Here is a 285,978-nt window from a genome sequence, read left to right on the forward strand (position 1 = left end):
GTTTCGAAGGCGATTGATTTGGAATATTTTTTATTTGTTTGTTTCGAAGAGAAATTTCTTACTTTAATATAAATATTATAAATATAATATTATGAATAGAATGATGGAGCTAAGAAAGCACAAAACTTTTCATTGACAATTTTAAAAGTTGCTTTTTATTGGGAGTAAGATATTGTTCATTAAATGTTTAACTGCTGTATTTTTATTTATTGAAATATTTTTCATACATTTCGTAATATTTCTGAATATACAAATGAATAATATTTAATCATATAATCACTGAAAGTTTGCAATGATACTTGTTAAATTTCGATTTCGAAAGTTTCCATAGTTTAAAGCTGATTCTTACCTTTCTCACGGTTACTTTCAGCTACCTTTGATTGTTCCCCACTATTACCCTCGAACAGACGAAAAAATCGCGAAGAAGGGAAAAGACTGGGTCGTTTGGGAGTCCTTTAGCCTACATCAACAGACAATCCAAAATCCATAAAGTCTCGTACTCGGCGGCTCTTTGGAGGGAAATTCTTCGCCCGAGAGATCGCGCGGTGAAGACGTAGACGAGGGAGAATAGGCGGTTCTTAAATCTGAAAAATTAAATTATATCGCCGTAAAGAACGATGCCCGGGGGTTTAGCGTCTCGCGGATGGGGCAGAGCGTGTATATGGTGTGGAGACCGTTGAATAAAAACAGCATTAGTCCGTACATAATGTATGGATGATGGCGACGTGTCTTGAGCTCTATCGTATACAAGAGGAAGAGGAAGGATGCCTGGAACAGCGGACGAGCAAAGGGAACTATACGAGAATGTTGGGAGTCGTAAAGCATGCGCTTGCTCTCGCATCTCGCCCGTTATAATAATTTAGTTCATAAAATTTGTGTCCAAACCCGACCGGAACGGTCTGCCATGGGATTTCGTGGACAGTCCGAACAGAGAAGGTCATTTGCCTCGAGGCAACTTTGATTTACGAAACAGGTCGATAGCTAACTCTATTAGCCATTCTTTGTAAAATGGTACATGCTGCAATTGAATATAACTGCTTCCCGAACATGAAAATTTACTTCGCTATAAAAGGAATACAAATGAAGTTAGTTAAATATAAATACTCGCGACTGTGGATAATTGTAGCATAACGGAGAACTGGGAAATACGGGACAATCTGTGTAAAAATGAAATTCAAGTTGACGATGTAACGGCAATATTAAAAGTAACCGATATTTCATCTAAATTGTAAATTAAAGAAATTTTCTTTTGTAACGTGATTTTATACGTTTTGGATAATAAAGAGTGAAAGTGAGAGAAATACAATTAAAATAAAATTATGATTTATTTAGGGGTGACACTTCAGTCCCATTATTTTCAGTAAACGAGGAAATTTTATTGTATTCCGTATTTTGCCGGTAAAAATTATTCATCAATTTTTCAGAAAACTTTTTAAACAATTATTTTACATATGGTTTATCGATAACAAAAAAAGGAAGAGATGTTACAACTTGGTAATCACAGTCTTAATTAGATATTTTATTACAATATGTTATTTTATTTATGCTCCTATCATATTTATTCAACATATGCGCAGAATATAATATACATATAGTTTGATATTTCATTATTTCTTTCCATAAAAAATTCATAGTTCTATTAAATTCGAATATGATGTTTAAAGAATATACTTAAAATCCAATTACATAAATTAATATCCTCTTTTAAGTTTCCGCTTACAACTCTAAATCATCTCACACAGAGTGCAATACAAAAATATCCTAAAACATTGCAAACGAAATTAAAATATATTTCCGTGAAATATTAATATTTCAACAGTTTTTATGAAATAAAGGTACCCACGAGGGTAAACCGGGGAATACGCGGGGAAGTTAGACGTTCGGCAGACTCGCGAGAAAAATAATAATACATCGGCGATGATTGGATCGAATATGAAATCGGTAGAAAGGGCCGCGCGACGAAGGATGAGCCGAAGATAAAAGAATTTATTAGTAGCGAACCGCAGCAAATACCGATTTGATTTATCAAGCAGGAAATCCTATCATCTCCATACTACAAGACTTTTCACTCCGGCTCTTTGATTAAAATGCGAGCTTAATCATCGCTCTCTGCCGGCACCTGGGGACTTCGCTTGTCGCCTCCTCCGGCTGTACAGACCCCTCTGTGGGCTATAGGGCCTCGCTATCTTTTCTCTTTCTACCGCGGGTTTCGACGAAAGCTGGAAAACCAGAAGGATAATGCATGACGCGGTCTCTTGTTGCTCGTCGTGACAGAGAGCCAGCCCGAGGCCGACGAGAACAGAAATTCTTCGGCTTCCCAGCTGCTTGTTTTAAGATATTAAAATGTGTCATCAGTTGATGCCTTCGTTACCGCGGCGTGATGGATCCTTCTAGGTTGTACCTTCTGACGGTTCTTCGTGTTCCCGCCTCGCCTCTTTGATACACACCTCAACTTTAATTACGAAAATGTTATTTTACCTTCGCGAGCCAAGGGCAAGGAGGAAATTGCATGAATTACCATACGACGTTATCGCATGGGAAATCGGTTCCGAGCGATCGAAACGAATGTCCTTCTTTGGCCGCGTCGAGCAACTTCGTCAAAGTTAGTTAAAACCGGGGACCGAGAATTTCAAGGAAAATTGCTTTTCCATTAGAACCGCGTATACGTTCGGCGCGTTGAATGCGAATCACGTTGAACGCGGGAGCTCGTCAAATTTCACAAGCGCGCACGATAAAAACCCGTGCAACGCTCGTTAAATCATTTAGAGTTTAGTTTACGCCGCGTTAAAAGCCTCAGATGCCGTGATTGCTGTATGTCGCTTCCGCAACGATTCCACACCCTTCTGCTTCCCCTTTTCGCCGTTACATACCGGAAAAGTTTTGACCCCGTCCAGTCGAGATGAAATTTTTATCTCGAACGGGGTAATTAAGAACATTAAGCCGTTTGAACTTGTAAAATGCGACATTTAGAGATTCCAAATAACCACTAAATAACATTATCGGAAATAAACATTTAAATAAAATCAATTTTCGATTAATCAAGAACACTTCCATGATCCATACTTTTTTTTCGTTCTTCTTTTGCATTTCACAGTCTCCATCAGTTTTCATTACTATTAATTTAAAAGCATAACAATATTTATTGTACGTCGCTAATAATATATTAATAGAACAAAGGTTAAATAGGTTGTAACAAAATCTAAGCGCGCAACGATTAGGAGGAACCGTTCAATTACCGAGTTAGAAAGAAAACTAGTTTAAGCGTGCGAGGGAATCCCCCGTGTTGCACGGTCAGAAGTGTTCGTTTTCAACTGCCGAGCGAAACTCGTGCGGTTGTCTACGGCTGGGGCACGGGAGGGGTGACGATCGACAATCGTCAGGTTTCCAATTTTCGATAAATCATTTCGAGTCGAGTGCGCGGGGCGTCAATAGATCCGCTGCGGTATCAGAGACGTAAGGCGTCGGCGAAAAGTTAGGGTGAAACGAGGGGTGAAAGGGACGAAGAGGATGGGGTGGTTCCGGAGTTCGAAGGTGGAAGAAAGAGAGAAGAAAAGGGGTAGTTCTCCTGGCTTCGCGGGAGGATGGGAAGGCGAAGTAGTAAGGGAAGGGGATGGGGGGTGCAATTTCCGCGGCTCGTGATTGGGGCAGCCTCCTCGGGGAGCAAAAACTCCATCTACAAATGAACAGCCGTGACAAGAGCCATAATTTCTCGGGGCTGAGCTGCAGCCACCGTGGCTTCTACCAGCCGCAACCTTCCTTTTCGCTTTTGATACGATCTTGTGTATAGAAGATGGCACGGCCGTGTCGAAGAATTCAGATGGTTCGGAACTTCCTGTCGTTGTTGACTGATTTTCTTGGCGGCCAAAGGTTATTTGATTTAAAAGATGCTTTAACGTTGTCTTGATCAAAATATGTCGCCAGAAGACTGGAGAGGCAATTAAATTACGCGTAAACATTTGAAGAGTTATGCTGTGTTTTTTATATGTTTCTTCTATGGATAGAGCTACGATTCTGTTCAGATGACACATTTTTTTAATTTTACCACTGAGAAGTATAGGTGGCACAAATAGATTGCGTGGAATTAATTGATCTCGGATTTAATCTTTATTTCGAAGAATGAACATTGGAGTAAGTTTAAGATCCTCAACTATTAAAGTATAAGAGAATAAAATAGTAAGGGTCTGGTCAACAAACAAGTGTCTATTTTGTGCAGTAAGAGCATTCGTTGCACACTATTCTTTGGAAGAATGGAATTAACTTATGTGAGAGTATTCTTGTTTAATACTCTTCCGATAGTCGAATAATTCGATGTATTAAGTAACTAATAAAAATACAATGCACGAGGTACTATTTGCTATAATATTCATCGAATCTTGTTGAGGAAACGTTGTTCTAATTACATTATATTGTTTTACTCCCAAACATTATTCTACAGCACGTAAAAGAAAGAAAATAAAAAATCACACTTATGTATTACTAAATATATTTACGTAAAATCGAGTCCAAATTGTTATTTTAACAGCAGCACAGAATACTTCAACCGTCGAGCAGCAGTAGGACACGTTACCCTTAAAATATAGCCATTCACATAAAATATTTCGGTACCATAAGTAAGAACGCTGTTGACAGTGTCAATGTTTCGTGACAACACGTCAAAATAAGTGTGCCGTCTTTTCGCAGGTATCCTTTCGAAGCTGGAAAGCTGACTCCGCTCAAGGAACATCGATATCATGACGTAAAGTGTGAACTCGGATAGAGAAGCGCCTTCGTTGAAGGTTTCTTGTGTCAGTTTGACGTGTCGATGGCTGTCGTCAAAGGTACGTATATCTCGCGTCGGTAGAATTCCAGGCCACTGTTTCCGTTAGCTTTAAAAGTGCACGACGTGGCACGAGCACGGTATATACTTCCGACGGTTCGGTCAATCTATCAGTAACAATTTCGGGCTGCAACCGGGAACAGAGTTACTCGCGGAAGAAGCGGAAGGTGGGGTTCCATTTTCCGGTGAATTTCTCGGTTGGTAATCCTGCCACGTCTACGGAAGCGAACCCCGACCCACCAGCCCTAACCGGATCACGCCTCGAGGATGATGTATGATTGTGCCCGCGAAAAAATTAAACGTACATTTGATAAATAGAGTTGGCGGCAGTGACTGTGTCCGTAGAGGGAAGGGAAGTAAAAAGGTCGGTTAGACCATGCCACGGTAACATTGCTGTAGTCGACTGCTATAGTGGTAACGCGAGCTATCGTACCTTTCGGTTTTCCTCCGAAATTCACTGTCCCACGGGATCGCCTGCTCTCGATGGTTCCGTGCGGGAGATCGCGTTCGTTTGATCACACTTTCCGTAAATCATTAAAACCTTTTAGCGCGGTTCGCGAATAAAAATTTTCCGACTTCTGCTTCTCGCTGCAGCTTCGCGATATTAAATTAAATATCTGTTTAAAAATATAAACACGGCCGGCGATGCCGGCACATAAATCCTGGAGATTGTTATCTTATATTTTATTGTAACCGTAAAGTTCGCTGGCTTCTTATGATCCTAGAGGGACGAGCGGATGTCGATAAAATTATAGTGATATCTTGGTTTGCCAATTGAATGCGCGCACCGCGGTCGTTAGTCTTGATGCTGTGTTCCTTTCTTTTCCGCTGCGTAACTTTATCGACCTTTGCGCGCTTGGTGGAATTCAAATTATTATTTTCGACGGTATAACATTTGCTGAATTACTCAACGTAAAATTTCAAAATAATTAAAAGTTAAAGAATTGTGATAACGTTTATTATATTTATGATATTGTGTACATACATATCTATGTATATATGCGTACACTTTGTTAAACTTTATTAAGACACTAAGATTGGTTACACATAATTCAATTCAACTCGTTAGACATTTCGATTGTTCGTGACAGAAACCAAAATGACAATTCAGCTAGAAACGATTGCAACTTGGTTCCGTCTCGTCGAAGAGGGTAGACTGCTTCGCAAAGTCCGAGTTTCGTCCCCGAAGGAGCTGACCTCCATTACGCGGGGTTAATCGCTCTGCCTTCTCACTTCCGGCAGACTTTGATTAGTCCTGCAATTCTTTTAGTCTGAGATGTCGTCCCTTATAGTGTTGCACTTGGTCGTTTGTTCACTGTTTCGTAGAAAAGTAACGCTGTCTAAAGGTCCAATTTCAACTTCATAAGATATGACATCGTCTTGGGAGTAAGAAATGGCGCTACATTATTCTGTGATTTAAATAATATTTTAGAGGTTTATGAAGATTTTAGAAACGATACATCGTTGCACTGTAGAATTGATACTATATAAACAATTTCTAAAAGTAATGTTTAAAAAGAATTTATAATGTATAAACTTATAGTACTCGCACTTTGTAGTACAAAACGATTATTTAATAGTTTTGAATTATAAATAATCAACCTATCGTTTATGTTATGAGATGAAATTTATGGATGACGACATCTCTTATGAAAAGTTTGTTCCTATATTTCCATTTCTTTAGAATATTTTTACTTTATAAACATGATATAAGCAGAAGTGCAATTAAAGAACTAATATGTTCATTGTTATGATTAAATGAACAATCACATTCGGATCTCTCGATATCTATGATAAAACATTAAGAATCTTTAAACTTATACTACTAACTTTATATTGCAAACAGTGATCAGACATTTATTTAATAACAATAACATATATTCTAGAATGTACAAGTAAAAATACTTTTCATTTGATTTGTTTTGCAATAGCATTCGTAAGTAAAAAAAATACTTTTTTTATTTAATTCCATTTTATAAGTCCATCGATAAAAATATAATCTTAAATGAATAAAATTTGTTGGCAATTTGAAATACGTGTAAACTTACACTATTCCACTGAAAATGCAATACGTACCCACATTTATATAAAGAATGTTTCTCAGTAAAATATGTCCTAGCACGTTTCGTTTTCTTGCTTGATCTTCTTGTTTACGCCTTTTCCAAGCTAGAAAGAATATAGATCAAATCTACATAGAGAGCCATCTTCTTCGTGTATTCGACGTTTCAAAGCATATGCAGATGGATAGATGGGAACCTGTGACGTCCGGAGCGCCTCGTCTCCAAGTCTCCGGAGACGCCGTGCGTCGCGACCCTAAATAATGCACAAGCATATTTTTCTATCGCGTACACGCGGTGTCGTTGGTACCACTGCAAGCACACGATTGTCACAGGTGCAATTTATTTTCAGGCTCGGAAAATATTTCCCAATATCTTCAAAATAACACGGAGAGATACGTTATTTTAAAAACATATTTACACTATGAACATTTCAATGATTTAATTGTATAAAATTGAAATTCCTGAATACTGAGTATTGTCGCGCTAATAAGAGAAATAATGGAAAAGATCACTTTCGATTTGTTAATAAAGCAATTCGATTTATTCAGTATTATTTATAGTAATAACGGAAGAACGAATTTGTATTTATTTTGCATCTACAAGTGCATTTTTTAACACTTTTTATCATTAATAAAATAGTAGTTAAATTTATGTTACGTTAATAACAGTTCGGCCTTATTGTCAGCAGATATTTACATTTCACTAAGAAAGTCCTCATCGTGCGGGATAAAATACGAACAAATTGCTTCATACGTTTTAACACTAATTAAACAACTTTAATCGTTCGCTCGCAGAATTTTTCCCTCGCAAATTATTGGAGTACACACTGTCAAGCAAAGTTCACGGCAAGGTGGTAATATCGAAGTGAAACTTTCTCCCAATGAACCGCCTAGCATGTGGCGCGAGGGTGGGAGCGGAGACGAGGAGGTTCTCGCGTTCACAAGAAATAGCTATAAACAGCGAACAGCCTTTTTCTGGCGATATTAAAACAGTATGAAGATAAATATCGTCGGTAGGGGCAGACAAGTTGAGGAACATCCAAGCGGGAAGTGATGAATCGTGAAAGGTGAATAATTAACTTGCGAGCGAAAGATTGGTCCTTGCGTTTCAATTACATTCTTATCGTTGACTATACACATTTCTATCTATTCATCACAATATAACATATATATCCACAAGATGATGGAATTCCGGACGTTAACACGTTTGTAATCATGCGTCACACATGTGTGACACAGCGATTCGTTTAGAGAGCCCAGCGTCGCATTTGTGTGACGCTGTTGATTACCTTTGCTTTGATGATATTAACATTAAACGCCTCACGGCCAAATTTGATTGAAAATTCTGCGTTTTTCTTCGTCCATTTAACTTCATAATAATTCCTATTTTACCCGATTGATCAGTTTTTCAATTTTTGTTTTTCTTTCTGTTTCTGTTCTCAATAAGATAAATTTATTGTTTAACTTAATCAACTTTATTTTATAACCAATTGTTGTCTGGTTACAATAGAGGTAGGTATACGCAAAGTGGCGGTACGTTTAGTGTTAACATATTATTTAGCGTATAGTATAACCTATTGTCGGTTTGATTATATCAAAATATCATACATATACGACATTTATGTAAAACGCTTTGTTTGGTTTATTACCTATGTTTTAAATGTATAAAAATGATACGAATAACATATGACGTGAAACAAATGACACAGGCAAATGGGATCAGTTCAGGTTTAACAGCAGAAAAGTAATAGTTAAAACTGAAAATCAACATTTCTTTTCATAAATTTATAGCTAATATACATCTGACTTCCATATCAGTAAAAAATTATTTTTAATACTTATAAGCCTTTGTTTCAGAATAAAAAAATACAATATAATAATCTAAAGTACAGTAAATACTGAATTTAGGCACCTTAGAGATTAATAATAATAAACACATTTGAATTTTTAAGCTTACCTTGCCATTTTACGTGAGAAATTTCAACTATGCATTTTAGACTATCCACGAATTCGTTACGTTCGCGCGCATTTGCTTTGATTCTAACACGTGCTGATGGCAAACAACGATTTAAAGCAATTGAACAGGTATTAAGTTAAGTGTAGGGGAGATGTACGAAGTAATACGGACAGTCAACATGCTCAATTCTATAACAACGTAACAAATATGGCCAATATTCTTACTTGTATCGTATTCGCCCCCTGTTCCGATTCTCTTCGATCTATTTTAGTTCAAATCCAACCTATGTCACGAGCGTGTTAATACGTTGACTACCACGAAAAACGTTTTATGTACCACTTACTCTTTTCCTAGCAAAGATAAAAAGGAAGAATTATTAATTATTTGATACCACAGTTCTTACATTACGCTATTATCTAGTTATTTACGCTATTGAACATTTCCATTCGACATCAGTTTTTTTACAAGTTATAATTATTTTCTTGTAATTTTGAAGCTCCGGTCATCGGTGACCGCCGTAGCAGTCAACGTGTTCATCAATTCTGAACGGTACAAACTAATAGAAACACATTTTGTGTAGGAAAATGTTGAGTGTTATTAGATTTAAGCAATTTTGATCATAAGGTAATACGAAACAGCCGGACTCTGTTCAGGAAATTAATCCGGAGGCGATCACCATTTGCAACGAGGGTTCCAGAAGTCGCCGACTTCCCAGATGGCTGCAGGTAGACGGGCTGTGATCGCGCAGGTGCAAGGGGGCCGGAGTACCGGTGCACAATTAAGAGCGAGGTCTCTCCAAATTAAGAGTTAAGGTGCATAGGTGGCCCCGCTAGATAGGGGACCTGGGGGTTGGTGGATTTCGCAGGGGCTGCTAGCTGCGAAGGCGGCACCGGACACGCCCCTGGTGGCCGTGCGCACAACCACTGTGCGCCTTTCCTTGCGATATTCTACCTATATAGCGCGTCTGAAAACCTATATAGTAACCCCGGCTGTCTCTTTATTCTTGCTCTCTCCACCCCTTTTGCACTCGCTGGGACGAGCTGACTATGCACGCATCGGCGCAAAGAGCGGTAAACCCGTTGCACCGTCCTCACAGCGCACTGTTGGCGGTTTTGTTACTCTTTTCTTAGAAATACGTAAGCATTAACGCTGCTATGCAGGATTTTAATACTTTTTTCGTGACAAAGGGAATTGTGAAAAATACTCTTACACTGTTTTACAGTTGTTCTTAGTGTACTTTATTGTTGTTTAAAGGTTTCGAAATCCAGTTAACGCCTGTGTAAGATTTTTCAGTTGAGATATTAGTTAACATCATATCAAGCTTCATTAAAGTTGTCTAGAATTTTGAGTATCCTTTCACGTTCTGTGTTTATATTAATTACATAAACTTACGGAATTCGTGTATTCTTAAAATAGATACGTTCTTTAGCATTTTGTGTTCAAGTGCATTTTTGTAGATGCTGCATGTATTTGGAATTTGTTTAAGTGTTGCGAATATGCATAAACGCTTTTTGGTTTTAACTATCCCTTCGTGATTGCGAATTTCGCGTTACAAATATTATAAACAGTTTATAACTAATACTATTATGAATGTAGGTAATATACTTATGTGACTTTCAACTTCTCCAGATGCAGGTTATTCGTTCTACTTAAATGTTGTTTCAGATTTAAAGTTATTAGTATAACTACCCTTTTTATGAAAGATTAAAGAAATAATTGATATAATTAAAAATAAATGTATTTAATAGTAAGGGTGTTATTTCATGTATTCTATAGGTACTTTAGCTTGATAACTTTCTATCCATTCAATTTTAATGCTTTTTATTGCTTTACTGCTTTTTATTGACTGTTTGCATGAAATATATCAGTTTTTAAAGTTTTACATGTAGACGCGTATATTAGATATATCTAATACATTAAATGTTCGAATAATGTACTATATGCAGTATTATAACTCTCTCGAAAATTATATAATTTAGAATAAGATAGCTTATACCCTCACACCGTTTCTTATTGTTCATAATTCTTGATCTATGTGAACTGGATTGGCGAGGAGATAAGTAATGTCAGTTTTAGAGATGGATAAATAAATTCACTCCAATGTTACTAAGAATTACATAATAATAATTAAATAATATTAATAATTACATACTCTTCCGTCGATTCAACTGTATGTCATTATTTTGTGAGATTTTTGTATTTTAATTAATGTCTAATCAGGAATACTCTTACCTTAGCCGAATAAAAAGCAAAACAGTAAAAAGTTCACTATCTAAACATTTCGCAATAAATAACAGTCGACCGAAATCAACATGCATAGCAATTAATCAAACAGTAAATTCGTACTAATTTTAGGAACAATTGAATTGAACAAATACGCATGTTGTGCAACACTCTTCTCATGTAATTCTATATACCAAATCCTGTAGGTATACAAATGCTGCGCACAAATGTTGTCCGTACGAACGTTGTCGTCCTTCACTGCGTATCGTGTTATGATTTGACTCGGTATCGAAAGTGATCGCACGTGTCCACGCGGGATGCGTACGGCTTCCCATACTTCTGGGACGAGTTCATGAGGGCACGAGCCCAGAACGGTAATTACGCGAGTCGGAAAGTCGTCAGCCTCGGTCATAACTTCGTGGATTCCCAGGAGGACGCGGTCGCAATTTGTCGGTAGGCACGAGCAGGAGAAAAGGACCGACTCCGATTATTTGGGGTGCAGGATGCACGATGCAAACAACGGCGAGGGACGTTGAACAAATGATGTGCGCCTATTTGTGCATTCGTCTTGTTCTGTCGATCGTGTATTCCTACTTTGGAGTATCGTACGGAATTTTAGACCGTACCTCCAGCGAATACGCACCCTCGTTCGTAAAACAATTACTATAACGATCTGCAATATATACTCGTAAACTTTAAATACTGCTGTTAAACTTTCTTTTTTTAATCTTTTCATTAATCGCCGAGACAATACAACGAATAGCAAATACTAAATAATTAATGCGTTTTTATTTTCTTTTCAAGTAGATCAGTTTTATTCTCGTTTAGACAGAAACTCTGATAAAATACTTACTAAGCTTATGTTTTGACTAAAACAGAAAAGTGTATATTGTGTTACTGATATTCTTTCATTTACGTTTATTTTGATATGTCGAATTTTGAAAACCGTATCCACCAAAAAATGTTTGAGGTTTTCATACACAGAATGAAGATTACGATTAAGATTAACATTAAGATTAAGAATTAGATTTTACTTACAATTCCTCAATTTAAAAAATTTTAATGTATCTCCTTTTAGTATTTTACGAAATCAATATTATAAGTCATCTATTATTTCACACTACTTATTACTTATTCATATATTTGAAATTGAACATTGATGCACAAAGTTTATAACATTTGTCATTTTTTTCATTTCTGGTGTCGCTCAGCTGATTACCTTAACTTCTCAAAGATACTAATATAGCATGGTTATTCACAAGTCGTTTATTCCTCGCTTCATTTTACACAACTGATAGGTTCAAACAAATATTCATCGTAACTCGCGAATTTCACACAATTTCCGGTGGTTCTCGTAACTTCTGCTTTCGCTAGGAAATCACCAGGGCATATACTACATATGCCTCTTTCTCCGTCCAGCGTGTTCTCGAACGAGCCAGTATTACATGTATAGGACAGCGTGATACATGCAGAAACATTCCTCCGAGTTCTTGCCGGACGGAAACAAAAAGACTGGAAAGGAAGCAACACGAGGGAGTGGGAAGTGGAACGCCAGGAAAAAGTTGTGTTTTTCAAGAAAGTTTCCGTGCTGGCCTGGTGATACGGGAAGCTGCGGGATTACCGATGGTAGGGGATGATACTTTCGTGAGTCGGACATAAGTAAATGATGGATCGTTCTCGTCGTGCCATGAAATGTAAAACTCACGTAAATCTCGACCTCCTATAGTATTCTGACACCGAGTCTGTCTAGTCTACTTTGGGTTTGGCCTGATCTCGATTTTCCAAAGTTCTATACTATATATGTTAATATCTACGTTAATAAAATGGTTATGGATAAAATGGTTTCAAGAAAAGAAACGGTCGTCAATTAAGCATATTTGCTATTTCATAGTCATTTCAATATGGATAATGTTAAATTAACGTCCTATGTTGAATCCTATTTGCAATACATGTTAAATAATTCGAACTGTATGTGACTTTACATAATTTATGCTTACATTTGTAAGAATATATGTAATCTTATACACAACTGTCTAAAATTCAAACATGACTATTGTTATTTAATGTTATCGTTATCTTTGCATTGTGATCTACTTTTATATCATACAACACTGCAACTTCTAGAGCATATTATTTTAACGTTTATTCTTATTTTTTCTGCTTTCATTGTCTAACAGGTTACTTCTAGTATGATAGAGAACCAGAAAATTTTCTTATCAATCAACAAACGAATCGATAAATAAATATCATATTGTGTCATTTTAGAACGTTATATTTATAGAAACTAATTTGCTTATGAATGAACATTAATGTAAATATTAATAGCAGTTATACAAACATAAAATTAAATTCATCGTTTTAACGCAAAGCTCAAGTTAATACTCTCTTCATTTACATTTAATCAAAACTAGGGCGATTACAGTTACCGAAGGTTTGGAGACAAACAGCGATGACACCCGTATTCCTGAGAATTTCCCTAAACAGCGGCACGTACCTGAGAATCCGAATCTAAGGCGGCGCTCCTTCTGGGGTTTCCGAAAGTTAAATATTTGGACGGATCGTCGAGTCATCGTGAGCTACACGCACGGTTTTCCATACAAAAGTCGGCAGTTTTCACGAGATTCGTTGCAGACCACAGCAATGGAAGAAAAGAAACATTGTGCAAGCCCCGTCGTACCCTCTGGGACATGCTCTCCTCCGCCTCGCCAACAGCTGATTAATCGTCCTGGATCTTCCCCGGAGACCACGGAGACGCATCGAACGGCTTCTTTGTCGTTGCGAACGGCGTTTCGTGCCGACTACCTATTTTTCGTTTACCGTTGGAAGGAATGAACTCATACAATCCATCGAACACGGAGTTTCTCATAACCCGCCTCTCATCCGTTACCTTGTTGTTCCAGTATCCTTGAGCGATTTCCTACTGTTAATTGATTTTGATGGAGCACTCTGGGTCTCTTCCGGGCGTTAAGTGAATCGCGACAAGCATTGGAAAAAGAAGAACCATAAGATTCAAATTATGTTTATAACTGTCTCTTGCCAGCTGAACTAGGTTGCATAAATTATAAATGTATACATTTTTAAATATTTTTTGCTTACTTAATTTATTTTTTAACATTGCAACTTTTTATAATAAGATATGTACAGCCAAATTATATATAAATTTTGCAGCAGAAAGTATACATTCAAGGATGTATAAAAGAAAGTTAAAGTATATATGTAATAAACTATTATGATTGTATTAACTAATGTTTATATTTTATTGTTTTATGACTACTGTTGTGTTTTAAATTAATTTTGATATGTAATATTTACATTTTATTCTTGTAATCATTAATAATAATTGAAATCAAGATGCATGATGAACATTAACAACAACAAGTAATTAAAGCACCTATTAAGAAAATCGTAAATTTTCATTATAAAATATAATAGAAATATACGTAAATTCAGAGCAGATAAAGAGAATTCTTTTGTACAATATTCCATCGCCAAAAAGTTTCACATGCTCATCTTCTAGAAAATTTAAAGAAGTATACAACATATGACATTACTATTTCAATCTTTGTCAACCTATTTGACATCTAATGAATAATCAAAATTACGGAAATTGATTTAAGCATTCAAAGATTTACATCGTGTAACTATAGAAATGGCAATTCTTCGCTATTCTATGTAGTATAAATTGTCTGTAATGTTGGAGCGAGAGCTACTCGAAGAATAAACGCGAGCGTTACGAAGAGTAGACGTAGGACAGTTTGTTAAGCGTTGAAGTTGCCCCTGCAGTGCGGCACATTCGTTGCAGCTTAATTTGTTTATTTGCAGAAAACAGTGGTAGGAAGCAGGAATCCGTGTGGGAGGGGTGAATTGCAGTGCGATACAATGTTTTATTTAAATACGTCGCTGCGATCTCACTCGCGCCCCATGGGTGTCCTGGACGTAGCTGCCTACACTTAATATGGGGAGCGACAGACTCATTTTTATTTCTCAGTCCCATGGAAACCGACGTGGCAGCTCTCTTTTCGTTCTCTTACCGTCGCGATTTTATGAGTTTCGTATATATTTAAATTTTAGAATTGATAAAATTATAATGTACGTTCACACTCGTGCTTATATTTCATTTTTCAATTTTCCATTACTTACTTAAGAAATTGTTGCTGATTATAACGTTTAAGTTGCGAAGCTTTCTAACAACGGTTTTGGTCGTGAATTTTGAAAGGATAAGATTTTATTTTCATATTGACTGAATGAAATAATAATTGAATGATCTCTGTTGATTATTTATAGATCGTATTTTCCAGAATATTATTGAAGTCATCCTTTATTACAGTTAAACATTTTTGAAATACAGTTAAGATATAATTGCAATATATTTATTGATAGTATAAAAACGTTCTTCATTAAAAAGACATAAATAAAATTTCTTATGAAATTTCTTCATTATATCCTAACGAGGAAAGAGGACAAGGAATTTTATTAACGATATTCAACGTTATTCATTATTTACTTATTAACACTACAATTACTTAAAAATTCGAAGTTCTGTATTGTTGTGATTATTTCTAACAATAATTGTAAGAACACGATACATCTACACGTATCGTGTGCAATGAAAATAGCTAAAAGCACACATGAGATAACCAGAGGTAAAACATTTTATGAAATCCGTTATTTTACATTTGAATTGCGACCGTTTATACATTGAATTATTCTCTTAGTAAGTACAAGTGAAGAATTTCCGCATGGTACAACTATACACCTAATTGAATGGTTCCGTTGAAAGTTTCCGGGCAGCAATAATTAAGCAGAGGCAAGAAGCAGCTTTTGAACGACGTGTGATCATGTCATGCTTGTTATCGGGCACTCCTCTTACGCCAGGGACAATGGAAATTTTCAAAAGACTGCATGAATTCTAAATCCATGCTGGGAATATGGCCCAGCGCGGCATAATTTGAGTTAATTCCGCTGCAGGGAACAAGAGACTTGATTAAAAATCTTGACTCATTGTCTTCTGTTTGCTCTGGGTGCATACTGGACCCGGGCCAATTTTCTCGGACGGCGGTGGAAATGTGTTCATTAAAATTCATAAAAATATGCATTTAGCTAGCAGCCGCTACTAATTCGTGTTCGTTACTTTTGACATCGAATATTCCAGCCAATTGATATCTTTTATTTCTATTTTACGGGTCCCGCCGGGAATCGCGGGGAGGCACGGTCAAACGTTGCCGAGGACGCCTTCCGGTCTAAAGTTACAGTGTAAAACGAGTACGGAATCGTCGAGGCTGATACACCGAGATAATTATAAATTCTGTTTCCTGATTACATCGAAGTCCCAAGGGCGAGACACCGTCAATGGAAGGCGACATGAACTTAACTCCGAGCCACATTAAGTAATCCTACCGAGAACAGAAAGTTTTGTCCGATAGGAAACGAAGATTGGTTTCCTCGGACGCGGGATATTAGTCGATCTAGATTCCGTTTAATCGATAAAACTGCGATGTCCGCGCAGAACATCCAAGGAGCGAACGGTTTCTCCTTGTCGGAACTGAAATGGAAAATTTAACATCTTCGGGTGAACAAGCAGAGACATTAGATCGGCGAGGACGTAAGCAAATACAGTTAACGCTGTTTGCTCTGGTTTGAATAGGAATCACATGTGTAGTACTGGAGGACCGCGACCGACGTCCTCTTGCTCTGTAACCTTCTCCACCTCGGTGCGCACCAGCGGTTCCTCAAGTTAAATAGTATAATGGCCAATTTAAAATGTCCCGGAGTATCTAAGATCCGTGTTTGCCCGTGGTCGAGATGTGTTTGAACGGCATCTCGTTCCTGAGGACGGAGAATAGAGAAAGGAGGTGGTTACGGCGATGACAAACCCCTTGGGCCCTCGATCAGAGAGTATCTTGAACTTTGAAACCGTGGATCCTTGGGTTGTATATTTAGATGGCGATTTAAAAATAAGACTCGATGGAATTCTTTATTTCCAATGAATAATATTTCGCGAGTCAATCAGTTTTATGCGTTGTATGTCAGGGACCTGTGAAACTTATCGAAAAATAGATGTATTTGTTCAAGTTAATTTTGAGCTTATATGATAACAATAAGTTCAAGTTGATCAGTACAATGAATAATGAACATATTTTGTACGCATCGGAGACTTTATTTCACGTATTTTAATCTGTCGTAATTTCCAAGAAATTTAAATTTATAAAATTATTTAAATATGTATTTAATATTAATGTTTGTTTATTTATATAATAAGCAACAGGCAATAGACCACTATACCTTTCTTGTATCTTAAGTATATTATTTATAAGTATTCAGGTGTATTTAGTTACTATATAATTTTATAAGAGGTATAAACATACATTACAATGAACAAGTATATTTAGTCATCATAAATGTTTTTAATAAAATCAATTGAATATATAACGAAACAGGTTGAAAATAATTTGAAAATCAATTTATTCAATAATCTAGATATAAACTTCTCTGTTTTAGTAAACTAATTTCTACAGAATAATGTCGTTCCTCGGTATGTGAAACCTTAATACGTTTAAAAAAAAGACCCAGATTTTCTATAATGATAAAGCAAAATAATATGTTTAAATTTAATTTTAATTGCAAAATAGAGATAAAAAAATGTACATAAACAGAAATTATAAGTATAAACTGTCTGAAAGTTGCAGCATCCATGCATCAGCTTATTAGAATCGATATTCACTCATGAAACGGATACATTACATTTTATGCGATAGAAGAGGAGATTGCGTCTTAAGCGCGAACACCCCGAACTGAGCATTAAGCGGTCCAATTTTTCACGTAGTCACTGGAATGGAGCAGGGGTTGCGCATTATTGCATTGTCCAGTTTGATAGAATCCCAAAATCCTTCAGGTCCTGCGACGGGGCCACGCGAGGTGCCTAGCAATGCGCCTTGCGGCCATTTTCCCTAGGGCACGCGGTAACCCATCAAACTTTTAGCCGGACATTCCCCACCCAATCCTCCTTCACGCTATTCTTCTTCTTTCGGAGGAACGTGCCAGAAGCCAGCTTCACCGGCAGCCGTGAGAGGGGTTTACTGTGATGAATATTGCAAGGGGCGCTTATTGTTTCCACTCACAAATCATCCGCCGATGTCTCGCGGGGGGCGGGCCGCAATGTTTTATTCTCCTCTGGTCGACAGGGTCGACATTCGAACACATCTCGCCTGACTTCCTCTGTCTCACGCGTCTATGTATCGTTCCTCTGCGTTCAAAAAGTAACATTGACCAAACGTAAGACTTATCGGTAACACTTTACAAACAGATGTCCGTCCAACTGATCATTCTAAATCCTTCGAGAGAATTTCAAGAATTCGTGAGGAAGAAGGTTCCGTTCGAGCAGTTTGCAATGTTGTACGTAGATCTCGATTTCAACATGAAAATTCATTGGAATTCATGGGAAGGGACTGAAGTTTCATTATTGATTGTCAATACTCTACAATATTGTTCAATTTTCACTATGTCATTGTAAGATATTTAACATTTTCTTGCTTGTAGAACAAATTTGGAAGTACCACGTGAAGTGTTAACTAATGTTGCTATGTGTTGAATGTTATATTTTCTACTTATTTTTCGTTAATGTGTTGGCTGTTACGGTAGTCACCGATTATCGGCGCTTGCGAATTACTCGAAAACAATTACAGTATATAAATTAATCAATGTCGAATAAAAATGATTTTTTTATCAAAAATAAATGATAAACAAATCTCTCAGAATCTTCATGGCAGTCAACGAGTTAGAAAATAATGGAAACCGTATGTAATAAATGGACTGACGATGGCTAACAGTCTAATTGTCATGATGTCTTCAAACGAATCGTTGATGGACACTGGTGTATTAATATATTAGGAAAATAAATTTAGAAAGAATCATTTTTTAAAATAACATTTTTAAAATATTGGTTCGATTATGTGTAAAAACGTAAATAAAGTGAAGATTATGTGTTTACCTACTTCACTTACTCACTACAATTGAAAAAATAAGATATTATTAGAGAATCTGAGAACGTTACAAATAAATCTTTGTAATTTGATGTTACACTCTAAATGACTCTTCAGAATAGAATCATAGTTTCGCGGATTGTGAAACAACGTAGTTTCGGTTAAACACTGCCTTAATCATGATAGACATAATTATTGTTATACCACACACTCTGTATATTCCATTAGTTGCATCACAAGCCCTAAAAACGCTACAATAAATCCAAAGCATAACATTTTTTTATAACTAAATTAATCTTAACCTTCCATTACAAATTTTAGTCTCCAGCATAGTTTAAATTTTAGTATAATTGAAAAAAATGATATTCATTGACTATCGCATCAACCTCTTATTGATTTTTCATATTTGTATTAACGAAGTATTTTAAATAAAGTGTCCTCTTTAATTATTAACAAAAGCATATAAATATATAAAATATTCTATTCAATGTAATGAAAAGACTTAAAGGTCATCACACAATTGTCATATTTTTAATTTCAGAAGATACCACAGATTTAAATACGATTTTAATGAGGAGTAATATTAGTAATTGCTAAATATTCTAGTAAAAAGTATCTGATACTTTTATATCACGAACTGCTAATAAAGTTAAACATACATACTTATTACTTCCATTTTTTACAATATACAGATAATATTTAAATTCAACGAATAAGTCGATAACGTTTAGATTAAATAAATATCATTGCTATATTATATTTGTTGTAAAATACCAACGAAAATGCGAAGTTACGTATGCAAATATCCTCAATGTATAATGTATAATTCCCATACGCTATAAATCGTAAGGCAAAATCAAATAAATTAAATTTGTATCGTACAATTGTTTCGGAGTTTTGGATTGATTCTGAGCCATAAAGTTCTTAGAAAAAATCGTGCATTTTCACAAATATATACTCTGGTTCTTTACGGGGGAAGCTAAATGGTAGTAGGAAGAGGAACATGAACTTCTTTCTTTGCTAACCTCGAACACCACCCTCGTCCCAATTCCGTAACAATAATTTTGCAAATAGCCGGCGGAAGCCGCTGCTAAATAATGAAACATCCTGTCGTCCGGGAAGATTCAATTTGCAGCACCAACGTATGGGATGAACCAAGGTATATTCTGGCGGAAAAGAAGACGCGTGGTAAAGTTACTTCAACTCCGGGAAAAATATCTATCTTTCCTCCCTTTTTCTTCATTTCGTTGGCAAAGTTTAAAGAAAAAGAAATGATTTACTCAGCATATATTAGTTTATCGCGTTTAAGTGATTTATATCTAAATTATTTATTTTATTGGTAATTAATCACTTGAACGAAATTATTTATTGGTCATGCTATCATGTTAGCACATATAATCAACCAAGATGGAATACACATAGTTCGTTTTAAAAATAACAATCTTATTTTTTATTTATTTTTGGAAGTTATGGGAACTGCGAAAACACCGAAATATTATTATGTAGAAGCTTTTAATTTTTTGTTGGAAATATTATTGTTATCACAATTGTCATGCAATGAGAAATATATTCCTTGCTAATCACTTTTCTTGTAATACTAAAGCTATAGTATAATGCGAAATGAACGTGTAGAAAAAAAGTTCATATTAAAGGAAATAGTTTCATTGCTGTGGTTGTATTTTTATAAAATTTTATTGAATTTATAAATATATTCAATGTTTACGTTTTTCTTTCAATATCTTGATCTTTTATATTTACCTATTTACAAACAATGGCTAACAGTAATAATACTTATTGCAAATTTAAAATTTCACTTTTGCTCATGTTACAAAAAAATTAAACTAAACATTAACTTTCAATGTTGTTACTGCTTCACACCACGTCGTAAAGGACCAAACAGTTTCGATAAGATATTCAAACGCAATATTCAAATGCTGACCGTAACCCGCAAACTTGATTCTCCGCGTATATAAATCAACGTCCATCTTGGGGTAGTTGTATCGTAACTTGAAAGAACCGATTTTGGGGGTTGACGAGGTCTAGAGCGCATGAAATGTACATATCTCGCTACAAAAACTTGCGTTCTAGACCTAGAACATATAAACTTATTTCCAATAAATGATGTTCACGTTTATTTAATAATGGAAATGTATCACTTTATAACAAAATATATCACAATTATAACCATGCCGAATTTCCTTAAGAATATAAAAAACATATAACTTCAGAATTTTTTGAAATTAAATATATTACACCATTTGTATATTATTACTGTACAAATTCACCGATTTTATTGTATTTATATAAATTTCAATATTTATCAAAAGAATCTTTTGGAATTTGATATCGTCATCAGCATGTAGATTTTTATATTTTGTGAATTGGTTTATTAAACAATATTGAGTAAAAATTTAATCGTTTAAAATTAGAATTTAAACTATGTCATAATCCTAATAAATGTATTATTTTATTATATTAGATGTAGTAAAAGGTTCTTCCTAATATTTATAATATTTATAATATACTATCTTTATAATATTTCAATATGATCACAGTCTTTTAAAAAATGTACAAATACTTAATCATAGACATAATTGTTATTGTTATTTATGACATTCGGCGATAAAAATTCGGTGACTTTGATCAAATGAATTTATTTCAACTGGTGCTCATCGAAAAGAACTTTTTACTATACCTAACATTTTGTATATTTGCTATATTGTTATTGTTCTTTAAGAACTACAAAAAATTGATACTTTCATATGAAAGTACCTATCATCTCCGTATTTCTTTTGACAGTTTGTTGCTATCTCAGTTTCGATTGGAATCACTGATTCTAAACCAAAGCAGCGCATATCCCTTGAGGAAAATAATTGCTAACACAAATAAATACTCAGTACATCCAATTTCAAATTGTTGAATAGAAAAAATCAATTCCTTTAACGAAAACAATTATTTTCCATTTACATATGACATATAATTCAAATAAAATTATTTATCTTCAGAACAAAGGAGTTTCACAGAAACGAAAATTTTGAATAAAATTCAAAAATTTAACAATAAAACATTTCAAACATTTACGTAACTATTCTTCTAGTTCTCTAACGGTAACCGCCAAATTAGTTTTGTTTTGAAAATATTTTCCTCGCCATTTTTCCTTATTTCACTTTAAAGTCTGCAAATTAAGAAAAAAATGAAAGGTCGTCTATGAAAATATTCTCAACTGAAAGAATCTAGTAATACGCCTCTACGTGAATTACGTTACGAAGACAAGTGAAATATAACTACTGGAGTGCTTCTAACCACTTACTACTAGAGGGTGAGAAGTTGCGGATTTCTGGGCGTGGGGGAGGGAAGAGATTCGTTGGAACGTGTTTACTCCCGGCGAAACTAATTGCGCGTGCACGATTTTATTAAATTTGTCCACAACGTTAGCTCGTTTGCATTCGTTAATGAGTTTTCGGTCTGGCAGTCCGAGCCAGGGAGGTAACGAGGTTGGGACGAGCAAAAAGGGGCGGGGATGCTAGAACATGCGAATGGTCAGCCGGGTAAGCGGAGTGTACCCGTTTGGTTTTTGCCTGAATTTGCATACTTCTCGTGGCAGGTTAATTCCTGGACCCTGAAAAATCGTGCCTTTTTTTTATTTCTGACCCGTGAATGACATTCGACTGTCCAGCCGGACCTCTATATTGTGCATACATATAAGTACACGGAGGTTACGATAGACCACTGTAGATCACTCTGTGGTCTGGCATCTCAAGGGTCGTATTATCCCCACACCCAAGGGGTAGCAACCCTTTTTGTCGGGTTTTCTTCTACAAATTACGCTCTACATCCTAGTGTCTGGACCGTGAAAGAATTTAGTCGACCTCATGGAAAAAGGATGGGCACCTAAGCGCTACTTCCCTGTTCTGAAGGAGGTTTGCATCCTTGCGATATTTCTCGTGTTTTACATGTTTTACATCGTACTGATTGAACATTCGTTCGAAAAAGGTGTTCCGTACAGCCTTACATGTACGAGATGCTACGTAACTGTATTTTATTATAATTGTGGATGTTGTTTCAGTAGAAATTTGATATCATAAAAATTTTGATTGATTATTAAACATTAATGTACAGGCACTTTATGTATTCCTAATCCCATCGTATCCAGTCAAATAATTGGTTACGAAATAAAGGTAAACAAGTCAGACGATCAATTTTTCTTAGTAGAAATAAAAACAAAAGGAAAGGCAACATTTGAAAAACTGATTAATCGGATAATATAAGAATTGATATAAAGTTAAATGGACAAAAGGAAATGTAGAATTTGAAATCAAATTTTGAAACCGGTCATTTGACCGGTTGCGGTACGTTTAATGTTAATGATATCCCTGGACGAATATACTATTACAATTTATGGGATTTTATTTATTAGATATTTTTCTATGAGATGCTATTAATAGTAATATGAACTATATCTTGTAACAGACTAGTGATCAATTATCAGATATTGTTGCGGATACTAAAATTGTTTGACAAAAATTAGTGTTTTCCATATGAAAAGGATAGCAGTCATAACAAATAAATAATCTTTCTATAAGTACAGAAATTATGAAGTATTAATATTTGAAGATGCAAGGAGAGAAGTTTAGAAAAAGTTTGGAGAATGTTTAGAATCAAATGCAAAAATGCTAAAGTAACGAGGAACACCAAAGCTTTTTATATATAAAATGCAAGGGTACGAATATGAAATTCAAAGTTAAATCATTCTACTTTAATATAAAAACAAAAAAATTGGCAAATTTGTTTATTATGTCATAAAAAGTAGCAAATAACCAAAAAGTTACTTGGGGAAAAGTATGGAACCAACTTTCTTTCTGCAGAAAGTATGGAACATTATGAATTTACAAAGAAATTAACAACAAATATTCTTATTACCTATTATGTTGTGACATTGCCACATGCACGTACCACAGTTCTTATTTGCTTTGGCATCGATATTATAAGGTTTTCATATCAGTGGCAAAAAATCATTCCAGTATGAAATAATATCTTATACACAGCTTCGTTTATTTTTTGTTCTTTTTTCATGTATAAATTTCATCTAAAGTGTCTGTAAATCACCAATTTAAATTAAATCACGATTATTTGCTAGTAATTTTATAACTAATATGCCTTTTATTATTTTAAGCAGTCCTTAACTTTTTTGGATTTGTAACAACTCGAACCATTATTTCGAGCTCTGCATTAAAAACTTTTCTAATACACAAATTTAGATTTCATAAATCGAATGAAGCCTAACAGAATTGTAATACTTTTAAATAAATCTCAACATCATAAATGATTATGAATACTTTTTTCAAAATTAATACAATCTGTTTTTAAATTTTGAAAGCTTTGCTTCTTCAACATTTTCATTAACCTCAAATTAAGCTTCTGAAATTTAAAAAAAGATTCACTCACTTACTGCAAAATTAATATAATTTACCTTCAATATCAGAATCACTTAGTCAATTATATTATTTTATTGTAATATAAAAAAGTTATAACAAATCTTTATCATTAATTTTATACACAATATTTTTATAAATTTTCTACTTAAAAAAGACGTTGCTTATATCTTCGAACAAAACAGTTTGAATTCTAAAGGTTAGTCATCTATTCGATGTCACCAAGTTAAAAAATAAACAATAATAAAACAATTTATTTCGAAATGTTCATTACTTATGCAATTAAAATATGTCTTCTATAAAAAGTTTATAAAAGCATATCGTTCTTTAGAATCCATGATATTACTTTAAATATCATGAAATTCTTCAATTTATTCACGATTGCTGAAATCTGCTGTTCGTATGTGTCTCTTAGCGGCTCGGCTAGTTATTCATTGCACAGATTGACGTGCCATAAGCTTATACTAAAGCGAACACATCAGTCTTCCCAGATGTGTAGGAGATGGCCCCATCCTTTGGGTACTGTACTCATTTACACAGATCTTCCTTACTCTAATCGCCCCACCTTGGGCTGTAGTAGGCGGTTGCACATTTTTGGAATTATTAAATACAAGATGAGATGATGATTTGGTGAGTTTGTCACTACTGTTTAGATATTCTTAACCGTATAAAACGTGTTAACATAGATTTATAGAATCTTTGAATTTTCGACTTCATTAGCTATCAATTATGAATATCACATTGAACATAATATTGTTACTCCTTTCTTAAGAGACTCAAAAAAGAAATTGCGTATAAATTGTGTATATAATTTACTTCTTTATTATGAACGAATTTGATTCTTGTATTATTTTTTTTAATGATAATGTATAACACGACTTTGTTCTATTTAAATATTTTCCTATAAAAAATATTGAGAGGATTTAATACAGATAAAAAGAAGTATTTTTTAATTGTTAAAAAAATATGATTGTTCAATTCACATATATTATTTTACTCGTAATAGATACACGGTTTTATAAATTTTTAAGACTTTTCTCTACATTAAATGAAATACTATCACTGCATTTAGAACAATCAGTTTATTAATTAACGCGTATTACAAGAAACAAATATGTATAGATGTTTTTGATACAAAGTAAAATCTTTTTTTACACACTCATGGTAATAATACTTCTATCGCGATTGTCCTGGAAACTTTTTAATCGCTCCGCTTTGATACATAACGAAATCTTGAGTAAAACACACTCCTCTTAACGTCGAGACTTCTACAACGATACGGTATCCCGCGGGAGAGAAACCACTTGGAATATTTACGATAAATACCCGCACAAACCTTCTTGTCTACCAAGCGGATAAGAAGGGGTCGATAAAAGACATTATTCAAATTTGCTTTCCATATAATCGAGAGGAGTAAAGCAAAGAAGACTGAGGAGAATGTGGTGAAAAACAGGATTAATAAGTGTTTTCTTACTACATTGAGATAATTACACCGCATTAAACAGCAATCAAATATCACAAATCTTCGAATATTGGATCAAGTAACTTTGACATAAAATGAAATCTAAAAAATCCTACGTTGCTGAGTAATATATTTCTAAGATGTTTCTTATATTATGTTAAAAATTCAAATCTATTAAAATGAATGTCTACTCAAATGTTGCTTATTAAAGACATTTTTATGTGAATGAATGGAAAAGATGAAACAAATGAATTATAGTATTAACAAAATTTTATCGTGTATATCTAAATAAGTAGGTAACTTTGCATTAATTTCTTTCTTAATTGAGACATCTTCGGTTCGTGTATTCAGGAATGGTTTTCATTACATAATAAATTTTATTTCCGTTAAACGCATAAATCACATTCTGATATTACTTTTGTTTAATGTGATATGGAAGTAGGTAAATACTAGATTGAGTAAGGTCAAAGGAACGAAATAAACAAATTTTTAAATATTGTCAAACTTTAGTACAGCATGATTTATTTATATTCATTTGCATGCAAAGAAGTCTAAGCATTACAAGAAAGGAACAATTTCATACTCAAACGTTTTGCTTTATCTTTCTTTCATACACTGTGGTAGCGTAAAGGAGAGATTTCATTAAAATACCTACATACAATATAGGTACATTTTTTGGTTATACAGTTAAATTTGTATATATTTGAATAATTAATTTTCCATCAATTTTGTGTAATTATAATTAAACAATTATCATTTTTATGCTTGAGACATCGATGCGATTTTTGTTTCAACAGTCAACAACAGTTTTTGTTTAAGGTTTTATGAGTATATTATTTTTAATATTAAAAAGCTGTCCTTATTAAATATTAGGATTACGTAATGTAGATAGTATTATTTCGATAATTCTAAGATTCAATATACCGACAAGAATGTTTCTCAAAACAGTTAGAGATAAGGTCGTATCAGAATCATGGGTTCTCAGATTTTGTATTCACACATGTTTCTCGATTTAGGTAATGAATTTCATGTGTAACTTTTATTTTACTCTAATCAGAATTTAACTTACACATTTCTTTTCCTGTTATAAAAATGTAAATTATAATGTCAACACTTTTATTTTGTGTATTTATTTTTTATATTGTGTATTATAGTTTACTTTTTTACTTTTTATATTGTGTATTATATTTTAGTTAAATTGGGAATAAATAATCAAGTATTATTATTATTTATATGGGTAAATATATAACTGTTTTCCATTGTAATCTACGAATCAATATACATATCTATCTACATTATACATTAAATATACTAACATATATGTTGTGTATCCTTTAATATAGAAGAATTCTTCTATCTGTAACATGATTTTCAATTACCTTTATTTTTCACATACACCAGGCAGACTAATTCTTCATTTAAATTAGAGTTTCAACTAGGAGCTTACAAATATTTTTACAATTTTTAATTATTCTTTCGCAGATATACTTTGAACGCTTATGACAATAAACTGTATAGCAGGTCCTCTCCACTTCATAAGAATAATACCTTACAAGATATTACTAAAATACATAACATATCCATAGAATGAAATAACTGCTTACACATTATACCTATTAAAATACAACGGAGTGTACCTATTATATTAATAAATATATTTAAAAAACTTCTATTTGCTAAATACATCTGTACCATACTACGTTTGCAGTGTTACCAAAATATTAATGATATATGCTACGGTGAATATGTGTCACGTAATCTGTCTCCTCAATAGCAAAAACTTAACGTCTGTGAACGGAACCACTGAGTGTCCTGATGTAGGTATGGTGATGGCTTGATGTCTGAGCAATATCACGGGGACATGGTCATCTTAATGGAGTCGTCGGACGCCGGCACGAAGCTCGGAATCCGAAAAGCACGCACCAATGACTTTAATGAGATTCACAAGTCGCAAATCTCGTCTGAAGTGATGACACGCCGGTATCGTCGGACACTGTAAGTTAAGAGTCCTCGCACTACTTCCTTCCTTCAACGCGTTCAGTGGCAAGCGATGCACGTTGCGAAGCAGCGGAAACGTAAAATAATAATAATAATAAAACATATATAAAAATTACCAGAAACTTAAATGTAACTTAATATTTCATTGAAAAAATCAGTGCACTGTGTGAGCAAGATGTAACCGAAATTTCCGATGGCACAGAATCTGTTAACATTAAACCTAACGAAGGGTAGACTTCTATTAACACGCTGACTGCCATTGTGGTTACCAATGACCAGAGCTTCGAAATTACTTGAAAACAATTACAATAAGACAATTAATGTCGAATGAAAATATTTAGTAACACGAGTAGCTAGATAATAGTGTAGTATGAGAACTGCGATACCAAAGTGTTAATAATTATTTCTAATGCAATTTCATGATTACGTTCCTTTCGTGATGCACCAAAAATACAAGACAGACCGGAGCTGCTGTTCGTCAGTATAATTTTTGTAAAATCCACTTGTATCGAGAAATGAGAACAGTATTTACATTTGCAACAAATAAATAATTATTACACAAAACATCGTATTTATGACGCATGTCGAGAAAAATTGTTCCGCGCTCGAACGGCTGAAGCGTCGACTAACACGACTCGTTCGCTGAGAACCGTTCGAACGTTAATTACGCTTCATGATTACGAAAGAGTTCACCGGGCCGATTGGTTTTCAAGTTTTCCACCCTCAGTTACGCACAGGTACCGCACGATAAAAACAAAGTGGAAGAGGTTGAATTTCAGTTTCGCTCTGCCGGCTGGCGCCGTGAGCATCGAGAGTAATTGGAGAGAGAAGGGAACAGGGGATGCGAAGGATGAGAAGCTGGCGGGATTGTGTTCGTGTTGGTCACGAGTTTCGGACTTGGGAATTTCGGCCGGTGGCTCGTTCGCGGGGCACAAAGCGGTCTGCCAGACTTAACGTGATTAGCAGAGATACCCCGGCAGCTTCCTATTATCCGCGGTCCAGACGCCGCCACACAACCAACCTCTTTCCCCCTTTTCGACCCCCGTCAACCACTTCATCTCGATTCAACCGTACAAATGGATAACGCTGACTATCAATGTTTTCGATAAACTGTTGTCATTTCTTCTGCTCCGTCGTTCGTACCCCATCTAATGACCCTTTCATGCTGCTACAAGTGACAAGCTTATATTCTATCACACTATTTTGTTCTACACTTTTTGACACTAAAACTGCCAGATGAGTCAAAGTGATCCTGATTTTTTCTTTCTGCAATTATTAAAAATATAACAGATGTTTCTTTGAGAATTTATTAATGAAATCGATTTAGCAATACACAAACTGAATTGTGAATCAATTAAAGTCTCGATAGAAACACTCTTGGAGTTTCAATAAATCAGAGTAAAGTTGAATGTTTTCCTTGGATAAGAATATAAAAATATATTAAAACAATAGGATTTTCTGTTGAAGAACAGGACATCCGGTTCTATACAGATATCTAGAACAAGATGTACAAGGACAATACAATTAATAATGTTAAAACAGTGAACTGTCGGCGCAGCTTCGCTCGGCTGACCAGGATCAGAGACGAAGAGTTGGCCGATGTTAAAATCGGGGAAGCAAAGCAATACTCGAATGCACGAGCTTACGGACAGTACACAGGGTGAGAGTCCCTGCGAGTATGAAACTCAATTTGATTCCTGCTTCCACCCGACCCCCGTCGTCGGAAGCGGAGGTGGGTGGCCAGGGAGGGAAGAGTGGCGGACCGCTGCCACCCCAGAAAAGGGGGTGCTCCCAGGGGCGTGCGACTGACCCGACATCCTGCAGGATCCAGCCACTCATATTGCCAATTACCAACTCTACGACCCTCTCGCTCTTCGCTCGCTTTGGACTTCGGATGATTCCAACCACTTCTAGGCTGTTCCAGTTACGTCGCCGATGTTCTCTTCATCACGCCACGAAGAAACGTCAACCGCGCGGCTCTGTGTGGTAAACGCGGTCTTCACTGGCCATCGAGGAGTTCGCACGTTTCTGTGCTCTCTGCATTCCATATGCATGCTGGATTGGTGGGGAGAGTTGGTGGGTAGACGTTTGTGTTGGGCGGACTCTAAATAGATAATTTTATTTGGCGGCTGTGCACCAGAAACATAGTTTACAGGTACATTAATTTGGTAAAAGATTTCAGTAATTTTGATAGTGATATTTTAAGGAGACTAGATTTTATCATAGTGGGTTTTAGAATTACAGTAACTTAGCTTCAAGGTGCTTAATGAATTTAATTGTGTAAATGATCCTATTAAGGACTATATATTGTATTTTGGTTTTCTAATTATGTATGATGTAAATGTCACAATATTATATTGAAGGTTGTATTCTGTTTGATGTCTACTTACTGATGTATTTGTCAAACAAACATCATGTGTTCCCGTTGCGGTGTAGTATTTTTAGTTCTGGTTTTGCGGTAATGAAAATTCTCAAACTTTTAAATTAACTACAGTTGTTTATAAATATTCTAATAATGAATTAATGTACGAGTTATTATTATAAGCAAAATCTTTCGATTAAGAACACTTTAAGATTTCCGCAAATAAAAATAAATTGATTGTTCGCTATGTATTATATATTACGTGAAGATTCCATAGTATTTTCACATAAACAAATAAATACATTACTATTGTAATATCAATTAGAAACATTAAAACAACACAAAAATTTTTTACCATAAAATGAATTATTCCCAAATGTTTCATCAAAGGTGTTTATACGTAAGAACAAAGATTAAGAAAAGATAATATAAATCTATAAAACTCTTGGAAAAATGTACAACAAGGTGAAGGTTATCTCGAAGCATCAAAGTACAACACAATCGAAATGAAACCACGAAAATACGGTCGCAAAATCACTTAGGTTTATTGGACCGGAAAAGAAACGGCGGTGCATTTGCCGAGGTAATCGTATATAAAATCTATATGTCACCCGTATACAGACCTATACCGTGAAGTTTATGCGTTATAAAAGAGGGTCGCCCGATGGCACGCAGGAAGAGGAGAAGCTAGAGGAATGTCAGAAAAGTAAAAGAAGGAGGAGTTGAGTTTAACAAATATTGAAGACTTGGAAACGTCAACTCATCCCGAACCTCTCTTCGTCGCTGTACAGAAAGAAAGTTCCGAGTTTAAACTTGTCTAAATGTTTATACTTTTCCCTCGCTTCGATATTTCCACGAGACCCACCTCAACTCAGCTCTGCCACGGTCTAATACCACCGACACCTTCGCGTGTTCTCGAAAGAATATTTTCGCTTACTTTCTTTTTAATATTTTCCAATTTATTTTTCATATTCTTCTTTCTTTCGCCTTTCACCCCGGAGTTGTTTCACGCAGCGTGACTCTGGATATATCGTGTCTTTCTACGTAGGTATATTTAACATTTTACAACTTTTAACGTTTACCCTTACACATTACTGCATAGTATTTATTTCTTGTATAATTAATGTAATATTCAAGTTTTGTATATTATTTGGGATACTATGTGACAGACAAATTAATTCTGAAAACTATTACAATTGCAGTATTACTTTATGCAGCTTTTCGATAAAGTATGTTATGCTGAAAAGAAACGATGTAGCACATCATGAATATTGACTTATTCAAAAATACAAAATATTGTATATACTCATACCATAATAAGATCACCACCTTAAAACTTGTTCTACCCTCATAAAACAAGCATTACATTTCTTCAACGCTGTTAAGTTAAAGTAAATGCAAAACATAACAGAGACATTTTAAATCATCCTTGAGTATTTCTCGTTTACCAACCTTATGTACTTTTCTAATGACATGTCCTCAACAAAAAGTCACGTCCAAATTGTCTTTCTGTACATTCATAGAACAGAAAACTACATTTTCATGCATTAATTGCAATGAATAATTTTCTTACAGAGTCGGAACAGAATTGACTGATTGGGAAAGGAAGTTTCGGCAGCATGGAACGAGTACACTGAAACTGGATGCAATCGAGGAGCCATTGTAGCCGATTACAAACGCATCGATGCAACGGTTGCAAATAGCGTGCAAGAACGATACAGCGGGGGGAGGGGTGTAGTTGATTCGTTGAAGAGTTGTAGGGGTGGGTGGTTCACGGCAGAGTAAGATGTAATTTTCAATACTCGGGGCTGGAGTCTCTGGAGGCGCAAGGGGAGCCACAATTCTGGGGGTTTACCGTGCACTGTCGACGTAAACTCTCCTCAGTCGCACCCCCATCGGCCGAAGTCAGCCACGGAGAATACCACTTATTCGAACCCCCAGTGACTGTCAATACAGGTTCCTATAGTGTCTCCAAGAGCATATCAGACGGATGAATAAATCTCGTTATACGCTTGATCCGATAGAATTCGTATAAGCCGCGACGTGGTAAATCGTCGATCGAGACATCCTACGCCAACCTTGGTACTATACCGCGACACAGTTTGATAGGACTATGGTAAAAAAGTTAGCCGTGGCAATTAAACTTGTCAGCAAAATTATACGTGGACTTCGAGCCTTGGTTCGAAGCTGAGCTCGTAGAACGTTGGTATTCGAACTTTCATTGCACCCTGTATAGTTTCTACCGTTTCATGTATTGGTAAGGACATTTCTAATTTCTTTAGGTCTCGTAACTATTCTCTGCTTTACTTTTTACATTGTTGTAACCGCTATCTATGCAATGGCTTCATAGCAAGGTTTAACGTAGTATTTACCATTCTGTCTGGAACGTCGAAGTATGTAAGTATATTATTTAATGATGGTATGAAGCAAAAGTATGGGGATTATACTGATTGCTACAATGGTGAATGCTGATCGAAACCTTAGAATATACGACAGAAATCGATGATTTAGATTAAAGCTGAAGTATGCTTAGAAATTGGTTAGATATGCAGGGAACAATATCGATGCATTTTTTTCTTTTGAATAACCTTGTTTCAAAGTTGCATCCATGCCATTTGCCATAGTAAGGTGAAAACCATGTGGGAGCGTCGTTCAGAACCCAGGGGAGAGCTGAGAGTCACACTGATCTCGCTCTTTGTCGCTGGGCCCATTGGAGTGCATCCTTCGCCTCCGTAGCATCTACCACCGTTCCCACTGCTGCGCCACGATCTTCCCGGCATCCTCTCTGGTACCTTCCTTCCGGAGGAGTCGCGGGATACATATCGTGGCTTTCGAAACCTCTCGAGAGTGTACGCTGACTTTGATATTCTGTGTCGAATTACGCTCGTTTCGTGTACCAAACAGATCACAGGTACAAGGGTGTAAACCAGCGCATGAGTGGCATTATAAAAGACTCGGTGAATCGTCCAGGCCATCGGTATTTACGTTGTTCTTTAATGGTACCTATCCGCTTTCAGACATTCAGTTTAACTATTCATTATATTCCTTCTGCTATAAAATAAAGATATATTTGTTACAACAATAAATTGTTATTATTATAAAATTTTAGGATGTTTTTATTGGCACGTGAATTGGAATAACAAGTTTTTCAAATATGTTTAGTATTTTTAATTAGATTATTTTATGCAGAAACACCATGTTGAAGAAAATGGTCCATGTCTATTTAAAAGCCGTCCCTACTCTGATGAATTATAAAATTTGATATTTTTGTATTTCGTCATTAATAGTATAACATTCGAAAATTAGAATCTCTAACGGAGAAATATTTTTTGTTTTGATGCAGAATATGAATTCTTTATCAATTTTTGTAGAGAAAAGTATGAACTTTATTTAAATCAAACTTTGCATATGTTTTTACTATACTTTTATTAAGGTTCATGAATTTTTCAGTTGCATTTATTCAGAAGTATAATTTCTGCAGTCCGTAGGTAAAAATACTATTTGTTTCATAGTTGATGTGGTATCTGATTTCAATACCATTTAAAATGAAAGTTATGAAACCTTGTGTTGAATATACTGGGTACATACTTTATCAAATCCAACAATTTTTTCCGAATTTCCGATCACTGTACAAAAAATGTTCTAAGCAAGAGTGAATAGTTTTTCAATGGGTTATAACTTGGGATAAAAAAATTGTTAAAAAATGCGTTTTTAGCAAAAATATTTGTAGCCGCTGTACCATGACTTTACTATGACTTTTATCTTCAAAATTTTGTCTAATTAGATCTGGGTAATATAATTTGATTGAAATAAAATAATCTTTCAATATTTTTAACAATATTTTTATATTTTAAATACAATTGACAGTGAGTTGTTAATACGTTATTTCAATGGCAGTAAATAGTATTACACATTTTGCAATGGAATCATTGTTAATATTAAAATTACAAGTTATTAGATAATTTAAGTTTTCTATAAAACTTATACAATATATTATTAGTAGAGTTCGATATAAATGTTACGTTACATTTTGAAAACACCTTATACGTTACAAAAACATATCTGCATTCATAAGTTTTGAGAAAATTTTAACAATTTGATAAAACTTTCAAGTGAATGTTTATAGTATTTCAAATGTCAACAAAATTTTGAAAATTGATTTCGTAATCTGAAACAGGGAGAAGATTCGAAAAGATGGTAATCAGCGACACATGCTAAAAGATAATAACATGATTATACAGTCATAAAAAGTAAGTCGAAATGGTAAAAGAAACTCCTCTTACAACTAATTAAGAAGAATAATTAAGAAGAATATTTAATATTATTTCAAAAATAGCAATATTTTCACAAAGTTTTATGAATGGTTCATGGTTAATTAACACGAAATTATCTTGGTCAACGTATGAAGGATGGGATGACTTATCACTGGGAATCCATCAACTTCATTTGAACGAAAGCTCCGCCGGCATCCACCATGCGTGACAGAAGATACAAAATACCTCTTTCATAATTTCGCTGATAACATTGTTTACCTGTTCACGAGATTAAAGATTACTGTAATAAGAATTAGACTAATGAATGAAGCTTGTAAACTTACATTATCTGAATAACGGTGTTTACTAATCATATTGCGAAGATCATGTTGTTACAAATAGATTTCGTGAAAATGATTTCCTGCGGGGAATGACAAAGACAATATAATTGTGTACTAACTCAGATCAGAAACTGGAAAAAATATTTTGTATAACGAACCTATTTAAAATATTTCTAAAAGTAGGGCATGTTTTAAAATAATTACACGGGGTACAATATGTTCAATTTTTTACTTTTCAGTTCTGAATTGCATGATTTACTATGTCTATACATTTTAAACTGAAAACTGAATTATACTAAACTATACACATCATTCACTCACAAGGCGTTATTCACAAGGTGCATGTAAAAGTTACTTATTACATCACACGGAATTTTTCTATTACAGATTGATAATTGGCACAGCTGCAATAATGATAAATAATTTCTTTGAATCAATGAATCAAGTTTTGATAATGATATGTATAATGAAAATATAATTGAACTACTGCTTACATTTCTAATTTTATATTTCTTTAAAAGACAATACACTACACATAGTCGAACTTTTTATAGCACACGCACTAATATGATATTGCAGAAATACGTAGCATTCTATTAAAAAACTCACAGACTATCTCCAGTTTTTTAAAAACATTGCGGACGTAAAAAATTCATATACAGTGTGATATTAACTATAAACACTTTTTTCCTTCATTTTTCCATGTTATCATTTTCGTGGGAAATGATGTGTTATTTTTCGTATGTTGCAGAAAAATGTTCAATGATTTTAGAAACATGGTGTTCATGAAAACAGACTACGTAAAAATGTTTTTAATACTCCATTGTATAAGAAAACGATTTAGAGTAAAATTAACAGAATTAATTGTATAGTTATTTGAATCAATAATAAATTAGTTGAAATAGCTTATGTGATTTCAGAATATACATTGAGCGATGGAATATACATTTCCTCGTATTAACATGTGTTTCTTATATTTCAATATGGCAATGAACATCAAAATAAGATTAACGACCACACAATAACCTTCAGATTAAAGTAAATTATTTTATATGAAGGATTAACCTTATTAAGTATCAGCCTATTGGTTCGTAAAATCAAATTAAGCTTACTTATTTGTTTCCCATCTGTTTATATAGTTTTATTTTTTTTTATTATCTACTTAGAAATGGAAAAATGAAACAATCGCACTATTTAGAATTTTTTAATGTAAACATATAAAAACGTAATTCAGTTTCTAAGCTAAAACGAAAAGAGCGCGATCGCGTCACTTGCCACTTTTCAACTGGGTTTCTTGAAAGACTCGTGCCACTCAAACGGTTAAGTTTCTTATGAAAGAAATATTAGGTCGTCCCAAAAATTCGTGCTGCTTATTTTTCTCCCACATAAAATAATATTTTATGAAATATAAAATTCTTATATCTTCACGTCCCTTCACTCTCAAACACTTTCTACTGATTGAACTGAAGCATAAAGATTGCAGCACCCAAGTCCTCGTATCGCTCCGTAATTACATATCCTAAATATATCAGGGACCTAATATATCGAAAATCGCTCGGAGGAATATTTATAGGTGACAAGAACCTCTACCTTTCACAGTAGCGCCTAACAAAAAAAATTGCTGCATAATGACAGCGCCCAAAGAACAATTGTGTCGATTGCGACCTTCGACCGCGTAACTATCCTCTAATCAAGGAAATTCCCTGAACACCGCAAATTAGTATCAGTTTGATTTACCCATGGGAATATAAGGTAAGTAGGCGATCGGCCGTTCGTCTCGGGTACACGCAAAAACGTCTTCCGGCCCGCCACTGGAAATGCGATCGTCATCTAATTGGAATTCGATACCCAGTAACGAGGGTTACAAACTTTTCCGTTTTCTGTCTGCCTCAGCCATCCCTCCCCCGCCAGCTCCGAGGCCGCGTTACGTTCTTCGTGCTTGCCTCTCGTTCTAGTGGGCGCGACCCCTCGAGTTAAGACATCGTGAAGGGGGGATGAAAAATTGTTATCTTATTTATGGGCACGAGATTAGACCACGTAGAACGTTTCACACCGCTAACAGGCGTCGGAATGATGAATGCCCCGGGAAGCGAGAGTGTCACGCGTATCCCGGTCAGCGAATTGTTAAGTCCATTCGCCGGTACCTCGTTAATTAGCTAATTAAGCGCGTGAATCGAAACAAGGGATAAGCGAGCGCCGGTACTGTGCGAAGACGAAGGGCAGATTAGGACGTACGAAATTGCTGCGTCGCGCCGTTGATATGAGACACGGTTCATGGGATAATTGTCATGCATTGATAACACCAGAGACGATTAAGGAATAGTATTTTAACACATTGCTGACTGGAAATTTTACGCAGAAGCTATCCCATGTCACCGGTTATTATTCCGTAATTAAATATCAAAGTGAGACAATCTAAATAATCTTCAATATACTTTATTTATACGTAACGAATTGGAATGAAACTTTGGACCTATCTTTTATAGAACTTTGAATATTTTTCTTTAGCAATATTCTATATTGCCCTACGTTTCAAAAATTGAAATGGCTAATGGAAGTGCAAACACGAGATAACTTGTGACCGGTCGACAGTGTGTTGAATCTTATTGGATGTTTTACTGTAATGCGTTTGTTTTTTTAGGCGAATCACATGTAACTTAAATATGATGCATTTTAGTTTTATACTGCATAAAAATATTTTGAATGTAAAATATTGAAGAATCTATATAGAATATGATACAATAAAAATATATTTACATGATTATGATGAAAATAGAACGGAATTTTTAATGAAAATTGTAATTTATGTAGCATATCCCGTTTAAGGACCTATACACTATTATGCTTCCAATTGTTGAAAGACACTTTATGAAAGAAGAAAGAATGGCACATTAATGCCATTGCTATTCAGTAATAAAAAGAGAAATTTGTTTCGAAAAACGAACACATATCGATGTAGCTCGATGTTATTGGTGGTCCTGTGTAAAAACTAAAATAAATAAATCAAATTTATGACATTTGTCTTTAATGTTTATAAAGATGTATGATAAATTCTTGTTTAAAACTTACGTCAAACACACAGTTGAATATCTTTTGAAACGAATAGTAAATTAACCATAATAAATACTTGAATTTGCATTAATAAATATAGTAATTATAAAGTTAATAAATTTGTTCGTATCTTCAGTAGTTCAAGAAATAGTAATGTATACATTCAACTAGAATATATCAATATATGCAAAATGTAAATCTACTCATAAGAATTAATATACAAAAATATAATTTCTTATAAACATATAAACAATACATTCTTTATTATATTATTTTCAGCTTGATGTGTGTAAATATTCGTTCACAGATATTCTATGCAGTTACGCATTACAATACGACTTCAATGATTTGATGAAATGACATCAAAACATTTCAGAATTATACAGTTTTCCATAGTTTTAATAATGCACTCCGATTCTCTAGAAGTAAATTAACAGTATATCGTTAGCTGTTATTATGGGATAAATAAAAGTTTCATAATTCTTGAAATTAGTTTTTAAAAATACTTTCATAAAAGCTTTATCTCGTTTAAAATATCTGTATTGCCTTTAGCGACAGCAAAATTCCTAAGAAATAAAATACTTGTTTATACGTTTATGCTAACATAATAATGTAAGAGTAAAGAAATAGTACTGCATAGCAGATTTATGGAGTTCTATGAAATTATGCGATATGACAGTTAGTACTTCACATTTCACACAGTGATCGTGATAGAGAAATAAACTTTATAACACTTCTGAACATTAAATTATAATTTTATAAAAATGAATATCCCAAATATCACCTTACGACTAATTATTATACATAATTGAATTCACTTTATATTGACTTTAATACTACAATACTAAAAATACACTATCAAAGTACAAAACATATCGACGACTTGTCACAATATCTTCCTTTTCAAGATACATATCTCCTCCTTCACAATTTTCCTCATATCACAGAAAAACAATGGGAACATTTTACATTCTAGTTTTAGGTGACGCGCCCAAAGCGCCAGAATTCCATAATTCAAAATAACTGCAAATACATGATGCAAGGGAAGCGTACAAAAATGAAATATCGTAAGTAAGTGAAAAAGAAGCTCAGCATAATGAATACATACAAGAGAAGCACGGCGTTTCATGCGCAACGATGTCGGAAACGGGGAAATACTCGTGCGCCATTACGAGCTGCGGTTCGTTTGCAGAACGCCTCAACGCTGCAGACAGTGCATTCGACTGCAACCGGCCACGAGTCCCCAAGAGGGTTGCAATACCAGCTTACCTACGCGCCAGTTTGGAAATCTCAGTACGGAGATGCGTTACGTCTAGAGAGTAGGTTGCAGACGTCACGTGAGGAGAGGGACGGAGTGAGAGAGAATGATATCAGCTTGGTGAACGGGCGGCGTCGAGGCGGGGAGGGGAGGGGCCGAGCGTAGTCGAAGGTGGAGAACGGAAACGACGGAAGAGAGAGGGTAAGGTCGCTTCAACCTCTCAGCATCCCACGAGGCCTCTGGTGTAATTAAGCGAGTGCACCCTCACATGTCTACGTACGTTCGCATCGTGTCTATCCGTCTAACCGTGGCAGGGTTGTTCTCTTCATCGAGTCTGTACCTTATACCAAGGGTCGGGAGATAAGGCCGCAAAAACCTTTGAAACCTCGGTACAGCCTCATTCGTACACCTTGTTGGCTCGTACCGGAATCTCGCAAAATGTGCGTGATACAAAAAACAGTTAGGTCCAGGGGGAGCACGTGCCCAATTCCATTAATGAAACGATAGTATACTACTTTTATAACCGAGCTCATGCTGCGATCATGATAGATCTGTTGTTGTAGTTTACGTTACCAGATGCTGTCATTTTATAATTCGTGACTTTCATGTTTTTTTCATTTTATTGTAGATTACTCTTGACTTAGTTTCCGTATTAAAGAGAGGAAGTAACGGGACAAACAATTCTTCTTCTTCAAGCAAACATGATGATCCTTTCATGGTTCTCGACTGGCAACCCAGGAAATCGAAGCACATCGAAAGATGGTACAGGAATATCGCGGAGAACCGCATGCACGTTAGTGCGCACGTTATATGGTAATGGAAGGCCAATCATGCGGTAACTAGCCACCCTGGGGAGACGGTCAGGGCTGCCAACCGGTGGTCAGCTCCCGTCAATGTGTCACTTACGTAGCTAGAATACCGAACCCTCCCGACAGAATGTTACTGCTGAACGCGTTTCCCCCCGATTGCAAGTCCCGTCAGTCTCCTGTCCGGAACGTTCTGTCTACGAAAATCAAAATTCTTCCTGATTCTCTTGACCCATAATAAGTCCCGAGGAGACTCCGTGTCTTTAACGCCCTCCGTCGTTTTTCCGCGAAGTCAAACTTCGTGCACTGAAATCGACTCTACACTGAAAATTTAAAATTCAAGTCAGATGTAAGTATTATATATGTATGGATGTATTGAACTGTTTGAGTGTTGAAGAACATTCTTAGATACACGCTAAATATGCAGAGTTAGATGCGTATTTTCTGTTGTTCAGAAAAATAATAAAAACGGCAATGATTTGCTGTAATTAGGTATGCATATATTGCATAACAAGTAGTTTTTACCAATAAAAGTAATTTGTAATTTTTGCATTGTTAAAAATCACAATTGATATGAATACAATCTTTTACAATTAATGTAAAAATTGTACTAACGTGCAGCAGCGCGATCACGTAATTTCAAATTTTTGGCATAGCACAAGAGAAACACGGTTACGCTCCTTCGCATTCAAACTGTTAATATTCGTAATATGTTTGAAAAAAGGTAACGAAGGTGAAATGAAAGGTAATGAGGTAATATTGAAGAAGTAATTTACCTATGTAACAGCTAAAAAACGTTTGTTTTTGTAAAGTGGACTTAAACATTGGATCTATCTACTGAATATACATAAAACCTGGGTAACCTTTTTCGTTATGTCTGACTATTGCGCGTTGTTTCTACTTGCTCTGCACGAAGAACCATTGCCAATCACATGAACGAAGGAGGTGGTATCTATCAAAACCTGTTACTGTGCAATACTGAATAGTATTGTACTGTTATACAATTTGCACTTCAGATTATATTGTTCTTCTATGCTCACAATATTCTATTCATTAAAACTCCCCTAAATGAAGATAAGAGAAACATCTACTTAACGTATATATTTATCTATATAAAAGATAAAAACTTTTAATGCATTCAACAACTTTTGGTACTTTAGGTGACGCATGTTATTCAAGCATCGATATCTCGATAGCTATGAATACGTTGAATAAAAATTAGTCACAAACAAAAAAAAACATACTATTCAAGTCGACATATGCACGTTTCTGAATATTTTGCCTAGAAATTCGTGTTAAAGATAAATTATTTCAAATTTATTAAGATATATATTTTTGTAAAGATTTATCTAAATCATGAATTTTTAAACAACAAAATTTTATTTCCCATTTTTATTATAGTTTTAAACGGAATATCATTCTGGCAAGTGAATAATCGAATATATTAAATTGTGCATTTGGAACCGGCACATAAATTCCAATTACAAGCCTCATCGTTCGTAATTATTTCATTTTATCTGTATTGTTAGTAGCCAACAGAATGGAAGCGATATTTTGAAACCTCATATCCCTGCTACTAAAATATTCAAATACATTTACTTCTTTCCATGTATAAAAACCCGTACAATGTCTTTTTCACCTAAAATATTGGATAGGTGCTAAAATAATTCTGGTTTTAATGTACGAACTGTAAAACAATGTATCTTTATTTATAATTCAAATTTTTAATCGAAATAGGAACGATTCGATTCTATACATCTTTGCCAACGCGGAGCAAGTTTGCCAATTCCGCTAGCATAGAATTCCGGACGTCTCGAATTAATAAATTCTTGAAATATCTTTTCGACCTCCGCTTGATTTTTTAATATTTTCTCATGCAAAATGTTATCCAGATGATTGAGAAGATAAAAATTGATTGGGAAAGAAACGGCTAATATGCAGCATAAGATGAAATTTTATACCTTAGCTCTATCAGATTTAGCACAGTAATTCGTGAGACGTTCAGTTCTGTATTATCATGCAAAAGAATTGGTCCCTTTCGGTTGAGTACAAATTTCTCAGATTTTGATTCATTTTATCAATTTCTTCACAACGTCTCACAACTGTTACGATTTTACCAGGATTCAAAAAGTTGAGTGAATAATACCACGTCTTAACCACCAAACGGTCATCTTAACTATTTTCGTTTCGATAAGAAATAAAACCTATTACAAATATTATACTTAAAACAAACGACAAATCATAAATCACTGAAGCAAAGTTCAAGCTTTAAAACAATGCACTACTTCAATACACTCGAATAACGATTCACGTACTAACACATACAATTCCAGTTGACGAAAACCGCAATTATGTTGGCACCAACCTAATTACACAAATATCTTACTAATGTTACAAAATCAAATGAAAAAGAACTATTCCGTCGGAGCTTTGCCCGGTGGTATCCGTGTTTAAAGAGTTCGTCGAGCCACGAAACAGCGTTAAATCTCGCATTAAAGTTCGCTGATGGAGAGATAAGGGAGAGGAAAGAGCGCGAGGGCTGGGCAGGCGTAAAATGAAACACGCCGAGCAATTCTTGAATCGAGGGTCATGAACGACTTGACGAAGGTCGAAGCAAAACTACTACCAGTAGAAACAATCGTATCGCGTTCTATCACCGATGCTACCTACCGGCCACACCACCTTCGCCACTGGTCAAGCCAAGGCTATATAGAACTGCGAGAGAGCGAGAGAGAGTAGGAAACAGGGCGATAAATAACTACAGGATGAAAAAGGGGGCGCGGTACCCTCCCGGGGCCCCTAAACCTAGACTACATACCCCTCGCATCCCTTGCGATCCCTCATCGTACCAGCACCGTATAAACCGCGCACGGGCCGACCCCGACAATTATACCCTCGCACGCGAAATGTTTTATTACCCTGACGTAGAATACTTGCGTACACCGGGTACGTGTGCGTGCACGTGAACGCGCGGCTTCCCGTGAACGGCTGCGTTTCGATGCATCCCAGAATTGCCGGACACTGGCCTACATAGCTGACACTTTTCCAAATGCGTTGGAAGGCTAACGATCCTGATTGATTCTACGAAATTGCCGAAATTTAGTGAACCTTTATGCCCTCGGTGCAGTGTGAGGAAATTTATGTTGAGAAATATTTGTAGTTTGTTATTTTTTAGGACTTGTTGTAGAATTTTTGAAAGTATTGTGTGGTGAAATTTGAAGAAATAGTGTCGGAAACACTGTTTATTATGCAATTACTATTATAGATATTTTTTGTTAGTATCATTTAGTGATTTTTAGTTCAGGTCTAGTTTTGTGGCTAAACAGGAAGAGGTAGAACTTTCTGATTTTAGAAAGGCAATAACATTTGATAATCTCTGCTTTTAATTATAGGATATACGAAGAACAGGTACTTATTATTTTGGAATTTATAACTGCATTTACGTGCAAAAATCCCAATTATTATTGGTAAGGAGATATTTCTAAAAATAATACAAATGTACTAAATCACATACTTCTTATACTAATTCTTAAAATAATATCAGTTACAGACGTCTTCACGATTTTAGTAATTAAGAAAAATGAGAATTTAAAAATACATCATTTTGACTGATATAGTAGTTCTTATAGTCAGTGTCATTGTGAAAATATAAGTTTGTTAAAACATAACACCCGTAGATACATACAATAATAAACATTATACTTTTACAAAGATAGGCATTTACCTTGTTATTATCTTATCTAATTTCTCGTTATAAACCCTCTAAACACATATATCTTTTTAAAATGTGTTTTCACTATTAAGTGATATTGTAAATGTTATTCCAAATTATCAGATACTCGAATAAAGCTGCAAGATTTATTAATATTCTATTTTAAACAGAATTAATATTCTATTATAAACGATTTGACAAGTCAGTACATTCTTTGATTCATAGTGGATCCTTTTCTAGAAGTCATAATATAATCCTTGAAAGAAATTGAGTAGTAAAATAAAAAAAAATAACGTATACAACTTTGATTAAGACAAACTATAAAATACATTGCTAGTTTCTACAACCTTTAATAAGAGTAATTGAAAACTTCTTCACGTTTGCAATACACAAATGTGAAATAATACAAATTAAGATGTATCGTAGTAACAATAAACTGTTTACTATATCCTTAAACAATAATAATTACACTACAAAAGAGAACAAGTTGCCACAATTTCTTAAATAAATTACTCTTACTTCTTACGAACCTAAACACTTGGAAAGATTGATTGAAGATTCTACATGAAAAATTAATAATCTGTACCAACATTTTTATTTTAAGAACATGCAGAACAATTGATAGGATAGGTAGCTGCGACAGATATGGAGAAATTAGAATGTTTTCGTATTATTTCCTATGATATTGAAATAAGTATAATACATCCGCAGCAGGTAAGTTGATATTATAGTCAAAATCTTAAGGGATTCTAGTGGAGCCTTTGAGATTCAAAGTGGCTAATTACGAGGCAAGCACCTGATAAAGTCCTTTGCGTTGGACTACGGTCTTGGAGGGATGTACGAGCTAGGCAGCACTTGAGGGGATCCTGTACTCCCAAAACGTGCAGCAGATGACGCTTGGTGTGTCGCCTAATTTTGCAATCTAGGCTTACACTACCTGCTAACTGCTCACTAAACGAAGGACCCAATCTTCGGTGCCGTCTTAACTTTTCATTGCGATGATGTGCCTCCAGAAATCACACAATTTTACTTCATACGTGAAAATAATTCATTGTCCGTAAATAGGAATGAGGCAGGGTGTATCGCAAGTAAGATCGAATCTGACCGATGAGTTTGGAACCTTTCATGAATATTTCAAAGAAGATTGCAGCATAGTGGATCCCCACTAAAACGTACGCCCCTATAACGCCGTGAAGGAATTGTGGTAATATTTTAAGAATCGTAATTTTTAATATAATATTCATCTCTTTCTTTTCCATTATTTCTTCCTTTTATAGTTGAACATATAATGAAAAAGTATTTTTCCTTAGCTTTGCGTCAGTGGAAGAACTAAATTCAAGATAGTGCAACACTACTATATAATACTTCAAGAATATCGTCTTTCTAATATTGGCTACATAGATTTGTTAACTAAAGTATTCATACCTTCGCTTTTATTATTGTCATTACTTAAAAGTCTTTTTTTAAATTCTGCAGAATTTGATGTAATAAATCAATATTCGTTAAATGCGTTTCTAGATTCTTGGTTTTTTCTAATTATTCATTCAAATTCTTTAGAATAAATTAACCTGCACCCAGTAAACTTAAATTCGAAACAAATTTGTATCTTTTTATAAATACGCTGTCGATGCTAAAGTTTAGGGATTTTAAACCTACTTAAATACATCTCAGTTTGCATAATCAAAGTCGAGGATAAGACGTTGCGGCATATTCACAATTCATACATACTTTATTTGGTTTACTGTAAAGAGGTTTTTATAACGCAAGAAATGACTGCATATACTTTTAGGTAGATTTTAATCTAAATAAGATAGGTTCAAACTCTTTATGAATGTTTCAAGAAATATAAGCGGTATTTTCTTCACTAAAGATATTCAACATTTTTTAATGAGATATAGACGACATTGTTTAAAACGAACTTAATGCGATATCACGCGTAAATTAAGGAACAAAGGTATTTCATCTCAATATTTCATATATTATTAAATAATAAATATTGAATTAATAATATTAAGTAATTTTATAATATTATTATGATATTAAATAGCAAAATTTAAAAGTTTGCTGTATCAAATAAAGTGGTGATTGATTGTGAGAGATACTTCTGGAGTGCAGAGGGTTAAACGTTAGGTAATTGTAAGTAGATTTGTATTTTAAATTAAATTAAATTAAATTAAATTATTAAATTAAATTTGTATTTTATGCAATTGTATGATTTTTTCAGTGCAATTTATATATAAATAAACCACGTTACTAAAAATACATTTAACAGTTTTCTATAACCTTACAACTTACAATTACTGACAAGAATTATAGCAAGAAGTTACAATAACCTCGGTAGTAAGAGCGAACTTTACATTATGGTATATTATAAATACTGTATATTATTCATAACATTTAAAAGAGTAGAAAAATAATAAAAATAAATGGGTTGTGATCGAACGTGTCTATCAACACTTTGCGTGCTGCGAACGCGAGTGCTGTATACCGCGAGTACACCGTGACCATTGTGATATGAGAAATTGTGAAATTGTGAAATTACAAAACCGAAGATAAAATCACAACTATTATCAGTAAATTGTACTAAATCAAAACCGCTAAATCTAGATTAACGTCGCTTTGGTGCAATCTATTCACCGAAATGGCTTGTATCCAAGGAATCATTGCACCTCAAGTCGATAAAAACGATTCCATCGTTCACGAACGACGAAGCTACACAAAGGTAGTACAATGCGACTGTTTTCCAAAAAAATCAAGCAATAGTAATTAAAGCAAAGGACGGTATACAATTAAAAGGCTACGCCCAGTCATTAAGCAAAATCACAAACGCAAATAACATTGAATTTATGTTCAGAATATAAAATGGCAGAATAGGTGTATTTCTAGCAGCCTAAGTAATTGCAGATAATCTCACTGATAAACATAAACATATAAAGATAAATGACTCTATCCTATCCTTGAAGCCGCTCATCAACAACTCCCAATGAATAATTCTATCTAATGTTTACCCAACGATCCCACACTCAACAATTGAAGAAATTTGAGACAAAATATGAGTGAAAAGAGAATCATCTATTTCGAGAATTTCGACACAAATTTCCTTAAAATTAAAACGGTTGTTGAAATCTGAAGACATGAACCAACATTTTCATCCAACAGCTACCAAAAAAAGGACTGGATACCCATACTAAAACCTGGAAAAGATAATCCCCAACCTAATAGCTACACACTAATCGCCCTTACATATTGCCTATGCAAACTACTTGAAAAGATACTAAATAAAAGACTGCGATGGCATTTAAAAAGTAATAATCTATTAGATAAAAATCAAAATGGGTTTCGACAACATCAATCTACAATTGATAACCTTACTGTAGTAGATTCAAGTATTTGTGAAACCTTCCTAAACAAATAACGCCTATAATAATATGTTTAGTCATTGAGAAGGCTTATGATATGCTTTGAAGGCACCGAGCTATACAACAATTAAAACAATGGACCATAAATGGAAACATGCTTCAATTCATAATAAACTTTCTAAAAGAAAGATACATCCATGTCCGAGTCAATGATAAACTATCTAAAAAAACAGAAATTTCAAAGGGAGTACCACAGGATTCAATTCTAAGTACAACTCTATTTCTAGTGGCCATAAGTGGTATTGTAAATGTGTTTCCCAAATCAGTAAAATGTACCATATTCGCCGATGACTGCATTTTTTCACTACGGAAAAAAATGTAATTACTAGCCAACAAATTCTTCAAGATTGCTTAGACAAATTTCGAAATTTCGCTATGCAAACTGGCTTTAAATTCTCCAAGGGTAAAACTACTGTTACCATTTTCTCAAAAGAAAGAACCAAGCAAGACATCTTCAGCTACACTTGAATCAACATCAACTTACCGTAACAAACACAACTAAAATCCTTGGCTTTGTTTTTGACAACAAACACTCCTGGGTTCCATTTCTTAAAAGCCTAAAAACTGAATATCTCAGAAGACTGAACATATTAAAAGTTATAGCATCAAAGAATTGACTATGATACAAAAAGAAGATTCAAGTAAAAAAGCTATAGAATTCCTGAAGGATATTGGATTATACCACCTTCTATAGACTGTAGCACTAAAAACCTATTGTGGTCATTAATAACCTCAGAAGGTGCATGTGACCTAAATCATTTAACAAAAAAAAAAAACAAAATAAAATTAATATAGTATCAGAACTTTTTATTGAGTTCAACCTTAGACTTGGAACGTCTGATATGTCATATATAATGATTCTAGGTTCTGGCATTCAGGGTTTGAGTATCATTCTTGAGAGAATGTAAATCGAAAATCTTTTAGATCTGTAAAGTATATATACATAAATATATATTCTCGAATCCTGTCAATATATCTCCTTAGTCGAAAATCAACTTATGTATTGTGATTATTTTGTTCATAAATACAGAGAGTGATACATAATTTCCTATAAGTAGCACACAAATCCCACAAAATGAAATTTCTGTATTAGAATTAACTTAGATCCATGATCCATACATCTAATTTAATTCTATTCGTATTTGTAACTGATATGGGGGAAGTTTAAAAAGTTCAAAAACTATTTAACGTAAACAACATTGATACACAATGAAGTAATGTTAAATATAATAAATTTCATTTTTGTCAATTGTGTTAATTGTATATGCGTGTATATCAATGTTATTATTGTTATCTATACTACTTATGAAATTATCGTTATTATAACAGATATTTATATTATTATACGAAATAGTCTAATAGACCAATGTTTCTTTGTACCAGTTTAAACAGAAAAGTGATTAACTGCGTATAAAATTCTTTAAATGTGCAAATCTTGACAGAAACAAAATGGTTGAGTGTGTCATTATTATAGATGTCATTATTATAGATCTACATTATATGAAAACACAGACAAATGACTAATATCACCTAATAAAATTTTAATAATTTTCAAGATTTAACAAACATATATCAATACTTCTATTAGTTACAAAATTATATACCAAAGAACCGTTTCAAATGCTATTAAAATCAGTAACAATCTACTAGTACCCGTATTTTTAGATTGTTTATCAATAAGTAATGTCAGTGAAAATAATTATTAAACAATTTCGTAAACTATGAGCTGTTTCCAGAAAATTATAAACATTTATATAATAAAATTTCTATCGTCAAATCAAACTTCTAGGCCGATTTGGAACGGCATTGCAACGCTTTTGAAAAATGAAAATAAATGACAATAAGTCGATGGCGCAATATTTAGCGCTATTCATCATTTTCCATTGAGAACGATTTTTCTAGGATGAATGAGAAGTATATCAGTCTTCATTATCCGGACACTTTCACCCTCGTAACACTTATTTTGCAACGTTTCGTGCTATCCAGCAACGCGAGCACGCGTTTAACTTTTGTAAGCACATTTTGCGTGCAAATTGATCGTTAATTAATTAAAAATGTAGAGACCGAGAGCAGAGGTATTTACCTCCGCTGTCGCGCATTCGCCCCTCTAACTAAGTCAGCTCTTAGGCTTCACTTAATTAAGTTAAATTAACTTGGTTAGCGAACGACGGGTTGTTGCTATGCCCTTGTAGTTAGCGACTTGTTGTACGGAATCAAGCATCTTATTAAAAACTCATCACATAGAACTTCAGATGACGTTTATTATGCACATCATATTCCTACCATCGCTGCTATTTTGCAGTTGTACAAGTTAACAAATTTTCTTCGTAAAACGACTATCGTATGTTTAAAACGTATGCAGCAGTATTTTTGCACGTATATTACAATATTTTTAATTTTTGTTCACATATGCAGTCATATGGATATGCATATATGCATATACATACAGTGTGTCCGATTTAAGAGGAAGGGTTCGAAAAGTAAATAAGAAAAAATATTTCATATAAAGATTGTAAGGTATAAAGGGGAAAATATGGTAATGGTACCAGTATAAATTTACACATCACTGTTTCTTTTACCTAGGTTATATATTGTTTCATAAATATATGGTAACTCATGTAATGATGGTTCCCATACAAGCAAAATCTAAGGACGTTGAGAAGCAAAAATACTTCTGAACTCTTGATAAAACCCGAACATTTGAAATATTTCTCTACATTATAATTCTTATTGCTTTATATGATTCGTACTTGCAAATGTAAGCTCTTAATGATAATATATCATTACATTTAGTTCTACAGGTGATTTTTAAAACCCTCTAGAGTAAGCAATTTATCTGCGTACATAAATAATTACTTCTGACACTTTTATTAAGATATATCTTTGTAGAAGTAAAAATGATCAATTTTTCATGAACCATAAAAATATAAATGTCGGTAGATCATTTTTATTTAAATATATTTGATGAAGTAAATAACATATTTTTATTATTTTATAATATTAGGATTAATATGGAAATCAATAACAATTCTAATAAAATATCTATCTATGAAGTAATTATTAAAAATAAATAAAATTCATGAAATTATATATTCCAATATAACCAATTTCAGCATTTACATTATCAAAAATATAAATATTATTGATATTGATTACATTGGTTACTTTTATCCCAATACGTCACAACTTTAAACAATAATGGATTTTATGTAAAAGTTTTTATATATTTAATTTCAGAGTACCAAGTTCATATGCTCTTCTTAATTTTCGGAAAACAATCCTAAAGATACACAAAAAACCACAATTTGTATCCAGCTTGCAACTATCAGTTTATATTGATAACATTCCGGTCTTGAAATGGATTGGATGGCTATTACAACTTGTCAGGATTCTCCAAGGAACCTTCACACTCTTCCGATTTCATTCCTTGTAACTTTTTAATAGGACTGCATAAAGGAAAAAGTGTACATTCAGCTGGATATTGATAATTGGATTTTTAGAATTACTGTAGTTATTAAAATTAATAAAAACACGTTAGAAGGGTATGACGTAAGTTAAATTGCGTACTGCATATCTACCTGATTACGATTGCACAATCACATTTAGAATCTTTTAAATGTGCTAAACTTTTAAACAAATAACAAATTAAAAATATCATTTGGGTGTACCATATGCATGCATCTTTTAAATATAATTTTCATTTTTTAGTTAATGAAACGTGAATTATATTTGTTATGATACCACATGTTAAATATTATTTCCACTATAAGTTCCACTCTTTTGTTTAATTATACCTCATATGCAACATTATCTATAAGTACATAATGACGATGAGAACTTCATTTGAATAATAAATGAAATATAAGAATGGAAAGTAAAATCAAATTTTGGTGCTAATGAATAAGTAAAAATCGAAGGAGAATTAATTCAAGAACTTACACAAATATATGTCTGTTATATCTATGTATTTACATATACTTGTATATATCATATTAAGTAATTGTACAAAGCATTGTGTGGAAATTATTACCTTGCTCATTACATTTAAAACGCACATTTTCTTTGATGAATTAATTAATTGTCGATGCATGAAATAATCATTTTTCAGGACAAATATATTGGTGAATTATATAGAAATAATGTGCGTGGAGTCAGTGGATATTGGTGCAAAATTCGTATATTTTATCCTCCGACGCAAATAAACTCTAATTTTTAATTCTACGTTAATAAAAATACATTAAAAACTAACTGATAATATTCTTCATTGTAAAAATAATGAAATAAAATTAATTAGTAATCGTTTCTATTACTATTTGAAACAGCTACTTGAATAAATAAATTAATAAAAATAAAGCAGACAGAAAAATTTGATAGGAATAACAAATAAATGTTATTTGTATTATGTATTCAGTTGACAAAAATTAATTTGATTAATTACTCTATAGATAAATTCTATAGATATTATTCTATAGATAAACAGACATTTCCTATTCTAACATAAACAATACTTTATAGTCACTCAAGTTAGAAAATCCGAATACAAATATTCTTTACAATTGAAGTCTCGTTCCTGTGATGGTAGTACTATGAGCAGCTGAGTATACAATATAGCCAACTATCAGGCGCTGTAAGATATACCTCTTCAGATAATCGTAAATTTGTAAAATTTAAATAAGTACATGTACCTACAAACATATATAATTGTCCACTTAAATATATAAATATTTAGAATCATATGCATATAATATATACATACATCTATTTATGTTCGTCAAATTGATAATCAAACGACTTTCAATGAAATTTATAAAATATATGTATATGTGGTTATAAAAAAATCAGATCTTTATCTGTTAACAGATAAAGATACGTGAAATAGAATGTTTATTCGTTTTTACTTTTTTAGGCATGAAATACTTGAGACGGTCTACAAAAAAATGTAAAACTTTATTTGCAAAGGTAATTTTCATATATTCTTATAATTTATACCATAAATATCGGGTAATCTAGTGAATTGATTTAGGTAACATCCGTATATGGTAAAATTAAATTTTTTTAATCTATTTTGTTCTTTTTCAATTAATAATAGATCCATGATATTTACAACAGGAGTGACACTTTTCACTTTAAAATGACTACTATTTCTTTTTAAAATTGGTATTCATTTACCTTCAAAATATCAAATTATATTGAGTATAATGTAATAGTAATTGAGTTATTACGGAATAATCAACAATCAATGAAAAAATTAGAACTTCTCTATTCAAATAGTGCGTTTTTAAGTAGATAATATATTTAAAGTATACCAAGATGAAAATATGTACAGATTAATGTTTGAATTATAGTTGTACGCAATAGAAATGTATAAAGTAGAAAAAAAATATAAAAAATACTAAATTAATGGACACCTATATAAAGGAAAATTGTAAAAAAGCTCTTATGATTTTACATTCATTGCTCAGTTTTTTTAGGGTACTAAAATTAGATTTATAAAGAATCCAATCATTTATTTAAACTCTGCACAACGCATTTATTACTTTCTGTTTTCATGTAAAAAATTCAATTTACAAAATATTTGCTAAGAGGATATTTCATCTGAAACACATTTAGTGGTAACGAATATCAAATTTCTATTACACTTGCATGATAAATTTAGGTTAATAGATATGAAATTATACATTTTAGTGTTAAGACATACTTTAACCTTACGAGTGGTCCTTTATTGCTTCCTATCGATTTTTAAATTGCGTAATAAATAAAATTAGCGGCGAGGGTGACTTCGGTAGCCGTCCGAGGGGTCGAGTTGTAACTTAATCAGGGCAGCTTCCCTCGACTTAATAAAGCTGTCTCAATTTTCGCCTCATTACCGAAATACGTACGAAGATTTTTTTATTCGATTTGTGTGCACTCAGTTGGTTAAGGAATTTCATACCTGAGCAATTACTTGCTACAAAACTGAAACATGTCTTTAAAAGCGCCAATCATCTTCTGGTTAATAAACATAATTATTACTATTGCATTCATAAGACAGTGTTTATCTTTATGAATAAAATTTTATTTAAACGAAATTTTTATAATTATTCAACCATTATAAGGCATCCTCTCTTTTAGAAAGACAAACCTTTATATTTAATTTCCCATTATACTATATACTCTTTTCTAGAAATATCGTTTAAATAATTATATTTTTCCATACTGACTAACTTTCAACTTTTCACAAAGAAATTAAATCATTAAATAGATAATTATAAAAAATTTATTTGATCATATTCCACTTTGAAATACAGAATTAACTTGTGTAAAACCATAAGTTGTACAAAAATTTTACGTGTTTAAATAAAAACTATTTAATTTTCGATTCTGAATTTCGAAATTCGATCTTATTAGTATTCAAAGGAATGGCGAGTACGACCATTTAATATAATATAACCCAATTTTTCTTATTGATCGTTCTTATATTTTCTGCAATTGGTTCTCCCCTTTTACAAATATTGCGACAGGGGTTGATTTGGACAGTCGCTTGATTGCTTGTAGGAAGCAACGTACAGTCGTTCTGACCGCTTTTCGACGTGAGCGACGATACGAGGACACGTTCACCTCGGACTGCATACCATTTGTGCGATCCATACATCAATCGTCATAGCAATGGTACATCAAAATGTACATGGCTCAATCATGTTACATTATGCATGACGCTTGCCTTGTTGGATACTATGCAATCGAGTTTGCAGCAAGACACACTGATCTGCACAAGCAGTACAGTTTTCTTGTCTAGCTTCTTTGCGATAAAATTTTATTATAAATCCATAAATGACATCATTTTCACAGTTAAAATATAGAGTTACATAAGTCTTGCAGCTTCGAACTTACACCGAAATCTTTTTCAAATTAGCGACACGATGGTACCAGTAACTGCAGCTATGATTTATCGTTCAAGATAGTATGCTTATACTTATACGTATACATTTATTGTGTAAGTTACTACTAGAATTAGAATTATGAATTATAAATGTCATTGTGTTAATAATCTTTTATGTTATTCATTCTAATTGAACCATTAAACATTTTTATATAAGATGTCTTACAGATTTTCACACAGAACTTTTTAATGCGTTTTACATTTAAAAATAAAAATACAAGATCATGTAAGAAAATTTCGTAAGTATTTTATTAAAGAGTATAAAATTCTCTTCGTTTCGAATTGGGAGACAAATGTTGTCAAAGTTTCCTCTGGAGAAATATTTTCAACAGTTTTCCACAGTTTTAAATATTCCAGTAAGTTTCTTGCGGTACAAATACTTGAAGAAACAAATGTTTTCATTATATATCGTCAATATCTTTATTAAAAAATAAATGATTTAATCATTTGTTGAAAGAAGTATATACACAATAATATAAAATATTTTGTTTGAATGAAGCAGTTAAAGAACAGACAATATTTTCTTTCAAAATTATTTTCACAGTATAGGCACTTCATGTAATAAAAAGTTGTAGATAAAAATCATCATTTATAAACAAAAATGTAACTGCGAGTGTAATATATTCAGTGGCTCAACTACTTAATTAACTTGCAAATATTAGGTTGTTCCATATGTTCATACTGTTTATTTTTCTACTATATAAAATAATATTTTGATGTTACCTATGTAGCTTACGAAAAAGCGTAACTATCCTCCCTTTTTACAGCTTTTTCCTACTTTTTAGGCAACGACATTATTCCTTTGGAGTAAAATTTCTATGGTTTATCATTCAAATAGTTTTGTAAAGCTTTTACATTTGTTTTGTAAAATTTTCTGTCGCGTTCACAGTGTCAAATTTCTTTCGAGCTAAAAGATGTTGTAATAATTGAAGCAAGTAGAAGTCCGATGGTGCAATGTTTGGAAAATAAGGTAGACGGACTCAAATTTTCCAGCCAAATGCACGTAATTCTTTTTCCATATTTTATGTAACATGTGGTCTAACGTCGTTCTGATGGAAAATCACATTGTCGTGATTTATGAGTCTTGGACGTTTTTCTGCAACATTTTCTCTTAATTTTAAAAATTCTTAGAATTTTACGATCTGTCGCTCTCAAATACCTTCTATTGCCTAAACTGAAGCATAAAGGTTTATTCATCCAAGTCTTCGTATTACTGTAATTACAAAACGTGTAACGTGAGAAGTACAAACACACGCGGCACTAACTTGTGGTACGACCTAACATGTAAAGCAATTATGTTCTATAAAATAGAAAGTTAGTTTAATTAGTTAACTGTGTTTGACGAGTATACACGTTATGTTAAGGCTTGAGATAATACTAATTCTTTCAACAATGAATTATTTATTTTTTCGCACAAACATGCAATTCTTCTTTGTTCTGCTTTGGTTTTCCATTAAAACGTACTCTAATTTCATTCATCCTGCGTTTGACAAGTATACATTTCATTTTTTCATTTTATTATGCTTAAAAGCAGATATTTTTCAAATTCAACTCCCGGTTAACAGGTTAATGATTAACATGTATAATTTACAAAACTGTTTCACTACACTGTGAAGAGAACGCTAGAATCTTCCCCAGGGTGAAATACAAATGAGGAAAACCATAAAAACGAGTAATAAAAAGAAACGTTCATCGATGAAGATTATATTAACAATAATTGAAGCAGATTTCCGAGTTCCCAACCGAGTAAAGTGAAAGTTTAAGCAACGCTGGCCACAATCGATGCAGTGTTAACCAATCGTGACGCAATTTTACTGTGTCCATTCGCGAATGGGGGCTCTGGTTAGAATTACAGCGGTTCCACCCGATTGCGATGTCGCGAAAGTAAAAGAGAAAGAAAATAAAAGAATTGTGCCGAACAAAGTAATTATAGAGTGCTGGCGTAGCGAGAAGAAACGGTTCGTCGAGTTGGCGAGCATTCCATGAGGCGGAGGTGGAACCAGGGGTCGGAGTTGATAAAGAAATAAAGAATCGTGAAAGTTCGCGTCGAACCCCGCGCTCCCGTGGGGCCTTATGACTTAAAGTCTCCTTACTCCGTTAATTCCGAACATTAACAAAAGTCTCGCTAAAACTCACCGCCAACTTTTCTGCCCTCTTGGGAACGGCCTGGACTTGTTAATGAAAAAAATACAATAAAACTCCCTCACGACGAAACTCGTCTCGAATTCTCGAGACTCGCTAGTTGTTCCTGCTCTACAACGACCGACTCTTTCTTCCATGTACAATCTTCAAGGTAGGAATTATCGCGAAGAATGGGTCAGGGCCTATGGTGTTATTACGAATTTTTATTAATAAATAATTATCGCGTCGAAATAAATCACATGGAACAGAACATCATAACTGGCGTTAAAGAATTTCAAGAATTTGTCGCATTGGTAGTGCAATTGTAATGTGAAAATGATAGACGGTGCGGTGAATGTTCGAATGTGTTAATTTCTGTGGTGGTCACCGACGAAGGATATCACTAATTTATCGAAACGCAATTACAATTGGGTGAATACTGTTGAATAAAGACAGTAATGAGGTAATTATATAGGGAAAAGTAAAGTGTTATTGACTAAATTAATTATTATTATTAATAGAAGACTTTATCTTTGATATAGTAAATAAAATGAATACATGGTGCAAGAAGTACACATAATTTACAAATAGTCAGTTTCTTAAGTATTCTTGTATTTATATAATATTTTAGAAGCATTGATGAACCAAGATAAGTTGAACATATAGTATTGAATTTGTTATTGAAAGATTTAATTTTCCATCTGTTAACTGATTATTTTCCAAGCATATATAATCGCGAAGATACAATCCATGTCAAATAAAGTTAATTATCAATGTTTTGCAAACATCAAAATAATATGGTTCAAATTACACATACATTATGATTTAATGAAAAGCAGAAATTATTGATTGAATAAATAAAAAACAAAGGTGATATGTGAATTCTACTACAAATGATGAATTATATTACTTTTCCAGATCAACAGGTTAGGGAAATCAATTTTAAATGTTTTAATATAAAATATTATAATAAATTTTTGTCAACGAATATTATCCAGATAATAAAATCGAAGGAACAACATAAATAATATGGAATCTTTGACCATTTTTACAAGTAAAAATTGTAAATGATGAACAAATGCAAACAGAGTAAAAGGTGAATTTATTAATGATAGTACTCACTAAATTTTCATAATCGATTCTGTATAGAACTAAACCTTGTACTGTAGTTGTACTCACAACAGTAATACCACAATTTTGTACTTCTTTGCAGATATTTTTGTCTTTACCGTCAAGCGTACTTTAATTTCATTCCTGTGACATTTAACGTAGTAAAATCGAAATGGAATTTTTGGATAAAAATGAGTTCTAACCCCTTTCACTATCATTTAGCCCGCCAAAATCCAGGCCATAATTACAACGGCCGATATCTCATTCGTGTTGTGACCTCGAATCTCATTCGTAACATTCATGTTTAGTTTGAAATTATGATCATAAGTGAGTCTCATCAAAGTAGTGCAAGGGATTAATTAGTAACTATTACTTGTTTTAATTATTTAATTTGTAAACATTATGTATATTAACTTTATTTCTATCTATTCATTTTATTACTATATATTAAGATAATACTAAAGCTAATAATTAATATTCTTATTTGTCAATTATTATAATACAATGAATAATAAATACATTTTTATATATGCACACAGTTACAGAACATTCCTCCTGTAATTATTAATATTAAATGTGAACATGAATGTAAATTATTTTCCCATAAACGAAAGAAACCTCCAGTACATTGTTACTAAATAAAGTTCCCTTTAAAAATCGTGGATCATGTATAAAATAATATCTCTGAAAATATCAAAATAATATTACAAATGTCATAATTCGTTTACTTATTCACTACTGCAATACTCAAGTTAACAAGTTATGTATCTTACGAATTGATTTCCTTTCTGTGAAGTTTGATTCAAATATTACACAAATCGATTTAACATTGCCAAGTACCAAGGATACATTAAATCGCAAGTGAACAGAAAAATCATTCGGTGAATAACAAATATTTATACAGGCAATATTACTTTTACCTTCTTCCCTTTCAAAAGCAGGCTGGGGTTAAAAGTAATACGGAGTATGTAGAACGTTGGTCTTTCGTTACCTTCTTTTCTCCTGTCAAGATTGCTAAGAGTAAATTTAAATTCCGTATTCTTTTGGTAGGGCGTGAGACTTAATACTAAAGTAGCGGTGCAAACCGCTTTATGCTTCCGTTTTATGCCAACCGACCCCTTCTTTTCTTCACGAACGAGATCTCCTAGTTATTCATTTATTCCAGCAAGATGAAGTTTACGGAGATTTTAATGGCACCCCGACTTGAAACCCCCAGCCAGGAGAACGCTTTAGATTTGGGAACGCGTGATGTACGCATAGTGAAACAAATCCTGCAGAAAATGGTTTTAGACGGCTGAAAACGCATAGATTGTGGCAGTTCGTGAGGGTCTTCGAGGGTGGAATTCCGTGTGAACTTGCCTCGCAAATTAATTACTTAAATCCTTGAAATAAAGTGACGCTCGTGATTGTAACACGCGCGTCTAACGAGAAACGTCGTAATAATGTACACGATTATTCAACAAAGAAAGTGATTTATAGTTTCGAATAAGGCGAGCGCGGATTAAACTCTGCGTTTATATCTCATTACGTCACGGCACCTCTTAAATATTAAATGTGTTAGTTCAAGGATGTTAATCGGAAATTGGATAACGAAAACTAAGTATACAAGCTATAATAATATATTTTTCTTTTCGACGATTTTGAAATACGCTTTGATGTACTGTAACAAATTCTTTTTTCAATATTATACATTAATAAATAAATGAGCTAAATTTAACAAAAAAAAAGGTATTGAAAAATAAGAGAGCAATAGGTTGAAATGGATAAACTTTTTTTCTTTTGCAATGTAATTTCATGCTGCAATTAATTTTATCGGTTTTTGAAAAAAATATGTTTTAACATTGCTAAAACGTTTATTTGTATAAGATGATCGAGTAAAAGACATAAGTATATACTCATTATAAAGTTGAACGAAGTCTACAATAGTGGTTTGAAAAGTTTGATCATTTTTTATGAAACGCTAAATGTTATAAAATAATATCTCGGATGGAAAGTACAATTTATTATGTAAGAAATTTTAATCGAGCACCATGCATAATTGTAGGATTTAAGATTTTTAGTATAGTTTAGTTTATTTTAAAAAGCGTGAATGCGAGGATGAGTGTGACCGAAGAACAATAAAAAAAGGGAAAGTTGTGTCGGGTAAAGAGAATTGGCCTGCATAACGTCGCATTATGATTTTTCGGTTGGAATATCTGGAAGAATGTTGACGTAGATTCGTGCGTTGACCTTCGTGGCAATAAGTTGTGAGAGTTGTGTGTAGTGAGGCGGCCGTCAAGGCAAAACGTTGTTTATTTTATATCCCCGTATTTTATTAATAAATACTTAATAATTATTTTTCTAATCTCAGTTCTTCCCATTTTCCAGAAATTAAACACTTTATATAATTGACATTCAACGGTTGTCTAAACTGATCACATTCGAATCAAGTAAATTAACGTGCGGTACTATAAATCAACCAACGTCGCAATAATACAGCTGCATGAATTGGACTTTGAATTGGTTCCATATCCACCATATTTCCTAGATTTGATCTTGCAGAATTTCTTTTTATGTGGAGGGATAAAACTGATAAAAAACAGTTTTACATTTTTTTTCATTTTCCAAACTACTATCATAAATATATAGATATAACTGTGTAGAATAATCAATATGAATGCAGTTGTTAAGAAAGAACATTTAACATAAATTACTAGTTGGAAAAATGAACGTAATAGAATTATTAGGGATAATAAAAAATTGAATGTTCTTATGTGAATTTCGCAAGTTAAAGTTCAATAACAATTTTTTATGGTACAATTTACACTATTATTTCCACGAGAGGAATCTATAATTTAATTATTTAAAGTGATGCTTTAGAAAACATATAGATATTATATTAGAGGAATCGTAAAAATGAAACAAATTGATATTAATGAAATAAAATCATCTGCGGTTTATAAGTTTTCCTTTTTAGAATAAAACTAAATGTATACCGCTAATTTATATCAAAATAAATCAACGTCAATAAGTAAATTATTGATCAGTTTATTCATTAACATTTACTCACAATTAGCATCTGACGTCAGGAAACTAGACACGTGACAAAAGAATGCACTTCAACATCATTTATGTAAACATTGTTATTATTACGATCTATAATTAAACACATAAAAACATATTTCGACATGAAAGTGTTAAACAGCATTGTCCTGGCTACAAACTTCAATAAAAAGATTTCTAAAATTTGTATCTTTAATAAACAGACAGGGACACCTTACTTTCTTAAATATCATTACGTATTTTTTACTTAATAGTGTTATATTTAATTCCAAGACGAATTGTTATTGCCTAAAAAATGATGGATACTCTCCGATGATGCCTTCTGCACATCATCTATCGAAACATAGCGATTTCACGTAGGAAATTACTTTCATTTATTATTTCCACATCAATTCATGTAATAAACAAATTCACTGTATCGATGGTCAGTAAGTTTACATTAAGATTTCCACGAAACGGTTTATTTGCCCAGAAGACAATGGGAGTTGCAAGAGATGTGCGTAAACTTAGTCTCCGACAAGTCTCCGTAAATTGGTCCTTCGGAGCTTTCGTCGAACCTGCCAACTTCGCTTACCGATTGAGATTCGATCTTTTCCCTTCGGGACGAGGAACGTGGTCTCGTTGCGCGAAGATGGAGCCGGCCCAGGGGTGATGGCACACCTAGTTTTGATTCATCTCATGGCATCCTACCGGTCACGGGGCTGACGGCGCGTAATTGTTCTCTTGTCTGGTTCTCGCACGGCATCCAACCCCTGCCAACATTCGCCATCCCCGCGATTGCCTTCGCGCCAAGAATGCATAAGCAGCCTGCTTTACCAATCCGCAATGCTGCAAACTCGCGTACGCTTACTCCCTGATTCTCCTATCATGTTTTCTGAAACGCACGTGAACGGTGAGCGATTTAGAAAACCTCGACCCGCTCGTCACCCGACTTCTCCTGGAAGGTCGCAGCGAAAATCTGTCGCGGCACCAACAAATCGAATTTGCGAGGCTTCTCGCCATCGCAACCGTGAACGTGCCGTTCTATCTTCACGTATGAGTGCTTACATTCAAATAGGAAACATGTATGGAAAATTTTACAAATAATATATATAGTTATGTAGGATTAGGACAACGTAGTGGACTTTAACAATAACAGAGGTTTATTGAACTAAATAATTAAGAAATAAAAACAGATGTTCTTCTGTCGATGCTCGCTGAAGATTCCTTTAGACTACGTTTACGCTGCTTATGCTCTTTATACTGTCTTCGCTTTCTCGACCCTACTGTTATGTTTTTACTATGTAAAAATGTTAAGTTGTTTATGAAGCGCTTGAAACATTATATGAATATACAATAAAAACCCATAATCTTTGCAGGATTATTGAATAAGATTTAATGTGTTATGTATTCTTCCTTGTTATTGACGACGTTTTCTGAACATTCTTAGCAATGTTAATTTAAATAAATGTAGTCAATTCTGTAATTCAAGTATTTATAACAGAAATTTTCGCTGAAAACGGTTTGCAGGATATAAGGAAAGCGAGATTGAATGTCAGCAGCTAGTGCAAATTTGCAGAAGCTTTTAAACAAATATTTTGAAGAATATTTTTGTTAAGCTTGCTATGTTTTTTCTTACTTACTTAACTGGCGCGTGTAATATATTATGAAAGTGAAACACAGAAATTGGAAAAACGAATGTAGAGGATGATAATTATTAGTCGCTTTTATTCGGCTTAGAACGCGATAAATAATTCATCTTGTTACATTAAAAAAGCCATAACGACATATACTAATAAATTACATTCACAACAATTTAAACTTCCGCAATATAAAAAGTCTAAAACGAAGGGTGTTTGAAGACGCAGTAAATGTGTAAGTAGTTTCGCTCGATGTCTTGAAAATTACGAGAATAAGATAAAAATTTAGATAAGAAAAATTGCATATCAATTTTTTCACAGGATAATAGCTTTAATATTTGAAAATTTTATTTAATTTCCAACAATGTATATAATTTTTTAAAAACACTTTAATATATTTTAATATTTGTTACAACAGGAAATTGTAAAAGAAATAATCTGTAACAACCCGTAAATATTCACTGATTGTGAGGTGTCTTTCGAAATGAAGACAAAAGAAATAACGATATCATACAAAATTATGCCACAAAAAATGTATTTTACCCCTATTAATAATTTGAGAAGTTTCGTAACGTACAAAAATTATAGCGAAGTACGGAATATTTCGTACATAATGAATAAACTACGATAGCCCTTAATTAATCTTATCCCGAAAAAGTTTCATTCGTCCAATATTATAGTTACGTAGCACGGCAAGGCTCAACAGCCAATCAACAAGACTTTTAGAAGCTGATAAACGATCGCTTCCCCTTTCGTACCTCCCACTCGTCGATTATCAGGTATCAGTGGAAACCGAACTATCGATATGCTTGACGGGTTATTAATGATTGACACGCTGGTCCGGTTCTCCAGGTATCTCTGTCGCGTACACGCCGACTTTCTCCGTCCCCCTATCTATTAACTAACAGAGAAACGATTCACAGAGGTGTGTTATTCACAGTTGAGCCGCGTAATTCCACGCGGCAGCAATCATATCGCGGTTTAATAATTGGCAGAGAACCGACAATCGTCGTAATTTCGGGTTTCCGGTGCGGAAATTCTGACGTGTGACACGCGACGGATCGACGCTCCTGGGAGGCACTTCATTCAATTAGCCACTCAGTTACTCGCATCACATCGCATTTACCCATCAACCACCCACCCAGCCAGCCAACTCTCCGACGACCCTCTGAAATTGGCCATGCCATGCGTACAATCCACCTTCACCACGAACTCGTGATTTAGACTTTTCGAGAGAGAGTTGACGATGATCCCTTCCTCCGATACGCGTGCCCCGACTGAGCATCGCCACGCTGTCATTCGATAAAACGGCTTTAGTTCGCCTCCCGCGTCACCGGGGATATTTCTACGAGTACAAACGTCGTTCCCGTATCTTCGTACAAGTTTGTTTCCGCTTCTCGTTCCTGAATGAGGAAAACTTTGCTGACGGGTAAGAAATGGCAGTGACGATTATTAGTGAGACACGCGGACTCTAAGTTGCTGAAATATTAAATGATCCGAAAGTGACTTCGAAACTGTACATTTGCTATTTAACATTTGTAATATGCTTTTCTAATATGTAATTTTTCACTAAAATTTTTCGTTAAGAAGTTTTAGATTGTTGAATAGTTGTATTAGGAAAATCGTTTTAAAGAGTAAACAAGTAAATTAATTAATGTGTTACATCGAGTTATTTAAGATTTATGTATTTGCTATTTATTATATTGTACACTAGTAATTTAGCAATCTGAGTATCACAGAATTATTATTTTATTATTTGTTTTTCATATGACCAAATTTCTTATTGTGTTCCAAAATTTAATTTTAAAGCACAAACTGCAAGTGTGAGTAGCAAATAGAAACTGTATTTTGTAAAGATTTCTTCTGTTGGTGAACTTAATTTAGCAATTATGGTAAAATTACTTATTGAAATAAATACTTTATAGAAAGGTTTACGACTTAGTGCAGGTGGTTTAGGGTATTCACGATCATCCCATCTCAAGCCCGCTAATCTAGCCTCAAGACGTTGTAAATTGAGATTCTCGGCAGCTGCGTATACATCAGGTGTAACCAAATTTGGGTTTCAAAACATTATTCTATCGATGAACCGATTTGTTTATCAGAAGTGTCGTTAATTAAGTATTTTGTTCTTAAAAAATTATTATATTCTTGATATGTTTATACGACGAATATAACAAATTTTCTCTTTGAAAACCATGAATTAGAAATATTTATATAAAAGTCGTTCATAAATGGAGGCAACATCGCCATAACAACTTACATATTTATTCTTTTAATACTTAAGGTATAATTAATTAACTTAATTTTTTTACAAGTACAATAATATAATGTTTTAATTCTTCGTCTTTCGGCGAATAACAAATATGTGATTTCAACATGGTATCAGCTAAAATTCAAGTTTTATACAATCATTTTTCAATTATAAACAAGTAGTGTATCCCATTCGTAAATAATAGTTCGTCATCTAAATTATTTAGACCTTTCTTACAAATATCTACAAAATTTGTATATGTTAGAAATAACAACTATCTTCCTGTATTCAATTATGTGGAAAAGAATATATAGCATCACCAATTTTTTAAATACATATTTATACGAACAGTATTCATACATCGTGTAGAGAGAATTTGAATCAATCCTAAGTTAAACAAAATGTAAATATTAAAAAATATTTTATATACGTTTGGAAATGTTATCTGTATAATATACTTTATACCTGATACAAAAAAAATCATACAGAAAATTATATTTAAATAACTGGACACTTTCTATAAATCAAAAACAAAATTATTAGGTTGCATCATATAAAATACTCAATTTCTTCAATAAAAGTAAATATACTTAATACATGGTAGTATAATTGCGTTTTCATTATTAACCCTTTGTACTCGTACCATAAAAAACTAAATTAGATATTGAAGTTTTAAATATTTCAAATATCAAAAAGTAGGAAAACTATGCACTGACTTTCTATTGTTTACATATTTAAATTCTTTGATTTCAACTTTCAATTCTAGATACATTATCTTAATATGGTTGCTAGCACGATACTTGTTCTCAGAGATTTATTTATGTCGAGGCATTTTTTCATTCAGTTACACCATTTTAATTCCATTCACAAAAAAGTCTTGTACAAGGTGCCGTAGAATCAACTGACATATTTTAAATGTGGGTATTGGACCAGCACGGTAGCTTGTCGCGGTTGGCGAGAGGAGGAACGATAAAGGAAAAGACGCCATTTCATATAGCCAATTGCAATGGAACATGGAAACGCAGAACAACGTGTTTTCAACGTTCGAGGTCATTACGAAACAAAGTCTTTGACTGAAGTGTAGTGTGTCTTTGGATGATAGTTCAGTGTTAATGAAAACGTTTTGTTTCGGAATACTACATTGACTTAACACATTGTTGACCGGAAATTTTACGTAGAAACTATCCCATATGAACGGTTATTATTCCGTAATTAAATATGAAAGTGAGACAATCTAAATAAACTTCAATATACTTTATTTGTATATAATGAATTGAAATGAAACTTTAGATATATCTTTTATATAAATTTGAAGATTTTGTTTTTGCAATATTCTATATTGCCCTGCGTTAAAAAAATTATATAGCTAATGCAAGTGCAAACACGAATTAACTCGTGACCGGTCGACAATGTGTTAAGTGAAGAAATTTGAAGACACTGGTAGTGTGTTCAATGTGGAGCATTAAGCTCCACGAACAGTGCAGTCCCTAGCAAACCTGCAGAGAGTAAAGAAAGCTTTTGAACGCATTCGTTGACGCCCGGCGCGTCAGCACTCCCGCATTTTAAGAGTCAATTAAAAAAGTTTAGTTTTAATGCTTAAAGAAATCAAATTTCACCCTTACAAATTGCCAGTTATGCACCAACTTACTACTAAAGATAAAAAAACAAAAGTTGCTTTTGTATAGCTGTAAACGATTTGTCACAGGAAAATCCTGACATCTTGAATAATTTATTAATGATCGACGAAGCCTATTTTTACCTTCTGAGCTTTGTAAACAAACAGAATATGAGATACTAGTAAGATACTACTAAGCAACTGCATGAAGTGTCGTTGCACTCTCCTAAAGTTATGGCTTGGTGTGAAGTTGGAGCTTTCGAAATTGTAGACTCGTATTTCTTTGAAATTCACAGTGAAGAAACACTGACTGTTATTATTATAATTCTTCAGTTCATATTATAATTCTTCATATTATAATTCTTCTTAAACTATCTTCTTGATGTGAACATCAAAACAAGAAGCACATTTCAATATTAAATATTCCTTTTTGATTTCTACCATTAATTAAGGGTTAAACCACAATTACGACGACTTGAAAGCGTTTCATTTTTAGCAGGTGAAGTAACAGCTCATATCGCACGAAACAGTATGGCTATAGTTCACGAAATATTGCTCGATCGTGCGTTATTACTCTATTAGATTGTTTTCCTGAGGAGATTCATCATCAGAATTCATGAACTCAATCAAACTATTGTTGATGAAGTTGCGATTATAGACAAGGACCTACTGCGCGTTGTTCAAAAGATAAGCCTTGCAAGGAATCGGGGTATAATTGGTCAGTTTTCATCTTTTCTAGTCTCATTTTTTGTACTAATTTGCTGTTTGTCAATACGATTACACGTAACCAATCAAAACCATAATCACGGAGCCCCTGCTCCGTCACAAGGCTCATCTACTAAACAACGCACAGCATATAGACACGTGTACTGTAATTTTCATATACGTCTACAACAATATATTCATGCAAACACAGATCACTTGCCTGATTTTTAGAAAGTAAAATTGTAATCTGCGGGTAATAAATAACATACTTGAACATACCTATAGACGGGTTTACTTATCTTTCTGTTTCCATATACCATTTGTAATTATTTGAAATGTATCAGTTGGCTTCACACTGTACTATATATTTTCTTTAGAACAATAATGCGAATTCGTTTCAATTACAACTTTTAAACATCCACTTTTTATCATTTCCGCTTATCCACTCCATTTTTCGCATTTATACTTCTTCACTTATTAGAAATAGAATAGATGCAGAAATATTAACCTTCTTATAAACAAAAACTGTACACAACAAAAGAAAAATATGTCTTTTTAGTAAAATAAGTACAAAAATACGAAATACTTTCAACATCTCATATATTATAGCCTATAATCAAATTACCATAACCCATTCGTTGAGATAAACTCCTGAATCTATTACAAACATAAAAATTGTAATAACTTTTAAATATAACATTACATAATATACAAGGTTAACTTAAAATCATCTGATTGTTATCACACTTTATCTTATGAATATAAATTACAAAACCTTTAGAATAAAATAAATATTCATAATAAAACTGAGAGAAAAACTGCATTTTCAAAATCGATTTCGCAAGAAAAACATACGCGCCTCAAGTTAATAAGTATTGCGCGTAATTTAAACCACTCGATAAAGACGTATTATTAATATTAAGATGCTGACTGAAAGCAGAAGTCGACACGCTGGACTATGGAAGTTCCTACGAATTCGCGGCTGGCTGCAAACTCGCCGAAGGGCCGAAACCACCAGCACAGTGGAATTACTCGACGGGTGCCTCCCACGGGGCCGAACTTGTCCGCGACAATTTCAAACTTATTTTAACATTCATATAAGCCCCGCGCCCTAGCCCGTGCTACACCGGTGAACCGTCGCCTAAGCATCCCTTTCCATGTGTAACCCGAGAACCGACCCACGTAAGTTGCTCTTCCTATATGGGAAGGGCGTACAGGCATAAGGGTAACTCGGGATTTACATAAGATTATACGTAAGCCTTCGTGCATCTCATAGAAAAGGGAGCAACGAGGTGGCGGCAAACGAAACGGCACTCAAGGGTGTGTTCGTCTTTGGTTGATAATTAGGATCAACTGAGATTCGGTGATTCACGATTCCCAAACAAATTGAAATCGTTACTTGCGCCTTCGAGTACACTGGTCCACGAAGGTATTTAACCCTACGTTTACGGAACGCGTCAATCTGACGTGTATTGAATTTTACAAACATTATTTGGTAAATGTATACGTTGACTTTAATCGAAGCAATTACACGAATATGCATCGCAATTGTATATTCTATCAAATATTCTATTAAATCTCTAATTTCCAAGATTCAAATAGATGCATAATAATTTGTCTAGGAACAGTAAAATATACTGTACAATAAATGTCCGTAAACCTAGTGTTATAATCGATATATTTCTAATGGAAATGGACATCTCAGCCTTGTGTTAATCGATTTTAACAAAATTGTAGAAAAATTATTCTCATATGTTTCCCAAGCATTATGCATAGACATTTTAACTCTTTGAACTCGAGGATTTCGAAGCAGAGTCATTTAAAATTCGTCATTATAAACTGTAAAATTTTGTCATTAAATATATTATAACATTTATACCTATAATCGATAAAAAAAAGTAAAATACTTTTATAACTTTTCTTTTCATGTGCGTATCACTTATTTATATGTTAAGATGCTTTCTTTACTAAAATTGCTTCGAGTTGTTGGTAATGTTAGTGAGAAAAAGCTTCGAGTCCAAAGGGTTAAAATGTTTACTCTACGGTGAACAGAACATTTACTTTATAAATATATGTATGTTAAATATTTTTATGGAACAATATACAATGAAATGGTTAAATATACATAAATAAGAATAGTATGATAATTTTATTGAGAAGAAATTGTGATTGAGATAATGAATTTGGGAATATGAACATTTGTTCGAGATAATCATTATAATGTTCATAAACTTTGAAATGTATAATGGAATATCTCAAAGTTGTACTTTTAACAATAATGTATATCGAGTGACGATTAATATTTGATCAGTATTGTTTGAGGCACTTAAAATATTATGCTTATATGTAGGTATGAGGAACATGCACGCAGAGAATAATAGAAATAGATTTTTATAATTGTTAAGAGTTAAAAACTTTGTCGAGATGAAAATGAAATAAAAACTTTGTTTTCGACGAGTAAACTGTATAGTTTATTTGAATTTCACTTATCACTAGCAAGTTTATATAAATTGTATATGTGTCTATTACAAATTATACTATAATCGCAATGTCCACTTTGTCAGATCTTTTTATTGTCTATACAAATCTCTGGTTAACGTCGTGTGTTAATATTTTCAAAGAATTAAATACCAGAAAATGTTTTAATGTGATTACTATGTTAGAAAATGTTTGATAAAATCTTATAAGGCTATAAAGTAATAGACTGAAAATGAGCGAGACTGAACTGTAGCGAAGTATCCGACGGACGTCCGTCGACATGTCAAAGCAATTCTATGTAAAATATCCGTATTCGTATCAATTATAAATATAATATAAAAACTCCTGTTTTCCATGATATTTACATGATATTGTTTCCAATGAATTTATAAATTTCAAAAGCATACCGAAATGTTACATAATATTACAAAATTAACAAAATAATATTACATAAATAACATTACAAAACTTAAATATTTTACTTACTCATAATAAAATAAAACAAATAAAGAAGTTTTTACGTTATATTGATTATCGGAAATATTGTATAGTACGGATTTGGGGTTTTAGACGTGAAGTAGATACAGATATTCTAAAAAATTTCTAAAACTTCTTTGAATATATTCGTCACATACTTCAGTTTGTACCAAATAAGACAAGTATCCTGTCATTTAAAAAAACTTCTACCGGTTCTTATGATTTGTTTGATTCGTGTCACACACAGCATATTTTAGTTCGGAGAAAATTCTACCTCTGTCATTTTTTCATAAAACATATTGTGAATCGGTATACTAAAGAATTGTATTAATATGGCAAATTATGAGACAAATGTCCGTAACAGAATGATTATTGCAGATAAATCATAAAATCTAAAGTGTAATTTGTTTATAAAACATTACACAAGTAAACAGCTGAATCCAGAAACGTAAAAATCAATGAAAGTAAGAGCAGTGAAATCGAAAATGAAAACAACGACCAACAATTTCTTCGATTATCATGGGATTATTCATCGTGAATGCGCATCCCAAGGGCAGTTTGTGAATGTTGCAGTTTACGAGGGCGTAATGGATCGATGGCTCAAAGAAGTCTAACGTGTACGATCGAGTTCGTAGCATTTTACTACACTGGCTCCTTATACACATTGGCATACGTTTTGACTATAGTAAAAGAATTTCTAACAAAAATTGGTGACAGCAGTCTTCTAATCGCCATACTCTCCACATTAAACCCTTATACATTTATTTTTATTTTAAATGTCAAAGTTCGATTTAAGAATAAGGAATATGTACCCAGCACAGACATTCCAAAAATAGTTGCAATTAACTGAAAATTATTCCAAAAACGGATTTTCTTAGGACCTCTCAGGGACTTATGGAATACAATAAATTAGGTTAAAAGAGAAGTTCATGTGCAAAATAAAACGAATAAAATATATTTATTATGGTCCACTGATAAGGGGATTTCCATAGGATTAGGAGAATTAAGAATTTTTAAATGTTAGCAAGTATTTAATATAAAAGAATCAAAACTCTTATTAACGTCTCTTTTAATAATATTCCATTCTTTCCTAATAGTAAAAAACTGCCCAGAATAAATTTTAGTTTTTTTACTGTATATGGCTATACAATAAAAATATGAGTCATGATTTCAAAAAATTGTAAATCGATTTTAATCGAGGGTTGAGGCCTAGAGTTCTTCCAATGGTTGAAAAAGAGTTAATTAAAATAAGTGTTTCTTCATAAAATAAAAACATAATGTTCACAAATTTAAAGTGCAATAATATAAGGAATTAATATTACTAAGGAAATATAAAAAGACATAAACAGATGATATTTGAAATATTATGTCAATACTTCTATAAATAGAAAAAATTAAATCGAAATGTTTAATGTCCTAGTTATTTGAACAAATATTAAATTATTGGTTTCTTTCGTTCTTGACGGGTTATATAAATTTTATGTTGCATTTCTCTTAAAATTTGTTTGTATTAATAATAGCTTTCAATTATTTTATGTTCGTAACTGTTTCGGAAGAATACCGTTTGTGAATCTATTTTTTCGTTACTTATTATATTAATTAGAAACTTTAGTATATTTTTTCAATTACAATTTCATAACACAACAAAGTAATTATGACAAATATTTTAAATAATAATTCGCAATCACTTAATTAAGCAAACACGTGTTTCACATTAAAATTTATTAAAAAAATATTGGTATGAAATGTATGTTGGAATTACGCTATAGCTCCGAGTTATTAATTAACGCTTTGAAAGAGAAAATGGAAGCCATCAATGAATATTGAATTAGAAATTTTAGTCCTTCTCAAAGTCCGTTAAACTATATATTAAATATCTATGTATGAACGAAATAAAATAAGGTCTTAAAGTATTGGTAGATATATTGTCACTTCCGATAAAATTCTGGTAAAATTATTTCGTCATTCCGATTATAATTTATAAACTTACATTTCACTTTTCACAATATATAAATATTGTTTTATAAAATTTTGATAAAATATTCATAGACATTCATATATTTATTATTTAAAACCTATAAATCGTTCTTTTTGCATAAATTCACTCTAATGAGAAAATAGCAATTAAAACAAATTTCAAACTGTGTTCTTTGAATATACATGTGACGTACCTAATATGTTTCTTCCAAATAGTCTTACATATAATGTATAGGTCGCGTACTGTAAAACCGCTGAATACTACATAAGAATTCAGCCTTAAATTGCTGGTGGATTTTCTAAACTTTTTAATTATTGTTATTTATGTGTTAGGCTTCAGAGTCACAATTTCTAAAAATTTGTGTAACGCTTCAAAAGTTTTCGTAAATAAAAATTCGATGTTTACACGTGTTGTGTCTATGCAACAATTATAGATATATTACACACTATACAAGTAGTGACAAATTCTTATTTTAATTTCAAATCTAAAAGTCATGATTGTTAATGAATAATGCATTTCAATATTAAAATTACTATAACGTATTTATTAAAAGGTATTAAAAATAAAATATTTATAAAAAATATGAATTTTAAAACAATAGTATAGTTACTTTTTCAAAACTATTAGATCTTAAAAAATAAATTTTAAGAGTTAAGAAGACACTTAAAATTCTATAATTATTTTTTCATTAGACTAACGATAGTGATCGTTTTTAGAATGTATCCCATAAATTTATACGAAGGCTTATTCTCTCGAAACATTTGGGTCTCATTGTATATTTCAATGAGCTGGAGAGGATTTATTATTACGTGCAGCACTCTTTTTCATGGTGTTGTTAAATCTCTCCGCCGTTTCACATTATATGTTTCGTATTCATAGTCTGAGCGAAAATTGCTCCAAGAGCACGGTAAAGGTTATATGAGCCATAAAGTAACTTCAGCTTACCTTGCCGATCTTTATTTATATACTGGAGATCCTTCTAACTTTCTCTTCACATTAGCTTTCCTTCCTTCCTCTCACATTATTCGTACACTTCGTTCTTCGGTTGTTGAACAGTTTTTTTATTTTGCAATACAAATGTAATTTTTAACAAAATCGGTCGATTTCAAATCGTTCTTACCGATCGAACGGAGACTGGTTCAAGATAATTCGCTAACTTCACAACGAGGTCTCTTCCTGTAATTCTGAATAATTCTGCCCTCTGGCGTAAAGCAGTGAAAGTTTAAAGATCCATTTCACAAACAGTTATACCTACTCACAATATCAAATTTATTTTCATAACGTAGAAAATATAGGTGTATTTTTTCGTTTCTTATACGAGTAAAACAACTGACTAACATACATTTGTAATATTGTAGAAGTATCCATTTTAAATTATTTGTTAAATGCAGTTTTAATTTGAAATTCATTTTTTCGCGGTATTTTATTTGAAATAGTACACCACTAAATTATGTTACGTAATCGCATTATACAATTACTACAAAATGATTATCCTATGTTGGCACCTCTTGTATTGTCCAGTTTTAGTACCACCAAAGTATTTAAAAGAAGAGAACGAGACAAATCTTGTGAACCAATCCCTGTAGCTGTTGTGAGTATCTATATTAAATTTTATTAATACAGTACAACGGAATAGTACGCAAAATATGTTATCTATTTGCTAATCTTATAGGTTAAATATTTTTTTATTTGTAGAAGTTAAAAACCAGGTTAACACCAATAACATGTACTGAATGATTACTGATTTTTGTGTTTTGTGATTAGTCACTTCGAAATTGAGCAGTAAAAGGTATTATTAAATGTCAAAAAGACTTCAATGCTAAAAATAAACTTTGCAAGCGTTTTTAAATATTATTCCAAATGATGTAGCGCATATGATGTAACAACAAACTAATCTTTTTTACTTAAAATGAAAGAATACAAATAATATCATTTATTAACACTGTTTATTATTATTTATTTAATATTTAAAGAAACATAATATTAAAAATAAATGATGGTTTTAGTAGAAAAAGATTAATAATATTTTAGTTACCCTTTTTAACGCCATCTATATAAGTATATATTAATTATACATTTGTTTTTAATGAATGATTATATGAATAAATCAATTAACATAGTCAAGTTTAGTTGATTTTAAGGACACAACAATAAAATATTGAATGCGTATACATATAAAGAATAGTGAAGAATATTTATACGCTTTTTATGTTAAAGCTGTTTACGTGTTCCGACGTCGTTATTGCGTTCAACAAAGCGTTAGTGGAATTTGAAAATAAACTTAATGAATGCAACTTTTTCCATAAAATTGATATTTTAAAACCTTTCTATATGTTGCGAATTACTCCCCATAGATTTTCTTATTTTGCGAGTACATTGCAATAATTTAACTCCACTTATTTTATTCATGGTTATAATATAGAATATTCCACTAGTTCTTTCTTGTGCTTTTCTTTATAGTTTGTAGATTATATAATTGTATAATTATAAATAGATTATATAATTAAATAAAATGTTTCTTCTATTGGTAAAAAATTATTTTACTTAACAAAATGAGGATGACAGTTCAAACAGGTTCTTCTTTGAGCACATATTCAAATTCATTTAAGAGTTCTAGATAATTTGTTATATTTTTTTGCGTTTTACATTCTAACCTTTCTTTTTTTTATTCCTTTTTTTGAAATGGATACATATAATTTTCATTTCTTACGTAAAAATATTAACAACGATAGAAAATTATTCTGACAACCGAGAAAGTAGATAAGAATATGTACCTAATTGGTATTCATCTAACACTACCGATTCTTCAAAATATTTTTCTACTTCTAGGAGTTTCTACGTGTCGAGTTTAGTAATTTTATTTTTAATTATTTTCTTTATGGCTTTATAAATTCGTCAAGTCAGAATTCAATACTTTTCGTGTGTAGTTTTCCTGTATGAGTAAATACTATAACACAGGTTTTTATTTTCTACACCATTCATTTTATTTACGCGAAAATACAGTGTAATCTAATATAAAATTCTGAAGATCATAACTTTCGCTCAGATAAGTTCAACATCCATTATTACTTCGAAGTGACACACAATTGATACAGATTTGCCTATATTTTCATTCCTTACACTTTCCAACTTATTTGCATTCGTTATCTAAGTTTCCCTAGCCGTCTAGATTTTACGATCTTCTAACTGTGCACCTATACACCGATCGTTAACCCATATCCTGTTGCCTTCTACCAGACGAGTTAATTTTCATTTCGGCAAATCATTTGTCCACCTGTCTATTTGACACCAGAAAAATAAATAAACCGATATCCGATAAATTCACTTACTAACAAGTTGCTAGTTCTTGTCTTTTCCAATCACTATTGTTGTGTAATAATTATTCGTATATTACATATGTTGCTTGTCATTTTAATGTTATTTAATACTTCATGAAATTGAACCGAGTGACTAATTGAATATAAATACAGAGATATATAATACCCGTTAGCTTATTTCGATACATTCATGATTTCACAATTTCTATTTCCATGCGACAATTTTTAATATGAAATTTCTTATTATTATTCATTATTTTTATCGATTCGTTACCAACAATGATTGTTAATTAATCTTTATTACCCACTGTATCCTTCAAATGACTATTGTCTTTTAATATTTAAGCTGATTCATCAAAACCCCCATTAATACTTCATATTATTTATCAACTTGGTTAACCTACTTTTAAAACATGATTATTTCAACACGTGTTTTTTATTATCCATCATGTAATAACTTAAAAAGGTTTGAAAAAAATTAATGTAGATTACATAATTCAATAAGACAGCAAGTGTTACGCTTAGTTTGCAGCAAAGTGTAGATTCATAATTCAGCTAAAAATAACTGAGAGTAACGAAAAAATTAGATTCATTGCGAGGAATGAACGTATGAAATCTTTTTCTCATGGAACAAGAAATAATTTGCAATCAACAACAGCAGGAAGCCAATGAATTAAAAAAAAAAGAAATAGATTAGTAGGCTGGCTGTCGGTAATATTGATATCGAACAGTTTGCTTAATGCTTATGTAACTGTAATTTATAGTAGAAACTGAAGTTATATGTAAAACACTGAATTTCGTTCCGAAGTTTAGACGTTCTCTTGTTTACACACCTAATTATTTCCGCAAGTTCTGCATTAATTTCCGCGTAGAAGATTTTTTGCTTCAGAACAGATTTTTGCTTTGGTTTTATATGTTTCTTGAAAAATATACAGCGATTGTTTTATGCAAAGAGAAAACTGGAATCTACATATGTGTACGTGCAAATATTTATTACAATACGAATTAGTATTTTTTAATAGACTAACTCATTCAAAAATCAATTATTCATTTCCTCATATATAGGTGTAATTCTTCTTTGGTCTGCCTTAATTTTTCCTTAGAATATATTATAAGTGCGTTTGTTCGGCATTTGACGAATATATACATACTTCATTACTTGATTTTATTGCGTGTACAATAAGAGATTTACGAAACTACATTTCACAGTTAACAGGTTAAGTAATTTCAAAATACATAATAATTATGAACAACGTTCGAAACAAATGAATATTGAGTTTAATCAGTGTGTTTCATTGCAAACATTTTAATCGTAGGTATTATGCAGTTGCGGCTACCTTGATGGTACCGAAATATCAGAAGCTGTTTCAGCGACCATACATTTATGCCAGAAAAACCTGAAGCCCGTGTTTTACGCGCCGGATATAGACATTTGTGAAATTAGTGATCATTTAACTAAAAAGGCAGATAAAAATGCGTCTTCTAGAAACGCTTTAGTTGAAGCAGCCCGTCTGGCTAGATCAGACATAAAACCGTTGTGCACATGTGAATCTTGCAAACATGGCGCACTTGTTATTCCTGGAGGATTTGGTGCTGCAAAAACGCTGTTAGTATGTCTACAAACAATAAAAAATACTGTAGCAGCTTAATTATTTTATTGCCTTTAGTGCCGTTGTCCTGTACAGTTTTTAAAAATCTATAAGAGATTGCCACATAGTACAGAAATTAAAATGATATTTCTAACACCATGTTTATAAGCACTTGTTGTTCAGAACTTAACAAAATGTAGACAACACAGTTATGACTTTAAAAGATTAATAGTGACAAGGTATACATGTATTATAAAATACCTTTATGTTTTATAGTTTTAAAAACAAAAGATAATGTTTGTATATTTTAATATGATATTTAATGATAAAAGTATAGTAAGAAATAATAAAGTTTAATATGATAAGGTCTGGTGCATACAAATTGCATATAACTTATTGTAGATATTAAATGACGTAGGACTACGACAATGGCAGCCGTCATAGAATCTAAAATAGCGTGGAGCTATTTAAAATATTGTCAAACAGCATCTAAAGATGCATGATATATTATAATAGTTAGATGTAATATCCATGGTAAATTCAACGAAAAAGAGCGTTAGAAAATTCTGTATTAAATTCGATTTTATGTTTATTTTATAGTTCCTTTTATTATGATAGAATCTCCTATATAAATACGTTGCTATACGAATATTCAATTCTCTTCACATCATATGTTAGCACACAAACAATTTAGATATAAATTGATTGTTTTCACTTGTGATTTACACGTGTTTCAATATGACCAAGACAGAAACGCGAGGTGTTAACTATATATTTTTTAAGATTTCGAGGTTATAGATTTTGTTGGCAGGAACAGCATGTTTCTATTGCCAAGTCAAAGGTAATCTAATAATCAGACTTTGAAAATGCACGTAAAATAAGATTTTCGAGAATATAATTAAAAAAATATAATTACAATAGAAAATATAATAGCTTTTCTTAAGAAAATATAAAAGGCACATTAGATATTTATATATTTTCTATATTTGTTTATATTATTAATATTTTGTGCAACTTTCAAGTTCTCCGTAAGTGGGCAAAAATCTGAAGTCTAATGATGACTTGTGGTAACATATAATAAGGTAGTAAATAGGGACAGTGCTGGTACGGAAAAAACCTATAAATGTGCGAGGATATACAAATTTAAAAAATCGAACAACTATGAATGAAAAATGACATAGTGAACAACATGTACTAAGAAATGATCAAAATCATGCCTATGGACGTTAATATATCTATGTGAATTACAGAATGTCATTGAATTTCGCGAATAACATAATTGAAATTTTGTTTTCACCTAATTATAAATATTTCATTGTATTAGAGGTCTACTGTAGAGATTATTCTACAAGAATAATTACATTAAATTAGGACCTTAATTAGTACGCCATGTAAAAAATGTATAGGCCTATTTAAAAAAATATTAGTGCACTTAAAGTTGCATAAAATATAACTTTGAAAAAGACCTCTTACTTAACACTTAGCTGTTGCAATTAAATTATCTTTTCTTCTAATATATTTCTCAATCGTGAAAAATAAACGAGTACGTTTCGCTTCTACGCGATAATAACATATGTATTTTTATGTTCTGTGTATTTTCTGAAGGAGCAATTTTGCTACAAAAGGTGCCGATTGCACAGTACATCCTGAGATAGAGAAAGTTATCGAAGATTTCTCTTGTGATAAGAAACCAATTGGAGCAATTTGTATTTCAAGTGTTCTTGTAGCAAGAGTGCTACAAGGCGTTAAAATTACACTTGGGAAAGAATGTGAGTTGCCAGAAAATATTTTATCCACTGTTCTATATCTATAAATATACAGCATGTTATATAAAATGTTACAACTATGTCTGTTAGAATGTGCTTTTACTTAAAGTAATCGTAGAATTTCTTAACCAAATAGTAGACCCCATTTAAACTACTTAACTTCATACAAATTTTTATCTATTATTTATATTTTGTAATGTATTTCATGAAACGTGTATGAAATATTTTCATTTTTATGCCTGCTACAGCTAATAGAGAGGTTTATTATTAGGTTGTCTCATAAGTTTGTGTCATGGTATGTTTATACTAAATTATACTTCTCGTGTTACGTTTTGTAATCACAGCGTCATACGAAGACTTGGGTGACTAAACCTTTATGCTTCAGCTTGGTAGAAGGTGTTTGAAAGAGATAGGTCGTAAAATTATAAGAATTTTATATTTAATGAAATATGATTTTATATATAGTAGAAAAATAAACGGTACGAACTTATGCGACGACATAAAGTCATTGTAAACTATCTAGAGATTTAATAAAATGTAAAAATATTATAGTAGATTGCAGTGGTTAAGAAATGATTTATATTTAAATATATATGTATCTGTGTCTATTAATTAACCAGTAAGTAAATTGTTTATGTTCTATAAAAAATATTAAAGTAACGTGTATAGAATTTATATAAAAATCTTTACAACAAATTCTTCGGATAATGTTGTTCGAATGTTATAATTGCTCACAGCGTTAATAAACAATTATATATCTAGCACCACCAGAAGAATGGCCACACGCGAATGCTATTGAACAAGCTAAAAATATGGGTGCCAAAGTGGAAATGAAAGACGTAAAAGGCGTCACTAGAGATAAAAAGCATAATGTCTTCAGTACTCCGGCTTGGATGTACAAATGTGCCACTTACGCAGACATTCACAGTGGTATTGGAAATTTGATCGCTATGATGAAAAAGCGTATCGATTAGAATTTTTTATGACGTAGTGGATAGAAGTGTATACGTTAAGTGTATTTGTAACTGAGAAGTTTTGTACTGTAACGACTTGTAATCAAGTAATTGGTATTTATGCATACTTGTATTCTCTGCAGAAAATATAATGATCGTTACTTTCAAAAGTACTTAATTTTTCAATGGATGTTTATGTATGTGAAATATAATTTACTTACCTCCAGTGACGATGTGTTACTTAGAATTCGTAGGTAAAGATCGTAGGTTTTCGTATTATCGTGGTTTATGGAAAAATAACTTTATTTCGATATTCAATCGTGTCTCTTGTAGTGGAGAGAACAGTGTGAGACACAATCTTCGAAGATGCTTTTACTCGTTACTTGCAACGCTTAAAACAACCAACAACAACTGTAACAACAATAAACCGAGCTCTCTAACGAGGAAGTCGTATCAGTTTTTCCTGTTCTGAAACGTAATACGAGCCTCTGTCGTGTCTTTCATCGAAGATCCGATCGTGTTTTAGACTTTCTCGAAGAATGAAGAATTTTCAAAAAATTTCAGGGTATATTCGTGCGATAATCGCTTGCGCATTAAGCTGAACACAAGTGGAAGAGTCCGTGAGTACATATAAGTTTAATTTACATGAATAAAATGAACAATGCCACGTCGAGCCGATAAAAATTAAAAGGAGAGGTTGACAGTCTTTGTGAAATTGATGAAACGCACCGAGAGATTCTGCACTTGAAAGAAGAATACATACTTATCTACGACGGATCTTACGTTTACGTCTACTAGCTAGAAACAGAAATGAGGTCCACGAACGAATGCATGTTTATCGAATGAAGGTGGAACTGTTTATCCGGTTCCGCTTTAGTTAAAACACTAAAGAAAACGCCAGAGACAGAGCTGTATAATTTATTTACAACATTGGAACGCGAATGGATGCTCTGCGATTTTTCTCCGCTAGAACGAATACGCACCCTTCGATAACGCACACCTCGAGTCTCGCATTTTCACTCGTAAAATGATCACGGTGACGCAAGATCGCGCGTGCAGCAAGCACGCAGCTTGTGAACGAAGATTAACGCTGGTCTATGCCTGTGAGTCACACGCGTCTGGCCAAGACTCACTCTAGCATAACGAAAGTGCACGCGCAATGCGTCCGATCAATTTGAAATGTGTCCCTGAATCGCTGATAAATGAGTTTGCCGTGCTCTTCCGACACTGGGACGACAACTCGAACGTAAGAGCTCAATAATTAATCGATCGATAACAATAACCACCGATAAACTTTCCCTTTGTGACTAGGAATTTCGATTCGGAATGCTCCATCGTTTAGAATCTTTCGAAACAGCAGATACGACAGTACTCTTTACGAAAATTCTAATAATCGCTAATTCAGTTTCAATTAATTTGCATACATTAAATAATACAATTATTATTCTCACCGATCAATTAATGATTCTTTACAAACAGAATACAATTGACACCGAGCTATTCGAGGTTTCAGTTACTTTAATCAACTAAAGCTTGCCCGAATACGAATTAGCATTAAATATAGCAGCACACTCTTTTTATCGCTGTCAGTTCACGTAGAACGAGACGACTGTTAAATCGTAAAATTACGTGCTACTTTAAATCGATTCAACCGCTCCGACCGTAAAATGTTGTATCAAATTGAAATAGGTTTGCAATCTTGGAACGCGGAAATTAGAACGGAAGTTTTCGCGCTATTCAACCCAGCTCGGAGCATTTTCAACCGATTCAAAAATCCAAATTGGTTTGCAGTGGCTTGCCGATCGTTTCGAAACACGTGAACGTCCGCTTTATCGTTGCCCCTTTCATATTCAGCAGAAGTTCCTCCGATAGTAGGATACGACAGCACTTTTCAGACTTTGATTCTGATCTTGTGGCCAGATTCCGTGCGTGGGAGAAATCCCGAGATCCGCGTCCACACTACCACATAACGCGAGTTCCGGTGGACATTCAGCTGAGCGCCAGTAAGGGTTCCATGCTCATGCGAGATCTCCTGGCTTTGTCCTCTTCGTATTGCCTCATCTTTATCAGTTTCCTCTTGCCTTTGCTCTCCTTTTTCCTCGGTACTTCTGTCGTGGTGATGGCCTCTGAGTTCGTTTGTCCCTCCTCTTCTAGCATCTTCAGCGTTTCGATGATGTTCCTCGGCTCTGTTATGCGACCGGTCGCGCTGCCATTGTGATTGGCGTACACAACCGACAGATGAGAGAAACTGGACTTGGGTGGTGCGGTAATGTCAGCGAAATCTCTGAAGTTCGCGAAAAAGTCACCGCCACGAATTGGTTGAGGTTTTGGATTTCTGTAGTAGTTTGCACGGCCACGGTAATAAGGATTGTAGGAAGCATCGTCCGCTGAATACTCGTCGTTTTCTTTCTCTTCCGGGTAGTAAGTGCCACCTCGGATGACTCCGAAGTTGCCAGAGCCTAAGAGAGGGTGGCCGACGTCTTTTGCTGTTGTTGCAGTGGCTTGGTAACCACTACGGTCGCGTTGGAAGTATCCTAGGAACCTATTAGGTCTGTATCGTTGATCTGTGAAAGAAAGTCTGTGATTTGCGAAGAGTTCAGCAAACGAGGGGAAGAAATTTTGACTATCTGTTTCCAGACTTTTGTTCTCAAAATCTGATGCTTCAGTTTGAGTCGTCTCGTCGGTATTTTCTGCTTTCTGGTCACTGGAAGTGGTTTTCACGGTAGTAGGACCTGCCGTTTCGTCTTTATCTTCTGTCATGTCTGCAGGTGTTTCGCTCGTTGCTTTCTCCAGACTTTCTACTTCTTTCTCTTCTTTTTCATCTTTTTCTTCCTTTTCTTCTTCTTTACTTTCGGGGTCAGCGCCTGTAGCATCCGGCTCCATATATATGTCCGAATCGTCACCGTCATCGTATTCTTCATCTACGTTAGATGCAGACGCCACTGAGTCCTAGAACACACAGAAGATGTCCTTGTAACAACTTCAAATTTGAGTTTCTTTGTAAACAATTTTTGCTTTTATTATAAACAGATCTTATAATATTTGTAAGTCATTCATGTGTATAATTAGTATTTCTTTATGTAAATTAAACACGGCAAACTGAAAAATAATTTCCAACGAGTAACTACTTTATATTAACTAATCAATGGATGTATATTTATAAACACTAATATTTTGGTCAATTAGATTTTGAAATTTTAACAAAACTCATGCAGCTAAATTTTTTTATTCAATCGAGGTAGAAGGTATATTTAAAATTTCGCGTATTTGTTATACTGTTGTAAAATTTAACGTATTACAGTAGCTACTGCAAATTTAACACTGTAAGAGCGATAGCAGTCGCTGATAATCGACTCCTCTGATTTATTTGAAAACAATCGTAACACGCAAGGTAATCAATGTCAAATGAAAATTTTTAATAACGTAACTAAGCTCGTAATAGTGTAATGCAAAGATAGTAACGTCAAATAATAATTGTTCCTGCTTGCCTTTGCTACAAAAGAATAACTCTGCGGAAAAACGGTCAAGATTTTCGTGATGCTTAACGTGTTAATGTGAAAGAATGGAATAGTAGAGAATTAGACTATTTAGTATTTGTGAAGTCAAACTGGTTCTTTACACTGAAAAGTGTATCTAATGGGATCTAAAGCATACAAGGAATGGTATATGCGACATAATTACATGTTACACTGTTTGGCGCATCGAACCGGTCCTCGGTCATATTTTCAAGAGCGTAACGAATACTTGATGGCAATGGTTTCTGACCACTTTTTCTGTGTTTACGTCTATCCCACGTAGTAAACGGTTATTTTCACATCTAAATTTTCACAATTTAAGTCTAACGAATTAAAAAGACATTTTCGTCGAAGATTGATTGCACTTTCCAGTTTAAGACAGGGACGCTCTAGCATTAAAGGAGAAGTCTTTAAGCAGTTGAGGCATAACGAAAATATGTAGTAGCCTTATTCGAATTTTATAAAATTATAAATACAAAAATAAGTTAACGAACAAAGATAAAAAAAACTGCAATACCATGATAAATAAAATTATTAAATAATTAAATATAACACTCTATAGATATTATTGTAAATTCCTTAATTAAGGTTTATTAGTACGTTATGTTTTGAAATTAAAAAAAAAATTATGACTACGCAATTTTACCTCAAAAAATTGGTAATTTTTCTTTTTTCGCAGAATATACAAAATTCTTTATTTCTTGATAATATTGAATCTCTGACAATATTAAAAGTTATATCAAATTTGGAATTGAACAATAATAAAACAAGTTTGCAGTTTAAAGAATACAAATTCTGTTTGAAATGTTTATATCTAGACGCTACCATCGGTGCGGTTATCTAAAGCATCACTATTGCGAGGGTTAAACAATGGTAAACTTTCTAGACCGAAGAGATTGCTCTTTATTTTGCAATCATGATGCTGCAGAATTTTTCCTTTCTTTCGACATTAGTGTTACAATTTATACATTAATTTTCTCAAGATCTCTTGATGGTAATAAGTAAATAGGAGATTTTCATGTGAAATAAGAGCTTGTCGATGTGATGTAATAAAACAAGGATCAAGTTAATTTATAAACTTAAAAACGTAACAAACAAATTAATTTCCTCTCTTACTAAGGAACCTTCGCTTCTAATAAGTTGAAAATAAAGTGACATCTTTAAATTCTCATAAACATTTTCCTACCTTATGTTATATATACTCATATTTGTCGTCAATGCATAAACTACGCTGTCTGACAAGTTACAATTTTCGAACGATTGGTACTAGGTGAGTTCTCGTAGTGTTACATCACAAATTGTCCTGCTAAGTTGATCTTGCTAATTCTACCCTGTCTATAATTGAGATATCTCGCTCGTAACAAATGCAGGCATTATGTCGTGAAATATAGTCTTCAAAGACTAGAATGCGCAAACTTGTTTTTGTAAGATCATTTTTAAATACGGAAGCATTAATTACACTATATCGATTCGATTATACTTAACTGTGCCTTTGCATTTAATTCAGCCGTTCACTTTATGATCAGCTATAAGAAACGTACATACTAATAACAATGTTTTTTCATATTGTTTTAAAATTTACTGAAATTTTGTATATTTTATGTCTAAAAATAAAAAAAATTGTTCAATCAAAATGTCAGTAATAAAATACATTTTTATGTACAGAGTAAATGAGATTGATGGCCATATTAATCGACGGGGAATTTATTGCAGAGCCTAAATCAACTAATGTATGCACATTGCCTATAAAATTCATATTGACGAGTATTGAAATGCCAATTGAATAAAGAAGCACTTAAGTGACATTTGTTCCTGTCTGTCCCTGACGACAAAAACAAAAGTGCTTTTCAAACCAATAAACATGTGATGGGAAATGAAACAATTTACTGGATTCATTGTGCGGGCAGTAAGGTCTTGTTAAACGACAAGTCGAGATGGATAATGTGTGTGGAGGTACCTTTCGCGGCGCTCATTGACTGATCGCATAAAAGGCTAGGGGGTCTACCTAGTAGGACAACTCTACCGTGTCCTCGCCTTGACATTTAAGACATCTTCGTGTCGACGACCGGCTGCAAAACTAGTTATATAGCTGGTATCATGCATATGACGTGTACACGAGGCTGCGCCTATATCTGTGCCGTTTGGTATTACGCGTGCACCGTTATCTACTTAAGGAACGTGCACGTGCAGACGAGTGCAATACTCACGCGTCAATGTTAATACAGGGGATAATCGCTGGAATCAGTTGCGACACACCGGCAACACGCCTAGTATTGTTACAAATATGTCAGGTCAACACGGCGCGCCGTGATTACTACAGTTGATCACAAAAGTAGACGATCGCACTAGGTGCTTAGATGTTGTACGTAAAATTGTGGTATGAACTGATAATTTAACCCTTTGTACTCGATTTATTTTGAGTGTTGTTGAGTATAAATACGTATTTATTTTTAGGGAAATGAATTGAAGTAATTTACAGCGGTAGAGTTCAACGTTTTATACTTACTTTATTTATTTATTATTATTATAAAATTTAATATTGATAACCTTTTAAAGTGTGGTACTTTTTAAAACAATTTCCAACGTTCTGTAACAAAGTATTGTCATCTCCAGCATGATCTCTGTGGATCGAATTTTTTTCGTGACCGTAACAAAATTTGTGCGGTATGAAATTAATAAATATCAACCTATAAGTACAAATTATCAATGTATTCAATAATTTTAATAGTTTTTTCAAACGAATATGTTTTGTAACTTTGAAATTATAATGACGTTGAATGTTTATGCTTGAATTAATGAATTATTTAATTTCATTGGTCATTTTGCTGTAAAAAATTAAATACATCAATTTAACCCAGTATATTGATGTGTGATTACAAAGCCACACGGGTCTATAGGTGGTTAAAACATGCTTACTGTTTTATCATGTTATAATTTTAATATGCTTATTGTTATAAATTAATGCATGCAGTTTAGTTATATATTGAATAATGTTAAAAAGAATTATGTAACAACAAAGTTAATAAGCATGATAAAAAAGATAATAATGTCCATTTAATACACAGTGAAAGTTAAAACCTATATGGTTTACCTGGACGAGGACACACTATAAATTATGTGTCTCATATAATAATAGGCATATTACAATAATATTTATCACACAATTAAGTACCTTATATAGTAGCAGTGATAGTTACTAATATTGTTGATACAATACGATAAGTATTATAAATATAACTATTTCAGCCCCGAGTGCATTTTATTAAAATATTTCTAATGGTTAAGGCGAGTAGTTTTATAGTTAACGATATAATAATTATGTTTTCTTCTTCAGTTACGTTAGTAAAGCTTTCCATCATTTCAATATGGTTTTAGTGTCTTCAGAAATTACTTTACAAAGTATAATGCATACAATTCTGTAGTCTACTTACAAATTCTTTTTGCCTTAGTTTATATTTTTTGTTTTAATTATGAACAGAGCTATAGGGTTAATGCTTTTTCAAGATGAAATGTTTCCAGCTATTCATCTTGTAGTTTATTTTATGTGTCAAATTAACATCAAATTGACCGTTACTTTGACGTTATTATAAAGAATTATTTAAATTCTCTACGAATAATAACGAATGTACAACGAATTACAAAATGCAAATGATAGAGTGGTTGAATTCTTTGCGGTCAACTGTACACATGCCTACTGCGTATTCATTTAGTTCTTTGATTCTGTACTCATTTGTAATGGCACATTTTTTAACCCACCCAAGAGTAACGATCGATTTGTATTCGGCATTTGATTATTGCTTATTTGCTATGAGGTAGGGTTTGCTAAGTTCTTCGATTGTATGGTAATTCTACATTGCATACATGTGTATTAGTAGGCTGCGATAAGACTTCACCGAGAACACGGGTAACTGTAATTCAGGTTATGTTTTACATATCAATTTTTTATTTAAAGTTACAATTTTGTGAGTAAATTTCGTATTTCCCTTATTATTTCACTTTCTTGATTTTAACGTACCCTGTAGAAAAAATAAATTTTGAAAACGATGATAATTGATTACTGAAATACCTGTTTTTTAACGTATTTGCTGGGTATTATTTCTTATGAGTAATATTAATCATTTCAAACGACAGCATGTACATTATTCATATTAATTAGACCGAAGGTAATTCTAAATATTTTACAGATTTTACAGGAAAATTACAAACATTTTTTCGTGTAAAAGAATTGCCGCACAAGACCGTAATTATAATAAATTACATTCATTTTATAATTATAAAGGTTAAGTTACTTCTACTATGTAGTTTATGAATATTATAATTAAATCACTGACAAACTTTTTCCCTTGATTACATATTGTGTTTAACTCAATATAATCTCTTACCTTAGGATTTCTTTTGTACTTATCTTTCTTTTTTGTATATTTTAAGTTGCGTCAACCTAATTGGGTCATTGGCAACTACTTTAAATTATGCAGGTGGGTATCTATGTGGGTACCTATGTATATGATTATATTGTATATTCCTTAGTTGTGGGTGGCTGATTAAATTAAATGTAGTATTGTGATTTCATATCTTGACCAAGAGTTTTTTATCCTTAAAAATTTATTAAAATGGAAAAAAATTTATATTTGAGTCTCCGTTTATTCTAAGGATTAAATATTGATAATAAAGGAATAGTATTTAATTTCGACTTAAAAGGAAAAATAATATTTATATTTATTAAATTCAGGTTGAAAGTTTCATCAAGAATCTGATTCAACGTTTTGAAGTAAGTAATTGATTTATAAAGTTTGAGGATTTTATTTGTTCATAACGCATATAATTTTTTGAAATTCAATATTTGAAATTTGAAAATTTGGCTAAATTTAATGAACTTTCCATTTCATTTGAAACTTAATAAATCTTTAATAAGAGACTAGAATATTTAATAAGATTGAAGACATAATCTATGTATGAAAAAACTAGAATACTTAATAAAACGTACAATTTTCATTTGAAGAAAACATTACAATTTTTTACAATTGTCTTACAATATTCCTTCTAAGTTCCTCAAATTACTATACAAAAATCTACAACTGCATATAAATCCGTATTCTAGTTATTGCACTATAGGATACGAGACTTCAGAATCTTTTCCCAGGCATTGCACAATGTATGTTTCATTCGTTCCACAAAGGAGGAGTGACTAACAACTCCTAGCACTTGATTGATACCTTTGACAGTTTTCATGTTATTGCTAAATTGCAAATATGCAACGCTTGGGTTATAAAAGACATGGACACCGCAAATCATGCTTGCTTCCTGTCAGAAATGCAAGGACACGAGGATGGGAAATGACTCCACAAATCTATGACTCCATGACTCTATGACTCTGCTACAAGAGGTGAGAAGGGTTATAAATATAAGAGTAAAAGGTCGATCGGATAGACCGTGCCCCTTCAGTTGTAGACTACATCTTGCTCCTTCTCTGCCCCCCTCCACCACCCATATATGCTCCGATCTGGGTCAATTACCCGCCAAAGGTCGCGAATTAAACTACGTTTATTAGATTCTTCCGAAGCTGTCTCTACGCATTTACCGTATTAAGTTCATCAAATGCTTTTAATCCATACGTCAATGACTACAATTTTGTAGGTTGCTCAATAAGCAGTATATTTTAGTTCGAGCATGTCGGAATTACCATGCAAGTATTCGCAAACTGAGAATAATTCATAATGTAGATGCAATATTACTTCTTTATAAATGATATATTCTTCGCAAGTCAATTTTCTAGTAAAATTTGTTGCCAATGTGTAAAAAATAAATTATATTCTATAGTATCTTTTCTAATTTAAAGAAAATTTGTAAATAAATTAAGTTAATTTTACCTTCTCAGATTTTTAGAGAATATTCAGGTTATGTACGGCAACTTTTTAAAAATTCCTTAAAATTCTTTTTGCAGAATATTTCGAAATACTGATATTTAAATAGAAAATAGAAAAAAATGTATACAGACAAATAATTTCTTCATTGATTAATTGTATGTACTATCTGCTTTCACATTTTATAGAGAAATTTCTTAAACACTATAAATATATTACTCAGCGACCACTATTGTAATAACGAAGAACGTGTAATAGATTCTCCAGATGTTTTAACGTTTTCACTTCAAATCTACTACATTCCTGCATTGCGATCAATAGAATTAGATTTCTTTTCACAACAAAGGAGATAAGCCATCAACCAGAATTTATGATTGCAAATGAGAATTTATGTGCATGCTGAGAGAGAGAGAGAGAGAGAGAGCATATTTTCTTACATCTGGCGACGATGTGCAACTATAGGGAGAAACATAAGTAACGTTGCCAGGTTTTAGATGGGTTGCGGATGTAGAAACAGTTATAAATCAATAAAGTGCATAACATTTTCCGGCAAACGGACGTCGGATTAATGTATTTGAGTATTCTTTTACGAATGACCTATGAGCGAATGTTATTCACAGGTACGCAGACAACGAATATCTCGCGCTCCGGTAAATGAAGGTGATAGATGAGTTGTTACACCGTATAATAGGATATGAGGACGAGTTTCTTTGAACAATTCCGATCATGATCACGATAGACGAAAATGTCGCAGTGAATTATTTAGATATCATCCTTTTATGATTTCAATTATTGTGAATATGTAACATATTTTCGCTGTTGAAATGGATTTTTGGAGTTAATTACATTACGTACTGATAGTTGAACTATTTATCGAAAGTTGTAAATTACGAATTAAGTTCATTGAATTTATAAGTTTAAACTACTTTACAACTTTAAATTGTAAACTGCATATTCGTTATTTATTTAAAAGTTTATTTAATTGTAATGTACACAGTAAATTATCAAATTATTTTAAGAGTGTCCTTACTGTTTTTCTAGAATAACGTTAACAGGAAATAAACCAATAAAAAGGAGAGTATTTGAGTTATTTTAACACAGGGTAGTATATTTTAAATTAAATCTGTGCATTTGTCATATTTGTCGTAAATGTTTTTACTCAAATTTCGTTTCCATGAACACCTTGAAATGCTATTTTCTAAAAGCAATATAAATTTGTTTACAACAAAACAAATTGAAATGAAATTGAATATTTTTAACATAACATAACAAAATAGCTTTCACTCATTTGTTTATTGTATTTGATTTCATTATTTCAAATTAACAATGCTAAAAATTATCAGCTGTAAGTAATTACAGTTCTCATTTACATATTAACTACGAAGTTATTAGACTGTGCAATTAGAAAAAATAGGAATTCGGTTATCTGAATTTCAGATAAAAAAAGAACAAGAAAGTTCAATCTCTTTTATTGTTGTTTCAAAACATGCACATTACCACATTCAATTATAATTCGATCCGTTTCGTGTTCAACGATTATGTTATTAAAAGATTTCAAACATTTCAGCAGATAATTGAGTACCTGTTACTGAATTCACAGAAGCTGACGTAAAACCTGAAGTAATAAAACAATTTATGTATTCTCCTTCTAGTGTGCCCGCAAGGAGTAGTTGTATTTTTGTTTCCTGCCGTTTCTTTTTTAATAAACAGCGTAGAAAGGCAATGAAGTAACAAGTGAAAGGGTCGTTCGCTTGAACGAGATCAAAATCACGACAAATCTCCCGACATCCTTGGCAGCGAACGTAATGCGGGACACAAGAAGATGGATCATGGCACCGGCTGATCGCAAAGGAAAGAAAATGAGCTGTTATTAGCGCGCGATTACAGAACGCAAATTAATCTTGCGGCTTTGCTCATGCAAGCAACACAACACGCCGATGATTATTATATTAACTCAACATTTGTATGCAGGGAATACAATTAGCTGCAACGTACTGTTCTCTCTCTATCTTTCTCTTTCTCCTCTCCCTCTCTCTTCCTCTGCCATATGAATTATATCTGTATTAAGGGCAATCAGTCTAGCAAGCTGCAGGATATAGGGTACACGACCCGCTATACCTAGCGAGATAATGGTTACAGAACCGTAGAAGTTTTAATACAAATGCAAAGACGATAGACGCGAAAGTAACGAGTAAATCCTCAGGCGAAGTCTGCATAGACGTGTCTACTTCAAATGATCGTGAGATATCGACCTATTCTATATTAGTTGCAGTCCACATTAAAACTATCATCACAACGTAATAATGATTAATTGACCTTTAATAAGTTTCTCCTGCAATAAAAGCGTATGCATATTTCTGAGTAAAATGTGAAAGCAGATAGTACTTAGAACTAATCAATGAAGAAATTATCTGTCTGCTCAAATTTTTTTTATTTTCTATTTAAATATCAGTGTTTCGAAATATTGTGCAGAAAGAAATTTAAAGCATCTGAAATATTTAGTTTAGATGTATGTGCCTTATTTTGAATGAACCGTCATTGTTTCCACAGCGCGTAGGTATATGAAAGTACTTTGCAATTATTCGTGACCTATAAGTCCATGTGTGTTAGTAAAAAAAAAAAATAATGATTTCAAAACGAATTCATTTGAACTTATTAATACATAAATAACTTTCACTTTCCTTTAGTCTTCTAAGCATATTAGTTGTACCTTAGTTTAGTTTTGCAAAACGTTTTGTTTTCGAAATTACGTTTTTCTAGCAATCGGAATGTCAAATGAAGTTATCTCCGCTGTTTAGTAATTGATGGACAAATTGAGAAGGATATAATTATGTAAAAAAAGCAAAAAGTGTAATAAAAATAATTACATTTTTTAAATTAGACTATAAGGAATTAGACAAAACCAATTGAAAAGCATGAAATTGCACTTTTCCAAAAAACGAGGGTCTTAGTTGAACAAAATTTTGTTTTATGTTTCTTATTTCCTTTTGTTTACATAAAATACCTTACTTGGATATATTCAATACAATGTGTTTACCTACTTTATACGATTTCTAATATATATATAATTATTATAGAATAATTTACATATTATGTTTCACATTATTTCTAAGCTTATATATAAAGTGTACGCTATAAAATAATATAAAACTTAAAAGGTGAACTGCAGATATAAATGTACATATTTACTGTACTTATGATTCCGTAGAATACGATAAAACAAAAGCTTTAACTAAATCTAATCAAATAAACATTTTGCTAATAACCGATAATTGGTTGTTAGGTAATGATAGTAATTTTATAATTTTATTTGCGCATGAAGATTAACAGTATTATCTAATATAATAGGCCTGTCCTGGAGTGCGCTCATAAACTTCTTCCATATTCGACGTGCTTAAAGATAATTATAATGGCCATAGGCATCGTTAAAAGGACGGTATGTTACCAGTGTGTGTGGAAAATAGGCAGTAATGGAAATGATTAAAATCACATACACAGTGTAACGGCACCTCATATGGAACACCTGAATGAAAAACTTGCCAAAACGAGAGATATGCCTTTTTTTATTGAAACCTGCATCAAAACACGAAGAGAACAATTAAACATTCGTACACTCATTGATAAAACTGCAAAAATTTAAATGTCTTCAAGCCACAGTAAAATGTCTGGTGACAATGTCTTCTAATATGGAACACCTGGGTAATTTCTAAACAAACCTCATTTTTATCACGGGAAATAAATATTTATAAAATTAAAAGGGTAAATAAACAAATTTTTTAGCTTTTTGAACTTATATTATGTTAATTGTTTCCTTGTTTTCTTTTATACAGTGGATACATGAATAATACATCGGAACCACTACATTGTTCGTGAACACAATGCAGTGGACAAACATTTTTTCCATTATTATCATCATTTTTGTAATTGTTGCCATAAAATAAAAATATAGGAACATAAATAAAAGAACACATGTATTCCGAAAGAAAAATAATAACTGTTCTAAGAAGAAGATAGATTTGCAGCAACTTGCTTTTGAATAGTGAAAAAGAAATGTGTTGAATGATAAATCATGAAAAAATGAAATTTTTAGGCCTATCTATATTAAGAAATTTGACTATTTAACTCATTTTTCAGCAAATTTAACGCACCAGCAAACACAATAATGCTTCGCATTTAATGACAAATTTTTAACTGATGTCCAACTACTAACATGATTGTTTTCCATTATTAGTGAAGTGTCATTTGTAAACAACATTCATTTTTATCACAAACAATGAATATTTATGAAATTAAAAAAGATAAATAAACGAATTGTCCATATTTTTGGACTTATATTATGCTAAGTTTTTATCTTTTTCTTTTTATCCATTGGATGTATGATTGGGAATTGGGAATTAAAAGTTTCATGTCCGTGGTAGGTAACGTGTAGTTTAGCCAGGTAAATGCTCGATGAGTAATAACACGTACACTTACGAGCTACAAAAGAGAGTGCGATATTCTCAACATGAACCTTTTCCTTAAGCATCCTGTTAGAAGTTGAATATTCAATTTTTAACTGTTAATGTATCAGAAACAAAAATTTAACTTCCTAAACAGTAAATGACTTCAATTTGAACTTGTTTCAGAAAAGGCTATCTATATTTTGAACACTTTCATATTTGTTAAACAAGCTGTACACTCACTTGACTGTAATTACACGATTTAGGTTAAAATGTCAATTGTGTGTCTATACAATTATATTTTAATTAAAACGATTCTATTAACAAAATATAATTGTGGAATCATTTAAATATTTTCTAAGTAGCAAATGATAAACGTTGCATCAATCGCATTATATTTCTCACCGAGTTTATTCGTAACGACAGTCAACTCTTGACCTCTTTATTTTATCGTTCTTAATTATCATTGGATAGTATGGATTATACTGGTAGAAATACTGCGTTACAAGATGTTTCATTATTTTTAAAGCGATTCCTTTAATATCAATGTTCAATTCAGTGTAGTAAGATATAAAGTCGAGGCTCTACTCTTACCTTACTTTGACAGGAAACTATTACGCGATAATAACCTAAACCGTGACTGGCGCGTTACATAAAGAGTTAATGAGCATGTTTTTAATCGATGTCATTATCTTCGTTTATAATGAACACCTCTTTAAATAAAATGACTGAAAGGAGTCAATGAACGAAACACCCGCGATTCCTTCAAGTTCCATCTGTTTAGACAAACTGTACAAAATTTGTATAGATTTAATACCATTTATTAAAATCAATTTTCACTAAAAAGTAAATTCTATACAACTTCAACGTACACTATTTCATTGAAGTAATGGAATAATTTTTACGCATTGGCTACATCTTTCAGTTTAGACTATTTTTAATTAAATTATTAAATATTCTCTATATTAATATTTTTCTGTGATCATTAATGAAATATTTATTAATAATTTACGTGCAATGTAAAAAATCATATAATTTAATTGAAAAATAGAGATATGTTAAAGAAGTTTAATAAAATGAACTTTTCGTGGTAATTACTAATAATTACTAATCATTCTTTATACACTTTATCCCATTTTAGTATTCATTACGTACAGATTACACTTTGAATCAAATTTAATGAATTAATGTTGACTGTAAAATTATTTTCGTGATGTTTTTAACACTATTAGTATCCTAATAGTTGAAATTAATAATACGTATAGTGGTGTTCAAAAGTTCCTGGCTAGATCGTTTTTGGAATTGGGTCCAAGTCACATCGATATGCCGTTGTGATTAATGCAAAGGGTATGCCCATAAAATACTAACTATAATATGTTAAATGCTATACGTTAAATTATTAGTATAACAGAAAACAAGCATTATCTTCGTTTTTAAACACTCTGGTCGAAAACCTTTGAAAATACTGAATTATTTATTTCTAAGAAGATATGTATAATGAATAGGTGGTTTTCATTTTTTTACAGTATCTTCTCATGCAATATATCCATTATATATCATAATAACGAAAAGTTCTTAAAGTCTTTATTGTGTAAGAAAAGCTCCAAAAGCTTATTATATTTCTCTTGCTTTCACAGGATATATAAAGTGAAAGAAAGTAGTACACTATAATAGCAAACCATGTAATTGTTCAATTTAACTCGCGGTAGTTCCGATAACTTACCATAAAGTAAACTTATTATAAAATATTATTCACATTAATCAATGCAATAAAAGGAAAGAGGCTTTCTTTTACTACTTTAAACTTCATTGAAGGAAAATGGCAGTAACTATAATAGAATTAAGTTACAAAATTACTTCAATAACCGTAACGTTACCAGTTTATTTGTCTGAATGAATTATCTATAGGAGAACATTGCATAATGTATTCCACAACAGAAACAGATTTTATAAACGAAAAATAAAGAAAAAAATGATCGTAAAAGAAGTTGTAATTATATACTTACTAGAGATTAACCAGATTCGTATTTATTGTTTAAAATTCACCTTAATATGATAAACAGAAAATAAATGCATTTTATAAATTGACCTACAGCAAACAATAATTCAGCATCTTACTTCTGGAATCAAACGAAGTAACAAACTGTCAAGTAAACAGTACACAGTCATTCATCTGTTTTTCGTTCCGTGTTCCTTACCTCATGTTCGACAGCGTCTACAGGTACCGGTGCACCATCTGAAACAAAAAACATGCCATTTTCAATTAAAATTCTCCGTAAACAATATTTATTTCTTACGAAAAATATTAATGTATTGTATAAAATATAAACGTATAATTTTATTTTTCATAAATGGAAGCTCTTCTTTTATTATTATCTGACAATAAGTGCATATTAAATGTTTCAAACGTGCACTTTATTTCATTAATTAGCGTAACTAATAACAAGGTACGATGAAGATAGTTAAATTGCATGCAAATGAATTCAAATGTATTTTCACTTCGTGAAACTGAATGGCTTATCAGAATCATTATGTTCTGGGAACCAAGTTAAAAGAGGAAGAATGTAAATACACACACGGAATGCGATTAAAAAAAACCCGTTTCACTCATGAATAGCTTCAGCACGATTGCGTTCATCTTTTTAATCATGCGCGACATAATAAATCTTTCATATATTACCTCACCGTTTAACTGATACGAGGGTCAATTTTTTTAATGTACTGAGCATCGATAAAGAATGCAGATTACGTTCAGTTTGCATAGCACGCATTTTAAGGGAATACATAATTAATCGGTTGTTCATTAAGGAATTTAATGATATTCAACGTGACACAGGTAATAAACTGAACCGTGTTACTGCTGCATGTTGCGTCAGATAATACTAATAAGAGGAGCAACTATATAACGCATAGCTATAGGATTTATGGTCGTCATATATGAGATGTTCCGTTTTTACAAAAATGCAAATTTCAAAGGATCTAGTCAGAGTGGGCTAATTAACGCAGTCTATCCAATCATGCAAGTAGCACAATTTTCTATCGTGGCTGTCAGAAGAGAAAGTCAATTACCGCGATGACAGCCCACAAACGTTTAACGGCGACATCTCCGGAGATCTTTGCGGGACGTGTCCAAAGTTAAAGCGTTCGTACGGGCGTTCCCCTGGCTCCACCTGTCAAGTACAGTTTGAGAGACAAGATATTCAGTTGAGATCACCTCCTGCACTTCCTACTTGAGGTTCGTTTTTTGCCCTCTGAATGTCTCCTATAAGAGTTCACGACGAACGAAATTCAAGGCAAATTATTTTTACCTCACGGCCAATCTAATTGGATAAAACCTTTACGTAATGAAGGAAAGTATCTGAAACTATGGTAAGAAAGGTTCAGCTTAGCCACGTTTTTTGCTAATTCACATTGATACGCTACGCTGCACGAATATTATTTTTGTTTTGGCTTTTGGAACTGCAAAGAAAGTGTTAAGGAAGGAACTGATTATAAAGTGGCTGGAATATGCTATTCGTCGTTCTAGGAAATTTATTATTCAATATTAAACTGTTGGGCGAGTATATAAATCTTTAATTATCCTTGGTTATAACGTATATTCACTTTATGTAAGGAAACTAGTTTTGATATGTTACTATGATAATAAGGTGTTCATAATGAATTCAAATAAAACTCAAGTTAAATTTTGCTTGCTTATTGTCGGTAATGCCTGTCGAGGACGTCCCACAAGTTAAGGGCTTCTGTATAGCCGGAGCAACTTTTGGCGAAGACTCACAGTATGTGTGCCCGCCAAAACTTTTTTAACTAACTGAGTACAATTCATGAAACTTTTATGGTGTGTAGTTTAGAAAAAAATCAAGTTGACATTTCATGATATGTCGAATTTTTTGCTTACTAAAGATAGGACAACATAATATGCGACTGTATTAATTTGATTTCTTCGTAAATGTCTACAAAGATACGAAGAGTAATGTTAGAAATATTCTCAAAATTAAATTTATTGAAACAAGACATGTCAGTTCACTGGAATTTAACATTTCTACAACAGACACTTTTCAAGATATATAATAAAAGAATTTTATTTTTAACAACACTATAATTCTTTATGGGTAATCAAATTTCATAATTCTTGAACTGTAACATTAGGAATTGTAACATTACTTGTTAGTCACGTTTAAGATAATAAAAGTAAATAAATACAAAAAATCCACCCTCAAATCGGTATTATATTAAAAAATAAATGCTTTTATTTTAGGCAAGTATATTATTCTTTAATTCATTAATTTAACTATAGTAATAAATTTGTTTATTTGGAGGGAAAATTACCATAGTTGTCCTGTAACTATTTATGTAAAACTCACTGGAAAAAACGTTAGATTATTTAAAAGTATGTTTGCGAAATGAACATAATGATTTGAGAACTGTCGATAGTATTTCAGCGTATCAGTTTGTCACCGCAATTCAATAACGTATTAAGTAGGTAATCTGTTATATAGTAAGTAGTCTGTTGGACTTCGTGAGCGACATTGCCACAACGTATGATGGTGCATATCATAGTTTGCGATAAAGGATGGATCGTCGTTTCTATACAGAACTAGGATTCAAACTTGTTTTCAACCTTTATGTGATAAATATGTTGCACATGTTCTATTAACTGTACAATATTAAAATTACATACATTACCTAAAATTCACGATAAATAGATACATAAATAAACACATTAATTTGAATTACATGAAAAATGAATTGACATTTACTTAAACAGTGTCATTAATTAAAATTAGATTTTCAATTAAAAAAATTGAAATTTTACACTCTTACATAAATCATAATGTTAAGTTTTAGTGCTAAAAAAAAATTAGTGTGTATCACTATAATTAAAATAAATCGTTCTGCATATTTTCTAGGATTTTTGGAACGAAAAAACGATTGAATATTAGTGTAAATGAATAATTTTATAGTTGGTTTCATATTATTAATATAAAGCGTATGCTGAATTACATTATAATGTTCCATAAACTATACCATTTGAAGAGAGATTATTTTCAGAAACAATTTCACTCGTTAAGTAATTTCAGCGTCTTATGGTATTACTATTAAATCTGATATAATAAAAAGATTGGCTTTCATAAAACTGCGTTCGTGTTAATAAATATCATTTGCTGTTTCATTTCAGAAATTCAATAACTCCTACGATAGTAAATATTCAATTTAGGAATAACATTTAGCCTTGTAATACACAATATGGATAGTTCGTCGCAGTGTTCCTTTGATCTTTAAATGTTTAAAGGTAATTCACCGATGTATTATAAGAATTGTGATATTACACCACTGCATGACGACATTCAATTTTACGGCTTATTAAATAGCTTCTAAATTATTTAATTGGATATCAAATATGACCTTCTCACCAAAATTAAACTTTATAGACTTCAAGAACAAGTTACAGACAAATAGAATAAGAAATAGAATTCAATAGACGATAAAGTGGGAATTACTTATCCTTCGTTAATAATGTAAAATATATAAAATGTAGTTAACATTTCGAATGAATTATTTTGCAAAGGAAGAGTTCTTAGACCTATCTTTATTAGATCTTTCTTCTTCCTAAGGCATAGCAGAATACGATACCAAACTGTGACGAACCTCTTTCCTCGACAGTTTATACAAGGTGGACCACGAAGCATGATCAGCTTAGATTATTCTGCTGCTAGCAGTTCGATCGGAAATTTTGTTAACTAAAATAACGTGATTCAAGGAGTGCTGCAAGATGATTCTACCAAATTTGTTGTCAACCTTTTTTTCCGGAGTTATCAAGGTCACCTTCAGTACACGCAGATCATGAAACACTACTGACACTTTACGTTCGATATCATTAAATGTGTATCAAGGTACAGAACGAAATGTTCACAAATAGTCCGCAAGGGATCAAATCAATAATGTATAATCACTAATATCAATCTGTCAACAGCTCTAGAAAGTATACAATAGTGTGGCTTGCTATTCCTCTTTAATAATTTTTAAGAATCTTGCAAAACTCTTTCAACTAAGAGTTTTCTTCAGTCCTTTTGGATTCAGACAAAAATATTTGTTGTAATGTTTGATTTTCAAGCAAAATTTTCGATCGAACCGCTAACAATAGAATAATCTAAGCTGATCACGCTCCGTGGTCCTCCCTATATATCATATCATCGAACATGTCAATATACTTTTTCACTTTCTAAAGATGTGTTACAAGTAATGTCCGTGCAAGAGAACAATCAACCTGCCGATGTCGAAAGACGTGTATACAATCCCCACGTCGTACACTTCAGTAATAACGTGCGGGTGACGTGGGTCACCTCTTCGGTATACATGCAAATGCGTATATATTCTTCTTCCAGTGCGCGACAGCACATAGTCGTCGTTCTGATATTTTCTGAGATCAACAACAATAAAGATCATCTTAATGGAAACGCGGACAGCGCTCTCAACATTGTTTACGCCATTATTCTTCTCAGGAACCGGAGATGAGGTTTTATTATTGTTCCTGTCCTCAGCGATTTACGGTAAAAAAGTGACGCTCAACGTACAATTATAATGACTTAATAAGACTGATACACCAACACGACGTGGAAAATTGCTTTCCCTTCTACAGATTATGTATTGCTTTTTATTCCCGTAACTCGTCCCTCATGATCCCTTGTACACTCTGCGATGATATTATAAGGGCATTATATAAAATTTTGTAAATTTGTGTTATACAAAAGGATTTTTCGTTTTTCATTCATAAATGATTCATTTTTTCGTACATCGGAAAGTAATAGCTTAAACAGTCTATCTAATTTATTTAAATAGATTATCCAAGTTTACTATACAAATGCGTACCTTCAAATAGAGATTTTCTGCGTGTAATGCCTGATTTTCATACAACTTGATTTTCCTGAAAAGGGTCGATTTTGATAGTGTGTTTAGCTGATTGGAACCTCTAGTATGGAAATTTTATTCGTATCGTATTTTACGGTAATGATATAAAATACCAATCTCATTTCTCTCATAAAACAGTAGGCGTGTACACGTAAAATGTATAGATTGATTTCCTTATCACAACACAACGTATTATGCATAGCGATATTATGTAACAATATGTTTTATTACACATAGACAAATTTTTATTACTACATAAGTGAACGGGATTTGAATTATTATGTTCAAATCTATATTTTAAATTTGGGAAGTATAAAATATAATAGTATTGGTTGTAGTATTTTCTTAAAGGATTATGTACATCTGAAAGTACTCTTAAAGCACTTTCTTTAAATATTGTACTGAAAAATATTACACCCTGACGATTTCATATTAATGTATAACAAAATGTTTTCAGAATGGATGTTTATAATATCTCTGGAAATAATTAATCGATTTAGTTAAAATTTTGTATGTAAAATTATCTTCGTTTTAAATGTCTTGTTGCTATTAGGACCTTTCTAAAGTTCATCGTGACAGTTTTTGTAAGAATAAAAGATGCCTGGTATTTTGAGCAACTTTAGGTGATTTTAAAAGATTTTGTTTCTTCGATTACCGAAGTTATAAAATTAATATAATAATTAATACGACTAGAAATATTCAATCTTATACATCTCCATTATTTTGAAAAATATTTAGATGAAATTTCCAGAAATTGGCAATAAAATTTCAAAGAGCAATAATAATTAAATTTAAGCATGCTTTTATCATTCATAGATATATGTAATCGTTACCACGCAAAATGTAAAGCAGAATTTCATTTCAATTTTGTTTCCAGTACTGTTTAATTCATTCATCCTATATACTGCATTCATATATCAATTATAAATCGTAAAACTAATCTTTAAGGATTACCTTTCTCAAATGTTCATTTTCAATACGCGAACACCCCAATTAACGCTTGAGATGTGTTCTTACAAGAAAGAGCGTTAAACGAAACAATGTTAACTGAGGTAATCTTAGCACATAGTGAATAGAAAACATGCGATTAAAAATAAAGAAGTTTTACTTAATTTAATTTTTTACTTTACTTTAATTTTACTTTAATTTTCAGTTACTTTTATATTAATTTAACAGCTAGTCTTCAAGGAGAAGGACCGTGTTATATAGACACATGAATATTTAGAGCTTTCTAGGACTCGGAGGAACGCGTTAGAGTATGTTCATAACAATGCTCTAATACTCGATAAAATTATGCAAAAACGCCGTAGCTGACAAAAAGCGTGCAGAGAAAAAGTACAAAAAGTACGGAAAATGTTTACAAAACAATGCATATATGCACGAAACTACACAAGAAAAAAGTGGATACGGTAAAAAGCGTACACTGTAAAATGCACACATACGTACATTTTGTATGCGTTTCATGCAACCCAAAAAGCATACCAAAAAAGCACATACCTTTGTTTTATAATGAAAGCGTTTATGCTGAAGTGACGCATAGAACTATGTTTAGTAATTGGAATAAAATATATAACGTGTATGTATATAGTGTCCTGTTTCCGTTAAAAATTACTTGCTTGAAGATAATAATAATTCTTCTTTACTTTTAAGTAGCTTCACTATGAACGCATCAAAGTAAGATATTTTATCGACGCTCTAATCAACGCACAATTTTCATAGCTTCTGTCGCAGATGCATTATAAACATCCCCTTATATTGAATCATCGTTAATTGAAGTAGTGTTGAATGAAGTCTAACTGTATTCAAGTAAGAGTTGCACCCAATTAAATAAAAAAAATTCAAAAGATGAAAGATATAAAGGAAGTATACTTCTATATTTGTCTTCATACGATCCTTATCCATGTTTAGAAGACGACACTGTGTAATGTAAAAAATAAATAGGTCTGTGAAGAGTGAACGAAACAGTAATAATGGCTGTACCCGACACCTATGGTTGAACTGTCAAGTGAAGCAGATAAATATGTATCTCTAGCAATAATAAGTTACCTTTCACTGAAATTTAAAATTGTTGGATTTTTCGTTCCATATATCATTATATAATAACCACAATCAAAATGAATTTTTGAGATTCTTTCCGGTAAAAATGAGTTCACATGCAGCTTTAACCATACGCTTTGTAATAACACTTACATTACATTTATATACTCTATACATTATATACTCTTGCATTATAACTTACTTTTACTTATATAAGTAAAAATAATCTGTGTCAGGTGTTTGAATAAATAATAATCGGAACAATCATTGTAATGATACGTTCACAGCGGAGTTGCGACAGAAGCTGAAAGAGCTGTATAATACGTATGTATAATACATACGTTGCACAAGAGATGACCCCAGGATAGTACAAGGGCAAGAGAGATTTCTTGTTATATGTTTTATTTATAATTTTAATTGATTGTTAATAAGAGAATTTAAAAATTAGAAGATAAATTAGTATATATATATATTAGTATATTAGTATATATATATATATATAAACGATGAAAACTGACCAATCAGATTCGTGTTGCTTAAAGGAATTAACTCTTCTGCAACGAAGACTATTTACATCGAACAGAGTAGTGATCAAATCTTTGTTTAGTGTGCTTATAATTTAAAGCTGCTGAAGCTGAAGTGGTACATCACGACAAAGGTACTACGTAAACATAAATTTTATGTATTGTATTATTTGTATCGGTCAATTAATAAACGTAACTCTGTGCGACCTCGCTGCTTCAATGTATTTTTCTACATAACCTTTTGAATGCTGAATATACTCAACCGTCTTGCCATCTGAAGGTCGACGAACTATGTTAATTACAGTATAATTATCTTATAAAAAGTTTTGTTTACACTTATTTTTAAAAATAAAAGATATATTAATAGTATATAGTAATTTGTGTGTATTCTTGATTGATATACTGATAATATTACTACATTGCTTTGAAGTTCATAGCGTCTTTCTTTGTTCCTCTACGTATTTTCCTTGCTCTTAGCAGATTCTGTTCTCATGCTTTGATATACGACACTAATTAATCCGGTTTATGAAGGCTATCTTTCTAAGCAATAATAAGACTAATTTTTAAGTAACACGAAAACTGATCATAATTGCAAAGGCAATTAAAAATGTTCACTTTATTATGTTTAATAACAGTATGGGAAACGTTCAAAATAAAATTAATTTCACTTAATATTCACACTGTTCATAGCAATATTGAGAAAATTAAATTGTGTGATTTCAAAGAATCATATTGTAATGCCTCCTAAATGTATAGTAATATCAACAAAAGTATCCCTTGTAACGCGTTTAATACTGAAGTAATGCAATAAAATGAACTAATGTACGATTATTCGAGTTGTACACCATTCGCGGGTTATCTTTTGCAACAACTCAATGTACTTAATTTCATAAATACAAAATAAAGACGTAACGATGCTCGCAGTAAACCGATCGACAACTCTGTCAATCACGTCAATCATAAAATGCTTTTTACTGCGTTATCAATGCCGAGTTGTCTAGACATTAATTATTACAAATCAGTTGCAGAAAGAAACTATAAATTCAATTTCGCCATACTTTCCTGTCCTTACCAGATGAAAAATAAAACAGCAAGTAAATGAACAATAAAAGAATCGAACACCGACACTAATGTTTGAGTATTTACACGTATCATTGAATGCAACAGAATTAGATACGTAGAAATTTGTTCGACGCGTGTTATGATCTAATGGGAACAGAAAAAACTGTGTTAACCAGCGGTGCATCACAAAGACAAAAGTTGGAAAGGCGGCGTTGCTTTGAAATTGTAATACACTCGCGAGCGACATAATCAAATCGCAAATCAAACCGGATTCTTATGAGCGTTCCGCACACTGACGAGGAAGTGATTACCATCGTTCGAAATACGAAACTCTCTAGTTCCTTTTTTCGCCCCTGGGTTGCAATGAGAAAGGACTTCGGGTATTACGTACCCGCCGCAAAACGGGGGAAAATTTGTGCGTGAACGATTGAAATCGTGGATTAGGCGCTTCCTACTTTCAGTTCGTTTTTGAAAAATTTACCGCAAAGCCAGCAACATAAGTTGCCGTATCGCCTGCATTACAGTGGCGTAACGAGATGTTTCAAAGACCTTCCTCAGTGATACTTCGGCAATATTTTATCGGTCGGTGAACGGCGAAGCAAGCATGGTCGACCATTTAAAATCGCGGATCAGGAATATTCTTGTCGCTTGTTTAATTAATTCGCTTACATTTGGCGTATTCAGTGGAAAGCTGCCTTTGGCACCGCCATCCGGTGTGCGAGGTTAAATTCTTATGAATTTATTTGAAATCGTTGCATACCAGAAATGCGTTTCACATGTTTCCGGTTCACACGTGTTAATCGTAATTACTGCAAGAATGAGTAAACTTGTTATGTAGTAATAGATAATTGTATTTACGAAATGTCATTTAGTAAAGATTTTCTGAAAATAATGATTCTATAGATAAATTTTGTACATTTGTCAGACTTACAGCGTTATAAAAGATAATAATTTTACAAAGTTTTAATATTTAATATAGTAAATATGAAACTTATTATATAAGAAATAAATTTCTATTTAACCTCGGTTTCAGTGAGTTATTTTATGAACATTTTTGTTTGTATAAAAATTTGTAGCAATAAATTTTAATTATATTCATACAGTAATTTTACATTAAACGATTATTATTTTCTGACATATAAGACTAAATTATAATGTCAACCGGTTTTCTATGTACTTCTTGAATATTCGTGTAGGTACCGTAAACAGTGTAAACCTTCAATCTACTGTAAACAGTGCGTACAAAACATAGTTAAATAGAAACAATAATGATGTTTCCTGGAGGTCGTAGTGTATGTGTAATATTATGAAGTCTTTGTTAACAATACTGCTATTGTCAATAATACTGCCATTGTCAACAGTAGATTTTATTGTTCTTCCAGTTTCTCAAATACTAAGAAATATATATTTGAAATGATTAGATAATCATTAATAATAATGCACATTATATAAATCACAATTACAATACAGTTTGGAAGTAACATTTCATTACAAAGATGTCACGTCCATGCAGATGCATAATTTATACAATAGTATACAAATAGTTTATTACATTATGAAACTGTATGTTCACCCACACGGTAGATGATAGTACAATCGATAAACAGAATGTAATAAATTAGCGATATAACAAAAATTCTCCATGCTCGGTGAAGGCTTTTCGCCAACAAACGTTAATGAAGTAAGAATGTCATCGAAACACCATACCGAATCCTCTAGCGATTTCGAAACATAATTTAGCCGGGGACGGTTTCATCTCAAGTGACGAACACGTTCTGTTCCAGGAACTAACGTTACTAGGCGCGAGACTGCCTCGTTAATTCCAGTCATCGTGATCGCAAACTTCATGCGGTTGTATCCGTATCGGGAATCAGTGACACCGACACGATGGAAGAGGAGAAGGTAATTGAAAGTACACCGACGATGGAAGACGCGCACATAACAGAGTGATAATATGCATTTATTCACCGAATCGTGGCCACCGCGAGGGATTTAATTAAACGCGATTTCATTAATCTTCGAGCAGGTAGCGAGGATCTTGTCATTGTGAATCAATGTGTTTCAGAGCATCCGTTTATCTGTTGCTGCGTATAATAGCTCCTTAGATTCAAATATGTTTAGAAATCCTTGGTTGCATTGATAAATCATACGACATCGACTATTCAGATCTTCGTGATTTACGATTTGTTGCATTTATGTACTTCACAATGCAGTCAATGATATTGACTTTTAAATAAGGTATTTACATACCTTACAAGGAAAGGTATCGAATCCGGGAATTAAAAAAAATATGAAACTTGGTTTGTAAGTAGAGTAATTCAAGCCTAATTCATTGCAATTTTTTTTCGTGTCGAAGTTCACTTTGAAGGGGTGAAACCATCCCTTGAAAGAAATGCAAATTTTTTTTTCCTGCGGATTATCTTGAAAACTATAAGAGAGCGAAAAAAGTTTAAACAAACAATACATTGTTCTTTTAATTAAAATTTCGAAAATTTGACAAATTTTTTAGAAACTTTATTTTGAAATTTTATAGACGCAAAAGGAAAATGTGATTTTTGTTTAAACTTTTTTTCGCTATCCCTTACCGTCCTCGAGATAATTTACAGGGAAGAAAAATTTGTATGAAGCTTGACTTTACTTACATACAAAGTATTATAATTTTTTGAATTTCCGGGTTCGTTACTTTTTCTTGTTAGTAGGAAATATTGTTACTATTATATTATCTCGAAGCTGAACTCGATTAACGGAATTCGTAAAATTGTGGAAACAAATGCATTTGTACAGAAAAGAACATACATTTAATTGCTGTTGTAGTAAACTGTTGTTTATTTAAAGAAAATAGAATAAATGAAATAACTCATAGAAAATGAACTTAAAGAACTGAAACTATTATACATAATTTTCAGTATTATTATCATCATGTTGCGTAAATAAATACAAGTAATTTTTTTTTTAAATTCTCGATTTATAAATATTTTCCTTTACGATCTTCTTTGGTCAACATTTTCATTTTAAATTATGAGATGCAAAGGTGATTATGAAAAATCACGTAGTATTTCATGATTATGAAACTCTCATTCGGTGATCCTCTTCAATTACAAGTACATGAAAGCAATGAAGAAAAGCAAAGAAAATAACGAATATGAAGCTCCAATTCGGTCTTACAATGTAATAAGCATAGAAGAGGATATTTATATTTTACGAGAAAGCTTAACCACAATTCTTGAATCAGATGATTCAAACTGTGAAAGATTTAGTACGTTTCCACGCGGAATGAAGAATGCTCCTGCTTACTGTCAAGCTATTTTTAATACAAAAAGAAGTAAAAATCCATAAAGCAGACTTTCAAGGCCTTCTTTGAAAAAATACATGCAGCGAAGCTTCTTAACACACATAGTTTTCGACTGTCCAATGATAAATAGACATAATACTTTTGCAAAGAATCTTTGTTAATGTGTAATATAGGTCAATGGACCAAAGAAGATGTTAATTTTATCTATCTGGTTTGTAAGACCAGATATTTTTTGTAACTTGGTCACTCTGGCGTACTGAGTAAGTTTTAAATAATTAACAAGGCTTGGCTTGATTTATCGGACTGTGTGTCACTTTATTTTCTTGTTGATAACACTTGTCCTAATACTATGATGATACTGTGATATCGCTGTCTTGATAAACTCTGGCTCATTTGTACAATCGAGCGTGTCTTATACTAATTGTAGAGATGAGGGTGTGTACTGTTTCATGTGTATGTTGAAAGTGGGAAATATTTTCGTCCAATGAAGTTGTTGGGGGTTGAATCTGCTGTCTCGTGGTCACGCCTTGTAGGGTAAGTCGGACAGGTCAAGTCAGGTATTGTCAGTGGGAGTGAGGAGTACCGTTAGGGTGTCGTGAAGCTAAGCCGTCCTTTGTGTACTGAAAATGTCTTAATTTGTTTTTTTTTATGGTGTGTCGAATGGTTAGGGTTTTATTTAATGTGTCCGGGCCTTTTTCTCTATCGTTGTAAAAACTAAGTGTTCCTTGACTATAGAAATGCAAACGGGACGGTGAGGGTTATTGCTTAATTGTATGTATTCTTAACAATCTTCTTTAACAGTAAGTTTACAGAACGCGTCAATTCGACGCATATTGAATTCTATAAATGTTATTCTGTAAATGTTTACGCCAATTTTAAGTGACGCAATATATGTATCCAAATTGTCTACTTTTAAATCTCTAATTTCCAAGGTCTAAGCAAACGGACATTTTGTGTAGGAACAATGAAATAAACCGTATAATAAACGTCTGTAAACCTAGTGTCAATTAAAAATTTCTGGTATATTATTTTTTAAATATGAAATCTCTAACCAGTAAAGTACTTTTTTATTATTTAATATTCTCTTCATATTCTACACATTAGTTCTTATGAACGTAAGTCTTGCTTATAGAGTTACTTCTAAGATAAATAAACTCCCATTTTATGAATTACCATCTTACAAACAGTCACCATGATTTAATTTATAAATTAATTAAATGACTAGTTATATTATAAAATTGTTATACTATTTCTTATTACCACGTGCATATTTTTTTATAGTTTTCATACCTTGACATTAACATTTCCATTTAAAATTAGATTTTATTCAATATATTCTAAATATCTAAGCTGTCAGATAAAACTGTCGTTTAAAATTAGTATCTGTTACGAATTGAAACCGCATCTCTTAGCCGATACCGGTTTCATGCAATTTGTTGTTAACACTTCATATATTTATTCTCGGATGTGTAATAGTGTCATGATTCATGAATGCTGTTAACTATCATCATGTAGACGCAGATGTAAGTGGACGTGCAAGATATATATGCGACACGATTGAAGATAACGGTATCGAGGGTATGGAGTCCCGATGAAATCATGCACGTACCAAACTTAATTAACGAATTAAAACCAGCAGTATGTATCGTACATTGAATATCGAAAATAATATGTTTCGTAAATTTATTAAAATTAACTAATTACATAATTAAAAGTAGGAACCTACATTAGTAAATGTACAATAAGAATAAATAGCTGTCGTGAAATTTTTCATTTACGACAATTTACAAATATATATTAATTGTTTACATTTTAAGACAAAAGCAAACCTTATTGTGCATCGGAAGTAAATTTAAATAATTTGTACCTATTTCCACTTCTTTCGAAATGTTTCCAGAAGCTTTTCATAATTTGAGTTTCCTGTGGAAAATACTGTATAGTTTTTAAAGTATTATATTTTCAATTTTGTTTTATATAAATCTGGAATGTATACAATGTATGTTTGGAATTACTGTCTTATAAAAATGGAACCATCTCTAAAAATTGTTTCCTAAGCTCGTATTTTGATTACAATCTATATTTTTTTTAAATAACCATATGTCCGGTAAATTATAATTGATATTGTACATTTAAAAATTTGCTCGTTTATATTATAAAGATTTTTATATGCTGGCTGTAAAGATTTACAATTTCGTAAGGCAAGGGAAAGAAGGTATATAAATTAATTGGAATTAATCCTGCTCATTAGTTCTATATTCCTTTTAAGCGCTGCATTTAGATAAGAACTCGGACTCAACGGCTTCTTCGTAGTTTCTACTGCTCTGTCAGAAGGTTAACAGGAGTATACATATTTTTTTGAAGAGAATGTACCGAAAATGTAATATGTATGGTAATTATTGTTTTTTAACAAAAAATTAAGATAATAAATAAATTAATAAAATATGTATGAAGAGATATATATGCTTAAATTAGAACCAATTCTTATATTTCATGTGTTCGAAAAACGTGAATTAATTTTTAATAAGATAAAGGTATGAGAACATTTACTGAATGAGAACGTATAAATATTTATTCATACGTAGCGAATTTTAAATGAATTAATTTTAAATACAAGTCATTTAGTATTTGTTTATAAAATCGAATGAATGATCGTTATACATTTCAATTCGTTGGAGGTATAATCTACGAAGTTTGTATAGATTTGAATTTTTTTGAAGTAACAGGTGAAAAAACATTCGCTTGTTTGGTCTGAACAAGTGTAATAAATGTTTTTTTTCTTCTACTTTTTATTTATAGCATATAAATCATTTTACGTTGTCTTACTTTTCAGTACGCACTTTTTCAATAAAAATGAGCAATTAGTAATGTATTATATGTACATTAATCAATGTACATTAATTGTCTTTTGTATGTCGGTCAAACTTATCAAAACTGTTTCTCTATTATTTGAGATGAAAGGTTACCTAACAACCTCTCTACTCAGTGACATTTTTCCGGTCGATTGCCACATTCTACGTTCCCTTTAAAACGCTTTAAGCAGTATTTCCTCCACAATAGTGTGAAACTATGAGAAAGACTTCAAATTGATTTGATAGCTAATTCCTTTTCAAACTAACGTAATCTTGATTGAAAACATAGAATTCAACACATTAGACGCAACACACACAAATTAATTATGAAAATAATAACTAAAATGGTTATCATTTGTGTACAAGTATAATTTCAATTATAAATTTCCTTTTTCATGCATATCTGACTACTTATTTCTCTTATTACACGTATCAAATAGATTTAAACTCCATAAGAACCAAATAACAACAATTATGTTAAATTGCCATATAGAATTAAAAGAAGGACTCAGCAATATCATTCATTTGCATCCGTTAATTTCACCAACAGGTCATAGAAGGTAATCGAATTATCCGATTGTAAAATCACGGGGTACGCTGATGAGTAAAAATAACCTGCCTGTTTGATTGGATGATTGACCTCCACGCCGCAAGAAGTTCCTTAAAGTTCGAGGCAAACAATGTTAACCGCGAATCGCGGAAAGGGGAAGGCGCATCGATGCGCAACATTAACGGACCAGGCTCGGCATCATGGGAATCACTTGCCAAGGAACGTGGGAGTCTGCAGCCACACCTTCGCCGGTGAATCGCATCGAAAAGGACGTTCTGCGAGGAGACCAAGGAAAGAGTGAAACAGAGTGAGAAAGGTAAGAAAAGAGAGGGAGGGTCTCGTCCCTCGAAAATATTTCTCGAGAGTGAAAGCATCCGGCTCGCCATAGTGCAGCACACCATTCCGGGCCACTTCTGGCTACGTATCGTTGCCGGCGTGCTACACGAGGTAGCGATCGTCTCCTAGGGATCGTGACGACTTAAACTTTCGTTTAATTTATCATGGCGTGCGCGAGGGTCCAATCAAGAACTTTCACTCGAAGGGAAAAATCCAGGCGATCGTTCTTGGCCTCTTTCACTCTCGACTTCTTCTCTCTATCGCTCGTTGCTTTCATCCGGAAATATTGTTTGAACAATTTTACAACGCCATAAACGACGTTTCCACGAGCCAAAGGTGAATTCTCTTCCGGCGTGAATTCATACCGCGTGAATGACAACGTTGATCGATTATTTCCAGTTAAATTATTGTAATATTCTTTTTTTAATGTATTTACTTGCGGATGTATCGTGTAGGAAGTTTGTTAGTGATTGTGATATTTTAGTTGAATTTTATTTACCCTTTTACCTATTGCTTTCCAGTTTAGATGTGTTTAGAGTACCTATATTAAAGGATATTTGTTTTGTATTTTGATAGGTGAAATTTAATGCATTTTAGACACCGGGTTATTGAATTGGGAATGCATTAAAACCATTTATATTCATTGTGGTGGAAGCTTACCATATATATAAAGAAGTTATGTGATATTAAGTAAAAAATATCAGACTCTAAGGCTTACGTATTATCCATTAATATATGCCATACTTTAAGCCTGAGATTTCTAAACTATCCATTTATTTAATTGATGCCGGATACAACATTGAGATTCGGAATTATAATCAAATCTGTTTTAATTTTATTACTTCTTTCAACAATTTATTCTTTTTCTATAGATATACGTATACAGAGTTCTTTATTTAAAACAACGTTATCCATATTCAAAAAAGGCACGAATAGCATTATTAGCATTCGGGTCTTTTACTTGTCTTTAGTTACATGTTTATTTAAATGTTCTGTCATAATTTATTGTGTTTAAAAAACCATTTCGTTAACTCCATTCATTTCATAATAATCATATCTTAATTTCATATTAAAGCACTTACATTGCCGTTTATTATAATTCCAACCGCTGGTACCTATATTAATTTCGATAGTATTGAGTACAGTTTATTTAAAGTAAATGATCCCTAAGCTTATTGCTTTTTGATAATGTCAAGAAACTGATAACGCTTTTGTCGGAGTGTTAAACGTGTTTTAAGCTTTCGCACGTTAAGGACAGTATAAAGTTTTGTTTACAATGATTCTAATTCTACTTACATAAAGGTCAAGAAGTGAAACAAACAATTACCATCGACTGTTGTAGAAAAGAGTAAGAATACAAGTTAAAAACATAAAATAACATTTTTATAACGTAATTTCTAAAACACCAAGCATAAATCAAGCCTCCGTCAATTCACTCTACTGTTAAGTGCAGCGAAGATATTATAAATGAATGTTTAACATTGTTTCCAATATAAAATAGAAGTTCATGCACACCTTAGAATGTGTGGAATGAATGAATGTTCGTGAATTTCAGTACTCGTAATATTCTGTGAAATCAGTTCGATATTATTCCGCGTTTGATGATGTAAGTGTCCGATATCCGTGGAACGGACGTGTACACCCACCTGTCTTAAAGTATACAAAACTTAACTTTACCGGGATTAGTGCATTCCGACACAAGCTCTACAGCTTGTGCAATAGTTTATCATTTAACTCGAATAGTTTGTATATCCCGACGAGATCGCGAAGTGAATCGACCACAGGGAAGAGATATCTGGATAAAACTAATCAGCGGCTTTCGATCTGCTAATAACCGAGCGACTCGATAGCTTAATAGATTTTGCTTGACAATAAAGTCACAGAAAATCGTGGAAAGGCATTCGCCTCGTTGTTTTATAATAATAATCATAAAAGACACAGGTGAGTCATGCTTTCTAATTATCCGGCAACTTTCTCGGTGGAATCGAATTTGAAATCTAATAAATCGAGTGAACCGTATCGGCGCTTATGCGGCCATAACTCTCGACGGTCAGCGGATAACATCGTGTGTTATCTACGATCGGATGCACCCGGCTTCCGTATCCTAACATGGAAAGTGGATCACGATCTATATGTTGGGTAAACGACTCGCAAGGGTCTGCGATCAAGATTTGCCGGTTTTGCGAATTGATTTACAGGTAAATAAATCGAACATCGAATTGCGGAAACAGCTTGTCTCGCGAGAAATGTTTAAGACGCGGTGCACAACTAATGTTCTGGGCTTCTTAATTAGTACTCTCGCCGTTTAAAAATACTGTTTTTTCGCTTGACTTTTCCATGAAATGTTCGTAAAATATTCTACTTCCGTTTACTCGTTTTTAAGAATTTATAAAAAGAAGCCAATTACGAACTGATTAATGTTTCCTAAGATTCATAACTTAACTAACTGTGAAGCTTGAAATCTGTTCTGAATTTACGTTTGTAGATTACAAAATCAAATTATCAGAACTTTTTGCGCTACCTAGACAATATTTTCTATTGCAAAATATTTTGAAAAATAAGATTATTATATTCATATTATTATATGAATATGAAGATGTAGTTTCGACCATACTACGTGTCTAACTTTGAATAGTATACACTAATTTATAATATTCTTATATTAAACATTTTATAATATTTACGCCACATTTTCATTTATATATAAATTATTTATTCAGCTAGTTGAATCTATCGTATATGTATATGTTTGTGTCAACTATACCTAACTATTTTACGAAGATTAGAATAAAATTATTCAGCGCCATCGATACACACTTGGCTAAAATGCCCGTGAATATTAATGAAGTTGAAAAACATGTTTCTCACACATTCTAAATTTTATGATTGGTGTGAAGTGTCCGTTACGTTACTCCTTTATTTTCAATTCAATAATGCAAAATAATACAGAACGATTATAAGCGAATCAATGGCCAGATGAAAGTAACACATTCGATTGTACGGTATCGATATCAGGTTCGGTTACCGTCCATGTTTTATTTGTCGTCTTTGTCGTTGAGTGAGATTGGCCTTGGCAATGTGGTTAAGTCGCACACCTGGTTCAGAATACATTTCAACATCAAAAGTATGCGTTCGATGTTACTTTCGCTATCGCATGTATACATCTGATTTGGCATGTGTCTTTAACTTCCACTTTCGAGCAGATATAGTCAACACATTTTTCGGAAATATTCGCGACATCACCACTGGAATTTAAAATGTCATCCAAGGCCAATGGTAAAGTTGTTTGAAAGTTGAAAACTCGTCCCAATGTGGTTTGCAAATAACAAAAGAAGTATAGAGAATTTCGTTATATTACATTAGTTAAACTAAATATTTTGATTATTATAGTGCACTGTATGATAATAATAGGATCTAATTATATTGTTTGTATAAATGTAAACCGTTAAAGCTGATTAATTATTGCTGATTCCCTATAACAATACATCTGTACATTTATTTATTACATTGTATTAAAAAGTACATTAGATTTTTAAATCTTCATTTTCTATGCTATAATCTTTTTTGATAACAATGTATTGACATCGCATTGATAATAATCTTACTTACGTATAAAAAATGCATCACTTTTATTCATTTCTTCGCAGTATAAAAATGTAATATTCTGTGACAAGCGAAGGTTTTTTTCGTCACTTCATGTATTAATCCAATTATTATAAGGAGTGTTATTTAGAGTTTCTCAGGAACATAGTTGGCGACGGTTGCATTATTAATTCAACGAGTATTGTAGAGCAACGAGAAATTGTCCGGAAGAGAAGGAAAGCCGAAGGAAATTTATGTTAGTAGATGCCAGTTAACGATGAGTTCGAGACTTTTCCTTCAAATCGGCAACAGCCAATTATACGGAAACGTGGAGTCGTTTCATATTTTTATGTTAGACCTGTGAAATACGAGAATCTGACGACACTTTCTCCTTAATTAGAGAGCAAATACCTTGCCACGCGAGCTATTAATTGGCGTTCGATTTTTTGCGGTTAATTTATGAAGGAATATGGACATCAAATAACACCTTATCAAACGAAATACTTTTTAATGTTCATTACTGATTTTAATAACAATCTTTCTTGGCGTTATATGCAAACGTACTTCATTAGAGCCCTAATTAGATATTAGATAACTAAGCCATAACGAAATAAATTGGATTTTACCGATCGTTATATAATCGACGAAAGTGTCAGACGCATTCCCTTGAACATGGTTTATGAAAATTATTTAGCATAGGCATAATTTTTTATCTTGAGCGTATATGGGTAAGCGAAGACCTCTGGCTATATGAATCTCATTTTACTTAAGCTATTCTGGCGAACTGATAGCCTGTAAATTACCTATTGAAGAATTATAGTAAATGTAATCAAATTCATAGGATATTAGTATCAACTTTCATTAGCATCAATTACTTATTAGAAGATTGCCGATATTTATGTACATATTAAATTTTTATTAACTACCATATGGAAAAAGGAATCCGACGGAAATTTATTTAGACTATCAAAGGTGTTAATAGGTGAATTAAATAGAAACACTATGAATATTCAGTAATGGCCTCATGATCATTATAAATGTGTGAAACCGACAGTCCACTTATTAGTTACAATATTAAATTCAATAACTATACTTCTTCTGCAGCCGGCTAGGTTTTTTTAACCATTTAAGTCATACCACTTGTTGTAAGGAATAGAATGTTTCACGGTTTCCAGATTGGACCGTAAAGCTCCGATCTACTTTTAACGCGGAACGTCGTTTACAAAAGTGAAAACAACGTTATTGCCTTTTTATAGACACGACTGGTTCACCCTGTAAAATTGACTATCGCGAGAGGATTTCAGATCGACTTCCTAGACAATCGTAATTTATCACTGAACGATGACTGGAAAAGATCGTAAACATTGACTCGACACAGAGCATCGGTCACAAGTACGAGCGATCGATATAATTTCCTCGGAGAACAGTAGAATCTTACAAGAGTCATGATGTTCGTATGACTTTCTCTCCTCGCCGTGAGGCGACTAACTTCCTGGTAGCGGACGGCTGGGTTATGACGGACGTATCAAGTACGATCACGAAGATTCTTAATCTTCTTACATTTTTCGCTATGGCATCCTCTAGAACACGATCCAGAATGTAAACTTCAAATTATCATGATTGCTTCAAGGCACAGCGATTACAGTGAATTTCAAAGGATCGCTTGAGCATGCAACAATAGCTGTTGCCTCCATTACGTGTTAGCACAAGATTTCTTTCTACAGTATCTAAGCGTTGCGGGATGTATTCAAACACGTGATATAACTGAGGGACCCAGGTATTACTACAGACGCAAATAATACGTTCGATGTTTGGCTGAGTTCGCGAAAAGACCGATTTTAAATCGTTATGAGACGATTATCTTTTTACGGCAAGTACAAATAGTAACTAATGAACTCGATTTCCTTCTCAATTATGTCACGATTTTGCAAACACCTTGTACAGGGTGTGTCGGAACACACGGTGCAACATAGTACGAGAGTATTTTACCTGAAAAGTTAACTCGCTAGTACAGAATAAAATTAGTTCGTTTAAGAACCTGTTTTTGCGAAAACTAACATTACAAATTCCATGAATACATAGGGTTACAGTGGTATTTAGAAATGATGGAAAACGGAATTCATAAACAAGGGAATTAATCGATTCTATTTCAGTAGTATACGTAACCGGAGGTTTTTGAAACTTAATGTATTCGAAGACGATGCCTGGAATTAAGAAATTTGATTTTTCTTTTTCGACTTATTTTTGCATACAGAATAAGCTCCTATTCTTATTGATTATCATCCTGACACACCCATTACATCGATATATTATACAGTTTATCACATGAACGGCTTTGATATGTCACTTTTAACTGAATTATGAACGTGAGATTGTCCAACGTAATTATATTTTTGCGTTGAATGATCTATTGAGTTCCGTAAAAAGTTCTGTCGTCTTATAAATCACATACTATCAAGTGGAATATCGTGCACATGATTGTCTTAAACAATCAAGTGACATGTATCACCAAGTTAGTCATTTTTACGACACTAACTACAAGGTAATTGCACCGCTAGAGACGTCGAAACATCGATCTTACAATAGATGAAGTACAGAAACAATTAAACGACGTATACAGGGTGTACGCGAAGTTATTAGTCAAAATTTGTTTCGTGAACGGTAGGTGATAAATCTAAATAATAGTAAATTTGTTATGGCTATCGTATTTTTCAAGGAACAAAATATTTAGTTACCTTTCATGTAAAATGAAACTACATATCTAAATAAATTCAACTATTTTAATAGCTTATGATGGGTTTCAAACTCAAATAAAATCAGAAATAAAATCAAATAGATTTTTATTTCCGTTTTAATTTGTTCATTTATTATTTTCTAATTTAGTATGGTATATCTTCCATTTGTAGCCCACTTATTATTTTAATTATTTTTAATTATTTATAATATGTTACTAACAATATAAACTAGTAAAATAACTAAATAATAATAAATTTTAGTAATTAGCATGATACAATATATTTAAAGCATATCTTTTACTTCTGAACTTATTGGGGCCTGAAATCCATTGCATATAATACTCCTTTATATAATATTTTACGTATTTTAACATTTTTATTATACAATAGAAGCACATAGCATCGAATTTAAATAATAACAGATCGTTTCTTTTTCAAAGATATTGCAAATCTAAAAATTTTATATACTATATTTACAATAAGTTGATTATAACAATTAATATAAATTTGGTATCAAATGCAGGTCGAAATATATATAAAATATTTGAAAAAGATAATTCATGAAATGTACCGAGCATTCTGAGTAAATCGAAGGAATCGATGAAACAATTCCATATTTTACATACATGTTTATACTTTGGTGCTTTTTAAAGAATAACTTTGAATATAATGGAAAATATTATGATTCAAATTATTCAGTTGAAAGTTTTTTATGGTGATCTATAACAGAATCTAAAGATTTTAACATAACACAATATATTAGTCACTATCATAAGCGTATCATGTTAGAAAATGTTCATAACATCACTATTATCCAAATTACTAAGTACATACTTTTCTATTGTGGTCTTCTTCATTAATAGAATATAAAGGAAGAATAAATCTCACGTAGATACATTACAAAATCGTTACCAACTTTGTTTCGTTTCTGCAATGAAAATCCAGAAGTTACTGTTCTCCTAGAAATCAATTATTTAATGTGTTATATATCATTGACCGAAAAATTCCGATCAATTCTCTTACTTCTTAAAATACGGTTCAAAATAGCGAAATATTACATGAAATTAATTACCTGTTTGACGAAAATCTCAATAATTGACGAAAAAAATGTTTGTTACTGCTTCTGTGTTGCTATTACTAAGGACTATTATTATAATTCAGATGCATGTATGTATAGTAAGAAGAAGACTTAATGTCTAGCGGAACGGTACAGAAGTAAGAGGTTTCCTTCTAGGTTATAGTTTTATAGTTTTGATTGGTTACGTGTAACTGTATTGACGAATGGTAAATTAGTGATTGAAAATATCACGAATTAGGAAATGAAATCAATAGAAAATTGGGCGAGAAAAAATAAAAACTGGTCAATTAGCCAAATTCCTCTACCTAGCTATCAAATTATCTATCAATATGCTGTGGTCAAATATTAAAATGTTTAAATATTTGTCGCTCCTTCTCCTATAATCCACAAATCGATAAAAACTTTTAAATGATTAAAACCTTTTCATCGGCAATATCCTTTGTTAGAAGTAGTCACATTCAGAAGCTTCTGTGCACTTAAAACTTTTTATCAAAGTATTCAAATTAATTAGTTACATTTAAATACATACATATTCCTTGGATATCAGTGTTTGCTACGAAATCGCGAAAAAAACATGGATACGGATACTATTTACGCTTACATGAAATGATCCCACAGCTAATACAAATTTTCTTCACCATTATCCTCGCTTAATAGAATGATTTGACATTAATGTAAATATCCTGTTACTTTTTGAATGTATGAAAGTATCGAGAAGCGTGTAATAGCTATAACGTCATGTCGATCAATTTTTTCTGTATAGCCAGCCCGCACTAAAATTTTATTTCCTTCACTTACGACAGATACTTTCGAACCGATGTTCCAGACAGCGTTCTATCGGATTATTTATGAGTTGTCGGCACGTATTTCCTTGACTGATTTATAACGTGTGCCAGCCCTGTTTTACAAGGCAGCAGGAAGTGAAAGAAGTAAAGACATCTTGTTTCTGAACGTAATAATTCCACAAAGTCTTCTTTTAGATTGTGACGCGTTCCTAGGGCGTCCAATGTTGAACGCACCATGGTCGCCATTAATGCAACGCACGTGTTTAACAGTAGCGAAATGATTCAATTATTTGTCATGCCTGCCGGCTTTATTATGGCTACCTATGCTGACTGGCTTCTCGACCGGCGAAGCCGACGACCGGAGGGCGATACTGGTTTCCCGATTAGAAGTTCAATGGTCAGCGGCCATTATAGATGACATTAGATGCAAGATTCGCATGATCTAATTCTTCAGGCGATGTCGGACACATACCTCCCACGCAATGGAAAGTCGACTAGTATCGCAATTTTCTTTATTATCGCGTACAAACTTGTAAATGTCAATCCACTGATCCTGATTGGCTTTGTGTTCCTGTGCAAGACAGGCTAACATGAGCTAAACGACCAAGAAAAATTTCAGTAAGCGTTGCCGCGGTATGTGGTAATAACGCTTACAGCAATGAGAATAATTCTTATCTTTCCCGTGACCATAAGTATATGTCAGGTGAAACAAAACTGAAATATTTTTATATTAGAAAGTAAATAACATTAATAAGATTCGTACCTGTTATTTCCTTTAGAATATTTGGTATGTATTATATGAAAACATTTCTAGTTCTATTATGTTTCAAGCTATCAGGATTTCCTTCGTTTTTCTGCTTTTGTTCTTGAAAAAATAGCGTTTTCTTCAGTTTGCATATTTGACGTTAGAACAATCAAGTGTGTAACATGAGTAATATGTAATCTTATAAAAATTGTAATAGATATTTTTCGGTTCTTTCATATATTAATTATAGTATTGAAGTGATACTATTTAGTTTTTAAGATATGAATAATTGCAAAATAAGAAAACTGAAACCCGTCAGTTTCTGTTGTTCTTGTGTTGATACTGTCAGTTTGTTACCCTATATCATTTTCTGTGATTATTCTGAGTAGAAAGTTGTCATTTATATCAATTACAGTGATTATGCAGTTTTCTTTTAAGAATCATTCGCAAGATATACATAAGTAATGATCGTTGATAGAATTTCAGAAAGTTTTTCATAGTTACAACGTACGATTGAAAAATGATGTATTAATATCTCATGTCGATTTTCTGTAATATTGATTGTTACATGTTAATGATGTTCATGTTAAATGAATCTAGAATATTCCAAATGTACGTGAAGTTAATGTATGGTAACGAAAGAATGTTTTAAAAAGTATACGAGTAAGATGAATATATCCGAATGTATATATTGTGCGCGTGATTTGATTCAGAGTCATTGTTTTATTGCAAGTCGTGTAGTAAAAATATTTGTTATACAAATAAAATATTTTCTTTCTCTTATACAACTACTAAACTGATCGTCACGTCTTTCCTTAGCTCCTGTGCACTTTTAGCTTGTGAGTAGTCGGCGCAGACATGATCAATGGACAAAAAAAGAAAATGGACTATACAGGTTGTTAAAAAGGCAGTTTCCATACTTGGAAAGCGTATAATACTTATCAGGAGGTGTAAAAAAGGTCTAATCAAGTTAAGTCCTAAAATCAATCTTTTTGATAAAAAAATCGACTGCTGTTATTTAACGTTACCTTTTTCAATTTCATTACTACTAACATTACCCTTTGCTATACCTCGATCAAAAATATTTCACAGACGCAAACAACAAATGAATCTTCCCAATAAATTCAATTGTCCTTTTTCCAAATCGATACATAGATCATATCTACGAATTAGAGATCGTCGTCAATTTGTTAATATTCCTTCCATATGTGACGGTATACAAACTGAATGAACGTTGCGAACCGAAGTGAATGGATTATGTTTGCGTTCATGAAGCAATACTTGTTGATGTTAGTAAGAATCTTATGTTTACAACCTTGAACTAATACTTTGAATTCTTCTGTATCCTTCCTTCGATTAAATATTTAGGATATTATTAAATAATAAAAATTGATCTTTTATTGAAACAACTGCTTTTATGTTAGGACTTACGTGCAGATATTTTTTAAACCTCTCGATCAGTAGGTACTATACGTCCTCTAAATATAGAACTTTCTTTCTAACACCGAGTATATAGTGTCTCACGGAAGTATTCGTACACTGCATGAAAAATTGTCAGTACTGTAAACCATCATAACCTTGTGAAAAAGAATTGTACAGTAACCTACTTCAGTTATTTTTAAAGCAAGAAGCTTCTACTATTATATTCGCACGTTTATTTTTCTTAAAACTATTTTACATCATGTAGCAAATAGAAAAGTGAGGGTTCTTTCTTTCCGTAAATTGTAAGAATTCAAACTTCCCTGAAAACATTGAGAAATTTCTGGTGTATAAATCTACCGTGGTCTTGATGATTCTGGTCTTCTCTTTCTAATGACCCTCTAAATCTTGACTGATTTCTTCATCAAGTCACTGAACGTTCAGTATACCAAAAAATAACGAAAATTCAGTAAGTCAAGTAAAAAGTGCGACAAGAGGGTAGAGATTACAATAATCATGTTTGGTATCCAACAATGATCACTATAAATAATTACAGTAGATGTAATATTCATATATTCTACATATATAAATAACAAATAAAATTTTACAAAACCATCATAATTCTGATTCTATTTATCCAGATTCCTTAAAAAATAGTTTGGCGATAACATTTATTTCAAGCATTACTAACAGGTGAAATCACTGTCCGTCTAGACTTCTGTATTGAAAGTTATAAAGACTATAATAAAGGAAAGTAATAAATAGAATATAATAAAATAACACTAGAATACAAGTTTTTTATCTTTAAATGCGATATCTTGCATCGACAGTACGCATTGGTGTTCCCTCTTAATAATTTTCTACTATAAACCGAAATAATTTATGCTCGTAGCTTAAAGTTTATGCTTTTCTGTATAAAACCTGAAACTTTAACAGAAATTCTCATTAAAGACACGATCGTGAAAAGAAATACGGCGCGTTGTCCCGTGTCAACAAGTGGGTGCAGCTGACAGACATCGTTATAGGTACTATGTTGAAGTTGAATGATCGACGTAGGTGGCGTATTGTGGCTACCTGAGATAGGTGGGCGCCAGAGAATGCACGAGTGTGTAAGAACGCGTGAGTGTTTCTATCGATTGTTACGTATGTACGCTATAATGTATGCCTTACGCATGCCAAGGCTCACGAGTCACGCATGATCCTGAGGATCACGTGATGGGTCTGATAACTAACCGCAATTTCATGTTTCACCATGTTCCGTTTTACACTCGGATATTTCATCAATACGCATTCCTCCGGACAGCAGACGTCACCTTAGAGTCTCGAGTTTCTTCGTTAACACTAGCTTTACGGACATTTATTATACACTTTAGTCTATTGTTCCTAGAAAAATTGATGTTTGTTTGTTCAGATCTTAAGAACTAGAGGTTTAAAAATAGACAGTGGAATGTATATTCATACAATTGCTTCAATCAAAATGGACGACATTTACCAAATCATATTTATAACGTTCAGTATGTATTAAATTGACGCGCTCCGTAAACACATTGTTAAAATGAAATAACAAGTAATATACAAAAATTGTTGTATCACATAAATCAATGCATACTGTTGTTAATTAAATGACTTTAAAATTCGAATAAATTTGAAGATAAGTAATTCATTTTGGATTTGTATATTTTATACATATCTATAAACAAAGTAATTTCTACTACTTAACAGAGGACTAAAATATTGTATGTACACGCATGCATTTCTTTTAACTAGTTAACTATGTTTGACAACCGTCATCTTAAAATCAAAATAATACAAATTTGTTCAACGATTAAGTATTTATTCTTTTAAATAAACACATAATTCTGGTTTATTTAGCTTTAGTTTTTTATTTTAATATATATTAGGTGTATTTGTTCTTCGTTCGACGTATATGCTCGTAAGATTGTTAAAATGAAATTCCACAATTAATTGGTTAATTTTTAGTACTTATTTAAGAATTCAGTTTTAATGACTTAAAATTATTATGTACAAAGGATTTAACGCGTATACAATTTTAATATTATTTTTAAAAAATGTGTAGTAGGAAATAGTTGCAAACAAATTATGTGAAATATGAGCAAAAATACACGAGAAAAAAAATATATGATAATTGTATTTTGTAAATAAATTTTGGTAGTGCTACAGCACTAAATTTATATGCATTTTAGTCAATAAACAAGTATTTGGTTAACACTTAGCAATTAATACTCAATGCTTATTTACGACAAAATGAGAGCTCGTTATTTAAAAACTTTTATTTTACAGCACAAAATTCAACGCCTTTCTCGTGTACCATGAAACTAATTTCAAGATCTTGTACCATAATGTCTCGTTCAAAGCTATTTCATTTTAGAGCACGCCGGTAAACGTTCGTTAGAAACAGTAATTTACTCGCATAAAATAATGTCTGCCAGTTTATTTAAGACAAAATTATGAATACAAACAAGGGTAGGCAAGTTGAAAGTATGACTTTAATTTATGTGAATATTATTATCTGTAAGAGAAACTTCAGGCGCGTGATTTAAAAGAAATGCACCAGGTGTTCTAGGATTAGCGGTATAATCGACAGAAAATCATTAATATCAATATATGAAAATAAATCGAAAAAAGACAATACAATTTTTTTGTCATGTAATGCTTCGTTTCTAAATAACCGAATTTCCATATTTATTTAAAATACTTGCTATGTAAATAAGCCTATGTATTTACTTGGAATCAAATAAGTGTCTGCTCATGACTAATCATTTTTACTTATGTAAGTAAATTCATGTGTATCAGACGTACTGTTTAAATTGATTATCACACAAGCAAAAAACTATACGAAAACATTTCTTGTATTAAAATTCTTTTATTAAAATTTGTTAATCAAATTTAATATTATTTAAGTACTTTTAAATGAAAAACTGAGTTCTTCTGCAGCAAAATTATACATTGCATTGTACATTTCCTGAATAATGTCGTTAGAAAATGTTATACTTATAATGTCGTAATTGCTTGCATGAAGAACGAAATGGTATCACGAAGTAACCTATAATTATATGTTTGCAGATGACGCTAAATATGATAATTTCACTAATATCTCTTTTATGTAACATAATTTTTTTGATATTAATACACATTAGTAATAATGATATATTCTTCATGTCATTTACTGTAATTAGAGCTTTCTCTCCTACAATTTGATAAGCTGTCAATCTGTAATTATTGTTACAATTCCGTTATTAAAAGTTATTCAAAATTCCCTTCCATATTTTACAAAACTTTCGAAAAACATCTCACTTAAAGTTGAATCTCCATTTACCTAAAGTTAAAGTACAGCAATTAGCACTGTCTCGTTTTTCCAAACCACTAGAAGTTTTAATATTACTTTATTATACAGTTTACAATTGAGCAATTTCCAGAGTCGTTTCAGTGTATCATATATACTGATTATTTCATTTAAGTAACATATTGCAGGTATAAACTGTAAAACATTTGGACATGTTCGCCTTGATACATACCTATACATGCGAACATACATGTTTTACTTAATTCGCATGGATTCGTGTAATTATTTAATACAAAAGATATTATCTCCTCTGTTTCCGAGCGTTGATATTGCGGGAAGCCCTTCCAGGACAAAACTCTTTATAAGGCGCTTCGTTTATTGTTCCGAGATAAGGCACAAGCAGATTACGATACGGGTACCATTCAGACGTACATAGATTATCAATTATATCTCTTCGACTTGAAAATTTATTTTCATTGCTTTTCATGTGTTTCATACTGAAAATGCCCTGGGATTCATTTCCATTACTTTACCACCGGAACAAGGCGGTTTCCGCAATGCCTTTGGTATGCAACGCTGTATAATTTCGTGAGTGTTAAAGTTTCAAGCACTCACCATTGTGGGCCTTGCTCCACGATATATATGCAAATTTGCAGAAAACCGGTCGTTATTTACGGCTTTCTGAGGTTGCCATTATTTAAGGAATAAGGCAATAACAAAGGCGTGTGTTGAGATTCTTGTTTTGCTTTTTGTATAATGCAATCGTTTTTTCCTTTCTAGTTTTGCATGGAGTCAAGTTGCGACATATGACTTTTATTATTATTCGTGTAGAGAGGCGAAAAATCAGTGTATAATTTTTGCCATGGTGTCTTTATTTGTTCTGCACCCTGTAATTCACTTAAACTGAAAATTTAATAAACGTGCAAAAACTCGAGTAATATTGTGCTACGGAATTCAGTTAAATATCAACAGGAAATGTCTGTTTCGGTACGCAGCCAGTGTTAAAGAAATATAATGTGCCCGTTTATATTTAGAATAATTTTTCACAGAAAAAAGTGGAAAAACTCTGTCTTCAAGGGAGCGAATTCGATATTTGCTTTTTTCTTACATTATATATTTTATTGCACTGTAATGTATGTAGCAGATGAAAGTCGTATAAAATTAATTCCAATTTTAATAATTGAAACACAGTATTTCTTGGAAAGTGAATTTGTGTAAGGAAATTCCCATAGCAACGTAAGGAAATTTATATCCTACACCAATTATACAAAAGTATTTTTTCATGATTAAATATCTGTAGAATTAATGAAGGTTAATATATTTTTATGTCTAATACTTGTAACGATTTCACTTTTATGTCTTGTTTATGAATCTCGCGTTAAATTCTCTTTTTTGATACTGGCCCAACTTCTTACTCTGCTTGTATAACTTTCTTACGAAGAATTTCACTTTTATAGTTATTTTTCAATAATTTTTTAATCGCGTTACTGGCGGCTCTACAGTATATTATATTTATTTTCTGGTTTCCATATTTTCTTCATGTTCCACCACATTGTATTGAAAGAGCGAATACATTTTGAAATCTTTGACGGACAGGTACATTATGTAATGTGCACTGCTATGTTCACTCTAATTATCGCATGATAGAAATCGCTTTAGCCTTAATAATGATTCGAAAAAGAAGTGTCTCTTAGAATACACGCTTCGAAATGAGTAATTTATTCCGATTAAAAGAGATCTGAATTAACATTCGTAAAAATCTTGCGGTAATTTGTCTTCCGCAACCTAATTAAATAATGGATTTGGTACGAAGTTGTTTCGTTTTATCGTTTAATCGCGAAACAAACACTACTCGGAACACAAATTAATGCACTTTCACGGCGTTCGTGGTGCGAGCTTTCTGCGTGAAATAGAAAGTCCGCGATCGTTCGAAACCTTCGTACGTACTATCGTATAACACAGATATCACGAATCTGACAAATGAACTGCCGAAATTGACTATGAATGTGTTTTTTACACTGTAGCTGTTAATAGACCCGAGAGTAGGCTCAGCTTGTAAGGAATTCGTCAAACGTCTTCGAGTTGGCATGCACATTTACTATATTCTTTGTAAAGCGATAAGATCGGGCGATCTGTGTTTATAGCAATTTGCGAATTAAATCGGGATCGAGTTACCAACGGACCTGATGGAAGAATATGTTTAAGATAAGATATCATATACCCTACGTATATTTAAATAACGAGCCTATGCAGATAAATGTTACAGCAGCGAAGTTAGGCTTCATTTCATTTGAAACTACATATAACACTTAGAAATAAGGAAATGTTACATATGAAATAAATTGTTATTCGTTATAACACGATAAATTCATTTGAAACAGAATTTCCTATGTTAAGTTGTTACGTATTAAGAGTATTTTATATTTCGCAGGAAAGTGGTTCATTTTTTACGAGTGCTTTACTTTGAATAACTAATACAATTATTTAAGAGTACTGCTTAATCAATTCTTAAATGAAATTTTCTGAAATATAAATTCCAATTTTTTAAAAATTTTGTAAATAAGAAATTGAATTTTAGATCAATTTTGTTTTGATTGCTCATTTATGTTAATTCAAGTTAATTATTTCTATGTTGTGTATACTTAATTATTATACGATGTAGTTTATCGTAGAAATTTAGATTATCTTAGATATTACTTTATGATTATCTTAGATATAAATTTAGATATCTCCGGACTTAACATGTAAATTGTAATCATTGTTACTCATCTTCATATAGGTACATGTCAGTAAAAGTACATGAAGGCCAGTGAAATAGAGTAGGATGAAACAACTTAATTTATATTTTTATTTTTATTATTGATATTTTTTAAACAATAATTAATTTTTTTCGTAGTTTGTCTACAAATATTTATTATTTTCCGAAAAAGTAATATTAAGACTTTAGGAATTTACATATTTTCACAAGAATTTTCTTAATTCGTAATAAGGGTACAGTTTTTTATATAGTTACATATCTTTACTCTGTTATTAAACTCTTCTCTCTCTTATAATGCACATTACTGTGAAATGCAAAAAAAGAGATTAAAATATTGATAGTAATTTCTATCAATATAACATATTATACTACTACACACGTATACATTGTGCACTTTTATGATCGCAATTTCAATTTTAGATATATTTTTCAAAATAAGAGAAGTATGAAGGTAAGATCGAATCCACAACATAATAATTGATATTTAATAAAAATATTTATACCTACTTCATTTTTTACCCAAACATAAGTCACCAAGAAAAGTATTCGATAGCTGTGCATGCTTAGACACAATAAATATTTCATAATTTCTTTGCATGATGCTAAATATTTAAAAAAAACTTTATTGTATTATATTAAGTAGTATATTAATTAATCATGAAGGCAACTTGCCTTAATAAATAACACTATAGGGTATACAACTTTTTTAGCGGTAATTTCTTTCTTTGCATGCTGTTCGAACACTTTCGCCAGTGACTGTAAATGTATTATATTTCAAGATATTTTAAGGAATTACGTTTGAACACTAATACGTGTTACAGTTAATTTATCGTGATCGAGAACCAGAGCGAGGTTCATATTTCGGTAAATATACACTCCTGATATGCTACAGCATATATCTGGTGAAAGCGACCGAAAAATGATCTGATTATCCTGCGAAAGAGATCGATCGTGGCAAACACTTTCCTTTGTTGCGTTGTATAGGTTTGTCTTCAGGTGCATGCGTGTCTCGTTCCCAATTACATGATAGTAGCCTAAAGGAGCCTTTCTTCCTAGGGGCAACAAATAGCATAGTTGATTTTAATCAGTTCTTATTAGCACATCTTTCCGGGTCTCCTGGCCGTTATCTACCGTTCAATCATTTAACGAGATATATCCGTTGCCTATGAACCGTGAATTTTCCTTGTTCCGGTTTATTGTAAGAACATTTTCGTTGTCATGACTCGCTGGTTTCATTCAGTCACAATTGATTATTTACTAAATTAAATACGAGTGTTGTGACACATTAATAGCAATTATGTTTTTATAACCTAAATATCATTACTCTCTGTAGAATAAAATTTACAGGACATAAAAACAATTTTCTTCACTAAGCATGGTTACTAGCTAAGAAAAATTAATTGTGCATTTTTTGTCCTTAAATATTGCATTGCTATTACTATGTAAACTAAAAGCACCAGTAGATAACCAATTAAGAGAAATTTTCTGTGTGTATAATAGTGAATGCTTGCTCTTTTATTAAATAGAGGGACTCAATGCGTGAAAATGCTGTTTGAACTTCTCGCATTTTGTAACAAAGTGTTCTTTCTTTAAATAGTTATGTTATCCAAATTTGATAGATATTTTCGAAAAATCAGTACTTGCGTCAGAAGTTGACTATCTTTTAAAACAAGAAAGCTAGTAATTGACCATATGTTAGTTAGTACTGGATCACTTACAGTAAAAACAAAAACACTGAAGCTAATTACTTTAATATCTTTCATTTGCAACGATTATGACAAATTACAAGTAAGAGGACAAATACAAATGAAAAGAAGTTAATTCCATGTTAGAAATTGGAGGCATACAATCAACGTCAATGAAATAAATTGTTAATTTTTACGATAAACAACTTAGTTCAGGTAAAAGTGTTTCGGACTTGACTAGGTAGATGCTGCAGTACATCTATCGCGCCTTTATCGAAGAATTACTCCTTTAGAAACCTTACTTTTTACGTTTTCTTGAAAAATGGTCAACTACTGGTACTAGGTCAGTTATTGGTGCCTTATGTGTTTTCTTTGTTTACCATTTTTGGGCTGTATTTGTTGTATATCTTAAGCTGAACAGGTATATTAATAAGAACAGTATTTTTGCACTAGTAGAAATTGAATTTAAAAAATTTGAAAGTTAACCCTTTGCACTGAAGAGGTGACTCTCAGCCACCATTTAATTTGACATAGCAAAATCATAAAGTTTGATATTTAACATCAAGTTTTGCAAAATGCATCAGTATGTGAAATATTGAAATAAAATATCTTCATTCCTCAGTTTATGTGTAATTTCTCGATAAGTTAGTTTCAAAACCATTGTCTATGCCTCATCAGTAAACGTTGAAGATTTCTAGTGAAAAACTTTCGAATGCTAAAGAGTTAAAATTTGAAAATGTTTAAAAATATCGAGAACAGGTAAAATCATTTGATATTTGTAGTAGATATTTATAGTACACGTGTACCAGTGAACTATAATGAACTAACCTAACACTTGTACGACTAGATCCACTTGATTGAAAAAAATATGTACGTAAATCAGATCACACGCAAACGATATATATTAAATATCGAGATTTTTTATGTAACACCGGAAACGTTAAGATTCATCAGCTTTTACCGCAAATAGATTGCAGTCTACACGTTGGCATTGGGTGCGACGCGACGTAACGAATTCCTGAGGGTCCACGACTTGGAAGACCTGTTGTGCATCTTTCATGGCCAAGGTGACCAGTGTCGTGGTCAGTTGAACGACTGATTCTCTCCGACAGGAAACATCGAACAGTGTGGCCATTTACAACGGCTATAAAAGAACCGAATTACTTTCACAAGTCAATTTTACGAAGCCGGGACTTTGAAATACGCTACAGCCGCTAAAGAGAGCCGAGTAAATTGGTAGAAACGGAGCACAGAGGCGAACGAAGTACTTCCCGATTCATATAACGGTCCTACACTATTTTCGCTAGGATTCTAATCCATTCGTTTAATAACTTCCTTGAAAGCTTTTCTCATTTGCGGTCCACCATGTCGTACCGTGTATTTATATACGAAGTGTTTTACTTTAATATTTACACACGATTATCCCTCTATAAATTATTTCTTTTAAAATCTTAAAAGTGTATAAAAATATATACACTTTAATGATAAAATATAGACGTTCACCTTCAATCTAAATATCCTGTACTAATAGAAAAGAGTCAACACCGCGATTAAAATAAGATTTCTCTCGTATAACTTACGAAGATTAGTATAGAGCGGAAGTTTATGTTCGATCAGTGGTTACGAACCCTTACCATTGAAGCACGAACATTTTCGAATTTAATTATATTTGTAATTTCACTACATTCCTGGCGTTCGTATTTGATACAGCCACATGAACGCCCACAGGCAAGGGATGACATATCCAACGTAAAACTGCGGAAGAAACGCCTGTATATATGCATTCCAGATTTTTGACCTCATTCACGTCTGGACTATGACAACGTTGCTATCGGTATAAATGAGTGACACCGACTTATCCGTTTTAACCAGTTAACTGCGTCTGACGAGTATACACGTCATCTTAAAGCTTGAAAGGATACTAATTCTTTCAACGATGAATTATTTATTTCTTTAGATAAACATGTAATTCTTCTTAGTTTTGCTTTGGTTTTTCAATAAAATATACCCTAGGCGCATTCGTCCTGCGTTTGACGAGTACATACTTTATTGTTTGGTTTTATTGCACGTAAGATGAAAGATTTTTCAAACCAAATTCCACAGTTAACAGGTTAACAAGTGAATTCCTTGCAGCCTTTTCCGCGGTGAATATGTGAAATGCTGCCGGATGAATAATTCTCCGACAAGGAGAACGAAAAATATTCTGTTTCGCTCGAGGCTCGGAGAAAGCGGTTTGGTTCGTGTTCGTGATTCACTCCGAGCTCATCCAAGTCGTTCGAGGCTGGTAATCGAGAAATTTATTATCAGCCCTCGCGTCGTCCCAACGCGATGATCTATGATCAACCGTTCGCGGATCGCAACCGGGATGAACGGACGCCTGTGTATGAATATTCATCACTCATTCGGCCGGATAAATTGCGACGCGCTGATCGCCGAGGGTCGCGGACTTGTTAATTGTAGACCGATGACTTTGAATATTGACACGCATTGTCGGACCGCGCGGTAATTATTTCAGGTACGCACGGAATGTTTCGAGTATATGTTGTTATTGTGTAACTGAAAGTCATGCATACAATTTGTCACCTAGAATGCGAGACATATGTTCATGCACATCTGACAAATTACAAAAATGTAGGTATCTTGTGTCACACGCAGCATTCGCGGTAAACATTGCGAAATTACGATGTCGAGAACATGTGCCAATAACAATGGAAATACATGTATTCGATGGGAATTGTTAACTGAAGAAATGTTGGAGAATTTGCGGTGGTCTAATGTTTATTTTAAAGTGGTTTTGTGGTTGGTATATATTTCGAAGGAGAAAATAATGTTATTTTGAGAAGTTGAAATGGAAATTTTATATTAGATTAAAATAGAACCTTATAAAGTGGTAAATATCTTTTGAATCTTTTCCACTAAACATTTGTTAAGTATCTATTTATTTTTAATTATTTCAATTAGAGTATTTTTCTAAATTATCAGATTTACGAGTTTCGTTTTCACGTGAAACAGTAACGTCTAAAACCTGAAAACGAATAAACAAAATATTTTCTCAAAACGACGAATAACTATCATAACGAAATAAATATTTTTCAAGAGTACTCTTTCTTTTGAAATTAAGATTTAACTTTATTCGTTACAAAGTATATCTACGTAAGTATATACCGATACGTAAATATCAGTATATGGATATACTTTCTTTAAAAACAAAATGTATTAAACATAGTAATAGTATACAATTATAAATTCTTTTTTCTTGTATAAATCTTCACTAATGTGATTATTGCTAAAAACGCAATCTATTATGCATAGCAATACTTCTGAGGACTACGTTCTTCATACATAGTGCTGGAAAAGTACTTTCAATGTTGAAGAGTTCAGTGTCAGTGAAAGAATCAATGAGTTCTCCTATACATAAGGTAATTTCTCACCAAAATTAAAAGTCTCTCATTCAAGCTTTATGCGGCTAATTATTAGAAATGAATGCTCAAATCGTTGGATTAAAAGGAGTTCTCAAACGATTTTGTAACAATTATTTTGAATTACACATACCTCACGTTAATTCTGACTTGTATAACATGAAATGGTAATTAAAACTAATCTGTGCGGGTTTATGTTTATATTCACGTTAATTATCGACTTATTTTAAGCAATTTCAGGTAAATTAAATGCAAAATAACTAATTAAAGTTTTTTAAATAACGCAAATGCTGCTTTACCGAAGTAACGCGAAAAGAATAAAATTGTGTTGTGCATTCCGCCAGATGCATAAATTTGAATTGGGTACTTAATCGAGCATAATATACACCAAATATAGAAAACGTTTACCAAATTAAAATCACGTAATTCCTCTGACATCGTGGAAATAAAGATCCAATAATACCAAGATTTTATAAATTCTGCTGGTAATAATATATAGACAAATTGCTTCTCTTTTCTCAGCGGTACTCCATAAAACACGTCTTCCGGAGTTATTTAAAAGTACTTCTCGGCGTGTAAGCTGCATTCCTCCCAAGAAAAATCCAACGTAACGCAAAGAACTTGAAGTTTACCACTGCGCTTTCATTGACCCGTTCAACTTCCTGCTCGACTTTCTCTTATTACAATAGAAGATTTACGTTCCTTGCGTCTTCCTAATTTTCGAAACAAATTGCCGTTCGCTACAACCATCAATTGCGGCTTAAATATTCTACGACGCTTCGCAATACTTGGCTGTTTCCATTTTTCCTCGATGTTCGAAACAATGTTCTAGGCGATAGATATGAATTACACGGAATATATTCGCTGCAAAACTTTCAATTATTTTTCATACGTCCAGCCGTAAGACCACACACCACGTACTAAGTGTTACAAATCATATATCCTTACGTAGACAATTTGCAAGAAATCTTTCCTATTTAAGTTGGTCGTTACGATTGGATGCGGTAGGTTTTGTTGCAAGCCTAAGGTACATTCACAGGAATATTAGATAAATTATGAATACACTACCGCTTAAAGACGTTTTATTTGCTCATATAAAATTTAATCGAAAGTTTTACTAAATAATAAATCACATAATGTACAAGCATTCAGTGTTTTGAAATAAAATCGTTTCATTAACGAATATATAATTTTCTATCATAAACAAGATTAGGTTCTGACATTAGTTGCATATACTTAATTGGTAGATTAGTACATGGAATCAGGTGTAGAAAGGCAGGATTAAAGTAAGTGTTAACTTTCATGTACTGATCTATAAGTTTCACTCACAAGTTAAACTTGCCTGAAGCAGATATTTATATTTAATTCATGCTTCTTATAGTTTATTTATATTTTTAATCGAAGAAATGTGTAATTTAATATCAATATAAAGAATATATGAGCCATTTTTTAAAAAAGTGGTATAGGTCCATTTTTGGAAAAAAATAAGTTAATGAAAATTTTAATAAGACATAGACGTCCTTTTTTTAAAATTATAATAACACAGTCAATGGTGGATAATATCTTTATAAACTAAACAAAATTAATTTAACTGTAAAATATTATAGCAAGAATGTATTTTTTTGAAAGTGTTCAAGTGTTCAAGTGTTCAATGTTCACCAATTTTCTTTAGCTGGTGAAAAATAAAACCTTTAAATATTTCAATATATGAGTAAATGGACTTTAAAAAGATAGTAAATGTTAATGTTGATTTGACTTCATAAAATTCATAACATGTATATTATAACACTGGAATAATTATTGCTTGACAGTGCACAAAAATTGAGTAATATGAAATTAAATTGTAATAAAAAGAAAAAGCAGTTAACCTTTTATACTCGAAGTATATACTCTTCACAGGCACTGTCAAAATTTGGCGTCGTACTCGAAATGTACATTTTGTTGAAACAATATAATGCACTAAAGGTCAAATTGTTTAAATTTACAGCTAAACTTTAGTTGCGTGTGATTTCATGTTTTATTGATTTCAGTATTTAGTCGTTGATGTGACTGATAAAATAAAAAAATTTACTATTCCCCATGACGAAAGAGTCGAATGCAAAAAGTTAACGGTAGATGCTTACTTTATTAAAAGCAAAATATGCATAAATTATTTAATAAAACATCTAAAGAATTAATAAATTCTTTAGTGTCTCTTAATTCGTAATAGATAAGCTTCCATATTCGACATTAGACGAAAGAATGTTGCATATAATGGTGTCAAATTCCGGTACGAAAGGAATTTTAATTAAATTAGAGTTCAATCGCTTCTTGGGTGTCACGCTTGTTAACATGTTTTAGCACGTAGTCAATTTTAAAATTAATTACCCTCTTCTGAATTCAATTATAATTTGATTTCAACGGAGAGAAGTTACCTCAATTAATCAAAATCTTTCAAGAATTCTGTATCGTTTATGACATCCGCAATCATTTAATATCTAAACGCATTAAAATCATAAACCATTTTTATGACGAGTAATATTCAATTTACGATAATAGTAATATGGAAATCACATTTTCTTGTAAATGTAAGTGAATGCATAAATATATTGAAATGCGTTTTACACGTAATCAGATTGATACAATGTTACAACACGAGAAACATATTTACATATTGTTGACGATGAATCATAAAAAACTGTTTAAACATATATATGTAAACAACTTCATATTCCATGATGTTATTTCAGTTTATTACATTTCTCATGATAATATCTGTAACTCGTTAAATTTAAATTTCTAATGTTTATAAATGGAATTTCTATGTGTAGCAGGTTACATTAAAGGAGTATTTACGCTTCAAATTGTGATATATAAGAACTAGGAAGAAGAGTATATAGCTGCATGTATATACGCCCATAATACATATCTACAATTTACAGGTTTTATTTTGTAATACTGTTTTATATTTCTCAAATGATCTCAATATTTAATAAAGTATGAATAATTCAATAATGTTTAAAATAATAGGATGTACATATCCCTTCAGTGTTTGGTGACTTGCAACGTACAGGCTGTCCATCCAACTATGAATTATTAGTATCGTATATATATAAAAATTTTATATTTTTCACAAAGAAAAGCAAATTAATTTTGCATTCGTTGTTATTTAAACCATTAAAATATTTTCATTATACAAGTCGTTCACAAATCAAACTGACTAATTCCACATTTTAAATATTTTTAAGCATTAATACCAAAACACTTGACATTTTCTTATGTATGTAACTTCCTCAGATTTCTCTATTCTTATTATGTATTTAATTATTTTGAAAATTGTGTCAAACGCTCCAAATGTTTTATAAAAGACGCATGTTGCACTTAACACTTAGCAAATGAGTGGACTTTTGTCTATCTCTCCCCAATTCTGGGAATGTTTGATGAAATGATACAATGTATATATTGTATATATATATATGATAGTAAAGATAGTTCAAAAAATGAATTCTTTTGGATATATGAAACGAATAGGCGCACGGTAGGCAGGCCTCTAACTCATTGTAGTTTCATTAAATTAGTATTATTATCAATACAATTTTAAGAAATGATCTGTCTTTATCTCTAACACTTCTTACTACTATAAGGTTTCGTAAAACATTAAGTTACCATGAACAAACGTAAATCTACGTGTCCCTCCATTAAGTGTTAATAGAATATTCCAACTACAAACACTGTCGACAAAAGTAGTGATAATGAATAGACGACAGTGTCACCGAATACATGACTGTTCAGTGTATGACACACGTTCGACGAAGCGGAAGATGCATCAAGGAAAAGGGTATTCCGAATTCTTCGACGATTTCTCCGTTTCAATGTTGTCCCGATGGAACGATCGAAACGGTGAGTGGTACTTGACAAAGTAGCCGTTACAAATAGCGCGTCCTTATTTACGTGAGTTGACCAGCGGGAGAATGTCTCACCTGCCATTTTCGTCAGCCGATCGAGCGGTCGCTCGGACTCGCGAACGTCCATCTGATCCTGACATAAGCTGCGCAAGGAGGTCGGCGAAAGAGACACCAGCGGCGACGTTACTTCACCAGATCGGATCGCTTAAAAGGTGAGAGATATGAGGAACTCGCTTTACCCGGCATCCGTAGAAACCTCGGCGCCCGTCATTCTTTCCTACCCTTTTACCTGTTCCTATTTCTTTCCGCCGTTCTCGACGAGATCGTTGACACAACCGGGTCTCGAGCATGTTTTTCCTTATCTATTTGCATCCGAGAAGTTACGCACGTGTACTGGGGGCTAAACCAGCACGAATGAATACTGTTCTGAGTCTCAAGCATGTGTCTTTAACAATTTTTGCTGAGTGTTGCTCGAACCGTTTAAAAAAGCAGTCGCAACGCCGGAATTGGAATCTAATTGCAACGACTATAATAGACGAGGCAATCGGAAACGGTATAAAACCGAAACGAAGTCGAACGTTACTATCCCCCCCCCCCTATCTCTCTCTCACTCCACTCGTGCATACGTGCACTGAATGGCTGCAGTTTAAAATAGAGGTCAACAGAGTGCATACAACAAGATTTATAACCACGGTTAAACTGACTGTGATCGCGTACCGTGATTCAAACAAATATTTACCTCCATTTTAATGCGCTCAGTTCGTATAACTATAGGGAAAATGTCTAATGAGGTGATTCGCGAATGAAAGGCGGAATAGGAAATTATGATGGCTCGAAACATAAATTTTACGACTAAATATTTAACCCTTGGAGGTTGGACGATTCAGCAATGACGTGGTGCTGCATGTTGATCAAAGTAAACCGCGATATGCGTATGTGTATCGGTATCGTGTTGGTTTTTAGTTCTTGTCTTATTACTTACGGAAAATGTGTTTGTAAAAAGTTTATGACAGTGAAAGGGGTGCAAATATGCACGTTTATGTAGAGTTGCGTTATATAAAAGCGATTCCATACCGAAGAGCTTAAATTAAGGAATTTAGAGTTGAATTAAGGCAAATGATCTCATTAGCGGTCATGTCCTCATTAGCAACCAGGTGCCTATTTTATTTCACTGAAAGTGACAGAGAAAGGTATGTATTTACCAAAACGTCGAAGTATTAAAGTTGAAAGTACTTTACTTACTATTTTATGTTCTATTTCTTTTTTAGATATTGATTCACAAATATGATTATCTAATATAAAATTTCAGATTGTTCATTAGTATGTGAATACAGTTAAAACTATTGCACGGTACTGGAGTAATAATGGAATTGTGAGATGGTCTATGGAAATATAAATTCGTTGATAAGGAAAATGTCAGACCCAATGTAATTTCCATTATAATTGCCTTACATGTAAGTTCATCACTTTCGAAAACAAACTCAATTAAAAGCTTGGGGAAGTAAGAAATCTCAATGATCCATTTCATGGACATTATTTTAATTGGTGGAAAAATGTACTTTTAGCACTAGAACTTCCGTACCGGTTTCAGTTCATTTGTTTCGCGATTATTGATATTTTCAGAGCATTGAATATTCGGAATTATTTTGAAAATAAATAGTTTCACTTGAATGCTATAATGAATGTCTGAAGTAATTGAGAATAATCTATTGTTACAATTTTTATAGGGATTACGTATCAATCGTATTAAATACTGAGTAGTTCTAATGTTAACCAGTTAGCTGCGTTTGATGTGTACGTACGTCCCCTTAAAGCTTGAAATGATATTCATTCATTCAACGTTCGACGATTAATTTTTTATTTTTTCAGGTAAATATGTAATTCTTCTTTATTTTGCTTTGGTTTTTTATTAGAATATACTCTAGGTGCATTCGTCCTACGTTTGACGAATACACACTTTATTTTTTTGATTTTATTACGCGCAAAACGAGATTTTTTAAATTAACTTCCACAGTTAGCAAATTAAAGACTCGCAATTGTATGCATTCAATAATGATTTCATTTACCTTAATTTTTAAGTATGGACATGCGGTCAGATCTCTATATACAATATCGTGAATTTTGAAACCGATGAAATTTATGTTACATAGTTGACTCTATTGTTACAAAAGCAAATAAATACAATAAATTTTTTTATTATTTTCTACAAACGAGAATATTTAACATCAATCGGTAACTTTCAGACTTCCATACTTAATCTGTTAACTGTAGAATTGAGTTTCAAATATCTCTCGTTTCGAGCGTAGTAAAATTAAAAAATGAAGTGTACTCGTCAACCGCAGGACGAATGCACTTAGAATATATTTTACTGAACAACTAAAGCAAAACAAAAAAGTATTACATGTTTATCTGAAAAAATAAAGTATTCGTCGTTGAAAGAATTATTATCGTTTCAAGCTTTAAGATGACGTGTACACTCGTTAAACGCAGTTAACTGGTTAAAGGTTAATATTGAAATTAAAATTGTTCGCACAGAGTGATGTAGTTGCTTATGCACGCTCAAGTGGAAAAGACACAGATGCATGCGCTCATTAAGAATGGAACATAAAGACTACTACGTAAACGTAACGAGTGATTTTGCAAAACAGTGGAGCGACTGAAACGTGCGCCGAATATACGTTTTTCGTTGCGCACCCACGATTGGCATACGTTAAACTCGTTATCCTGGTATTTGGCTGGTTCTCGAAATTGCTTCTACTACAGCCAATTATTAGGTGTCGTGACTTTCGAAAGTATGCATAGTTAGGTAGCAAAAGGAAAGACGCATCGATGCCTAGGGAATTTCTATCATTCAGATAAGAAGTAATGTTTGCAAATTAGTTCCTGAACACTCTGGGAATTGATTTCCTAGCAAACATTCCGCACTATCCGATTTCTTTTCACGGTTACCAATTATCGGGCACAATCGGTAGACATAACGGACTCAATCTACTGGTAGCTTGACTTAAACGTTTCAAGATCAATGATATTGTAATGGTTCGTTGCGCAACACTGTTAGTCTGATTAAGAGAGTGCTTCTAAGGATACAATCGATTAAACGGATATTTAAAGTAATTCAGGTTCGTGTAAAATACGATGATTGTTATGATAATGCGGGAAACCGAACATGGTTCGTTATTAGAAAATTCTTCGCCGCATGCGTGCGTTTCCCTTTTACGATCGAAGCGAGCCTCTACGGGGAAAACCGGAAAAGCGAAAGGAACCATTACAACGGTGCAAAAGTATTTCTGGTATTTAATTAGGAATCATTTTGCAAATGGCTGTTTAAGGAAGACTTGTTATTAGGAAGCTTTCCATCGTATACGTTTAAGTAGCTCTTATGATCAGGAAAAGTTGAAACAACCTTGTAAATCGATGTGGCTTTCCATGCTGAAAACAACTCCTCCATTGAAGGACTTGTGCAAATAGATATACTGCTGGCTGGAAGTTCTCGATCGTTTTTCCTTTTATGAAAAGTGCACTTTAATACGGCAAAATGTTACATAGAAGCTAGAATTGCTTTAATGTCTTTAAACATTATCTGCAAATTATCCTTTAATGTCTTTAAACATTATCTGCTTCGGGATCATTAGGATAAAAGAGTTGAATAATTTTGGTTTAACTCTAAAACAGATAAGTGAAATGTTTTATATAATATTTGGCAAATCGTATGCCTGAAAAAAGAAAGGTTTATTTGTTTACAAAATGTTTGAGTAATATTTTATTTGTAGTATCCTAAAGAAACGAAACTGGTACATTATATTTAATTAATATTGTAGGGGATTATCTTATAAGCTAAAATAACACGAAAATGAAAAATGACAACATTTCGGCTTCAGTTTCCTTTTCAAGTTATTGGAATTGACACTACAGATTGTCATAGTTAAAAAAATAGTGAACGTTAATAACTTTAAAAAGAAGTCAAAATTATAACTTAATTTTGTCTTACTTCTATATACAGAATTACTCCTTAGAATATTTATCACGTGAACCTAACACTCTGTATAGTGTATTAGTATATGTGTTATTTCACTAAAGTTTGACATTCTAGATGAAAAATTGCAATTACAAAATTATATGTTGCACATAACTGATTGCTAAACAAATATTTACGCATGAATCAACATAAGAATTTGAGGTAAAAACGTTAGACAGTCCATTATGGTATTATCGGTAGATGTATTATTATACGTACTTATTATGTATCATTACATTAAATTGCTGGATAGTCGTTCATTCAACAACTGCGGAAAAACCAGTTGGATGTATGTATTGTATATATTACGATTCGTGTTGGTTCACTGAAAATTACATTAAGGCGTGAATAATTCTGTACATGTGCTGACTTTAATTGAAAATTTTATTATTATGTATATATGATATATTTAGGTTAACATGAATAAATCGGTACATGTGTAAATAATGCATATGTAAATACGAATTATATTATTGAGAGGATGTAACATTTACTGAGTAATATAAGTGAACAATGTTTTAATTATGTATACCATTACATACTAACACAACACATGTGACATTATTTTTTATATTTAAATTTAGTATGTAGTAATATTAATAATAATAATGATAATATATAAGGTTATTAGCTCATTAATATATAAGTTTCACTTGAATATTTGAATTTCTTATGTGTTCCTAAAATGATATAATCTTCAAGAATTTACAATTAAAAAAACTCACTAAATAATCAAATCGCAATATATTGCCAACATGTGAAATTTTTATAGTATCTTTAGCTATGTTTATATCATCAAGTGCTTTCTAAACATATTTTACAGGATTAAATGATTATATCAGATTTGATTGCAAGTTTACGTCATGGGTATAAATTACAACTTCTGAATTGTTTCATGGATTATTTAATCCTTGCACAGTGTACAGGAAATAGTTAATTAATATTCTGTAAATTTAATTGGGTTAAAGTTGACATCTGATTATAAGCTGTTCGCATTAAATTAATTTATATACAACTGTAATGCAAAAACAGGAATATACGTTTGAGTCCCAGTATGTCGAAAGGTACGCAGCGAACAGATTATATCTATAATATAAATTAAGAAAATATTCTTTTTGACACCAGTATATTAAAAAAAAATATGGTTAGAAACAGATTTCTCACTTTTCTTCTATTGACTACCATTTAGCGTAATATATTGAAGGTCTTTATTGATATGAACATTAAGCTAATCGAAAAATTCAACTGACTTTTTTATGAAATAAAAGAAATGTATTTCTATAGTTTAATTTGAATTTTTTATTAATTATTTCTCTATGGATTATTAACACTAATGCGAATTAATAAATTATAATATTTGTATCTATTTTCACGTCAAAAATGAAACATAAAATAGTCTATAGAATAATTTCTTGTTTAAAAACGTTATTCCTTACTGGAATTTACTTGCAGAAGCTACTGTAATGGCGTGTAATAATTAAAATATTCATATGTTAAACTTAAACTCTCGTAACATTACTTCTTATAATGTTGATCTTCCATCGTGCCATACATTTAATCGTTAATATTAAAGAACGTTGTTTGACATTGTTAAAATTCGTTTCAAGCATGAAACATAGGTTTTTAATTGTTATAGTTCCAAATTAATACTTGTACTAAATAATATATGTATGATAAAATTTATTACAGAATGTGTATACTATCCTAATCTCACGGAAATCTTCAAAATAGATAGTAAATATTTAAGTAAAATCTAGGGACTGAAGCTTTCGTTTAACCTAACATATAATTGTATACCAACCTACAACTATTGTATACAATTATATTATGTAAGTACCATTCGCAGTTCTTATAACAATAATTCATAACACATACGTAACTATTCCAAAACTGTAGTTACCAGTAATTTACAATCATTCTATTGTTCAAAGGGAAAAGATTGTCATTAATTGAATGTAAATATTTGCATATATATTAAGTGAAAGGTAATGTATATCTATGTATAATTTAAATTACATATAAAATAAACTAAGTCAAGACTGATTAGAAATTATACTACAACGAAGGAAATAGAAAATTTAGGTTATTCATGCAATAATAAATTAAAATCAAAGAAAAAATTTACACATCGAATAACTTTTAAGGAGTTAATATTGCTTTAGATTAATTTACAAATGTTCCATACCGACAAGCGTATCTATCTACACTTGTATCTCATGATTCTCAATAATGTATTAGGCATAAACATCGTCGTTTACCAACAGCAAGAACGGAATTCCAACATAAGAACCTTGATCCATATGTCTCTTCATTTCCTGCCGTCTTTCTTATTTTACATATTAACACGTCCACTGAACAACATTCAATTACCCTACCCAACAACCTATGTGTCATTTAATCGAGTATTAGGACAGTTTACAGTTCACTTTCATGTAACGATAGTATCAAGCCTCTCCAATACGTAACATAAGATACATAGTAGGAATAAATTTAAATGCATTCCTGCTCCTTTTTATAGGAGCAGCCTAAATGTTCGTGTCAACATACAAATTTCTAGATTAGTCGAGCCAAAAAAGAAATATTTATATATCAGATTAGATGTTAAATGCAAAATTTTAGTAAAAGATATTAGCGTATAAATAGTTCATAAATACTTATGATCTTGAACCAAAAGAAATTTTCAAATTTGATATTAATAATTATGAATAAAAGTTAATAAAAGTTAAATATTAATAAAAGATTGTATCAAATTTCAAATGTCTACCGTGATACAAAAAATAGTTACAGAGAGAAATTGGATTATAAGTTTCCATTCTATTCGGAATTGTAGTAATTTAAGGATACGGTTTCTTAATAATGTTTAAAGGGAACATAATTTATATCTTTAAAATAACAGTATATTAAAATTTAAATTATGTCACTGTGAACGTAATTTCAAATTTTTTACGACTATGATCTTCGACCAAAAAATTGAAAAAAACTCGATAGTATGTTTCGATAGAATAGAAAAAAAACTTCATAATTTGAATTTACCTTGTATTCATTTATTATACACATGCAACCTTCTGTTTTATTCTCGATTTAAGTAATTTAGTTCATAGGTTCCTTCGATCTCTCAAATCGGCTGTATTCTTTCATTTATAAAACTGATATTAATTAGGTATACACGATAGAAATAAAGTATGTATGTTCCATTTCACTGTTGAATGTTTCAAAATTTGGGTACCGAAATACCAAATTTTAACGTTGACATAGTTTTCACGAAAGGAACGTTTTTTCTATCATATATTATTTTTTCGAAGAGAAAATGTATCTATTAGTCAAGTAGGTTGTTGGAGAAATTCTAAAGGTTGACACTGAATAGGCGAATGTAGTTTCGATATGACATGTTAAGATCAATATTCACCTTTACTACATTTGTTTTATTAGTACATCACATTTCGAATATGTAAAATTGTTGTTATATGGAAATAACAATCATTTGTTCTTGTTATATCAGATATATTCGTAAAATTCTAGTAAAATCTCATAATGCTATGGCGAAGCCAACCCGAGTTTGCTTTCACGTATCTACTATCTTACTTCTGGCGGTTTCTTTCGTAGGCAATTACACGAACTTGGACACCTGTTTTTATTTTTACACTTTCTCCATCTGTTTGTTTTGTTTTCCAACAACTCATTCTTTCAACACCGCTTGTAAATGTGTACGTCAAATTCATGTAAGATTTTTAAGCCCGACGATTTCTTGAATTCTCTGCACGTTTTGAGACGATTTCAATGTTAATGGTGCAACGTATCATGCAAACCTTTTACGATGTACTCGAATGCACCGTAACATGTAATTCTTAATATCTATACTACGTTCCTTATAACAGTATACAATTTAGTTAAGTATATAACAACATATTATTATTATCGATTAATATCGAGCTTAGATTTTATTGTTACTATTATATTAATGAGTAATATACAGTATCGTATTTAGACTGGGATTACCCATAAATATCAATAATTTTATGCATATTTTATAACGTTATTACTATTAATTGGTAATTTTACAGTAAAGGCTTAAATAATCGTTTAACTTTTTGTAATAAAAAATTAAATTCATCTATTAAAATGTTCAATGTATTCAACGGAACGGAAAGACCATATGAATTCTCAGTGAAGTAGTAACACTATTCTGTCTTTTACAAGCGTATCATTTCCATTATAGGTACAGGGCGCGGCAATAGTTAATTAACAAGTCAGTTCCGTTCCGGATCTATCTACAAGGAGTAAAGTCCTTGACGTCATTATAATGTGTTACTCATCAAAGGAAATTCAACATAATTTGAATGCTATGTAGATAAAAAGAAAACTCCATTTTATAAATGAAGAGACCACCCAGAGATTATTGCATTTACTACGTATGCAAATTTTGTCCTAAGTAGTAAAATGAAAAGTCTAATAAATATTATAATATAACATTTTTTAGTTTTCATCAGTGATATTATAAAAATAGTTTGAAGTTGATGGCAACTTTTCAAAGCAGTTGGAGTCCTAAGAATTAAAAAGAACAAATAAGTCAGACGCCTTTGCTGTATACTGTATGCATATGCATAAAATGCAAATTTACATGTAATGTACAATACTTTACTCAACCCCTTGTCTTACAGTATCGTGTCAGACTTGTGACAGAGGTTTCGTATAGAAATTAACAAATGCAAATGTCATTCTATTTCTTTGAATCAAAATCAAATGTTATTCTTTTGTTATTACGTTAAACATTACATTTCGTTACTATTCAATTAAATTTGTTATTAGAAAATTCTAAACCGTCGTAGTAAATGTTGACACGGAAAGAGCACGGAATTCCCTTTTATGTCCAGTAAAATATTCACAATGAAATAGTTCTAACGCGCGCGGTTGTGAAAGAAACCACGGGGCAAGGGGTTAACAACTAGACAAAATGACCAAGGCACGATCATAAAAGGAAATATTGTAGCACACAGAAACCAAGGACGTGCACTCGATTTTCTTTACTTTCTTTATGAATAATTCTTCCAGCGAAATGATGAAACTCACGCGGACCGTATTAACGCGATGATTGAGAGATCCGCGATGACTTGAATAAAAGAGAAAAGAATGCAAAAGAACACAGGTATAACAGCAATTTTATCAAAAGTCGATTCCCATTAATATCTACATCATTAATTAAAATCCAGCTCGCCGGGATATCGCAACTGGCTACTACGAGCTGATGAATAACGGGCTCCAATTGAGATCAGCGTTGAAGCTTCATAGTTTTTGCGGGACGCGAGCCCGATAGTTACGCACGAGCGTCATACTCTGATTAGCCCGTCGACTTCTCTTTATGTTCTCCGTTGGAACGAGCTCGTAAAGCATGGGATCACGTGTAAATAGTACACACTAGCACAACACGGTGCGTGCGCGATTGTATGGACGAGCGCGTAAACGGCCACCAGTTGCACCAGCCCGAATAATATTATAAAGCCGACGTGTAACATGTGGAGAGAGCGATGAGCGGGCACGTAATCGCGTTAAGCGGATTGAAATGGTATTCCGGAGTAGTAGTTGCGTGCACCACGGTCCGCCGGTGCGGGTAATCGGTCAGAAATTACGCAAACGTTTTTTTTAGAGGGTTCGCTTGTGCGGTCGATGGAGCGCCGGGTGCCATCTTCAAAATTTAAAATACCCACTTAGCGGCGCACACCGATTACCGCACAGTGCCAGTGCACGCGATTTTCCATACATGACTCGAACGACTTTTCTTATCCCTTAACTGTTTGCGGTCGAATGACCTCGTGCTTCGATATCTAAAATCGATAACTGCAAATGAATAATTTAATTATTCGACTAACGAGAAACTGACATGTGGCTTTTTTCTTTCAGTATTTAAGGCTTCAATGCTTAATTCAAGTTTTTCATGGAAAGAAATGTTAGGAGTTTAAGACAGTTCATAAAGAGTTAATAGAAAATTGTCGACCGTTAAGGGTTAATACTTTGACCGCCATTTTACCCGAGTTTTTGTGACATAATCTTTTGTGTAGACTTAAAAATTAATTTTCTTGGGAACATGTTAACTCCTTGTCTTATGTTTTCTTTTCGAACTGTGATCAATCTAACTACTTCGTTATTGACATATCCTACGCTAACGCCTGCTCTACAGTATAATCGGAGGAAGAATATTTCATTTATATTCAAACGAATTGGTTTGACAGATTTTGTTGAATTTATAAGATACGGGGAGATTAAGAAAACAATCGCTCTGAAGAGTCTTAACTTTCTAATTTCTATTTCGGTAGGAAAGCTGCTATGATTTATGAGTAATTTAATTAGCGCTGATTTGCTGTTAAGGATTAGGACAATAACTTATAATTAGTGGCTCGCGTATATCATATTTTCTCAAGATTAATTTAGCTTAGAAATGTATGCGATTATCTGCGTTATGCATGTTTATCCTCAAATTAATTAACCGTACTTTTATGCGAGTATTTGCTTCTTAAGAAAGAATATTTAATTTAATCGTACACTTTTAACCGCGGTTGCGTTATACGATTCTATTCGGAATGGGTATGTTTGGAACTGCAACATTGCAAGTTTAGAATATTGATGATCTTTAGCAAGAGGTACCTTACAATTAGTCAATATAATTAAATTTAAACTTACAACCGCTGCGAGGCACTATTGTAATTCAATTATCATAAATAATTATGTCATTACTTTTGCAATGTTTAGTATCGTACGTTTATACTTTTATAATATTTTAATTATAAGTTATTTTAACAAATAACACTTTCAAATAGAACGTTTAATGATTTTTATTCTTCTAATTATAGTATTCCTTTACCTCTTTGAGAAGTCGATATCTATCGGTACAGTTCAAAGATCATAATAATATATTCGTTAATTCAATAATCCATATAAACACTTTTAGAATGACTGACAATTATAATAAAATTAGTACTAGTTATTAGGATACTGGTACCCCAACTTAATTAATTGTAAGTATAGGAGATAAAATGACCCAAATAAACATCTAAATAGGAGGTTAATAAAATAATATTTTATCACAGTTACTAATGGTATTAATTATGTTTGTATAGCTTATAAATATCATTGATAACTGTTCAAATATTTATTCTCGTCTTGGTAAGTTCAATTAACTTATTAACCCCACGAACTGAATTAAATTCAATTGAAATCAGTTACTACAGTAAGCAACTTATTTAGGTGTGATGCTTCTATGGAAATGACGCCATTTCTAAAACACCTCTAATTATTTCTCTTTCTTCCATTTACCGCAACACTTACATTGCGCAATAAGTTACACTTTCGTCATCCCTTCGACATTTTTAATTAGGAGCTATAACTTCGCGCATATTCATCGAGTACAGCAATAAACGAGTAGTAAATAAGTATCGTACCTGTGCAACTAGTCTTTATGCGTAAACTGTAAATCAACCCATGTAGTAAAAAGATTTTGTGTCCTTACCTGTAACAAACAAGAAAATATTCGTGTATACACCATTTAAAAAGTTTTCAAAGAAATTTATGAGAATTACTGTAATGCAGCGAAACATTGATCGTATCGATTAGTCAGAGTAACTGGCACAGAAAAATGTTTCTTGAGGTAAATACCGTCGTGACGGTGCGGTGTAAAGTTATATTGCCACGCGGCGCGGCGGTTCCTTCGAAACCATTCTCACGCATCACTGGCTTGCGTCAACGCTAAATTCAAGGTACATTTCGCGACAGAAAGGGACCACGGAGACGGACAGGTGGTTCTATTACATCCTGCACATTTCTTCGGTCCGTTCGCCTTCGAGATTTGTCGGGTTAACCAGCCACGATTTACATATACAAGTAGCAATGTCGGAGCATAGCGTTTCCACGGCCGTTACCACAGCGTGGAGCCAGTAGGACGATCGACGACGTGGCTCACGGCAGTCGGCAATTGTATGCAACAACGCTGCAATAGGCGACACTCTTCTGTGCCACGAAAGGAGCTTATCGGAACGGAGCGCGACGGGGCCCGTTTCGCAAGAACGCTTGGCCCAGCGCGCGCTGCTTGCTTTCGATTTGAAGATAATTTTATCGTACACAGCCACAATTATGGTATACGCACACTGCTAATCAAACAGTTTCCCTGCATTCAAAATTGCTATACACGATCTTAATTGTTTTTTACATTTTACTTTTGTTTGAAAAATTACTATTTTGTGTATTCCAAAGATATACAATGGTAAACAGTAATTTTCACATAGTGAAAAAACTATGAGAGAGATAGTTGCACAGAGTAATCAAACCTATTAGAACATTTCAACCGATATGAAGAATGTTTATATCCTGCAATATGGCTAACTCGATTAGAAATTCATAATGGTGTGGTTTTATGAAGAAGTGATTTATGATATATTTAAGAAAAATTCGTTAATTAAGACAGTAGTAAGTATGGTACTTTATTATTCGATCTTAATGTTATATTTTTTATTCAATAAATATGATACGGCTGATGCTTCTTTTAATTCAAAGTATTACAACGTCATAAGCTTCTATTCAAATTAATGGATTCATTGCGGAATATAAACTACCTTATTAGATATTTACTTTTGTGTGAATCATGTTAATGTAAATATTATACAGTAGTTGTTAAAGTAAAACTATTCATTTAAGAATTATAACTATTTTTTGATAGATTTTTGTTATTTTGCGACTACTTCCGTCATTATTGTGAATATATGCATATTGATAGTTTCGTTATATTGCGAAAAAATGAATTTGATTCGTATCATTCTGAAAATATTAAAATTTATCGAAAGCTATTGGTATTGTAATACTGCGGTTGATATTTATTCTAATGTTCATAATGGTTTGAGAGGGAAGACGTGATGATGCAATGACATCGAAGGTCTGAGTGTTGAAATAAAGACAAGGATATTTCAGGTAGTAGAAAATGAAGCTCGTAATATTAAACTTTCAGGGATATTAAAGGTGCACAAGAAATAAAAACGTATAATCGAATGTAATGTATTGGCTATTCAAGAAATTCTTGTGTATTTTTACAAGAAGAAAATATAACCATATGTTGTGCCATATATTTTTGTATAAGAACTCAGATACATCTTTTTCCATTGTTTAATGAGTCTCATCGTGTACATTGGAATTTATAAGCTATATACAATCATCTACGTTCATATAATGTAGATATAACTCTAACAAAAAACAAATTGCTTAAAATTCAGATACAATAATGACCTAGAATAAAATAAAATAGTATTTCAAATATTTGAAAAGTTTCAGTAGTAAACAAATTTTTCTGTATTCTGCATATTTTTTATTTTATTTCTGTAGATAGTTCTATGCTATTTGAAATTTTCAAATTCTATTTTAGAACAAAACATATTTTAGCACATCAGTAAAATGAACAAGAAATACAATTTATAATGGAATACGCGAACTCTGTTAAAAAATCTACACTGACGTAAACAAGACATTTCCATTAGAAGTAAAACGATTCGCTTTACCAAACTGCGAATTGCTTAAAGGTTGTTCACAAGGAAACAATAAGGTGTTTAATGGTTTGCGAAACTTCTCTGTAATCAAGTGGACTCCAACGGTTTATTTAGTTGGTGAACAATTATTTCAGAGTAACGAGGCCACCCACGACTTCGACTTAGCGTGTAACCTAAGCAACGTTAATGCAATAATCGTGTTGAACCTGATTGCGCGTTAAAGAAGGGAACGCATCAAAGAGCCACGATCATCCATCCTCTTGTAACAATTCGAATAAAACTAGGAAGTTGCTTAATTTCATCACGGAACTGATTGTGCTATATCCTATTCGTTCTTTGAGCATTATCATGATATTGTGCGATGAATACTAAATTACTCTGTCACTTGCTTTTGAAACTTCGTTGTTTTTACAGAATAAAAAGGATCAGCGAATGCAATGTTATAAATTAAAAACATTATAGATTAAACATTGTTCTATCCAGGGTTTTAACATAATTATGCTAAAATTGTCTTTCATTTAACTAATGTCTAGATTTGATTTAATAAGTGAATATTGAAGTTTCTAACGTGGAATTCGATTTTTGCAAAATTTACAATTAAGTTTCCTAGTATTGACAATAATAAGTATTAAAACAATGTATCTTAGTTCTAATTTCTTTTTCTATTTTTGTATCTATTTACGGTATTAATCTAATACAATCGTAACAGCCATATATTTTACGAAGTGAATACATTTATTGAAATAAATAATTTAAAGAAATAGATTTTTTATAAGTAACAATTTAATTATATATCTTAATCTACATTTCCATTATACACATTATGAGAATATGAATGAATATTTTAACCATTGTTTAGGTGCATCAATTTTATTATGCAAAGATTTGATTTGTTTATTATTAATTTGCACGTTCACTAATGTAACAAATTGTTCGAAATTAATATTCGCTATGGATGACCTAGAATTTAAGAATAGATAAAACGAAATTATAAAGAAATGTCATCGTTCATTTTTACTTTTCCCGTCATACAACTGCATATAAGTAACAGAAATATTTAAATCTGTCCGCTTACGTATTCCACCCTGTAAATCCCAAATATTCCAGATTACATTTCGCAATCTGCCAAAACGGAAGCCATTAAACGAAATCTGAGATTGAATATGTTTCTTTAATTGGGTATTATTGCGTAAGCATACAACTTTCGCGTGAAGTCATCGATAGTGATCAGCGGGAGACTTCATCTTGCGTATCCTTCTTATTGCGAGTCGCGTCGCGATAAAAGTGTGGCAGGTCATGGTTACTGGTTAAGACAATATTAATTCAGCGTGCATCCGACGGCAGAGCACCATCCGGCAAATAGACATCGACGAGTACTTACTTACGTAGACACGCGATGGGAACTGAATTGTTAACAGTAGAAAGTATTAGGAGAACCGGATTCTCGAACGGCGGCGAATTAATTGCGGAAACCTTCCGCGTTATTCAAATGCGGGAATTCCTTTATCAGCGCATCGCCGAGCTCTCCTCGTCGGGATTTTGTAATTTTCCCGTTTTTTTTTTACTAGCGCACAATTACCTCTCCTTATTTTATTTACGACAATCGCCTCGCGCTTTGTTTCCACCATTCGTTGAAACGCAAGTATTCGCGGTACGCGTTGCGCGGGATATTTCAATTCGTTTCTGGGTAATCGGGTAACAATGCGAGTAACCTATTCCTAGCAAGAACAGTTTTCAGCGTTCGCGAAACAAACGTTCTGCGTTTCGTAATTTATTGATCATCGACATTATGCGTTTAGAGATTTCAGCGTGCCTCGCTAGTCGGGCAACGTTCGAGAACCGTTCGCGAGTGATGCGGTTTAATTACATTTGATTCTGGTACGATTTACCTAGGATTGATATTAATTAGATGCGAGTCGCAGCTGGATCCTCGGCGTATCGTAATTATGGACATCAAGTTAAAACGAGTTGCATGCGATATGACGTAATCTTATCACGGCAAATTATGTTGATTCTGAAACGGTCGTGCAGGTTCATGATTCTATTAACGCGTAGCATGCGAAGTGACATCTTCTTATGAGTTGAATTTATTGCTAGCTAATGCGGCTATGTCACATTTACATTATCAGTTATTGCACACTGTATGATAAATAAACTAATGACTCATAAAGAATGTGTTTACGGTTGATGAAAGTAACGTTGATACCAATAGATCGTGGGTAGATAGAAAATTGGATAAGATTAACCTGTTAATTGAGGAATTTTTTAAAAAATCTTTCGTTTTGCGCGCAGAAAATCCAAAAAACTAAGTGTGTACTCGTCAAATGTAGGACAACTGCACCTAGGATATATTTTTATGAAAAATCAAATCGAAAAAAAGAAGAATTACATGTTTATCTGCAAAAATAAAGAATTTGGATATTGTTTGAATAATGACATTATGGTGACCTTTCATCATCCTATATCGATCTATTTTTGTTGTTGTATATTGTATATATATTCATTCTATAATAATTAGATTTCTGCAGATATTATTTTTTAATTGTTTGTTTGAGTAGTACTAAATCTAGCTTGTATAGCAAAAAAAATTAAGAAGTGAATTTTGTTATAATTGAATATTCTTCAACGTTAATATGTAGGTTTCAATACAAACTTTTGATTAAAAGTAAGAAAATTCGATACTGTCCTAAATATTTTTTTATAATTTAAATATTCGTTTAGAATTTATGTTATGTGGCATTTCAACTGTAGATACATTAGCTTCATTTACAGAAAAACTTTCACATTATGCTTTGCTTAATGATACAAAAAGGAATAATATTCTATCTAATTTCTTCTTTTTTTATTTGAGACACACAACTAACGTGCAAATGCGTAATTTCACTAATATATTAGCGTAATGTTTGGTGCAACATAAAATACTTGTAAATACGAGTCATTCAACAAAGCGTACTAAAGATTTTGTAATCTTCAAACGTAAAATGGTAATAAAAAGTTGAGGGGAATGTAGGGGCCTTTGATAAATTGTTCTGAACTAAAGACTTAATATGGAGCTCGGTGTCGGCTCCATAATGTACGTTGCACAAAGTACTATCGTTAGAACTAATTTTCAATGTTGCAATTGAACGGTTATATATTCCATATGCCAACTCGAAATGGTTTTCACGGTGCAAGGACGATGTTTTACGTGTTTTTATAGCAAGTTGGCGCTCGAGATACTCGAACTTGGGAGCTAAACCGAACGTCTTATGTCAAGTATATTGAAATAATTACATCGCTTTTTACCTCATTTCAATCTTTAAACTGAGCTACTATCTTTACTTTTAATCACACGTTTGCTACAAGGAATTCGCGAAGGAAAGAAAGAAAGTGCAACGCTTAGTGAGCAGACAATTTAGGTTAATTGGCACAACAAACGTAAGAGCTTCCAAATTTATTGTCTATAAAAAGCGTACCGTTTTTCTTAATACTGCCAAACAGTAAATTACTGTACATGCAAAAAGGAGTTAAAAATATGTTACAAAAGCTTCTTACATTGAGGAACAATTAACGTTTATTAGGCTTAATTGCTGATGAATTTCAAAATAATAAGTTTTTATATTGCTACCTGCAGATGCAATCAGCTCATGTTGTTATATTTTATAAGGGCAATTAATATAAAAAATAATGTTAATGCCTATTTAATATAGTATTTTACTAATATTATTTTTCGAGAAATGAATGTTTTCAGTGGTTTTAGAAAGGATATCGTAAATATTTATATTTCTATATGATTCGTTGAGAAACAATACACTTACTGTTAACATTTTCTTTTACAATATTATGTTTTTATTACAAGAAGTATATTAACCATAAATCAATATAATGTCAATATATGATAAAACACAAAGGAGTTCCTACAAAGAATTATTCATATTTTCTATTATATTTGCGTGGTTTTTTTTAGTTTCACGAAGTTTTATATTAATAGTATTGTTTTACCAACGAAAACGTGGTACAGTTTTTTCACATTAGCGTTTACAATAAATTTTTCCACATGTTGATTGTAAATATTATTACTTCTTATTAAATGAATCATTTACTTATATCAAGGAAATAAATGTTGATTTATTGGATACTCATTCGAAATTATTTGCATTATGATATGAGTAAATTATTAGAATAAACAAAATGAATTATTCGAATAAGTAGGTAGAATAATACACCGCGAACAGTGAATTATTATTCTGATCAAATATTCAGACAAATGCTTATCCGAAAGAATTTGAACAACACTTGACCATGGTCCAGTCTCTGTACGTGCTACTTAGTCTTCCACGTGTTTCACAATTACACTTATGAAATTTCATACACGGTCGTTTCATTGGAATGAATCGTAGAAGAATTAAATACTAAGATTTTCCGATTGTTTCCTTACATGACGACACAGCATATATCCGTTGAGGAACACACAGCGTGGCGTCGGGAATGATATAATGGTTCTTCGATTTCAAAAGAAGATTATTGGAAAGGAAGAGTTGCACGATAATAACGCTCGTAATCACATTAATTTTCGCAGACAACTGGAACACGCTATTCTGATCTGATTTGTACCATGCATCGTGCTTTATTAGCTCGGAAACTAAGGCAAAGATTCCAAACGGGGAAAATTGAATCGATTACACGTAATAAGTTCGAAAATAACTGATTAGATTCCGAGTTATTACCTATTTTTGTGCTCCCAGTGCAGGGAAAGTAATACCGGAGAACGGGACGATAGTTCCTCTTTTTGTTCCTTCGAAATAGTTAATTTAGAACGGGCTCAGCCTAACTAATCGCACTCTATGTACCAATCGAATTCCCATTGGATTCTCTACCGTTTTATGAACTGTCAATCGTGTCTCATAACCAGGCACTATAGAGAAAGTTATCAGATATTTCTTCTGGTTTACGCGAGACAAAAAAATCTACAATCGATATTTTATAAAATAAAACCTTGCTAAGTTAGCCAGTATATAAAGGAAGAATTTCTTCAATTGTGCGATGTTTACGTTTACATTTTCTGCGTAATAAAAAAATTCAAATTCTTTGCAGCTATGTAGTTTAATTTGACTTAAAAGCACCTTTGGATTTTGATCATGTTAGTAATATTAGCTAGCATTCTTTTTATGTTACAATGGAATTATCCATATTTTTTTAAGGTGTTTGTACCTATCTATATCTCGTTTGCTTGGTTTTAACCCCTTGGCTACTGTTTACACCTAAAGGACCTTCGAAAATTCGGTTTCAGTGTAGTGTTGGCATCCATAGGCGCCAGTGAAATGTTATTGACAATAATTGCAGCAACGTTTGCTTAGATCAGACGTAAGTGAATTACAATTCCACAATTGCATCTTCTGTTACTCATATATCATTTAAATGTGATTATCTTATATTGATTTAATTCAGTTCAATTCACTGTTTCGATGGTTTCATTTCTTAGAAACGCGGGATGACGCAAAATTTCGCCATAGCTAAGGGTTAACTCTCTCAAATTGTGATAGGAATTAATTTGATAAATGTCAACAATTCTTTAAAAGTGAAGAAATAAAGTTATAACCAACAATTAATATATATAGCATATTATATTAAGAGCACTATTACAGTAATATAATATTTTACGCTTCTCTTTAATGTTTAAGATGTAGATGCATCGTAGGGAATAAAATAAGTCGAAAATACCTCAGTAATTTAATGAAAATATATGATCGTACCACTATTCACTAACAAAATAAATTCCTGTTTAGTTACGACATTGTATCTATCATCTAAAAATAATGTACGTTTGCATGCGTATTTATGGTACACTGACAATTAAATTGGATCTTACAATTCGTTTCGCTTGTACAGGAATCTCACGTATTTGCTAACCCGAGCCTTCTTCCAGTAGTAATAGATTTTTATTTAATATTGTGACATGCGCAGTGACGACAAGTTGAATGTTCATGCGAAAATCGTGACTTTGGATTCGAACGGGAGAGGATCGTTAAATCGGCAAAGATGGACGAGCAGATTCATTACATGTCGGCAGGTTCGATATCGCGCAAACGAGCATAACGTATAACGCGAGCTTCCAAGCCGGTAATTATACAGTTGTCAATCAACTGGTGAGAAAACACGTTCGCGATAGAGAGATCAGATGACGTGCAGAAATCTTCTTCGACATTCCCATCGTTCGCCTGACACACAAGATTGACGTAAACGGATTAATACTTTTTATAATATCATTTATACTGTAGTTTCTGTTTCTAGAATAATAATAGTAACCCCATAATTAAGGTCTCCATTAATTATCAGTTTCCTAAAAAGAATGTTGATAAAACTTTCATCTGATTAACTTACACATGCTCATTTATTCTAATATGTAAATGTTATATATCTACTTTATCAGGGTAAAAATTACAACTTGACAAAAGATTGTTTTATTTGGAAAGATAACTTGAAAGGGAAAACAAAATATTTTCGTTGAAGGCTATTTTCTAAGACAATCCAGATTGAAAGTTCAATCAGTAAGTATATAAGTTTATATTTAAAAATGGCTCATATCGTAAGTTATCAAATTAACCAATTATTATACACGAGCAGTCATAATCAGTAATTTCTCATACTCAAATTTCTCAAAATTTGAAACAAGGTAAATTGATTGTTTTTTTTTCGATTTATTTTCGTATATGGAATAATATACTATCTGCCTTCATAAATAAGACAATAAAATTAGAAGAATATGCTAATCAGTTCTAAAGTGGAATATTTTCATGTAACGAATAATTTTCATGATTTGTTTGTCATATGAATTGTGACATTGTTCTGTTAACCCTTTGCACTCGGAAGTATTTCGCTGGAAATACTTAACGTTTTGTAACTATACAAAGACGATATTTTTTTAAATGAACTCAAAGAAAAATCACAAGTAAATGGAGAGACAAAGCTTTCTTATCCGAATATTTCATACACCGATGTATTATACATAGTTCAATATTAAATATCAAATTTTATAGTTTTACTGCATCGAATCAAGTGGTGACTGAGTCACCTCTGGAGTGCAAAAGGTTAAAGAATGAAGTTATTTCGAACAATATGCACATAGAGTTCTTGTATTATAACTTCCGCGTACCGAATGTTTAATACAATATAACAATTGTACTTTTACACTTCACGTTTCACTTTTTTTTTTGGTTTCTTTTTATTCGTGTTCTGATAATGCCAATAATAACAACTACTAGGATCATATAAATTGTATCGTTCCTCACCTGTAAATATTATTCGATGCAATTTCTCTATACACTGTACATATTTCGTAGAATTAAATCCATGTTGTTCCTGTTAACGCAGATTTCCGTGTTAGAATATAAGTTATTTAATATTCTGAGACATTTATAAAGAATAATGATAAACGGTCTTAGAGTTAGTCTGAACTCCAATTTTCTATGTAATTTAGTTTGTGGTGAAGCAGATATTTCATGCAATCCGTAAAACAGCATGTTCTTCAGGAGCAGAAACCACGGAATTAGGTTCATTACTTTTGGCATGATTATTTTCGCTTTCCAATAAATCATATTCAATTTTTCAACTTCCTTTTATGACCACAACAATTTACAGGAATTTTATCGATGAAATTTCTGTTTGGAATTATTATCAGGTAATACTTTCATATGATTCGCAAAATATTAAGGATATTTAACATCTGTTAATTAGTTGTACATTTGTTAATAAATTGGACACATTATTAAATATAACAAAAAATTTTATTTCCCTCAGAGTCAATGATTGTATACAATGAAATCAGAAGGCACAGATAAATATAAATACACGTAGGTACATTTTAATATCACGATGTTGTACTTGTGTCGAAATAAATTGCTTTTATTGTAATTTAGGTGAATCTAGTACTCGAAAAGATCAAATACTTATGAAGTGACATTGCAAATTTGAATTTGAAAATCAAAGCATACCTTATCAACCCTTTGCTCTAATTTTAAGTTCAATTTTCACTTAAATACGCTAAATATTATCGTTCAATATCGATTAATCGTCGCTAAATTATTGATGAAATTAATTTATCTGCTAACAACCACCAATATTCTCTACCGATATACTTTCCTTTCTTTTCTGCCACTAATTAGCGAAGTATCAGAAATTCTTACAATACATTGCAACAATACCGTATAAATTTTCATTGACATCAGTTTTAAGAAACGCCAGTTTGATTATCACTGTGACGAAGAAATTACGTAGTCAAGTTTATTTTTTTCTTTGACAATCAGTTTTCAAGTTACAATTTATAATTGCATTCGTCGTTTATGTAAGACGCAATTATTTATTCCAGTAAATTGATTGATACGATAAAAGCAAGAATTCAGTACCTCCAAGGATAATGATCTGACAAATTGATTCAAGTTTGAACATTCAGTTCGCGGATACTATAGTTTATAAACGAACAGCCGTAAGACTGTGCGTTAATGCTGGATACAATTTCACAAAAGCTAGTTTACTCGTTCCTTTCCTAATGTTTGGTGCTCAAACTGCCGTGGAATGATTTATTCGTAAAAAATTAGCTTTCACTAGAACCGCGATCGAACTCTAGAGCAGTGCAATCACAAATCAGTCGCAACGAATGGGCGATCAATAATGACACTATGAAACATTTCAGGACCCGCACTACACAGCAACTGTAAATGTATTCAGTGATGACGAAATGCCACCACTGACAATAAAACCTATAAAATCCAACAATTTACTACATTCCTAAACTAATAATAAATTACAACAATAATTTAATACTACTTCTTGTATTTGCACATTTTAAAAGAGAAACATAATTTTACCTTGAACACAGGCATTCTACAAAATAATTACTATTTTTTATAACAGTAATGAATCAATAGCTAATTTCGATTTTCCGGTATTTATGTGTGTATCGTTCGTGTGCAGAATATCTGCACAGATCTGATACGCGTGAGTATTTGATTCCGAACAATTTCTTTGATATCGTACCGAAAAGCGCAAAGAAAATTACGAACTAAAAATGTTCAATTGCCTTATACGTTTGTATAATGTTAATCTTAATCTATTAAAATTACCAATTTTCATATTAAAACAAAAAATATTGACAACTTCTGTAATTTAGAAACATTTATAATAGAATTGAAATATCTGTACATTTCAAAAATAATAAATTATTTTTCAAAAGTTAAATCATTTTAATTTGTATGAAATGTACTTTCACGCAACACCAGAATTGACGCTCACAACACGAATCGCCGAAGGCAGAGTTTGATTGTCACCGATCTAATAAGCGATTACTCTAAACCACGTTCCATTATATCTACGATACCCGATCGCAAGAAAAGATGTGAACTTTTAATTAATTTCATGAGAGCAACAAATCGACATCTAATTGAAGACTGTAACACCTGATTCATTTAACGTTTCTTGCTACTGCATGACGCGCGGAATTTCCGCCCACCTATATAAAACCATAAACAAATCAAGTCCTTTTGGCAGCGCAGCATGGAGACTGAAATTAAATTAAAAGCGTAAAAACGCGTAAATGTGTTATAGTAGCTAGCGAACCGCAACACGAATGAAAGACCAACTTCCAGAAACAGTTTACGCTCACTGGACCACATCGATTATCGCATTAAAATCGTGAATTCTTCCGTTTTCTCGATTATGCTGGCGCTGTAACCGCTCTTCGTGTGCCACGTTCGAACGAAAATTTGTGCCGGGGCACGCAGTTGGACATTAACATTCTGATCGTAATTGGAAGTATTCTGTTCACCAAGAAAATCGTGTTCGGTTCTAATTGCATCAACCATTGTTGGCTATCGATAATAATTTTGTGCGAGCGTGGTCGCGATGTCGCAACACGCTGACATTACAGAGAGGTTATAACTACCGGACTCTGTTATTAAACACCGACGTCATTTAGTAAAGCACGGAGTAACCTGCTGTTTCCACCGCAAGCTTGTAATTTGATCGACGGAACGGTTTTATGTTAATCTGTCTTTTCAGAACCAATGACTTTTCGCTAGCTTAAAAAAACTTTGAAACGACGAACCGAGTCAAGCGTTTATATTGCAATTAGATTTAATTTATTTATATTCGTGAAATTGGTACATGAGAAACGGTTTATTGCGATGTAAAAATTTTTCCGTTTAATTGATGCTGTTCACGTTGTCCCCACTGTGCAATCGTATAATTACTATCAATTATAAATCAAACATTTTTGTACGCGTTCCAAATAGTTTGTTCGCATACTTAGTAATACTAGAAGGATTACGTAATCTGATTTACGTAGATCATCCCGTATAAAGGTTGAAACAATGGAAGGATTACCTTCAAAATTGTTATATCCGTATACATATTATTTCAAATAGAAGTAAGGTAAAAGCACCAATAGTTGACCAGTTAAAAAAAATTGTTTGCATGAATAATAGTAAACGTTTAATAATAAAAACATTTTTTTACATAGATTTATTATCCAAATATTATAGACATTTTTGAAAATTCAATACTTGCGTCAGAAGTTGACTATCTTTTAAAACGAGGAAACTAGTAATTAACCATATGTTAGTTAGTACTTGACTAGTTATAGTAAAAACAAAAATACTAAAGGTAGTTACTTTAATATCGTGAATTTGCAACGATTACTACAAATTACAAGTAACAGGACAAATACAAATAAAAAGAAGTCAATTCTATGTTGGAAATTGGAGGCATACAACCAACGTCAATGAAATAAATTGTTAGTTTCTACGATAAACAATTTAATTCAGGTAAAAGTGTTTCGAAGTTGGGTCGGTGGATGCTACAGTATACCTATCGCGCCATTATCGAAAGATTATTGCTATTAAAAACTTTATTTTTTACGTTTTCCTGAATAATAGTCAACTACTGATACCAGGTCAATTACTGGCACCTTTATCTTAATTAATAGTTTATTTTATTTTGAATGTATAACTGTGAAAACAAGCTAAACTTTTCATCGTATATAAAAAATTTGTAAAGTACATAGTATAAAAGTAGTAGGTATTTCATTTAAAGAATGTAGAAAATATTTTTGACTTTGTTATGAAAGATTTTTGTTTAGATCCGCTGTACTCATTTTGTAACCATGTAGAAAGAGCTCAAATGTTCGTACGATTAAAATATTTGTCTTCACGCGTCCAATTATTAATACAGAAACATTTTTTATTTCTTTTATTAAAATTTTGTTTCTCATTTAAACCATTGTTTTGTCTGAACTGTATAGCATCTAATATTTTATAAATTAGAAAAGACCAATTCATTGAGTTCTTTCATAATAATAGATCCAAGAGAAAACTGAACAATATACCGTCGATATTTCATACGTAGGTAAATAAGTGTATCAAATTTCAAATTTTTCACTTAGAATCTTTCAAAAACATAATAAATTTAAGCCCTTCTTAATTAAAGAAAAACAATCCTAAACTTCAGCTACCCATATTTTTAAAAACTCAGTTGTATTCGAAAAATCAATGCAATAAAGGAAGAAAAACAGTTTCCTATCTCTTTGATTGTAAAACAAGAAACACGGCGTAACCTATACATTAGAGAGCAATTAAGGAAATAGGAAATTACCGTGCGCAATAGATCGAATTTGTTTAATCAAGCGTTCGAAATTAAAGAGAAACTACATTTCGTTCAACGCTTCTCTATCCAGATAATTGGCGTAATTATTGTACGAGTCATTGGCACGTACTGATTCATCCAAGTGAGAAACTTCTATTCCCGTGAGTTAGTGAGAAACACAAGTCTGCACGTTCAAGTGTTCGAACTTGTATTTATAGAAGCCATCGATTTTCAATGCGAACATTGTGCAATCGAGGATTAGCGCAGTGATTCTCATTTTAATTTAAGAATAATATTTAATTCTGTAGCAATTTATACTCCAACTTAACAAATTCGTACGAGATTTTCATTTTGATCTACTTTCCAAAATCTCATAGTTACAAGTAAAGATCAGTTATAAGCAGTTTAATTAGAAGACTATTATTATCTCATACAAGAACAGTAGAAACTTATAATGAAAAAGTAAAACGAAACGATTTTGTTAAATGCTTTTACAAAATACATATGTATTAAATGTTCAATAGCACAACTTTTGTATATATTACAATAATGAATATGTTTGCATTATTACTTATAAATATTTTCATAGATGTTCCATAAATATAATGGCCTGCGACTAATAATGTTTTGTATAACTTGGACGTTCAGTAGACAAATTATATCATGACAACCATGTTTGTGTGTCACGTGGCTGATTTTATTTCTGAATCTACATATATACTATATAGTATCCAAAAGAATAGTTTTCGAAACAAATTTGAATTTTATCTAACTTACGTTGACAACAAATTCTCGAAGTCATAAAAAGTAATAGAAACCATTACTTATTACACAATACTAATTCCACCTTTAAATACACTGTTATCATTGTGTAGAACGACGCTGTGCAGAATGTTTTTTTAAAATAGCAAATAAATTTTAATAAAAAAAATCAATACAAAAAACAACTCTATTCAAATTAATACTACTGTATGTAACTTACATAACATATGCCCTTCAACTTGTCTTATTTACTTTCTATAAATATAAAGTAAAAAGATTGTATTTATAAGGTAACATCTCAAATCAACTTCAATTATTACAATATCTCAATGTTCACAAAAATCTTATACAACGCTTTCATTCTCTGATCAATTGCTTCTTTATGGTAAATTTCTATAAACAGGAATTATTTACTTTCACGAGTTACGGAAACATCAGCAGATGCAATTGCAATGTGTGATTTCAATTTCACTTTTCCAAGCGGGGAGAATTATAGATTCTTCACACATTCTCATTAGACATGCGCATTCCGCTTTCTTCGACGCTTCGTGGCTGATTAATGAACTGTTAATCAACGACAAGATCGAATCTTATCCACAAATCATCTAGTTTCCGTGATCAGAGCATGAAGATTAGACTTCTCTGCGTAACTCGCGTCTTAAACATTAATTACATGTAACATCATGCAGTAGCTATAGTTATATATGAATGGCTTACTTGCCAAATCGATTAACTCCATAAAACAAATAGTAGAGAAAACTGATAAAATAATACACTATGCTTTCTAAAATTCCTTTTAAATTATAAATTGAAATAGACATCGTAAAATGTATTACTATAGATGTATATTTTGTTCAACCACATGTAAAATATTTAAAATAGAATGTCCTTGAAATAATTGTTATTATTACTACAATTATTTGCGTGATTAAACAGTTCATCGATTTGCCAAGTGAAAAGAAACATTAAATTCAATCTTTACTTTTTTACATTAGAGACAAATTTTATTATATAATATTATAATGGTACATATTTTTCCTTTTTTTAAAAGCTGACACTAAGATTAGAATAACTGTAAAAAGTAACTGCTTCAATAGCAGTTCGCCTGTAGCAGATTAAATATTTTTTACATAAACAATTTACTATTGTCATTTCGTATCACATTATTGCATTAAAAAAATTCTTAATTAAAATAAGAATAATCTTAACTGACATAAATAATTTAATATTCACTAGCCAAACAAATTTTATGATTCAGTAGTGTTAATCCTTATTAATAGAGAAATTTGTTTAAAATATAAATACTTAGGAGTAAATCAAGTGGACCAATCGTAAAAAGAAGCTAGAAACTTGGGACTCCCACAATTTCTTTCACAACTGTGCTTGATAAAAATAGTTTATCGTTAATAACTCCTTAGAGCAAGAAAAGAATTTGACGTCTATGCTACGTTTACGCATACTCCAGAGGTTAACCATCAACAATAAAAAAGTAATGTGCAATTTATATTTAAAAAAAGTAAATAACATTTCGATTTATCAAATTCATTTGAAAATTTTCACCACGAGTCTGACACGATATTATAGAGCAAGGAATTAAAAAGTAAACGTGCGGTTTTCGGCACAGAATGTTGATTACTCGAGGACCACAGCCGACCCGGAAGCGAGCCACGAATTTTCGCGGTGAAACCGTGCGTAGCTATTCTTCTTAGATTCGTTTCGAAAGTAATTCGAGTGAAGGAATGCAAATCTCCAATAGGCGGGCGGTCGACAAGTGGCCACGGAAAATTATCGGTGATCCAGATTCGAATCCGTGTCTGTTCGATACGTCGTCGAACGATAAAATATTGCTCGGAACGAAATCAGAGTCGAATTAAACGTTGCCCGAGGAGTAATCGCGTCAACCGATCGAGCAAAGTGAAAAGCGTTTATACACGCGAGACAAATCCGGGGGCTGCGTGCAGGACGCTAAACTACCAATTTATTTTCTTTTCGGTTTCATAAGAGGGTAAAATCGCTCGAAAAAAAGCATTGTTAATCGACGTAGATAAACAGCACGAACAATAACGCCTTGGACAGGAATGGCGGTTGACGTTGCGTATTAGACCGAGTTGCGGATCAGAGCTGAAAGGGTTCGTTAAATCGTTCTCATACGTCTTGCGAACGAGCACATGAGGGAATTACACGACAGGTTGCGTGAGAAAATTACTCTATAATCGATTCGACTGTATGAAAGACAATTAAATCATCTTCCGCTTCCGATGAATATGTACTGATTACTAGCCGCGTGTTATTACGTTCAAAGGTGATGGGACATTAAAGTTGGGTAAAAAACACTTAAGAGATTTAAGAGGAATGAGGTAAGCCTCTCTAGTAATTAAGTATATGAAGCATAAATTATGTCCACTTTAAAATGAGATTTTCTCAACAGTAGTATAATTATTCCTGTGTATGAGAAGGATTAAATGAGTATTAATAGTAGGGCATGAGAACATATAATACAATAATCAATTAAATGCATTGCTAAATATAAGTGAATTTTAATAGGAAATAATAATACAGCTTAATAGGTAAAAATCACTTGGTTAAATAGGATAATTCATTATAATATTCATTATATATTTTTACGTTTGATCCGTTCTAAATTGTTTTTTGGAACATTCAGAAAAGAAGAATTTAAAGTTTCTTGGATTTTACATTGAGAATTATTATGTATATTATTATTGTAATAAATTATTCACGTAAGATATTTTAAATATATATAATGTAAAATTCGTCACCATTTACATATTCTATATAACAGTGTTTTGAATTATGAAATGTCTCGTTAAATGCTTAAAAAAATGTTAAAATAATAATGATAGATTATCCATTTCTTTAATTAATAAGAAATATATTTTAACACGATAATTTTTCGATAATGAACATTACACTTTTTATCCTGAGCTAACAAGAATTAAAATATATAATAATATTAATAAACAATAAACAGAGAAATTAAAATTCATCGTAGTGATTAGGTTTTAGATTTTTCTGGATTTCACAAATTCCAATGACATTCGATTAATTCAAAATACTTATAATCATAAAACTTAATTTTAAAATCGGAACAAAGAATTGTATCATTCTGTACATGACATAAGTGGTCGTTAATGTATTAAACGATAAGTCAATTACAATGTTCGAGATATTTGAGTCTTCTGTTATTGAGTGGAAAGTCTGGTTAGGTTATGTCTGGGTAAGTTAGGTTAGGTTATAATGAACGTCTTCTGCTATTGAGTGGGAAGTCCTACAACTCAATACGTGGCAACAGACAAGGTAGAGGGTGTAAGCAGACACGCGTCTTAGTTTATCGCGTGACGACGATCGATTGTATCATCGACTTTTTAAAAATCTCGCGTTAAACGGCAATCGTGTCACATTATTCGCCAACAAGTAGCAAAGTGATACGAAGTGCACGAGCATTTATGTAAATGAGCCCTCCGATACGATCATTTTAAAATCAGGTGCGTGGTACCATTTTCGTTTATAATTATATCGATCTCGCGCGCGACGGCTACCTAATTATACGCCGCCTATATGGCCTGCGCATTGCGTCTGACAGCGAAAATTACATTAGATAGCACGATTATATTTTCAGCGCGAGGACATCAATGCTGGCGCGGCCGGTCAAACCCTTCACCGAAGTTGAAGCGTGAGCTGCACGTGACGTTTCAGCACGTGTCAGCCGGCCTCACTGTTACCGAAAGTATTTCTCTCGGCAAGCAGCCCGCCAGCGGAGCTGGGTCATCGATTAATCAATTTTCTTATTTAAAAAAAAAAATGAAGTTTCAGTCATTGAGACGCAGTGAGCCGTAATAAATTCATTTCTAATCCATAGTTAATAAGTTTCACTTGTTATTTGTCGTACGTTTCGCCGTTCGATAATCGGTGAATTAAGAAATTCGATTGGTTTCATGCGAGTTTATAATGTGCAATAACAAAATATGCAAGTTTTACTCGATAATTTTGATTATTAGATCCATGAAACTGTCCATTGTAAAGTAATCCGAATGTTAATGCTAAATGAATAAATGTCATCGTAATTTTAAGTACGATCGGCACGTCTGCGTTTAACGTTTTATGTTGCATGGAAAAGAAATAGTTTATACCACAGCAAAAATTCATTCTCACAATGCAGGTCACATTCTTCGTTGTTTCCAAGTTTCTAAAAATTCGCCGCGATACGAATGACTCACGCGAACCAACAAGAAGTTGCAGTGAAATTCAATCGTTAGCCAAACTGTGGTTGAATTTGTGAAACACCGTACTTACGACGCGCAGAGGCGAAACCCAAAGCCGCGACGGTTTTACGAGATTCGCCGAGTTAGCTGAGACTGTCTGCTATACCTTCGATTCTGCTCTACTACGAAACGCTTCTTGTTGCTAAGAATATCTTTCTATCAGGAAAGGTTGTCGACTGGTTGATCATACGACGTTGTTATATCGGGTGTTCTGTAAATACGTCGGGAATAGTGTAACCACGTGACAAGATTAGTCGGAAACGTAAAATAAAATTTGTTCAGTTAAGATTCATTTATAGACAAAAGTAGAATAGCGTTTATATCAGCAGTACAATCGACAATTTTTTCTAAGTATTGTAAAAGATTAAGAAATGAATGTACAATAAAATTGTTTTGTCTAAAACCTTATCTTCGATAACATCCTGTTTGTAAATTTATCTAAAACACTTATACTTGGTTAAGAGTTAATGAATTATATTCAAATTAATTTTTTTATATTTAGTAATATATTTAATAATTATATTTATAAGTGATAGCTCAAGTAAGACAATTTTACAGTAGATGCTCCACTTATACTCATGTGATGTTCTCGGAAATGAGTTACCAAATGAAAAAATTTAATTTTTTATGTTCAATTTATTTTTCCGTAGATTCATACCTTTCTTAGTGGAATGACTATTAATAAGACAATTAGTGTATAGCTTTTACGATGGGTAGTATTGGTAACCTTCTATCTTACGAGTTCCTTGACGAGACATTTACAAGTTGCACGGGTAGTTAAACCTTTTTATCTAGCATTCCTCAACATTTCAATTTGAAACGGCTGATTTTTAATTCACTTAATAGTAATTTCAGTAATATCTTTTTTTTCATTAGGCTCTTGTGATTTTTAATTTCTTCTAAATTTATTCATGTCCTAGACTGTGATCGTTTATAAACTCACCAATAAAAAACTCCATTGATCGATCTTATTAGAACACATGAATATTTATACATCAGCTGATGTTATAAAAAGATAGATCTTTTACCGATCTATGTACAGAAAATATTATCGTACTGGGGATTCAGTGAACCGTGTTGTTTTCCTTTCTAATAAACACTTCAACAAGTTCGATATTTTGACTGCTTTCATACTAATCATCACAAATTCTGGCCATAAAACATCGTACAACAGAACGTAACAAAAAATTATCAAATAACAATTTAAGAATAACTAGAAATACGTACATTTACCGTTAATGTATTGTACCTCTTACCATTTGTGCTAGCTTAGTTTTTGCTTAATATTACTTAACAAGGTAATATCATATAAACACGTAATTATTTAATACAGCCAACCGAATGGGGAGATCTCCCACTTATCCTTTAGCAACGCATTGCCTTTCATTTTGTTTAATTTTTCTTTTGTCATTTAGTAAGTCTTGAACTGGGATTATTGCCAATCCATCAAACACTTTCCTTACTTTTGTAAAACAAACTTTTTAACGAAATCAGTTAAATGAGTTCAATTAAAGTTAATGAAAAGAGTTGTGGCTACAGTTCTTCTTGGGCGGTTGCCTGAGTGTTAATGTTACTTAACAAGATAATGACGAATAAACACATGCCAATATACTGTGAGTAGACTACAATAAATACACTGTAATTACATTGTTTTTCCTATGTTGTGAACTTTATACGTTGCACCAAGCAGTGACTGTCGGAAGTGTCCATAGAAGAAAAAGTTGGGTCGTTCTATCGCCGCAGAAACTCGGGTTGCTTTCGAAATAATGGGCACGCGTTTCAGGAATAAAAAACAGCGTGCTCGATGTTGCTAAATCAAAAAACCGGAGCGCAGTGACATCAAACGTGACCAGGGAATTCTGGGAAATTGTACCGTGTTTTAGGCGTCTGTGCGGATTCTGCAGACGCGGTTATGACGCTTGTTTTGTTCTTCCGTGAGGTTCTCCCGCAAACAGGCGTAACCGGTATAAAGCGAGCACGAGCTACCGAACAACTATTGGTAATTGCATGATCGGTGACGTAGAAATGGCACCCTGTAGCGTTATCATGTCATTACTTTGACTCTCTGTCATGATAAATTGAATTTAATGCTGACAGAATTGGTGTTTGCAGTCAGCATTTGTAAACGAGTATAAACATTTCTATTCATTCGGAGGTGATAAGATTGTTTCCACGATTAGATTGGTCTTTGGACCAAGCGTGTATAGGTTTAAGCTATTTGCATGGTAAAGGTAAACTGCCCTAAGAATACTTATGCTATAGAAATGCAATATTTCACTTCGATATACAAATGGATTCCAGTAAATCACCTTTTATCGGACTTTCTTGAAATTTCGTGTAAGGTGAGATATAGAATTATTGATATGGTAATATAACCTTAGAAATGGGATCATTTATTCGATCAGAAGAAAATTCAGACTTTTTAATGGGAGGTACAGGATCATGTACAAACTTTTATTGATTTCAAATTGGTGCATAGTTTTATAGAAGAATGAGGTTACTGTTATTACTATATTTGTTTTATATTATATTTCTTTCATTATAATAGCTTCCTCATTTTTTAACAAGAACTATACCAAGAAAAATGATTGTTTCACGAAGAAACATGCAGCTCATCCAGTATGATACAAAAATTTCAAAGTTAATATTCTATAATGCATTAAACCGTTTAAGGTATATGGGACACATTAAGAAAACAGTCAAATCACGACAATAAAAGAAATTCTAATATACCTACTTATGTAATACATATTAATTTTATGAATTATTTTCCTTCGGAAACAATGACAGTAAAGCTGCTAATTGAAGACCTCAATGTTTGAAGGTTAAAGGTTATAAACATTTTCTTCTAACTGCTTTTATTAAATATTTTTCTTTATTAGATGAAGCTATTCACATTTTTTACATTTTACATGTTATACAGCAAAAATATCTTCACGCACTTTCATTTACTCTCTATTTATCTTTATAAAAATGTTACATAACAGCCTATTATTGAAACCGTTTAAGTAATTAGTAACTTTTTGCTCAGATAATTAAATCAGTCAACCAACAACGGAAACTAGTACTAATGCTTACAATCAGTGAGCTTCAAGTTGTATTATTATTTCTATTTTACTATTACCATGAGTTACGGTTTTGTTTTATTTGCATATTTTGTACGCCACGAAACAGTTTTTAGATGCATTTAATTACATTCGGTCCCTTGTGATTATACTTCTTCTTTACAGTTTTATATGAATATCGTTTTATGGTCATTCTTGTAATAGTAAAGGTTCATTATATTAGCTTTCATTTATTCCGAAGTATGTTTATATTACCCTTTCCAATAGAAAGTTGTACTATTTCATATTTTTTAATTGACTTTGCAATGCATTATTAGGTGTAGTACTGGGTTACAACATGACTAAGTTCGGTTATGAATATAAACGTGTTATAAGTTCAAGAATTTAGTTAAAACTTTTAAGAAATACGTATAAGTTTGATTGACAAGAAGTCACTTCTAGTCAGATTAAATTCGGCACTTTGTGAAAGTAATAATAGAAAGAATATTGAATAACATCGAACTTATTTATGTTATTAAACCCATATTGTCAACTCCAATGTGTTTAATTGATATATATTGTATACATTATAGAATATATTATAGAATATTAATAAAATATATATACAGGGTGTCTCCTGACGTTGCCACATGAAATATCTTTGTTGCTTTTAAAGATACGTCAAATGTCTTAAGGATAAAGTTGAATGATTTAATGGAGCTTACATGATACCAAAAAGATTTTTGTTTTTCTGTCATTTTTTTTTTTTAGAGATTTCAAGGTCACCTTGATTTTTTTTAAAAGGAATGACCTACTTTTTTAACTATAGATTGATAGAGTATCAAATTCTGATTATAAAATTGTTAACCTTTATATGTCCTAAACTTGATAGTTAATAGTGTCTATTCGCAAAGATGGCAGTGTTTATCTGACAATGTTTATCAGTATGTCACGTACTCTTACTTTGTGCTATTGTCTATGATTTCCACAGTTCAACATCATTTCATTACTGAAAGAAACAATAATGTGGTATCAACATGACGGTTGCTCCGTCACTTTGATTTTTTTTATACGGAACCACCCTTTTTTAAACACCTACAATGATAGTCCCTTTCATTAAGATTTCTGACTATAATTACTCACTATAATTACGAGACTTCAACAACAGTTGAAGATATGCATCGGCGTATCATCACAGCATGTGCGAATATCACCTAGCATGTACTTGTCAGAGTTCGACATTCCTTCAGAGCCCGATTACAGCAATGTATCGACGTAGACGGCCATCATTTCGAACATTTATAAAATACAGATATTCTGTTTACATATGTTAGTTTCATACATAATATATTCCATATGAAAACAGAGAACATAAAGGGTAGGAATTTCTATATAAATGTCAGTTTCTCTATGTTTCATTTTGGGTTCAATGTCTAAAGCTTGGTCAATGTCGAAGCTTGGTCTTCCTATGGTTAATATGGTTCTTTACATACAATCAAAGTGCTTTTCGTAAAATGTATAACCTTTTCGTACCGACTATGTTACTATTATATTATCAATAACACACCACAAAAATTTAGTAAATTAACCATGTACTTACAATTGTATATAATTCAGTTCTTATCGATTTTAAAAGATTACATTATTAAATGGGACAATTATTCCTGCTCATAGGTATATACATTAATAGATTAATAAATAGTATTCATTTATAATATGATATTGAAATGTAATGTAGAGTTTCAAATGGTAAAAATAAATGATACTTAGTAAATAATTGAATATATTAATTATGACCATTTTAACAGGAAAGGAAACCACGCTTGGCCAGTGAATCGTCAAATTTCAAACTAGCTAAAGCAGAACGAAACCATTGTTGAAGCATAAATGTTTTTGCTCTCACTTTCTGACTACAAATATGAATCAGGAATAACAAAGAAAAGTGAGCACCTCGTGGCGAACCAAAAAATGAACGTTTTCCGGGAAACTAAGAAAGTTGAACAAATTCTACGAAGCCTAAGTAAAATGAAACATTCATCGGAATACATAATATGTGAGCAAAAAGGTTAATTATTAGAAATACCAAATACTGCAGTTCAATATTCCATAAATACCTCGAAGAGAAAGCTATAATACTGTAACTTTTATTAGACTATTCGCTATATTAAATTCAATATATATTTGTACATATTAAAAACAGCAAATGTTCCATTGAATGATTAGCAATAAGTTTTGTAATTAAGAAAATGACAAAAATACTCATAAAAATCTTAATTCCTAAATAAATATAGAAAAATTACGTAACTAAATTCTTTCTTTACTTACACGCGCGAATAATGGCATTGTGCACACTGTTAAGTGTGTCATATTTCAAGCTATAATACGCGAACAAGAAAATTTTACGATAAGAGCTTGGCATTCCCGCTGCGACACCACTAGAAATTAATTTTCTTTTGCAATTAACATAAAACTGCTAACGTTTGAAAATAATTATATCACCTGCAGATAAAGGAAATAAACTGAACAAGTGCAATTTTTATATAAAATTCATGTTTGTGAGCAGTACGAGTTTCGAACAATGTTCGATACATTACATTCTAGGTTCTAGACTCAAGATCTGTTTCACAAAAGTGCAAGGCACTTATAAATGGCCTGAGTAAGTCTCGTGACCACCTTCTATGCGTATATCATGCAATTAATAAATAATGTGTAATGCTGGTACTGTGTCACAGTAATTATAAGGTGGACGCAATAAAACTGAACTGAACTAAACAATGAACTGCGTCGGTAACAATGTTTTCCGTGTAAAGTACTTGGTAGTATGTCCGATTTAATTAGCCGCGATGAAATATCTTGTAACGAACGCAAAGTTTTACAAATCGAAAGGAACATTAAGCAACGTAAATAGTTTTTCTTGCAAATGAAACCAGATAGATATTTCAAGGATAATTTAATTTTTAAAGGAGTACAATACATAGTTTAATTTAATATATGATGACGTTTATTGACATGAATACAAAAAGGTGCAGGGTTAAGATATTTTTCTTTACGTAATGTAAAATTATTAATATGGAACTGTACTTTATTACATCATGTTACTGTTGTAAATCAAACTTGGTGAAATCATTATAGGTAACATTTATTTGCACAGGAATTAATTTCAACGTTGTCTTTGTGTATGTTCGTGACCCACTGACTTATTTTAAAGTATATATCCATATCGCTTAGTATATATAATTAATATTAATTTTAATAATTTATTTAAAATTACGTAAATAGTCTGTGTAGTTATTTATTAGATTTACAAAATTTAATTAGAACATAATAAATATGCAGTTTTTATGGAAAATATGTGAATAAATTTTCAATTTTTTATAAGTATACCTCAATTTGGTATGTACAACTGTCTGAAAATAGGAAGATTACAATTATTGAATCATAATTACTTTACATCATAAAGAAAATCCTACATTTTGCACAGTTATTAATAGCAGCGTATAAATTAAACAGAAACATGAGTGAAACATAAAATGTTAGTTAAAATAAAGAAACATAAAAAATGTAAACAAAATAAACGTTTGATAAATTTATAAAGTACGAAAGATAACAAATAACCTTATTTGTATATTTCATTTTCTAACATGCATAAACAATTAAAAGGGATGTTAATTTTAAGCGTTAGTGTATACTATTGTATCAGTAAAAAAATCTTAATATCTTTTAACACGTTGATTGCTGCATCATTCGAATTTGGATGGCATAGTTTCATGTATAGACATAACAATTAACTTCCTTAGTGACATATCAAATGAACCAAACTATCTTGGATCTATGAGACGCAGCGGGGTTAAAACTGTTAACTTAAACCAACAACCACTGTGAAAAATCTAGACTTTTCAGTTTCCATTTAATTAAGAAAATTGTTGTGACTTTATGAGTAATTTGATGAGTGCCGATTGGGCGATCAATGCGTTAATCAAGCATGACTAATGACATCCCTAAATAATTCATAACACGTCATGCTCGTAAACGAGAAATACGAGTAATTACCAGTGTCATAACAGTTGTCTTTATACAAAAGTAATCATTACAATAGCATGTTGAACCAATTAGCGGAAAATCCTGTACGAGAATAGAAGCCGATAGGCGAGTCAATAAGTTTTCACTACGTGGGAATCGAAGGAAGTTTATCGGAGGCAACCGCTGCGGGGTTCAGCGGAGAGAAAGAAAGGACAGCGTCGTCTATCACAATGACTTTTCCGGTGGTGGGCCGCTCGCGGTGGTCAACGGTGCATCGCGTTCAGCGTTGCGTCGCTGTAGCTCGATTCAAGGACTGTGTCCTGCTAAAGTTCAGGACAAACTCGGAGTACCGTACACCGGGCCGCATTATCGTGTGCGTGCATGGAATTCATCGCGCATTGCGCGTCGAGTGCAAGCCAACCAGCGTTACCATCTTCTCACGTGAGCAGTACTCGTTACGTGTCGCATCGTTATTCTCCTGCAAGCCAATTAGAACCACCTGAGAACTGTGGATAACTGGATTCGTAGCCACGTACGACAGAATTACCGCTGTCGATACGTTGCACTTTCAGTCGATCGAGTTCTCTTTTCCCTGGCTATAGCCAGCTCTTTCAAATCTCGAAGGTCGATTAGAAAATTCGAGAACTTGGAAAGACTCCGGTGACCTTTGCATGTTACATAAAGGTCATTTCTGGCGAATTTCAAAATACTCGGGCCCATTAGCAACCTTTCCCACCGCGAGAGTTATTTAAATGGACGGGGGTTTTCTTCGAATCAATCGAAATTGATCGATTGATGACAGAAAGTTATTCTATTTTAAAATAGCATTACATGTCTAAATCACTCGAAATCTGACGTGATTATAACTATTTCTTTGTGCGTTTATTAATTTACTAGACATTGTAATAATGATTCTCGGGCGCAATATATGGTTAGTATTTAGAAATTCCATTAATTAGTTGCTTTTTTAATCATTTACATTATGTTGCATTATACTTAATATTAGACGGGATGTTTACTAACTCCATTGTTAAATTCTATTGTAAAAATTCCAGTTTTTACTGTAATTGGCGATACTTCGAGTGTATTGTTTCGTTTATAGTATTAATTGAATGTACATATACAAATTTTTTATTCCAAGTGAACAATGCTTGTTATATCCATAGGTTGCTGCAAATGTTTCGAGAATCCGCTGTCATACAGTTGTCTGTCATTTTCGCAAAGCTTTACATTTTTAAATTTAGAATGTGCCGTCACAATACAATGAAAAATATATTAATGTTGACAAAAAATATTTTGAAAAACCATGAAACCGTTAGTGCAAACTTGTTTGTAATTTTTCTCATTCTTTCTCGAAACTGTTGTAGCAAACCAGGTAATACATGTTATGCACTAAACAACTTGAATTTCGTTACTTTAATCAAGTACTTTATACCTGTCTTCAATTAGAAACTTTGATAATCTGCACGCGATACACGTTAATGATAAGCGATTATATTAAAACTACAAGAGTTTATGTATAAACAGCGAACGTTTATCAGTTCACGTTTGATAAGAAATTTTGTGTTGAACGTTTACAATGTTTACGAAAGTCTAGAATCCGACATGTATAGCGAACCTAGAGAATATTTGAGTCGTAAAATCGTAAGCCTACTACCTTTCCACTTCGAATCCAGCAAGCAGTTCCACCCCGTTTTCCATTGGCTCTCTTCTTGCGCTGACGTTCCGGTTTTCGGAATAAAAGTTACTCTTTCATATCCACTTTCGCGATTACACTTGAATTTACGATCAATCAAGTTCGATATAGTATGCGAAATTGAAATCCTAAAATCTAAAGCGTGACACGCAACCGGTCATAAATTGAATAAATAATACCAATGAAAAATACATAAATTTCAACTTAAGAGCTCGTAACTATGTCTCGAGTAACAACTGTTTTTATTTCTCGATCTTTTTTCAAATAATACAGTTTAATTGCAATTCAATGTTAAATAGGCGAAAATATTTTCCGTCGAATAAACCATTTCATTTTTCACGTGTATCAATAATATCTTAACCGTTATGCATTCTGCGTGGAGGTTTTCTTTGTGAATTACCCACGAAAAGAGGAATATTAATATTAATTGTTCATTAAAGATGAACATGCGATAAACCTCAGTAGCAGTAAAGAGTAAAGTAACGATTTAAAAGTCATCGGCGATACTGTCAGAAAATTATAGTAAATGAAAATTCCAATATTATATTTTATTATGTGATTACTCGTAATCATGTGTGTAGGCAGATCGTTAATATTCTGTATGTAAGTATCTATATACATACATATGTGTGCAAATCGTTACAGTGAAAGGCCAATGGAAATTGTAATTTCACGAATCAACACCACGAAGATTGCCTTTTCAATTCCTGTGAAATTGTGAATTCCAGATTTGATCATTGTGGTTCGCGTTCTGATATTGAACTATTGCTTGCCAAATTAACATTGAGAAACCAATTTAACTACTCAGATAGCGTAGCGATATGAGTATCGTGGTAATAAAAAATCTAAATGAATTTTATTTTTATATCATTTTGTATATATTACCATTATTATTATTATTGTTGTTGTTGTTGTTGTTGTTGTTGATGATGTTTCTTTTTATAACAAAAATATTTGTTATAATTTGATAATATTTCGGATCTAATTGTATTTGTCGTGTACTAATGGTAAGTGTATTTGAATAATGGGGACTCATTCTATCGAAATATTTTAGACTGGATGATTGATTTTATTAAGAGTTTAAGAGGCTCTTTCTTCACTGCGTGCAGTGAAATGACTAGGTACTTTATATAATAATATTAATTTATTTAACGTTTTTAAACGAAATTATAATTTAATAAGTACAAAGCATACAATTTGAAATAAAACCTTTATGAAAATTTCGAAAGTCTAATGGAAGAGTTTTTGTAGAAAGCACTGTGTCAAAACTGAAAAAAAATGTTTTCTTTATTACATAATATAAGTTGCAATTTTTTAATTTGTCACAGTAAACTATAAAAGATTAAGTAATCACGCCTTATACTCCATAATTAATTCACCTTCTGATTATTACTAAATCCTCTTTAAATAATTTCGCAAGCCAAACTTACCTACGCATACAAACAGTATTATCACCAAAGAATTACACCATCATGTTTTACATCTTCAATATTGAATTAATAAATTCTCTCAATTTCAATCATAAAAACTTAAACCTTTCCCCTTAATCTTACTAATAAAATATTATAATGAAACATCTATATATCATTCATAATTGAAAACACATAAACGTAATATCCTACTAAGAACAAAATCATGTTGAAATTGATACTTCATACATATTGTTCAAGGTTCACTGAAGATGATGGTAATTAGAACGAAATCCTTATCAGGCGAGTGTTACGAACGAGATTAGAATGAAAGGAACGACTTGATAGCAATGGAGAAGTGGTGCTAACCAATCGTGGGTGTAATGGTATCCGGTAGTAATATAACGGCAATATATGGGAGCGTGCTTATTTTTGTAGTTTCACACCGCAAACGTGTCGCGCAGCGCGGAATAACTTCGCCGGCGCGCAAGATCAAGGGAATCTGGTTTCGCAGCAACCGATGCAGTTGCAAGTGTATTCGTGATTATCTCGACACATTGCCGCATTTGCATGGAACCGCGGCATATCTCCGCCGCCGCTTCGTCTCGTGACGAAGAGCGCGATAGAAAGGTCCCAGTTATTGTGCTCGCTTAGAACATTGCCGTAGATCTTATCCTTTAATCACGAACGACCCGCATAAGTGGATTCTTAGATTACTATCGTCACGTACCTTCTACAGCCGCATATTATGCATCCTGAACAATTGCGTTTGCACATAGAGGTGTCAATGTACCAGAATAATCTTTTACGAAATGGAAGATCCGATTCTGACATTTCAGGCACGACGTTTTGAGCAATATTTCGTGCGATGATGAACACTACAGTAATGCTCGTTTAAATTCCACAATTTCGGGTCGCAGCAGTGAAATTTAACCGAGCAGAAACAACAGGAGAGAGCTATTTTCTTTCAGTCCGCCGAAAATCGAAGGTCGAGACATGGGACTTCAAAGCGATACCGCACGTGACAAATATAAACATGCAATAAAGAACATTTCAATCGCAGTAATTTTAACTGTACCTTCTGAAATGTAGTACCAATAAGTTGTTGACATTTTTCTAATTAAAATGAGCCCAAACACGATGTAAATTGGACTAGTTTTACCGACTTAATTTAATTAACGAAACTAAAGATTTAGTTCCCCCAAATCGATAAAACTAAGCCGATTTACGTCGTGTTTGGATTCATTTTAATCGGAATAATCTGAATAAACCACTGCTACAACATTTGAAAAGGTAAGACTGAAATTACTGAAACTAAAATTTTCATCACTGCACGATTGCTGTTTACGTTCGCGGCATTTTATTGAAGTGTGTCTGTTTCCTTTCTGTTTATTGTATTCATTTTCTGTCCCTGTTTACTGTGATCACGTTACACTGAGCTCGAGATAGTGCTGTGGAATTAAGTCGCGTAGATTTCTGTGGAATTTAAACGAGCATCATTGTAGAACTACAAATCATTTAATACGGTTAATATGTAATCCCTATAAAAATTGTAACCATAGATCATTTTCGATTTATTTAGACATTCATTATAGTATTCAAGTGAAACTATTTATTTCCAAGATCATTTCGAACATTCTATGCTTTCAAGATATCAATAATTGCGAAACAAAAGAATCAAAATCAATAATTTTGATTATTACGGTAGTTTTAAATTAATATGGCAGATTAGAATCAAAAATGAGATAAAAACTCACTAATTACATTGCACCAGTATAGAAAAAGAAGATGACACATTTATTTGTGATTTTTGTTCATAAAATCATATATATTTATAATTTATTTGTGTCAGCTAACAATGAAATATATTCAATTAGCAATTTTGATTTAGTAGAAATAAAGATTTTATATTTTTAGATGATTTCACATGAGTGTCCCGTTTTACCCTACTATTTTCGTGAAGCGGATATTTTAATACGTTTAGAAAATCGTATTTTCCTGCGTAACTAAATATTTTTATTGAAAATATCTCGTATTTTCTTATAGCCAGAAGTCTATTTAAGACTTCCAAAAAAGGTTTCATGTATTTATTGCTCCAGATACTTTGTTATTACAATTCAACAAGAAGTGTCTTATTTTATCCTACTTTACCCTACTACTTATATCCTAGAAATAGACTTAAAGCAAAGGTGTATTATATATTACAATTTTAATATATTATCAGATGTTGAAGTAGTAAAACAATGTACAGTATAATGTGCGCCAGATCTGAAAGAGTTAATTTCATCGACACTTCAGTATTTATTACAATGTCAAATTATATTAAAACAATTTATCCTTATACTTTACATGTCGTACTTTTCCTTCTTTTAATTTTAGAAGATAATCTTCTTTCAATAATTCTCACTCTAATTAATGTTATAAACACAATGAGATCTAAACTGAGAATTATAAGTTAGTAATTATAATGTACAGATTTATCCATAACAAATATATTTTAAACCTGCAATATATCTAGTCTAATGGTATGTACTAAACTGCCGAAAAAAAATTTATATATATATAACATTCAACCCCTAATCATGAAAATAATAGAATATGTTAGCCAATCATTGCGGTCATTCTTGCAAAGGGGAGCCAACTTATGTCCAAAAGCATACGCAGTAAAAATTGATCTACGATGATATTTTCTAGTTGACTCGTATCACCGTAGGCTTTTCTTCTGCACAAAAAACATTTACATTCACCTTGGTCAAGGAAAAGTCGCTACGCACAGTACAGTTCGTGCGTCTCGACGAACGAATTTATGCTATGTCAACAAATTTATGCTGTCGTTTCGGTCAACAGCACGCAGAATGTTTTTTAGACTCGCCCCTATCGTTTCATGCACATTCATCACCTCTCACCGTTTCTTCCATCCTCTCACTGTCCCAATATCCAATGCCTTAGCCGGTAAAAAGTGAGCAAGCAGCGCGATACACTTTAAACTGTACCTTTCTTAATTGAGAAATAAGACACAATTTTCCACCAGTTAAGGTATCACAAACGTTTACCTTCGTTCACCAGGAAGAATGCGCTGTTGCGTAAAAAAAATACGTAGCTGTTCTTAGGTCATTTAACTGACTATACTCGTAGTTGCGTACGATTCGAACTTTTTGATTATCTTTATTGCCTTCGTTATAATGGAATCCAGATAATCCAACCACCCTCTATTCTGACCAGAACAGAACGCTAACGATGTAAAATCTTATCTAAGTATGCATTGAAATAAACTTTTTATTTCATTTGTCATTTGCTCTGACATTATCTTAGCTGTTTCGATTAAAGTTATTTGAGTAACAATGTACTGAACAAATAAATTCACTATTTTTTTGGAATTTAATTGTTTATTATTTGATTTTAATAGAAAAATAAAGATTGTTCTCTTCAAATTATTTATAATTAATAGGGATTTTTTTTATGTATAGGTATGTACAGGTACGTGTTTCTCATACATGAAATTAGAATATTTATTATTTAAAATAATAAATAATTGTTTACTCAAAATACAGTTGCAGAACATATTTTCATGCATATTTAATTACAAATAAAACTTAATATTTTTGTTTAAGTACGTACATACTTAATATTTTGGTTATGTATGTACATAAATTCGATGCAGAACTCACCTCTACAAGAAACATGTAATCTTGATATCGAACGTGAAATTCATGTTATGTCTGCAAAAATTCTACGTAAACGTTTATCTGGCGCTTGTTAAGTAAGAAGAAAAAGTTAAGCTTATTACAAGACTTTCTTTAGAATGTAATCTTGGTACTAGCCAAGAGATTTCAAATAGAAACCATTCAGACAAAATTCTTTTTCTTTATGAAATAAACTCCTTAATTATTTAATTAAAACTAAAAGCTTCATTTAGTTATGCTTTTTATTGTTTATTTTGTATCTGGTAATATATAATACGAAGTATGAACTACATAAGTAACTGCTTATAACATAAACTCGCTTTCTCTGCTTTCGAGTCCTTAACTGCCAAAAAAGATGCAGCAAAATATTATAGTTTTTAATTCCCCAAGTATTAGCTCATTAAATTTAATTAAGCGGAAGTGTAAAATATTACTCAAAATAAAGGCCATATAAAGGTGCTAATTAAATGAAGTTTTATCTAGACCCGCCGACCGTGTTGCAATATATATATACCATATACGTATTTACCGAAGGAAACTTTAAAACAAAACAATCGGCGACAAAGATAAGGGGCAGTGTGGGTGTGAATTTTTCGAATGCCTGAGAGATTGCTCATTGTCTTTCCCTCTTTGTCCGCCTACTGAGTGCAAGCTGAGCGTGACTACATCTTTACGTTCAAGGATGACTGGAATATAGAAGCTCGACACACGCTAGCGGTGATCCTTCGATCCGGAATCTCAGCTTGTTGACTACATTTGAAATAAATTAAAGGAAACGCTGAATGATACTGAGAACAGAGATTGCATCGCTGATGATACGACGCGTTAAGACTAATTAGGGCGTGAATGCAAAACACTGATTCTGAGAAAACGTCGTTCGAAGCATTGAAAGCAGAATTAATTCAGCGACTGAGAACCACTGCGTATAAAATTTATGTCGACTACAGTATATACGTTTCAGATCTTAGTTTCATTTGTGAAATGTTTATGACTGTGTAATTGCACCGAGACAGCAGACAAAACGTGAAATCCGATTCACACCCTTTTCGTTACAATCATTTCTTTCACAGGCAAATTCTTTCCAGCTAGTTTTTAAATTCAGTATGTATTATTACTGAAATTAAATATACGAAATATTGCAATAAAGGTATTTTAATAAGACAGTCTTCTTACGACATTTATAACTGCAAAAATTAAATAAAATGTTTTAAGTTAACAATTTTTAGAAACTAGCTGATAATCAACTGCATTAATAGTTAATTTAGATTTTTAAATAGTGTTGTTATGTATTTAAATATACTGAAATGATTTTTTCAGAAAATATTTTTTGAACATACATTGCACTGAATTTTGTATTGAACTTGTCTCATTCCATTGTTACAGGTAATGAACTTCAACTAAGAAAAACAATGAAATGAAATTTCAATATAAAATCTTCGTAACGCATATAAAAATTATGAAAATATTATGTTCTTTTGAAAAAAGGTGTTCATATGCTCGGAAATGTACAAATTTAAGACTAAAATAGAAGTGGATTTAAATAATTGGTATTGCTTTTGTTACGAAATATTCCGATATACCATTTTTTCACTGTAAATTCTTTTTCTCATTAGACTTTGATTCAGAAAAATCTAATAAAAAATTAACAAATTACTTTGGCAACAATATTTGTCTGAAAATTTTAAATGATAATCCATTACTCTTGATTAAATAATCCTGTGTACGTTCTCGTTTATCCAACAACTCCTCTCATCGAAAATCAGAAATGAAGTAGTTGTAAACATATATTCATTTGAAAAAGATCACCTTTCTATTTCAAGTTACTGTAAAAGGCAATTACTACAAACTTGTAAGCATGGTATAAGGCAAGTTTAAAAATGCAGGTTTCAGGTTGCAGATACTACTAAAAGCTAGGAAGAATCGTGTGAATGCAGGAAGTTCGCGTGGACCGCGCTCAGCTAAGTGTACAAGGACGAACAAGGAGATGCACGTAATCTCTCAATTTCACTCAGAAAGAAAACAGAAGTGTTATAGAACCAACCTTACGACAGTCTCTTTTTTCATCCCGGCAGGCTGTCCGCGTATTTTCGTCACCGGGAATGGGAAACGTTCAAACGAAACCCGTTAATCGACATCCGTCCGCGTCTCGTAGATCACGTGTTCCTATTTTATTCACCATTTAATAAGTGCGAATATTACGAAACTTTGTGGTTTCACCCGCGCTATTGCATAGTTTCGGTTCGTTTTCAACACAAAATTCAACCGTAGTTCCAGGAAGAACAGCTCTCTATAGCTCAGAACACTGACAGCCAAAATTGTTTCAGAGGAAGTTTACCTCAAACAATTACCCGTTTCTACCGCAAAAAGAACAGTCCTAACCACCGACAGGAAAGAAGTTTACTCTCCCATTCCAAGTTTTTCCTTGTTAAAAACATAAAGTTTATTAATTCCGTGGATGTGTAAAATCCACGTCATGATGAAATACCTGGTAATCATATAAATTGCGAAACTAGGTCACTCTGAGCACATAATAAAAATTATTATCTACACATTAAAGAATAATTTTTTCCGTTGCTTCAATGATCGCTTTAAATTGATAACATAAATTTATCGATAATAGAAAAAGTTAGTTACGAGTTGAAAATACAACATTTGTTTATGTGTGTAGGAATTTTATAGTGGTTTATTTATTAAAGAATCATAAAACACAAATGAGAATACGTTATTGATTACTTATTTAGTCTAAACATAGTAAATGTTAATGAAAAATAAGAATCCTAAGTAAATTATTAAATTGTTAATATTTGAAATGTTCAATTAAGAAATTTTATTTTTACTATATTTGAGCAAAATTATTTTTATATTGATTGATAGTTAGACTACGAATAATCGATTCTTTCACTTTCATATTCTTACTCAACAATCAAAAATACATTGTACGAACAAATTATTTTCGATAATTGCTTTATTAGTCTCTAGTTGCTATTAATGTCTGCAGTTTTACAATAACTATGAATTATAAAATAGAATAGAGTTCATCACATACCTTTTACTTCTTTTTTCAGACAACATAATGTCATAACATAATTCTCATCGACAATGACCAGTAGAATATGTAAATATAATGTAAACATAACATTAAAGAATATTCTCATTGTTCGTAATAACTATTATAAAACAAAACTGTATTGCATAAAGCAACTAATTCGATTTTTCTTGCATGACGAACAGAAAAATATTATATCTATTAATTCCAAACTAAACAAAATATCAAGGTTGCTGCACTCGAACAATTTCCTTCGCGAAAGCGTTCGTTCAATCGCCTCGATCGAATTCGTAATCACGTATGTGTAATCGAGATAATCGCTCAATATAAGAAATCGAAACATTAACCCTCTGCATCAAACGCGGGTGTCGGCACTTGTCCCTTATAAATCAAATGTCGGACCGTGAACAGAGCGCGGTGAATTCAAGGTGGCAAAATAGAACCGCATTCCGTCTCGAGCGTTCTGTGGTTTATAAGTGGTCAATAAACGTAATTGCTTATTAGATACAGAGTAAGGCCGACCTAGAAAATGGCTCGGAGCCTGACAATATTAGCCGTTCTAGAACCCCGATGGACCGTGGCGGTATAGATAGACACATATATACTTTATAGACACATATATAAAGATTTACCGAGTTAAAAATGAAACACGCGGGAATTCTACTGTTGCCATGCATAAGCCACCGGCATATTTATTTTCTTTCATTGCGTGTACGATGAAAAAAATTTAATGCCAACGTTATTGTTCGCCGTACGAGGTTGACTTACTCCAGGATATTATGCCGGTTCGCTTCGACTACTAGCTTTACGTGTATAGTTTTGTAATCTCGGTTCAAACTTCGTTCGTACTAAGGCATGCTAAAAAGAGTTAGATAATCTGAACCGAAGAATGTAGGGTAAACCAAATTTCCAAACAGGACTGGTATTATATAATAATGGACATTATGTAACTGATTAAGTAAAACAATAGAATTGTAGTAGAGTGACTTTATTTGTCCAATGATTGATTGCAATTTGGTGTTTGCGACTGTTTGTTAAGCATCAATGATGCAAACGATTTTTATAATTTCAATTTTCAAACAATAAAAGGGGAGATATAATAAAAGATTAATTGTGACAAAGATATTAATCCTATTGAATTGATTAGCTGAAATGCTTAAGTGAAAATATGTTACAAATTGCAATTCTAACTAGCTTCATTTACAATATTTAAAATATGAAAAGGTTTTATTTAAAAATGATAGTTTACAACTAGCCGTGCAAAAATACTAGAAGAATTTCTTTCCTTTCGTTATTGATGATTATGAAACGGAAAGTAGTTAATTTATACAATTTAGCCGTAATGTTTCCAAGTATTTTATACGAGTTCTGCGTTTCTCAAACACAAACTTTTGTATTTAAAACTATTTTAAGTATCTATTAGCTAGTAAATTTTCATTGATGTCAGTTATGCGTTGATTGGGCCAGTATCCATGAATATTCTCGTGGAAATACCACGCTTTTTCAAAAAGTAAATATTAAATATTTGAAAATTGTTTAATGTTTCTGATATTTCTACTTCTTAAATTTCACACTTTTTCGTGTACATTATCTAACATGTACCAATTGTTACATCTATAATGTCTTTCTACTTTCATTTCCATTACACTTTAAGTTTACGTTTTCAAGATTACTGCTATATATAAAAATTTAATACAATAACATTAAACTAATTTTCTATAAAACTGAAAAATTTAATTCTATTAAGAATTAGAATCTTAAATAATCAAAAATGAATTGAAAAGAAATTGAATAAAACAGTTAAAGAAACTTAGAGTATATTCGTATTCTAATGAATTTTTACAGTAACATTATTCCAATCGAATCCCCATTAACCTATACATTACAAAATCTCACATTCCTAAAGGAGCATTCAATTAATGCAGGAATATTTTAGAAAACTTCAAGTCGGACTTAGTTTTTATTATCTCGAGATTAGAATCGATGATTTTACTGACGCTCTTATATCTTATGAAATGCAGGAATTTCAATGTGACTTTCTCCTTCTGTTTCTTCGACGGTATATAGTTTTTAATAGTTCAGATGAAGATTTCGAATCAATTTCAAGTGAATTGATGCATGTACGACATGATTCATGCATATTTCATCGTACACGGGGAATACGCCAACAAATCTTAGCGTACATTCCCTAGCCGTAGCGAGACAGAGTACTTTGGCTTGTGCACGTGACTGCGGCCGGCGCAATGCGCCTACCGTCACGTGCATCGGACAGTGCACCGACTGCCACGCTCTCGTGCACGTGAATTCTGCATAAAGGAGTAACACTATCAACGGGTTTATGGCTCGACGGAAATCAGATCTACCTGAGCCCGAGCAACTTAACAATCGTAACAGAGCTATGGACAGAACCAACCGTTGCGGTTTTGCCCGAAACGGTAGCCGACTTTTTTTGTTGCTCCAGTGCCTTCCAGGCACATTTAGCGTTGAATTCGCTTCAGGTCAGCTTGCGGAACTTATTAATTTTTATACGTACATTCGCATACGCATTCTTTGGAAATTACTCTCCGGTATATGCTTTTTTTTTTATCGAAAGTGTCGAATAAATCCCGTTTTTTAAGACTTTCTTCAAATAAACAAACTCGGAAGCATGAAAGGACTGTAACATAATGTAGGCACTGCACACATTTTTGCTGACATTTATGAAGGAAAACGAGAAATATTTACTTTGATATATACATCTGACCCTCGATTTACGCGGACTTTTTTCACGCGAGCCTCTTTTTTACGCGGAAAATTGAAACACTATTTACGCGGTAGTTTTTACGCGATCCGAATTTAGTAACAGCAAATAAAATATACTTTTGTTTTTTAAAATGTCATTATTATTATTTCTTCTGTTAAGCTATGTGAAACAAATATGCATTTCAAAACTTATACCAGCTTTTCTCTTCAATGTTTTGTTTTCTCTTGTACCGACAGGCTTTATTTACGCGATTTGCGTTCGCTTAAAACGAACCCACGTGGAACGGATTTTCGCGTAAATCGGGGGTCAGGTGTATTTAGTTCTAAGTGATAGTCGCGTATAATGTTCTAATTAATTTAGTTTTTAGTATTAAACTGAAAGTTATATGCCTTTGTAATATTCTTGACCGTAAGTATAAAACAGGAGGACATTTTACTATCCCTTAAAAATATATGTATAGTATTTTTATTTTAATGTATCTATACATGTATAGTGCTCATAATCCATTGATCGAATAGTTTTCATTTCAACGTTCGTTCAAAAAGGAACAAGTTTTCTAACATGTTCTGATGACTGTTTCAAATATTTATTCTTTTATGATTCGTGTATATCCATACATCATTTATACTACTTTTTCCAATTCTTTGGACCTAGTTACAAGGGAGAAATATAAATATTACATAACTATACGTAGGAAGAAAATTTTGTACATTTGTTGTTTCAGTACATTCACTACAACTAAGCACAACTGTATTCTATATTTTCATCGATTAAATACTTAATTGTTATATAACATTTTGAATTATAGGAATTTAGAAAACATTTCAAAGTGTACAAAGTTATGCACACTCGCATAGTAACATTATCCAAAAATAAAATAACTGTATTTTTAATAATTAATGAACGTCACACAAATGTTATCTAAAACTACCGCACGCATATAATTAAGTCTTGGCTAAGAATACACATATCTCTAAAGTTATCAACAACAAAATCTTGAAATTACGTTTGCATCTCAGGTTGAAGGAAACGATTTCCCAACGAAAGTAATTCTTCATCTTACTTATTTACTATGTGCTAAACAGCATCTATATATGGGGAGATATCATCTCAATTTCTGTGAATATGCAGTAAGACGTAGTTTTAAAGACTGTACTTAATGTGAATAATGAATAGTGTTTTGAATCGAAATGGAATTGAACATATGGCAATTATTATAATATTATAAAATAGAACTAGTTAAGCTAAATTAATACACAGACTGACTCACTTATAATTTTAAATCACTTTATGGAATTTAAAAAAAAAAAGTTTAATCATTGTTAAACTTATAATTTTTAAACCTTTAATATCTTTGTAAAAATAATGGAAACCTAGATTATATATTAATCAAATGTTTTTTCAACAATAAAATAAAAGCAACATTAAAATAATTCAAAATATTACAGAAAATAAACTGAAAAAGAAATACTAAATTATCTCTTAGAAGATTATATCTTCTATAGTTGATAACTATACTCAATATTTCACAATAAATAATATGTATGGTGCACTTGAAAGGAGCAATATAAACGACATAAGAAAATAAACGAAATAGTTCCGTATTTAATTTTTGTCGTACAGTCATAAATCACTGTAAGACTATAATGATGACGACATAATAATGTCAATTGCTAAAATAAATACAATTTACGTGGCCCTGTAAAGCTTTTTCTTTCTTCTGGCATAATCGATATACGCTTTGACTTTTTTGTAGATTCTCAAGTCACGCCAATTCCTTTAACAGTTGCTATACCATAGAAAGTTAATGTTTAAATCACTACACTTGCCACGGCTACATAGTAAGGTCGCTAACAGCGTTGCTGCGGCGTTCGAAAAATCCCATGGGTAGGAAGTTGCGTTCGAGTCACGAAAGCACGACCAAGAAGAATAGCTTTCTTACGACAGTTCATGCGATCGTTTTGGATATCGCTGTTCAATGGAAGTGAACGTTTAATTAAACGCATACGCTATCGTGCGGTTACTTTTCTAATTTCGCGAGCTTACATGGCGAATATGTTTCACTCGTCTCAAATGACGGATCTTTTAACCAATTAGGTGTTTCAACCTCTTTGAGCAGTGTGTATCCAAAATGTGTCGCAAAAACTAAGTTATAGCAATTTTTGATGAGTATTCTCGTCAAAACACAAAACCTTGTCATTTATTTATGAAGAGTATACTCGTCAAAAACAGCTAACTGGTTAATTTAGGAATATACAAACTTTAACAAATGATATATTTTAAATGGTACGCATTATACACGTGATGAATGAGAAGCCAGATCATATTGCCATACAAAAACAAAGAACATACAGAAATCAATAACATATTACAACAAACGAAACCAAATTCACACTAAACACGCATAAATAAATTCATATTTTCAAATTCTAACACTAAATACAATGCAGTATATAAATTTCCAATAATTTAACCACTTGCTGTATGATTTATTTTTCAACTGTATTTGATAAAACAACTTTATCGTTAATCGTTTAGGAGAAAAAGAAAAGAATTTTATACTTATTCTCGTGTGTTTACTACAAATGTTAGAGATTGATAATAGTCAAGTAATATTTAATTTATGTTAAAAGTAAATAAATGACATTTAAATTTGTTGATTTAAATTTAAAATTTTCGTTACGAGTTTAACACGTTATTATAAGACAAGGGGTTATAAATTTTCATCGATTTCATACGTCTTTTCAAATATAACTATCAAAATATTTTATTTTTCTGCTCATTTCCATTTACGACTTCGTTAACGGAAACTTCATTGTAAACAACAGAGCGTTACAATACTAATATTTCAAAATAAATTTTCTAATTTCTTGTCTCCGTTTTAACGTCAGAAATTTTCAATAATTTTCTTCATTTTCACTGGCAATGAGTATTAGAAAAGTGAAAAACTTTTTAGTTACAAATGTATTAATAATATTATTATACTAGTAACTGAACAATTTTTTGATAAATAAATGACCATCCACATTTTTATTGTTTTCATGTATCGATCGATGTGTTCGTTCTTAAATAGAAAGTATCCTTCCAAACACTTTTCTGGACGTCGCAAGACTGATTTTCAGACTTTGAACGGTATTATCTAACTTTTCTACCAAGGTGAGTGCAATGAAATTTTTCTATAGCTGCCCATATTCATGCTAATGAGGTGAAAATAGCCCCAACGTTAAGGATCATAAACTCATTTTATGAAATATTATGAAAACTAATGGAGATAGCAAAACATGTTAAGTACAAAAATTATTTATTTTCTAATAAGGAACGAAGTGACGTGAACGAAGTGTTTATGGATTTATAGAGGGCGTTAATATAGCATGAGAACTTCTTAACACTTCATCTACCGGCAGTTATTGAATAGTTTATTGATGATTAATAATCAATGACCAGAAATTTCTCCATAAATCTTTCAATAGCAATAGCCATTACAATGCTGGACCAACAAATCATTTTGACCAAATAATTTAACCATTTCTTCTCTGGGACTATTATTTAAATAAAATTATTAACCTGCCTTTAATGCAAAACAATCGCCAAGAAGCCTTAAGATAATAAATGTTTTCTTTCCCAGATATAAACACTTTTTCATTATATTTGAGTAATTCATGATATAAATAATCGGTTTGCATAAAATTAAAAGTACTGTAATCATTATTAGAAGTTAGCACTAGAACTACCTAGCAGTCAAACTGATTTCTTGAAATTTCTCTATAAAAGTTTCATAATTGTATTTATTAAGACTTCAATTCACAATTCAGTGTGCGTATTGTTAAGTCAATTTCTTTAATAATTGCAATTAATAATTTTCAATAATTGCTCAAAAGAAGAAATCAGGAATAAGTCATTTTGACTAATCCAGTAGTTCTAGTGTTAATTATACTAACTCAGTAATAATTTTGACGTTCAAGATAACGAGTATCGTAATAAATTAGTACACAAACGTTTCATAATAAACAAAGGGAATATTATCGCAATAGTTTATTTCAATTTATAATAATTACATCAATAGACAAATTGGCACAGAATGAAGAACTGCATAACCAATATATACTTTCAATTTAATTCCTTTCGACTTCGAATTCCTTTCAACGTTTCAACGCCTAAAGTTCTTAAACCATTCCTATATATGTATATATTGTTACAAGGGAAAATAATTTTCAATATTACTTCTTTAAACAATTTTTAATCATTTTAATAATATTCCATCGTAAATAAAAAGTATTCAAAATCTCTTAGAAAGGATGCATTTCCAAATTTGTGTTAATGAATAAAATATTTTACTACCATTATTTCTAACACCCTGTATAATGTTCTGCTCTATTAAATTGTACGTTTGCGAACAGACGAAGTAGTTAGAAACTTTCTGTCGGCAGTGTACATACACATATGCATGTAGATAATCAACGCTGCTGATCTGAAATAAAATAACCTATATAGGCATTAATCTGACTAACATTGGAAAGTAGATAACACGAAGACACTATTACTTTCTCGATCGACTTTCTATGCAATGTCAAGAACCATAAGCATACCGCAAAACTTCTGCAAAATAAAGGATAGGTACCGTTTGCCGCGTGGAAATGTTTTACAAATGTGAGAGGTGTTTGAAGAAAGTCTTATTACCAACAAATCGATCAATATAAAATGTCGGTTTTATTGACTTATATATTTTAATGATTTATACGAATAAAAGTTACATGGCGTGAGAAACACATTTCTTCATACACAGTTAATAAATTCACATTTTTTACAGAACTCTATTTACTATTTATTGTGCTGGTAAAGCAAGATAAAGATAATTGACACAACTTAATTACGTTAAGACCAAATTCGAGTAACATCTTTATGCGTGCGAATATATATGTATATGCTTGAAAACTTCATACTTATAAGAATTAAAAATAAATTTTATAATATTTTGTTTGAAGTAGAACATACATTAAGTTTCCATGCATCTTTAAATTCAAAATAAAGTCTTGATAACGATTATATAGTAATCAAAGAGTTATTCAACAAAAGACTCGTTTATTTTATCTTCTAAATATTATTATGTTAGTTCTTACAGTTCGTATGGAAAATTATTTTCGTAACAGCAATATTTTATTATATGCAAAGTATTCAGTTTATAAATCACTGAAATAACATATGAAAAATATTTGGTTGACTCTTTGAGGGTCACTTTATAACTTTAAACAAAAGCACATGTGAAATGAATTTGATTTTCTTTAAGTCACATATCAAATGACAATCGTTACAAATATTTCTATGGTGTTGGCAGCGGAAGTACTAGAACCAACATACAACATACAGCCATTTCTTTTCAGTAATTCGAGTTATTAGAAATGATTATACGCAAACTTAGCTATTTCGTTAGGGAAAGTAGATAAAAAGTACGATGTAGAATGCAAATAACAACTTTCGAATTTTTCTACAGGTATAGCTTCTATTTCACCTTGTGATAAAGTTTTCTCGTTCTCGGCATAGATAAACATAGGCAACCTCGTTTTTGCACTGGAAGTTTTAAATACCTACCGAGAAGATGAATAATGTAAAAGTGTAATGTAACAAGCATGGGTGAACGAACGAAATGCTAAATAGATTGAGCGTCTGGTAATACCTATACAAGCTGGAAGTTTGCGTTGTGTAAAGTATACTCAATCGATTCGATTATCCTGAAAATAATTAACGGGTTTCCTCGGAATTATTCAAACATGCATGCACTACGAATAAATTAATATTGAAAGATAACCTTGTTGTACTCATAACCTTGGAGTCCTGTAGCTGTCTGATATAGGCAACAGTAGTAACGAATTTGCATATCCAGAGCGTTGAAGGCTCACATATGTTAAATTCACTTCCGCACCTTTACTTGTACGTGTAACTTGATTTCACTAATAATTTACTGCATCAATGCACGTCCACACGTTGTCTTCGACACATTTAGTTCAGTTCCTTGTTCATGATTAAGTACAAATTAGTCATACAGTATTCAATTTATTTACAAATATGTAAATAAATTGAAATAAATATGAAATCAGTCATCTGTAAAGTCGTGTTTAAGTGAACATTCACAAGGACATACAATAAATTGAATACAAGCAACTAAATTGATTCCTATTTCATAGGTAACCATTGCTTTTACAATTGATATACGAACGGTGTCACTTATTTTCCAACGTTCGAGAAGAAGAAAGAAGAAAGTCTTTTCCTGCGAGGAAAATTTTTAATGGATTGTATAAACGAAAATATCAAACATAAAAATATATCTTCCTAATTCCGTCATTCGGTTAATTCATAAACTGATTTTGATCTCTTTTTAAAAGCTATTGAACAATAGTAATAATTTGTATAAATATAATGAAGTCATAACAAATGCGAATTAGGAAAAACAACCCTACATACTTGCAGTACAATCTAATAGCGTGGTATAGCAGTATTAGTTACATAATAACAAGAAAATTGAAAGAAAAAATCTGAAACATAAGCATAGATACTTGACTTTTATTATTTTTCATTTCATCAACCGAGAAAGTAAATATGATTTAAAAGAATGTTTTACAAATGGACGATCCAGAGTTTCGATCTAAATTCTAGCAAATATTGTTGTTGAATTACATCTAACACCAAAATTTATCTCTACACTAACCCCTTACTTGATCGACTACTGTTATCATACTGTGACGTGAACTATACCGAACGAAGAAACTCCAAATAAACTCAAATATAACTGTATACATTATAATTTCTTAATAAGCAATAAATTGTTAAACTCTGTTTCATCCATATGAATACATTACAAAAAGACATAAAAAAATCCACATTTCTTAAGTGACATTCTGAAAAAAGAATTAGACAAGAGGTTAATTTTTATTTTGACTGCTTCAGAAATCTAATCCTTCGTATTTTATATATTTTCATGGAACTTGCTTAATAGAAAATGAGTTTGATATATTAACCCCTTGACCTACAATGTCGTGTCAGACTCGTGATAAGTTTAAATTGCATTTAACAAATCTAAGTGTTACTTATCTTTTTCAATATATATTAAATATTACTTTTCTATTATTAATCAATAACCTTTTGAACAAACGTAGACATAGAATAAGCATTAAAATTTATTCTCTTCCTAACGAATTATTAACCAGTTAACTGCGTTTAACGAATATACATGTCAGCTTGAAATGATATTTATTCCCTCAACGACAAGTTCTTTATTTTTTTAGACAAACATGTAATTCCTCTTCGTTTTGCTTTGGTTTTTCATTAAAATATACCCTAGCTGCATTCGTCCTGTGTTTGACGAATGCAGACTTCATTTCTTTATTTTACTGCCCGTAAAACGAGATTTTTCAAACTAAATACCACAGTTAACAGGTTAACGATAAAGTGGCTGTATCGATCATGATTAACCCTTTGCCTTACGATTTATTTCGACTCAGATGTTCGTACTTACGATACTTAGTTTCGTTTCAATTTTATAGATACAGTTATTATAAAAGAAATTGTAGTATTACATCCTCAATTAACTTTACTTATGAAAATCAGAAAGCTATTTTGGTACCGATATGGCAGTTTTGTAAAATACTGTACAAAATCAATTTTCACGCGGAGATTACGCGAGACTTGTCATTTCCACTCAAGAGGTTAAGCAATAAATCACAGGGCAAGGAGCTAAATACCGTTATATGCAAGTACAACTTTATCTTTCTCATTGAAACTCCCTCCCATACTAACTGTACGTCCTCAACGTCTCATCCGCGAAGGGTCGATTCGAAGGTCATCATCAAGCGAATACTGTCGCGCAGAATGCGAAGACGTCGTCGTGGCTAATTGACGGGACGACCGGTCGCGTGAATCGAGTCGGGTAACTGACGCATGCACGTGACTCGGTCGTGCTTTTCCTTCGATGGTATTAACTCGTATATGCGAGGAAAGGTGTGCGAGCGTGACTCTCTTTCTCTCTCTGTCCTTCTGTTCCACGACTTGATCGGTTGCAGTTAGCACGTGCAAAAGCACGTGGAATCACGTGCCGCGTGTAGGTATATACTCTCGACTTCAGTGCGCGCCCGTCGAGGAATTATTGTTACCCTCCGTTGCCCCACATCATCACTGGTTTCTCCATCAACACCAGTCACCGAGCTTATACGCGTCCGTGCTCATCGCCCTTGCTGTTCTACACTTCCTGGGAAAATGCACTCACAGTTCTTACGGGATGACGCGTTTCCATGGCGCGTCACTGTATAGACTGTTTCAAAGTTCACCGACCAAACTTTGTTAACACACTGTGTACTGGTAACGAGAAACCTCGTTTCTATGTAAAGACACTTAGCTATGCAACTTTACTAATTACCACAGCATTTAAAACAATATTATATTTGATTCCAATTGATTATCTATTTAAAATATATTACATAACGTTATCATGTCTGAGTTTTTGTATGTATAGTGATATAAGTTGATCTCACTGAAAATTGTCATCTGCACAATTCAATTTTCTGAAAGTTAGCTGGTACGCAATGTGTCAACACGTTCGCAACCACGGTGATATTTGAAATGCCGTTATTGCGGACCGTGGCTTTCTTGCAATTGTTTCGTGTGATGTGTTATTCGTATAATTTTTAACCCTTTCCAATCGAAATATTTATTCACTCGTATCATCAGTAACTCGAAATGATAACTAACTAAATGGTATGCGCATAAAGAGAAAAGTGATAGCTGTATTTTATTGTATTTTCATTGAATATAGACCCAAATGTTATAATATACTTAAAGATAAAATTTTACACTGTATAATGACAGATGTTCAATGGTTCCGCTTCAGAGCTCTAGAAGTGCAAATTGTTGAACATTTAAAACATACGATTTGTTTAAAGCTTACACCCGGAAACTTTGACACTTGTTATATTTGAAACATAGTGAATAAACCAAACAAAGCATTTTATATATGCGTTGTATATGTGTGATATTTTGATATAACCAAAGCCACAGTAGTGTGTACCATTCGTCAAATATATATTACTGTCATCATAGCAACGGTCATCAACAGCGTCACACATATGTGACGCTGAGCTCTCTCACGACCGCTGTGTCACGCATATGTGACACGTGGTCGCGAACGTGTGAACGTTTCCTGTAACTTATACCTTATAAGCTTTCCGTTACACATTTTCTTTACACTAGAACTACCGAGCATTTAATACAATTGATATGTAATCTCTATAAAAATTGTAATAATAGATTATTTTCAGTTTCTTTGGATGTTTATTATAGAATTCAAGTGAAACTATTTATTATTAAGATCGTTTCGAATACTTAATGCCTTTAAGATATCAATAATTGCGAAATAACAGAATCGAAATCAGCCATTTTGACTGGTACGGTTGTTTCAGTGTTAAAGAGGTATTCTTGTTTGGAGAGATTGTTTATCAAAGGTTTTTAAATTACGATTGAATAAAGAAGGATTAAAGATAATTCTACATTTTCTATGTATACTTCTTTATCTGTATTTCGAGAATATTGATTGCAATTTTTATGTAAATGTTTTATATGAATAATATTATTGGATGGTAATTGCACTATTTTGTTTGTCAACTATATATACATATAAAGTTTTAAGTTTGTTACTTTATCCAAACAAGGATACTCTACTGACGCGTTGATTATCAACAAAATTGAGAATTCTGATTATTTTATCTTAGTGCTTTTTCAAATGTAGTAGAAATGAATATTATTAATAATAATTACTAATTATTCAATCATTTAATTATATCTTTCCATTAGAATCTAGTTACTAAAGAAAATGTTCAAATATTCTCGGAATTTACCTTATAGCGATTATTTCCAAACGGTTTGATAGTCATCGTTTATCACTATGACACAAAATCAAGAAAACTTTGACAATTCACTTGCACGAGGCCTTATTCTATTTAGTAGTATAGTAAACATATGCGAAACAATCTATTCATAAGTGCAAAGGAGTGAATGAGCTATAAGGAACACATTAAACATGAACACAATGGGAAAAGCATTCGAGGTGCATTCCTCATTGTCATGCGTTAGAAACTACTTAGATATATCAATTATTTACGTTTGAATTCATGCAGCTGATCCGTTTAAGAGAAATATACTGGATAAAAATGATCGACCCACTTCTACACCTTAATATATTTGATCTATTTTATTCTCTTAATATTTAAATTTTAGTATATTTTATTGAATTTTAATATTATATTTTTAACACGTTTTAGAATATGTATTATTATCTTTCTTTTTATATTTCTATAGTTACTATCTATCTAGCTTTTTTATCTTGAAACAGAGGTTCAATACTTTGATTTTTATATGAAATAATTATAATAAACTATGATTGTATAATTTTGAATCATCTTATATATTATATATAATCATGCAGCAGGGTGAAACACAACGGAACTTGTTCACGGAGAGTGCACAACTTCCTTGACTTACGTAGCGTCGGTTTCTTCGTATTTAAGTTCGCACGTGAATGTTATCGATTAACAGATAAGGCTCCTGATAAATCCAGTTTGATGTAAATGGGAAACCTGTTGTCGATAGAAGGACCGCATGTAAGTACATGAGCTTATGTACTTTTATAAACTTGATTTAGCAATCTATTCTGCGACCGATCAAATTAGTGTCTTAAATTATTCTAATAATTGTAAATTCAATGGTTTATATGTTTGAGGAGAAATGCTTGTTGTATTTTTTAATACTGAAAATTGTGAATCTTTTATAATTACAGAATTTTTAACTACACAGAACTTTCACAATGCGTTAACGTTTTAGTAATTAGTAATTACGAAAATATGAAGTTATGTTGATGTTCCTTTAATATATTACATCCTTATGTTTCATGGAAAGTTATATTATTTGATATGGAACTAATAAAACAATGATATTATGATAAATATTATGTAAACAAATTTAATAACGATTTTTATAAAGTACACGCATTTAGGCGGGTATCCATTGGAGAAAAAAGTTAATAGTATCCCATAAACATTTATAACCTCAATTTTATAGCAATTAGACTAATTAAAATCATGTAAAAACACCGTGATCAGAGCATGGTCATTAAATCGCGGAAACCAATGAAAACCTAGGAAGATTTACGACGGGGATGTGCAATCACACATGATTTTCCATTAACACGTTCATAACCTGAATACTTACATTCGATCTTACCAAAAAATTAGTACGATAAATTTTAAGGACTACATAAGTACACAATTTCGTTCTACTAATTTGATAACCCTACTCGCGTAGATTATGATACTATAAACTTGTCAACAAGTAATAAGTATAATCATAACACTTTCTAAACATGGAAATATTTAATGATATATAGATGGTTAATACTTTAACAATTTTACAATGGACAATAAAAATCTCTTCTACAATTTTAACTATAAAATTTGGTTGCAATAATCTAAGTAACAGTATGTTTATAATACATTACGAGTAAATACCAAAGCAATCTTTACTTGGACAAAGAATGGCACAGACCATACGTAATGAAATCAAACCAGTGTTTCTATCTATTTCGAGAAAAGGAGTCACAGATTCAAGGTTCAACGTAAAAGAAACATAAGCAGAGACAAAGGATTTTATGACGTAAATAAACGAATTGTACTGAAAACAGTTTTGAATGTTGTCACGTAGAAGAGGGACGGTGTACTGTGAGATTACCATGATTAACATCTATAGAAGGAAGTGTTCTACTTTCGTGTGAGCAAAAGAGAAACGAAGGATGGAAAACCGGGTTGGGCTATAAGTGTCTGGAATAAAAGCAATTCTAACAGCGATGAAGCGAAAGGGAAAGAGAAAGAAGATAATTAGCGAAAATTACGGCTCTGGCCGAGGTAACTGCGACTCCACGGGATGACAAAGCTTACGGGGATAGACAACTTTATACACTCGTTGTGTAAGTACAAAGCTGAAACAATATGAAACCAATCATTGTATGGTAATAATAAAATTGAAATATTAGAACAGTTATTATTTACAAAGTCATTAGAGTATTATACTAGAGAGTATTATCCGTGCACGTACATATTGTAGCAGTAACTATTGATGTAAATGATATTTTACATTAAAATTCGAAGCAGAGCAATACGATATAAGTAAGAAATTACAGCTTGAACTCTTTTCAGTACTTACAAAAGAATTAATTTTATACAAATAAGAAATAAATACTTTTCAATATAAGTATTTACATACGTAACTCTAAGAATGATTGACATTAACACGTTCACGCCGGCGCGTAACCCATCGGTTACAAGAAGGGAATTTATATGACGTATAAATGGACGTCAACGTAAACGTGTTAAACATAATGGAAAATAAATGCTCTATAGACATCTACCATTAAATTTATGTTTATTTAATTCCTTAAGAACAAATCAATGATTTACTGTGGTATAAGTATTTTATAAATACACGAATTCTTTTTAATAAAATATGATATATTTGTAATAACATTAATGTATTTCTATATTTCAGTACTTATAAATTTATTACAGCTTTAGATTTATAGGAAATGTTAAAAGTCAGTTACCATATTAGACAGTGTTAAGTAGGGTCTTATGTACATAAGTAAACTTGCTAGTATTTTAAATAGAGTGTTTGAAGTATAATTAATAGTTTATTTACTCAGCAAATAAATCTTTTACACTAACTGAGAGGCATTTATTTAGATAACAAGATGAACAATATAGCGTTAATTATGTAAACCATCAATCAGCAAGTTCAATAACTTCAACTGACAGAAGTCATTATTTTTGTCTCTTTATAATGCTGCTGTAATTTATACAGAACAGACAATAGCTTAAACATGACACTAATATTTAATCTTTGTGTGTCATAATATTTCACAATATTGTTAACTATATCTTAATATAGTTTATTCGGTTACTCTTTCAACTCATTTAAGTGACATATTACTAATTATGTTGCTCAGTAACGTCCATATATTTTTTAATATTCTATTGTACTTGATTTTTAGTAGACTTAATTATTTCTTTGATTTCGGATTTGATTGTTATTATTATTTTGAACTCGTAGATTTTAAGTACCATATTGATTAATAATTAATATAATATTAATTTTATTTGTATAAATATATAAATATATATTTTACTTTTATATTAATAAAATAATAGGCAAATAATATTAGCTTTTACTGGTCCTCCATAGCCTTTATAATTTTTGTATTTCTACATCATAAATTTTAATACCACGATTTTAATATTTTATTAATGTTTCATCAATTGAAAATAAGTCTGTAAGTAATTCCAACACTACAAATTTTTGCAAAAAACTATTTTTCCAATGCAATTAATAAACGCTAAAATCAAATGCAGATTGTACACAATAATGCATTCAGTGTTTCATTACATTGGATATAACATAAAGAAGGATTATATATCATCCTTCGATATTTAAACATGCTAGAAATATATACAAAATACGCACAATATAGATACGGCTAACATACCGAATATAAGTTAGTGTTTTAAAAATACGTTATATGTATGTATGTATTAAAAAGTGTGCTACAGTAATTTAATGTTATATCTGTTAAAATAATTTTAACGATACAGATTTAACATTATACCAATATATTTGATTGTATAAAATTGGCTGCAGATATTAATAAAACGATGCATTTATTTATCATAATAATAGAGTTTGCATAAATGAATGTTAGCTTAATTTAATTCAAATGCAATTTCATTTAAATTTCTGTAATGTTATTTTGAATTAGCAAAGTAATTAAGGGTAAAGACATTTTTATTCAATAACTAAAGAGACATGTTATAAGAATAGTTTTCCTTACTCATTTGTTTGTGGTACTGTACACAAATTATTTATAGTAAAACAAAATGAATGTGACACGTGTTTACAATCACTAACTAAATTCTTACTATTAAAGTATTGAAAAGTAAGAATATACTTTTCTTATAAACGTTTGTGTCAGTAAATTTTATGTACAAATAAATTAATTTAATATAAAATATAGAACTTCTATCTATCAAAATCAAGTATAATAATTTTCCTAAACATTTTAATCGGGTATATAAATAAATAATTAAAGAATATGTATATCTATTTCGCTAATCTTTAAGTAGTTAATGGCGCTAAAGTTAAATAACTAAAGTACTGGGAGATTATAATTAAAAATGTATACTACAATATATAATACTTATACATTCAGCTATTTATGTCAACTCGATGAAGCATGATGTTAAAAAAGCTTCAATTCTGTAGAAACATTGTTTCCTCGAAATTTTAATTCAATCTCATGCATCTAATGCAACTACCAGGAAGTGTACAGTTTATGTATGAGAAAACATAAGAAACTTACAAGTGTAATAAAAAAAATATGTTCACAGGCTTACCAGGCATGAGTCTTTCTTGCGGCGGGTATCCCAACACCTCTGTTCCAATTAAAGACATGATCATCAAAGTTCTGAGAACTGCCATCTTCATTATCACTCCTGATTACAGTTACTCTAATCACAATAGCCGGCGAGCGTGACAGAAATGTCGAATCACAGGGGACTACACAAACGGAGAATGAGAAGAATATTGCCAATTACGTTGACGAAACTTTTTATTTAGAAAGAGGAAGATGGTTATTTGTTAATCTGAAATTGACGTGATTGTAGTCGACGGAGCTCTTGCTGTTGTCGTACTACGCGATGGTCTGGAGGGCCGGCAGGCGCTTTCACCGGTTTTATACGTGCGCAGGAAAGCACTTCTTCTGGAAGGGGGGGGATTCTGCACAGCTCTTTGATACGTCACATGTACATAGGTACAGTGCAATCACTGATCATCATAACAGACAATTGTCCATAAATTCTGATTTAGAGAATATACTTGAAACCTTTAAGAAATTAAAGGTTACGATTAAATGATTATGTAGGTAAAATCATATGTACACTGGCCCACAAAAGTATTTAGAATCGATTTATTTATAATATAAATGGACATATCAGACGTAAAGTGCTTTATTTAAATGAAATGTGTACACATTATTCTCACGTGTATTCCAATCGTTATGCGTATGCAAATTCCAAAAGATTTACTATCCAGTGAATACGTTTCCATTTCGATCTATGTAATGATCGCGTTATTAAAGTTATTTTCTGATGCTAAGAAATCTATATTAGAGATAACCATATAATATTCAAACTTTCTTGTGTTCTATAGAAAAAGAAGAAAGTTAAAAAGAAATATTTTACATTTATATACTTTATTTTCGTTAACAAATTATATTACTCTATTATTCCGTTGTTTTTTAAATTATATATTCCATTTTCATCGTATATATTGGTTTAGTCCAATTATCCGACATATTTGATTATCCGATACTGTATTGGTACGGAGCATGCTGGATAATCGGAATTGTATTGTACTTATTACTCATAACTTGAATTAACATGCAAGAATTAATTTTATTAAGAGATACGTTCTGTAATCATTATTTCTAAAATTGAGGCAATATTACGGTTGGTTATGATAATATTTATAGACAATCACCTGTAATTAAAAATACAGTTATGGTTTGAACGTCTCTATTAATATGTGATCAAATTGCAGTTTATGCAATTCTGTATGAAATTAACACTCAGTGAGAAACGTATTCTCAGTAAAATTAATTTTTAAGTTTTGTTCATAATTGTTTTCACTACTTTACACATTTAAAAGATATAATAGTAAATTTAGAAATTTAAATAAAGTCTGAACTTAACTGAAATTGCATAATACTTAGTTAAAAGAATTATATCTTATTGCATTAATCAAAATTTATTAATATGTCTACCCCTATCTTTGATAATAGCTTTAAAAAATTATCGACAACCTGTTATTTTATTTTAATAATGTTTTTACTATTACTTTTCAATAAAAAACATTAATTTGCATGCTACCATTTAATATATATTACGAAAGTAAAATAAAATTAACACTAGATTCACGGATATTTATTGCACATTTTATTATATTGTTCCTAAGAAAATAGGCGTTCGCTCATACTGATTTTTGAAATTATAACTTCGAGAACAGAGAATCGGAATACGTATTCTTATCATTGCAAAAATCTGCGTAAACTTGTAAGAAATAACATTTATGAAACTTAATATCTATCATGTATTACATTATTTCACCTTAGATCACTAAGCTGTCGTTTTCCCAATATTTTTGATTATCATACAAAAATTACAAAAGAAACATTAATTTCAACACTTCTGTTTTAAATCAATGATACAAAAAAAAAACAAATAAATTAGATTACATAACAATATTATAAATTAATCTACACGAATAATTTATTGTTGTGAATTTTTAGATTATATTATATATTATTATTAAATGATTATTGCATGATTTATGAAAAATACATGAAGTATTTAATTATATGATTTGATTATTTTTATCATATTAATTTATAGATTAGTGATCAAGGGTTAAATAAAGCAAAAGTAACATGGAATAAACTCATCAAAACTGTGATAAGCCTAAAACCTCTATTATTTGAATAATTAATAGTGCTACACTTTTACTAGTGCTCTAGTCGTTGCACTAAAAATCCATTTATGCGACCTCTATGCATCCCAATAAATTTTGTCACAGGACTCGATTTCCGAACGTGTTACTGAGCTCGCATTATCCGAACCATTTATTCAAACCAAGGTCACGCGACATACCGCTTATATGAACTCATGTCTTTGCCCTCTACACCAGCATCAAAATAAAAGGCTGCATATTTGGACATAACATAATTAGGATAAATCCAGTTGCCTAAATATCAGCTCATATCATATGAACGAATAAACACTAGTGAAAGGAAGAATTGAATCGTCTTTTCTTGTCCTAGCAATATCCAGTTATTCAAATAGTTTCGTTTCACGACAAGTTCAAATAAATAGAATCCTGCTATGTAAATTCGAGTGATGCCGTTTTCAAAATATACTTAATTTTCCAACAAAAATTATATGTTTTTCATAAATAAGACATACATCTCAAAAGTTACTTCGAAGAACTACTTCAGAAAACAATATATCAACTCTTAAAAATCATCGAAAATCGTTTAATGTACAATAAAATTCCAAATAATGAAATTCAATTGACTGTTAAAAAAATGGAATGTCTGTTAGGAATGATTTCATTTGGTAGAATGCTTTGTGATGAATAAACTTTCAATATCGTTCTTTTATTTACATATGTACGTATATTAAATGGTTAGGATACTTATTTATAATACACTACATTTATAAATACAAAATTATAAACTTTATCAAAACGACTGATTGTAAGATCAAGTATAGAAACCCTGGCACGAGCATTACCACGACAACTATTGCTTTAGCTGCGTGTAGAACATCCGAATACGTTCAATGCTTTCGAATCGATTCGATATCTCGAGAGTATTTCACGCTGCGTACCACACCCACGATACAAATGGACGTGCGTTTTCCTTGCTGCTTTTCGAAATCCAATGCCTTCAGAGTATAACTGTTGAACCAATTACACGAATTACACCAATTTTGCACGCTACACCTGTGAGGGCCGCATATAAACAACAACGTTTGTCTAAATATATACTATGGTCGATTGTTAACTGAATTATTTTGAATAAAGAAATACTTATATAGAACAATTTTCTTAACGAATTTTTATTAATAGAATGCTTAGAATAGAATACGGGGAAATAAACAAATTTTGTTATGTGAAACAGACTACTGAAATTATTGGAATAATTCCTTTATTTGTTCAAATAACTTGTTTCACTAATCTGACGTGTGATTTCTTTATAGTAGTGGAATGGAGCAGAAAGATTGCTTAATTATTATTAGCGGTTCATTAAAAGGATCATCATTAAAAGTTATGATTCAATACTTAAATAAAATTAATCCTAGAACATTATATACAAACAATTATATTTTAACGTGAAAAAGATCCTAATATTGAGGCATCTTCGCGATACAAATAAAACATTGTACTCGTCATAATAAATATTTATATTTGTATTTCGAATAACAAATAAAAAAATATTCAAATAAAAATTTATTCATTGTTTGTTTATTACTACTGAATACAATTTTATTCGTTATTGTTACTTCTTATTTGTTATTGAAAGATTTTACTAAACACTGATCTTCACTAAGGAAATCTTTGATTCAGCAAGAAAAATCAAACGAAAATATATGTACAAGAGTCAAATCACGCAAATTCTTTTCTTAATGTCACTGGGATTATTAATGAATACTAAAGTGAAGTATCGTGATGCCACACGAACTCGATTGTCGAGTTAAATTTAAACGATACTTATAAATATACATTAACTCAGGGGTATACTTCGTAAATATTCAAAATATGGTAGATATTCGATAAGACTACAGAAAGAAAATGCTGTTCATTCAACGCGTAACGAATGAACGTATTACACCAAGTTTGACGAGGTTTGCATGTTCATGACTCACTTTCTTTTATGAATGCTTTTCGAATGAATGACGAATACGTTGAAATGGGGCATGCTGCAAGGTTTTTTATATTAACACGTTGACTGCCACAGTAGTCACCGGTGATCGGAGCTTCCAAATTGCTTAAATAGAATTGCAATAAGAAAATTGATGTCGAATAAAAATATTCATGTAAGACGAATAACTAAATGACAGCATAATACGAGTACTGTGATACCAAATGATTAATAATTATTTCTAATACCGTTTGCCTTTGTTATGTATTAGTATATAAAAACGTTCGAAATTCTCATGGTAGTCAACGTGTTGATAGTGGTGTAGGTATATTAGTTCGTAAAGATGTGCAAAGTTTGTTTGTCAGCAGTACAGGTTTATAACTACATTGTACCAGGAATTATCACTGTCATATCAGAGTCACACTTAGCTCCACCTTACGTAAATGCTATATCCTGCAGTCGCACGGAATTGTGATTTATGTTCCAAAGCACTTAGATGAATGTTCGTGTTTCAAACATTTCTATAATACAATCTAAAGGTATCGGAAGTTAAAAATGTAAACAACTGGATGAGATCAGTACTCAAGTTCAAAATGATTCATTAAATGACAGATATTAGTGTATTTAATTTATTTATTAGTTTATTAATGATACATTGCAAATATCTGTGTGATAGAAATTGATTGTTTTTGCAAGATATTTTTTTTCGTTCTCCTGTAATATTTTCTTGATTCCGTTTACATTTATTTATATTTTATGTATATTAATATTAGAAACTATTTACAGAAAATGCATTCACGTAGTCACTTACTTTTTATTTTTGAAAAAAGTGTCCTGTTTTTAAAATAAATAAACAAAAAGGTTTACAACTGCAGATATCAATAAACAGTGACTCAAGTCTTATGTTTTCTTATAGCTTTTTTTTAATTTCTACAGAAAATTACAGAAAAAATATAACAAATATTTATACAAAACGTATAAGACAAATTATAAGATGTGATGTCCCTTATGAAATTACATTCTAATAAATTAATTATTAATTCTCATAAACTATTTAGATATTGTAATATAGGTATTTATTTGTACCATTTTAAGAAAACTATACATGTTTTGAACTGAGTCTTGTTTGCTAGGCATATACGTACGTATAATATGCGGAATGTTAATATTATTTTAAAGTTTAATGATATTTAAAAATAAAATTATTGACTTCTATGTTTGACTTTTTTCTCTCTCATCCGTTAATGATTATTAATAATGATAAATTAATAAGTGTTGCAAAATTGAAAACTTAAATCAGTTAAGAGCATGTTTGATTTTTTGGAAATGTCAATCATGAAACCTTTATTAAATAGAAAATTAATTATGAAGGACTTAGTTAACCAAATTTCTTAGTTAAACAAGTACAAATAAAAATTACCAAAATATAACGAAATAACATAAATGAAACAGAAATAAGACAACTAGGAAATAAAAGTATAAATCAATTAATGTATACCATACGTGGCTTCATTTATAAAATGAAATGAATTTATATAAAATTTGATACTCTTATTGATACTTTAAACAGATTCCAAGGAATTACACTACGTCTGTTTTGATTTAGCCACCTAGTATAGCGATCTAATGGTTGACAGATAAAGAAATACCAGTAGACATACTCCGCGGAAAATAACAGAAAATATGCAAATGAGGGATTGGGCAATGCGAGACTCAGTACAATAGTGTCGGTTTTATTCACTTACGCGTATAGAATTTCATGGCGGTGTGAGTTTAACTTATCACTCGTTGCCCAGTGCTAACAGCCACGCTAACTCCGTCACAGTGATCGATCATTAAACTTTACCAGACATGAATTATAGTTAAACATACACGATTCAGGGTTTGATTTGACATTCCTTAACTACTTTAACGTTATCGTTACTTTAATCGTCGACGCAAGTTAGAGCTGGAAGCGAATTATCGATTCCAACGAGAAATTGATCTTTGATGATATCGTTTCTACGTGCCGATCACATATTTCCCTTTGCTTCGTGCATGTGTGAAGGTAGATATGATCGTTAGTAAGAAAAGTAACTTTTATACATGATAGGAAACATAAAGTTTTTACGATAATTGTCGAACATTTTTTTATTTTTTTTATGTTTTATATGTATTTCATTTCACACTGGTAATTGCATTGGCTTAGCACACGCATTTTCTAGAAACTATTCCCGCATGCAACGTGTTTTTGTCCGCACAACACGTCTCTGTCGTTTTTATAAAATAAAAACGCTTAGATATAATATACATAATAATATTTAATACAGTTACGAACTGTTTTATACGTATAAAACAACTACTGAAAAGATTGAATACTTTTTTACTGGTTCACTTTCATATTTGTCGGTAATAAAATAAAATAGTTATAATATCTGTTATATAAAGAATAGAATTGAAATACACGACAAAATATAATAGAAATATACGATGAAGACTATATGGTAAAATGTAATAATAAATATTATCATCGCTCGGAAAATTGGAACTATCTGGTATAAGAAGCATTAAATAACAATCATGTTTACTGTAAAAAACCTAATCATAATTTTCAAGAAATATTGCATGTGGTATTAAAAATATTTTCGCGGAACTTTAAAACTACGGTTGAAGGGCATTTATATATGTAAATAAAAAGATCAGACCATATACTGTGACAACATATTTCAAGATCACTGAAATCAGTAAATTGTCCTTGATTATATATAATTACGAACAATTTCCCTTTACGATGTAATATGGTAACGGTTTATTAATAATCACTCAAAGAAATAACTAAAAACAAATTCTTTCGCTGTTAGCAGCAATGAATAGGTACTTCATATTGAAGTTTTATGGACAATTTAGCTTGTAATTACTCCTTCGATACCAATTCACTGATATAATTACACAGCTATAGCATTTTGGAACCGTGAGATTAAAATTGTTCACAATTATCTGTAACAAAAAAATCCTAATAGCAGTGGTCATTGTATCTATTATACTGGATTTTTCTTTTTACATTTCAATGAAAAATTTAAAAAGCCATATTTAACAATAGGTAATTGTTTTCAATACATTGAGAGTCTATAGTTTTTGCAATTTTACGGGTATTATTAGTTAGTAGTTTAAATTAATGTTTTAATTGTCCACATTTACGAAATAGATACTGAATAAAGAAAAGCTAAATCTCACATACATATCATTAACTTAAAATTTACATAGACATAAAGAATATAATGCAACTTATAAAATTTCAAGTACTTATTCAGAATTCTTATGTAGTATATTATTTATAAGCAACAATTTTTTAAGCTATGTACATGTAACACAAATAACGAAAACATGTTTTCCAATTAAAATATTTAAATCGTACAATATATAATTATTATTATATTATCATCACATTATCATACATTTATTCGAGAAAATCTTTATATTATATCTCCAATGAATCTAATTAAAGAATATTGCATCAGACTCCAAGTAATCTTTTTAATTTATTCCAATTTTTCATAACAAGATGGCATTCGTTATTATTCGATTCCAGAAGTCATTAGAAACTCAGCACCTTATTCTTTTGCAATTCATGTCGTCATATCTTCTTACTCCTGCTCAGTGGTGCACATTTGACACTTACTGAATTACAGACTTGAAGTCATTTGAATCATTGTCCGTTGCACTTCGTCGATCGCAGACAAGATGGAACATTATTGCGCCTTGGATTATTATCCTTGTTGAACATAATCCGTTCGCCTGTTGCGAAAGTCTCCGCGATTCTCCTGGTTGCTATGCGTTTTATATTACCTAATACCGAAACGGTTTCTGATAGTGCATCAATGTTATGCATGTTTCATTATTTCGAATTTAGATCGCAGAGGTCAGAGATCGTCTGAGTAATACACTTTTCTCTAAATGTCGTTAGCTTCAACTCGCTCACTCCCGTCTCGTCAACACTCATCAAATTACCCACAAGGAAAGGTATCGAATCTGATAATTAAAAAATTATAAAATTGTTTTTCATGACGAATATCAATTCGGAGGAATGAAACCATCCTTTGAAAAAAATGCACATTTTCCTTTCTATCTTGAGAACAGCAAAAGATGGCGAAAAAAGTTTAAAGAAAAATACATTGTTCTGTTCTGTTCTTGAATAAAAATTAAAGTACTCAAAAACCTCTTCTTCGCTAACTCATCTTGACAAAAACGCGAGTGCTTCTTTGTCTTTATTTAGAAAGAAAGAAATGAAAAAGTGTGGCTATATCCACTCGATATAAAAATTTTCGGAGAACGGAAGCTTTGTTCCTTGTTCTCAAACAATGGCTCAAGAATCCTGAGATCCAGTTTGTGCCAAAGAATTACGAGGAGGTAAAAGTATGTCCTTAACATACACAGCGTGTAACTATTCAGACATCCTGCTCCACTAGGCTGACTGCAATAAAACAATTAAGACTCCGCTGGTTTTCGTGTCGCTATTTCACGACGCGAGAAACCACTTTAACCGTTTGAGTGCCACGCAGCGCGATCGCGATGTTCCTTTCCCATGTCCAACAGTACCATCGCATCGTAGACTCAATTCACAGTAGGTTTTATCCTCATCGTAACCCAAAGAAGAACGCGATCGCATTGCTTAGCATTTCGAAAACAAGAGAATTCATTTCTGTATTTTATGCAATGCTTACTTTGTTTCACACCTCCGAGACCAACGTTTGTTTCAGTAGCCATCTTCGTAGTTACAATATTTCATTAAGTGCAACAAATAGCCTTTGCAAAATGAAAATAAAATTCGAGAGAAGAATCTTGTTAATTTCCTTCTCGTTACACTGTTCATTACGATTTTAATTTAATGTTTCTATTAAAATGTAAATACGCGCGAAATTTAATTTTCTTTACACAAGATATGAAATGTCGAGTGTCACAGATTTGTGACGCTAGTCGCGAAGATATTAAATGTGAAATGACCTGTTTTAGAAGAATGAAACTGTTTGATTACGAAACAATGTATAAACCACAATGTTCGGTGTACAATATGTTTATGTTGGTTAATGATTGGCGACTTGAATAAACTATATCTATATTTGAACTTCTCATTGACCAAATTAGTTAACTGCACTCTGTAAATTTTTGAAGATTTTATCATTACAACACTTTATTGGCTCTTAACTTTTTATATTGAATGTAAATTTCAATATGAATGAATTTGGTACCACGAAATAGTAAAAAGTCTTTTGGTCATCGAAAAATTGTAATAATAATGAAAGTTACTTCAAGAATATACTATTTTATGTATTTTACATATTTGTTAGATTGAAGCTGTACCTGTGTTAATAAAAAAAATGCATTTTATTCGGATAATTCTATCTTTCATTTAGAGGGAAATTATAAAAATCAATATATAATTATTGTATCACTTTTCTCTGCTTTTTTTTTGTGGAGTGAATTGATTTGTCCAATGAGTGGCTCATTTAATAGATTTAGTATATCTAATCATATTTTTGTTATGTAGAAACTTCAATTGTATTACATATTTTACTTATTATTAAAATGAAAATAAAAATAAAAAATTTTACTTCATAATATCATACGTCCAATTATTTTTTCTTCAAAATTGTAAAACAATTATTTAACCCTGTTTCCTAAGTTATTTTATAGAAAAACAGAATTTAATACCAATTTTATACATAAGTGTGTTATTTTATACAGTATTTGTTATAGTACTGAATTTAAACGTAAACGTTAATAATATATTAATAAGCAAAAGCAAAATTTAATAAAGAAATTGGTAATAAACATGTGACGATTAATAAAACACGTTTGTATAAAGTACAATAATGACAACACTCATTTTTTAATTTAAACTTTGTAATCTCAGATAAGATTCATTTTGAACTATTTATTTTATAAACGACGTAAAAACAACTTATTACTGTTAAAATCTGTATTATTGACATTGTATAAAATAATACATTTGCGGATAAAAAACAATGATAATGCTCATAATACTTATACTTACATATTAAGTTTAGAAAACTTTTAAATGTCTGCCACTGGGAAAAAAGCTTATTTGAATACGTGCATACATACCACTGTGAAATATATACCTTTACAAGTTAATATTGTATATTTACGTTCACATACGTTTGTGACACTCGTGATAAGAATATTTGAATGAAATATGTAGCTCAATTTCAATAACATAATATAAGTGAATAAAAGTACAATAAACAATCCATTTTGTAAAATGCTTTGAGAAGTTATTTGAAAATTTAAGACGAAAGGATTTTCGTAACGAGAATTGAGAAACTCGGATCTTTCAGTAAATTATGTTGAAATCATGAAAAAGATCGGGAATGATAAGGTTAATAATAGTTTAATTAATTAAGTACCTTATTACCTTATTACATGTGCCTTGTTTACCAGACGTTCCCCTAGGCCTTTTGCATATGTCTTAACAATTTGAAATGAAGGCACATATGCATATGTTTATATCGCAACATATATCTTACTTGAAAAGCAGGCATTTAATAATTAGCAACAGCAAAGATTATTACGAAATATTTCCTCCAAGCTCCGCTGTGCCTATGCTTTCCAATTTTTCCCTTCAATTCACACTCTCGCGGAGACAGTCTTTCGTAACTACTGAAACGACAATCTCCACCATAATCTTAACCCCTCATTGACCAGAAATGACGTCAACGTTCACAATAAAATAGAAATTTAAAACAACATTTCCGTTTTCATACTGTGTGAAAAATTTACAACATAAAGAATGAAGATAACAATATACATTATAACATTATAATTGATTACAACAAATTTTCATTTGTGTAATCTTAAATAATAATACTCAAAAATAATACCAATATAACTCATGAACAATCGTAAAAATCATAAATTTAATATAACTATCGAACTATTAAAGTTGAAATGGAAGAATTATCAAAAAAATTTTTTAAGTATAAATTACAAGAACAATGACGATTGAAGATATCAATTCTTAATTTTTATAAGCAATAATATACATAATTATTGGAGAGAATGATATGACTAAAAAGGAAAGAAACATACGAAACAATTTTCTTGGTGTAATAAAATACAGAGAAAAAATGATAAATAAATAACTATTCCGTTTACGAAATTAAGAAGTTATTTAAAATACACGTTTTTGGATTTGTGCTGTAAGGCAATGAAGACCAAAAATGGTAGTTACAAAGTTAAAAATTATAAAACATAATCATTATTTTTATTTTGTTTCACTAATTACTGATAACACACTGAGTCTACGTCTATGTCTCTGTCAATCTCTATCTTGGGTCTCCGGTTTACGATATGAAAGGATTACTTTCACGGTGTAGTTTTTTACAGTAGGTATACTGTTAATATTGCTATAGAAGTATATATAGTATGCAATAAAAATTGAAATGTATCTGCGTTATTTATGTTCCTAACAAATTTTCCAGACTATTCGCATTGGGTCCGGTCTCAACCAATCCGGTTTAGACCAGATAAAGAGGGTCCCACTGTATATAGGGTGTTCCAATTTAATTCATAAATGCAATTATTTCCGAAACTGTATTTTATTAAAAAATGTCTTAAATTCAATCTTTTTAACACTTTTTTATATACAATGTTCTGTTGCATCGAATGATTCAAAAACAATTACACGAATATACTCTTAAAACATAGTAGTGACCTATTTACCTAGAGACAAATTAAATATGTCAAATTACTGTCCTCTCAGAACAGAAAAAATTGCATTTAAGATATTTTTTAAATAATGAATAATTCCGGAGTTGACTGTATTTATAGATTAAAATGAGTCACCCTGCATATGTTTTATTCGATTACAACTATTCTGCCTTATTACTATTAATGTCATTGCTACCGTTTTCCGTGTACCATTGTCTTTTTATTCACGCAAATGCATATGTTGATTGAATGTTTACACTTAATATTTATCATCATACCGCTGCTGTTTCGCAGCATCTTAACTTTTATGTTTCTTGTTATTACACATTACAATGAGATGCACAATCTGAACGGACGTTCAGCGAAGCGAGAGTAGGATCTCGTTATTAATCAGTGTGCGCGCTATAAAAGTTTTCATCGAAGCTTAATGACTCGACAATAACAGCCCTCGTGCAGCTTCAGTTGCCAGTAACGCCGCTCGTGCCGCGGCATTTGTTCCTGCATTAAGTTTACTTCGTTCTAAATCTTGGCTGACACTCTCCGAGTCTCGAATTATAAATCGTAGAACGGTCGACGTTGCACAACAAAATGCGCGTCAGAGGAAATGGCTCATATAATTAAGATGTGAATCTCCTCGAAACACGGGCGCGTTAGCTGTCGCAACATTTTCTGACCTAATTTGCATTAAATCAGACTATTTTGGAGGTCACGCGTGGGGTTGCACAACGAAAAAATTGTCGGTTTCTTGTAGAGTTTAATAGGTGCTCCCATTAATATCGCACTATCAATTTGTCACTGCTAATGGTGTTGCTGGTATGCGAACTATTTTACACCGTATTATGTATATCATTACAGCTTATAAGTGACAGAAAGGCTATTACATTACAAACGTGCCCTGACGCACGCCCGTGTGAGTGTAAACATTAAATACATATAAGTGTAAATGAGAGCATAATTAGAGAAAACTTATTTATTCTTCAAGCTGAAAGACAAGCTGGAAATACTTACAAACCTACGGTCCACTTCTCGTTTCAGTAATGAAACGCATTTCTACAACTCTATTAATGCCGAAGAGTAATTATTTTCTTCTACAACGGAACATGAACATGAATTAACGTTACATGATACGTGATGAACGAAATAATGTTCATTAACTTCCGTCTATTACTGGTAGTTTAACGCGGTTTTTTTTTAAATTAAGTATGCCATCAGTCACGTAGTCGGAATGAGTCAGCTATAAAATATACTTATTGCGACATTCAAATACAATGATACATTAATAAATTAATACTTAAATTAGTCAGTTTCAATTTTTTAAAATTACAAATAAAGGACAACATGACAATTAACTCGGTAAGAGCTAAGAAATATTTTCATTTGAATTCAAACTGAATAAAATGTTAAAATATCGTATAGAATTGAAACGTCATTTATTAATTTTCATATAAATAACATTTATTAACAAGTTCAGTTTTTGCTCCTATTATTTGTTAACAACATTTTTTATATTTTTCGTGCCTGCTTTATGAATACATTTACTGCTACTTTATTATCCGTGTTTTGTAATTTGAATGTTTGAAATAACAAGCATTCTGTTATAGTAAGAATGATAAGTACTCTAAAGAAGTGTCACTTATGCTACCAGTTATACAGTACATATATCAATATATAGTAATAAATATTTACCCTTCGAAAGTAGGATAATATATAAAATCTGTTATTTGGACAATTATGAGTGATGTTAAATATAATATCATAGACTGTATTAAAATATATCATAACAAAATTTTAATTGTACATCGTACAATTACAGTATGTTCCTTTTGGGCTGACAAAAATACTGTTAATACGTAAGAGATACAGAGATTCACGTTACGAATTTAATATTAATATAAAGTTATACAACAAAGTTCAGAAGAAGAAATAAAAAATTTAATTCAAGTGCTTATAATTTTAATTAGATATATACGTACATGAAAATTACTCGTCATTTGGTAAATCGTTAAAAAATTATTGAAATTGACTGTAATGGTTTTCTATTTTTCACCTGTTTACCGCATTGAAGCTCGTGGTTTCTCTTCTGCACTCGAGAACAACGACTGCCATTTATCCAAGTCATTGCGCGACTTTCTTGGATCAAGGCATTTACGATCACACTCTTTGTGACTTTATATCGCCTATTAATAGTTACGAACGTATGACGTTATTATCTGCGTAAAAGGTCCACGGAATTTTATTTTTTTCTCTATCTTAATGTTACTTTTATATATTAATCATCGCAATAATTGAGGCAACTATTTCTAATGACTGACCTATACGATGTTATAAACAACGTCCCACCTCGTTTGTCATTTATACTCCTTTTCTATGTCTGTTGATTGATATATAGTGATTAAATAGATTTGAATGTACAGACTAAATTGATTTAAATGCAAACTTTTCTGCCGTTGGTAAAACTTCAGAGTATAAAACAATACTCCAAGTGTACCATACAATAGATCAAATATTTTCACAATGAATATATTACATGACATATATTATCTTGGGTTTAAATTATTTTTTATAAAATAATTTTGTAATATGTAATTATAGAAAAGTATTTAATTTAATAGTTACTTTTGCATCCGAGTCTTAAGATTGTTAACTTGCTGATAGTTATTTTACACAAGGAAAAGATGTTAAATACTATTTAGTCTACGTATTTGTTCATTAGTGAATATATCTATTTCTACTAATGTGTATAAATTATTCCATAGATATTTCATAATATTACGACATATGTCTCATACTTTGTCTTTTTCCAAGTAGAAATGGTGGGTAATACACAGACACAATAATCAGTTTCATTCATAACTGTACGTACCCACCAAATTTTGAAATTTGATATTCTTCGAAATAAAACTTTCTATAAAAAACTATATCTGAACTTTTACTTTAATAAAAACTTAATAACTAACTTAATAATAATTAACTTAATAAAAACATGAATAGTAAAAAGAGTCAAAATGATTACAATAAGCGTGTGAAACATTCGTTTGTACATAAAATACCAATTAAACGACAGTTTAATATAACTATTTAAACTGAATGGCTATCATTAAGTATGACACTTTCACTATCATCATATCATCTAATATGTCAATAATGCTTTAATTACGTTTTGGTTTTCATTAGATATTCATTGTGTCACACTTAACGTCTAGGACATCAGTTCGATCAATTCAACCTTTCTTTCATATAACTTTTAATTGCAATTTTTTCATATAAAATGTTCATGCAATTATTCTGCACAATTTTAATCATAATGGACAATAAAAATTAGTGTTTTGTAGAAAAAGATTTATGCAACTTACTTCCTGGTTACTTTGTTAAATAAAGTGTTTTTACAAATGTCGAATACGATTTCATTCGTATTAATATATTGAATGTAAAGTACTGAGCCACAGTGATATATCTAGCACTACTACCCGTTTCAATAATAGAAACTGACAAACTAGTGCCAGGAGAAAAGAAAGTATGGCGCTCTTGGAGTGTGGTAGTGAAATTTCTGTAGCAGAAAAATGCTGATTTCAATATAAAATATTAAAATTTATATTGACAATTAATTATCTGAAGTGTTTAAGTATCTTATTATACTGAATTCCTTTTTTAATCAAATTTTCTCTTTCGAAGAAAAACATTTTTTTACCTATTCATATTTTTCAATTCATTATCAATTTTTTCAGTTAAAGATTATACAAATACCAAAATAAATATCTATGTAGTAATAAATTGATCTAAGGCCAAAAATAATATGTAGTAAAAACAGTACACAATCGTACTGTAGTAAAAACAGTATGATTTTCAGATAATAATTTCTAATGTCATTGGCTATTTATGCAAACTGCAGTATTATTATACTGAAATATATCTTTGCAATTGACAGTTGTTTTCCAATTTGTAAGAAATCTATCGCTATCCCTTTATCAAAAAATGACATCATTTACGAGAAAATTCAACAGCTATTATATGTCGATTGTGAAGTACTGTAAATTCCAAGTGATCTCGAAAAGGTTAATCACGTTACACAAGATTGAATCTAATGATTTTTAACCTTATGATTTGCTGAGTAAATGGTATTTTAATTTTTAACAATGTAACGCCTTGTTTTACATTTGCTCGTGATACTGTCTTTTGTAGTGATTAATGCACAATAACCTCAGAGCAATGTAGCTTCAACAGGATCATTAATTATTCGCCAGGTCTTGTACAGTTTAACAATGGTATGCGAATATTCCCTGTCCGCAAATGTTAATCTTTCAACCTATTGCTTCCGGATGCGCCTTCAAGTGGAATTGACATGTCGTAGGCTGACGTGAAATACTGCCAGGTGTAAGCATTGCTTATGATAATGTGTATCACGGTCGAATCAATCACAAACATAAATTGCCCCACGTTCGACTATTCGCAATCAATAATTTTCAACACGTTTAATACTTCAAATAAGCTGAACTGGTTCAAAATAAAGTATTTATAAAAATATATTTTTAAAAAACCCTCTCAAATCAAAAATTTAAATTTTTTAAAATGTTTTCGAATATTTATGAAACTCCTGTTATATGTATTTTATACTGTAGTCGATATATAGTGTCAAAAATTAAAATATCAAATTTGACTTTGCAAACCATGTTATCCATTATTTGAGTTTCTTCAAAATGTTGAATCATAAAAGTAGTAGCATTTATTCTAAACAAATGTTTCGCTTTTACAGAAATTAAACTTATATTAGGAAATCACAAGAGAAATTTGAAGAAGAAACTTTATCAAATAAAAGGAAATTTCTTTTAACTTTTTTGTTTTCGCATTATTCACTTGACCTTTGAAGAATGTGATTTAAAGAAAATTTCGAAATTTTGAAAATTAATGAAGTTATAGGCATCCAAGTAACAGCTATGTTTTTAACATCTTGGGTGCATTTTCTGAGGACCAAAGAATGTCCTTTTTGAATTTCCTAGTTTGGAATCCGCCCTTAATTAATGACTTCTGATGTATAAAATAAAGTTTCAGTAGATGAAGCAGTTCCTTCGACTGATTAAATCACTTAAAAAGTTTAGTTTCTTTAGTGAAGTAAAACAATTTTCTCTTCTACTTATTTTATTTCCATAATATTCAACAGATGTCGAGTGCTTTTGTACTGACTGTTAAATATTGCAGTACCTCTAAGAACCATTACTTCAACTATTTCTGCATTATTAAATCTAATTTTAGAAGTGATTTTCTGAAGTAGAATGTGCACACAATGTTTGAAACACATCGGTCGTGTGCAGTTTCATATGCATTCTAAGTAAGATTTACCTAAATAAGATTCTTTACACGCATTTTTTACGCAACGTTCGGTGATTAATATAGTATAATTGACGGATGACTGATGCAAATGGTTTGAAACTTACCATACATCAACCATAATATTGCATCAGTGTTGCCACATAGCGGTAGCTAAATATCTCTTTTAGAACGGAAGTTACAGAGGAGGGAGTAACTTATTGACCGACCTTCATGTCCTGTTGCGACGTAAAGCGACCATCGGTTAAAGATAGCTACCATTCAAATACGTTGCGTTCCTCGAATAAATTATTAATCGAAGTGAGAATCAAAGAGAAAAAATTTGTATGTACTTCAGTTATTCATGTTTGCAAACTATGTAAATAATTGGGTTATTGGTGTGCTAGTCATTTCTACGAGTTCTATAGCACATCAGTACGAAACAAGTTTCGATTAGATTGAATAGTTCGTTAGTTTTAGATTGAATGTTTTACCATATGTTCTCGTTCTGCTTTCCTCATGTACCCATATTTGCATTTTACATTGGCTTTAATACTTTTATTCGAAAAAGTATGATATAATGAAGGTGGTATGCTTGTATGTATGTGTCTAATACATATACTAATCCGCAAAAGTATTTAAAGTCTATATATTTGTAATAGAAATGAACATGTCAGACGTGTATTATTTGATTTCAATGAAACGAATGCAGATTATTTTCACATGTATCCGAAACATCATAAATATGGAAATTTCAAAATATTTAATATCCAGTGAGCACATTTCCTGTATCAATATGTCGATTTTAAATATTTTTGTGGACCAGCTTCTGTTTCCTTTTAATTTATTGGTCCAAACACTTTAAAATTTAAATCAATATATTAACCCTCTGAGTGCCGGAGGAAATTTTCATACGTATTCGAGAAACGCCAGATAATTTTAAACAAAGATGCATGATTATAAACAAAGAATTATATTTCGATCAATTTTGGTCTAAAATTGATAAAATGTTTACACAATGCCAAAAATTAGACTACCTTTATTACTAATAAAATGAAAAAGAATATATTCCATGATATCGCTATCGCTATCATATTCTCTGTTTGAATCCATTTGTATGGGGTGTGAAAAAGTTAACTACAAATATTATTTTAAAATGCTAACAATATGTACTCTCAAATATCAAAATAAGATAAATATACATACCATCTGATATTTGAAAATATAATTCTCGTTATCAATATGTTAATCTGTCAACTGTGAAATTCAGTTTAAAACATATCTCGTTTTGCGCACAATAGAATAAAAAAATAGAGTTTGTACTCGTCAAACGCTGGACGTATGCAGTTAAGGTATATTTTTATGAAAAATTAAAGCAAAACAAAGAAGAATTGCATGTTTATCTGAAAAAATAAAGAATTTATCGTTGAAAGAATTAGTATCATTTCAATAGCATACTCTATAGTATACTCTTCAAACGCAGTTAGATGGTTAACACGAACGTTTTACGCGATTGCTAATGTTCAACTAAAGAAGATGGTAGCTAATCAGCCGTTATATATTACACGCATTACGATATTTAAAATAAAATGGAAGTGCATATATAAATCTATGTGCATTAGATATTGACGTTCTTTTTATAAAGCAAAATTGACTTTTTAATGAGGTATAATACTTTAAACTTCGAGCACCGATATATCATTCTTGGTCCTTTTCACCAGTGCATGAAAGAGTGATATCGCCCTCTAAGAGTTATTAAATGTATATTACTAATTACACTGAATATTATTGACCGATATTCATTTCGAATATTCCATAATGTGTGGTTCAGTGCATTTTGGTCCATATATGACGATGTTTGAAGTAGCTACTGGAAAGTGACTGTCTGTGTTTTCCATCCTCAGATATTTGCAGAGTTTCTAGAAGCCAGTTAAGAAAATTCCAATGAAATTTAGCTATAATAAAATTGTGACGGCCAGTTTTGTAGACTCGCTTCGACCTTGAAGTTTATGATACCTCAATCGCTATTGAATTGGACACCAGATTGCAGGAAGCGCTAAAATGCTAAAATATAAGAGATATTAACTTCTAGAGACCGAACACGAATGCTAATTTAACCACAGCTAAAAATACTATTGGTCTGTATTGTTTCGAAGGTGGAGGGTTCCACTTATCGGCGTCATAAATTTCATTGAGCCAAAGATTTGAAAAAATACATAAAAAGTTTGATCGCGACAGTCTATTATTTTAGTATATTATTTTTTAAAGAACGAAAATTACTTTTTAAGTATTAACACGTTGGATGCCATGGGTGTCACCGGTGACCCCTGACCAAATCGAATTATTAATACGAGTTTTTTCTGTAGCGCGGCACGAAGCGTTCGAATGCTCGGTCGCTGCGCGTACACTTGTATAGTTAATATTTATTAATCTATTGTATATTATATAATTAATTTTAATGATATATCATTATCTATTGTGTTATTATTATTTATTATATGCTATGTAGCGTAACCCACTTTATATAAATATGCAGTTTTTTCATATAAATATATATAATTAACAATATTTAATATTTTTTTACTTATTATATACTTTATAACTGATTATTATTATATATTATTATTTATGTAATCATATTTTTCCGAAAAAATTCAACATATAGGTGTTTTTAATTTTGGCCGGCTAAAACGGCCAAACGGCCACTGTGCGGCTTAAAGAAAAATATTTATTAAATACCTCGCAGTCTTCAGAAAGCAACTTACGTATTAGATCAGTTTTATATCGACATACTTCATGTCTCTTTCACATAAAACACATTCTTGTACGATATATTGATTCCTTGCATCGATAAAACATGCATGTAACGCTAATAGCCTGTTTTACAGATCATAAAATATATTTTTCTATTTCCATTGACTCGATGAAATCGTACAGGGATATACAATGTAAGGAGCAACGTGAAAAAGTTACAAGGTCTATGAACCGGGCAGAGCGAAAGTTTACTTGTGTGGGCTAGAAGTAACCCAGTGAGGAACATAACTACCGTTGTTTTTTTTCGATGCAATCTATAGAAATAAGTAATCTAGTTACCTGATGCTATAAGCAGATATTGTAGACATTTTTAAAGAATCCTATTCCGCTTGTGCTGCTAATCGATTCGGCAAGGAACTACTATAAAAGGCGGATTGAATTGTCGCTGGTATGTGTATACCTACATTCTCCTCTTTTCATTCTTGCATCTCCTGTTAAAGTATAAATCATTGTCCGCTTAATTAGCCAATCGATTCTTGCTTCTTTTTTATCAAGCTCGAGACTGTAACGCGGCTGCTTTACGATGATATATCTGCGCACCCGTATGAGATGGTTGTTATTAATCAGCAGTCGAGAAATTCGAATGATTTCGTAGCTTGCTTCATTACTTGCCCGCATTTACTTTGGGAAAGCATTCGCAAGACGCGCAAGACATCCTGGATTAGGCAATTCGAAGTACTTAAGATAATCATGAATGACGTTCGTTACAGTGGAATGTTTCTTCGAAAATTCATAAATTGTTCTTAATGTCCCTGTAACGATATAGACGGGTATCATGATTTATTAAATATCTTGTCGTTTTGGAAAATTAATAATGTATAATGTAGATTATACTCCGATTTACGTTTCTTTATTTATACGACTTCAGTTTTACACGGTTTTCGAAACAACAGATTTAAAAAAATTTTTTTAAATAAACATGTTTGCTGCGCACATATCTCTATTGTAAATTTTTTATTTCATCCGATTGGTAACACTGGCGTTAAATTTAAAAAAGGAATTTCCTCTTTTTGTGTACACACAAGAATCATTCATGTGAATTAGTGCAGGAAAGCTCAGTAAATCGTAGGCAGCAAAAGGGTGTGTATCGTTGTGCCTTTCTAATCGGAATTTTTTAAAACATCATATTTATTGGTTAGTGATAAACAATTATAATTTTTGTAGCATTTTTGTAATTTATTTAAAATTCTATAGGCTTGATTTCTATAAAACGAATGATGTACTTATAACTTTATATATTTGTCATTTGATAAAATGATATGTTTATGTTTCTCATGATATTTTACTTTTATTTTACGTTGAAATAATGAATTTAATTAAAATATAACTGACTAAATTATGCACATTTTGGTTTCTTTCGATCTGCACGGTTTTACATACAAAAATCCATAATTTCGATTTACACTATATCCTGTGGAACCGATCTTCCGTTTAAATTGAGAGATGGGTGTATATTAATTTCAATTGTGTAAATACAGGATTGCTATCTGCGGGTTTATGCGAAGCATTAAGAACAACATACAATGACGTTAAAAAATTGTTGGCCAGTTCGTTTTTGTTTAATTAAGTCCATGTCACATCGATGCGCCGCTATCATTGATGCTAAGGCTACGGCCAAAAAATACTAAGTGTAATATATTAAATCCTACATATTAAATTATTAGTATAATAGAAAATAAGCATTATTTTCTTTTTTAGACACTGTGTCCGAAAACATTCGTACATGCTATTTATATCTAAAAAACTATCTATAAAGAATAGGCGGTGTTGACTTTTTTACAGTATCCTCTCATGCAATATGTCCTTTATACATCATAATAACAAAAAGTTCTGAAAGCCTGTTCATGTAAGAAGTTCCAAAAACGATCTAGCCGAGAACTTTAGAACGCTACAGTGTATTTAACATCATATAGAAAAATGTAGTATGTATTAATTATAACACCGAATAAATGACTTTTCGATGATACAGTTTTTTTATGCTTATATAAAAGGTACTTTATCATATTTATACTTCACATGATAATTATATAATAAAACGAACATTAATTAATAGTATAATATTAATTACAACAATGGTTTTGTTATAATAAAACTGTGAAGTTTATAATTCTGAAAATCATATGTAACCTAAAATGAAAAGTATTATCTTATATCCTTTAAAATATATTTCGTTAAATTCGTTCCATTAGAAAACCATTTAAAAACATATTTTTAGAATAATTTCTTAATTACTCTCACTAATTAAAAATATCAGAAAATGTGATAAAATTTGTTTTTATGTACTTCCCACGAAAAAATTTTGCACCAATTTATATAACATAAATTCATATTGCCGATGTACATACTTATTTTCTTAAATATTTACATATTTTTAAATCTACGACGAGAGAAAAAAGTAGTCATTTCACAGTCAAATCAAATTGAGTGCCAAACCCTTCTAGTTTTGCCATTACAAACTGATTACATCGAATAATAAATTAATAAAGAGTTATAGCAGAAAATCATTAGTTTACCATTTGATATTACCTAAGAATTTATATCATTGTAATCTATGGAACAGGAGTATGAAATACTCATTCAAGCAAAGAGTGATTTCCTGTATGAATCACATTTAATTATATAATAGACTATAAATTTTAAATATGAAATTTCATTTAACATATTTTTATTTTATGATTCATCACTTCATTCCATATTTATTATTTATGCGTATAGCATTTATAAACGTTAATAACTTGCTCTACTTTCTATCATTTATATCGTTCTATTCACTTTAAACATTAATAGCGATAATTTATAGCAATACAATATTTTATGTACTAGATATTTCCGATCCAGTGTAGCAGGCGGAAATGGGGAGATTTGTGTGAAACAATAAATCCAGAAACAAATTAAATATCTACGTGTGTATGTATATATCACACGTGTATCGTTGTTTTAATTAACAATTGATTCATTGAGTATGATTCATCGATTGTAAATGCAATCCATAGAATTTTCCTTAAATAGGTTATATTTATGGAACATGACTTAATAGGGATCTTTAATAAGATTTCTATTTAATTCGTCAAAACTGTTTCCTTCTTTCACTCTGATTAATGCACTATGCATTCATGGTATAAAGAAAGGAACTAAAATCTACATAACTATATGGTTCTAGTTCAAGAACATGAAAAGTGCAGAAAGTCTACATGGAATTTTAATTATGCAAAAGTCAGAACATAACACTCTGATTCTGAACGAAACTATCGGTTTGTAAGTACTCTCCAACAGATGTTTCGTCTGTATGTAGATAGGCACATAAAAAAGTTATGTATAATTTTGGAAAGAACACATGAATGCCAATAAAATTATAATCATACGCTTAAACCGCCTGCAATCTGTATGAATTCGTAAACGAGGCCAGAAACGTACAGACAAAATCGATTCACGTAACTTTCCGATCAACTACTCTATCATACACATTTTTTTTTTCACTTATGATACAGTGATACTAAGGTTTATGAGTAGCATTATTCCATGGAAACATGAATCGGCGTTGCCTTAATAACTATAATAGCTACTGCAGGATTATCCACTTATCTCGAACCTCATACGCGTGAGAACAAATCCAAGCATCCACAGAGCAATACTTATGGGTACTGCCATATTCATGGAACGCTATCAGCTTTAAAATTTTTGAAACTCATCAAGTTATGGAGACACTGCTAAGGTTAATAACCTTTTCATTAGAGTTTTCAATATTGTTTTATTCTACTGTATTACTCAACTCGCATATTTTAGGATTTGTCTGTTCATTAGAAAAATATCTTCGAAGGATTGACAATGTTTTCAACGTGATCTTGTTAATAGTAATGAAACCTGATTTTGCATCTTGAGCGTACGAAATTTGTACTGACAGTTGATTCTAACCAGAGAGAAATTGACTATCGCTTTTCAATGCAATCCGCCTTCTAAACACGCATGTAATTATGCGTCTTATTTTTTATGAGCGCGAATATAGACATCCACATATAGTAAATCCTTGAGTTATACACATATTTCGATAATAAATAACACGATTAATGCTGAGTGTGTACTAAGTTGGTTGGCGTTATGGAAATATTCGTGCTATATATAAATCGTGTTGTAAGAAACCTATCGCAATTTTGCACTATGTAACATTAGGAATGTGTTTTCAAAATACCGCGTTATAAGAGGATTGATTGTAGTTATGCCTGATGTCCCTCTAAAAAATAGTAATACTAATTTCGAAATTTGTATTGCCAACTTATCCAGTCAACCTCATTGATGTTAAAATCTCAAATTTTCAAATTCAAATTCATTGAAACACCATCCACAACCAAACAGACGATTTGCATTCCTAGACGAATTGTTGAGATTTTGTAATTGATAGTACTTTTAATTGATCGATCACGATACTTTGAATATTGTTTATAATTGTCAAATGATATTTACGGAATCAGTTTTCTATTTATAGAAAAAGAAAATAGTCACTGGATTTAGATTAGTAGAATAAAATTCTGATATCATAACAGAATATTTTTCTGATTAAAAAATTATGTTTTCTGCTATACGTGCTACATGAGATACATCGTCATCACCAATCATCTACTTAAGAGTCTACAATATTAATTACACGTAAATGATCCTCATCCAAATAGTACCTTGAATAACTTCATTTTTTCTACATTTTCATAATTTTAGTGTTACGGTTAGGTGTCAAGAAATGTGATGATTTTTGCGGTTTTCCAAACTCTTGTACCAAAAAAATTCGTATCCAGAATGGAATTCTATTTCCTTAGGTTTCTTTGGCTTTATTACAAGAGTCTCGTGTGTAATAGATTATTGTCAGTTTTCAGTTCCATTTATAATGCATCAGATAATTAATTTCCTAAACAAAGCAGTTATTTTGCGACTAAACTCAAATCCTTAAAAAAACATTTAAGATGAAACATGTATGTAAATTAACATACGATAATGGCCCAAACCCCAACAGAAATCCATGTAGATAACATCAAATGATATCTGATTAATAATATTTTTCAGAGAATTCACATTACGTTTTTTTTTTAATGAATTCTTCTGAATTGTAAATTGCTTGATTGAACTGATTTTCATCTCGTAGCTGACGCTTCTTAAGATGTTATGTGCTTTTTTTATCATAATTATGTTACTTTTTAATGAAATTCGCAACGACACCTTTTGACTGTCCAAGTTTCTTTGCGGTGTCTCTATAGTGGCTACCTTCAATGCGGAAGACTTCAAACGCAGCCTTCTCCGTATCGGATAATTGTTTCCCACGAGGCATTTTTATATCAAACTACCGTAAATGATTGAAAATGCTACTAATGAAGCCAAACAGCAAAACAATTCAAAAGAAACTCATTCCAATGCTATACTTATGAAACAGTTGAAAGTAAGTGTCTTACAATAAAAATAACTACCTCTATGTAGAAATGTACTGTCATTTTTTTACATACTTTCTAAGCTTTACATATTATTAAAAGATGAAATGAGATATTAAATAACTTTTTTCTGGAAAATAAGGTCGCTTAAGTATTTCGTAATTTATATATATATATATATGTGTATATTTTGTTGAAGGTAGTATACGATTTATTTTGTCTACAATAAAGATAAATGATTACTTTATATTTGTCGAATTCGTACTATGAGAAACTCGCCATTCTATTATGTTAATAAAAATATTTACCTAGGTCTATAGTTAAAAATACTTAAAAATTCAGCATATTTAATTCAGTAAGGCAAATAATATATAGGAAAAATCAAATATTCATAATTATTTATTAAAGTTCCATTGTCAACTAACAAAGGAAATATGTACTTTAAATTAATTTATAATTGAATAAAACTAACTTATGGGATTATATATATTCCATTTAGTTATAAATACTGAAGTATTTGCTTGAATGGTATCAAATCCATTAAATCCATGCTATTACATATCTAATTTCTTATTGATATTTCAAAAAATTACAACCTCCGCTTTATGAATTGTACTTAATTCATATGAATATCTACTCAGGCAACCTTGAAATATCTAACAACATGCACAAATGTAAATAAATACTTAATATTTGCCTTACGAAAGATGTGATAATAACTATGAATAAATACAATTATTTTACAAGAATGAATGAATTATAATAACAAACTGAGTCAAGTAAATAAAATTTAACACTTTATTTTCATTTCTGTTAACAATGCACTGACAATGAGTATGTTAAAAAATTATTGCAGAAAGAAAAGAAAGAAAATAATAAATAGATAAAACAATTAATAATTCCCACCTTTTATCGATTGTAGAACATAATATATTTTTATTGTAAAATAAATCCTGCAATAAATCTTCAGTTTTACAATTGTTTGAATTACAAAATCTAACATGAAACCATTCGATAAAGAGAAGAAGGAAGCTACCTTTTCTTGGTATGATAAAGGATTATTACTGCGTCAGATTGCAAGTAACTATAAAATAAATCGCAAGGTGAGAAAAATAAGAAAACGATTTGCTTGTCCATTAAATTCGGTAAAGAACAGTAAATCATAATTTACAATAGGGAGGCATACACACTACCAGTCAAAAGTTTGGAACCATTTGAAAACATCACAAATTACAAATTATATATCTTATAAATAGATGAAATAAAATAACAAACATATATTTTTGTATTTGACTAGTACACATATGTCCATATTCCTTCATGATACACAAAAATTCTCCAATAAAAGTTGTTTATAAAAAGTGGCAAGTTTTTGTTTTAACCAGTGACAATGTATTTCACGACATATTTATTCAATGCGAAAGAATAAGGACTAGTGAAAGGACCTTTCATATCTTTTTAAAAAAAATTTGTTTGGATGCTAAAGAAGAAAAAGCACAAACCTGTTCTTTCTGATGAAAATATCAAATTACGAAAACAAGTTGTTAATACTTACAATGGGTTGTGGATGACTGGAAGAGAATGATATAATCTGACAAGATGAAAATAAATCAATTTGAGTCGCATGATAGATACTAATACTGAACCTCATTAATGAAAATGGATCAGACACACAGAAAGTAAAAGAAACTATGAAAGGTAGGTCCATTTTATACTTAGGTAATTTTTCATATAAATGTATTGGGTTTTTAAAAAATATTGCAAAGATGATGCGTAAGGAACAATACTTATACATCTTACGACTGACGAAATAGTTTACTTACATTACTTACATACATTTTATCGGTCATTTCTTTCAGCCAAAACGAGGATCCGAACCACACAGTAAAAATATTATGAAATTAAATATTTAATACAAATTATGCTGAACTCACTGGCATAAAACTCTGATATTAACCCGATCGAAAAGTTGTAGTTAATAATTACAGCAAAGCTAGGTAAATATGAAAATTCATGAAATATTATAGTATACAGGCGTTTTAAATACGAACATAACAAGAGGTGTATGACATCGAAACACAAAAGAAGCTGGATGAAACATTAACTATTGAAACATCAGTTTATAGGTATATAAAATGTTCAAGCGTAAAACGCTAACACGGCGTTAGACTTTTATTTTCTTAAATATTGTGTACGTTGTTAGTATAAATGAAAACAAATTCCTATTATATTTACTATTTTATTATCTTGCGCATTACAAATTGTTTATAAAATAATTGGAATTATTTATTATTACTGAGTCTTGAGGGACGTTAGTTTCTCTCTGTGCTTGTTCATTCAATAAACAGTTCTATAATTTACATACCGTCATTACTATTGTTTTACTGTTTAAAAATATGCGTAAAACTATAGCCGTCACTACTTGTAAGAATCGTATACATCAATAAAATAAATCTTAGAAAGTAATAAACTTACCCTTATTTACGACGCATTCCAATCAAATAAACAACGAAAGAGATTGGTAAGGATAGAGCGACGGTAAGACAGTAGTCGCAGTAAGAAGTAAATCATGACAATGTTTATATTTATAATTATAATCGGCAGTAAAAACAGGTGTCTGTTAAGTTGAATCTACAGTTATGCATACGAACCTAATGTAATTTTAAATTCATTTTTTTCGAGAAAGAAATCTTAACTGATTGTACTATAATGACTAAACTACTATTACTATTAAATTATAATTACTATTAATTAAATCATCACTACATTTAATTAAATTATATTACTATTAACTAAATTACTGTTGCTATTAAATAAAATCAGAATTAATTAAATTACTGTTACTATTAAATTGTCATTATTAATTAAATTACTATTACGATTATTACAATCAAAATCCTATATTTGATCAAAGTTTTGGAAAATTAGCATTACGATGTAAACCCTCATTTAAAATTTATCAGTTTTAGTTAACAACAATTTTTGAGACATTTTTTAAAAGTATTCTACGATAAATTATACTTCCAGACTGTAAAACACAATTCACACCCACGTTTTGCGTTCGCGGAAAGGTCAAAATCTGATATTTATTCGTATCTTTATACAGCGCGCTTGGACGATGTACTTTTTGGAGTCACGCGTCGGCGGTACGATGCTCCAGTTAATAATGGAATCTCTAGATGCCGTTTTTCCACTGTTCCAATCGAAAGTCGGATATCGCTCGTCTACTGTTGTATGCCGCGCGCCGAAAATGCTCCAAAAATGCTTAAATGCCATCCGCCGCGTTCCTCTGTTTTACCGGGGTTATATATCCGGTTCAAGACAGAGAACCGTGGACGGACAAATCAATTAAAAACGTGGTGACGAAGTCGCTACATCCATATTTCCATATTAATTGTTAATCCAACATTCAGATTTTAAATACTGAAACTAAAAACATATTAATTTTAGGTCAGTATATGTGATTACGATAAACATAGCCGCACGGTTAATTGTAAAATCAAATATTTACGCAAAAACTTAGCTTGGCTATTAAAAGTTGCTAAGGTTAAAGAAATGAAAAAATCAGTGAATATAATTTAATAAATTCCATATTCACCTGATAATGCACAAAATAACTTTTTTCTGTTATCAAAGTTCAAATCGCCAATTCATTATAAGTGTCAACGCTATTTTGAAAGTTGAAAACAACATTGGAATAAATCTATAGCAACCAGCAGAGTTTGATTTAAAGGTGATTGAATAAACATCGATAAATAAATTAAACTTTTATGTTGGATTGAAAGAGTCTCGATCCCATTTGAATTGTTATAATTCTACATTGATATAATCAGAGTACACTTTGCGCAACTTTGCGTAACTGACATCGTAAAGTAACAAGAATGTCACGTACATTGTCTATAAGGGTTGAGCTACAAACTCTGACGAAAAAAAAGTAAATTATTACTTAATTACTATTCACTTGATAATATCGTCAGTAACGATCACCAATTAACAGTAATTACGATAGAACCTTGATTATCCGATTTAATTGAGCGACTAACAGCTCAGATAAATGGAGGCTCCAGAAGAAATGCTACAAAGTATGTTTGCAAAATTCGATCGTATATATCTTGAGGTATAATTTAACACATTCCATGGCACCATAAATTTCTGTCATATTTTTCTTATAAAATGTACTGCTCATTTAAATAGAGTAGAATAAAGAATACTTTCTATTTTATATAGTTTCATATAGTTTTATATAGTGTTATATAGTTTTACACACTTTTATTTAATTATATGTACTTTTATGTAGTTTTGTATAGTTTTATATACTTTTATAGACTTTTACCGTATAAAATATAAAATATGAACTTATATTTCAGTTTTCGGTTGCTTTTATACATTGTAATATCATTTCGTTACGTTTCCGCTGCTTTGTAACGTGCACTGCTATCCATGGTCAAACGTCTCTTAAAAATATTATTTTCCAAAAATGGACATGTAGCATACACGTGGCAGTGAACGTATTAAAAATCCGAATTATTGAGTTTGTGGATAACTAAGCCTCTGAACGATCTAGATCGCGAAAAACCGATCGTGAATCGATTAATCGAGGTTCCACTGTGCTTTGAAACATACATATGTGTAGAACAGGTCAGGTCTAATTGACTACAAAAAGTATAGTCTTGAGAAATAATCGTATTATTCCACATTTTCAGTTGCTCTACCCAGGTGTGTGGCTGCAAATAGTGAATAAGGAGCATTCGGCATCGGTCCGAAAAGCGTATCGCCAGGTACCGCGATAATGATCCACTCTCTCGGCACCTAGGCGCATACCCATAAAAATGACAAATCTTATAGAACTCGGTTCGGTACGCGATTGTAACCGCAATCCTTGTTACTGTTGCCTCTCACAGATTGATCTGTGATAGATATACCAGAACCGTATTTCTGCCGTACTCAAAGATTGACATTCCGCGCGCTCGATCTAGCGTGATCGATCATTACTTCACCTATTAATCCTCCGTGTGATGCAGGTCCCGATTTCGTTCTCCCGTAGGGGAAAACGGCAACCGTAACGCACTAATGAATTTTGATTCCGCGCACGGAAAGAGATTTAAGTTCGCCGCGCCGCGTAGCGCAGGTACGAGGAATACATTTTATGGATTCTGCCACGTTTTTGCGCAATGCGTTTATTCATTGAAAATGCTGCTTGCCAGATAATACGAACTTTGGAGTCATTCTCGGGACCGCAACTGACGTATCTGCATAGCTTAAAAAATGCTCTCGTGGCATAGAAATATTTCACGACTTCTATTACAGACATAATTAAATGTTACGCGCATAAATTGATTGATCTGATCTTATATAACATGTTCGGTGGACGTTTTTTGCGATGTTGAACGTACTAGTTTGAAGTATTAAACTAAGCGAATTTTTCAACATGTAACTGGTTCCTTTCAAAGAGGTTGTATATCGGTCGGAAAAGAGGAATGGGCCCATGAATGTGTCTTCAAGAATGAGTACTTCGTAGAGAGTCTCGGTCAACCGACTTCGAAAAGAAATATTGTTTGTGAAACTTACTTCATCTTTTGTAGGTTTAGAGTATATGGTTAAATACGTGTTTGAAAATTTGGAAAATTATCAAAGCTCTAGGTTTTTAAGTGTAATGAAGTTTAAAGGTAATGTTTGTAACAATTAGAGAACGTGTATATTCTTAACATCAGATCTATCATACCAGTAAAAATAACTGGTTTCGGTTTTTCGTTTCGAAATGATTTTGAAAATAAATAGTTTCACTTGAATACTACAATGAATGTCTGAAGAAATTGAAAATAATCTATTGTTACAATTTTTATAGGGATTAAATATCAATCATATTAAATGCTCGGTAATTCTAGTGTTAATATTTTGAACTTGAAGTTATAGAAACGCTACTTCCTCCCCAATTTTTATGGTTTTAAGTCGCAAAAAATTCACGGTTCCACTGCGATGAATTCTGTTTAAGCTGGTGCGTTCGTGGCAACATATATATTAGTATTGATTAATATTGGTTGGATAGAACAAATTAATTATTGTCATATTGACTTTATTAGAAAATAATTCTATTCGTTTGTGTACCTATCCTAATCATAAAACATGACACAGAGTTAAAAGATTGGTGATTAATGGATGTAAAGAGATTGTCAAACGATAAACATATAGATGAACGTATCGGCCTGTGATTATGTCATAGATAAATTTATAGGCAGGATTTGGTATGCCAATTCCGTCAGTTTTTTGTGAATATTTCGGAAGATAAAATCGACCACCGATTTTATATCGAAGAAAAAGTTGTTAAAAATCCTGATTTCTGCAATACATTAAAAAATCATAGAAATTGAAGGAGAAATAGCATTTTTATAATTTAATTTATAGGTATTTAAATTATTTAATTACTTATTTACTTTAATTATATTTAATTATTTAAAGCTGCGCTGATTGACGAGTTGTTTTAGAAGATTTTTAGAGATTTCGAACTAGTAACTGATGTTAATACTACTTGCAGTGCCAAATGAAACAAAGATTATTTTGGTTTCTTTATAGTGTAAGTTTAGAAAACCTGGTATTCTATAGTGTAGGATATCCTGTATGAGATACGACAAATTCCATTAGATTATCCGTCGTAATTTCTTTCTTTTTAATTCTAAAGAATGACTGTAATTCCTTCTTAATAGGATAACCTTCAGCAAAGAGTAATAACACTTATATCGCAAATCTATGGTTAAAAGGGGTTGAAAGGCACACCTACCTTCTTTGATGCAAGAGTTAATTCACTGAAGTAGATAGTGATTGACGTGTTCGTTTGATGCTTAACATGCTAATGTTATATTCAATGAATACTATATATTCCAGTCTTTTACGTGATTTGAACGTCTACGATTGTGCAACGTAAATAATATTAGCTTTTGTCTCATTAGGGAATTTTTTTTAGTTCACAATTATAAAATCTTATTTTTTACTTGACTTTCTCAATTAATCGGCTCCTTTAAGGACATTCGTGAATGGGAAAAAAATTAGTTAATTGAGGACGGTGTAATCAAGACTTTGATTTACTGACTACAATTAGATAAAATTCTTTAATCATCCGTTAAATGTACTAATTAAATGATTCTTGGAACTAATTCAAGTGAACCACCTTTCAAGTAACATTCATGGTTAAACACCCTCGACAAAGCTGGCAACCAGATCAGCCCCAGGCGTCATCACGTTAATCCGTGAAAAGTAAACTGTAACTTTCATTTCATTCTCATGAGAAAAGTTTTCGTGAAAAAATATGATTTTTTTTATAATGAAGAATAAAGAGGTAAAGTAACAAAATTTTACGTAAGAAACAAATTGATGATATAGACAATTTTCATATAAGCTACAAATTCTAAATATAAGAGATCAATAAACATTAGGAATACATTATTATGTGCGTGTCAGAAAATCTTTCGAAGTCCATTGTCTTAGGAATGAAATCTTGTATAAGAAAATTTACTCTAAGTTTCTGATTTCACTTTATATAAATATATCGTATCATATTAGGTAGAATATATACAACATATATAAAATATGATGTAGCGAAAATATAGATACTATATTTTTAAAAATATTTACATAATAGTGCATATCCTGTAAAAATATTTTATGTAGAAAGGTAACGTAATATTATTGAAATTTAATGTTTACAGGAACTGTCGTAGAATTCAAATGGAATGTTACGTTTCGCTATCCTTGCAGATTTCTATGCGAAAGAAGCAGGAAATATCGTCGCATACTTCTCCGGATAATAAGAAAAAATACTTCTTCAATTTCTACATTTCTGTGCATACGTTCAAATGCTTATGCAACTGTACGTTAGTTCAAATATTTCAGATTTTCCATAAATACACAGTTCCATGGATTATCGGTACTTGACTCTTATTTTGATGTAATTCTATACAGAGCAATTTACACGGATGTATTTCAACAAACAGGAAGATTCTCTCAAACAATGCAGTCGACGTTCAATATCAGTTGTCCCAGATCTGACTAGCAGGAGCCCGATTCTTATAGACACGAAAATAAGAGTAAAAGCGACTTTGTATAAATGAGAGAATGCCGAACTGTCGCAATGACAGTTCTATCGTCGTCTGCTTTTATATAAACCGCTACGCGATCATTCGATCTTCTTTGCCACGAACTTTCTAACACGAATATTTACGACAGTAATTACTGTTTGCTAAGAGGGACGATGAAACTGGTTGTTAGAAGTGCACTGTGATATCTCTAAAATGATTGTTCTGACGTAATTATTCATTTTACGACAGCTTCAAGCACAAGCAGAAAAACCAAATATTTTCTACACTTAAATCATTATGTATGCACGCATGTAGATACATGTGTACCTAACTCCTTTTAATGGTTAGCGCAGATTCTTCGCAGCTACAATAATACGACCGTACGATTTCAATACTTTCTAACCCTTAAACGGTGGGATATGGAGTGTCTCAGTCAATACATGATCCTTTTGCAAATATTTACTCTATCGACGTTTAAATTATTATTGAATTCATGATTTTGAAGTATAAACATTTGTATATATTTTACACCTAGAGGTACTTTGATTGCTTTTTCCAATATTTAAGGTAATTCCAGCAGAGATGATTAACGTTTTTACATTTGTAATTTTAATTTTTGTTGATTATTTCATAAGCAAGTAATTAAATTTTATTTAGAAATCAGAGCTGATGTTCTAATTGTTTTAGTTTGCATTTAAATGCCCTTTAAAATAAATACAGCCATTTCTCCGGAAATACCCTATCATAATACTCATTTCTTCAATTCATTATACTCAGAATATCCATTTGTTCATTTAAAGATTAAGTGTGTCTAATCAGTAAAATGCTTGTAAAAGTGTTATCTTAAATTCATTTACAGTGCAAATAATTCTACTAACACAATATAAGTACTAATTCAATGTTACAAAATACTTAAGCAACATGTCCTAAACTAAAAAATTGTTTTCTAATGATGTAATACAAACAGTATATTTGATAAACTTTAATTTTGGACGACTACTGTTAATAAAATTGTTTTCATTAATCGTAATTGAATCTATTTGTTATCCGAGTTTTCTTCGAAAATTGTTAGCAATAAAAAAATATCAATTCTTCAATGCAATGTAAAATTTGATTAATTTTTTATATATGTAGATGTAATAATCTTTTGATTATATTACAGTCGTTTTTTACAAACAAATAGATACTACCGCATATATTACATACATAGAATATTTATAGAATTTTGAGGTTAACTACATTTTTAAAGCATTAATTCATAGAATATTAATATGAACACACTCTTTTATACTTTTACAAATAACATCCTCTACTATTACGATCACACATGTATAAATTCAATAAATCACTGGAAGTAAATTTTCAATCTAAGTAGTTTTCTAAGTTACAATGTATCAGAGACACGCACTGAATGATGCAATCCCATCATATTATCAAATTGATGGCTCCACGTATAGTGCAATACGTGTAATTGTGTGAACTGTGAAATAAGTCAGCGAAATTACAGTGAAATTTAGAGCGCTGAAAAGCGTAATAAAGTGCTGTTTCGCTAATTCAGTTTCGTCACACTCTTCTCATAACATATCCATACGAAATCATTAATTTAACGTAGTTGAATATGTAGTTTACAGTCATTTACCCAATCTCAAATTCTCTTATACATATAGTGTGTTGTCAATTACTTCTAACATTTTCATACTTTGAAAAAAATGCAAACCAAAACGTGGTACATAATGTGTAACAATTAAAGTTTTCTAGAAGCACTAGCAATGTTAAATAGTATTAATAAACTAAATTGAAATGTTTCAGAATCTACTCATTGCCTTAATTTTTTTTGTGGGTCATCGAAAAGATGTTTAGGTTACATAGATATATGTTTTTAAATATTTATATATGTTTTTAGATACATGTTTTTAAATATTAATGATAATAATCATTTTAAAAGGTATAGAGTATATTATCGTTGGAAAAACAGAATTTAATCTCTTCGATTTGTATTATCTTGTTATTTTCTCTATTATTTGCATTTTTCATGCAATAAACACACTGAATGATGCACATAGATCAACTTTCAGTGAATTTGAATATTTCCATTTTCGAATGGATTAGGAAACGTATCAGACTTGTCAATGTTCGACAATATCCTTCAAAATCTAAATATTTTGTATATTCGATATTTAAATATTTTCGAAGTTATCATCTCTTTAATTAGTTAAACCGAACAGGAATTAAATAAAAATAGTTTAAGTATAGGTATTCTATACTTCTTCTATACTGCACAAAATGCCATAAAATAAATTAGATAAATTACTTGAAAATAGATAAAAATCATTGGCATTACAAAAATTAGCGTAATAAAACTGTTTACTGTTACAGCAACAATCAAAATGTATAAGATTTATTAATTATGTTATTCTAATATCGTCGCTGGTGATCTCCACCGTATATGTTGTTTTGCACCATTATTCCCAGACTCTCAATCGAATATTTCCCTACTTTCGTTTTTGTAGCTGTCAAAGCTATGCAGAATCGACATCCTACAACTCATCTGCATAAGATACATGATCTGAACCGATTTCATAAGTAGACTCTGAATCTTACGAACTAGCTGCGATATGTAGCAAGGAAAATCTCCTTGAGGAAGTAAAAGTAGTCGTTTAAGACAGACGATGCCAGTTATAATGTTTTGAACATGCATGTCATTGGTGACAAGCTCTTTCAAGGTTGTGTCACAAGCATCATTTATCTCAATTTTTCTATGTGTGTAACAGAATATCGATACAAAAATATTCTTTTTACGTCCATTTAAGAACTTCAATTTAAATTTACAGAGTGATTTGATCGTACTATTTTCTTCAGTTGTATTATACTTTTCGGGTTTTAAATTAATCAGTATACAAAAGTATGATATACGTATATCGTTTCTCGGTCATTTTGGATGTAGATTTTACAGGTTATCGGTACATTTAGTCATTACATTTCTGATTTGTTTATAATGTATACAGTAAATGTAATAGTAATAATAATAATTTTTATTTTTTTTTAATTGAATGCTACATGCTCATTTTGTATCATATGAAAGGTTGTGTCAAGACAAATTCAATTATGTCTAATACAATGGCCTTTAATGGTACAAAATGTCAGATATGTTCAATGTGACTCCCATGCTCAAGAATGTATTTTTCAGTACCATAAATTGCATTCTCGTCATCGTGAAATAATTATATATAAGACCTATAAGAAAGCAATTTATGAATTATACGTATATTTGTAATGTTTTTAAATAATTATGTAAACTTGTAAATTAATTATCAGCAAGATGCTATTAATAAAATTATAAAGTGCATTCATACATATGGAAGTTGCATTAAATAATGTTTTTTAATTCTAATAATCGATAAATTTTTAATTCTAATATATTTAATTTTAATAATAGCCCAATTTCTTCTTTAATTTGTGAAGAGAAATGGAAGATGCTGAATATTGTGATCCATAGGCTTAAAAGTAATGACGAGAAAGTTTGTTTATTTTCTGCACTGTGAAGACAAATTAAATGAATATAAAATTGTTTAAGAATTATAAATTTGTAATGTTTTCCCTGCAATAATATTGGATAAGACCTTAAAAGTAATTAATTATGTATTAAAATATGTTTTAATTTCCCTTCCTTGTTCATTACAAATTATAAACATATTACAAAGTATAAGAAAAAAGGAATTAATTTCAATAAACCAAAACGTATAATTAACACCATTATAGAGTAAATTGATATTACTGTAAGTCGTGTGAGTATATTTACCCATGAACCATGTAGGTGTTACTCTTGATACATTACATGGCCATGAATATTTAATAGTCTGAATGTGAATGGTTAGCAAATAGAAACTTTTAAATAAATCTTTCAGTAGCAATAGAAACTGTTATGCCTTGACTTGTTACTCCTAACAAGTCGTTGCTTAATATGTCTCATACATTGCAGTCTGCTTTGTCTGAGAAACTCAATCGAATAATAGTCTTAAGAGTAGTAATAAATTTTATTTAATTAAGCAATTGCGAGACGGTTGATACACAAGCTGTGAATATCTACTTCTCCAATACACAGGCAACGAAATCAGAAGTTAAAACATGCTTCTTAGATACGCCAGTAGTGTGTTGCAATAAAAAATCAAAATAGAGTAAATCATCGTCTATCTGATTTAATTGGGTGACTCATAGTTTAGATAAATTCAGCCTTGAAAAGAAATTTTTCAAAACATATTTGCAAATTCAATTGTATGTTTTCCAAAGTGTAATCTAAGAATCCGAATTATTAAGTTTGTATTCAACTAAGATTCTAGACAATCTAGATCGTGGGAAATAGCGACTCGTTTAATCGAGGCTCTATTGTATACTGTAATTTAATCTGTACAGTTTCACGATTGTCGTATAAACGGCAGTTTTATTGATAATTGACAAGGTATCTTTTTAGACCTTCCTCTGTTTCTTTCTTTCACGTTTTTCTTTCTCTCTTCTTTCTTCTCTTCTCTCTTCTCTCTCCACCCTTCACTTTTCTCTTGTCTCGTCTCTCTTCTCTCTTCTTCCCTCTTTCTCTTTTTCTTTCTTTCTCTTCTCTCTACCTTCTTTCTCTTTTCCTTTCATTTTTCTCTTTTTCTTTCCCTTGTCCGTTTTTTTTCTTCCTTCCCTTTGTTCGTACATATTCGACTACGGCTGTATTTACATCACAGCTACGATACTCAATAAGAACGTCGACCAGAATAAGACCCTATACATATTACTAGTTCACTTTCAATCCACTTACTCTCTGCCTAAAACTCTATCTTTGTCTTTCGTTTTTGATGAACGAAAATAGAGCGTGATCAAATGGATTACGGACAAGGATTCATAGTATGGATATGTACATTATAAATAACTGAAGAATATTTGATTGAACTGAGAACAGACCGAAACCTAAACTGAAGCATCGAAATGTATTCCGTCATTTTACTATGGCAACGTTTACATTAAAGCAGCGAGTAGAGAAACGATGATCGACGCAAGCAGTGATACGTGCTACTTGTTTCATTTGGTAGTCTTCATAAGGTAAGTAGAAAAATTAATTGACGAGATATTCATTAGACTTAGTATGTAGACTTAACAACTGGAACCATGGGATACTCACAGCTCTACTATAGACATAACGACTCTCTTCGCTAGTATAAAAGTTGCAATGCAAACGCAGCCTAAGACATAAATAAGATAGATCACCAAGTTGCTGTAAAGTTGAAGTTCACAATCAAATTTATTCTTTTGCATTCGAACTTTTTATTGACTAAGGTCTTTTAAAAATAGGAAAAAGAGGACTAAATCTAAATAACTAGCTGTTTCCAGGAAATGTGATGCAGTGACTGTTTTGGAATAAGAGAAAAATAAAGCTGTCTTACCTTACAAAAAAAAGGATAAGGGAACATTATGTCTCTATTTTTCCAAAACAATCACAGTTACGATGTTTTTCCATAAACACCAGGTGTGAATTTGGCAAACCATATGTAAAGAAATATTCAGATGATGCACTGAAATAGGTGTCAAATAAGAAATTCTTTTACTGATTATAAGTATTCGTTATGAAACTTATATTTATATATCACCCATTACATCGTATAGGAGTGAGAATTTGCTAGTAGAGTTACTAAACACAAACGATTCATTTCAAATGTGGCACATTTGGTGATTTACGATACGCCGATCGTTATTCAGATGGAAGGCATGGCTCTTTGTTCTTAGGTTTGTTGAAGTATATGTCGTAATAAAGCCAGTTGTAGGTTTTGACTCTAGTACCACTTATTGATAACTGAAAAATGTTACAGGTCTATAAATTCTTAACAGTAAGAAATAACAACCATCTGTTTTTGTAAACCTCATACTGAAGTAATGTGTCATAATAAAATCATAATTACTATTTAATAAATTACCTCAAATAATAGATATATTTTAATCGCTATTTGTAGAATTATTATTTAAATTACCTATTGCAATTACCATTTAATATTACTGCTACTGAATTCATCTTATATTACTTATAAAAATATATTATTATTACTTTTATTGGTAGGAAGAATGTTTTTTTTTATTAATATATTAATATTTGATATGAGATTAAAGATAGGGAAATCGTGTATAACGCGTCATTACGTATCCATAATATTAAAAATAAAGAGAAACCCACGTTAATTGTACAATAAACGATACTTCGCCACTGGTTAGAATCAGTTTATTTCATTCTCGTGCGATTCTTACATTTATGATCTTCTTCTTTAATGTTCTTTAAAGGTTAACGGCTTAGCAACAATTCTAAATGACATAATCACTTTAATAGTATCAGATAGATAATTTATTAAGGTTCCTGTTTATATGCTTGTGAACATCAATTGTAAACAAATAATGATATTATCACACGACTAATTTCGACGCAACATTTAGTGTAAGATAAGGATATTATCGTAAGGTCACTTAACTTTTAATCTTCATTCTTCTGCGCTTTAAATAAATCACAGCAAACATTAATCTCGATTTGGTTCGAAAGAGACTCTACGACGTGATTAAGGTTAAATAAAATGATTTGGGCATAGAAAACAGAAACAGAGAGGTCCAGTTAGTCCAGAGGATTAATGTAGAAAACTGGTGAAGCAATTATATAGAAAAAGGGAGTATTTTAATGTATTGCATGCCGCATGATTTCAGGTAGGGAAATACACAAATGGAAGAAACTACATCAAATTATTTAATTGAATTGCGTTATTGTTAGGTGCTTTTATTTTAATAAATGTCACTGCATTAGGTAGAATTATTTATAATTAATTATAAATAAATTGAATTAAATTATGAATAAATTATAATTAACTTGCAAATAAATTATAATTATAGTAATTCGATTTGGCTGAGGGTCACCGTTAGATCCCATGGCATTCAACGTAATGAAGCTGCTAATTTTATTGTTCTAAAATCTACATTGAAAAAGAAAATGGTTATTTATTGAGAAAATCTTCAACAAACATTTAAGATTAGTTTAAGATTTTTCAAAATTGAGTTTTCAATTGATACCCCATGTACGTGTGATATATGGTACAAGTATGTAAATGCGTTCCATTTCGTTTTGTATGAAATTACGCATATCTAATACCGAACAGGTTTCTCCGTATAAATCAATCTACAAATTAATTTGTACAGTTGAATTTTATTTATGCGTTTATTCTTATTTAGTCGTTATAAAAACTTACCTGACTGTAACATTATAGTTTTCTTCATTAACGCATTTTAGTAAGTAGGGTTCTATTATAATATACAACTGGGAGATGATTTGATTGATGTCTAACGGAATAGTATAGGAGCAAGAAGTCTTTTTCCAGTTTCCTGTTTTACAATTTCAACTTATTATGTGTAATCATATAATCGAACCAACAGAAAATTACGTGAGACAAAATGAAAACTGATCAATCAGCTGCACCCCGCAACCTAGACATCAAGTGATCTTCTTACAGTACCTACGTACACCAATTATCTGTTCTTCGAAAATATTAAAACAAGAATCAATTATATTATTGTTTATAGTTACACCTGTCTTATACTGTTGACCCTATCATATCTTGTTATATCCTAACGTAGGAGTACAATTACTCTTGCTCGCATACTATTTATTTTAGTCATGTTAATATATTTTCAGTTATTCATCCTTGTACACTTCTACTTATTTATGTTTGAATTTTTTAAAATATTATTTAATTAATCACCATCGCCGTAAAAGCATATCGTTGTATCTACCCCCGATCAAATATTGTAAGGTCAGAGGAGCATGCTTCGGGGAAATAAAGTGCTTTTTATTGATTATAGTATGCATTTTGTTCAGTTTTGTTTCTATTTCGTATTTCAAGTGACATCCAATATTTCTCGAATAACAAACTTTCCCAACTAGTTTCCATGGACCCGCGATACGGTGTAAAATACGTATGCTTTCACTAGTCACAGATTTGCTTTCTACTCCGGAAGGGAATCATCCAATACGTACAGGTCATCGATGTCATGTACTTTACAAGGTAATGTGTAACTTTCTTTTTCTACGACGAGCACGTACAGATGTTTGGCGACAACGTCCGCGTAACAAATACACTAAAATCCTCGTTATACTATTTTATAGTAATCCGATTATCTCACCTATTCAAACTTCTAATCTCAGTCATAAAATTACTTACTTTACGATAATCTGTACTATACTAACATACGAAAATGAAAAGTAATTAAATATTTAATTTCTCCTCTAAGAGATTTTTTTCAATTAAAATCCAACTGTACATTATACATTATTTTTATATAAATATGTACGTAACGACTATGATTTATTTCTACCAAAGCTGTTCAGAATCAAGCCTTCAACAACATATTTTAAAGTTATACAATCATTACGTTTTTCACACGTACGTTCTAATATTTTAGACACGTGACATAACCTAAATCTATAATCATCCTGTTATGATTACGCAACGATACTGATGCTCCTAACGACAAAAGATACTTATAAGAGTATTTTCATGTTATGCTTGCTCTATGATCATAAAACGTTGAGCCGCACACGTAACGCCATATTAAAAAAGTGAAGTGATGCTTCGACGCATTACCTTCAACTCACAATCAGTCTATGTGTGCAGTATTAGCTACTAAAGTTTAGAAAAGACATTCGGTAATAAACCAGAATTATTTCCTTAGAACCAAAAGAAAACACGGGTTAATGGCAGCAGCGTGGCTTATGACTTCGGTTGACACGCGATCTATCGCACAGTGCTTCTTAATTCGGGTACCGATTGCATAACTGCTCGGTGAGTTTGATACATCAGAATTTCTCCCGGATCATCAGCTTTGACTGCATCATCGATATGGAATGTGCGTGAAAAGCATTTATTTTCTTTGCAATGTGAATCTAGCATGGATGTCTGAAGAAATTGCTCGATGAATAAATAGATTCACGATGCGAAATAATACAGAAATGTCAGAAGAATATAAAAACGAAATGTGAAAGTGGCATTTCAAATGAAAACGATATATCAAATAGCAAAAAATGGAATCGAATTTTGTGTGTTTCTAAGACAAGTGAGTATAATACGAGATCTTAATTTAAGAAAAGCTTTATTTCACAGTTATGACTCATAACTTATGAGTATAGCATGATTCTGAAGTATCTAATCAGATTATATGAGCATTACTGTAACATTTAAAAACAATTGTGTAAACTCTTTGTGTTATTTTATATATTTTTATAAAAATATTTATATAATTTCTATATTTATATTTAAATAATTTATAATTTTATATATTTTAGTTATTTTATATATATATATATTTTTTAATGTACATTAAAGTGAATGTTGTGTATAATGAAATTTTCTCTGTATATGTGATACATGTACATAACGTCGCATTATAATTAAATAATTAATTAATTTTTGCATTTGTCTAATTTGACCGTATTAAAGTGAAATACAAGTGCCGTGTAAATGGAAGTTTTTCTGTTTCTCTGCAACCGTGTTAAACAAAAATCGTGTGATTCGAATGTCGTGTAAATCGAGAGCTAAGTGATCCGTGTAATACGTAAGTACCATGTTACTCTCTATGTGTCATTGTGCTTTTGCATTGTCTATGAAGTAAGTTCTAAGTATCATAGATTTTTTTATATTAATTCCAGTTTTTTTTGTTCAGCAGACCTGTAAATGACCACCACGATGGATAGTACATGTTTTAAGGAATGGTAAGTTTCACAGGCGTACAGCGAAAACAAGGAGGCCCGAACAATTTTTCTTTATCTAATTTTACTGCGTACAATCAGTTTAAAATTTTTATCTAAGAATAAAGTAAAAAGTCCCTATTGTATATTGAAATCAAGTATCAAATTAAAAAATTTTTTTTATACCTGTTATAAATCCTCGTATGAAGTTATTTAAATATCACTAATAATATTGATATCGGCCAGGTCAATACTTATGAGCTATTAAGTGTTCAAAGAAATTTCGAACATAGATTCGAAAAACTTATGACATTTTAAGATACATGCAACGGATATTTATGAATTGAAAATACATTCAAAGAAAAGAATTTCAGAAAATATATGGTTAACATTTGAGAACTTATCAGACCCAGGGAGAAGTACATAAAAGCGAGTCATTTTCATTGTTAAAGTGTGATTTACCTTACATGTATCAGATAGCCAATTAAATTCTTTCTGTGTCAAAAAATCTACAATGAAAATAAATTTACAAAATTGAACTCACTGTAAATTTTTATATACTTATAAAAAATTGGAAAATACGGTACAAACGTGGACAGCAAAAAAATTCATAAAATAACTAAGTATTTTTTATGTTTGTTAAGAAACATCTTCCATCGTTATTTTATTTTTCCAATTATATTTGTAACAATTTTAATTTGCTCAAAGATTTAGGGTTAAGCTATCACACTTTTATGTTTCATTTCAATTACAGTGTATTCAAATCAAACAATACGTCACTATAACAATTAATTTTCGACGTGTTAATATTTAACAGGTATAACAAAGTTACTATCATTATTGCAAGATGTCAATAAAGTATTATTAATGAAATAAGAACCATCTGCAGATAAATGATTCCTAATTTTCTACTTCAATCCTAAATAGAAAATCTCACGACGTATCCACTTGTAGAAAACAATGTTCAAGATCTCTAACGAACCATCAAAAAGCAAAGCAAGGTCCCGCTAGCGATCCATGCGATAACAATATGCAGGAACGAGATCAGATTGCCTTCAATTGATAGACGACAATTCAAACCTACAATTTACCGCAATCCAGGACAGATTCATCCAGAGCAGTGTGGTTAATGTTATATGCATGTGAATATGAGCTCCGTGTGTCTTGAACGAACCTTCACGAAGATTCACGCGGCTGCGTCGAACGTGCAGTAAATCACGGCTACGGATCCAACGCTGAATAGGTCAATGTACATCCTCCATCATTGTGTATATTTCATCTAGAGACTACATATGAGTGCGACTGGAACCGCATTAATGGCGCATCGTGTCACTTTACAAAGACACCTGCGTAGAACCCTTTCAGAATAGTCCGTGCACTGACGGGAGCATCGCCGGCATTCTTCGCGTGCGAACTTTCCAAGACTCTTATATTCTGAAGAGAATAAGCGCGCCGTTGTTCATAACGACTACCTAATTGCACCGAAGCACCGATCTTTCGTATTTCTCGGTTACATCGTCGAGATAAGTTTTACCGCGTTGCCGCGTTCCTTCCAGTTATCGAATATGTCGTAAATCACTCGCAACGATGGCGTTTCGGGATACCTACAGTTCCGTCATTTACATTTGCGGTGAAATTTTCACCGGCGCTCAATCTTCTCATTATCCTCTAACAATAAGAACGCAGAACGTTCGACGGTATGGACTGCATATTTTCTAGGAATGCGTGTCAAAGCGTTAGATACGGTACAGTGTTTCCTATGAATTTTCGTAACGTGGACTCTAAAATTTCACTATTGCACTATCCGATTTCATTGAAAATTTATTTCATTCTTTACTGTAATAGATATGTGCGTATGCGAAAAGATATCATTTAATTTCGGTTTAATTAAGGTAATTAAACGACTAATTACGCATTCATTAGCGCTGTACTTAGATACTAGTGCAGTTCAGAGTTAGAGTCCTGGGGTACCCTAAAAAATTTTTTGAAACCCTTGCTGACTTTCACTCGGTAACTTTCACTTCCGTAGTCATTACCACGTGTAGTGGGAAATGATAGTACACGCTCGCGCATCATTGTTAAAAAAATCAGTCGGGGAATGACTAACGACAAGGGTAGTTTGCAACGATTGTTATCGGTCGTCATAATTCAGCTGCTACATCCTTGATGCGATCGCACTTATTTTCTATTCAATCCTTGGATTTTATTCAGTTTCGACATTACCTGGTATTTATTAATACACGACTCTTAATGGCAGTCATCGATACCCGACACTACGTATAATTTTTAGACGTTTACAGTTAAATAAATGTTCTAGGAAATAGATTTTTAAGCAATGCCTGTTAGTAAATTTATCTGAACACAGCCATTCCTTCGTTTTACGCGAATAAAAATCGCGTAAATAGAGTTTGTATTCAAACGATTTAACGATTATTAAATATGTTAACTAAATATATTAACATATATTAACGATTATTATGTATAAAAGAAAACAAAAACATTTGAAAGAAAAGCCGGTATAATTTTTGCAAATACATATTTATTTCGCATAACTTAACAATAAAATAATAATATTGACATTTTAGAGAACAAAAATAAATTTTGCTCGATGTCACTAAATTCAAATAGCGTAAATTGATATTGCGTATACACAATACCACGTAAATATTGTTATAATTTACCGCGTAAAAAAGGGAGTCGTGTAAAAAAAGTGTCGCCAAAATGAAAAGACCAGTGTAACTAAATAATTGTGAAAGGTAAAAGTACTTAAAAATAATAAACAAGTACAGTCAACATATTAAAGAGGGATGTGACTTCAAAAAATATTTAACATATAAAGAAAATCCATTTCTTGAAACGTTAATTAAATTTTAGAAGGAAAAAAATATGCATTTCAATTATTCCCTTTGACATATCGGAAACTGTAGTTAATATTTCTTTTGCCCTAATGTTCTAAATATTCGCAGAAATCATTAATCACGCTAATACACTTTTAAATAACTAAAAACGTAACATCCTTAATAAGACCTAATTAATATCGCAATGTTCTAGTTCAATGAAAAATTTAACCCACTATTGAATATTTTCTAATGCAATGTTAGTTTCAACTAATCTTCAGTACTTAAATCAGAAAAGCAATTACCATTTATTGTACTTTATATTAAGCAAACGGAATTTTGATTGAGAAATAAAATGAACGCACTGAATTCATAATAAAATATTTATCAAAGTCATAAGTGACAAATATAATACATATTTTCAATGTTGAAGTAACTGAGTTAACGAAGTTGTAGCGATAGGCCAGTTAAACGCGTTATTAGCAACAGCAAAAAGAAATCACCTCAACGTCGTCGTAAAATACTGATATAATATATGTAGAAGCAGTAGCTCCTAACAAAGTTTTTACATAACAATCACAACGACCTTTACGTTTACTTTTTACTGCAGAATACAGAACATGTAGTATAGTAAGCATATTAAGTTCACTAGCTACGACTATAGACAATATAATCACTTATCAATTATGAAGCAATAAATAGACAAAACACTGACGAAAGGAAAATATAGGCATAAAGCCATAAAGGCAAACTACATAAAGGCATTACCGACATAGCAATTTTAACTTCCTTTCGACATTTTGTATTTATCAGAAGCTCTAAAATTTTCAAAACAGACGACAAATTAACGTTAAAAACGTTCATAATTATATTTACACCTTATTCCTTTCGCATTACAATTAGAAATCTATAAGATATCAAATTTATTTAATTAGACATACATTTTTAACAAATGAATGTTAACAAATTTCATAATTATATTCACAATTTATTTCGTCTGCATTGCAACAGCAAATATATAAGTTATACACTTTATTTAATTAGTGATATAACGCAATTACTTCACATACATAAGTGATTGCTCGTGAATTTCTTTAACCGTAACAAAAGCATGACGAAACCTGTCGTCGCAGTCTGTTTTGTAATAAGATGTATCGGATACTGATGCACGACGCGACGTTACGGATGAGAAGAAGATCAGTAAAAGTTTCTCCGCAGACTCGGCCCATTAAGCATTCCGCTATATTGTTACATACCGCGACAACAGACGGTTTTACTTTCTAACTCTCATCCCGTTTATACAATTGATAAAATGATTGCGTCTAAATCACGAGGAATGCCAATAACGTTGTGCCACCTTCTCTCACGGAAACGCGTCGTTCGCTTCCTGGTTTCTCTTTGGTAACGAAACGGCGTTGTCATCCCTTTAAAGTGCGGTCACGACAGCGACGCTTGCACTAATAATTTTAACTTTTCGCTGGCAATACGGTTAATCATCAACGTAATTGGCAATATGGACTAAAAAGTCCGAAGTACAAGGATCTATGAAAAGGTCTGTAAATCGATTCTAAGATGCTTACTATAGTTTTCAATTTAAAATGCAAATGACACTTTAACACGTCGAATACCGCACGATTTTTTAAAGCAAAACACACCAAATGGAAAAAATATGATATTAAATCACTTCATTGAATTGCGTTATTATTATTATTGCATGTTTTTCCAGCTGAATGTCACGAAATTAAGTAATATTATTTGTAATATAGAAATGTTTCTAAATAATCATCGTTTCATTGAGTGAACTATAGTAATTCAATTTGGTTGGGAGTCACCGGTGACCCTCACGGCATTCAACGTGTTAATCGAATTTTCATATTATGTTGAAATAAATATTAAAGATCATAGTGAAATTATAAAGAAATAAGGTTTTTGGCGGGTTTTTAATGATCCATGTCAGCAGCGAAGGGATAGAATACAAATGACACTTTATCCAAATTTTCATTTCATTTTGCAATAGAAATAAAAAATCGTAGTGAAGTTATAAAGAAATATAATTTTCGACAGGCTTTTAATTCCTTGTCCTGATCTGTATTTGATAAAACTACTTTATCGTTCATAATGTAGTAGAAAAAGAAAAGACTTTAATGCTTATTCTATGTTTCCGTTTACTCTAACCCTTTGTCTTCAAGGATTTTGGAGCAAAGCTATTTAAAATTTATCATTATAAACTGCAAAATTGTGTCATTAAATATATTATAACATTTATATCTATAATCGATAAAAAGCAGTAAAATTTCTTGTCATACACATATTATTTATTTATATGTTAATATGTTTTTCTCACTAAAATTACTTCGAGTTGCTAGTAATGTCAGTGAGAAAAACCTTCGAGTGCAAAGGGTTAAAGATTGATAAATAATAGATACTCCTTCTATACATTTACAAGTATAATTAATTAGAATGACTTTATGTATGAAATAGTTACAAATATCTACTAAAACGAAGAATAATACAAAAAGTTTTAATTTAAAAAAAAACGTGGCTGACTCCACAGCTTTTATGGAATATGATAATGTTATTTGTAATCGTTTCTCATGCCAAAGTTTTGCTTTATTACTGTGCGGAATCTTATAGGAATTCCCTCCTTTTGCCAACATGCTTCTAGACAAGTTTGCAATGCTGGAAAAACATTATCAAGGGTTTGTATGTTTAATGCATTAAATGCGTTTTGTACGCGTTCAATCAGTTCGTCGATTGTATTCGGTGAAGTTGTATGTTGTAAGGATTGCGTAGAATTGAAAATAATTTTTGGAGCAAACCATTAACCTTTTGCATTCCAGAAGTGCCTCACTGTAAATACTCAACATTTCTTAATGAGATACAGACGACATTTTCTGAAACAAATTTGACGAGAAACCTATTTCATTCCAATATTGCAGGTATTGATACATTGAACAAAGTTTGATATTAAATGTCAAGATTTATAATTCTGCTGCATCAAATTAATTGGCAACTGAAAGGCGCCTCTGGAATGCAAAAAGATAAATTAATTAAGTATCAGTTGCTTTGATTTGAAACCTCTTCCTTGCAATTCAACACAATTTTTATTCAAATTTGCCATTTTGTAAGAACAACGAGTGTCATTTTAATCTGTCGAAAATACGTGTTTTTTCTGTCAATTACTTTTAGCACATAACTATTTCCACATTTATTACTTACCTAGCAATCACTTATTTAGAAATAAAAACAAAAAAGGATTGAGATAATATTATTTTCCTTAATCCACATTTTTTAATAAATGCATACCATATTTTCAACACTTTATGCTGGAGATAACAATGCTTTGTTATAGAACGTTGGAAATTGTTTTAAAAAGTACTATATTTTAAAAAATTATAAAAATTAAATCTTATAATAATACTAATATATAAAATAAACATTGAATTCTAACGCTGTAAATTACTTTAACTCATTTCCACTCAACAACGTTGAAAATAAATCAAGTGCAAAAGGTTAATGGTCCATATTGCCAGCGAAAGATTTAGTTTACTTAAAAAATGGTGTCACCCAAATTCGGGTGACGTAACAGTCAAAGTGGTAACGGTCCATATTGCCGACTGAAGGTTAACACTCTACACGCCGAATGTTTCTTCGTGATTATAAAAAAAATGTATCATGTATAAAATCAACAAATATCAACCTATAAATACAAATGAACAATGTATTCGATAGTTTTAATAATTATATTAAAACGAATGTATCTTGTAATTTTGAAGTTACAATGACGTCCTTCTTCACGCCTCTTTTTCACGAATTTTCACGCCTCAGCGTATAAAGGTTGAAGTTAACTAATTACTTCATTTTATCCGCCACTTTGCTACGCAGAATGAAATAAATCGACAAGATGCTTATGTATTGGTATGCTGTTTCAAAGTCACACGGGCCTATAGAGGGTTAATATAACAGTGAAAAAGGGGAGGAGAGTACACGAGGTTAGCAGCAGCAATCAGGTGTCCTTGCATTCTTGACGATCACCGTCCCAAATGCCAGGACGCTCCCTCTTCTTTTCTTCTTACCTTCGCGGAGGTGAACCTTAAACCCCGACACAATACAGACACGCTCGATGCCACGGAATACTGATCTCCGCGAGAATAAGAAATGCCTCTGGTGACCTTTGTTGAAAGTCTCGTGCTGAGCTAAACCGCATGATTGTCGCCACGTGCAGAGACGCGTTCACCTAACGATACTATTCTCCTGCGTGCTATCTTTGCGGGTGATCAAGTGTCGCTTCTACCATGGAGAAAATATTTATTTCATTGGGCATAAATGGCAAATATGGTAGACTACGATATTAAGCGAATAAATAAACCTCCGTTCTTTAAAAAGTTTGAATAAGATTGTGAGTTTTGACCTTAGATAACTAAACTGAGTGTTACTCTGCAATTAGACATTCGACTTGTAAACTCCATTTATTTCGAATAAAGTAGTAAAATTTAAAAGACACATTATTAGATTTTAATTAAAAAATAGGAAAGCGTTCGAAATTATTATTATAAGTTTGTAATTTTTGCATATATTCAAAGTGTGCTCCAGAATTAAAAAATAAAGAAACTTTTGCGATTATTTCGAAAACTAAAAGAAATCGTCGGTTTTCTCAGAGCAAAACAGTGTTGAATATGATAACCTTGATAACATATCTCAAAACCATAAAAATTCATGCTGCCTATACCATTATATATGCATATTTATTAATTAATTTTATATATGCATAACTTGTAAACGAAGAAATTCTTAAACCTAAAACTTGAAATTTAGTTTTTTCTCATCGAGTACTATCGATATATGTAAAAAAAAGATTAAGAAAAAATAGTGCTCCGAAGTAAAACTCAATCGATATTTTTATTCTGATGGTATCATAGGAGTGTATCAATTATGTGTGCTAACCAAGATTATTCCATCATGCAAACAGTTTACGAAGCAATTCTGGGAAACACTGGCTACGTTAACACGGCTAAAAGTATTAGAATGATTTCAATTTTATTTCAGAAACGTTGCTTTTACTTCGTACGTGACAGTACTATGTATATATTGACACGATATTTTATGTAGACAGACCCCTTGGTGCTGAAATTGTAATATTTTCTTTAATAACGTGTTTAAAGGAATCATAAACAAATATTGCTGATAGAGAATATATAATTAAGTGACATAACGAAGCCAAATCGGATTGTGAATATTTGTTAACCAGAAATAAATCTAGTTTTTACGACACTGTAAAAAAGTCTAAAACCCTGTAATCCTTTATAATCAAATTCGTTTTGGTCGGCCTGAGAAATTAACGATGCGAGAAGAAAATGCAATAGTTCGTGAAAGAAAACAGGATTTCTGCTCTAAAACTTGCTACGTTGGTTTCTAATAGCTTCGGAAAAACACGTTCATCTTGAAATTTGCGTAAGTATTATTCGTGAAAATGACTTTACACTTACATTCCTTAAAAGAAGTCATTCATTACTGAAATCAATAATAAACAAGAACTAATTTTTGCTATATAATTCGTAAATAAAGCAAATTCAATATATTTAAATTCGTTAGACCTTACCAAAATTTGAAAAAAAGATTGAACAAAACATTGGTCTTAGTAATTTATATTCAACCGTAAAGCATGAAGGCAGTTTAAAAATAATATGTATTTAGTTATATGAAGGCTAGTGCAAGTATGATATGATAATGACAAAATGCAATCAGAATAAATTTAGTAATAATTTGTTCTTGTAAACGGTATAATGATTTCATACATACTGCTCGTTTTCTTAAATTGAAAATCATACACTTATCAATAATTACGTAGGTACTGCGCATTTTTAGAAACACTTTATGAAATCTGTATATACCTTAATGCTTATATACAGAACTTGGCAAATAAAAAAAGTATGTTAATTTGCAATAATATACGGTAAAGTGTTACAAAATAATTAAATAAATACTACCGATAGATCAACTAAATTTTATCACATATACTATTAATATTTAATCGTTAAAATACTTCTACGGTATTTATACTATCGATATTTTTCATAAATGTTTTGTAAATATTGTTTGTATTATCAGATAATCTTTATATTTAGTGTACATAATCAAATCGTGTATACCTATATCACTAATAAAATATAAAAATGATTAAATTCAAAATGTAATTTTTCAAACATTAAAAGTCTCATGTGAACACCTTCAAATACTTTCATGAGTCATTGAACGTTTAATGGAAAGTTCAAGGACATTAATCCATTTATATTTATGAGTCGATTGAGCATTACTTCGATCATTGTTGAACAAAACATTAAAGTAATAAATAACATAATATTTCTAATTCGCTTTATTTAACGACAGAATAATAGTTACTGAACAAATTAATTAATTAATTCAGTAATTTAATTAATATTGTACAATTTATTTCATTTTATTTAATTGTGTTGAATATTTATTTAAATGTCATATAAAATTCAATTAAATAAAACCATTTATTGATTATAAAAAAATCAAACACTTTCTACTACTATTTCTTTGAATAAAAAAACTGAATAACACTTTCATATTCAGTGATATCATCAAAAGATTTTGATACTTTTAACAATCTGATAAATATTGTAGCTGTTGTTTTATATTTATTCAATACAGAAAAAATCTATTATTATATTAATATTCTTTTTAAATAACGTCCATCTTCATTTTCAATATATCAGGTAATCATATATTCAACAATATTTCTTATTTTTAAGCGTATATCAGTAACCTACTTAATTATGGATCTCCTTCCTCTTTCCCAATGTAATTACGATAATAGTCATTAAATTACCGCTACATTACTAAAATGTTCATATAATATGTTACTTCTCAAATACCGCAAGGCACCGATGTTAATGGTTAATTGTCCACATAATAAGACGGCCAATCGTTCATAATAAGCGAACGTGAGTAATGAACAAACGCGACTCGCATATCAATGGCACAGCAAGATAATCGTTTTGGCCTGAAACTCTTCTTATCCAGAGATATAATAAATCATTGTGACAAATAAAAACGATACACGTTCTGAAAGTGACAAGCAGGAAGTAGCTAATGAACAAGTTGCGTATGTTTATGCATTCATTACATACATTAAATGAACGAATAATAACAAAACGTAATAAAGTTGTAATGTTTGGATGTCATGAGACTTTTATACGTGGGGTGCATTTTTATTTAATGTTTTTTCCCAGTACATTCGTTTACAAACTTATATACAGGGTGTCCCATTTTACGCTATAAAGTTAATTATCTTGAGAATTATTCATAATTTAAAAACTGTCTTAGATGCAACTTTTTCTGTTCTGGGAAGACAGCAATTTGGTACACTTGGTATGCTTCAAGATGGACGTGTGTAGGAAACTTTCAAGTATAAGCACGTAACCTTTTTTAATCAAATGACGTAGTAAGTCATTCTCTAGAAAAGTCATTAACTCATCTACGTCAGTAAAAATAACTGGTAAAACATTATTAGAGCTATGTAATTACTTACATTTTAATATAAGAATCAATCGATAGCTTTACCGATGCTCTTTATTTACGCTACACGATAATACTAACAAAAGAGTTAAGTCTTAAAGAAAACCAAGTTTAAAAAGTGGGCAGTTTTAAGAGCAAATAAAGTACTTCTATTAATTGTATCGTTTGTCACTTGACAAACTGTAAAACTCAGTTTTCTCTAAAACGAGGCTAGAAATATTTATTAAACCGAAAGTGTTTATTCTTCTTGTACTACTTATTTCTAGATACCTAAAATAATCTTCTGCATAATTGTTTTATCTATACTAACAGAGTTTGAATATAATTCATACACACTTTACGTGATAGTACGTATACATAGAACAACTTCTTACGTGATTACACAAACTCTATATTTATATGCTAGAATATCTTTGACGTCATGTGATTCATCGATTATCTTTTCTAACACAAATATAACAATTTACAAGCTGCTGCAAATCTACTGAGTCAAATCGTGGAACTCCAGACACACTCTCTGGTCTGATGCAAAACAGATTCGAGGCATGTCTCACAAGTGACCCGGCATCCACCGGCGAAAGGTTAACAAATCGTGACATCTTGATGGAAACATGTCCTAGTATCCATTATTTTATTTCTGAATATCGCTGTAAAACTGATTGACACAGATTCAAGTATCCGGAAAATATCGAGTAGTTCACTTTCTCTGATATTTGATGTTCTTATTGGCTTATATTTCAATAATGAGTAAAAAAGTAAATAATAATAAGTAAATATATTTATTCTTAGATGTTAATAGTATCTATAAGTTAACTTAAACACATAAATAAACACATAAACTAATTCTATGAAAGAACGTTCTATTCGCGTGATGCATAGAAAATAAAAATAATTAATAGAATTTTACTCAATTTGAATAGCCTATGATTTATTTCAAAACCGACTGTGATTAAAGTCCCATACAGTATATTAAATTACTTGTGACGAACACCCACATAAGTGAATTAAAATCTTTTAATAAAAAATATAAGACAGAATTATCTATCATGTAATAAGGAATTATTTATCTGTTTAATTTAGTAACATTAATTTAATTTATCTCATCTATTACCTCTTTAATTACTTATTAAATAATTAAAAAAATATTTGGATGAACGTTATTCTGAAAAATGTTCATTTTTCTTGTCAAGAATATCATTTATATAATCATGCAGATACAGCTTTTTTAAACATAAAAGAATGGATAAAACATCTTCAGATTAAGAAAAATGTCAGAACATTATTACAGAAACAGCACAAGCTAATTAAAAATTCTTAATGTCGTATACATAGATGAATATTTTGAAGTAAACACTTAAACTTTCCTATAACTAGCTACGAAATTCGATTATGCAAATATTAATTTTCTTGTTTTCTTTTTACTATAGCGTATATCTAAATCAATACATATAACAAATAAATAAAATAATTGTAAGATTTCTGAAAGATCCGAAACAATATCAGTAACATATATATTTCATTAATCTCAATTCAATATGATGACTATTAATCCATTTGCTTGAACTTGCTCAAAAAGAACAGCAGGATTTTTTCAAACTCAATATACCTTATAGCCCGACTATTTTAATAAAGTCTTCGTTACCTATTAACGAACGTAGCGTGCGTTATATAGAAGGAAAGACTGATATTATTCAAAATTGACATAGAAACTGAATTGAGAAAATCCCAATCTAACTATGCACAGAATGGATCGAGGATGGCTTTGTTGTGTAAACCTGACACAATATCAAACATCGATCGCAGGACTGGATTGTTCGGCATTTAGGAGAAAACCTTTTCACCTGGCGCTCCCTCGACTTACGGATACAGCAAAAATCGGTCGTTTCATGCTTTGGTACCTTAAATACCATTCTGTACGGTGTTCTGTTGCGAAATAAGTAAAAACAAAATCATCCGGTGTCATTGTTGCGTGGCGAAGTACCTAAACGTCCGATTACATGGTAACCAAACTACGGTTGGCTGGCTTATTTGCTGTGTATTTCGACAAAGACAACTTTAAAAATAATAGTATTAAAAAAGGACATATCAAATTGTGGAACAAGATAGTCGTAACGAAACTATCATTTTGTCCGTGCAATTGTACTCATTCGAAAGTTTAACGTTCTTCGATTATAAATAAAAAAATTTGGTGAAATGGTCAGTGAAAATGATAATCAATCATCATTAATATGAATTAGAAATGATTCTACCGTATATAGCTATATTTTTACAGCTGTTGAAACGATGTAATATATGTCGAACTGAGAGGTTGTTGTTTTCATTATGACCTATGAGATGTCAGAAACTATAAATGGAAACCATTATTTTATCGACTGTGTTAAATTTTGGATAACAAATTTTTAATGTCAAACTTTTTGTTTTATTATTCCATTCTTTGAATCTGATGTTTGGAACTGTTATATATTCGTTCCGACTGAAACATTTATGGAGATCCAAAATAAAATCATCACTGCTATTCGGTATATCGGTTCTGAACTACACTGGCTTTGATTTTGATATATCTGTACTGAATAACAGTTGCGACTTTATTTCGGATTTGCATAACTATTTCAAGAATCAAAACCGATAACTGTTTTCAACCCCTGATGTTATGTGTAATGTATTACATGTATCATTCCCTTGCTGAAAAGAAGAAACAACTCAGGAACCGTGATTTTCAGGTTATTACTATAAATATGTTGCAGAGACATCTCTTTGAACGATGTTGAAAATCTTGTTTACTTATTTGCGTAATTTAAATAAAAAGCAGTTATATTAACGTCCTTGATTTGTGTAACACCATGCTGCATTCATAAAAGCGTATTTTAATGGCATTTCGACCGCCTTCGCAATGAACAACATGAATAGTGGTTAGTAAAAATGAATACTATTTGTCACGTTTACAAATAGTATTTACGTAACAATATCTCTTAACTACTTGCCATATGATTTATTTCTCAAGTGCGATCGATACAACTTTGTCATTAATAACTGATTGAAACAAGAGAATATTCTATCTCCACTTTTGCTCTACAATATAATAATTGATAACGGAGAAATAATATTTCATTTGAATTCAAATGAATTGAGTAATATTTGTTAAATTCTGTTTACAATCTTCACCACGAGTCTCACGTTGTAAGGCAAGTAGTTACTGTTCAAAAGTTAGTCTTTCTCTTCCCCTAAAAAATACAAAATTTGAATTTATGACGCTGTTCCAGGAAGGAAACTATATTTAGAAGAATGGAATTAATTGATAATAATTAGAATTGAGAGAAACTCTCTTAAAGACCTTTCCACGTCGAAACTCAATGGATGACTATGTAGTAGCTGCGATTTCTCGATTTCTGGATTCCAGAGCCATTGGCAGAATAGCAGCCGCGACGCACATTTTTCTTACAATACGAAGGCAACAAGTTGCGCCATAAGATAGCGACACGAGTATTGATCGATGTTTACCGGAATTTGTCAACTTTTTATCTTTTATCCTTGAAAATTCAAAATGAAAGAAATATCAATCATGGAATTACTAACCACTCTATCTTATCTGAATTTACTCTTTTGACTGACATTATAAGGTAACGTTTTTTATATCTACTATATATACATTAGATCCGAATCACTAGATTTGTTGCTATAAAATAGATTCATAACTAAGTGATTTGTAGTACACTTTTTTATTGGTATTTATAATTATGCTACATATTTAGTATTGACTTAATGCCAATAAGAAGCTCTGCCTTTATTTCTTAAGTGCATGATTTTTCCAAAATTAAAGAAATGTTTAGAAATAACCAATTTAAAGTCAAAGAGTAATAGAAAAATAGTTTAAAATATTATGGTTATGGGTGTATTGACAAGTGAGTGAGTATGAGTAGTTGAACGTGTGAGCGTGCATGTGTGTAACATGAATAAATGTTTAAAACGTTTTGAATATTCTAGATCATCAATTTTTTGAAATATTAATTTCTAATATATATATTGAATGAATCTAAAATATTCCGAATGTGTTTGAAGTTAATGAATGGCAAGGAAAAAATGGTTCAGAAAGTGTGTGAATGCGATAGATATATTGCGTGTGTAAATTGATTATCATTTAATGTGTTTCTGAGCGTTGCACAAGTAATTTATACAACTTGTGCCATTAAAACATTATTTATTTTAATAAATTCCTCTCGCAATAATCATACCAGCTTCTATATTTTCTCCCCAACACATATTGCAAACTCTAAAGGCAAACATTTGTTAATTGATTGTTTAATATTTGTTGACAGTAAAACAATAGATGTGATGCTAAATATCAACGTTATGCATTCAAAAACTCGCTTTAAATTTTATTCACTAAGGTCAAAGCGAAAATAGAACAAAATAAATCGTGCACCTAGAATAAATTGAAAAAAATTGTTCTCTTTATGACAACTGTCAATTTCAGTTTCCTTTATGAACTCGTAAATTGGTTTAAAAATATTTCTATCTTTTTTATATGTTTATTCAAATGCTTCTTAATTATTATCCTCTATAAATATCAAATACATTCTATTATCTTTATGGTGGATGTTATGTTCCACACATTTAGTTTAATGTTCATCGCGGTATTATAAATTATGTTCTTGGTATTTAGTACGTGTTATTAGTGAATCAATTCGAGCGATTCCGTAATCGTTCGTGTTTACATTCACGCAGGCAACCATAGCGAAATATGTACATACCTGACTTTCGGTGTGGTTTCACTTCGAAACTCAGTTATTACAATTTGTTAACAAAATACTTCAATTACAGATAATTATAGATAGCAGACAAGCGTTAATAGCAGCACAACAACGAATATAACGAATAAAATGGTCAACTCCGATTTAATATGTTCCATGAGACTTCGTCGTGCGTGCGTACTGAACAAGCGGAATATTGCTCGGAAAATCCAATCTCTGTCTTCAAATTACGATACATACTTATTTGCACCTACTCACGTCGTTCCGCTAACGAGTTATGAATACCTCAGCTGCCGCGAACACATTTAATTGATTACCGAAGTAATTTAATTGCGATCACCGACCTAATGTCTTGCGAGCCTAATGAAAGCGCACAACTAGAAAGGATAATCTGTTCACTGTTGTTGATTCGCTCACTCGTTCATTGAAAAGACTTATTCATATGAAAATTTTCTGCCTTGATTAACTCATTTTTTATACAAAATTCTATTACTGAACTCCTTGCCTTGTAATATCGCGTCAGACTCGTGGCGAATATTTTAAATATCATTTAACAGACATAAATCCCATTCAGATCTTTTCAATTCAAATGGAACATTATTTGGTACTAATCACGTATTATATCAGCTTTGTGTCGTAACTGAAGGTCGCGCTGTTCAGTCATTTGAGTTAGAGGTTTGGGTTAGTATTTAGTTAGTATTATTATCATAATACTATATAATTATCGAGAGATAATTCTAGCAAATGCAACTCCAAAGTTAACCAATTAACTGCGTTTGACGAGTATACACGACATCTTTAAGCTTGAAATGATACTAATTCTTACAACGATGAATTCTTTATTTTTTCACATAAGTATGTAATACTTCTTTGTTTTGCTTTGGTTTTGCATTAAAATATACCCTAGCTGTATTTGTCTTGCGTTTGACGAGTCCACACTTCATTTTTTGATTTTATTGTGCACAAAATGAGAAGTTTTTGAAACTAAAGTCCACAGTTAAAAGATTAAATCATAAGGCAAATTATTACAAAATACAACACCAAAAAATGTTTTAGAGAAAAGTATTTAGCGATTCTGATAATATCACTATTATTTGACACTATAGTGCCTTTGAAAAGCTGTATGAAAGTCACAATTGAAATTTGAAATGAAAAGCTATATTTTGATTATGTATCATTCTAAATTAAAGCGTCTCGCTTTCTACGAGTTGCGGCGCGGCAAGCATTTATGGCATATCCAGTCATCCCTGATTGGTCATCGTCTCCGCCGGATGAGTGCGAGGGCATCTAGGGACCGACTTTCTTGTGTGCTCGACCAGGAAGGGATTTCTCTAAGATTACATCGACATCTCGAAATATTTCCGTGCTCGTAACGCATCGTAACAAAGTACGAGAAAAAGAAGAAGTTTCGCGCAAACGTACCCGAAGAATGTACCGGCTAACTGAACCTTCTGAACGAGTTACTGGCCTCGCTAACAAGGGTTTTCAACCCGCACGTAAACAACGTTTTTTCAACGATCTTGAATTCCTGTTAATTGTGGTCGAGGTTGGGCCCGAATGCAATTATTGGATTTTTTAAATTAGATACTAAGACTGTACTGTACGGTACTAGTATGTGAAGAGACTAATGTAAATTCGTTGCACACACAACAATAAATCCATTAATCGAAAATTATTCGTAACTATGTATTCACACATTGTTGACAGGCAATTTTAAGCAGAAGCTATCTTATGTCATCGGTCATTATTCCGTAATTAAATATGAAAGTAAAGTAATCTAATTAAACTTCAATATATTTTATTTATACGTAATGAATTGAAATGAAACTTTCGACATATCTTTTATATAACATTTAACATATTGCTTTTGCAATATTCTATATTACCTTGCGTTTCAAAAACTGAAATAGCTAATGCAAGTGCAGACACGAGTTAACTTGTGACCGATTAACAATGTGTTGACTAGTACACGTTTCGTTCCCGATTTTCCTTCTTTGTTTATACGCAAGTCATTATGTAAGTATTTTCATTTAAGTCGTTTAAAGTTTTTACTTATCCACTTGCTTTAATACGTCCACCGTCACTCTTCATATGCACTTTTATAGTCTGTTCTTTAATTCATGAACTACAGAGAGCGAATTACATCGTATTAGACATCGCGCATTACATGGACGTACAATAATAATAATAGTAACAATAGTAGTGGTAATAATAAGAGTAATAATAGTAATAATAATAATAATAATGATAACTGTAAATCGCACACATTAGAATAGCAAATAATATTAATAATAATAACGCACACGATGAAAATAGGTAATTATTGGACCTACATGAGATTAGTTAATAAAAATTTATATAAGTGAAAGATACTAATGTAATCACCATTAAAACAGACCTAGCTTTATGCAAAAGCGGTTCTAACATTTTTTGCTATAACACAATTTTCTAAAAAGTTTCTTTTTTCTTCCATCAATCTAAGGGTGTAAATTAATCCTTCGAAGCCCTCACTGTTAATTGTTTTACATCCTGTACAATACAAGGAAGATTATTGGGATGAACTTTACGTGTATGTAAGTACACCTTACCGTACACTTAATTGATTTTACATCGTATATTATGTGCACTCTTCTTGTAATTAAAGTTAAATATAGCTCAAGTTAACCGTTTAAATGCTGAGGAACGCTTAGCGCTCTTCTTGTGTTGTGCCGAAATTGCGGGGGGCGCGATAGCGCTTCCGTTTATCCGTATCAATTATAATTTTCCTATTATGTTTTTCAAGAAATAAATCAAAGTAAATTTATTTGGATAAATGTTATTTCTTGATATTTTTTTTGTAATAATATTTGTGATCTAATTAGATAACTACACTTAGTATTTTTTTCCATACACACCCAATCACTTCAGCATTTTTTATATATACACATAAAATTTGTTTAGATTTAAACGGTTAATATATGATGTTGGTGATATGTGACAGTTATAAATTTATGAATGTTTAATGAAGTTGCAATGGATACTACGCTCATACTTATTTTCCTTTGTACGGTCGAAGTATAGAAGCAGAACATTCAATCTTGTACTTATTTGTACCTACATGATGAAGGTATGACTATAATGTCCGTGTGCGTGATTTATGTTATTAAGTGAAGGTAAAAACCTTCCGGCACTTGGATGCAGCAAAATCGCTGAGAATATTGCGAGATTCAGGAATATGTGATCATCATTCTAAATGCAATAACAATCACTTTTATCTAGACTCCTTTACAAAGCTCAGAATACCATGATGTTCACGGGAATAATTGCAGAATTGCTTAACTTCCATTCATAGACTTTTACGTACTGCTTAGAAATTTCAATAATAATGATGAAATTGATCAAATTAAATTGTCTTAGAAAGGATTATTATCCAACCCGGAAATAAAAAAAAATGAAACTTTGCGTGTAAGTAAAGTAAATTGAGTCGAATGCATTGGAATATTTGTCGTGCCGAATTTCATTTTGAAGGAATGAAACTGCCCTTTGAAAAAGGTGTAAATTTTTCTTTCTTATGGGTTATCTTGAGATAAAGGAAATAAGGTTAAATAAAAATACATTGTTCTTTCACATCTAAAAAATTGCAAAATACAATTTTTTAAAAAGTTCAAATTTTTCAAAATTTTGAAATTTTTTAAATTAAAAAAAAAATAAATTTAGAAAAAGAAGAGAAATATATTTATTATTTAAACTTTTTTCGCTATTTCTTACTGTTCTCAACATAATCTATAGGAAAGAAAATTTGTATTTTTTTCACGGAGCGGTTTCACTCTTTCAAAATGAAACTCGACGCGAAAAAAAATTGCAGTGTATTAAACTCGACTCACTCTAGTTATACACAAAGTTTCATGACTCTTTGAATTTCCGAATTCGATAACTTTCCTTCTTACTTACTATCAAATTACTTAATCTATTTCACCGCTAAATTAACGTAATAAGATCGTTATTCTTGCAACTATAAATATTCCAAAGGTATGACATTGTAACCTTTCTAAACGTTAATCATAAATATCAATTACAATGGCGGTTGATGAATATTAATAGCCAAAGGACAGAAGCTAATCATAAATAGTCATCATTTTATTCCTGAGCATCGTTGCACTTAAATTCGGTCATGGTCGTCTCGACTTGCTAAGGTACGTCACTATTGTCATTAATATTAGCACATTTACATCGGTTTCTCACATTCGTTGTGATTATTACTCCTTAATTACCCCAGGAGCCGACACGATAACCTTCAAGTATTGTCCGGTTTCGTTCATACATTTCAAGTAAAATAAGTTCCATTCTCGTACGATCGGTGAATCAGCCAGACGGGGTTCCAGCACATCGTCTACTTTTTCTCCCTGGCACTGCTTCTTTTTCTCACGCTGCACTCGCATAAATCACTGGTTTAGACAATGACTACTGACTGTCCGTAGATTGAAGTCAGTAATAGCTCGTCGCAATAAAAGGTGATTTGCGACACACTGCAGGGTGATTCAAAGCTAGTGTCGGACCATTTATCAGCGCATCATAAACAAAGTAAAAAATTGTTATAAACAGAGGTCGATTCAAATGTATTCAAGATACTTTTGAAGGAATTTATAGGTCCATAAAAGATTTATTTATAAAAATTTTGCTTCATACTGTGTATTTACTAATTACCCAAGCGGCAATGTTAGCAGCAATTTTTATTCTTTGGGGGTAACATCTTAATCAGTCAACTGTGTTTGATAGGTATATCAATGTTCCAAACACCTGAAATAATACTAACTTTTCAACAATTAATTTTATAGTTTTTTCAAATAAATATGTAATTCTTTATTATTTTATGTTAATTTTTCATTTTATGTTAATTCTTATCACTATTCTTTGAACATTCTCGTACGCAAAATTCCAAAAATTTTTTTTTCAAGATCTTCACATATAAACTTAATTATAGTCAAAATTTTCAAAAATTGTACATTATAATCGTATGTATAATTATGTAATATTCGATAAAACCAAGTACCTCATATCTAAAATCTCTATAACCTCGTTACTTTTAGAAAAATTTATACATAAAATTTTCGAAGAAAATACTTAAAAGATAGTATAATATAACTAAAATATTTCGACAAAATCGATTTTTCGTTATAATCGATCTTTCCAACTATGGCTCTTGCAAATTGGACTGAAACTTCTAGTGCCAATAATTTATTTCTTTAGATATCTACTTCTAAGGAATCTAATTCAATGGAATTTAATTCAAGTTACATTCAAGAAACGGTTGCTTGCCGTTATAGCAGAAAATATACTAAACAATTCCAGTTTCTTCGGTCATTATTGTCTATTCTTTTAAAGAATGGAGTAAGTTACAACAACAATGGCAATGCGTCTTGTCACGTGATGCATGTTCAGCAATTTCACACCCAACAGAACCAAATCTGATTGCAAAAGATCTTCATGACTCTTCAATTGTTGCGAGTCGAATGACATTCTAACGCCTGTAGCTTCTGCCATAAGCACACGTATTCTAAATCGTTCTTAATGAATCATATCATTTTCATTTAAGATAGAACATGAAAGGAATAATTATGATTAATGAATTTGATAGTATTCCTCTTGACTCTACATAGAAAGCACTGTACTCCATTTTTAAGAAAAATCACGTGACTTTAGTTTAATCTGTTACATTAATACCATGCTTGTTGAACTAGCATTCATAAAAATTCTCCAAATCAAAACAATTTGTTTAATGAAATAGAAATTGAACGTTTGAAACTTATCATTGTTATTCTTTCATCTTACTTGCAATTTATATATATTACAAAATTTTGATACGCTCAATAGGATGCAATAGAAATTAAAGTTTGAACGAGTTTATAGGCATAACTTCTGCAAGTTAATAAAACATTTTGCAATATAGAAAGTAATAAAGAAGATTTATTATTAAAATATAAATATTAAAAATTTGATATTAAAACATAAATATTTTAGACAATACATTAATATCTATTAAGTTTAAGTACCTATTTGAACAAATTATTGAGTTTTATACGATGCACAGTGGAGTATTTACACGATTCAGGCGGCCAAAAATCAATTTTGAACATCTTTACCTAAACTGTAAAATTTTTGCTGTTTGAGATAGCTGAATTTAGGAGGAATGATGTCCTAATAAATTTTTTATCCTTGTAGCATACTAACGGTGCTGACTGTCCCGAAATTTTGGTATTATTCAACTACGCGTTTCACTCTTAAAATTCCTCGTAGCGCTTTCTATATGTTTTGGAAATGTACAAATTTTTCTTCACTGTCAAAGTTTTTCAAATAATATTACTTATAATAATTATCATGGTAATAATTACCATGAATATTTATATAAATATTCCTATTTTAATATAACTAATACATCACCGTATGTTTCTTACAGTTGCAATATTTCAGGAATGATTTTGTCATAGATCAGGTACCTCCGAGCATTCTTGAAAGCATAGTTCTATTCAATATAATTTTGAGATTTCAATCCAAAAATAAAATGTTCCGCATATGTCCACCTTTTTGTTCTAAAGCGTTTTATTTACCGTGGTGCGATGCAAATCAGGCGACCACACGTGCAATGTTTCGAAGAGCCACTTTTCAAGGTTATTAATTTTAATACTTCGAAACAAATTTTTTTCTTATATGTCATTTGATGTATTATTATGATGTATTATTATGTATTATATACTATATCATGTATTATATCGTATATAAATATATTATTTTTAATCTAACGTGAAATTATGTATAATTTACATTAATAAATTTATTATTATATGCTATATAATCACATAATATTATATATTATTATATTACATTTCCATATTTTATTGTAAAAACTCGATACAAACCTATTTTTAATTTTGACCACTCAGATCGAGCAAATAACCTATTGTGCGACGGTAAGATCAATCTTAATAATAATTTTGTCCATATTATAGACTGACCTTGACATACATAAATACATATTCATATATGCATGCGTAATATATACGCAAGGTATGGTCGAATTGATAATACAACCAGGCAGGGGGTGATTGAAGAAGACAAATCAAAAGGGACAACATTTTTTCATTTAACATCTCATTCTCGATGAAATCGAGGTCATATGTTTGTTGTCTATCTGAAGAGACTACCTGAGATGCTATATAATATGCAAATATCGAATACATCGCACTAAGATACCACTCCTGTACGTGCACGGCAGCCATCTGCCTAGCATAATCTTAGAGGTGGAAACAGGCAAACAAAGAGCTGGCATTTGAATGCCAGCGATCGGCATGATCGGGCACGGACTTCGTGATTCTGTTAGATCGAGACCTCTATAGCTCTGCTTCACACGTCTTCGTCAACAACGCCCGAGCCTCGATCTTTGAATGCTATGCAGTTTATTAATGAAAATTTCGCTAGAGATCTTTCAGTTTATAGACACACCTATATACTGTTTCGATCTTTTTACTTTTGAAGTCACCGGTACATCATTAAGATTCAAATTTATGTGAATTTCTTGTGCATTGTATCAAATGCCCACGTAATGAGACAGTTGTTTTAATGTCATATGTAAGTACCAATTGATTTAGTTAAAGTTATGTTTGACAATTTGAACGATCAATTATTTTTTTACGTATTTTCATATAATGTTATTTTAAAAATAAAAACGTTTACGTTAATAGGAACATGAATTAATAAATTTAAACTATAACGGGTTATTATGAGAAAATAACGGTAAATTAAAATGTTATTAAAGAGATGGGCAAAGAAATTGTTTTGCAAAAACGAGTTTTTGATGTTTGTAACAATAAAAGGAAAACCTGAAAAGAAACGAGATATATATAAACAGAAATCTGTGCAATAGTTGTATTTGATGAATATATACTACAAACCTATAAAAGGTAACGATTTATTTCAATAATATTTGGGTGGCTTCACCCAAAATACTAATGACAATTTAAATGTATTATTTTCAAGAAATACTCCGTTGATCTGCTTTTTTTTTAAATAATTTAAAAGGTGGTTTTCATCAATATTGTAATGATTCCTAATACTTCATAATGCTTACAAGAGCCTTCAAGACATGTTGAACATTATAAATTTAAAAATCTATCCAATATCTTACGAAATGTGTATAGAAGAGATGTGCTATTCATGTTATACAATACAACATCGAAACTCTAACCTTCAGACGCAAAAAGCTACTCAGCTAGCCTAATTATTAAGCAATTTGCAGAATTAGCTACAGCAGAACCTTTGTTATTTGCAAAACGTTTACTTTATAATAAAAATCGCTATACTTTACAATTTCTATTGTATTGCGTTATTTGATGTTTTATATTACTTTGTCCTTTACTTCTCCAGTTTAATTACTTAATATATAAATTTTCTCGATATACATCTTCATGAAAATTACCAAGTATTAAAATTTCGCATGACGCTAAAATGTTTTGCTTTTACGTGTGAGTGACGTGAGACTCATTGAGATAGTAGAGATTGGCATTAGTGGGGTTGGTTTTTCTGGAATGGAGGTGCGGAACTCGCACTTCGTTCATGGTATCATTTCATGATTGTCAATAATTCTATCAGACTGGAAGGATCTTTGGCAATTATGAAGTAAAACGCATCAGCGGAATCCACCACACTGCACCCACACTCCGGAAAACCAGCTTCACTAATGCTAATACTAATCTCTATTATACGGAGTGGACTACGAAGCATGATCAGTTTAGATTATTATGCTGCTAGCCATTCGATCGGAATCTTTTTTAACTAAAATAACATGGTTCAAGGAGAGCTTTAAGATCATTCTACCAAATTTGTTGACTACCCGTTTTTCCAGGGTTATCAAGGTCATCTTTAGTTTTTTACAGGTATACTTACAATTTTTATACACTCATCCTTTTGGGAATACTAAGATAAATTCGACAAGCGGTATAACAAATATTTTTTTCTGAACCTAACAAGACTGAAGGAAACTCTTAGTTGGAAGAGTTTTGCAAAATTCTTAAAGATTATTAATGAGGAATAGCAAACACACTAGTCACCATTGACTTGATCCCTCGTAAACTGTTCGTAAACATTTTTTCATTGCATTTTGGAACTCAATGACTCGTTTTAGTTTATTTTTTTCAGTAGTTTGTTTAGAAGATTTGTTATATTGAATAAAATATTACAATTGAGAAGACCTTCACTGAAACAAACGCTGGTAGCGAACGTGTTAGATAAGACTTTGATGTCATCGAAAAATCGGAAACAACTTTTTAACACAGCTAATATATTAAAAAATTATCAGAGACCCCTACAGAGAATGAAAATATATTTAACAAATCATTTTTAGTAACTGTTATAATTTTTTAATGAATGGTGATCAACGACTAAAATCTTCATAACATTACTTAAAATGATGACCTTAACAGTATATTACAAAATTATTAGAATTTGAAGATGATAGAAGCAAATGATATTTCCTTATAAAATGTCATATTTTCAATAATTAATAACTCTAACCAATAACATGTGACGGCTAAAACTATTTGTTTCTAATTCAGGAGAGTGTCCTTGACAATATACAATACATCAAGGTCAAGATCATCGGATTTGCTTCCCCCAAAGAAAATATTTACTGCCATTTAAAAAAATGAAAAGTTTAACGAATTTTCAAACATGGTAATGAAATTTTTAAATAACTTCCATCTATGAAAAGGGTATGTGTATATATGGCACATGTACATACGGTGCACAATTTTGAAATTATGCAGGCTTATCAGTGTTAGAATCCATTCTCTGCAGAAAATAATGAAGACGCAAACTTATTTCAATATTTGGTGAAGACGTAAATACCAATAATTACTTCATGAACACATAACACTATCCTTTACATCAGATTTTTTCAAAATGTTCAAGGTTCCTTCATTCACAAAGGACACATGAGTAAGCTCAAGAATTTGCAGAAAAGTAATTAATTCCTGCATAAAATGAATGATGACCGGTCTGACGACTGTTCATTCCCACGAGTAATAAGCATAAGGAAATCTTACTCATGCATTTAACTTTAGAATTAATTCTCGTCTAAATCGATAACTAGTACCTGACAGGTGTAATTTATGTCAAAATCAGTAAAAAAAGAAACTATTACTGGAAAATTTAATGAGAATAGGATAAAACCTGACGATTCTGAACTTTTGTTTTATAAATACCATGCTAACCTATATTATTATTCTATACAATTTAATAGGCTTTGATTTGACTGAAAATTGTAGTATTAGTATAAAATATAAAAGTGTAGTGTAACCTACAGTGATTAAATATGTAATGATGGAAGAAATTAAAAGGAACAGAAGCGTAGAAGCAATAATATTAACATTGTGATATTACAAATATTGTATATAGGAATTTACAGTATCACTTATATTCAAATTTAAATTCGCATTATTATATGGATATATAAACATACATGGAGTTCGTTTATCATTTTTATAGTAACAGGTAATGTTAATTCAAAATTTAAAGTTTTAGTTTAATTTATAATTATTTCCCAAAGTTATACCTTTTATAATAAATAATCATTAAACATAGTTATGTAGGTATGTACGTGTATAAGTATAGTTCAACGAAATTTTAGTTCATAATTATCAAACAATTATAATTACCAATAAAATTGAAAAAAATAGATTAATGATTATAATTTCAAGAAGTCAACATATACACACCTTACAATAGAAGATTATTGTTAAATTTTTATTCGCCAATAAGTTCTACTGAACAAGGGTAGAAAGATACAAAGAGAATTAAATAAATAACTTTTGAGATATAGGTAAGTTGTTGAAATTCATAAATAATTTGAGTACGTAAAATAACCTACGGTATAATTGGCATAATTTTATTCATCTTATCGTATGGTCACAACAGGAAAAATGGTGTGTAAACCTAATAGACAGTATAAAGGATTAAAGGAATGAATAACCAAAACCGAATAACCATATCTCCTACACATCCAAATTATAAATTTTTGCCAGAATATATAATAAAAAGGTTATGAAATAGGTTTGAAATGTTTTCGCATTGAACACGACAATGATGTGTTTACTAACCAGCTGGTTTATGTATATGCAACTTTTCATTGTACCTTATTTACTGTACATTACGACCTACGTTTATATTACGTAAAATTTTTACTCCTTAATCTGCTTCAATTTTTCCACTGTGATTGCCTAGGCACCTTTACAGTCCATTCCTTAATTCATAATTTTCAGAAAGTATAACTACTTACATCGTATTAGATATCAGAAATTGCAGTCACATATACTAATGGCAGTAATAATTGTAATATATTTGTATTAAAACATAACCAGGAAATATCTAATAATAAAATCAACTTATTTAATATTAATAATAAAACTGCATATGGTGGCAATAACGATGAAACTATTATCAATTCCATTTATGATACTTCCTTGATCTATTTCCCTAACACGTGTGCTTACCCAAAGTACAGACATTTTTCTGCGCTAAAACCTCTTCAAGTTTACCTAGCGTCCTGTTTCCGTTAAAAGCACGAAGCCATAAAATCTCGTGTAAGTCTGGTTTTTGTCGACTCCCAACATTCGTCTTCTTTCCATTCATAAAAAAACTGATATTCTGACTTTTACTACGCACGTGCCTTCCTTCCAGTATCCGCACAGCGGTAGGTATAGAAGTGTGATGTCAGAGTTGCGTTCACTTTCTCTAGTGTCCTATACCTCCCTTAAAAACATTTCCATCTACACCGAGTTGCAGCATACAAGAAAAGAGAAACATATGGATATCGTAAATTTCATTCCACGGTGATTCCTCGTTTTCCCCTGACGCACCCCGGCGCTTTGGTTAGCCTATTCAGCGAGTTTTTTCAATATGCAGAATGGGAAGAGTGTCTTCCTTCTACTTTTCGGAAACACGGTAAAGTCAGTGTCTTTCCGACAACGATGCAGAGAGCATCTCTAAATAACCTTTGAGTCATATAAGTTTTTATTAACTAGTTATATAATTATTTCCTGAATTTAATAGCAGCGAATATTTATGTAATATTAATTTAAACGTTACTTCCATTGTGTTTGTTTCTATCTCCATGTTATTAGTTATTCGAGGCATTTGTGGGAAAATATCAGTGCAATGTGCAGTGCCCAATGCAATAGAAACGAATAAACAAAGGATGTAGTCGTTTGGATAAGGAGGAGAAAAGAAATCTCATTCGAGTGAGTAAATCATGATTACTATCGTACATATGTCTTCAATACAAGATTATCTGTTACTCTATTAATGTATCATAAATTACAATCGAAGGTATATTAATTCTGTCCCATATTTCTTCTGTGAGCCAGAGAATTATAGAATAAACACTGAGTTACCAGATTTTCTCTAAGAATCATTCGAGCTTCTTTTCATTGTCTCGATATTCTATGTATGAGTCAATATGAAAATGAACTAACAATAAAGTAAACACAATTTGTAAATAAATTTAATACTTTTATAATAAAATTTATATATTAATGTTTTAAAATATATACTGTTTTCAATAAACATTCAAATATAATACCATTTTATAATGAAAAAAATTTGTTTTAAAAGAAATTTTAGTCCGAGTTAAATATGGCACTACTTTTTGCTGGAAATGCTGACATCTGGCAATTATAATAGCTTTTCTAATGTTGATGTTATTAATTTTACTTTCCCAAATTCATTCATTTATTTCATAAGATTACTTAGTTTAGACTAGTAGATGTGTCTACCCCTTTAAACGCCATTTGTGGTGTGCCTCGCTAACTATGATCCCATAAATCGAACACACGTCTTGCTGGGTAATTTAACCCTTAACGAACCAATGTCTCAATATATGCAGTGTAGTATTTACTTTTAGTTATCAGATCGAATGCCGTGTATATTGCGACAAAAATTATTTTACTATTTTCATCATTGTCTGCTACAAAATATCTCTATACTATTACATATTATCATATTCAAGACCGATGTCTTAGATCAAAATTTTCTTTTAGTCGGTAACATTTATGGAGTTATAATAACGAACAAATGAAAAAAAGTATAAGAATATGAAAATCACGTTTCAGACAATTTTTTCTATGTCACGTAAGTAATATACAAGAAGAGGCATATAAAATGTTAAAAACTATTATCTCGGTAAGTCTAAACAGCTATTGATCTTATTGTTTCTTTTGTAGTTAAAAGATATGAAGTATCTAATTATAAGACGTATAAAAAATATTTTCAAAATGGTTGCTAGATGCTATACTGTTATTATTTTTTAATAGAATCCCATTCGAATCTGTTTTATTTAGATAGTTTTTATCCACTGAATAACAGTTGGTTAAATCATTATTTAATATTTTTTATGACTAACAATTTACGACAAAGAAAACTTCTAAAGAGCGAATACGTAGAGGAATCAAAGTATTGGGCCTCTCATTCTATCATATTCCTAATTACTGTCTGATAAATTAACGGATCACATTAATCCGTGTATGCATATAATATACATGACCCACATGCTGTTTGTACGCCACAGGATACACCTGAGATTTTTCAAGACCCACACAATCGGTCATCAACCTTCAATATATAGGGTGTTCTATTTCAATTTATAAATGCAATTATGTCTGGAACCATCCGTTATTTAAAAATAGTCTCAAATGCAATTTTTCTGTTCTGAAAGGGTAGTAATTTTATACACTTACAATTAATTTATCTCTTGGTGATCGTGTCTAAGGAATACAAAAGTCATTATATTATTCAAGTATAATGATGTAATTTTTGTCCGTTAATACAGCAGATCATTCTCTATAAAAAATATGTGAACCTGTCTATGTCGGAAACCCATATAAATAGAAAAAATTGCATCTGATACATTTCTTAAATAACGAATAGTTCCGGAAATAATTTCATTTAATGATTAAAATTGACTAATCCTTAGCACTCCAAACGATTTTACAACCTATCAATAGTTTCAATCTATTCTTATAATGTTTCTAGCGAAAATTAAAAATTGTTGTGTCATAACATTTCTTAAATCTCTTACTTTCCTTGTGAAGACAATTTACATGTATAACAAATGTAATAGTTTTAGAGTAATTTATTTCATCTTTGTTCAAAAAATATTTAATATTAAAAATTATGTTAATAAAGTCTACAGAGTGTAAAAGGTTAATTACATAAGTGAATATATAAAAATGATACGAAATATACAGGTGTAATGTAAATAATGTAAATATAATTCTATATAGTATTTTATTAATTTATTTTATTTTATTTCATTATTTTATTAACTTGAGAACGTATGCAAGAGAAATTAGTAAAATATGTATCAATTGAAATGAAATTAAATTCTGAGTGAAAGAGTTAAGTTTACTGTTGTCGGTAATGTAGTATGCGATATTATACGGTACTGAATCTGTAATATCTCCGATATGTTTCTGATATTACAAGCATCCTTTTTTCATATTGCATTCATAAATAGAAAAACTTTATATAATTGAAACTACAGATTAGTAGACTTTAAATTTATACTCTACGAAGGATTATACAGTGGAATTTTCTATTGGCGATTCTTTAATATCGACGGTGTCAAGAATATACTAGCACACTAGCGGACTCTACTTGAATACAACGGTGACTTAATGAACTACCTAATTCTGCAACATAAAAAGTGCCGTTTATAAAAACTTAATTCTATTACAAATTTAAAATACGAATCCTATTACTGTGGTATAGTGATATTGCTTTAGAAGTATTATATCACATTTCACAAACTGTACTCATACGAAATTATCGAAGTAAATAATTACATTCATTTTCGTTATCTGTTTTAAAACTACAAGTTACTTACAATTATATTATAAATTACATGCAAGTATAATTAATCACCAACAAAGTAGAAGTCAATATATTAATATAAATAATAATTCTGAATTGAAATATTAAGCGATATAAAAGACATTAATTGAAAATTTATACTTGACTTACATTCAAACACATACTTGAGTCCAGACAAGATTGTGCCGAATCTAAATGTATCCTGAATTTTTGTGTAAGCGTAAACTGCAGACGATGTACCAATCCTAAAAGTTAACTTCGGCGGATACATCCTTTTTCTCATAGAATACTTAATGAAAAGTTAATAATTTAAAATAACTAACATTATCATGTAATGTTAAATTGTGATATGTCTTGTATATGTCTATCTCGTATGCAGTAATTGCCTATAGCACACATGATTTCTGTAATTTGTACTGAATCTCAATAAGCGATATCGTCAACTGATTTTGCAGCTGTCTAATTTATCTACAATGTCCAATCTACTGTCGATAAATGATACAGTAAGCACTTAACATCTTTAAGTCTGTACAGTAGGCAAAATCATAGACAAAAAGGATTCTATTTGTACAGACGTTATCCACAAGAGGGCTACTCCTAGAATAAGGAACATCTTTTAAATCCTTATAAAATGAAGTTTCTTCAAAATTGTAATATGAAATTTTTATTTTAAACTCTCATTGTCAGTGCAAGAGAATTTTTCTTATTGAAATCATCTCTGCTAAACGATTGTTATTATACCTTGCAAGTGTGATAAAATCTCATTACATGTCATATTTTGTTATTAATTACTTTCTATACAGTTTATTGTGCACATGTGAGCATAGTTATATGCATTACATGCAAATATTTTTTATTTTAACGTATTGTTCGATATATCTTTACACTTTTAAGTAAGTTAGACAAATACTTGAGGTAACGAATTATTAATTCCACAAAATATTGACACACTACCGGAGAGTCATACGCTTATTGTATATTATGATATAGGGGTTTATATAACATTTTTCTTTAAACTTACATACAGATTGTTGTAATCCATTAAGACTGTTTACTTGCAGAAATTCACGAAGGCATTTTAGTTTCTATTCTACTTATATTTGTGTAAAATAAGTAAATATCTTTCTGAATTTATAATTTTATCCTGAAAAATGATTTAAACGCACATCGAAATAACACCATTAGCATATACCAATCCTTTTCTACGCATTATGGTTGTCCCATTTGTAAGTATCCACTAAAACCCACACACGAGCACGTACGATGATTATCTCACCTACTGGTCGATATAATTATGCATAATGCAAGCTACTACTAGAATAAAATTGAGAGAAAAATAACAAAATATGAAATAAAACTAAAACTGCAATTACTTTAAAGTACGTAAACGTTTTCTTACAACAGAAACTTTTCCGTTCGTTATTGTCAGCATTTCTGTTGGCGGCAGACGCTAAACTGAGTCAACGTTAGTTAAATCTCGTGCGAAAGGTCGAAAGGAGGTACAAGTATAAGACAAAGATGCACAAGATGGAAGATTTGATGGCAATCGCTTCATGTAGGAGAATACAAGTAAAATTCCAACGCTGACTGAACAAATCACGTTCGTGTTTTAGTAATCTATAAAATTAAAAGCTTGAATTACTTTAAGAAAATATGAATTAATGAATCTTTATGTCATTACTCAATACACACAACCAGCAATGAAAATATTCGAAGGACATGGTGGGAAATGAATTATTATGAAGTACATTATATTATGCTTTGTTAGAATAAGTTACGTTTGTACTAACTTTTATACCTGCAATAATCGCGTGTAAAGTTTAAAATAGGATTTAACAATATCCAAAGAAAGTGTAGAACGTTTATCATACTTAATAGTATGAAACATAAAGTTCAGATACTTTCGTTGCAGACGTTATAATTTCTTGAAAACATCAAATTGTTAGAATTATTTATTTGTTTTAAGCATCTCCTACTCCGTACATTGTAATGATTTAATATGGATCTAATTCGTCACTTTTCATCTGTTCTCGTCTTATTTTCGATATCGATTTACTATTCGTCAATACGATTACACGTAATAAATTAAAACTACAAATAAAATACGTAATAAAAGATCCTTTTTGCCACTGTTCGAAGAACCATCTCCTGAACAACGCTCAATGTAAGTATTGTCATTAATTTCGTATTACTAACATCGTATGTTATAACTACATAAATTCCATTTATCTGTAGATTTTACCATAAGGTGTCTTTAATTTTGATGCACGTGATGGTTTAAAGGTAATGTAATTTATATTGAACTTTTCGAATGTGGAAGTAACACTTTCATCAATATTATGTGCTACGAAATACATTTACTCCTTTCAATTAAATATACGTGTATAAGTATAGTTGGGAGAATTTTTATACATCCTCGTGGATTTACATTAGTAGGCGGATTTAATGTGCTACAATACAATATATATTTTTCTGCATAAGTTGTCACGTGACTACAATATTGTAACGCATGGCAGATACAGCCTTTGTTAGCAAATGCTGCTTTCCAAGCTCGCGATTAAGTTAAAAGTCAAAGTCATAAACGAGTGGGGAAAGAGGCATTGTATGAGTGACATTTGTAGAGGAAATCTAGTTGAATAGAACTTACGCAACAATGGCATTAGCAACAGTGTCTTATTCACAGATTATCCTACCTTTGGTTCCTAAGGAGCATGGTTTTTCTAATGTAATATTCTTGGTTCTCCAGAAACCAATACATACAGGGTGAGGCACTTAAAACAGGACAGCTGAATAACTCGTTTATTTTTGATAATAAAAAACATATGGGATAAAGTTATTTAGTTTCAAGGAGTACATAATCTGATGTTATTCATGTTTTTTAAGGTGTACGTGTAAAGGAGATATAAAGATTAACCTCGTTCTTTTTTTAGTGAGTAATATAATTTTTTATTTACTTTCTGATAAAACTTTTCAAGACGAATATAGTGACATGCAATTGAAAGACACTCAAGTTCAACTATAGTAAAAAGTGTATTGACTAAGACTTTTTCGCACATTTTTGTATTTTCTCCGGTTATTGATGAACATTAAATTGTTCTTTTAAAACAAAGGTACCCATAAATTATCTATGAAATTTTCACATTTTAAAAATGTTTCACAATCAGACCACTAGGAAGAATTAAGGCTCGTTTGCGTTGGTATAATCTGTCGACTTATGCTAACTATGAGCACTCGAATTATTATTTGCAAATGAATCACCGAAGTATTTGAAAAGAATTTTTAATCAATCTATTTTCCACTGCAACTGACCTTGAATGACATAAAATGACCTTAAATTACATATTATATTTATCTTGAAACATTCTATCACAATAACTAAATAATTATATCAATAGGTTTAAAAATACAAAGTTGATTTTTGTATTCCCTTTACACATACATCTATAAAAAATGAATAACATCAGATTTTATGTTCAACGAAACCAAACTTTGCCCTAATTTATTTTTTTGTTTGTATTATCAAAAGCAAGCAAATTATTCAAGTGTGACATCCGAAAATTCTATAATGAAGTAAAAATCTTAAATAAATAAATTGATGCGTGAGAAATGTATTGGAATATAAATTACATATCGAAGTATTCTTTTCTATGTGCTGAAATATGCAATTTAGTACTCTGTATATTTGATTTGTATCTTTCGTAATGTTAAACCTTTAATTGTTCGTATTAATTGTTTATTATTTTTTCATTTCTCAGTGATTTAATTCCTTATAAGAAAATTGTAAGTAATCGTATGTCAATCTTATTGCAAAATTAATGATACTGAATATCCTATTATAGCCTTTGGGTTATAATACTATACATGTATGTTTCGAACACTTATAGTAAAGTATATTTACTCTACTTGCAAAGACTACCATATGGAAGTACTATCTTGAATTTAATTGCTCTCAGATGTGCATAGTTTGAACTAATTGGTAAGCAAGCATTCTTCATAGAAAAGGAGTGTGTCATACATTAACCTTTCTAACTAACCATATATACATCAATAATTTACAGATTGTCAAGCATCAGCATAGCATGGAAATGTTAATTGTTAATTTTGTAAAACAAAGTTTGTACAAAAGTAGTATTAATGTTATTTATAAAAAATAACGTCCGACAAGTTTTAAAAATTGATATCTTTGAAAAGAATGTGAGCTATTAAAAAAAGAATATTTCACAGTTTCTGCGCATTTTTTGTTAAAGAAATTTCGAAAGTATACCAACCAATTTAAGAGTTTAATACTTGTTCTTTAACTTAATCTGCTGATTACTTTTTATTAATCATCTGATTAATTAGATTCTAATCAAACAAATTGTTCGTATTTATCTTATGCAATTTTACGAACAGACATGAGAAATTCTAAATTCAATATAACTTCTACTTAATAAAATGTGATAACCAATACAAGTTTAGACAGATCTGCGTGTACATACAGGACAAACATAGATTAGGTACAGACTATACTCGTATTTGTAGCATTTAGTGCAACAAATTGAGTGAAAATAAAGAGGAGTTTATAGAAAGGGAAAAGAAAGAGGGAGGAACAAATAGAAGAAAATAATAGAATTAAATTTAATATATATCTATTTATATCTATTGTAAGAGACAATAAGCAGTCAAATTAAAAGTGGAACTAAGAGTCAAGCAAATGAAACGCGTACAATTGATAGATAAGTCCATTTATATTATTGCCAATAAAATTCTTAATAATGATTTCTATTTTACATAAAATTGAATTCTTATTTATTTTATGAGGTAGTGCTTACGTCCACGATATAAGTAAATAAAGATTGTTTGAAATCAATGAAGCAGATGTAAAGCTTTCATATATATTTATACATAGTTGAAAGTGCAATAAAATATCATAATAATATAAAATTGTATGTAAGATTGTGTTGAAAATTAATTTTCAACGAATAAAACATTTGTTAAAAAAATCTACAACTAATTTTCTTTTTTCAATAATAATTTTAAAATTAAAAGATTATTTTCAATAATTAATGTTTAATAAATACTAATTTTGATATATATTTTGTTATAACATGTGAATAATTGTTTGCTAATAAAATTTACTTGAAATTGATTAAAAATATTAAACACTGTAATACGATTAAACATTTCACATAGCGTGGCTATCGATTTATCAAAACAGCAATGGCGGTCTATGAAATTACAGTTAAATTCTACTCTTTATCAATCTAAGAGACAATGAACGTATTTAGCCCGTAAGAAGAGCAACAAGTAGCGTTACATATATCCACGTAACAGCAATATGCTACGTGACAAAAGGAACGTGCGATATGACAGAATCTAAGGTTACAGACAATACATGACTCGTGCAGTGAACACATAATGGCGCCGAAAAGTTTCTGACTGTTTTTTTTCTTTTTTCAACAAATTTTATTTCTATCATAACCAAACAAATAATTGGTTATAAAACAAAGGTAAACGAATTAGACGGAATATTTTTCTTAACAGAACCAGGAACAAAAGGAAGAGCAAAATTTGTACAACTGATTAAACGGATAATATAAGAATTGATATAAAGTTAAATACACGGAAGAAGGTGCAGAGTTTTAAATTAAATTTTAAAACCGGTCATTTACCCGGTCACGGTAGGTTTAGTGTTTACATGATAGATTGTTATACAAATATGGGCAGTAAACTTATTGTTCGATTTTCATTTCATTTTTATTTTTAACATAAATTAAACATTATTTGTCTATTATCAATGTTTAACTTTTAGAGTAAACATAGACGCAAAATAAATATAATATTTTTTTTCTTTTTCTACTAAATGGTGGTTCCATTAAGCATAGTTATTAAAGAAAAATTGTTAATAGGACAAGGGGTTAAACATGCAGTTAGCCATATCTTCCCAAAATGTTATATAAATATGTTTTGGAAAAATATTAAGTATTGAACAATTTAAAACACTAACTGACATAATGATTAAAATAACTAATTAATGAAAGAACTGTAATAAGTTAGCTTTCTTGCGAATAGCCTGTGCGATACTACTTTTGAATTCTTATTATTCAAGAACATTAAAAATGACTGTTTACACTTTCACGATTTTAATGTTTTCAAGATATGTTTAAATGTTTCAAATACTGTTCAAAATGAGCACTTCATTTTCCTGAAATTGTAGATTCTCACTGGGTAAAATAGGGAAAAGTGTAATTAAAACAAATTCCATTTCATTTGAATAAATTACGAAATGTATTAAAAAATTTGATAATAAATTATTAAATACAATAGATATAAATATGATATTCGACATCAGTAATATAAATATCTGTTAAATAATACTGTACAGTATCAAAATTATTTAGCTACAATGATTGTCTTTCATAAATACCTATTCCTTAATAGCTCGTCAGGAATATGCACATCAGTTACATTAACGGATTCTTTATCACATATCGCGTATCACCTTTGTAAAAGGTGGTCTGAGAAGGTACCATGGTATTCAATAAATAATCACTTACAACTACCTACCGCTCTAAATAAATAATTTCAATGTCCACGAATAAATAATAAATACCAACGCTAATGATTAGTGACCGTAATAAATAATTTCATGAATAAATAAGTTAAATTGCCTACACTATATAAAGACTAAGCTCGTTTCGCAATGATTGCATTATCTTGAACGATTATCACGAATGACTTGAACGGCGGTTGTCTAGTCACGCGTATTGTGACACGGCTTCGCGTCTCGTGCCAATCGCAAGCGATAGGTGCTAAGTCAATTTACATCGCACATTCGAAATCAATTTGCACCATTTTCGTCGATGGTGTCATACATTATCATGGACACGATCCGCGTTTTATTTTCGCGCGAGAATGCAGCGCGATGTTCTTTTCCCCTTGCAATTGCTTTCTAGTAGTCGAAAACGCGCCTCCAGATGTGAAGATAGTCCCTGTACTTGCGGACCACGCCCCAATCACGGACCAGTCTCCTGGTGTCATCAACGGGTTCCCGTTCGGAGATCTTCATGATACTCCTGTGAACTCGCGACGGCACTCGCAGGAACGGCAGATTGACGATGTGACTCTCGACTTCGCACAGCAGCATCATTAAGTAAGACTGCGTCCCTTTTAGCGCATTGTGGATCTTCGAGTTCGTCTCGTCATCCACCAATTCCTCGAAGGCGACCGCGAACTTCTGCAGATCCATGTGCATCTTTGGCAAGCGTTCGGCAATCTGTAAGACGAGTCGATTGTTCAGATATTTCAGTCAATGATTCACGGCGGCGTTAGACGCGAGCGATGTGTTGCTGATGTCAACACTATTATGAAAGTCGTCAATCGCAATTGCTAATTCTGTGTATACTGTTCGATCAATGATAGATCATTGAACCACGGTTCACGTGACGTGTTCAATTGAATTCAAAGTGTGTATTGGATATTAAAAATAGAACGTTGTAGGAATGTAAATCTGTATATGTTTAATGTATAAATTTAATTATTGCTCGGTTAAGGATCAAGTTAAATATTAAGAGATTTAATTGTAACGATTAACTAGAAGGAAGAATAGTGATTACTCTTTGCTCATTTTTTACTATGGGAAACGATTTTTATCATTGTTTACTAAACTTTCGTTACAAATATAGTCAAATACGTAACATCATACTCTCATATGTATTAGAAATATTTAACTTCTTTTATATGAAAAATATGTCAATAAAATTGCAAATGTTTTCGAAAATTTCCAATTTGTTTAAGCATTTGTCTACTAAATTATATAATTAGTGAAAGCATTTGATAATAGAAGAAAACATCTATTCCTCTATTTATACTCGTCTAACAAAGCATGTTGATAGTAAAACATGCGGTTATCAAAGTTCACAAAATCCTTTCAATTGCTAATATCCAAGGGTTAAATAAACAACAACGTTTCGTTCGAACACTATGCTTGCCGCTTAACAAAAACCGTACTGACAAATTTCCTATCGTAACCAGTCAAATAACTAGCTACAAACTAAAGGTAAACAAGTTGGATCATACATTTTTTTCATAGAAACGGAAACAAAAGGAAAGAGAAAGATTAAAAAGCTAAGGAATCGGACAACATAGGAACTAAAATAAAGTTAAATGAACGAAAGAAAACGCACTGTTTGAAATCCTGGTACGGTTAGCTCTAATAATATTCCAATTCGCAAAGGGTTTATAGAAACGATTCCTAGCAGGAGGGAAAGAATGCCAGTGCAATATGTCAAGGACCGCGAACTCGGTCGAAACGAGCTGATGCAGACTGATTAAAAAATTGATTAGTCGGACAACATAGGAATTGTAATAAAATCAAATGAACGAAAGAAACCGCAGAATTTAAAATCCTGGTACAGTTAGAATCAACACTAAAACTACCGAACAATTAAATTGACTTTTCGAAAGTACTCTACAGAAACTCTAAGAATGCACCCGTTGAAACTTGAAATGCTTTACAATTCAGTTTGCGTATTGTTAAATCGAATTCTTTAATAATTTCTCGGAGAAACGTTGGTCGTCTTTTTAATAACTGCAAAAAGCAGAAATCAGGAATTGGACGTTTGACCCGTCTAGTAGTTTTAGCGTTAATAATATTCCGATTCGCAAAGGGTTTATTGAAACGATTCCTAGCAGGAGGGAAAGAATGCCAGTGCAATATGTCAAGGACCGCGGACTCGGTCGGAACGTGCTGATGCAGAATGATTTGTAGAGCGGCGAAAGGAAGAAGGGGGAGGAGCGAAAATATCAGGGAGTACCGCGGACGTTATCACGGGTGCGTTATCAGAGTGCACGCATCGCGGCGGACGACAAGCGTGATTACGCAGTCGCGCGACCCGGCTAACATGAGCGGGATGTACCCTGGACCTGCGTTGCGCGCGCAAACTTCGAACAGCCGCGCACGCTTCTGCTCGCCTGCTACTTTATAATAATTACCGTCTCATTAAAATTTGTTATTTAACGTTGCGTTAATTAATTGCAACGACGAATGGTCAACTGATCGCGAGAGCTGAAAATGCGCGCGACTCCGTCGCGGCTCACCTGTCCCCAGCGACAACGATACATTCAAAACTCGCCCGCTCCGTTCGCGTCCCGGCGCTCTCACCACGCTCGATGAATATTTATAGGAGGGGGCGTTCTTAATCATCGCGCGGCGACACAAAGGACGATTATAGCCTCGAGGAAGTTCAACGAGATAATCCGCGGATCAACACCGGACTTTCTTCGGAGGGGAGCCAAGGCTTTCCGTTTCTTTCCGTTCAAAGATTTTAGACTTTCGCGCGGCCGAATTTGTTGTTGAATCTCGATTTAACACTAAACCAACCCGGTATTTTATATACATCTATTCCTATTGTAATCAATCAAATATCTAGTTATAAAATGAAAGTAAACAAATTAAATTGTACATTTTTCTGGGTGAAAACAGAAAGAAATGGGAAGACGAAAATTTAAAAGCTAAAGTAAATAATTAATTTAAAATAAAATAAAACACAGTATTTTTAATGAAATTTGAAAACCAGTCATTTGATGGGTCGTTTAGTGTTAAATATTTCTGATGGATATACACTCCAGAGCATAACTACAGCACCACTACAGTTTTCAGTAATTGTAGTATCTGAAGTAATAACTTTTAACTATTAATAATGTGGTAAACAAAGTATGTTAAAAATATGTATTTAAATTGTGTAGACGTGTCAATTGCTTTTTTTTCATTGGTGGAAAGAGGCAATTGCGATTGACTGTTTTGAAGTTGCACGCGAAATATCGTATTTTGTAGTTATTTTATATCTTAAATACACATGCAACATAGTTTTTAAAAGATTATGACAATTTGTTTTCTTTCTAGAATTTAGTAAGTCTTTCATTAGGTCGACGAATACAGAAAGCTTGAATTTCTTTCGGTAAAGAATAATTTACCAAAATAAAACTATTCGTTTGAAAAGTTTCATATTTAAAAAATATTGTTATAACTTGACGTTAGACAAGAAGTAACCACTAGATTGCACGTTCACATAATTTACCGGTAAAAAGCATTGCCATTTTAAAGACCACGAAACACTCTTTTCCTCGAGAAGCTATTACAAAACAGTAAACCGTGTAACGCGAATACGGTAACGCCATAACCCGTATTACGAAGAAACAAAATTTTCCGTGCATCAACATAATACCATAATGAGCTTGGGGCTTGCGAACTATGTGATCGTCGAAGTAACGCTAGAACCACTATCGCGGGAGGCAGAAACGTTAACCACGAGAGTCTATAGAGTTACAAACAAGAGATAAACTTACCTCTTGCGGCGTGGCGTTGACCAGATCGTTGATTATGTGCACGTCTTTTTCGTCTGGAACCCAGTTGGGGATATAGTGATGGTTCTCAACGCCGATCCGCACCCTTTCGTACAGGAAATCGTAGTCCCGATTCAAGTAATCGTTCATCGTCAGCTCGTGCTGCAGCTTCAGACTCTGCAGGCTGGTCTCGACTTCCTCGTTAAGATTTTCGAAAACGCTGGGCTCCGTTTCTATGATCTCCCCACAGGGCAGGTGCCAGGTGGGCACCGTGGATCTAGTAGATCTCCTCGGTGCTCCGAAAACGACGGCCAAGACGGACAACAATACGTACGATCGCGATACCAGCATGTTTAGTGTTCGATCAGTTCGCACAAACACTAATTGCAATTCGAGCAACGACGTCTCGTACACTGTAATCCCGGTAAAACGGAACGCAAGGCGATGTCAGCGACTGGCGTGAGATCGTGAACTGAGATTGTCAAACTCTCGTACTTCCAGCTTATATATGGTATTGTGTAAACAATCGGGCGTACGCACGCACGATCGACGGTGGGGTGGCAGCTTACATTTTGTCCAGTTTTTCGCCGCTCCGCCGGAGCGCCGTGTGCCCACGACCGAGACTTCTTCGTAACGAATTTCGGAGAGTGGGAATCGGATACGTCGATTTAGATGGTAATCGGCCACAGGACAAACCGCATCCAGAAATAATTCCCGCGATTAATAATGTTTACTAACTGTGCAAACGGGCAACGCCTGCCGCAATAAACGCATCGTTATTTACGATCTTGCAATCAATGTGGCGTCACGATTAGGTGTGTCACACCACAAACCGTAATGATCGTTATATCCCAATTCCGGTTCTGACCGGTTCATTGTCAGAAAATTACTTTATTCGATAGAACTTTTGAATAAAGATTCATCTTAGCGCAGGATTATCCGGGTACAATGTTAAGATGTTCAACAGTTCGCTGGATGTTTCAAATTTATCCCATATCGCGTTATGCATGTAAATTCGATGATTATTGCTTGTTTATGATTATGCTGCTTGCTTAATGAAACATCTATTTATCGTTATTCGAAGGAATTAACACTATTGAAGTGTTACATAAAGGACATCTTATAGGAATAGCGTTTCTCGTTGAACTGAATCCTAATGCCAAACGAAAGATGAAGTGCATCGAAGATTGAGAGAAAAATAGAGAAGGGAACCGCGTATTGCAACGAACGAATTGCATAAGAAGCTTTCTTATTTTCGGTATCCTTTCGGAGGCTGCAGCGCAACCACATCCACATCCAAATTTATCTGAATGACGTGTTCGTGTAAACGCGAATAATACCTATTGGTTAGGCATCGCGAATTTCGCGGATTCCCACGTTTGTGTTCTCACGTTTCGATTTTCCCCGAAAACCGTGGTATACCTGCCGTCACGTCGTGTGTGTGCGGCGCTCGCAAGCTCATCGGAAGTGAAGTTCTTCGGTTCCGACAGAAGTCTTACGGATGCCTGATGCACGCGTTATACAGGCAAACACGCGGTACTATTTGCATTATGATTCAGTTGGGAATGCCGCATCGCGCAGTGTCAAAAGCCGCGTAACCGCGATCTGATCTCGAGTGGCGTGTACTGGTAATCTAATCTGTCCGACAGAATCAACGGTAACGCTCGCGAATGGTCATCGATGTACTTACTACATTAAGTACACACGTATGACAAAGATCCCGTGATTCCGATTGTGAGTCACAGTGTCATATCGATACAGATTTGCATCTAGAACAAATTCGTTTACATCCCTGTGAAACAGTCAATGAAAACGCCGAACATTCGCGGGAGATATTTTTGAATATGTCGGGTCGCGATCTTGCGGGGATACCAGCGAGATGAGGCCGCACGAAAAATTGACGTCAGGCGGTCAACACTTTTGCGTTTGAGTCCGGTGTACAGACGCAGCGCAAAAACTAGTGAATGAAGTCGACGTAAGGTACTTACGCGTCCTACGTCGGCGATAATCCTACGTAATACACGAATACGCGTGTACGCCATATAAGGCGATACTATAATTAGCGAGTTAGAGAATCCAAGGGATTAAAATTAGGTCTCCTCGCACTGGATTAGGACGATACGGAATTCCGCTTACGAAGGTCTGTGTGTGTATAGTCAAATCGAGGAGACATCAATGATATTTCCTTTTATAGAGTTTTGTATGGTTTTATTAAGAATTTTATCGTCAAATGTAATTTGGTATGATTTTTGATATAACATTTGTGAATTTTATAAGCATTCATTGAATGTAAATGAATTGGACTTTTGGGGGTATTTGTCGAATAATGTGAGTGTATCAAGAAGGATTTCTTAGGTATGCTTTAGTTTTC

The 285,978-nt window shown here is 31.7% G+C and overlaps 3 protein-coding genes across 7 annotated transcripts; 1 reads left to right on the plus strand and 2 right to left on the minus strand.

Annotated features, from left to right (window-relative positions):
- Positions 1 to 72,917: 72,917 nt before the first annotated feature.
- On the plus strand, positions 72,918 to 79,178 carry LOC116430752 (ES1 protein homolog, mitochondrial). The gene is made up of 4 exons (XM_031985297.2): positions 72,918 to 73,034; positions 76,077 to 76,366; positions 77,955 to 78,118; positions 78,878 to 79,178. The coding sequence occupies exons 1-4, from the start codon at positions 72,939 to 72,941 to the stop codon at positions 79,087 to 79,089; spliced, it is 762 nt and encodes a 253-aa protein (XP_031841157.2). The 5' UTR covers positions 72,918 to 72,938; the 3' UTR covers positions 79,090 to 79,178.
- Positions 79,179 to 79,685: 507 nt separating this feature from the next.
- On the minus strand, positions 79,686 to 214,014 carry LOC116430751 (uncharacterized). 5 transcript variants are annotated; one of them, XM_031985294.2, is made up of 4 exons: positions 200,137 to 200,437; positions 95,082 to 95,119; positions 81,708 to 82,017; positions 79,686 to 81,632 (listed from the first exon to the last, which is right to left on the minus strand). In XM_031985294.2, the coding sequence occupies exons 1-4, from the start codon at positions 200,225 to 200,227 to the stop codon at positions 81,058 to 81,060; spliced, it is 1,014 nt and encodes a 337-aa protein (XP_031841154.2). In that variant the 5' UTR covers positions 200,228 to 200,437; the 3' UTR covers positions 79,686 to 81,057. The 5 variants fall into 5 exon arrangements, with proteins under 5 accessions (XP_031841154.2, XP_031841155.2, XP_076220449.1 ...); XM_031985295.2 differs by adding an exon at positions 95,953 to 96,053 and having other exon boundaries at positions 79,686 to 82,017; XM_076364334.1 differs by lacking the exon at positions 200,137 to 200,437 and adding an exon at positions 213,973 to 214,014 and having other exon boundaries at positions 79,686 to 82,017.
- Positions 214,015 to 280,205: 66,191 nt separating this feature from the next.
- Positions 280,206 to 284,065, minus strand: LOC116430768 (uncharacterized). The gene is made up of 2 exons (XM_031985315.1): positions 283,596 to 284,065; positions 280,206 to 280,539 (listed from the first exon to the last, which is right to left on the minus strand). The coding sequence occupies exons 1-2, from the start codon at positions 283,956 to 283,958 to the stop codon at positions 280,216 to 280,218; spliced, it is 687 nt and encodes a 228-aa protein (XP_031841175.1). The 5' UTR covers positions 283,959 to 284,065; the 3' UTR covers positions 280,206 to 280,215.
- Between the last annotated feature and the right edge of the window lie 1,913 nt (positions 284,066 to 285,978).

This window comes from Nomia melanderi, chromosome 2 (genome assembly GCF_051020985.1).
Source record: "Nomia melanderi isolate GNS246 chromosome 2, iyNomMela1, whole genome shotgun sequence".
NCBI classification, from domain to species: Eukaryota; Metazoa; Arthropoda; class Insecta; order Hymenoptera; family Halictidae; genus Nomia; species Nomia melanderi.

What these genes read in the sequence shown, in the direction of transcription:
- LOC116430751 (XM_031985293.2), bottom strand. Translation starts at nt 200,227, where the DNA reads ATGAAGATGGCAGTTCTCAGAACTTTGATGATCATGTCTTTAATTGGA. An exon ending in GCAAGAAAGACTCATGCCTG is followed by an intron (nt 95,120 to 200,136) that starts GTAAGCCTGTGA and finishes TTTTTGTTTCAG; the next exon opens with ATGGTGCACCGGTACCTGTA. An exon ending in TAGACGCTGTCGAACATGAG is followed by an intron (nt 82,018 to 95,081) that starts GTAAGGAACACG and finishes TGTGTGTTCTAG; the next exon opens with GACTCAGTGGCGTCTGCATC.
- LOC116430768 (XM_031985315.1), bottom strand. Translation starts at nt 283,958, where the DNA reads ATGCTGGTATCGCGATCGTACGTATTGTTGTCCGTCTTGGCCGTCGTT. An exon ending in AAGAGGTAAGTTTATCTCTT is followed by an intron (nt 280,540 to 283,595) that starts GTTTGTAACTCT and finishes CTCGTCTTACAG; the next exon opens with ATTGCCGAACGCTTGCCAAA.
- LOC116430752 (XM_031985297.2), top strand. Translation starts at nt 72,939, where the DNA reads ATGTTGGCACCTCTTGTATTGTCCAGTTTTAGTACCACCAAAGTATTT. An exon ending in AACCAATCCCTGTAGCTGTT is followed by an intron (nt 73,035 to 76,076) that starts GTGAGTATCTAT and finishes TTTTAATCGTAG; the next exon opens with GTATTATGCAGTTGCGGCTA. An exon ending in AATTACACTTGGGAAAGAAT is followed by an intron (nt 78,119 to 78,877) that starts GTGAGTTGCCAG and finishes TTATATATCTAG; the next exon opens with CACCACCAGAAGAATGGCCA.